The sequence below is a fragment of the Plecotus auritus genome (assembly GCF_963455305.1).
Source record: "Plecotus auritus genome assembly, chromosome: 3".
Lineage (NCBI taxonomy): Eukaryota > Metazoa > Chordata > Mammalia > Chiroptera > Vespertilionidae > Plecotus > Plecotus auritus.
In genome coordinates, this window is record NC_137772.1 from 120306475 (window position 1) to 120594832 (window position 288358).

Genomic DNA, 288358 nt, shown 5'->3' on the forward strand with positions numbered 1-288358 from the left:
TCAGCCCAGCAAGGTATGGTGGAAGTGTGCAGTCCAGAAGGGACCATGGAGAAACAAGTCTCCCAGGGCCATGAAGATCCACAACAGGCTGAGTGAGAGTAGCACTTGGTACATAACCATGTTCTGTGGTTGAGGATGTGCGTCTCTTTAGACTGCTCAGATTACTAGAACCTCGTTATCACATCTCAGTCTACAAGTTTTTCACTGAATGTTTCCTTACATCTATAAATGAGGGTGCCTGCCCATGTTAACGCTGATTAAAAAACACAAGTACACTGCCGAAACCGGTTTGGCTCAGTGGATAGAGCGTCGGCCTGCGGACTGAAGGGTCCCAGGTTCGATTCCGGTCAAGGGCATGTACCTTGGTTGCGGGCACATCCTCAGTGGGAGGTGTGCAGGAGGCAGCTGATCGATGTTTCTCTCTCATAGATGTTTCTAGCTCTCTATCCCTCTCCCTTCCTCTCTGTAAAATATCAATAAAATATATTAAAAAAACAAACAAACAAAAAAAAAACACAAGTACACAAATCTATCTCCTTCATTGCTGGTGTATGGACCCAGAACACCACCACAAAATATTTCCTTGGCCTAAAAAATCACTGGATTAACAAGGAGTTTTAACAGAGGAACAGGAGTGCTGTACTGAGGCTTTCCAAGGGAAACACAGGTACCGCCATTTCCGATGAGTTTCTGAAAATGCTAGAAAAATGACAGACTGCCAAAGACAGCTGCCATACTGTTCTCCATGATAACAGCACTAACATTAAAAAAAAAAGCTTTTAATTATTGTAATGTACACAGTTTAGGCTGTTTGGCAAAACCCTGCAGATGTGCATTAATGATGCTTTATTTAAAAACAAAAAATGTCTATTTAGGTATTTTGCCCATTAAAAAAAATGGATTGTTTGTCTTCCTTTTGTTAATTTGTATGAGTACCTTACATATTTTGGATATTAACCCTTTGTCAGATGTATCACTGCCAAATATGTTCTTCTATACAGTGGGATTCCTCTTCGTTTTGTTGATGGTTTCTTTTGCTGTGCAGAAGCTTTTTATTTGGGTGCAGTCCCATTTGTTTATTTTCTTCTTAGTTTCCTTTGCTGTAGGCAAACTCATTAGTCAACAGAGCCAAATACCAACAGTACAACAATTGAAATTTCTTTTGAAAGCCAAATTTTTTAAACTTAAACTTCTTCTAACGCCTCTTCTTCAAAATAGACTCGCCCAGGCCGTGGTATTTTGTGGCAGAGCCACACTCAAGGGGCCAAAGAGCCGCATGTGGCTTGTGAGCCGCAGTTTGCCGACCACGGCCCTAGGATAAGTATATGTAAGCATGCTGCTATGAGAGATGTCTGAGATTTTACTGCCCATGGTTTTGTCTGGGGTTTTTATGGTTTCCCAACTCACATTTAACTCTTTTATCCATCTTGAGTTTTTCTTGTGTACGGTGTAAGTTGGTGGTCTAGTTTTATTTTTTTGTATGTATCTGTCCAATTTTCCCCAACACCATTTATTGAAGAGACTCTCTGTCCATTATATGTTCTTGTCTCCTGTTTCAAATATTAATTTAGCATAATGTAATGGCTTGGGTCAATTTATGGGGTTTCTGTTCTGTTGGATTGATCCATATGCCTGCTCTTGTGTCAATAACAGGCTGTTTTGATTACAGTGGCTTTTTTTTTAAATAAATCTTTATTCAGATTATTACAATTATTTCTCCTTTTTCCCCCCATAGCTCCCCTCCACCCATTTCCCACCCCACCTTCTGCCCTTACCTCCCCCCCACTGTCCTCATCCATAGGTGTATGATTTTTGTCCATTCTCTTCATGAACCCCCCATACCCCTTTCCCCCTGAGAATTATCAGTCCACTCCCTTTCTATGCCCCTGATTCTATTATATTCACCAGATTATTCTGTTCCTCAGGTTTTTAATTCACTTGATTTTTAGGTTCACTTGTTGATAGATATGTATTTGTTGTTCATAATTTTTCTCTTTACTTTTTTCTTCTTCCTCTTCTTTAAGAATACCTTTCAGCATTTCATATAATACTGGTTTGGTGGTGATGAACTCCTTCAGCTTTTTCTTATCTGTGAAGCTCTTTATCTGCCCTTCAATTCTGAATGATAGCTTTGCTGGGTAGAGTAATCTTGGTTGTAGGTTCTTGCTATTCATCACATTGAAAATTTCTTGCCACTCCCGTCTGGCCTGCATAGTTTCTGTTGAGAAGTCAGCTGACAGTCGTATGGGTGCTCCCTTGTAGGTAATTAACTGTTTTTCTCTTGCTGCTTTTAATATTCTCTCTTTGTCTTTTGCTCTTGGCATTTTAATTATGATGTGTCTTGGTGTGGTCCTCTTTGGATTCCTTTTGTTTGGGGTTCTGTGGGCTTCCTGGACTTGTAAGTCTATTTCTTTCACCAGGTGGGGGAAGTTTTCGGTCATTATTTCTTCCAATAGGTTTTCAGTATCTTGCTCTCTCTCTTCTTCTGGCACCCCCATAATTCTGATGTTGGTACGCTTGAAGTTGTCCCAGAGTCTTCTTACATTATCTTCAACTTTTTGGATTTTATTTTTTGCTTTTTGCTTTTTCGGTTGAGTGTTTTTTGCTTCTTTGTATTTCAAATCTTTGACTTGATACTTGTGTTCCTCTATTCTGTTTCTGGGTCTCTGTATAATATTTTTTATTTCAGTCAGTGTATGTTTAATTTCTAGTTGGTCCTTTTTCATATCTTCGAGGGTCTTGTTATATTTATCGGCCTTTTCTAGGATATTCTTAAAAAGTCTTATAACCGTGGTTTTGAATTCTATATCCAGTCGTTTGTTTTCCTCCATTTCTTTCGTTTGTGATCTGATTCTTTGACCCCGCATTTTCACTGATTCCCTGAGTTGGTAAGGTAGATATTTGTGCTAGGTTTCCAATATGGCCCAGTGGGTCTGCTTCCCCAGTTAACCTGAGGTGGACACTCTTGGTGCACCCCTTTGTGGACTGTGTGTACAGCCTTGTTGTAATTAAGTCTTTATTGTTGTTGGTATCACTGGGAAGAATTGACCTCCGGGCCAGTTGGCTGTAAGGATCAGCTGTGTCTATGCTGGGAGAAGTTCGGTGCTGGAGACAGCCTTATAGGATTAGACTTGCTAAATTGCAATAGCCTCTGTGCTCAGCTTGGATGGGGTGGAGTCTCAGTCTTGGCTTCCTGTCAGCCTTGCCCTTGCGCGCATGTGCGCTTTCAGTCCTCCGCCTTCCCCAGCTCGAGTCTCCGCCTGAGAGTCCAGACTCCCCCCACAAGAGCGTGGGTCCCCAGGGGCTCGCCTGGAACTGGGGTTCACTGCAGTTAGAACTGGGGCTCAGTGCAGTCAGAATCCTCTGACTCCCTTCCACTAGGGAAAGCCTGTGGCAACCTCCGCAGCCTTTGTGCGCACTGGCCCGCGTGCACCTTCAGACTTCTGCCTTTCCCAGCTCGAGTCTCCGCCCGAGAGTCCAGACTCCCCCCGTAAGAGCGTGGGTCCCCAGGGGTTCGCCCGGAACTGGGGTTCAGTGCAGTCAGAACTGGGGTTCAGTGCGGTCGGAGGCTTCCTTCCCCCTTCCGCCAGAGAAAGTCAGCCAGGCTCTCATCCGCCCTTCCTCTCTGCCGTACCCCCAATTCTCTGTGAGCTATTCTCTTTCCTTCTAGTTGTAGAATTTTCACACAGCCAGCTTTCCTGTGGTTCTGGATGGTGTCCGTTCTGTCTTTTAGTTGTAGTTTTGAAATTGTTGTGCGAGGCAGCAGTTTAGGTGTTTACCTATGCCGCCATCTTGGTTTCTCTCCTGATTACAGTGGTTTTGTAGTATAACTTGATATGTGATATTATGATTCCACCAACTTTATTCTTCTTTGTCAGGATTGCTGTGGCTATTTGGGGTCTCTTTTGGTTTCATATATATTTTTGGATCTGTAAAATATGCTGTTGGTATTTTTTAAAATATATTTTTGTTGGTTTCATAGAGGAAAAGAGAGGAAGAAAGAGATAGAAACATCAATGATGAGAGTGAATCATTGATTGGCTGCCTCCTGCACACCCCCTACTGGGGATCGAGCCTGCAACCTGGGCATATACCCTTACTGGAATCAAACCCAGGATCCTTCAGTCTGCAGGCAGACACTCTATCCCAGGGGTGTGCAAACTTTTTGATTCAAGGGCCACAATGGGTTCTTAAACTGGACCGGAGGGCCGGAACAAAAGCATGGATGGAGTGTTTGTGTGAACTAATATAAATTCAAAGTAAAGGAGCGGAGGGGAGAGCAAGAGAACCGGATAGAACAGCCGGATCCGGCCCGCGGGCCGTAGTTTGCCCAAGGCTGCTCTATCCACTGAGCCAAACCAGCAGGGCTATGTTGTTGGTATATTTTTTCCTGTTGGTATTTTAGTAGGAATTGCATTGAATCTGTATATTGCCTTGGGTAGTATGGACATTTTAATGATGTTATTTCTACCAGTCCATGAACATGGTATATTTTTCCACTTATTTATATCTTTATCTTTTTTTCCCCAACATCCTTTCATTTTCTGAGTACAAGTTTTTTACCTCCTTGGTTACGTTTATCCCTAAGTATCTTGTAGGGAGCGGCTATAGGGTTAAGCCTCAGACTGACCTGTGGCAGGGCCACAAACAAGTCCCAGCTTGGAGGGCAGAGCCCTCTTAGCATAATTAAGCTTGACCTTATAGTCCTCCCTTGCTCCTTCCTAGGTAGCTAATGGGCTGTGGGAAGTGCAGCAAGTGCTGCCAAAACAAGGTGAAACTCACAAGAACATTGTAAACATCTTGACCACTACCCTTGTTTTGCTTTGTGTGCTCTGACTATAAAATAAAGACTCAGCTTGCAGGCCATGGCACCATATCTCCATCAGAGAAGCAGCATCCCACCTAGCCCAAGCTGTATTCTCTTGTCTATCTTCTTTAATCCTTCACTTCCCCTCCTCAGGCTCACGGAACCTGCCTGTGCTGGTCACAGCACAGTATCTTAATTTTTTTGTTGCAACGGCAAATGGAATTTTTTGTTTAGTTTCTCTTACTGAAGAGAAATTATTGCTTTATAAAAAATCCATTGATTTTTGGGTGTTAATTTTGTATTCTGCTACATTGCCAAATTCATTTATTAAATCTAGTAATTTTTTATGAAGTCTTCAGGATTTTCTAAGTACAATATTATGTCATCTGATAATAATGAGAATTTTACTTCCTCCTTTATGATGTGGATGCCTTTTATATCTTTTTGTTGTCTGATTGCTGTGGCTAGGACTTCCAGTACTATGTTGAATAAGAGCTGTGAAAACTGACTTCCCAGTCTTGTTCCTATTCTTAGGTGAAATGGTTTCAGTTTTTGACCATTGAGTATGATGTTTGTTGTAGGTTTATCATATATGGCCTTAATTATGTTGAGATATGCTCCCTCTATTCCTACTTTGCTGAGACTTTTTATCAAAAATGGGAGTGAGCCTAGCCAGTGTGGCTCAGTGGTTGAGCATTGACCTATGAACCAGGAGTTCACTGTTCAATTCCTGATCAGGGCACATGCCTGGGTTGTAGGCTTGATCCCCAGTGTGGGGCATGCAGGAGGCAGCCAATCAATGATTCTCTCTTATCATTGACTAGAGGCCTGGTGCACAAAATTCGAGCACTTGAGGTGGGGGGGTCCCTCAGCCTGGCCTGAGCCATCTCACAGTCCAAGAGCCCTCAGGGGATGTCTGACTGCCGGCTTAGGCCTGATCCCCTAAGCCGGCAGTCATACACCTTAGCACTGCCACAGAGGCGGGAGAGGCTCCCACCACCGCTGCTGCGCTCGCCAGCCATGAGCCTGGCTCAGGGCTTCTGACAGGGCAGTGCTTCCCCTATGGGAGAGCACTGACCATCAGGGGGCAACACCTGCGTTGAGCATCTGCCCCATAGTGGTCAGTGCACATCATAGAGAGTGGTTGAGTGACCTTAGCATATCATTAGCATATTACAGTTTGATTGGTTGAAGGTCCAATTGGATGACCAGACACTTAACATATTAGGCTTTTATTATATTGGACTAGAGGCCCGGTGTACGAAATTCATGCACTGGGGGGGGGGTGTCCCTCAGCCCAACCTTGCACCCTCTCCAATCTGGGACCCCTCGGGGAATATCTGACTGCCTGATTAGGCCCAATCCAGGCAGTCAGACATCCCTTTCACAATCTAGGACTGCTGGCTCCCAACTGCTCGCCTGCCTGCCTGATTGCCCCTAACCACTTCTGCCTGCCAGCATGATCACCCCCTAACCACTACCCTGCCAGCCTGATCGATGCCTAACTGCTGCCCTGCCAGCCTGATCATCCCCAACTGCCCTCCCCTGACAACCCAGACACCCCCAAATGCCCTCCCCCTGCATATTCCCTCTTTATTAGATAGGGTTTTTTCTTTAGCATATTGGACAGCCCTAACTGATTTGGCTCAGTGGATGGAGCATCGGCCTGCAGATTCAAGGGTCCCAGGTTCGATTCCGGTCAAGGGCATGTACCTTGGTTGGGGGCACATCCCCAGTGGGGAGTGTGCAGGAGGCAGCTGATTGATGTTTCTCTCTCATAGATGTTTCTAGCTTTCTATCCCTTTCCCTTCCTCTCTGTAAAAAAATCAATAAAATATATATTAAAAAAAAAAGAAACATTTAAGATTCCTCCACATCTGCCTGGCTGGTGTGACTCAGTGGTTGAGACCCCAGGCTGCCACTGCTGGAAGGGGATCCCACCCTGGCCAGGCTGAGACCCCAGCCCAGGCTGTGGCCGGGAATCACGCCGGGCGCTGGTGCCTCTCAGCAGGACACCCCGGGCTGCCGCCGCTGGGCGGGGATCGCTGCGTGGGGGGCAGGCGCCTCCCAGCCTGACACCCTGGACTGCCGCTGCTGGCCAGGGGATCGCCCTGCAGGGGTGCACCCCGGCCAGGCTGAGACCCCAGCCCAGGCTGCCGCCACTGGCCAGAAGATTGCGTGGTGGGGGTGCGCGGCCCTGCTGGCCTCAGACCCCAGCCCAGGCTGTGGCCGGGTATTGTGCCGGGCGCTGGTGCCTCCCAGCCGGACACCCCGGACTGCTGCCGCTGGGTGGACTGGGGCACTCTGGCGGGGCTAAGAGGAGTGGGTGTCGCTAACTTGTGGCTATGGGTGCCGCCATTTTTGTCGCGGAGTGATGATTAATTTGCAAATTACTCTTATATTAGATAGGATGTTTCTATCTCTCTCTCCCTCTCCCTTCCTCTCTGAAATCAATAAAAAATACTTTTAAAAAATGGTAGTGGGATTTTGTCAAATGCTTTTTCTGTTTCTATTGATATGATCTTATGATTTTTGTCTTTCAGTTTGTTTATGTGATGTATCATGTTTACTGATTTGTGAATATTGTACGAGCTTGCATCCCTGGAATAAATCCCACTTTGTCATGGTGTATGATCTTTTAAATATGTTGCTGGATCTGATTTGCTAATATTTTGTTGAGGATTTTAGCATCTATGTTCTTCAGGGATATTGGCCTGTAATTCTCTTTCAGTGTCTTGATCTGGTTTTGGAATTAGGATAATGCTGGCCTCATGAAAAGCAATGGGAAGTGTTTCTTCCTCTTGTATTTCTTGGAATAATTTGAGGAGTATAGGTGTTAGATCTTGTTTGAATGGTTGGTAAAACTCCCTGCAAAGCCATCGGAATGGGGCTTTTGCTTGTTCCGAGTTTTTTAATTACTGCTTCTATTTCAGGGGTGGGCAAACTTTTTGACTCGAGGGCCACAATGGGTTCTTAAACTGGACCGGAGGGCTGGAACAAAAGCATGGATGGAGTGTCTGTGTGAACTAATATAAATTCAAAGTAAAGGAGCGGTGGGGAGAGCAAGAGAACCCTCCGCTCTTTTGGCTCCGCGGGCCGGATAGAACAGTCGAACGGGCTGGATCCGGCCCCCGGGCCGTAGTTTGCCCACGGCTGTTCTATTTCATCAGTTGTTATAGGCCTATTTAGGTTTTCTACTTGTTCCTGCTTCATTTATTGGAGATTGTATTTTTTAGGAATTTATCTATTTCATCCTCATTGTCCAGCTTGTTGGCATATAGTCGTTCATAGTATTTTCTTACAATCCTTTGTGTTTCTGTGGTATCAGTTGTCACTTCACCACATTCATTTGTGATTATATTTATTTGGGTTCTCTCTTTGTTTCTTTCTTTTTTTTTTTTAAATACATTTTATTGATATTTCACAGAGAGGAAGGGAAAGGGATAGAGAGCTAGAAACATCGATGAGAGAGAAACATCGATCAGCTGCCTCCTGCACACCTCCCACTGAGGATGTGCCCGCAACCAAGGTACATGCCCTTGACCGGAATCGAACCCGGGACCTTTCAGTCCGCAGGCCGACGCTCTATCCACTGAGCCAAACCGGTTTTGGCGCTCTCCTTGTTTCTTGATGAGTCTGGCTAAGGGTTAATCAATCTTGTTTATGTTTTCAAAGAACCAGTTCTGGTTTCATTAATTTTTTTTTTTTATCTCTAAGTCATTTATTCCTGCTCTAATGTTTATTTCCTTCCACTTACTCTGGCTTTTTCTTGTTGTTTCTAGTTAAGTTTTAGGGTTAAATAGTTCATTGCTGATTTTTCTTGTTTTCTTAGGTATGCCTGTAGTGCTATGAACATTCCTCTCAGAACTGCTTTTGCTGTGTCCCAGACATTTTGTGTTGTTGTGTATTCTTTTTCATTTCTTTCAGGAGGTTTTTAAAAAAAATTTCTTTCTTTATATCATTGGTTACCCATTCATTGTTTAAAAAACATACTATTTAGCCTCCATGTGTTTGAATGTTTTTGAGTGTTTTTACTATAGTTGATTTCTCATTTCATTCCACTGTGATTTAAGAAGATTCTTCATATTATTTCGATCTTCTTAAACTTGTAGAGACTTGTTTTGTGTCCTAACATGTGATGTATCTTTGTGAATGATCCATGTGCACTTGAGAAGAATGTATATTCTGTTGCTTTGGAGTGAAATGTTATATGAATGTCAATTAAATCCATCTGATCCAGTGTGTCCTTTAGAGTCACTCTTTCCTTGTTTATTTTTTGTCTGGAAGGTCTATACCAGTGGTCACCAAACTCATTACTCAATAGAGCTAAATATCAACAGTACAACGATTGAAATTTCTTTTGAGAGCCAAATTTTTTAAACTTAAACTTCTTCTAACGCCACTTCTTCAAAACAGACTCGCCCAGGCCGTGGTATTTTGTGGGAGAGCCACACGCAAGGGGCCAAAGAGCCGCATGTGTCTCGAAAGCTGCAGTTTGCTGACCATGGGTCTATACAGTGAAATGAGTGGGGTGTTAAAGTCCCCTACTATGTCTGTATGATTGTTGACCTCACCCTTAAAGTCTACTAGAAGTTTTTTTTAAATATATATTTGGGTGCTCATATATTGGGTGCATATATGTTTACCAGGGTTATATCCTCATGCTGGATTGATCCCTTTAGTATTATATAGTGACCTTTGTTGTCTCATGATGGCCTTTATTTTGAATTCTATTTTGTTAGATATGAATATTGCTACCCCAGCTTTTTTTCATTTCCATTTGCCTGGAAAATTTTTTTCCATCCCTTCACTTTCATCCTGTGCGTGTCTTTTGTTCTGAGGTGGATGTATCATAGACAGCATATAAATTAGGTAAATTTTTGTATCCAGTCAGCTACCCTATATCTTTTGATTGGAGCATTTAATCCATTTACATTTAAGGTTATTATTAATAGGTACTTATTTATTGCCATTTCAATTCTGTATGCCTAGGTTTCTCCTCTATTTCTTCTTCTGATTACAGGAGTCCCTTTAGCATTTCTTGTAATGCTGGCTTGGTGGTAATGAACTCATTTAGCCTTTTTTGTCTGGGAAGCTCTTTATTTCATTATCTATTTAGAATGATAGCTAGACTGGATATAGTAATCTTGGTTTCAGATCTTTGCTTTCCATTACCTTGAGTACTTCATGCCATTCCCTTCTGGCCTGTAGAGTTTCTGATGAGAAATCAGCTGACAGCCTAATGGGAGCTCCTTTGTAGGTAACATTGTTTTCTCCTGCTGCCTTTAAGATTCTCTCTTAGCCTTTAATTTTTGGCATTTTAATTATGATGTGTCTGGGCTTGGGCCTGTTGGGTTCTTCTTGCTTGGGAATGTCTGTGCCTCCTGAACTTGTGTGACTCATTCCTTCATCAGATTAGGAAAGTTTTCTGCATTATTTCTTCAATCACGTTCTTTATTTTTTGCTCCTTTTCTTTCCCTTCTGTCACAACTATTATGCGAATATTGTTATGTTTCAGGTTTTCTCACAGCTCCCTTAAGCAGTCCTCCTGTTCTTTTTTTAAAATACTTTTTTATTGATTTCAGTGAGGAAGGGAGAGGGAGAGAGAGATAGAAATATCAGTCATGAGAGAGAATCATTGATTGGCTGCCTCTTGTATGCCCCCTCCACTGGTGATTGAGCCCACAACCTGGGCATGTGCCCTGACAGGGAATTGAACTGTTACCTCCAGGTTCATAGGTCAGTGCACAACCCCTTAGCTACACCAGCTATGCTATCCTCCTGTTTTTAATTGTTTTTTCCTTTTGGTTATCTGATTGAGTGATTGATTTCTACCCTCTCTTCTAATTGATTGATCTGTTCCTCAGCTTCCCATAATCTGCTCTGTATTCCCTCCAATGTGTTCTTTATTAGTTCTATGTCATTCTTTATTTCCAATTCTTTTTTCATAGTTTCTGATCTTTTCTCATGCTGTTGAGCATCTTTACCATCATTATTCTTTTTTTTTTTTAATACATTCTATTGATATTTTACATAGAGGAAGGAAGAGGGATAGAGAGTTAGAAACATCGATGAGAGAGAAACATCGATCAGCTGCCTCCTGCACACCCCCACCTGGGGATGTGCCCACAACCAAGGTACGTGCCCTTGACCGGAATCGAACCCGGGACCCTTCGTTCCGCAGGCTGATGCTCTATCCACTGAGCCAAACCAGTTTTGGCTACCATCATTATTCTTAACTCTATGTCAGATAAATATCTTATCTCCATTTAATTTATCTCTCCTCGAGAAATTTCTTGTTCTTTCATTCAGGGTTTTTTTTTTTGTCTCCCTATTTTGGCTCCCTATTTGGGTTTTTATGTAATATATAGATCTGCTACACTTCCCAGTCTCTAATTCAGGACAGTGTTAAATGCTGTTTCTGACTAATTAGATCAGGCAGAGTCTCAAAGCCTCCAAAGACCCGTCTCTGCCTGCAGACTGATTTGATTCAGTCTCGAGTAGCCTCTGGCAATCATCCACAGGTCGGGTGAGAGGTTTTCCAGCAGGGTAGGACAAATGTTTTGGCCTGGACACTAATTGTCATTCTTAGTCTCCTAATGGGCCTCAGAAACTCCACAGCATGGGGCAAGGGGTTTTCCAATAGGGTGGGTCAACTGTCTTCCCCCCAGGCAAGCACCGCCTGGATAGCAAAGGTCTGCCTGAAAAGATGTCCTTTGCAGTGTGAAGGAATAACTCAGCACAGGAACCTGGGGTGTCTGTCTTCTCAGCTCTAACTCTAGAGCTCCCAATCTTGGCTTCTGCCCATGCAGCTTCAGTCCACTTGGTTCTCTCTCTGCCTGAACCCAAGATGAGTGGCTGCACACAAGATTTTGTGCATTGTTCCTTTAAAAGGGTGCCAGCATTACAGCCATCTCTCCCTGGCAGACAGCAATCCTGTTGCTTTTCACAGCCATATGTTATGTGGGCACCTTTCTAAGTTTTGCTGCTCTCTGCAGGGGGGCCCAGCATGGGGTTATACTCCAGAGTTCTCAGTGACTACTCCCCACAACTGAGATACTAGTATCTCTCTGGTACTTCAGGACTAGGCAACTACTAACTTATTTTCTGTCTCTATAGATTTGCCTAGTCTGGACAATCACATAAATGGAACCATATAATGTGTAGTCTTTTGGGTCTATATTATTTAATGTAGCATTACGTCTTCAAGGTTCATCCATATTGTAGCATATATCAGAATTTCATTCCTTCTATGGCTAAATAATATTCCATTGTATGGATAGACCACACTTGTTTATACATTTATCAGTTAATGAATATTTGTGGTGTTTCTACCTTTTGGAAATTATGGAAATTAAAATATATTTGTGAAGTTCTTTAATGTAAATTAAGTGTAGTGTAAAAAAGTTATTATACAAAAATATTTTTTTCCTCAGTTCTAAACTCTCAACTAAAATTCTCCTTGAGTCTAGCTGGTGTTGCTCAGTGGTTGAGCATCGACCTGTGATCCAGGGGGTCATGGTTCGATTCCTGGTCAAGGCACATGTTGAGCTTATAGGCTTGATCCCCAGTGTGGGGCTTGTATGAGGTAGCCAATCGATGATTCTCTCTCATCATTGATGTTTCTATTTCTTTCTCTATCCCTTTCTCTCTGAAATCAATACAAATATATTAAAAAATATTGTCCTTGATACTACACAGGCAACCCATTGAATATCTTCATAGACAAATGGATTTTAATGATAGAATACCAAATGTGAATAATATATTGTAATTATTATTCCTGTTGTTAATTATAAAACAGCAATAATGCCAGGGAATTAGTAGCTGTACAAAGCTTTCTTGAACTCATGTGGGAACACAACCTATCATTTAAGTCTATGACATAACTTACAAGGGTGGTATAAGATTTTACGGACTTATTACAATGTTGCTCTGAATTTAGTAATAGACCATTTGCTATGAAGATAGTGCCATCTAGAATGTCATTGCATGTCCCAGCGGTGTAGTTCAGTGGTTAGAGCCTCTGCCCCTTGAATAGAAGGGTCACTGGCTCCATTCTGGTCAAGGGCAGGTACTTGGGTTGCAGTGTAGATACCTGGCCCCTGGATAGGGGCCTGGGTAGACAAAAATATCCTAGGGTGAGGATTAACAACAATAAAAAGTCAATGCAAAACAGAACTGTGTACTATAAAGTTTTATAAGGGTATTTCATTGTATTGAGAACTGAACAAGTTACAATTATGAAATCACAGTTTTGCAAAACCCCCATCCCCAATGATACTATTTTGAGAAAGCTGGTTGAAATACATGTTGGATATTTTTCAAGTTAAATAAGGAGAATTATATTTATTGCATTTTGCCCTAGGTGAAAGAATTACTTGATTTTTAAAATTCATCATTCATGAATAAATTTCAATTTCTATTGCTGTAAGTGGCGTCTATAATGTTCACTGCCAGTCTTTACTGAGACCTTCGGAGAGGATGATTGACTTCATTATAAACTTCTTGTTCAACCTCATCTTGTTGAACGTTCAATGGTAATAATACATGTCTATTAGTAGGCGGTGGTGGATAATGGTGGAATTGAGAAGTCTTAATTCATCCATGCATCCATGTCCCCGTCGTTGTCATCCCTCTATCCGCCGCTAGGGCGAGACCTGAGTCCTGAAACAGAATCCGGTGTGGCGTGTGCCCAAGACGTCGGGGTGGACTGGGAACAAAAGAGGAGCAGTGGCCGGTGGGCTGCTACCTGCGCTGTCGGTTGGTCCCTCACCCGGGAGACCATGGTGCAGGGTGGTAACAGCGCCAGCGCCCAGGACACCGCGGCGGCTCCGGCCCGTCCACCCTCGGGTCAGGCTCCAGTGGCGCCCCCAGGGCCTCCATCTTGGCCTTTGGGGTGGGAACCGTGTCTGGGTCTCCTTGCCGTCTCCAGTCCCTGGGCCCCACGCGGACGCCGGGAGCAGGCTGTCCCTTGGCCGAATGGCGGAGCGCAGCGGTGTCTGCAGGGGACACGTCGCCCAGCCCCACAGACCCGGTTCCGAGTGGTTCCGACAAGATGGAGGACGCCATCTCCTCCCGCAGCCGTGACGGGCGGCGGCGGTGCTCCTCACGGGATGAGGCGCGGGTGGACGTGCGTCCGCCCCAGATCGCTCCGGGACGCCTTCGCCAGCCGCCCGATACGTTGGCCCGGGGCTACCCCTGCCCATTGGCCCGCACGGGGCCTCCAGCCTCTAGGACTTGGACAGGAGGGCGTAAGGGACATCGAGGCCGCGTCCCTTCCCGGGCAAAATGCTGGGAACCGCCGCGGCGGACTGGGCGCCCCGGCCCGAACGAGGGAAGCGGTCCGATCTCAGTGTCTCGGACCGTCCAGACACAGGGAGTTCCCTGACCGCAGCAGTTCCCGCGGCTACGAAAGTCGGGCCGCGGACCCTAAGGACCCGGTGGGGGCGGGGCGGGGGGCGGGAGCGAGGAGGGAGGAACGCGGCCCTGGCCACAGCCAGCTTAGGGGCCAGGGAATGGAAGTACAGGGGGTGTGGCTTGCGCCTGACGGACAGCCTCACGGGCCATCCCCTTATGGGATTCCTGAAGGAAGGCAGACTCAGCCAATGGACGCGCCCTCGCCAGCCAATGGGGATGCGGAGGGCGGGGCGCGCTCGGGCTCAGCCCGACGCCTCCTCCGCCTTCGCCTGCTCTCAGCACTAAACCTGGGACTGGACCGAGCGGAGTTGTGCGCGTCGCCGAAGGGGGTGGGTCGGGGGAGGGGAGGTTCGTCCCGCGAAGCCGCAGCCAGAACCGGGTGAGGCTCGTCCCCGCGGTATTAGTAGTCCTGGCCCGTGGACGGTGGGGGTGGCTGGGTGCCGCGCAGCCTTGGGAGGCGGAGGCGGAGATGGGCGAGGGCGGCCTCTGGAGCCTCCCACCGGCCTGCTACTAACCCCCGCGGCGCGGCCGCCGTCGTCGGTGTGCGTCCTACCCGAGAGGCTGGTTCGGCCTCGCTCATGTCACTGCACGGTCGCATGCGGCCCGTGGACTGGGGGCTCGCGTGCGAGGCCAGGAGGGCCGGGTGAGGACGCCGGGTTGGGGGCGCTCGGCGGGGGCGCCAGGGTGGGGGCGCGGGCATTTTTCTTTCTCTCCCGGGGGTGGGGGGGTAGTGTGGCGGAGAAGGGGCGTTCGGTCTTCCCGCTCCCGGGACTGCGCCGGAGCTCGGGGTCTCCAAGTTTGGGGGTGAGGGTCCGGGTCCGCGCCGGGCCCTGCTCCGCGCTCCCCTCCCCGACACTGCGCGGCCCTGCCCCGCACGTATTGTTTGGCTGGGTCTCTAATGGCGGACGGGGAGACAGCGCAGCCGGTCGCCGACTGCGGGGGTTGGGGGGGGGGGGGGGAGACAAGTCTCGGGCCCAGGGCTAAAGCTTGGGGCAAATATGGGATATTTCAGCCCAGCGGCGATGTGAACCGCTCCTAAATTGGAGTTGGTGCCCGGAGTGACGGGAGAGACCCTGGGTGGGCCCATTTGGGAGAAAATGCTGGCGTCGAGGCAACGTTTGCCCTTCCCCCGCTCTCTTCATTGGGGCAGGTTGGATGCCCTCCACCTTCTCCCTCCAGATTTTGCATTTCACTTGGGTTTTGGGACCAAATTCATATTTTACGCCATTTTGCTCCGCTTTACGTACGAGGGATTGTTGGTCTCGTGTTGGGCAGTGATAACAGAAGGACCGAACCTCCTTGACCTCATATTCCCTTTTCGTTTTCTCATGGGAAGGGCTGGTTGTCCTACCTGGATAGCTTGTTCTTGATACATTTCTCGTTTTTCCTCTTACCCCAGGAGCAGGAATCGCTTTGAACTCCGTGTGGTGAATTTTTGACAGAAAGTGAGAAGGAAAACACCCTCATTGTGAGTCCTTTGCCCCTGATTTGTCGCTGTTAGAGAAAGTTGTCAGGTTGTAGATGTTCAGACCTGGATCTTGTCTGTCCAGGTGTTTTGAGGGGGAGGAGTTTTCCCTTGGTGGCAGCTGCCTGGGTAATAATTGGGAGTGGGCGCTGCAGATACTGCTTCTGCTGCTGCAACACAAACCTCAGGTCCTGCAGCTAGCTGCTCACATTACCCAGAGGTGGGTTGGTGAGAAGGAGGGCATATTTCTTGCGCCCTCTAGAGTTCCACAGTGGGAACTGTGAAGTTATTTCGTTTTGGTATGCAACATCCTTTACATTTTTTCTACCTTTATAATGGTAATTCATCGAAGGGATAGGAAAAATAGGAAGAACCATTTAACTTTTTGTTTGTGTCTGACTTAAAACTCATAGTTTTACTCTTGGGGTTCATGAGTTGGTAGGTCTCTTTCATGTCTTCGCTTAGGCTTCAGTCCACTCCTAGTTCAGCAACTAGTATGCTGATCACAACAGCCCATTGCTCTCTGTGTTCCCCATCTTCTATGGTCAGTAGTCTTCACTTGAGTCATTCTTTTATTTACATATTTATATATATATATATATATATTTTTTTTAATTTTTATTGATTTTTTTACTGAGAGGAAGGGAGAGGGATAGAGAGCTAGAAACACTGATGAGAGAGAAACATCGATCAGCCGCCTCCTGCACACCCCCTACTGGGGATGTGCCCGCAAGCAAGGTACATGCCCCTGACCGGAATCGAACCCGGGACCCTTCAGTCCCCAGGCCGACGCTCTATCCACTGAGCCAAACTGGTCAGGGCTATTTATATATTTTTAAATATATATATTTTATTGATTTTTTACAGAGAGGAAGGGAGAGGGATAGAGAGCTAGAAACACTGATGAGAGAGAAACATCGATCAGCTGCCTCCTGCACACCCCCTAGTGGGGATGTGCCCACAACCAAGGTACATGCCCTTGACTGGAATCGAATCTGGGACCTTTAAGTCCCCAGGCCAACACTCTATCCACTGAGCCAAACCAGTTAGGGCTCTTTTTTTTTTTTTTATAAAAATAAATGATTTAAAAATTTTAAAATAGGTGAGAGAGAGAGAGAGAGAGAGAGAGAGAGAGAGAGAGAGAGAGGGAAACATCAATTTGGTGTTCCACTTATTTATACCTTCATTGGTTGATTCTTGTATACTATGACTGGGGGTTTAACCAACAGCTACCTGGCCAGGGCTTCACTTGAGTAATTCTTAAATATGTTAACTGAGAGTTATTGTTTAGTGCTTGTAATTTGCTGATTTTAAGTCAGTCTGGGAATGTTCTAGATAATAAGATAAACATAACCAATCAAAACCTCCCTCATTTGAAATTAGTTACAAAATACCAGTGAAGTTAGCACTCTGGACACATTGTATCTCTTGAGCCCATTGACAGTTGATACTGTAACTTGAAGATCTCTGTCAGAGGTGAGTCATAAGTATAGTAACTTATACTTAATTATTAAGTCGCTAATGGGTCAAAAGACAGTTAATTGATGAATATTTGCTCAATACTGATAAGGATGATGTGAGGATGATAGCTTATATTAAATAGGTATCATTTTGGCGCAGTGCAGGACACTTTCATGTATTATTTCACTTAATCTTAGCAGGTAGACGTGGGTAATTAAAATAGTATGTATTGCCCTAGTCAGTGGTCGGCAAACCGTGGCTCGCGAGCCACATGCGGCTCTTTGGCCCCTTGAGTGTGGCTCTTCCACAAAATACCACGGCTTGGGCGAGTCTATTTTGAAGAAGTGGCATTTAGAAGAGGTTTAAGTTTAAAAAATTTGGCTCTCAAAAGCAATTTCAATCATTGTACTGTTGATATTTGGCTCTGTTGACAAATGAGTTTGCCGACCACTGTGCCTAGTTGGTTTGGTTCCCTAGATAGAGTGTTGGCCTGTGGACTGAAGGGTCCTTGGTTGGAGTCCTGTCAAGGGCACATACCTGGGTACTGGGCTCAATCCCCAGTAGGGGGCGTGCAGGAGGCAGCTGATCAATGATTCTCTCTCATCGATGTTACTGTCTCTCTTCCTCTTCCTCTCAGAAATCAATAAAAATACATTGAAAACAAACAACCAAAAAAACTCCTCTTTAAAAAAATAGTATGTATTGAGCCCCTATTGTGTACCAGCACAATTGTAAGCTAAATTTTAAAAAAAGTTTATTTAGAAACTTTCAAATTTATGATTATGAGTAGTATATTGAATTTCTGTGTACCTATTATTTACATTTTGTAATGTCCACACATGTCCAAGCTAATTTTTAACCTGTATTAAGTAATTTAGTCTTCATGAAAACCCATTGATATAGGTACTGTTTGTGTTCCTAATTTTTAGAGGAAGAAAAATAATGACAAAATGTCATTCTTGTTTTGCTTAATGATTTAACTCAGAATTAAAAGTATTTTAAAACACCAGTTAATGGAGTTTTAATATGCCAGACAATAAGATACAGAGAACCTGACAATTTTTAATTGACTTTGCTTAAGTAAGTTTTTTATTATACTTAACATTTGTTGGGCAGTTACTGTTAGGTGCTATTAGATGTACTTACAAAGTATCTTGACAGTTAAAATACTTTCCATAATTATGGCATCTTAGAGCATTCTTATTTATTTATTTATTTTTTAAAATTTCTTAAAAAATGGATTTTTATAAAGATAGGAAGGGAAAAAAAAACATTCATGTGAGAGAGTAACATTGATTGGTTTCCTCCTGTATACCCCCTGACCGGGGATCAAACCCACAATCTTTGTATGTACCCTGACTGGGAATCAAACCTGTGAATGAAGTTCAACCAATTGGGATACTCTGACCAGGGCTAGTGCATTCTTTTTTCTTTTTTCTTTTTTAAAAAATATATTTTATTGATTTTTTACAGAGAGTAAGGGAGACGGATAGAGAGTTAGAAACATCGATCAGCTGCCTCCTGCACACCTCCCACTGGGGATGTGCCTGCAACCAAGGTACATGCCCTTGAATGGAATTGAACCTGGGACCTTTCAGTTCAAAGGCCGATGCTCTATCCACTGAGCTAAACCAGCCAGCGCTAGTGCATTCTTAATAGTATGAATCACCCTCCCCTCCCACCTGTCCTTTTAAACAATTGGAGGAAATGTACAGCATGGTCCCTACTTTTCCATGTTCTAATATTTAATTTCATGGGGTAGACTTTATACCTCATTTGATGAGATAGTCCTGCATCACTCAGATGTCACATAGGTGTTGACATATGGATGTTTCAGATTTTTCATGGATATGGAGCTTGATATAACATCTTGTACAATTGTTTATAGTCTTTTTTTTAAATCCTCACCTGAGGATATGCTTTTATTGATTTTAGAGAGAGAGGGAGGGAGGGGGAGAGAGAGAGAAAGAGAGAGAGAGAGAGAGAGAGAGAGAGAGAGAGAGAGAGAGAGAGGAACAGAAACATCAGTGTGAGGGAGAAACATCAATCACATCAATTGGTCACCTCCTGTTTGTGCCCTGACCTGCAATCTTGATGTATTGGGTCGACATCCCAACCAACTGGCCAGAGCCCTAGAATAAATTTTTGTATACCATTGAAAAATATTATTTGGAGTGAAAAGATGATGTGTATAGGGGTTTCAAAATCACTTGATCACATGACTAGTTTGGGATTTGTTCTAACATTGAAAATTAAAAGTAATAAAATGTAAGGAAAATTCATGGTCTTTAATGTGGAAGAGGGTATACTGTTGCGGATTTTATTTTTACTGATTTGATCAATGTCCTGTAAGTATTAATATTCACTATTTTAAGAAGTGATTTAAGAGTAAACTTTGGATATTAGAATAAATAGATATTGAATATGTAATAGATCTGGTTTTAACAAAATTAGTATATTTCATTGTTATGTGTTATCTTGTTTTTGTTATCCTTCTTGAAGAGTTATCAGATTATAGTTAGAGAATTTCAGCTATTTTTAAAAATATCAATAGGCTGCCAAGGACCAGGTTTCTCTTTGCTAGAGGTTCTAGATTTTTTTCCCCTCTCAGTATAGTTCCTAGTGAATTTGAAGTTATTTTTGTGAATTTAAAGTTTAAAAATATACACCTAAAATAATTATATATTATTGTATGTCAACTATATCTTTAATAAGCAATGTTTAAAATATTTTATTGTTAAATTATTAAATATTTTAGTATGATTCTGATATTAAAAGTTAATGTTAAATTGTAATTTTAAGATACTTTTACTAGGAATAGAATTGTTGCAATATCAAATTAACGAAATTGTGAGGTCTATCGTAATTCTTGCAGTAAACTTCTTTCTAACCATTTAGATTGAATAGGAAAAATACTTAAATGCCTATTTTAAGTAAAATGGTTATCACAGTTAGAGGTTACAGACAGAAGAGAGTTTATAAAATGTGACTAGCCTGGCCGGTGTTGCTCAGTGGTTGAGTGTTGACCTATGAACCAGGAGGTCCCAGTTCGATTCCCGGTCAAGGCATATGCCCGGGTTGCGGGCTTGGTCCCCAGTGTGGGGTGTGCATGAGGCAGCTGATCAATGATTCTTTCTCATCGTTGATTTCTAGCTCTCTCTCCTCCTCCCTTCCTCTCTGAAATAAATGAAAATATATTAAAAAAAATTAAATGTGACTAATTCAATGAGACAAATTATTCAGGTTTTTGCTTTACTTTGTTTTTACGTTATAGCAATGACATGTGTATATTACTTTAGTTGTAGTTACCTACATACCTTGTATGGATTTATTTTTGTACGAATTTGGAACTGAAATTATGGTTTTCTAACTCAAAATATTAAAGAAACTTTTCTTGTAATGCTGGAACAGTTTTATAATAATTTGTATAAGAAAGGCACATTTTTTACGTCTTTTGCCTAGGAAGAGTGTTTCTTGGATTAGAGTTGGACTAAACAGAATAGTTCAGGCTCATCAGTCATGGCAGTGTAGAAGTCATTTATTGAACAAATTATGTATAACAACATGTACTGTATATCATGCATACAAAAAAGATTTTTTTGTTAACAGTTGGCTAGCGATTTCTTTGCCACTATGCTCAGATGAGCGTTACATGTTGATTTTGAATGCTACACTCCAGAACCCTAATTTGGAATTTGTAAGTTGTTTGTTAGGTCCAGTGATTATGTCTTAGTGAATTGTGCTTTCAGTTCTATAGAATTAAGGAAATGTTACAGTGGAAGTAAAAATTTAGATTAAATTAAACTTTTATTATATCTACTTGTTTTAGATTTATATTTGTATTTTTTTCTTTGAAGGTTGTCATATTTTATTTTAATTGTCCTAGTTTATTTTATTTCTGGCTCTAACATGTATCAGAATTCTTTTTTTTAAAGAAAAATCTATATTGTTGAGAGTACTACAGATTTCCCCCCGTCTCCCCCCACTGCTTCCCTATATCCATTTCCCTCCCCATCCCAGGCCTTCCACTCAACTGTCGGTGTCCTTAGATTAGGTAAGATCTCTGGTTAATCTCTTCTTGCCCCCCTTCCCCTTTCCCTCTGAGATTCGTCAGATCTGTTCCTTGCTTCCATGTCTCTGATTCTATTTTATTCACCAGTTTATTTTGTTCATTATATTTCTTGTTCGTTTATTTTGATTTTTAGATTCAATTGTTGATAGATATTTATTTGTTGCCATTTTATTCTTCATATATATATATTTTTTAAATATATTTTATTGATTTTTTACAGAGAGGAAGGGAGAGGGATAGAGAGCTAGAAACATCAAGAGAGAGAAACATCGATCAGCCTAGCTGCCTCCTGCACACTCCCTACTGGGTATGTGCCCGCAACCAAGGTATATGCCCTTGACCGGAATCAAACCTGGGACCCTTAAGTCCGCAGGCCGACGCTCTATCCACTGAGCCAAACCGGTTAGGGCTTATTCTTCATATTTTTGATCTCTTCTTCCCCTTCAACATTTCATGTAATACTGGTTTGGTGGTGATGAACTCCTTTAGTTTTTTCTTGTCTGTGAAGCTCCTTATCTGACCTTCATTTCAAATATATATATTTTTTATTGATTTCAGAGGTGAAGGGAGAGGGGGAGAGAGAGATAGAAACATAAATGATGAGAGAGAATCATTGATTGGCTGCCTCCTGCATGCCCCGCTATTGGGGGGTGGAGCCCACAACCCTGGCATGTGCCCTTGACTGGAATTGAACGTGGGACCCTTTAGTCCTCAGGCCGATGCTCTAGCCACTGAGCCAAACAGACTAGGGCTGACCCTCAATTCTAAATGAGAGCTTTGCTGGGTAGAGTAATCTTGGTTGTAGGTTCTTGGTATTCATCACTTTGAATATTTCTTGCCACTCCCTTACGGCCTACAAAGTTTCTTTGGAGAAATCAGCTGATAGTCGTATGAGTGCTCCCTTGTAGGTAACTAACTGCTTTTCTCTTGCTGCTTTTAAGATTCTCTCTTTGTCTTTAGCCCTTGGCATTGAAATTATAATATGTCTTGGTGTGGGCTTCTTTGGTTTTCTCTTGTTTGGGACTCTGTGCTTCCTGGACATGTAAGTCTGTTTCTTTCACCAGGTAGGGGAAGTTTTCTGTCATTGTTTCTTCAAATAGTTTTTCAATATCTTGTTCTCTCTCTTCTTCTGGTAGCCCCATGATGTGAATGTAGGTATGCTTAAAATTGTCACAGAGGCTTGTTACATTATTTTCAGATATTTTTTTCTTTTTGCTCCTCTGATTGGGTGTTTTTTTGCTTCCTCTATTCCAAATCATTTATTTGATTCTCAGAATTCTCTACTGTTGAATCCCTGTAAATTATTCTTTATTTCAGTTAGTGTGTACTTAATTTCTGACTGGTCCTTTTTCATGTCTTTGACACTCTCAGTAAGATCCTTGAAAGTCTCATTAAAATTTTGAGTAACCTTATAACCATGTTTTTAAACTCTGTATTGCTTGCTTCCATTTTTTTTTCATTTGTGAGTTGTTTCTTTGTCACAAATCACTGATGCTGCCTCCTGCACATGCCCCATTGGGGATTGAGTCTGGAACCCGGGCTTATGCCCCGATTGGGATCTAACCGTGACTTCGTGGTTCATAGGTCGACACTCAACCACTGAACCCCTCTGTCCGGGCCTGGACCTGTTTTGTTTGTCCATTTATTTTGTTCATTAGCTTCCACATATGTGAGATCATTTGATATTTGTCTTTCTCTGACTGGTTTATTTTTCTTTGCATAATAATCTCCAGGTCTTTCCATGCTGTCTCAAAGGGTAAGAGATCCTTCTTTTTCACTGCTGCATATTATTTCATTGTGTAAATGTACCACTGCTTTTTTATCCATTCATCTACTGATAGGTACTTACTTGGGCTATTTCCAGATCTTAGCTATTGTAAATTGTGCTGCTATGAACACAGGGGTGCATATATTTTTTCTGATTGGTATTTTGGTATTCGTAGGATATATTCCTAGAAGTGGGATCACTGGGTCAAATCGCATTTCCATTTTTAATTTTTTGAGGGAACTATTTTCCAAAGTTGCTGCACCAGTCTATTCCAACTGGCTGTGTATCTAAGGTTCCCTTTTCTCCACATCCTTGCCAATACTTGTTGTTTATTGATTTATTGATGATAACCATTCTGGCAGGTGTGAAAGGATAACTAAGAGTTGTTTTTATTTGCATCTCTCTGATGATAGTGACATTGAGCTTTTTTTTCATATCTGTTGTCCATCCATATATCCTCTTTGGAGAAGTGTCTATTTAGATCCTTTGCCCATTTTAAAATTGGATCATTTGTCTTCCTGGTGTTGAGTTGTATGAGTTATTTATATATTTTGGAAATTAACCCTTTCTCAGATGTATCATTGGCAAATATGTTCTCCCAAAAAGTGGATTCCCTTTTTATTTTGATTATGGTTTCTTCTCTGTGTAGGAGATTTTTAGTTTGATGTAGTCCTATTTGTTTATTTTGTCCTTTGTTTCTCTTGCCCTAGGAGATGTGTCAGTTAAAATTCTGCTATGTGAGATGTCTGAGATTTTGCTGCCTATGTTTTCTTCTAGGATTTTTATGGTTTTGCGACTTACATTTTATTTGGGAAAATTGGACAGGTACATGCAAAAAAATGAAACTAGACCACCAACTTACACCATACACAGGAATAAACTCAAAATGGATAAAAGACTTAATGTAAGTTGCGAAACTATTTTTGCCTGTTTTAACATTGTATATCCTGTTTCTTAATCAAATGATTTTTAACACCTGCCTAGGAAGTCATTTCATTTTGTATCTCCAAATAGTTTGTGTTGTTCATCAAAGAGAAGCTTCTGTTCGAGTTAATCTTTGTCTTCCATGACACAAATTCCTGACTTCTATTATTCCCTTGTTCTCTTCATTTGTATATCACCTCTTCATCCTTGATGTCCTTGCTCAGTGGTTTTTATCCAGTCTTCCTCCCAACTTGTTTTGCACTTAAAAGAAATATCACACAGTATCAGTAATAGCATCCTGTGTTCTCAGTCTAATTTTGCTGTACTTATTTGAGGCATATTCAAATTTTAGTAAACTTAAAATTTGGTGAGATGCCATGTAGTGTGGTTTTAATGGTATTTTGGGACTTCACATGCAAAGAGGGAATTAGTGGGACTTAATTTTGCAGCTTTTTTGCCTATATCAATTTTTATCACTTGAGTGTTGCTGGGGGACATGAGTCTGGAGTCAGGTTGGTGTTCAAATCTGCCTTGCCCTGGAAGGAACTTTGGGGGTGATGAAAGTCTTCTAAAACTAGATTGTGATGATAACTGTGTAAGTAGTACAGGCAGTCCTTGGGTTATGTCAGAGATCTGTTCCTACGGCGTGATGTAACTCAATTTTTGCTGTAAGTCTGAACCCACCTACATAAGCACCTATGTCACTCACACGGAGCACATACACAGCAGTAATGAAGTGAAACAGTAAAAAAATTTAAAAGAAAGATAATTCGTGACCTTTACTTATGGTAAATAAATAATAAAAAACATAAACACATATGTACATTGGTTGAAATGACGGAACTTTTCTTTTTTTATAAATACTGTAAATGGGAGATGGCGACATAACCATGAAACGACTTAAGTCGAGTCCGACGTAACCCGAGGACTGCCTGTATATAAATTTCTTTTCTTTTTTTTTTTTTTAATATATTTTATTGATATTTCGCAGAGAGGAAGGGAGAGGGATAGAAAGCTAGAAACATCGATGAGAGAGAAACATCGATCAGCTGCCTCCTGCACACCTCCCACTGGGGATGTGCCCGCAACCAAGGTACATGCCCCTGACCGGAATCGAACCCGGGACCCTTCAGTCCGCAGGCCGACGCTCTATCCACTGAGCCAAACCGGTTTCGGCTGCCTGTATATAAATTTCTTAAAATTTACCAAAGTTTTCACTTAAATAAGTAAATTTTATTGTATGCAAATTATCTAATATATATATAAAAGCCTAAGCGACTGGCTGACTATCCGGTAGCTATGACGTGCACTGACCACCAAGGGCCAGATGATCAATGCAGGAGCAGGAACCACAGGCATGGAAACATGGAACAGACTGATGAATCTCAGAGGGAAGAGGGGAGGGCGAAAAGAGATTAACAAAAGGTCTTATATGCATACTAGAGTTCTAGTGCACAGATGCATGCACCGGTGGGGTCCCTCAGCCTGGCCTGTGGGGATCAGGCCAAAACCAGCCTGGTACACAGATTTGTGTACTGGTTGGGTCCCTTGGCCTGGCTTGTGGGGATCGGGCCGAAACTGACTATCTGACACCCCCTGAGCGGTCCCGGATTGCTAGAGGGTGCAGGCCAGGCTGAGGGACCCCACTGATGTATGAATCCATGCACCGGGTCTCTAGTGCCTCAATAAAACTTTTGCTCTACTATTTACCAGTTGGTGATCTCTGATGAGTCATTTAACCTCTGAGTCTTATTGGATTCATTTGACATAAGAGTATAGTAATGCCTACTTTCCTAAACTTGCATACGAGTTCAGGATTAACAATAATATAGGCTATGTGACTGGCCAATAGTAGATGCTCAGTTAACAGCAGCTACAATTATCTTTATGGACCAAACGTGAGTTTGTTGCTACCACTGGTACAATAAACTCACTGAATGCTCATCTGTTAGTAGAGAGAAGGATTATATCTTCCTCTTGACCAGCTCCCACTGCTGGCTCCTTTATTACTCTAAAAGTGGGCTAAAGTGCTCTATTTTCCAGAATCTCTGCATCTTTCCAAACTTGAAAACTTCTTCCTTTTCCCAGCCTTTTCAAAAGTTTACTGACTTGTAATACTAAATCTGCTCCTCTAGGTCACTAGTGACTTTATTGCCAAATCTTTTTTTTTTTTTTGGTATAGCAAAGGAGATTTATTGGAGAACAAGTACAGACTCCCACATGGGGAGGGGGAAAGGGTCCCCTTTTAAAAAAAAAAAATATATATATATATTTTTATTTATTTCCAAGAGGAAGGGCAAGGGAGAAAGAGATAGAAACATCAATAATGAGAGAGAATCATTGATAGGCTGCCTCCTGCACACCCCACTACTGGGGATGGAGCCTGCAACCTGGGCATATGCCCTTGACCGGAATTGAACCAGGGACCTTTTAGTCTGCAGGCTGATGCTCTATCCACTGAGCCAAACTGGCTAGGGCTATTGCCAAATCTTTTTTTTTTTTTTTTTAAATATATTTTATTGATTTTTACAGAGAGGAAGGGAGAGGGATAGAGAGTTAGAAACATCGATGAGAGAGAAACATCGATCAGCTGCCTCCCGCACACCCCCCACTGGGGATGTGCCCGCAACCAAGGTACATGCCCTTGACCGGAATCGAACCTGGGACCTTTCAGTCCGCAGGCCGACGCTCTATCCACTGAGCCAAACCGGTTTCGGCATTGCCAAATCTTTTAAGTGCCTATTTTTGTCTTGATTCTGTAATCAGGACAAAAACTTGAAATTTATTATATTCCTTGAAATTCTCTTGGCTGCTGGGACTTTGAACTTAACATGGTCTTATACTTATACTTCTCACCATCTCCTTCACTTCTCCAAATGTTGAGACCTTTAAGTGTCTTTTATTTCCTGTTATTCAGCTATCTACTGTTTTGTGCTTAACCATAGTTTATTTTGTTAGAAATTAGGGAGTTATATGTATTTACAAGGCACTTGTACCCTATCCCTTAGCTCAGTCTACAGCCAGATTAATTTTATTTCTAAATCCCAGACTGAACTCATTGTATCACTTACTTTGCAAAAACTTGAGGGCCCTAGCTGGTGTGGCTTGGTTGGGTGTCATCTTGTTCACTGAAAGGTTGCGGGTTCAATTTCCAGTCATTGCACATGCCCAGGTTGTGGCTTGATCTCCTGTAGGGGTCGTGCAGGAGGCAGCTGATCAGTGTTTCACTCTCACATGGATGTTTCTCTCTCCCTTTCCCTTTCTGTCTCAAAAAAAAAATCTTTTACCCCCCCCCTCAAAAAAAAAAAACACCTCAAGTGATTGTATTTGGCTTATGAAAAAAAGTACAAACTAGCTTGTACTTAAAACCCTTAAAAAGAAGATTTTAGGTAGTTTCTCAGCTTGGGGGAGAGAATCTGTAAATGAATAAATACAAATAATGAAACATAATGGCAATATATAGAAATAAATAGTTGTATGCCTTTCAGGACAGTTCTGAAGAATATTTTGGTTATAAAATTAAAACATGCTCTTAAAATCTTTAAGTAGTTCCCTAGCCAGTTTGGCTTAGTGGATAGAGCATCAGTCTGCAGACTGAAGAGTCACGGGTTTGTGCAGGCTTGACCCCAGCCTGTATCGAGGTACATGTGGGAGGCAACCAATCGATGTTTCTCTCTCCACCTTCCTTCCACTCACTCTAAAAATCAATGGAAAAAATGTTCTTGGGTGAGGATTAACAAATAAATATTAAAAATCTGCAAGTAAGAAAGTAATATGTGACATGGTAAAGAAAAATTGCCCACAATCCATTTCTTTTGAGACGAACGTTTACATTTGCAAATATATTCTTAGGATTTTTCCCGGTTATCTGCACTAATAAAAGAGTAAGATGCAAATTGACCGCACCTTCGTGACACCCACCAGCCCATCAGGAGTGAGTATGCAAAATAACCCAACAAAGATGGTGGGTTAATTTGCATATACAGGTGCCAAGCAGCTGGGGTGGGATGCTTGCGTTGTCGTCATGGTGACGCCGCAGACGTTCCGCACTGCCCCAGCCGCTCCGGGCCTCTGGGCAGTGTGGGAAGGGGGAAAGGTGGCTCCGGCCAGAGCAAAGGCGGTGCTGGCAGCCAGGGGAAGGAAGGTCCATTCTTTTTTTTTTTTTTTTTTAAATAAATGTTTATTGTTCAGATTATTACAGGTGTTCCTCTTTTTTTCCCCCATAGCTTCCCTCCACCTGATTCCCCACCCCACCCCATGCCCTTACCCCCCGCCACTGTCTTCATCCATAGGTGTAAGCTTTTTGTCCAATCTCTTCCCACACCCCTCACACCCTCTCCCCCCTGAGAATTGTCAGTCCACTCCCTTTCTATGTCCCTGATTCTATTATATTCACCAGTCCATTCTGTTCTTCAGATTTTTTATTCACTTGATTTTTAGATTCACTTGTTGGTAGGTATGTATTTGATGTCATTTTGTTGTTCATAATTTTTATCTTTACCTTTTTCTTCTTCTTCCTCTTCTTAAAGAACACCCTTCAGCATTTCATGTAATCCTGGTTTGGTGGTGATGAACTCCTTTAGCTTTTTCTTGTCTGTGAAGCTCTTTATCTGACCTTCAACTCTGAATGATAGCTTTGCTGGGTAGAGTAATCTTGGTTGTAGGTTCTTGCTGTTCATCACTTTGAATATTTCTTGCCACTCCCTTCTGGCCTGCATAGTTTCTGCCGAGAAATCAGCTGACAGTCGTATGGGTGCTCCCTTGTAGGTAACTAACCGTTTTTCTCTTGCTGCTTTCAAGATTCTCTCTTTGTCTTTTGCCCTTGGCATTTTAATTATGATGTGTGTTGGTGTGGTCCTCTTTGGATTCCTCTTGTATGGGGTTCTGTGTGCTTCCTGAACTTGTAAGTCTATTTCTTTCACCAGGTAGGGAAAGTTTTCTGTCATTATTTCTTCTAATAGGTTTTCAATATTTTGCTCTCTCTCTTCTTCTGGCACCACAAAAATTCGGATGTTGGTACGCTTAAAGTTGTCCCAGAGGCTCCTTACACTATCTTCATATTTTTGGATTTTTTCTTTTTGTTTTTGTGGTTGGGTGTTTTTTGTTTCCTCATATTTCAGATCTTTGGTTTGATTCTTGGGGTAAGTTGATCTACAGTTGAGTTTCTGTATATTCTTTATTTCATACAGTGTATGCTTAATTTCTGACTGGTCCTTTTCCATTTTTTTGGTATTCTCATTAAGATCCTTAAAGGTCTCACTAAGATCCTCAGCAGTTTTTAGAAGATTCTTCAGTAACCTTATAAATGTGGTTCTGAACTCTATGTCGTCCAGTAGTTTGCTTTCTTTCATTTCTCTCATCCGTGACATGTTTCTTGGTCTCCGCATTTTGCTGCTTCCTTGTGTTGATGGAGTGGCTTTGTGTGATAGGTGACCTATAGGGGCCAGTAGCTCAGCCTCCCCAATCACTTGAGGTGGACGCCTTTGGTACACCCCTTTGTGGGCTGAGTGCAAAGTCTTGGTGTAGTTAAGCCTTGATTGCTGTTGGTACACTGGGAGGAATTGACCTCCAGGCCAATTGGCTGTGAGGACCCGCTGTGTCTATAATGGAAGAACTGCTGCGCTGGAGACACGCTTATGGTGCAGGACTTGTTTCAGTGGGGCTTTGGTGCTCACTGAGTCTGCCTCTTGAATGTGAGGAATTGAAATCTGGTGTCTCACTGACCAATAGGTACACTGGCTTCTGGATCTCCAATGGGGTGCAGGTCAGCTACTGTCTGAGGCCACCCAGCAGGCACTACAGCGAGAACTGCAGTTTTCTCCTCTTTGCTTGGGGTTTGGAGGTTTTGGAGCTGTCTGACCCGGGCTGCAAGTTTGCTAGGTTAAGCTGCAATAGGGCAGACCATTCATATGCTAAAGCCGCTGCTTGGAGCTTGGGTGGGTTCATAGATTTTGCAGGGAGGGGTCTCAGGGTGTGACTAGGCTAGGGCATGGCAAACAGTGATGGCTGCCAGTAAGTCGGCTCTGCGGCTCTGAGTCTCCAACCTTGTCCCTGCGTCCCGCGCCCAGCACAGTAAACAATTATTTCTGCATGCAGCCCTGCAAGCAAGCCTCCCTCACTTTCCGACCCCATGGCAGACAGTCCAGCTTCTCCCCGTAGGAGTTTGGGTCCCCCGCGTCTCCCCAGAAACTGGAGTTCGGAGTAATCGGGAGCTTATCTCCCTTCGGGTTGAAAACAGCAGTGCTCCCGATTCACGTCTCTGTACCTCAGCTTTTCCGCGCTTGTGCACCCCTCAATGCTGTTTGCTCTTTCCTTCTAGTTGTAGAACTTCCACTCAGCCAGCTTTCCCGTGGTTCTGGGTGATAGACGTTTTGTCTTTTAGTTGTAGTTTTGAAATTGTTGTGCGAGGCAGCAGTTTAGGTGTTTACCTACGCCGCCATCTTGGATCCTCCAGGAAGGTCCATTCTTGCATGAATCTTCATGCATCGGGCCTCTACTCGTACTAATACTTTGCATATAGGTTATTGTCTGCAATTGACATTTTTTTTTCAAATGTACTGTGTGTTTTAAAGAATACATACAGTGTGTTTCCTTTTCTTTTTTAATCCTCACCTGAGGATATATTTAAAAAAATATATTTTATTGATGTTTTATAGAGAGGAAGGGAGAGGGATAGAGAGTTAAAAACATCAGTGAGAGAGAAACATCGATCAGCTACCTCCTGCATACTCCCTAGTGGGGATATGCCTGCAACCAAGGTATATGCCGTTGACTGGAATTGAACCTGGGACCCTTTAGTCCGCAGGCCAACGCTGTATCCACTGAGCCAAACTGGTTACGGCAGCAGACATTTTTGATGCAAGTCTGATATTCTTGTGATCCTTCCCTGTCCTTATAGATTGTAAAAGTATTCAGTTGATTAATGTTTGTATTCTCTTGGTCAGGGTATGAGATCAATTCACAAGTCTTAGAGTTCTATATGATTAAGGAATGATGTGGTATAATGAAAGGTATGTAGACTTAAGGTACAAACTAATTTTGCTGCCTGTACCAGGTGTATGCCATAGGAAAGTTATCTGATAACAGAATAGTTTACTCCTATGCAAAATGGGGTCATAATATATTTAAGATATGCATTATAAGGTACATGTTAAGGGAGTTTTGATGAGCCTGGTACAATATATCTATAAATGGTAGTTATTATTGTATTAGATGCAGGATGAAATTGAGAGAAAAAAAGTAGAACTCAAGTTATGAGGAGTTGAATAAAGGGGAGAAATGAAATAAGACTTACTGAGCACCTTTGCTTCAGAGCTTTTCATACTTACTAGATGATTAAAAAATGTAAATTTCATTGAATTGTAAATGACAGGATATACTATTTACTTTGTGAAATTTGTTCATTAAGACAGAAAAAACAGATTTCTTTGGTGTATATTGTATGTTCTTTTTGTATTTCTTTGATTTTTAAGATCAATAAGTAAAAATATGAAGAATATATCTCTGGGGAAAATTGTTATGAGTTTTGAGTCTTATGAAACGGAGGTGATGCATTTTTATATAGAAGCTAGAGGCCTGGTGCACGAAATTGATTCATGGGGGTGTATGTCCCTCAGCGCAGCTTGCACCTTCTCCAATCTGGGACCCTTCTCACAATCCAGGACTGCTGGCTCCCAACTGCTTGCCTGCCTGCCTTCCTGATTGTCCCTAACTGCTTCTGCCTGCCAGCCTGATCACCCCCTAACCACTCCCCTGCCAGTCTGATTGATGCCTAACTGCTCCCCTGTCAGCCTGTTTGCCCCTAACTGCCTTCCCCTGTAGGGCTGGTCCCCCCCAACTGCTCTCCCCTGCAGGCCTGGGTCCCGCCCAACTGCCCTTCCCTGCATGCCCAGTTGCCCCAACTTCCCTCCTCTGCCGGCCTGGTCACCCCTAACTACCCTCCCCTGCAGGCTTGATCGCCCCCAACTGCCCTCCCTTGCAGGCCTCATCCCTCCCAACTGCCCTGCCCTCCTTACCATCTTGTGGTGGCCATCTTGTGTCCACATGGGGCAGGATCTTTGACCACATGGGGGCAGCCATCTTGTGTGTTGGAGTCACAGTCAATTTGCACATTACTCTTTTACAAGATAGGATAGAGGCCTGCTGCACAGGTGGGGGCCGGGTGGTTGGCCCTGAAGGGTGTCCCGGATTAGGGTGGGGGTTCCCTTGGGGTGTGCGGCGGCCTGGGCGAGGGGCCTGTGGTGGTTTGCAGGCTGGCCACGGCCCCCGGCGACCCAAGCGGAGGCCCTGGTATCTGGGATTTATTTATCTTCTATAATTTAAACTTTGTAGCCTTGAGCAGAGCCAAGCCTCCTGCTCGCTTCGTGGCCGCAGCTATTTTTGTTGGGATTTATTTATCTCCTATAATTGAAACTTTGTAGCCCTAAGTGGAGGCCAAGGCAGGCCAGGGCTTCGGGAACTTGGCTTCCTCCATCGCCGGGGGCAACTCAACCCTCCTGCTTTCTCCAGCTCCATGGCTGCTGCCATTTTTGTAGGGATTTATTTACCTTCTATAATTGAAAGTTTGTAGCCTTAAGCGGAGGCCAAGGCAGGCCAGAGCGGGCGGAAAGCTTGGCTTACTCCATCGCTGGGGGCATCTCAAGCCTCCTGCTCCCTCTGTGGCCGCAGCCATCTTGGTTGGGTTAATTTGCATACTCGCTCCTGATTGGCTGGTGGGCATGGCTTGTGGGTGTAGCGGAGGTATGGTCAATTTGCATATTATGCCTTTATTAGATAGGACTAGTGGCCTGGTGCACAGCTTTGTGCACATTAAAAGGAAATTAATTAGAATAAATATTTTAATATCGCTATTCGCCATTTCTCTGTAATAGAAGTGTCAGAGATGAAAGAAAATTAGTAAAACATATGAAAATAACAAATTGATTAATAATAACATGATATAACAATAACAAAGACATGATATAAAAACGAAAACATGATATAAAAACAAAAGCATGATACAGAAACAACATTGATAAAAACAATGACTGATAAATTGATTAAACTTATTCTAATATCTCCCTGTATACCACATTAAGAGCAAAAACACTTTCAGAGTCCTTGACCAATTTCCCTTGTGATGAAGTATTTACAACTTTAATATCACACGCTCTTTGAACTCGAGAGAAAGCAACATATAACTGACCGTCCAAAAATGGGTTCAGATAGGAATATCCATACTCTATCTAGAGTTTGTCCTTGTGATTTGTTAATAGTCATCGCAAATGCTGGCATCACGGGAAACTGTCCTCAAATTAATTTAAATCTGAGGCCAGTGTCAGAGGGGACAAATCAATTCTTGGATTCAGAACAACCTCTCCTTCCAAAGACCCTATTAATACTTCAGCTTCAATTATGTTAGGGCGCATGTGCGAGTCAGCGTTTATTGTTAAATTGCCAGTGTGCATCATTTGTACCGGCCAGCCGGTTGGATGGACGTACAGTCGTTCACTTAGCCTTTTATATATATAGATAATATTGGAGAAATAATTCTTAGTACTTAGTACTTTGAATTTGTAGTCCCATTGGCTTATTGATGCCAATATTGTGTTTCTTTAGGTTAGGTCTTAGTCATGGAACTGTTGAACTCACCTAAGGAAGGTTACTACTCTTTTTAAAACCCTCTACTTATTTCATCATCTTTAAACACTAGGCAGGACATGGTATTAAAAACAGTCATTAAACTAGGTCATAGATTTGGAATACCAAGTATCATAAAAATAAATGAATGTTTATTTCCAAATTAACATATGTATATTGTGCAAGTTTACTTTTGCTCTCCTAGTTTTTAAACTATGTGGAGAAGCGAGCATGGGTGGCTTTAGCTTCTTTGGTTAAAGGTTAAAAAGGGATAGGGTATGATAACCTTTTATTTTACTTTTTAAATATATTTTTATTAATTTCAGAGAGAAAGGGAGAAGGAGTGAGAGATAGAAACATCAATAATGAGAGAGAATCATTGATTGGCTGCCTCCTGCATGCTTTCCACTGGGGACTGAGCCAGCAACCCAGGTATGTGCCCTTGACCGGAATCAAACCCAAGACTCTTTAGTTCGCAGGCTGACGCTCTATCCCCTGAGCCAAATGGCTAGGGCAGTGGTCGACAAACTGCGGCTTGCGAGCCACATGCGGCTCTTTGGCCCCTTGAGTGTGGCTCTTCCACAAAATAGCACGGCCTGGGCGAGTCTATTTTGAAGAAGTGGCGTTAGAAGAAGTTTAAGTTGAAAAAATTTGGCCCTCAAATGAAATTTCAATCGTTGTACTGTTGATATTTGGCTCTGTTGACTAATGAGTTTGCCGACCACTGGGCTGAGTTAGTACATAAAGATCTACTTCCTTTTTTAACTGTTGTGTGACATTTCATGGTATGGATATAACACAGTTTAGACATTTTATTGATGAACTAGAGGCCCGGTGCACGAAAATTCTTGCAAGGGTAGGCCTTCCTTCTCCCGGAACTGGCTTTACTCTTTCGTGCCCTGAGCAGGCACCGGGACCCCGGCTGTTACTTTCTGGCTGCCCGCAGGCACCCGGGATGGGGGCTGGCTTTTCTTGGACCGCCCGCAAGCACTCCGGACTCCTGCAGGCACCTGGGACCCAGGCAGGCTTCTCTGTAGCCCCGGCTTTGTCAGGAAGGATGTCTGGAATGACATCTGGAAGAGGTCTGGTTTAATTAGCGTATTACCCTTTTATTATTATATTTAGTCTATTTTCAATTTTTTTTTACATATAATATTGCATGGAATATATTCTGTAGTAGTTTCTTTGGGTTCATGTGTGTTTTCTCTAGAGGAGATTCTGAGAGTAGGAATTGCTTGCTGACTCAGAGTATATGCATATCGTATATATTAGTAGATATTGCCAAATTGCCTTCTACTAGGCCACTATGCTGACTGACTGCATTTCCACTATTTCTTTATATTCTCACCAACACTGGATATTATTAAATAGTCAATTTAATTCTGTGTTCTTTTAAAAGTATGACTATCAATTATTATATCTGTTATAACCATATACATTTTATTTTGCATATACATGTATATTTTAAATTCTCACAGTTGATATTTTTCCATTGATTCTTTTTTTTAAAAAATATATTTTATTGATTTTTTTACAGAGAGGAAGGGAGAGGGATAGAGAGTTAGAAACATCGATGAGAGAGAAACATCGATCAGCTGCCTCCTGCACACCCCCTACTGGGGATGTGCCCGCAACCAAGGTACATACCCTTGACCAGAATCGAACCTGTGACCCTTCAGTCCGCAGGCCAACGCTCTATCCACTGAGCCAAACCAGTTAGGGCCCATTGATTCTTAGAGAGAGTGGAAGGGAGGGAAGAGTTGGGAAGGGAAGAGTGGAAGGGAGGGAAGAGTTGTTTGCAGTATGAGAGAGAGAGAGAGAGAGAGAGAGAGAGAGAGAGAGAAATGTGAGAGAGATACATTGATTGGTTGCCTCCCACACTTGCCCTGACCTGGGTCTGGGGCGAGCCCCCAATTGAAGTATGTGCCCTTGACCAGGAATCAAAGTCTTCAGTCTGTGGGCCGACACTCTTAACCACTAAACCGGCAGTCGGACATCTCTCTCACAATCTGGGACTGCAGGCTCCTAACTGCTCGCCTGCCTGCCTGCCTGATTGCCCCTAACTGCCCCTTGTGCCAGCAAGGTTACCCCCAACTTCTCCCCCCCTGCTGGTCTAGTCGCCCCCAACTGCCCCCCTCTGCCGGCCAGGTTGCCCCTAACTGCCCCCCTCTCCGCCGGCCTGGTTGCCCCCAACTGCCACCTCCCCACCGGCTTGGTCGCCCCTCAACTGTCCCCCCTGCCGGCCTGGTCACCCGCAACTGCCCCCCTGCTGGCCTGGTTGCTCCTGACTGTGCCCCCTGCTAGCCTTGTCACCCCATGCAGCCTGCTGTTCAGTCGTTTGGTTGTCCCTCACTAACCCCCCTGCTGGCCTGGTCACCCCACACAGCCTGTTGTTTAGTCGTTTGGTCTTCCCTCACTAACCCCCCTGCCAGCCTTGTTGCCCCACGCAGCCTGTGTTCCATAGTCCATCCGGTTGTTTCGGTTGTGACGGCCCCTGGCTTTTTATATATTAGGATAGGAAAATTCAGTTCACTATTGCAAGAAATAGGAGTAACTATAACAAATATGCAAGATTTTTATGGAGGAAATCGTAAAATAATAGCATAGACCATACAAGAAAACTGGAATGGAAAGATACACATACTATATCTGGATGCAAAGACTTCAATAAGGTAGAGACCCCAATCAAATTCCAGTATATATGCATATGGTACCAAGAAAGGTAAAACAGACTAAACTGTGAGAAAGAAGTCTCTTTCCTCTCCCCTCTGACCTATCCACACAGTTCTCTTCCCCAGAAGCAAACAACTATTATAATTTTCTTAGATATTTATCTAGAAAATTGTACGCATGCGTATATGTATGTTGTGTGTATGTCTCTGTGTCTGTGCTTATCCATTGTTCTGTACTTTGCACTTAATTTATGTGGAGGCTGTTCCATATTAATTTGTAAGTATATGTAGAGCTGCCTCATTGTTTGCAAGGCTTCATAATATTTCATTGTATGTCTTTATTGTCATTTATTTTATCAGTTGCCTCTTGAGAGACATTTAAGGTGTTTCAGATTTTTTATAATGTTTATCTTTTTACATTTCATTCTTAAAAACATTAGATAATATGTTTGTAGGAAGGATGCCTAGAAGTGGAATTGCTTGGTCAAAGAAATATTTTTCAGTTTCTCTCCATAGAATTGTACTAGTTCAGCCTTAGCTGGTTTGGCTCAGTAGATAGATTGGCAGCCTGCAGACTGAAGGGTCTCAGGTGTGATTTTGGTCAAGGGCACATGTCTGGGTTGCAGGCTTGATCCCTGGTAGAGGGAGATGATTCTCTCCCATCATTGGTGTTTCTGTCTCTCTCTCCCTCTCAGAAATCAATAAAAAAAAAATAAATAAAACAAAGTTGTACCAGTTCATACTTGTTTGCAGTATGAGACTCTCTGTACACAGTTATACCTTTTGATCTTGTGCATGTGTAAGAGAAAATTGGCAGCAAATATGCATTTTTCTTAAACATTTTACACATTTAAGAGCATTTGTACTTCCTTTTTTATGGAACTATTTTCCCTTTTTTGCCCTTTATTCTCTTTGGTTATTGGTTTTATCTCATTGATTCTAGGACCTCTTTGTCTTCAGCTTTTTAGGGTATGCTTTGCAAATATTTTCTTTGGAGTTAATCATTGTGTATGTTTGTAATATTTCCCCCGTATGGATGTCTTCTATTTTTTTTTCTTTGAAAAAAGTTCTGCCCTAACCGTTTTGGCTCAGTGGATAGAGCGTCAGCCTGCGGACTGAAGGGTCCCAGGTTCGATTCCGGTCAAGGGCATGTACCTTGGTTTCAGGCACATCCCCAGTGGGGGGTGTGCAGGAGGCAGCTGATCGATGTTTCTCTCTCATCGATGTTTCTAACTCTCTGTCCCTCTCCCTTCCTCTCTGTAAAAAATCAATAAAATATATTTAAAAAAAAGAAAAAAAAGAAAAAAGTTCTGGTAAAACATACTAATGTAAAATTTACCATTTTAAGTGTACAGTTCAGTGGTATTAAGTATATTCACAAATGTTTTGCAAAAATCATTATTTTCCAGAACTTTTTCATCATCCCAAATAGAAACTACCAATCCTGCCGAAACCGGTTTGGCTCAGTGGATAGAGCGTCGGCCTGCGGACTCAAGGGTCCCGGGTTCGATTCCGGTCAAGGGCACGTACCTTGGTTGCGGGCACATCCCCAGTGGGAGGTGTGCAGGAGGCAGCTGATCGATGTTTCTCTCTCATCGATGTTTCTAGCTCTCTATCCCTCTCCCTTCCTCTCTGTAAGATATCAATAAAATATATTAAAATAAATAAATAAATAAATAAATAAATAAATAAATAAATAAAAAAAAAAAAAAAAAAAGAAACTACCAATCCTACATAATCCTATATAATAAAAGTTTAATATGCTGTGTCCAGTTGTCTGGTCATCTGTTCAGCCAATCAAAGTGTAATATGCTAATGATATGCTAAGGCTGCTCAACCACTCGCTGTGATGTGCACTGACCACCAGGGGGCAGATGCTCCGATTGGTATGTTAGCTTGGACTGAGCGAGACGGGCTGGACATGTCCTGGACCCCTCCTGCAGTCCCTCCCTGACTGGCCAACCTCCTGCGTCCCTCCCTGGCCCTGATTGTGCACTGGTGGGGTCCCTCATCCTGGCCTGGCCTGTGCCCTCTCGCAATCTGGGACCCCTTGGCGGATGTCGGAGAGCAGGTTTTGCCCTGATCCCGCAAGCCAGACCAAGGGACCCCAGTGGTGAACGAATTTGTGCAGAGGGCCTCTAGTTAGACAATAAAGCCCAATACCTCTTACCCCAGCTCCTGGTGACCTCTATTCTACCTTTTTATCTCTTATGAATTTGCCTATCCTAAGTATCTCAAATAAGTGGAACCATAAAATATTTGTGTCTGGCTTATTTCACTTAGTCTAATGTTTTCAAAGGTCATCTATGTTGTAGCATAGGTCAGAATTTCTTTTCTTTTTAGGGCTGAATAATCTTCCATTGTATGTGTATACATTTTGTTTTTCCCTTTATCTGCCTATGGACATTTTGGTTGTATCTACCTCTTGGTTATGGTGCTATGAACATTAAATGTGCAAAATTCTTTTTGAGATCCTGCTTTCAGTTCTTTGGATACATACCCAGAAGTGTGGGATTGCTGGATCTTATGATCATTCAATTTTTAATTTTTTGGGTAACTTCCATACAGTTTTCAATGGCTGCTGCACCTTTTTACATCCCCACCCACACTACACAAGGGATCATGTTTTTTCAAACAACCAACCAATCAACCTTTCAGTTGCTCCTCACTAACCTTGTTGCTTTTGTTTTGATAGTAGTCATCCTAAGGGATGTGAGATAGTTCCTGTTTTTTTTTTTTATTTGAATTTCCGTAATAACTAATGATGTTGCGCATCTTTTCATCTGCTTATTGGTCATTTTTATATTTTCTTTGTGGTTGGGCAAGTATCTGTTTAAGTCTTTTGCCTATTTTTGTGGTGTTGTTGCGTTGTAAGAATTCTTTACATACTTAGGATATATTAATCCCTTATCCGATATTTGTTTGCTAATATTTTCTCTGATTCTGTGGGTTGTCTTCCATTCTCTGATACAGTTTCTTTGCACAAAACTTAAAATTTTTTTCCAGCTTTCTACTTTTGTATGTTTTTCTATTACTAACTAGTGTCCTTTCTTTCAGGTTTAACATTTCTTATAAGGCTGGATTAATGATGAACTCCTTTAACATTTGTTTTTTTGGAAAATTATTTTCAATTTTGAAGGAAAACTTGGTTGGGTAGAGTATTCTTATTTGGCAATATTTTTCTTTCAGCTCAAGTTTTTTTTTAAATGCAACATACAAACTTTTTAAACATAAGTAACTGTTACAGTCAACCAGGCACTTACATTAAAAGAAAAAGTAAATAGAAGAAATTTTATCTTAAACACCTTACAGTAACGTATTGTAGTTGCATTTAACTGAGCTCTGTTGCTGTGAAGAATATAGCTTGTGCACAGGTATAGATAAATGATTTGTGCATTTTCAACTATTCAATGAATACTACTTTATATACACATGTCAATTTAATTGACGATTCCCAGTTACACTTCATTTTTGTTGATCTTTTGGAAGAGGACATCTAAAGAGAAGAATATGTGGTTCTGGCTCATGAATCATGTAATGAACCCAGCCTGGTCTCTGGTTGACACCAAGTCTCCTCCATTCCTCTTCTGACATCAGAATGGTTTTTGGGTACTTGCTTGGAAAGTTCTCTGGGTAACAAGACATGCCACCACTTGTAGTGCAAATGTTTGTCCAAGTAGTAGATCTGCTTGTGGGCCATCCTGCCAGCAGGTGAGCAGTGTAGAGGGGAAGCAACAGGATGGGAAGAGTCAGGCCAATACAACAAATTGACTACCTCAGTACAAAATTTTGAAATTTGGTTTCTAGTTTTTCTTTTGTTGCCTATGCTTTTGATGCCATATCCAAGAAATCATTGCCAAATCCAATGTCATAACACTTCCTCTATGTTTTCTACTAAAATATATTTATAGTTTAAGTTATTAAATGTAAGTCTTTGATCTATTTTGACTTAATTTTTGTATGTGGTGTCAGGTAAGGGACCTAATGAATTCTTTGGTTGCAACGATTGACCTTTACTCATTTAATGGTCTTAGCACCCTTGTTAAATCGTTTGACCAAATATCTTAGGAAGTGTTTCTGGGCTTTGTGTTTCATGCCATTTGTCTGTATACTAGTATCTGCCTTTATGCCAGTATCATGGTGTTTTGACTTACTGTAGCTTGGTAGAAAGTTTGTTTTTTTTTTTTTACTTTAAATCTCGATTGTTCAGATTATTACAGATGTTCCTCTTTTTTCCCCCCATAGCTCCCCTCCACGCGGTTCCCACCCCACTCCAGGCCTTGCCTCCTCCCCCCCCCCCCCCCCCACTGACCTCGTCCATAGGAGTAAGCTCTTTGTCCAATCTCTTCCTCCACCCCCCACAACCCCTTCCACCCGAGAATTGTCAATCTGCTGCCTTTCCATGCCCCTGATTCTGTTACATTCACTAGTCTGTTCTGTTCATCAGGTTTTTTATTCATTTGATTTTTAGGTTCACTTGTTGATAGATAATGTATTTGTTGTCACTTTGTTGTTCATAATTTTTTATCTTTACCTTTTTCTTCTTTTCTTAGAGAATAACCTTCAGCATCCTCCTATATAATAAAGAGGTAATATGCAAATTGACCATCACTCCAACACACAAGATGGCTGCCCCCATGTGGTCAAAGATGGCTGCCACAAGATGGCCAGCAGGGAGGGCAGTTGTGGGCGATCAGGCCTGCAGGGGAGGGCAGTTAGGGGTGACCAGGCCTGCAGGGGCGGGCAATTGGGGGTGACCAGGCCTTCAGGGGAGGGCGGCTGGGGGTGACCAGGCCTGCAGAGCAGGGCAGTTGAGGGGGACCAGGCCTACAGGGGAGGGCAGTTGGGGGGACCAGGCCTATAGGGGCGGGCAGTTGCGGGGGACCAGACCTGCAGGGGAGGGCAGTTAGGGGTGACCAGGCTGGTAGGGGAGGGCAGTTAGGGGCAATCGGGCCATCAGGGGAGCAGTTGGGCATCAATCAGGCAGGCAGGGGAGTGGTTAGGGGCAATCAGGCAGGCAGGCGGGCGAGCGGTTGGGAGCCAGCAGTTCTGGATTTTGAGAAGGCAGTTGGACATCCCTTGAGGTGTCCCAGATTGGAGAGGGTGCAGGCTGGGCTGAGGGACACCCCTCTCCCCCGTGCACAAATTTTGTGCACTGGGCCTCTAGTTTCATATAATACTGGTTTGGTGGTGATGAACTCCTTTAGCTTTTTCTTGTTTGTGAAGCTGTTTTTCTGGCCTTCAATTCTAAATGATAGCTTTGCTGGATAGAGTAATCTTGGTTGTAGGTTCTTGCTATTCATCACTTTGTATATTTCTTGCCACTCCCTTCTGGCCTGCATAGTTTCTGTTGATAAATCAGCTGACAGTCATATGGGTTCTGCCTTGTAGGTAATGAAGTTTTTCTCTTGCTGCTTTTAAGATCCTCTCTGTCTTTTGCCCTTGGCATTTTAATTATGATGTGTCTTGGTGTGATCCTCTTTGGATTCCTCTTTTTTGGGGTTCTCTGCACTTCCTGGACTTGTAAATCTATTTCTTTCACCAGGTAGGGGAAGTTTCCTGTCATTATTTCTTCAAATAGGTTTTCAATATCTTGCTCTCTCTCTTCTTCTGGCACCCACATAATTCGGACATTGGTACTTTTGAAGTTGTCCCAGAGGCTCCTTACACTATCTTCATATTTTTGGGTTCTTTTTTCTTTTTGTTTTTCCGGTTGGGTGTTTTTTACTGCTTCGTATTTCAAATCTTTGACTTGATTCTTGGGATCCTGTAGTCTGCTGTTGAATCTCTGTATATTATTTTTTATTTCAGTCAGTGTATGCTTAATTTCTGATTGGTCCTTTTTCATATCCTTGAAGGTCTCACTAAATTTCTCGGAGGTTTCTAGAAGATTCTTGAGTAACCTTATAACCGTGGTTTTGATCTCTATATCCAGTATTTTGCTTTCATCCATTTCTTTAATTTGTGACTTGTTTCTTTGTCTCCACATTTTGGCTGCTTCCTTGTGTTGGTTTCTATGTACTGGCTAGCTGCTAAGTCTCCTTGAGTTGATAGAGAGGCCTTGTGTGCTAGGTGTCGTATATGGCCCAGTGGCTCAGCCTCCCCAGTCACCTGAGGTGGACGCTCTTGGTGCACCCCTTTGTGGGCTGTTGCAGTCTTGTTGTAGTTAACCCTTGATTGCTGTTGGTATCACTGGGAGGAATTGACCACCAGGCCAATTGGCTGTGATGAACAGCTCTGTCCACACTGGAAGATCTGTTGCGCAGGAGACACCCTTATGGTGCAGGACTTGTTTCATTGGGGCTTTGGTGCTCAATGAGTCTGCCCCTTGAGTGTGTCTCTTATGCATGTGAAGAGTTGTAATCCAGTATATCTCACTGTGATCACTGGGTACACTGGCTCTTGGATCTCCAAGGAGGTGCAAAGTCAGCCACTGTCTGGGCCTGCCCAAAAGGAGCTACAGAGACATCTGCAGATTCCTCCTCTTTGTATGGGTTTTGGAAGTGCCCAGATGAGGCCCAGCTGTGAAGCAAGGCAGACTGCTGCTGCTGGGACTTGGGCCTTCTTTAGAAACCTCTGGGGCTCTCTGATCCAGCTGCAGTTTGACAGGTTTTAGTTGGAGAAAGTACTGGCCATTCACATGCAAAAGCCACTGTGCACAGCTTGGGTGGGGTTGTCAATTGGGTGGGGCTGTGTCTCTGGGCATCACCAGGGCGGAGCAAACAGCCCTGCACCAGAGAGGTTGCTGGGTCTCTGTGCCCCGCACCCCCGTGCAGGAACAATGATTGCTGCCAGCACCTCTGAGAGAATGCCGCCCTCGCGTTCCTGTCCCGATGCCAGACAATCCAGTTTCTCCCCATATGTGTCTGGGTTCCCCAGAGTCTTGCCCGGAACTGGAGTTCAGAGCAGTTGGGAGCTTGTATCTCCCAAAAGAGCAGCACATCCAGGTGCCAGCATTTTCGGTGCCTCCGTACCACTTACCAGTCTCAATGCGCTTTCTTCACCTCTCTAGTTGTGGAACTTCCAGTCAGCCAGCTTTCCCGTGGTTCTGGGTGGTAGTTGTTCTGCCTTTTAGTTGTAATTTTGATGTGATTGTGAGAGGCAGCAAGTATAGGTGTTTACCTATGCCGCCATCTTGGTTCTCCCAGTAGAAAGTTTTGAAATCAGGAATTCTGAGATCCCCTCTTGCTTTGTTTTCTTTTTCAAGCTTTTTGTCCCTTGACATTTCATGTGGATTTCAGGATGAGATTTCCACTCTGCCAAAATATGCTTTGGGTCTTGATAAGGATTGCATTGAATCTGTAGTGTGCTCTAGAGGTAGTATTGTCTTTTGAACAATGTTTATCATGTAATCCATGAACATGGGATTTCTTTCCAATTATTTGTATCTTCAATTTCTTTCAGCAGTGTTTTATAGTTTTCATTGTGCAAGTGTTTCAACCTTTTTGTTTAATTTATTTTTATGTATTCTTTTAAATAAATTGCTTTAATATTTTGAATTGTTCATTATTGTATAGAAATGCAACTGATTTTTGCATTTAAAAATTATAAAAATGTTTTTATTGATTTCAGAGAGGAAAAGAGAGGGAGAGAAAGAGAGATAGAAACATCAGTGATGAGAGAATCATTGATAGGCTGCCTCTTGCACACCCTGATACTGGAGATCAAGCCTGCAACCCAGGCATGTGCCCTGACTGGGAATCGAACTTCATGACCTCCTGGTTCATAGATCAACGTTCAACCACTGAGTCACATGGTCCAGGGTGGATTTTTGCATGTTTTTGTATTCTGAAACTGCTTGTATGTTTTCTACATATAAGATCATGTCATCTGCAGAGATAATTTTATTTTATTCTCTCATTATTTGGATGCCTTAAGTCCTTTTTTTTTTTTTTAACCTAATTAATCTGGCAAGGACTCCCAGTACTGTGTTGAGTTAGAGTGGTGAAAGTAGGCATCTGTGCCTTGATCTTAATCTTAGAGGCAAAGCTTTTGGTTTTCACCACTGAGTATGATGTTAGCTGTGGGTTTTTCCATGTGTGACTTTTATCGTGTTGCAGAAATTGTCTTCTCTTCCTAGTTTATTGTTTTTATCATGAAAATATTTTGTCAAACAGTCCCTGCCCCCTCCCCATTTAGATGATCAGGTATTTTTCCCCCTTTAGTCCATTACTTTGATTTCCTTATATTGAACTGCCAAAGCATTTTGGGGTAAATCCCACTTAGTCAGTATATAATCTTACCATGCTTCTGAATTTGGTTAGCTACTTTTGTTGAGGATCTTTACATCTATATTCATGAGTAATATTGGCCTGTAGTTTTCTTGTAATGTCTTCATCTGAATTTGTTATCAGGTTATTGCTGGTCCCATAGAATGAGTTAGGAAGTGTTCATTCCTTTCTACTTTTTTGGAAAGAATTTGAGAGGGATCAGTGTGAATTCTTTTTTAAATATTTGGTAGCATGTACCAGTGAAGCATGTTCCTGGGCCTTTCTTTGCTGGGAGATTTTTTTCCCCTCAAAGATGTTTTTTAAAAAAAATGATTTTAGAGAGAAACATCAATTGGTTGCATTCTGCATGTGCTCTGACCAGAAATTGAACCCATAACCTAGACATCTGACCAGTGATCTTTTGGTGCATGAGAAGATGCTCAACCAACTGACCCACAATAAACAGGGCTGCTGGGAGATTTTTGATGACTTATTTAATCTTTTTACTTATTACCATTCTAAACAGATTTTGTATTTTTTATTGACTAAGTTTTTATAGTTTGTGTATGTATAGGAGTTTGAATATTTTATCACTAGAGGCCCGGTTCACGAAATTCGTGCACTGTGGGGGGGGGGGTGTCCCTCAGTTTAACCTGCACCCTCTCCTATCTGGAACCCCTCGGGAGATGTCTGACTGCCTGTTTAGGCCCAATCCAGGCAGTCGGACATCCCTTTCACAATCTAGGACTGCTGGCTCCCAACTGCTCGCCTGCCTGCCTGATCACCCCTAACCACTCCCCTGCCAGCCTGATCGATGCCTAACTGCTCCCCTGCCAGCCTGATCATCCCCAACTGCCCTCCCCTGACAGCCCGGTCACCCCCAAATGCCCTCCCCTGCATATTCCCTCTTTATTAGATAGGGTTTTTTCTTTAGCATATTGGACAGCCCTATCTGGTTTGGCTCAGTGGATGGAGCATCGGCCTGCAGACTCAAGGGTCCCAGGTTCGATTCCAGTCAAGGGCATGTACCTTGGTTGGGGGCACATCCCCAGTGGGGAGTGTGCAGGAGGCAGCTGATTGATGTTTCTCTCTCATAGATGTTTCTAGCTCTCTATCCCTTTCCCTTCCTCTCTGTAAAAAATCAATAAAATACATATTTTAAAAAAAAGAAACATTTAAGATTCCTCCATATCTGCCTGGCTGGTGTGACTAAGTGGTTGAGACCACAGGCTTCCACGCCTGGCCGGGGATGGCGCCCGGGGGGTGCGTGTCCCGGCCAGGCTGAGACCCCAGCCCAGGCTGCCGCCGCTGGCCAGAAGATCGTGTGGCGGGGGTGCGCGGCCTGAGACCCCAGCCCAGGCTGTGGCAGAAGATCGTGTGGCGGGAGTGCACGGCCCTGCCAGCCTGAGACCCCAGCCCAGGCTGCGACAGAAGATCGTGTGGCGGGGGTGCGCGGCCCTGCCAGCCTTAGACCCCAGCCCAGGCTGCCGCTGTGGCCGGAGAATCCCCTGGCTTGGGTGTGAACCCCTGCTGGCCTGAGACCCCAGCCCAGGCTGTGGCCGGGGATCGTGCTGGGTGCTGGTGCCTCCCAGCCGGACACCCCGGACTGCCATTGCTGGGCAGAATGGGGCACTCTGGCGGGGCTAAGAGGACTGGGCGCCACCATCTTGTGGCTATGGGTGCCGCCATTTTTGTAGCGGAGTGACGGTTAATTTGCATATTACTCTTTTATTAGATAGGATGGTTATCCAATTGGTTGGCATACATTTCCTTATAATTTTTTTTATTGCTGTAAAATTGATTGTGATGTCCTATTTTCATCCTGATAATTGAGATTTTTTTTCTTAGAATAAAGATTTATTTTAATAATAGTTTATTATTTAAAGTATCACATGACCCATTTTTTCCCCCCATTAACCCCCTCCAGCCTACCCCTACCCCTGTGCCAGACCCTCACTGCCCTGTTGTCTGTCCATAGGCTGTGCTTATCTTCTATATATATAAAAGCCTAAGCGACCAACCAACCAGATGACTGGCTGATCGGCCAGTAGCTATGATGTGCACTGACCACTAGGGGCAGACGCTCAATGCAGGAGTGGAAACCACAGGCATAGAAACATGGAACAGATTGATGAATCCCAGAAGGAAGGAAGGAGGGGGTAGGGCGGGAAGGGATTAACTGAAGATCTTATATGCATACTAGAGGCCCTGGTCCCTTGCCCTGGCCTGGGGGATCAGGCTGAAACTGGCTCTCTGACATTTCTTGAGGGGTCCCAGATTGTGAGAGGGCGCAGGCCAAGCCGAGGAACCCCACCGGTGCACGAATCCATGCACCAGGCCAATAGTATGCATATAATAAGGTCTTTGGTTGATTACTTTCCATCCTCCCACCCTCACCCGCCTTCCCTCCGAGATTCTATACTCTTTTTACATGCTTCCATGTCTCTGGATCCACTCCATCAGTTTATTTTGATACTTATGTTTCACACATAAGTGAGATCATGTGATATTTGTCTTTCTGTAACTGACTTATTTCACCTAGCATGATACTCTCTAGGTTCCTCTATGCTGTCTCAAAGGGTAAGAAATTCTTTTTACTGCTGCATAGTATTCCATGGTATAAATATACCACAGTTTTTTTATCCACTCATCTCCTGATGGGCACTTGGGCTGTTTCCAGATCTTAGCTATTGTAAATTGTGGTGCTATGAACATAGGGGTGCATACATTCTTTCTGATTGGTGTTTCTGGTTTCTTAGAATATATTCCTAGAAGTGGGATCTCTGGGTCAAATGGCAGTTGCATATTTAATTTTTTGAGGAAACTCATACTATTTTCCATAATGGCTGCACCAGTCTGCATTCCCACCAGCAGTGTCCTAGGGTTCCCCTTTCTCCACATCCTCACCAGCAGTTGTCACTTGTTGATTTGTTGATGGTAGCCATTCTGACAGTGTGAGGTGATACTTCATTGTCGTTTGAATTGGCATCTCTCTGATGATCAGTGACTTTAAGCATTTTTTCATATGTTGTGGCCATCTGTATGTGCTCTTTGGAGAAGTGTCTATTTAGGTCCTTTGCCCCTTTTTTAATTGGATTGTTTGTCTTCCTTTTGTTAAGTTGTATGAGTTTCTTATATATTTTGGATATTGACACTTGATTAGATGTATCATTGTGAAATATGTTCTCCCATACAGTGGGCTCTCTTTTCGTTTTGTTGATGGTTTCTTTTGCTGTGCAGAAACTTTTTATTTTGATGTAGTCCATTTGTCTACTTTCTCCTTAGTTTTCATTGCCCTAGGACAGTGGTCGGCAAACTCATTAGTCAACAGAGCCAAATATCAACAGTACAATGATTGAAATTTCTTTTGAGAGCCAAATTTTTTAAACTTAAACCTCTTCTAATGCCACTTCTTCAAAATAGACTCGCCCAGGCCGTGGTGTTTTGTGGAAGAGCCACACTCAAGGGGCCAAAGAGCCGCATGTGGCTTGCGAGCTGTGGTTTGCCGACCACTGTCCTAGCAGATGTATCTGTAAACGTATTGCTACGAGAGATGACTGAGATTTTGCTGCCTTTGGCTTCTTCTGGGATTTTTATGGTTTCATGACTTACATTTAAGTCTTAAATCCATTTTGAGTTTATTCTTGTATATGGTGTAAGTTTGTGCTTGAGTTTCATTTTTTTTGCATGTATCTGTCCATTTTTCCCAACATCATTTATTGAAGAGACTATCCTGACTCCATTGTATGCTCTTGCATCCTTTATTAAATATTTATTAAGTATAATGTCTTGGATCGATTTCTGGGGTCTCTGTTCTGTTCCATTGATCTATATGCCTGCTCTTGTTCCAGTACCAGGCTATTTTGATTATAGTGGCTTTGTAGTATAACTTGAAATCTGGTATTGTGATTCCTCCAACTTTGTTCTTCTTTCTCAAGATTGCAGCAGCTATTGGGGTCTTTTTTGGTTCCATATAAATTTTTGGAGTATTTGTTGTAGATCTGTGAAATACACCTTTTTTTAAAAATAGGGATTGTATTGAATCTATAGATTGCCTTGGATAGCATGGACATTTTAATGATACTCTATAAATCCAAGAACATGCTATATTCCTCCTCTTGTTTATATCTTCTTCTCTCTCTTTTTTCTATGTCCTGTAATTTTCCAACTGAAGATCTTTTGCCTTCTGAGTAAGTTTATCCCTAAGTGTTTTAATTTTTTGTTGTTGTTGTTGCAATGGTAAATGGGATTGCTTGTTTAGTTTCTCTTTCTGAGAATTTATTATTAGTGTATAAAAACTCCATCAATTTTTGGGTGTTGATTTTGTATTCTGCTACATTGCCAAATTCTTTTATTAAATCTAGTAGTGTTTTGGTGGAGTCTTTAGGGGTTTCTATGTATACTATCATATCATCTGTGAATAATGAGAGTTTTACTTCCTCCTTTCCAATGTGGATGCCTTTTATATCTTCTTGTTGTCTGATCGCTGTGGCTAGGACTTCCAGTACTATGTTGAATAAGAGTTGTGAAAGTGGACAGCCCTGTCTTATTCCTGCTGTTGGGGGAAATGGTTATAGATTTTGCCCATTGAGTATGATGGTTGCTGGAGGTTTGTCATATATGGCCTTTATCATGTTGATGTGTCATGTTTATTGATTGGCGAATATTGTGCCAGCCTTGCATTCCTGGAATAAATCTCACTTGGTCATGGTATATGATCTTTTTAATATATTGCTGTATCCAATTTGCTAATACTTTGTTGAGGCTTTTAGCATCCATGTTCTTCAGGGATATTGGCCTGTAATTCTCTTTCTTGTAGTGTCTTTATCTGGTTTGGGAATTAGGATAATGGTTGCCTCATAAAAAGAGCTTAGAAGTATTCCTTACTCTTGCATATTTTGGAGAAGTTTCAGTATAGGTGTAAATTCTTTGAATGTTTGGTAAAGCTCCCTTGTGAAGCTGTGTGGACCTGGGCTTTTGTTTGCTGGGATTTTTTTGATTACTACTCAATTTCATCAGTAGTTATCAGCCTATTCAGGTTTTGTGATTCTTCCTGATTCAATTTTGGGAGATTGTATTTTTCTAGGAATTATCCATTTCATCCACATTGTCCAGCTTGTTGGCTATAGTTGTTCACAGTATTTTCTTACAATCCTTTGTATATCTGTGATGTCAGTGGTTACTTCTTTGATTTATTTTCTTGATTTTATTTATTTGATTCCTCTCTCTTTGTTTCTTGATGAGTCTGGCTAATGGTTTATCAATTTTGTTTATCGTTTCAAAGAATCAGCCCTTGGTTTCATTGATTTTTTTGTATTTTTTATTTTAGTCTCTATGTCATTTTTTTCTGCTCTAATCTCTATGACTTCCCTCCTTCTACTTACTCGGGCTCTTTCTTGTTGTTCCCTTTCTAGTTCTTTAAGTTGTAGTTATTGTTGATTTTCCTTTTTTTTTGAGGTAGGCCTGTAGTGCATGTCCTTCCCTCTAATGGCTGCTTTTGCTCTTTCCAAGAGATTTTGGGTTGTTGCGTGTTCAGTTTTATTTGTTTGTAGGAAGTGTTTGATTTCTTTCCTGATCTCATTGGTAACCCATTCATTGTTTAATAACATGTTATTTAGCCTTGATATATTTGAATGTTTTTGGGTGTTTTTTACTGCTGTTGATTTCTAATTTCATTCACTTTGATATAAGAGGATGCTTCATGTGATTTCAATCATCTTGAACTTGTAGAGACTTATTTTGTGTCCTCACATGTGGTCTATCTTTGTGAATGATCTATGTGCACTTGAGAAGAATGTATATTCTACTGCTTTGGGGTGAAATGTTCAATGAATGTCAATTAAATCCACCTGATCCAGTGTGTCCTTTAGAGTTACTATTTCCTTGTTAATATTTTGCCTGGAAGATCTATTCAATGAAGTCAATGAGGTTTTAATGTCCCCTACTATGACTGTATTGTTGTCGATCTCTCCCTTAAAGTCCTGTAGAAGTGTTTTTATATATTTAGGTGCTCGTATATTGGGTGCATATATGGTTATCAGAATTATATCCTCTTGTTGCATCGATTCCTTTAGTATTATGTAATGGCCTTTGTTGTCTTTTTTGATGGCCTTCATTTTGAAGTTGTATTTTGTCGGCATTAGTATTGCTACTCCAGCTATTTTTTTTTTTTTTTTTGCATTTGCATGGAAAAATTTTTTTCGATCTCATCACTCTTACACTGTGTACGTCAAATCTCTGGATGGCAGTGAATTTTAAAAAGTAACAGGTCCTGAGAGATTAAATATGGCGGTGGACTAAGTGGATGTTACATGGAAATGATTCTAGGACCAAACTGGAATTACAACTAAAATACAGAAAAACTTCCTGAATAATCAACAGAAGACTTGCTGGAGCGAACCTTGATAACTGCAGACTGAAAGTCAGAGAGACTGGTAGGGAGAGGCATGCGCATCAAAGGAGTGGCTGGGTTCCTGAAGTTTCGGGGAGATATCTCAGCTGTGGCTGGTTGCCACTGAGAACTCTGCGGTCTAATTCCCAAGCTCAGCCCCCCAGCAGAGAGTACCACAACTGAGAAGGACACCAAAATAACATCTTGCTGGGAAAGGCAGCAGGGTTACTATTTGACATGGAGATTCGGGTGGATATTCAGGTACCCTCTTTAAGGGCCAATGCACAAAATTCCCTGTGAAGCCTGTCACCATGTGCTCTGACAAAGGGAAGGCAGTGTGGACTGTAGCTGTGTGAGCAGAAGCCAGATTGGGGGGCTCTGGTGTGGGAAGAGCTCAGAAGGCAGACACCTAGTTTTCCTGTGCTGAGTTATTACCTCACACGAGGAGGTCATCTTTTTCATGTAGACATTTTCTATGTAGGTGGCTTTGCGTGGGGGGAAGACAGTTGGCCCACCCTATTGGAAAACAACCTGCCCAGGTGTGGAGTTTCTAAGGCCCAATAAGAGATTGAGAATAACAATTAGCCTCCAGGCAGAAGCAATTGCTCTACCCTGTTGACGATTGCCTGAGGGCTATTCAAGACATAATCCTATCAGTCTGTAGGCAAAGGATGTCTCTATTTAGGTTATCCTATTAGTATATTGGGTGCATATATGTTTACTAGAGTTATATCCTCTTGTTGGATTGATTAATCCCTTTCGTATTCCCTAGTGACCTTTGTTGTCTCTTGTGATGGCCTTCATTTTGAAGTCTATTTTGTCAGATATGAGTATTGCTATGCCAGCTTATTTTTCTTTTCCTTTTGTATGGAAAAATTTTTTCCATCCCATTATTCTCATTCAGTGTGAGTCTTTTGTTCTGAGGTGGGTCTCTTGTAGACAGCATGCAGGTGGGTCTCTTGTAGACAGCATGTAGTTGTGTCCATTCAGTTACCTTATGCCTTTTGTATATATATATATATTTTTATTGATATTTTACAGAGAGGAAGGGAGAGGGATAGAGAGCTAGAAACATCGATGAGAGAGAAACATCGATCAGCCGCCTCCTGCACACCTCCCACTGGGGATGTGCCCGCAACCAAGGCACATGCCCTTGACCGGAATCGAACCCGGGACCCTTCAGTCCGCAGGCCAACGCTCTACCCACTGAGCCAAACCGGTTTCGGCCTTATGCCTTTTGATTGATAGGTACTTATTTAATTCTGTATGCCTAGGTTTCTCTCTCTGTTTCTTCTCATTACAGCAGTCCCTTTAGCATCTTTTGCAGTGCTGTTTTGTGGTGATAAACCCCTTTAGTTTTTTGTTTTTTTTTTTTACTTTGGTCTGGAAATCTCTTTATTTCAACATTTATTTTGAATAATAGCCTTGCTGGATATAATAATATTGGTTTTAGATTCCTTTTTTCCATTGCCTCTAGTACTTCCATGCCATTCCTTCTGGCCTGTTGAGCTTCTGACAGCTTTATGGACACTCCTTAGGTAGGTAACAAATTGCTTATCTCTTGCTGCCTTTAAGATTCTCTCTTTTTCTTAATTTTTTTGAGTTTTAATTATGATGTACCTGAGCACGGGCCCATTTTGGTTCTTCTTGCTAGGGACTTTCTGTGCTTCCTGAACTTGTGTGACTATTTCCTTCACCAGGTTAGGGAAGTTTTCTGCCATTATTTCTTCAAACACCTTCTCTATTCCTTGTTGCCTTTCTTCCCTTTTTTGCTCCCCCATTATGTGAGTATTGTTATATTTCAGGTTTTCCCACAACTACCTTATGCTGTCCTACTGTTTTTTTTTAATTGTTTTTTCTTTTTGGTTCTCTGATGGAGTTATTTTTTTTCAACACTGTCTTTCAATTCACTGATTCAATCCTTAGTTTTCCCCTCATCTGCTGTGTATTCCTTCCAATGTGTTGTTTATTAGTGGTATATCATTCTTTATTTCCGACTTCTTTTTTCAGAGTTATTGATCTCTTATGCTGTTTAATATCTTTATATTGTTGTTCTGAACTCTAAATCAAATTAATTTCTTATCTTCATTTCATTTATCTCTTCTGGAGAATTCCCTTATTCTTTCATTTGTGGGTTCTTTGGCTCTCCATTTTGGTTGCCTCTATGTGTTTGTGTCTATGTGTTAGATAGATCTGCTACCACTTCTAATTTCTAGTGCAGGGTAATGTCAGACACTGTTTCTGATTGGCTCTGACTACCTTGTTTGGGGCTATCAGCAATCCACAGCTTGTGGCTCCCTCTGCTTGGGCTTGATGCCTTTGGAAAGGACCAAGATGTGCACCAGGGTCTTCTTTTTCTAGGTCCAGGCCCAGAAGTAAATCAGGCAAAGACTCAAAGCCTTCAGAGATCTGCCTCTGCCTACACCTGATTGTTATAAGTCTTCTTTTTTTAAATTTAATAAATCTTTATTGTTCAGATTATTACATTTGTTTCTCCTTTTTCCCCACATAGCTCCCCTCCACCTGGTTCCCACCCCACCATCTGCCCTTACCTCCCCCACACTGTCCTCATCCATAGGTATACGATTTTTGTCCAGTCTCTTCCTGCACCCCCCAAAACCTCTCCCCCCCGAGAATTGTCAGTCCACTCCCTTTCTATGCCCCTGATTCTATTATATTCACCAGTTTATTCTGTTCCTCAGATTTTTAAATCACTTGATTTTTAGGTTCACTTGTTGATAGATATGTATTTGTTGTTCATAATTTTTCTCTTTACTTTTTTCTTCTTCCTCTTCTTAAAGAATACCTTTCAGCATTTCATATAATACTGGTTTGTTGGTGATGAACTCCTTTAGCTTTTTCTTATCTGTGAAGCTCTTTATCTGACCTTCCATTCTGAATAATAGCTTTGCTGGGTAGAGTAGTCTTGGTTGTAGGTTCTTGCTATTCATCACTTTGAATATTTCTTGCCACTCCCATCTGGCCTGCATAGTTTCTGTTGAGAAATCAGCTGACAATCGTATGGGTGCTCCCTTGTAGGTAATTAACTGTTTTTCTCTTGCTGCTTTTAAGATTCTCTCTTTGTCTTTTGCTCTTGGCATTTTAATTATGATGTGTCTTGGTGTGGTCCTCTTTGGATTCCTTTTGTTTGGGGTTCTGTGCGCTTCCTGGACTTGTAAGTCTATTTCTTTCACCAGGTAGGGGAAGTTTTCTGTCATTATTTCTTCCAATAGGTTTTCAGTATCTTGCTCTCTCTCTTCTTCTGGCACCCCCATAATTCTGATGTTGGTACGCTTGAAGTTGTCCCAGAGGCTTCTTACACTATCTTCAACTTTTTGGATTCTTTTTTCTTTATTTTGCTTTTCCGGTTGAGTGTTTTTTGTTTCTTTGTATTTCAGATCTTTGACTTGATTCTTGCGTTCCTCTAGTCTGCTGTTGGGTCTCTGTATAATATTATTATTTCAGTCAGTGTATGTTTAATTTCTAGTTGGTCCTTTTTCATATCTTCAAGGGTCTCGTTATATTTATCGGCCTTTTCTTGGATATTCTTGAAAAGCCTTATAACCATGGTTTTGAATTCTATATCCAGTCGTTTGTTTTTCTCCATTTCTTTAGTTTGTGATCTGTTTCTTCGTCTCCCCATTTTTCACTGCTTCCCTGAGTTGGTAGGGTAGCTTTGTGTGCTAGGTTTCCTATATTGCCCAGTGGGTCGGCCTCCCCAGTAACCTGAGGTGGACACTCTTGGTGCACCCCTTTGTGCACTGTGTGTACAGCCTTGTTGTAGTTAAGTATTGATTGTTGTTGGTATCACGGGAGGAATTGACCTGCAGGCCAGTTGGTTGTGAAGATCAGCTGTGTCTACACTGGGAGATTTTCGGTGCTGGAGACAGCCTTATAGGATTAGCCTTGCCAGATTGCAAAAGCCTCTGTGCTCAGCTTGGAAGGGGTGGAGTCTCAGGGCGGAGCAGACAGTCTTGGCTTCCCGTCAGCCCTGCCCTTGCACACGAGTCCCCAGACCTCTGCCTTCCATGGTTCCCGAGTTTCCGCCTTACAGTCCAGATTTCTCCCATAAGAGCGTGGGTCCCCAGGGGCTCTCCCGGAACTGCGGTTCAGTGCAGTAGGAACTAGGGTTCAGTGCAGACAGGAGCTTCCGACTCCCTTCCGCTAGGGACAGCCTGTGGTAACCTCTGCAGTCAGTCTTTGTGCGCACTCGCGCCTCCAGACCCCTGCGGCTACGGCTCCCCTGAGTCTCCGAGTCTCCGAGTCTCCGTGTGCCTTTCTCTCTACCTGACAGTCCAAACTCCCCCTGTATGAACCTGGGTCCACAGGGTTTCGCCTGGAACTGAGGTTCAGTGCAGGCGGAACTGGGGTTCAGTGCTGTCGGGGGCTTCCTTCCCCCTCCCGCCAGAGAAAGCCAGCCAGGCACTCCACCGCCCTTCCTCTCTGCGTTCGCATGTCTCCGTACCTCAGCTCTTTGCCGCTCCTTCTCCTTGAGCTTTCCTCTTTCCTTCTAGTTGTAGAATTTCCACTCAGCCAGCTTTCCTGTGGTTCTGGATGGTGTCCGTTCTGTCTTTTAGTTGTAGTTTTGAAATTGTGCGGGGCAGCAGTTTAGGTGCTTACCTGTGCCGCCATCTTGGTTTCTCTGATTGTTATAAGTCTTGATTCACCTTAGTCTATAGACCTCAGGTTGGGGCAAGAGTTCTTCCAACAGGGTGTTGCGATTCAAAACCACCTGGATAGCAAAGGTCTGCCTGAGAAAGAGGTCTTCTGCAGCTCAAGGGAATGACTCATCACAGGAAACCGGGGTTTCTGCCATCTGTGCTCTAACTCTAGAGCCCCCAACCCTGGATCTCCTTACACAGCTTTAGTCCACTCTGCCCTCCCTCTGCCGGAGCCCAAGGTGAATGGCTGCACAGGACATTTTATGCACTGGCCCTTTAAGAGGATGCCTGCATTTCCAGTTCATTCTCACTGGCAGACAGTAATCCTGTTGCTTTTCTCAGCCAGGTCTTATGTGGGTACCTTTGTCAGTTCTGGTTCTGTGTGTTGGGGAGGCCAGCTTAGGGTTTAGACCCCAGAGTTCTCTGTGGCAACCCCCCCACAGTCTGATCTCTCTAGACCTTCAGCTGCTGTCGGTGGGAGCCTGGCCACCCCTTTTGAGTCTCTGCACTTCCTGCCAATCTCTGTTCAGTCTTCACTTCCCATTTTTGGTTATCAGGGTTTTTTTCCAGCTATCCTTCAGTTCATTTTTCAGGGTTTTTTTTTCTGTCTTTTGTTTGTATTTCCAGTTTGGACCTGGGAAAGAGTCAGTGTAGCTTCCACTTATTCTGTTGCTATTTGCTATTGTCTAAAATACATTTTTATTGATGTCAGAGAAGAAGGGAGTTGGATAGAGATTTAGAAACATCCTATATAATAAAAGCCCAATATGAAAATTGTCCCCTCTCCTGGGAGTTCAACCTGCTTGCTATGATGTGCACTGACCACCAGGGGGTGGCGTGGAAAATGGTGGGCATCTGCAGCGTGGTGCTGGCTGCGGGCGGCAGTGGAGGCGCTGCCAGTCCTGATGTGCCCTGACGAGAGCGGGACCTCGGGGGGATGGTGGGGCAGGTGAATGGGCGGCGCCAGGCCAAGGTGTGTGTGAATGGGGGCCCGATCGCCCTGCCGATTGTCAGCTTCCAGGCACTAAGGGAGCCGGGTGGGTGGCCCGGCCCTGATCGATTGTCCCGCAGATGATGACCAGCATCTGGCAGGTCCTGGGCTGGGACGGGGAACTGGGGGTGGGTGGTGGCGGCCAACCTCCCGTGGCACCTCGGCAGGGGGCTGCGATCTTTTGCCAGCTACCTGGGGGCGGGGGTGATTGGGACAGAGGTGTGGTGAGAATGCAGGGTGTCCGCCCAGCTCACTTTCACTACCTCTGCTACCCTCCTCTGGGACGCTAGGGCTCGCGCACTGGGGAAGCCTCTGTGCTCAGGTGCCAGACTCCTGTGATGAGCCTGCCCTGCACCCGTGCATCCTCTTCAGTGTGAGCCGGGCCACAGCCGCTGGGACCACAGGGGCCAGTTGGGCTCCCAGTGGGTTCACACAGTAGCCAGTCTGCAAGGCCCAATGGGATAGAGCGCGCAGCCCACCCGGTTCTGTGCGGCGCTGCTGAGTGGCCCAAGGGCCCACGCTGTGCCGTGGCCCGCGATGTCCGGCTGTGCTCACTGCATCTCTGCGTGGGGACTCGGGTGCCATGACTCAGGTGGAGGGGAGCGCGGGGGCCTGGGTATCCAGGTGCTGTCAGGACCCAGAGGTCAGCTGGGACCTGCCCTTCCACGTCAGACGCTTGCACTTTGATTGCTGGCCAGGCCTAGGGACAATTCTCGTTCATGAATTTCATGCACTGGGCCTCTAGTTAATGATAACAGAGAATCTTTGATTGGCTAACTCCTGTCTGACCCCAGAGGGGATTGAGCTGGAAACCCAGGCATGTGCCCTTATTGGGAATTGACTCGTGACCTCCTGATTTATATGTTGATGCTCAACCACTGACCCAAACCAGCTCGGCTTCAGTTTCTTTCTTTTTTTTAATTTCAGTGTCTTTTTTAATTTTCTGAGTTCAGGTCTTTTGCCTCCTTGGTTAAAATTATTTATTCCTAGTTATTAATTTTTTGTTGCAGTTATAAATCAGATTGTTATCTTAGTTTCCTTTTTGATTGTTCATTGTTGATGTATAAAAATACAGCTGATTTCTGAATATTTATCTTGTATCTTGCCAAATTATTGCATTCATTTATCTGTACTAAAAGTTCTTTTGGTGGAATCATTAGTGTTCTCTATATACAGCATTATGCCATCTGCAAATAAAGAAAATTTTACTTCCTCCGTTTCAATATGTATGCCTTTTATTTATTTTTCTTGTCTGTTTGCTGTGGTGAGGACTTCTAGTACTATGCTGAATAAGAGTGGTAAAAGCGGACATCCTTGTCTTGTTCTTTTTTTTTTTTTTTTAAATATATTTTATTGATATTTTACAGAGAGGAAGTGAGAGGGATAGAGAGCTAGAAACATCGATGAGAGAGAAACATCGATCAGCTGCCTCCTGCACACCCCCAACTGGGGATGTGCCCGCAACCAAGGTACATGCCCTTGACCGGAATCGACCCCGGGACCCTTCAGTCCACAGCCCGACACTCTATCCGCTGAGCCAAACCGGTTTCGGCCCTTGTCTTGTTCTTGATCTTAATGAAAACTTTTAGTTTTTCCCCATTCACGATGATATTGGCTGTGGGTTTGTGATATGGCTTTTATTATGTCGAGGTATGTTCCACCTTTGCTGAGAGTTTTCATCATAAGTGGGTGCTTGTTTTGTCAGGTGCTTTTTCTGCATCTATTGATATGATCATATGCTTTTATTCTTTTTTTAAAAAATGTATTTTTAATTGCCAAAACCAGTTTGGCTCAGTGGATAGAGCGTTGGCCTGCGGACTGAGGGGTCCCGGGTTTGATTCCGGTCAAGGGCATGTACCGTGGTTGCGGGCACAACTCCAGTGGGAGGTGTGCAGGAGGCAGCTGATCGATGTTTCTCTCTCATCAATGTCTCTAGCTCTCTATCCCTCTCCCTTCCTCTCTGTAAAAAATCAATAAAATATATTTTTAAAAAAATGTATTTTTATTAATTTCAGAGAGGTAGGGAGAGGGAGAGAGAGATAGAAACATCAGTGATGAGAGAGAATCATTGATCGGCTGCCTCCTGCACACCCCCTACTGGTGATCGAGCCTGCTACCGGGTCATATGCCCTTGACTGGAATCGAACCCAAGACCCTTGATTCTGCAGGCCCTCTATCCACTGAGCCAAACCAGTGAGGCCATATGCTTTTTATCTTTCATTGTGTTTATGTAGTGTGTGACATTAATTGACTTGTGGAGATTGTACCAACCATGATAACAGCAATAAATCCCGCTTGTTCATGGCATATGATCTTTTTAATGTATTGCTGAATTTTGTTTGCAAATATTTTGTTGAAGTTTTCTGTATCTATGTTCGCATATTTGTCTTTCATTTCCTTTTTTGGTAGTGTTTTTATCTGGTTTTGCAATCAGTATAATGATGGATTTGTAAAATGAGTGTGGGAGTCTTCCTTCCTCTTGAATTTTCTTTTTATTTTCACGAGAGGATTGTTTTGGTACTGATTTTTGGAGAGACGGAGATGGAGAGAGAGAAACATCAATGTGGGAGATAAACATTGATGTGTTGTCTCACTACCATACTTGCCCCAGCAGGAAATTGAATCTGCAATCTCTTGGTGTACATGATGACACTCCAACCCACTGAGCATGCCAGCCAAAGGTTTATTTTTTGGAGTATATTGAAAAGAATAGGTGTTCATTCTTTTTTGAATCTTTGGTAAATTAATCTGTGAAACCATCTGGTCCAGGACTGGTGTTTGTTGCGAGTTTTTGTATTACTGTGTTCATTTTGTTGGTTGGTATTGGTCTGTTCAGATTTTCTTCTTGTTGAAGATTGTATGTTTCTAGGAAATTACTCATTTCTTTCAGCTTGGTAACTTGTTGGCATATAGTAGTTCATAGTGTTTTCTTATAATCCTTTGTATTTTCGTCGTGTCTGTTGTCACTTACCGTCTTTCATTTTTGGTTTTACTTATGTGTGTCCTATCTCTTTTGTTCTTTATGAGTTATTGTTAAAGTTTTATCAATCCTGTTTATCTTTTACAGAACCAGTTCTTGGTTTTATTGAACTTTTATAATTTTTTTAAAGCTCTGTTTTGTTTATTTTTTTCTATCACTTTTATTATTTCCTTTCTTCCACTTGTTCTTTTTGGTATAAGGTTAAGTTTTCCTTGTGGTAGGCCTGTATTGTCTGAATTTCACTCTCGGTGCTGCTTTTGCTTTGTCCTATAGATTTGGGGTTGTTGTGTTTTCATTTTAATTTGTTTTAAGGTGTGTTTTGATTTCTTCCTTGATCTCATTTTTAATACATTTATTGTTTAGTAACTATCATTTAGGCTTCATGTGTTTGTATGTTTTTCAGTTGTTTTATTAATTTAGAATTAAAATTTTTATTTTTATTTATTTATTTATTTATGTATGTATGTATGTATGTATGTATGTATTTATTTATTTATTTATTTATTTATTTATTTTTTTAGAGAGAGAGAGCAAGGAAGGGAGAGGGAGAGAAACATCAGTTGGCTGCCTCCTCCATGCTCCCCACTGGGGATCGAGCCTGGTAACTGGGCACATGCCCTGACCAGTAATTGTATCAGTGACCTCTTACTTCATGGGACAATGCTCAAACAACTGAGCCATACCGACCTGGTCTGTTTTTTTCACGTAATTGATTCATAGTTTCATATTGTAGTCAGCGAAGATGCTTGAAAATGGTTTCAATCTTCTTAAATCTGTTGATTTATTTTGTGACCTCACATGTGGTTGGTTTATCCTAGAAAATGTCCCATGTGCACTTGAAAAAAATGTTCATTTTGCTGCTCTGTTGTGACATGCTCTAAAACTATCAGTTAAATTCATCTGGTTTCATTGCTTCTTGGCTTTTTGGCTAAGGTAAAGTGCAAATTGATCTGTTGTTATGTGTCATTTAAGGCTGCTATTCCCTTTTGATTTTCAGTTTGGAAGATTATCCAGTGATTTCAGTGGGGTGTTAAAAAGTCCCCTATTAAGAGTGTATTTCTGTCGACATTTTCTATATCCATTATTTGCTTCATATACTCAGGTGCTCTTGTGTTGGGTGCATAAATGTTTACGAGGGTTAAATCAGTTTTTAAAAAAATACATTTTTATTGATTTTAGAGAGGAAGGAAGCAGGAGAGAGAGATAGAAACATCAGTATGAGAGAGTCATTGGATCGGCTGCCTCCTACATGGGCCACACTGGGGATGAGTGTACAACCCGGGAATGTGCCCTGACTGGTTTACAGACACTCAACTACTGAGTCATGCTGGCTGGTGGATTATATTATCTTGATGTATTGATCTCTTTATCATGATGTAGTGTCTTTTTTTGTCTTTAATTATAGCCTTTGTTTTAAAGTCTATTTTGTCTGATATAGGGATTACTACCATCCCAGGGATATTTTTTAATTTGCATGAAATCTGTTTTTTCAACCCTTTACTTTCAGTGCCTGTGTTACTTTTGGTCTGGGGTTTCTCCCTTGTAGACAGCATATAAATGGGTCTTGTTTTCCGATTAGTTCAGCAACCCTTTGTCTTATTTTTTTTTTAAAAATATATTTTATTGATACTTTACAGAGAGGAAGGGAGAGGGACAGAGAGCTAGAAACATCGATGAGAGAGAAACATCGATCAGCTGCCTCCTGCACACCTCCTACTGGGGATGTGCCCGCAACCAAGGCACATGCCCTTGACCGGAATCGAACCCGGGACCCCCCAGCCCGCAGGCCGACGCTCTATCCACTGAGCCAAACCGGTTTCGGCAACCCTTTGTCTTTTGATTGGAGCTTTTCAATCATTTACATTTAAAGTGATTATTGATTTGTAGGGATTTATTGTCATTATTCTTTATAATTATTAAGTTCTTTTTTTTTTTTTTTTTTTTTTTCCTCTTAAGTCCCTTTAGCTTTTCTCATAATATTGTTTTGGTGATATTGAATTCCTTTGGCTTTTTTTTGTCTGGGAAGCTCTTTATTTGTATTTCAATTTTCAATGATAGCCTTCCTGGGTAAGAGTAGACTTGGTTATAAGTCCTTACTTTTCATCACTTTGAGTATTTTGTGCCAATTTTTCTGGGGTCCCGGGTTCGATTCTAGTCAAGGGTCTGTACCCTGGTTACGGGTGGAGGCAACCAATAGATGTGTTTCTCTCACATTGATGTTTCTGTCTGTCTTTCCCTTTCCCTCTCGCCCTAAAAAAAATTAATGGAAAAATATTCTCAAGTGAGGATTAACAACAACAACAGAAAGATTCTCTCTGTCTTTAACCTTTGCCATTTCAATTATGATGTGTCTTGGTGTGGGTCTCCTTCGGTTTATCTTGTTTGAGACTCTCTGAGTTTCCTGGATTTGTATGTATTTTTCCTTCACCAGGTTTGGGAAATTTTCAGTTACTATTTCTTTTTTTGTTAGGGTGTTACTATTCCTTCAAATAGTTTTTCAGTCTCTTTCTCTCTCTCCTCTCACTCTGTCTCCCTTCTGATATAGATGGTTTTACACTTGGTGTTGTCTCAGAGGTTCCTTAAACTATTCTTAAAATAGTTTTTTTCCCCACTCGGATTTGATTGCCTATTTTCTGCTAACTTGTCTTCCAATTCACAATCCTCTGCTTTATCTAACCTACTTTTGTTTTTTTAATCCTCACCTGAGGATATTTTATCCATGGATTTTCCAAAAGTGGAAAGGAGGGGTGGACAAGTAGGAATGGAGAGAAAGAGAGAAACATCGATGTGAGAGAAACACATCTATTAGTTGTCTTTTTTGCACATTCCCTGACCAGGACCAGGGATAGAACCTGCAACCCAGGAATGTGTCCTTGATCCTTTGGTGCACAGGTTGACTCTCTAACCACTGAATTATGCTGGCCATGGCTATCTAACCTACTTTAAAATTTTAAAAAAATATTTTTATTGATTTCAGAGAGGAAGATGAGGAAGAGATAGAAACATCTTTTTAAAAAAATATTTATTTTTATTGATTTCAGAGAGGAAGGGAGAGGGATAGAGAGATAGAAACATCAATGATGAGAGAGAATCATTGATTGGCTACCTCCTGCATGCTCCCTACTGGGAATCAAGCCCGCAACCCAGGCACGTGCCCTTGGCTAGAATTGAACCTAGGATCTTTCAGTCCACAGGCCAATGCTCTACCCACTGAACCAAACGAGCTAGGGTGAGATAGAAACATCTTAACTATAGATATAAAAGGCTAATATGTTAAGTGTCTGACAGGTCACTATGATGCGTACTGACCACCAGGGGGCAGATGCTCAATACAGGAGCTGCCTTGACGCACACTGGCCATTTATAGAGAAACGGCACTGTGGACCTGGCGCCCGCAAAGCAACACTCGGCTTCTCCCAAGTGGGACACAGGCCCTACCACCACCCTGGAGTGACACCCCACCAAATTGCAGCCAATGCTGCTGAGACCCCATGGCGCAAAATGCCGCCCATAGCCCAGCCCGGAAACGGTCGCTGTGGGCGCCGGGTAATATTGTCACATAGCAACACCCGGCTTCCTCTCCCTAGCGATGACTAGCCTCCTTGCAGTTTCTTCAGCCCAGTCACATGACTTGCTTTATAGCCAGGTGGAAACATTTTACACTTTAACCAAATGTCTGTGAGGCGTTTTCCCGTGCCTCATCTCATTTGATCCTCATAGAAGTCCTGGAGTAGATAGATAGGAGACTCAGTAGAATCCTATTTTCTTTTCATTAGTCAGAAAACGGAGATTTAGAAAGCTTAGAAACTTGACCTGACTGAAAGAAGTAAGAAATGGTGGACCTTGAAAATGACTTCAGGTTTTCTCACTGCACAGAATATAGTCAAAAACTGCTGCAGTTAAATATTTTACCCTTTGTTCTCCCTGCATGATCTACAATAATAATCTGCTTTGTGTTGATATTTATTGCTACAACCATTGCGCCACACAGGCCAGGCCTAATGTAATTTTGATTCTTTATTGTATATTCTTTATTTTAGATATTCTTTATTTCTCATTGGTGCTTTTTTATGGTTTCTTTGTTATCTATTTATTTTTTGTTAATTCTCACCTGAGGATATTTTTTTCATTGATTTTTTTTAGAGAGAGTAGAGGGGAGGGGGAGAGACAGAGAGAGAAACTTTGATGTGAGAGAAACATTGATGTGAGAGGGATACATTGGTTGGTACGCTCCCTTGACCTCAATCAAACCCTTTTGTCCATTGGCTGATGCTCCATCCACTGAGCCAAACCGGCTAGGGATCTTTGTTATTTTTTATACTTATTATTTCTGTGTTTATATTATCACTGAGTTCAAGCATTCTTCTCTTAAGTTCTTGGATTATCCTTATAACCATTGTTTTGAACTCTTTACCTGGTAGATTACTTGCCTCCATTTCATTTAGTTCTTTTCCTTGGGATCTTTTATGTTTATCTCATTTGTGTCATGTTTCTTTTCTCCCTATTTTGGTTGCCTCTCTGTATTTGTGTCTGTGTATTAGATAGATCTGCTATATCTCCCAATCTTGGTAGAATGGCCCTATGTAGTAGACGTCTTATGGGGCTTAGTGGCACAGTCTCCCTGATAAACTGAGCTAGATGACCTTCATTTGTTTTTAAATCTCTGATTAGCGAGTCAGGTTATTTAAAAAAAAATCTTTATTGTTGAGAGTATTAGAGATGTCCCTTCTTCCCCCCCCCCCCCCCATCCCCCGTCACCTTCCCTCCTCCATCCAGTTCCCGCTCTGTGCCTTCACCACCCTGCTGTCTGTGTCCATAGGTAAGATTTTCGGTTAATCTATTCCTGCTCCCCCCTCACCCCCTGTCTTCCTTCAGACTTCTCAATATGTTCCATGCTTCCCTGCCTCTGATTCTATTTTATGCACCAGTTTGTTTTGTTCATTAAATTTCTTGTTTGTTTAGTTTGATTTTTAGATTCAACTTTTTTTTTTTAATATATTTTATTGATTTTTTACAGAGAGGAAGAGAGAGGGATAGAGAGTTAGAAACATCGATTAGAGAGAGACATCGATCAGCTGCCTCCTGCACACCCCCCACTGGGGATGTGCCCGCAACCCAGGCACATGCCCTTGACTGGAATCGAACCCGGGACCCTTCAGTCCACAGGCCAACGCTCCATCCACTGAGCCAAACCGGTTAGGGCTAGATTCAACTTTTGATATGTATTTGTTGTCACTTTCCCTCCCTCCTCCCCCTCCCCCTCCCCCTCCCCCCTCCTCCTCCTCTTCCCCCCCCTCCCCCCCAACCCCCCACCCCCCTGCCAAGAATACCCTTCAGCATTTCATGTAATGCTGGTTTGGTGCTGATGAACTCCTTTAGCTTTTTCTTGCCTGTGAAGCTTTATCTGACCCTTAATTCTAAATGAGAACTTTGCTCGGTAATATAATTTTGGTTGTAGGTCCTTGCTATTCATCACTTTGAATATTTCTTGCCACTCCCTATGGCCTGCAAAGTTTCTGTTGAGAAATCAGCTCAGTCGTATGGGCACTCCCTTGTAGGTAACTAACTGCTTTTCTCTTGCTGCTTTTAAGATACTCTCTTTGTCTTTACCCCTTGGCATTGTAATTATGATGTGTCTTGGTGTGGGCCTCTTTGGGTTCCTCCTGTTTGAGATTCTTGTGCTTCCTAGACTTGCCTGTTTCTTTCACCAGGTAGGGAAAGTTTTCTGTCATTATTATTATTTCTAGAGGCCCGATACACGAAATTTGTGCATGGGGGTGTGTGTCCCTCAGCCCAGCCTGCACCTTCTCCAATCTGGGACACCTCGAGGGATGTCCGACTGCCCGGTAGGATTGGGCCTAAACGGGCAGTTGGACATCCCTCTCACAATCCAGGACTGCTCGCCTGCCTGTCTTCCTGCTTGCCTCTAACCGCTTCTGCCTGCCAGCCTGATCACCTCCTAACCACTCCCCTGCCAGCCTGATTGATGCCTAACTGCTCTCCTGCCAGCCTGTTTGCCCCTAACTGCCCTCCCCTGCAGGCCTGGTCACCTCTTAACTGCCCTCCCCTGCAGGCTTGATCGCCCCCAACTGCCCTCCCTTGCAGACCTAGTCCCTCCCAACTGCCCTCCCCTCCTGGCCATCTTGTGGTGGCCATCTTGTGTCCACATGAGGGCAGCCATCTTTGACCACATGGGGGCAGCCATCTTGTGTGTTGGAGTGATGGTTAATTTGCATATTACTCTTTTATTAGATAGGATAGAGGCCTGATGCATGGGTGGGGGCCAGCTGGTTTGCCCTGAAGGGTGCCCCTAACTGCCCTCCTCTGCCGGCCTGGTCACCCCTTACTGCCCTCCCCTACAGGCTTGATCGCCCCCAACTGCCCTCCCTTGCAGGCCTAGTCCCTCCCAACTGCCGTCCCCTGCTGGCCATCTTGTGGTGGCCATCTTGTGTCCACATGCGGGCAGCCATCTTTGACCACCTGGGGGCAGCCATCTTCTGTGTTGGAGTGATGGTTAATTTGCATATTACTCTTTTATTAGATAGGATAGAGGCCTGATGCACGGGTGGGGGCCAGCTGGTTTGCCCTGAAGGGTGTCCCGGATCAGGGTGGGGGTTCCCTTGGGGTGTGGGGTGGCCTGGACGAGGGGCCTGTGGTGGTTTGCAGGCTGGCCACGCCCCCTGGAGACCCAAGTGGAGGACCTGGTATCTGGGATTTATTTATCTTATGTAATTGAAACTTTGTAGCCTTGAGCGGAGCCAAGCTCCTGCTTGCTCCGTGACCACAGCCATTTTTGTTGGGATTTATTTATCTTCTATAATTGAAACTTTGTAGTCTTGAGTGGAGGCCAGAGCAGGCCAGAGCGGGGGAAGCTTGGCTTCCTCCATTGCCGGGGGAAGTCCAAGCCTTCTGCTTGCTCCAACTCCGTGGCTGCTACCATCTTGGTTGGGTTAATTTGCATACTCGCTCCTGATTGGCTGGTGGGTGTGGCTTGTGGATGTAGTGGAGTGATGGTTAATTTGCATATTACTCTTTTATTAGATAGGATTAGATAGGATTACCAGAGGCCCAGTGCATGGATTTGTGCACCGGTGGGGTCCCTCTGCTTGGCCTGCAGGAATTGGGCTGAAATTGGCTCTCCGACATCCTCTGAGGGGTTCCGGATTGCGAGAGGGAAGTTCTCGGATGACCCACCCCAGAATTGGGCTCCCTCCTCTCTGGTTCTTGGTTCGTAACTCAAGAACCGCAGCTCGGCAGCTCCTGTGTTGAGAGTCTGCCCCCTGGTGGTCAGTGCACATCATAACTACTGGTTAAACGGTCAAAGGGTCAGAAGTTCACGTAGGCTTTTATATATAGAAATATAGATTATTATTTTTATAGGTTAATGTAACATCTTGCAAACAGCATGGTATTTTTGAAAAATCTTTTATTGATTTCAGAGAGGAAGGGAGAGGGAGAGAGAGAGAGAAACATCAATGATGAGAGAGAATCATTGATTGGCTGCCTCCTGCACACCCCCTACTAGGTATTGAGCCTGCAACCCGGGCTTGTGCCCTTGACGGGAATCTTACCCGGGAGCTTTCATCCGCAGGCTAATGCTCTATCTACTAAGCCAAACTGGGTAGGGCTCTCATTATTTCTTCAAATAGGTTTTCAATATCTTGCGCTCTCTCTTCTTATTCTGGCAGCCCCATAATGTGAATCTAGGTATGCTTAACGTTGTCCCAGTGGCTCCTTACTCCTTATACTATCTTCATATTTTTGGATTCTTTTTTTTGGTCTTCTGATTGGGTGTTTTTTCCTTCTTCAATTCCAAATTGTTGATTTGATTCTTGGGATATTGAACCCCTATAAATTATTCTTTGTTTCAGTTATTGCATGCTTAATTTCTGACTGGTCCTTTTTTATGTCTTTGACTTTCTCACTAAGATCCTTGAAAGTCCCATTAAGATGTTGAGTTACCTTATAACCATGGTTTTGAACTCTGTATCCATTAGCTTGCTTGCTTCTATTTCTTTCATTTGTGACATGTTTCTTTGTCTCCTCATTTTGGCTGCTTCCCTGTGTTTGTTTCTATGTATTGGGTAGAGCTGCTATTTGTCCTGGAGTTGGTAGAGTTACCTTGTGTAGTAGGTGTCCTTTCAGGCCCAGTGACTCAACCTCCCCAGTCACTGATCTGGGCACTGTAGGTGCATCCCTGTGTGGGCTGTGTGCACAAGTCTTGTAGTAGTTGCACCTTGATTGCTGCTGGCCTCATTGGGAGGAATTGATCTCCAGGCCACTTGGCTGTGAAGACCAGCTGCAACTGTAGTGAGAGAGCTGCTGTGCAGGAAACACCCCTATGGAGCAGGATTTTCTTTATTGGAGCTTTGATGCTCACTGAGTCTGCCTCTGGAGTGTGTTGCTTGTGCATGTGTAGAGTTGTAATTTGGTGTTACCTGAAGCTGACCACCAGGTGCACTGGTCTGGGACCTCCAGGGAGGTGCAAAGTCAGCCACTGCCTGGGTCCACATGGCCTGTGCACAGAGGGATCTGCACATGGCTGCTATTTCTATTGGGCTTGGAAGTACCCAGGCAAGGCTCAGCTGTGAAGCAAGGCAGGCTGGTGTTAGTGCTGGCTCTTGTGCCTTTAATTGATAGGTTTGGGGCACACTGTCACCAGTTGTAGCTTGTTTGAGATATTTTAGCAAAGTCTGAAGCCTGAGCCAGGACAGGCCATTCATATGAAAAAGTTGCTGCAAACAGCTTGTGTGGGACTGCAAATTGGATGGGGCCGGGTCTCAGGGAATCCCCAGGGCAGAACAAACCTTATGCTCCAGGCTGATGGAGACTCAGTTATGGCTGCCAGTCAGCTCTGCAATGGGGGAAGTTCCAGCACAGGAACAATTACTCCTGCGAGCATCCTTGTCTGGTAGAAAGCCACCCCTGAGTTCCTGTCCTGATACCAGACAATCTAGTTCCTCCCTTTATGTGTCGGGGCCCCCCAATTCCGCCTGGTGCTGGAACTCAGTGAGATGGAGTCTGAGCTTATGTGCTGGCCCTTTAAAAGAAACACCTGAGTCTCTAGCAATCTCTGCATCACTCAGCAACAATCCCCCGGGGTTTTTTCAGCCCATAGTTATGGGGACTTCTCTTCCCATTTCTGGAATCCTGGGATGGGAGTCTGGTGTGGGGCTGGGATTCCTTGCTTCTCATGCGCGGCCTCTGCAAAGACGATGTCTCTTCCCATTAAAAAAACCCACAACTGGCACACATGGGTGTCGGACCAGCCATTCAGCACCTCCACCCCTACTACCAGTCTCAGTGTACTTTCTACTTTACTTCTCTAGTTGTAGGATTTCATTTCAGCTCGATTTCATCTGTTCTGAATGATGATTGTTTCGTATTTTAATTGCAATTTTGATGTGGTTGTGGGAGGCATTTACCTTTGCCACCATCTTGGTTCTAGCCAGTCAGTTTGGATTTGACATTTCTTCCTTTTAAGTGTTTTTTGAATATTGATTGCGTTATTGCTTTATTGAATGGCTACAGTCTTTTTTCAATTAATAAGAGCTTTGCTATATATTTTTGTGTTTAATGCCTAATTACATATTACATTGTAATTATCAGTATTCAAATTATGATTTACCACTTCATTTGTTATAAATCACTTGGCTCATTTGAAATACAGCTTTGGAGGAGAGCTTGTGGATACTCTGGACTGTCAGAAAGTCGAATCAGTAGGTTCTAAAACAAATTATGGTTGAAATGTTGGTGGAGGCAAAAGTGACAAAACTGATGCTGTCCTACTTTGGGCACATAATGTGAAGGCCAGTTTCTTTGAAAAAGATAGTAGTTCTGGGGAAAATAGAAGGCAGAAGGAAAAGAGGAACACCAAATATGAGATGGGTTAACTGCATGAACAAAGGCATAGATGTGAGTCCACAGGAGCTGAGAAAGGACTATTTATGACAGGACATTGTGGACATCACTCATTCATATGGTTTCCAAGAGTTGGAGCTGACTCAATGCTTTGTAATACACACCACTTCCTGGCTGTGGTCTTGGGCACCTTGATTTTGAGAATAGGTTTTTTTAAAATCTGTGATTTTACTTCCATTTGTTGTTTTAATGTTTTACTGACATGAATATTTGGTCATAATATTTAGATAAATGTTAATTTTTGGATGAATGAATTATTTAAAAAATTTCAGTTATGAAAATTTTGAATCAAACGATTTTCAACATATTTATACTTTCATAACTTTCTTCAGCGGTAATGTTAAATTTTTTATGTTTGCTTAATATTAAGTGAGGACCTTATGAAGGTTTCCCTTAGCATATACTATTGTTTTACTGTAAAGTAGCCTTATTAAGGAGCTATTTTAGAATAATGTGTATATAATATATTGTTAGAAAATATACTTAAAATGCCTTAGTATTTGAAATGGAAATTGGTAGATCTTTGGATAAAGCACAAGTTTTTAAATAGAATTATCCATTTTCTTTTAAGTAGATATAAATGTATATTTTGCCATTTTCTGTGATTAGTATTATCTTGACACAGACACACAGCACTTGTTTGTTCTAAGTGGAACCAAGACTAATTTTTAAAATAAAATATATTCATTTCAGAGAGGAAGGGAGAGGAAGAGAGAGATAGAAACATCAATGATGAGAAAGGATCATTGATTGGCTGCCTCCTGCATGCTCCCTACTGGGGATCGAGTCTGCAACCCAGGCATGTGCCCTTGATTGTAATCGAACCTAGGATTCTTCAGTCCGCAGGCCAGTCCACTGAGTCAAACCAGCTAGGGCACGAATACTGATTTTGGAATCAAGCTTTGTACATTGTGTTTGAGTCCTGAGGTTGTTTTAGAAGTTTGGATAGTTTCAACTAATGTGCCCGACATACTGTTTTGTTATAGAGAAACTTTTATATCTGTTTTATTTAACTCAACAGGGTTATTGTCACAGTTAAGTGAAAATAAAATAAGACCTTTTTTATAAAATACTGAAATGAATTGGTTTTGGTGCTCTCTGGACACTAGAACCTGGTTTAACCAGGATGATTAATGGTGAGAGAATAACACAGTATATATAAAATAAAGGGACTAAGATTGTATATCTTGAGATTTAAATAATGATACTTAAAAATGACTGGTCATTAAAGTAAACATTGATTTTTGGCTTCTAGCTTTTCCATAAATACCTGGGGAAATGATATGGTCTATACAGTATTTCATAAAAATAGTTGGCATACCCTTATTTAATGTCTGTGAAAAGTAGTTACTCTGTGTCCCTCTTGTATCAGGAGAATGGTAATTCATTTCAATGCTTGATCAGCTTTTTGTGATCTTTTCCCCATTATTCATTCAAGTGCTTAAGCTTCCTGAAATTCTTTGTAGATTAATGTGGAACCTAAAATACAACTTGTTGAAACCTCCCTGACCCTTCCAGCAAACTACTCTGTTAATATAATGTGCTCTTTCTAGGGTTGTTTTTTCCTATGAATTTACTAGGTGTACTGGTTAGTAACGCGGATTTTGTAATCAAAGAAAACACTATAATTTCAGGAGAAACATCAAAAGTGCTTTATTCAGCCCTAACTGGTTTGGCTCAGTGGATAGAGTGTTGGCCTGCAGACTGAAAGGTCCCAGGTTCGATTCCGACCAAGGGCATGTACCTTGGTTGCGGCACATCCCCAGTAGGAGGTGTGCAGGAGGCAGCTGATAGATGTTTCTCGCTCATCGATGTTTCTAACTCTGTATCCCTCTCCCTTCCTCTCTGTAAAAAATCAATAAAATATATTTTTTAAAAAAGTGCTTTATTCAAAGTAATGTCCATTGCTAGCTACACATTTTCCCCATCTTTCAGGTAATTTGTGGATACTGTCCCAATAGAATTTCTCTTGTTTTGAGGCAAACGATTCAGAGACCCAATTTTCCACTTCTTTGTACATTTTGAAGTGCTGCTCAGAAAGTGCGTGTGCCATCGATTGGAACAAGTGGTAATCTGAAGGAGCAAGGTCTGGTGAATATGGTGGGTGGGTTAATACTTCCCAGGCAAGATCTTTTAACGTGTCTTTAACTGGTTTTGAAGTGTGTGATGGTGCGTCATCATGAAGCAAAATTACTTTGCTGTGTCTTCTGGAACATTCTGGTCTTTTCATGATCAAAGCATGGTTCAAATTGATTATTTGTTTCGGTATCCATCAGTATTAACGGTTTCACCTGGTTTTAAAAGCTCGTAATACACCATATCTTCCTGATCCCACCAAACGCAGAGCATTGTCTTCTTTCCAAAGCGTTTGAACTATTGATTTATAAATGCCTGGGTGTGCATTCTAGCTGTGTGGCTTGGGCCTGTTTGTTAGCATCTCTAAGCCACTTTAAAATGGGACAAATTTTATAGCTATATCAAGGGTTGTTTTGAGGATATACCTAAAAGTGGATTGTGTTTATTTCCTATAGTTGTTGTAGCAAATTACAGCAAACTTGAGGGTAAACAAGTTTATTTAAAACAGAATTTTTTTCTCTCAGTCTGGAGGTCAGATGTCAGAAATCAGTGATCTTCGGCTCCTTAAAGTGTTAGCAAGACCATGTTTCCTCTGGAGGCTTTCGGGGGAGAATTGAGTTCCTTGCCTCTTCCACATTCTAGTGACTGCCAGCATTCCTTGGCTGCATCACCCAGTCTCCTCTAATCTACCACTATGGTCACACTGTATTCTCTTGTACCTATACTGTATTCTCCATCCAACTTTCTTTGATAAAGGCACATATAATTGCATTTAGGGCCCACCCAGGTAATCTTAGTTTTAAATCTTTAATCATATCTTCAAAGACCCCCCCCCTTTTTTTTTCCATATAAGTTAACATTTATAGGTTCTAGAAATTGGGATTTGATATCTTTGGGGGTCATTATTCAGACCAATACATATAGAATGTCCCCCAAAAATGTATACACACTTTGAATAATTATTAATTTCAATGGGTTAAATCTGAAAAGAAAGAAACACCAATTGAACTATCAGAAAAAAGTGTGTATACTTTTTTTGGGACAAAAAAGACGTAAAGCACACTGCATAGTGCCTGGCAAATAAGGATTTAAGCTTTCAAGATAGGGTCAAGAAAGATTTCAGATTTTTTAAAAAACATGTTTTTATTGATTTCAGAGAGGAAGGGAGAGATAGAAACATCACTGATGAGGGAGAATCATAGATTGCACAGGCCCCACTGGGAATCGAGCCTGACACCTGCGCATATGCCCTTGACCAGAATCGAACCCAGTACCCTTCAGTCCACAGGTGGATGCTCAAACCGGCTAGGGCAAGATTTCAGATTCTTAGAAGGGTTTAATCATACAGCTACATGGGAGCCTGGGAGGATAAAAAACCAGGGTGTTGTCTTTTTTTTTAAAAGATGAGGTAAGGGAAATTAAGGACTAAACCATACCATTTTATTTAGTACAAAGGGATAAATGTATAGAGCAGAGAATTTTATTATCAGATTTTGGTTATTTTCCTGCTCAAGTGTAAGAGGGTTTATATGTTTTCGTGTTAGTTTTATAGAGTAAATAAATAGTGTGAAGGAGAGGAGGTGGTGGAGCTGGAAATTGGATATTTACCTTTCTTTTTATGTTGCTAGAGGTTCACACGTAAACTATATGAAATGATTAGTGAATAAGCAAAGATCACAGAATGGATATCAAAATTTCCTAGGGTATTATATAAGAATCATTCTCATTTAAAATAGAAAAGAAAGGGAACTTAAAAAAAATTCCTTCAATTAAAGTAACATAAAATGTCATGTACTGGCCATTTATATTCTTTTTTCTTTCTCCTTAACAGGTTCCTTGGCATGGACACAGGTTCAGTGGGAGGATTAGAACTGACTGATCAGACTCCTGTTTTATTAGGGAGTACGGCCATGGCAACTAGTCTCACGAATGTTGGAAATTCATTTAGTGGTGCACCTAATCCTTTAGTTTGTAGATCTAATAAATTTCAAAACTCATCAGTGGAAGATGATGATGATGTTGTTTTTATTGAACCTGTACAACCTCCCCCATCTTCTGCTTCAGTGGTTTCTGATCAAAGAACCATAACATTTACATCATCAAAAAATGAAGAACTACAAGGAAATGATTCCAAAATTCTTCCTTCCTCAAAAGACTTGACTTCTCAGAAGGGAAATGTAAGTGAGACAATTGTCATTGATGATGAAGAGGATATGGAAACAAATCAAGGGCAAGAGAAAAATTCCTCCAATTTTATTGAACCTCGGAGACCTCCTGAGACTAAAAACAGAACCAATGATGTGGATTTCTCCACTTCCAGTTTTTCAAGATGTAAGGTAAATGCAGGAATGGGTAATAGTGGTATCACCACAGAACCAGACTCTGAAATTCAGATTGCTAATGTTACAACCTTAGAAACAGGTGTAAGCTCTGTGAATGATGGCCAATTAGAAAATACTGACGGGCGAGATATGAACTTAATGATTACACATGTAACATCACTGCAGAATACCAACTTGGGAGATGTCTCTAACGGACTGCAGTCAAGTAATTTTGGTGTTAATATGCAAACGTACACCCCATCTTTAACTTCACAGACCAAGACTGGAGTAGGACCTTTTAATCCTGGTAGAATGAATGTGGCAGGAGATGTTTTTCAGAATGGAGAATCTGCAAGTCATCATAGTCCTGGTAAGCCTTGAGTGATATTCCACCCCATGTATGAATTTGAACTTTGGGTGTTGCTTTTTCTATTGTAGTAATCGATGCCACCTTGGTTAGTTTATTCATGTAAAGTATATTCTATTAACTTCTAAGTTTGGAGTCTTCACTAATCAGAGAGTGAAACCACATATAGTATTTCTCCATAATTATTAGAAAATCAATCATAAACTTATGTGTCTAATGGATTAAAAATATACTCCTTATATTCCACCACTAAATTGTAACAATTTGGCATTTTATTTGTGATGTACTCATTTTTTATTTATATATTTTTAGTTTTAGTTGTGTTGTTTTACTGTGCAGAGAACAAATAGCACACTTAAGGAAAAATATAATATGTAATTGCATTTAGATTTGTTTTACTTTCTCTGTTTAATTTTGACTGCCTATCTGATTTTAATTTTTACTTACTAGATGCTTATAATTTTTTATATTTGAAGGTTGAAATTTTATTCTGTGGGTAGCTTTGCTCTGTGAAAACATTATAAGAATTATGGCTTTCTCATGACCATGTTTATGGGTATCACTTTCTCTTTCACCTGTCCCCAAGCCTGTGTGTGTCTGTCTCATTCTTCCATCATTTTAGGCTCATTAGCAACTTTGTCAGCCTAGGAATTGTGGAGAATAATAAGAAATGATTAAAACTTAGGTCGTGTAGAATCCTATATAATAAAAGCCTAATATGCTAAGTGTCCGGTCATCCGGTCAGCTGTTCAACCAATCAAAGTGTAATATGCTAATGACATGATAAGGCCACTCAACTGCTCACTATGATATGCGCTGACCACCAGGGGGCAGACGCTCTGACCTGTAGGTTAGCTTGCTGCTGGGGTCTGGCTGATTGGGACTGAGCGAGATGGGCCGGACACACCCTGGAGCCCTCCCGTGGTTCCACCCCGGCTGGCCAACCTCCTGTGTCCCTGCACAGCCGAGATCGTGCACCGGTGGGATCCCCTTGGCCTGGCCTGAACCCTCTTGCAATCTGGGACCCCTTGGGGGATGTCAGAGAGCCGGTTTCGGCCCGATTCCACAGGCCAGGTGAGGGACCCCACTGGTGAGTGAATTCGTGCACTGGGCCTCTAGTACTCAATGAAATGCTAGTCATTTTTCTTTTATATTCTCTTTTTTGGTTATAATAGTAATGTCTAATTACTAGAGAATGTTTGAAAAGTCTGTAATTAAAAAATGAGGGAAAAAGTCCTCTGTAGTCTTATTAACTAAAGGCTCATGCTCAGAGTGGATGTCATTCAGTCTTTTTCCTTTGTGTCTTTTAACTTGGTTGAAATGCAACTCTGCATAATTTTGTTTCCAGTTTTCCTCCCATTTATTATTACATTGTATTTTCTCAAACCATTAACATATACAAAAAGTTTTAATGGCTGCATAATGAATGGGTATTTATATATCATACCCATACTTCACTTTTCCCATATTTGCTATTGTAGGTCTATGATGAACATCTCTGTTCAAACTTCTAATTATTTCTTTAGAGTATATTGTTCTGTCCCCCTAAAGATTTATGGCCTAAAATAGTATCTGGTTTATAGAGATTTTGAAAGAAATGTATTTCTTATTATTGAGTTTTGAAAAATTTTCATGCTTTTGAAGACCCTTGACACTGTGTGTGTGTTTATATTTGTAGGGCATTTTTAAGTTGCAGAAATATATTGTCATACTGCCTTCTTGAAAGTTCTTGCCAATTTATACTACTACCAGTTGTATATTAGAGTGTCTTTTATACCTTCCAGCTCACATAAAAGTTTAAGAAATGATAATGTTCCAGTTAGATTTTAATTGGCTATGTTGTCTCTCTTGTATTTATAAATGTCTAAAAATATGAGTATGAGAAAGAAAAGAACATTCATTTTCACCATTGAGAATGGTATATTTAATTCTAATCTGAGATCATAGTATAGGTATAGTTTTGCAAACTCTCCCCCCCATACTACTCCTTTAAATACCTAGCAATAAATCTTGAACTTTTGACTATGTCAAGTACATGTTTTATTTTGTTAATTCTCTATTTAGCTCTTAAGAATATGGTTATTAATGTATCTGGGATATGGATTGCTTTAGGAATATTTCTGGTTAAAGAGACATTATAAGAGTTGTGTTCCTCTTTACTCAAACTCTTATACAAGGCAATGTAAAGTACTCATCAGAAAAAGTAAACATATACCTGCTCTTGAGTTTATGAATTAGCTCTTGTGTTTATTTGCTATTTTTATTTGTGATATGTGATGGAGAGTTGTAAAATTTTGGCTCTCAGATTGATTAAACTGCTATCCCATGATGTGAAATGATTAGGTACCTTCTAGTTCTAAAAGTTTTTTGGTGTTGGAGGAGATGAAAATTGAAAATAGGGGAAATGTAAGAGCTGAAAAATAGGTAAAGGGAGCCATTACATTATTTATGTAGGGCCTAAAACTAATTTGAAAACAGAAGCACCAATTTTTCAAAATCAAGTTAATAGGATGCCTTAAGTTTAAATAGATTCCTTTAAGTATATATGGAAACTAGAGGCCCGGTGCACGAAATTCGTGCACGGGTTGGGGGGGTGTCCCTCAGCCCAGCCTGCACCCTCTCCAATCTGGGACCCCTTGGGATTGGGCCTAAACGGGCAGTCGGACATCCCTCTCACAATCCAAGACTGCTGGATCCCAACTGCTCGCCTGCCTGCCTTCCTGATTGCTCCTAACCGCTTCTGCCTGCCAGCCTGACCACCCCCTAACCACTCCCCTGCCAGCCTGATTGATGCCTAACTGATCCCCTGCCAGCCTGTTTGCCCCTAACTGCCCTCCCCTACAGGCCTGATTACCCCTAACTGCCCTCCCCTACAGGCCTGGTCACCCCTAGCTGCCCTCCCCTGCAGCCCAGGCCCCTCCCAACTGCTCTCCCCTGCAGGCCTGGCTCCCTCCCAACTGCCTTTCTCTGCAAGCCTGGTTGCTCCCAACTTCCCTCCTCTGCCAGCCGGGTCACCCCTAACTGCCCTTCCCTGCAGGCCTGGTCGCCCCAACTTCCCTCCTCTGCTGGCTTGGTCACCCCTAACTGCCCTCCCCTGCTGGCCTGATTGCCCACAACTGCCCTCCCTTGGAGACCTGGTCCGTCCCAACTGCCCTCCCCTGCTGGCCTGATCGCCCACAACTGCCCTCCCTTGCAGGCCTGGTCCCTCCCAACTGCCCTCCCCTGCTGGCCATCTTGTGGTGGCTATCTTGTGTCCACATGGGGGCAGGATCTTTGACCACATGGGGTCAGCCATCTTGTGTGTTGGAGTGATGGTCAATCTGCATATTACTCTTTTATTAGATAGGATAGAGGCCTGGTGCACGGGTGGGGGCCAGTTGGTTTGCCCTGAAGGGTGTCCCGGATCAGGGTGGGGCTTCCCTTGGGGCATGGGATGGCCTGGGTGAGAGGCCTGTGGTGGTTTGCAGGCCGGCCACGCCCCCTGGCAACTGAAGTGGAGGCCCTGGTATCTGGGGTTTATTTATCTTCTACAATTGAAACTTTGTAGCCTTGAGCGGAGCCAAGCCTTCTGCTTGCTCCGTGGCGTCAGCCATTTCTGTTGGAATTTATGTATCTTATTGAAACTTTGTAGCCTTAAGCGGAGGCCTGGGCCAGCCAGGCCTGCAGAAGCTTGGCTTCCTCCATCGCCCTGGGCAACCCTAGCCTCCTGCTCTTTCCAGCTCGTGGCTGCCCCCATTTCTGTTTGGGTTTATGTATCTTCTGTCATTGAAACTTTGTAGCCTTGAGTGGAGGCCTAGGCCGGCAAGGACAGGCAGAAAGCTTGGCTTCCTCCATTGCCGGGGAAACCCATGCCTCCCTCCTGCTCTCTGTGGTGGTAGCCATCTTGGTTGGTTTTATTTGCATATTCGCTCCTGATTGGCTTGTGGGCATGGCTTGTTGGTGTAGCGGAGTGATGGTTAATTTGCGTATTACTCTTTTATTAGATAGGATGATAAGACTACAAAATTGAAAATTCTAGGGAGTCAGAATTTGTGTTGCAAAAAGCTAGTCCTTCTAGCATAAGTTCAAATATAGTTTTTGTTTTAAGGCCTCTCAGAAGGTAGAATTGCCATTTCTTTCAGTGATTTACTTTTTTTGTCTTTGATGATAGCAGGATAACAGGATTCCAGAATGAACTCTATTTATTCTTTGTATAAAGTATATATGTTTTTTGGTGGGGGGAATTGTGGAGTAAAGTAAGATTTGAAAAGCAGTGTATGCAGCCTGTTGAAACCATTAGGTTGTGGACTGGGTCAGCAATATGAAATAGCCTTCTTCAGATTTTTGTAGTAAAGAAGTTTCCCTGCTGCATTGGTGTGACTCAGTGATTGAGTTTCGACCTATGAACCAGGAGGTCACATTTCAATTTCCTATCAGGGTCTATTCTTGGGTTTTGGGCTCTAATAGGGGGTGTGCAGGAGGCAGCCAATTAATGATTCTCTCTCATCCCTGATGTTTCCTTTTTTTGTTTGTTTTGTTAATCCTCACCTGAGGATATTTTCCATTAATTTTTAGAGAGAGTGGAAGGGGGAGGGAGAGAGAGAGAGAGAGAGAAAAGCATTGATGTGAGACAGACACATCAATTGGTTGCCTCCTGTACGCACCCCCGATTGGGGTGGGAGATTGAACCTGCAACTGAGGTACATGTCCTTGATGGGAATTGAACCCGGGACCCTTCAGTCCACAGGCCAATGCTCTATCCACCAAACCCAACTGGTTGGGACTCATTACTGATGTTTCTAACTCTCTCTCCCTTCCTCTCTGAAATCAGTCAATATCTCTCTCTCTCTCCTTACATATCCTCCTTTCTAATAAAGAGGGAATATGCTAATTGACTGCCACACCCTCAAATATGGCGGTGCCCACAGTCACAAGATGGTGGCGCCAGTCCCCTCAGCCCCGTCAGAGCGGCAGGCGCATAGCGTGGCCTCCAAAGTCCCCCAGTCCCCTCAGCCCCGCAGCCGCTCAGTGCTGGTCTGAGGCACAGGCAAGCCTTGGATGGCAGCTGCCCAGCTGCCCAGGGCTGCCCGAGGCTCAGATAAACAGTGCCGGCCAAGGCTTGCACTGGTGGTGGTGGCAGCAGCAGAGGTGTGATGGGGGCGTTGCCTTCCCCAGATAGACGGTTCGACCTCCTGCCCCAGAGGGTTCCCGGACTGTGAGAGGGGGCAGGCTGGGCTGAGGGACCCCACCTCCAGTGCATCTATACTAATAAAAGAGAAACATGCAAATTGACCATACCTCTGCTATGCCCACAAGCCACGCCAACCCACCAATCAGGAGCGAGTATGCAAATTAACCCAACCAAGATGGCTGCGGCCACAGAGCGAGCAGGAGGCTTGAGTTTCCCTGGCAATGGAGGAAGCGAAGCTTCCCACCCACTCTGGCCAGCCCTGGACTCTGCTCAAGGCTACAAAATTTCAATTATAGAAGATAAATAAATACCAACAAAAATGGCGGCAGCCACAGAGCTGGATAGAGCAGGAGGCTTGGGTTGCCCCTGGTGATGGAGGAAGCCAAGGCTCTTCCCCCCCCCCCCCCCCCCCCCCGCTTGCCCTGGCCTCTCCTCAAGGCTACAAAGTTTAAATTGTAGAAGATAAATAAATCCCAGATAACAGGGCCTCCGCTTGGGTCGCCAGAGGGCGTGGCTGGCCTGCAAACCACCACAGGCCCCTCACCCAGGCCACCCCACGCCTCAAGTGAAGCCCCACCCTGATCCAGGACACCCTTCAGGGCAAACCAGCTGGCCTCCACCCGTGCATCAGGCCTCTATCCTATCTAATAAAAGAGTAATATGCAAATTGATCATCACTCCAACACACAAGATGGCTGCCCCATGTGGTCAAAGATGGCTGCCCCCGTATGGACACAAGATGGCCAGCAGGGGAGGGCAGTTGGGAGGGACCAGGCCTGCAAGGGAGAGCAGTTGGGGGGAACCAGGCCTGCAGGGGAGGGCAGTTAGGGGTGACCAGGCCTGCAGGAGAGGGCAGTTAGGGGCAAACAGGCTGGCAGGGGATCAGTTAGGCATCAATCAGGCTGGCAGGGGCGGGTTTAGGGGGTGATCAGGCTGGCAGGCAGAAGTGGTTAGGGGCAATTAGGAAGGCAGGCATGTGAACAGTTGGGAGCCAGCAGTCCTGGATTGTGAGAGGGATGTCTGACTGCCCGTTTAGGCCCGGCCCTACCAGGATCGGGCCTAAACGGGCAGTCGGACATCCCTCGAGGGGTCCCAGATTGGAGAGTGTGCAGGCTAGTGAGGGACACCCCCCGCCCCGTGCACGAATTTTGTGTACCGGGCCTCTAGTAATGCAAATAAAAGCCTATTATCCTAAGTGTCTGTTCTTCCGGTCAGCTGTTCAACCAATCAAAGCGTAATATGCTAATGATATGCTAAGACTTCTCAACCGCTCGCTGTGATGTGCACTGACCACCAGGGGGCAGACAGTTGATCGGTTGACCAGTTGCTATGGCATGCTCTGACCACCAGGGGTCAGATTCTCCGACTGGTAGGTTAGATTGCTGCTCGGGTCTGGCTGACTGGGACTGTGCAAGTCGGGCCGGACATGCCCTGGAGCCCTCCCGCGGTTCCCCTTTGGCTGGCCAACCTCCCGCATCCCTCCCCAGCCTTGATCATGCACCATTGTGGTCCTTTGGCCTGGCCTCCTCCCTATCACAATTCAGGATCCCTTGGTGGATGTTGGAGAACTGTTTTTGGCCCGATCCCCCAGGCCAGGCCGAGGGACTCTACTGGTTCACGAATTCATGCACCAGGCCTCTAGTATGTTTGTGTGTATAAAAGAAGACTTTCTCCCTCTTTTTTATTAAAAAAAAAAATAAGTTTCCTTGAGTTCTGGCTATATTTGTACTTGCTATGGAAGGAACGTAATGGTTTATCATTGGAAAGGGCAGCTTTTATGTATGGAAGTTCAAAATTTAGAAGAAACTAGAAATGTAAAAAGTCATAAGATATCAAAGTAGTGGAAATTAGAAGTTGTGGCCTGAAAATGTTTCATAATGAAAACAAGTTTATGGTGTTGGTAGTGGTGTTAGAAGTCTGTGGTACTATAGGTATGCAGAAGCTGCAGACTGCAGCTAAGTGCCAAAGCAGCTCACTATTAAAGATGGACAGATGAATACTTGCACTCCAGTGTTAATGAGACATGTACCTTCAATGCTGTGATGTGCTGAACTGTTGGTAGTGTAGAGTAACATGTTGGATTGGTTACTATATGTTGGTTTAAAATCATTTCTGTGTAATTCTTGAATTTTATTTGCTATTATGTGGTACTAGAGGCCTGGTGCATGAAAATTCATGCACTGGAGGGGGGGTCCCTTAGCCCAGCCTGCCCCCTCTCACAGTGACCTGGCGATCAGGGGAAGTTGACACCCCATCACACCTCTGCTGCTGCCACTGCCGGCAGCGCAAGCCTCAGCTGGCCCTGGTTACTTGAGCCTCAGGTGGCCCTGGGCAGCTGGGGCACTGAAGGGACTGCAGGACTCCAGAGGCAGGCGCGGGTGGCAGGCCCAGCTTTGCTACACACCTGCCGGCCCAGTGGGACTGAGGGGACTGGGTGCCACCATCTTTGAGGGTGTGGCAGTCAATTAGCATAGTCCCTCCTTATTGGCTGTGCATGCTCCCATCTTTGCCATGGTGTGAGGGTCAATTAGCATATTCTTTATTAGATAGGATATTTAGAGGCCATGAAACAGAATGTGTGTTTGGAGACACTGTTCTTAAAAAGATGTTTTTAATATCCTATATAATCATATATAATAAAGAGTTAATATGCAAATTGACCATCACTCCAACACACAAGATGGCCGCCCCCAGGTTGTCAAAGATGGCCACACCCATGTCAACACAAGATGGCTGGCAGGGGAGGGCAGTTGTGGGCTATCAGGCCAGCAGGAGAGGGCAGTTAGGAGGGACCAGGACTGCAAAGGAAGGTAGTTGGGGGTGACCAGGCCGGTAGGGGAGGGCAGATAGGGGTGACCAGCTGGCAAGGGAGGGCAGTTAGGGGTGACCGGGCCAGCAGGCGAGGCAGTTGGGGGCGACCAGGCCTGCAGGGAACGACAGTTAGGTGCGACCAGTTCTGCAGGGGAGGGCAGTTGGGGGCGACCAGATCTGCAGGGGAGGACAGTTAGGGGTGACCAGGCTTGCAGGCAAGGACAGTTAGGGGTGACCAGGCCGGCAGGGGAGGGCATTTGGGAGTGACCAGGCCTGCAGGGGAAGACAGGGGCAACCAGGTCGGCAGGGAGGGCAGTTGGGGGTGACCAGGCCTCCAGGGGAGGGCAGTTAGGGGCAATTGGGCCGGCAGGGGAGCAGTTAGGCATCGATCAGGCTGGCAGGGGAGTGGTTAGGGCGTGATCAGGCTGGCAGGTAGGCGAGCGGTTGGGAGTCAACAGTCCTGGATTGTGAGAGGGATGTCCAAATGCCCGGTGGGATCGGGCCTAAACGAGTAGTCGGACATCCCTTGAGGGGTCCCAGATTGGAGAGGGTGCAGGCTTGTCTGAGGGATACACCGCCCGTTCATGAATTTCATGCACTGGGCCTCTAGTAATCATATATAAACATACCTGTATTATATTCATCAAAGATTCTGATTGGTCAAGATTTTATTGTATTTTTGTGTTGATGTATGTTTTCCTTGCTTAAAGTAATACTCTGAAAATTAATTCTTCCTGTTTAAGAACTAAAGGCTAATATTTTTAGTGCTTCCTATATGCTAATCATGGTTTTTTCTTTTTATGTTAACATTCATATCATGTTGGTACCATTTTCAGTTTAGAGAAGAGTTAGGCACAGCGTTCAGGTAACTTCCAGGTCTAGTAAGTGATGGAACCTGAATGTCAACTAGTGATTTAAAATTTTTTTTTATCCTCAGGAGTGAGGAATTTTTTTTTTTTTTAAAATATATTTTATTGATTTTTTACAGAGAGGAAGGGAGAGGGACAGAGAGCCAGAAACATCGATGAGAGAGAAACATCAATCAGCTGCCTCCTGCACACCCCGCACCGGGGATGTGCCCGCAACCAAGGTACATGCCCCTGACCGGAATCGAACCTGGGACCCTTGAGTCTGCAGGCCGATGCTCTATCCACTGAGCCAAACCAGTCAGGGCAGGAATTTTTTTTTCATTGATTTTTAGAGAGAATGAAGGGAGCGGGGATAGGTGAGGGAAAGAGAGAGAAAGTGAGAGATAGAGAGAGAGAAAGAGAAACATTGATGTAATAAAGACACATCGATTGGTTGCCTCCCACTGGGGCCTGATGTGGGGGAGGGTGGAGTGTAGGGATGAGACCTGCAACCCAGGTATGTGCCCTTGACTGGGAATCAGACACGAGACCCTCCTGTGTGCTGGCTGACGCTCTAACCACTGGGAAACACTGGCCAGGGCTCAACCAGCTATTCTTACTTCAAAACTTGTGTTCATTACCTCTCTGCTATGCTGCTGCCTTATTAATGTCTTACACTTGTACAAAATGAGAAGTTAAAACTGTTTCTCTGATACACATTTCAGTGTGTGAAAATACCTATTTCATTGCTCTTTCTTGTGCATTTTGTTTTTAAGATTCTTGGATTTCCCAATCAGCTTCATTTCCTCGAAATCAGAAACAGCCAGGGGTGGATTCTTTATCACCAGTGGCCTCGCTTCCTAAACAGATTTTCCAGCCTTCTGCCCAACAGCAACCCACCAAACCAGTTAAAGTCACTTGTGCAAACTGCAAAAAACCTTTACAAAAGGGACAGACAGCTTATCAACGAAAAGGATCTGCTCACCTCTTTTGTTCTACCACCTGCCTTTCCTCCTTCTCTCACAAGCCTGCTCCAAAGAAACTGTGTGTTATGTGTAAAAAGTAAGGTTTACTTTTAAACATAATTCCATATTGTTCAATATTTGTGGTATAAAATTTCAGGAAAACTGTTAGATTCTAAGAGATGAATTACTCTATTTTCAAAATTGGTAAGCAAGTTGATTGAATCTTAAAGCCAAACTGAAATTTGTAATGATTTGGAGGGTTCTCTATCAAGCCCAGGTAGCTTATGATTAAAAGGCTTTCTATTTTATAGGGTTTGGTATAGATCTTGTAGTTAATTTTGTCTATAATCTTCATCGACTCCTTTAATTTGTAAAAATATATATTTTTATTACTAATTAGATATAATAGGCGGTTTATATATGGTTAGTCCTGTATTAAAATAGGTATATGTTTATGTGTTTTGAACATTAAGTCATTAGAATAGTCACTGTTTCAAGTCTAGGTTACCAGTTTTCTGACAGCCTTGGAGAAATAGGATGCTCTCTTCTGCCAATTTTTTGGTCTGCCTTCACTCGTTAAAAATACGTGGGATATGCAAGGTCAGACCGGGTGGATTTTCTTGTGCCATGTCTTGGAGCAGCCCAAATTTGTGAAGATATTTTTGATCTTAGAATTTTGGAAAAGTCTTAGTGTTCCATACAAGTTTAGTAAAATCAAATATTGGGATAATTGTTATATACTGTTTACATTGCTTTACAGTAGTAATAAAAAGACTTACATGCTGTAATATAGGACCTTGAAATTGAGAATTGAAGGGAAACGTCAATGGTTATCAGTATTGTCATTTCCTAACATTTAAAAAAATATGTTTTTATTGATCTTTAGAGAGGAAGGGAGAGGGAGAGAGAGAAGCATCAGTGATGAGAGAGAATCATTGATTGGCTTCCTCCTACACGCCCCCTACTGGGGATCTAGCCTGCAACCTGGGCATGTGCCCTTGACCAGAATCAAATCTGGGACCCTTCAGTCTGAAGGCTGGTACTCTGTCCTCTCAGCCAAACTGGTTAGGGTTCATTTCCTAACATTTCTAATTACAGTTAGAGAGCTGTATAGAAAGGTAGGTGGGGTTATTTTTATCATATTCCTGTGATTTAGATATCTCAAGCTTTCTACTTAACCAAGTGAGGGGAATTGATTAGGTATTGTAAATTTATTTTATTTATTTATTTATTTATTTATTTATTTTTTTAAATATATATTTTATTGATTTTTTACAGAGAGGAAGGAAGAGTGATAGATAGTCAGAAACATCGATGAGAGAGAAACATCGATCAGCTGCCTCTTGCACACCTCCTACTGGGGATGTGCCCGCAACCAAGGTACATGCCCTTGACCGGAATCGAACCTGGGACCTTTCAGTCCGCAGGCTGACGCTCTATCCACTGAGCCAAACCGGTTTTGGCATGTAAATTTATTATAACTCAATAAATTTGGCCTTGACATTAAACTTTATATAAATAATAACAGCCATTTTATTTTTCAAAATGTTACCAATATCTGAAAGCCTTGTTAAGGAACTTAAGGATAAATTAGGTGTAGTGCAAGGATTTAACAATATAAAATAGTTTGCTTGTATAGAAATTAAAAATTTCAGTTATTACTGTTTGATTTTTTGTTGTTAATCCTCACCAAAGTGTGTGTATATATATTTTTTTAAAATATATTTTTATTGATTTTTAGGGAGGAAGGGAGAGGGTGAGAGAGATAGAAACATCAACGGTGAGAGAGAATCATTGATTGACTGCCTTCTGCATACCCCCATACTGGGGATTGAGCCCGGAACCTGGGCATGTGCCCTCACTGGGAATTGAATCCTGACCTCCTGGTTCATAGCTTGACGGGTTAGCCACTGAGCCATGCTGGCCGCGCACCAAAGGATATTTTTTCCATTGATTGTTTTAGAGAGTAGAAAGGAAGGAGAGAGACAAGAGAAACATGGATATGAGAAACACATTGTTGGTTGCCTCCTGGGGCAGGATCAATCCTGCAGTGGATGTAGGTGCCCTTACCAGAATCGAACCCATGAACCTTCAGTCCTCAGACCAATGCTCTAACCACTGTGAAAAACTGGCTAGGGCTGTTTGACTATTTTTTGAAATGGAATTTTGCTTTAAGTTGTTCCTTTTATTTTCAGAGATATAACTACAATGAAAGGAACCATCGTTGCTCAAGTGGACTCAAGTGAGTCCTTCCAGGAATTCTGTAGTACATCTTGTCTGTCTCTCTATGAAGACAAACAGAATCCTACTAAAGGAGCTCTAAATAAATCAAGATGTACAATTTGTGGTAAACTAACAGAGGTTTGTACTTTCGTGCTTTATCACTTGATTTCAACTACTGGAAATATTTTTAACTTTATATAACAGTTATAATCTTTCATCAGTGTATACCTTAAAAGTGACGCTATATAAAAATTGATCTGATGAGTATCCCATTATGTAATCTCATTCTCGCCTAGTGAGAATAATTTAGGAAAAATTAAAATGTAACATGAATTGACTTTTTTCCTGAGGTTGGGAGAACTCACAGACAAAACAACAGTGTTTAAATCTGTAGGCTGACTAAATAAGGCAACAATCTTGGTTAAGAAGTAGAACAAATGAAGTTTGGTAACGTCACATTCTTAATATGGTATTAAAGTGTTGGCATTTAATTAAAAAAAGAAACTTGTGTGAACATACCTCATTTGAGTGATTTGTAATAAAAGTTCTCTCTCCTCCCTTTTCTAAAGTAGTGAACTTGTTTATAGTTCCTTTTGGATTTATCTGAAGATTTCCAGTCTCTTTGTTTTAGAAGTTTTATACCAGTAATATTCAAACTGGGTTGTTTTGTATTATTTTTAGATATCTCTAGAGAACTTTGTAGTTATGTCACTGGTGGTCCTCTCCACACCATACTTGTATTCCTTGAGTGTATTAAAATGATTCAAGGAATAATGAAATATGTTTTATCTTTTCGCTTAAACAAGCTTTTCAGTAAAATGTTATTGAGACATTTTTTTCAATGGGAGTACCTTGTTATTTGGCTACTTGTCATAATTATTTGTTTTATAATTTTTTTTTGTTGTTTTTCTTTTAGATTCGCCATGAAGTTAGCTTTAAAAATATGACTCATAAGCTGTGTAGTGACCACTGCTTTAATAGATACAGAATGGCCAATGGTCTGATAATGAATTGCTGTGAACAGTGTGGAGAGTACCTGCCCAGCAAAGGTGCTGGAAACAATGTCCTGGTGATTGATGGTCAGCAAAAGAGATTTTGCTGCCAAAGTTGTGTCAGTGAATACAAACAGGTAATTCCTAATCTGATCAAAACCCACCACTCTAAAAAAAAAACCACACAAAAAAACCCTGCCATTCTTCTGAATGTGTTGTAAATGGCTCTAATTGTTTTACTCTTAATAGCATTTATTAACCAGATTTTTCTTGGACTCTCATTCCATTATTGTCTTCATATCTTGGAAAAGACCTATCTCAAATGAATACTATAAAGATAATTGGATATAAATGTGTGATTTTTACATAAAAAGGTAAATGCTGTAAGAATTACTCAAGAATTACTTCTCTTTTTTAAATATCTTGCCTTTATTTACTTGCTTGCTTGCTTACTTATTTTTCTTTACCTGAGGATAGCTTATTGATTTTAGAGGGAGAGGAAGGGGAGAGAGAGAGAGAGAGAGAGAGGAAGAGAGAGGGAGAGAGAGGGAGAGAGAAAGAAAGAAACATTGATTGGCTGCCTCCCATATGCACCCCAATCAGGGATCAAACCTATAGCCTTTCTGGTGTACCGGATGATGGGATGATGCTTCAGTCAACTCTCCCTTCTGGCTGAGGCATGATTTCTCTTCTGAATTTTCTTTTTTGGGTGGTTGCAAATATGATTTCTCTTTTCTTCTTTTTTTTTTAATCCTTACTCAGAACATTTTTTCCATTGCTTTTCAGAGAGAGTAGAAGGGAGGGAGGGAGCAGGAGAGAGAAAGAGAGAAACATTGATGTGAGAGAGACACATCGACTGCTTGACTCCCTCTTACACTTGATTGGAGGGCAGGAAGTGAACCTGCAACTGAGGTATATGCCCTTGACTGAGAATCAAACCCTTGACACTTAGGTGTGCAGGGGTTCGAAAGACATTGACCAGGGAGCAAATATGATTTTTCACATTGGTAAAGTTTAGCTTAGGACTGATCATCTCATTTAATTTTCAGATTTAATGTTAATTAAAAATAAATCTTTATTTTTGTAAGTATTGCATATGTCCCCTTTGTTCCCCATTGACCTCTTCTAGGACCAACTCTCCCCGCTTCAGGCCTTCACCACCTATTGTCTGTGTCCATGGGTTATGCATACGATATATGCATACAAGTTCTTTGGTTGATCACTTCCTCCGCAACCTCCCCCACCTTCCCTCTGAGGTTCCTCAGTTTGTTCTATTGCTTTTTTTTTTTTTTTTTAAATATATTTTATTGATTTTTTACAGAGAGGAAGGAAGAGTGATAGATAGTCAGAAACATCGATGAGAGAGAAACATCGACCAGCTGCCTCCTGCACACCTCCCACTGGGGATGTGCCCGCAACCAAGTTACATGCCCTTGACTGGAATCGAACCCGGGACCCTTCAGTCCGCAGGCTGACGCTCTGTCCACTGAGCCAAACCGGCTTTGGCTGTTCTATTGCTTTTTTGTCACTGGATCAATTTTGTTCATCAGCTTATTTTGTTCACTAGATTACACATATGAGTGATATCATGTGATACTTGTCTTCCTTTTATTGGCTTATTTAGCTTAGCATAATTCTCTCCAGGTCCCTCCATGCTGTCTCAAAGAGTAAGAGATACTTCTTTTTTATTGTTGCATAGGATTCCATGGTATATATGTTCCATGACTTTTTTATCCATTCTCACTGATGGGCACTTGGGCTGTTTCCAGATCTTAGATATTGTAAATTGTGCTGCTTTGAACATTGGGGTGCATACATTCTTTTTGATTGGTGTGTTGTGTTTCTTAGGATATATTCCTAGAAGGGATCACTAGGTCAAATGTCAGTTCCATATTTAATTTTTTGAGGAAACTCTATACTGTTTTCCATACTGGCTACACCAGTCTGCATTCCCACCAGCAGTGTACTAGGGTTCCCTTTTCTCCATATCCTCACCAGCACTTGTCATTTGTTGATTTGTTGATGGTAGCCATCTGACAAGTGTGACGTGACATCTCACTGTTGTTTGAATTTGCATCTCTGTGATGATCAGTGACTTTGAGCATCTTACGTATATAAAAGGCTAATATGCAGAGTGTCTCCTCAGGAGTTTGATCACTCACTATGACATGCGCTGACCACCAGGGGGTAGCCTGGAACGAAGGATGACCCTGACGGGCAGCCGGAAGCTGGGGGAGGAATGCCCTGGTCAGCAGAAAGAAGGTCCCCATTGGCCCTGATTGCCGACCAGGCCTAGGGACCCTATCCGTGTACGAATTTTGTGCACGGGCCTCTATCTATTTATATAAAAGCCTAAGTGGCCAACCGGCTGACTGGCTGACCAACCAGTAATGACCATCAGGAGGCAGACGCTCAACACAGGAGCTGCCGAGCTGCATTCACTTGGCAGCTGCGGTTCTCGGGTGATGCACTGAGACCAGAGAGGAGGGAGTCCGATTATGGGTTGTGTCATCAAGATCTGCCTTCTCACAATCTGAGACCCCCTCAGGGGATGTTGGAGAGTCGGTTTTTGCTCGATTTCCGATGGCCAGGCTGAAGTACCCCACTGGTTCACGAATCCATGCACCAGGCCTCTAGTTTAAGTATAATATGCCAAAAATCAAGTAGAGGTCAAAGTGGAAAATAACATACATTGTGTGTGTGTGTGTGTGTGTGTGTGTGTGTGTTTTCTCTAGTGCTCAGTACTAATTGTATATTCAAGAACATTATGATCGATTTTATTAGGGATATATATAGTAATAAAAGTGTAATATGCAAATTGACTGAACAGCAGAATGACCGCCCGGACCACCTTCTGGATAACCACACTATGACACGTGCTGGCGCCAGGCCAGCCAAGGCCGGTGCAGTGCGATTGGTCAGGGGGCCCTGCCATCACCCCATGATCGCCCCACAGAGGAAGGCCTAGGCAACCCTCTGCGGGGTGATCAATGGGGGGGATGGGCTGTGCGATCCATTGCCCCAAAGAGGGAGGCCCGGGCCACTGTCCTATAAGGCGATTGATGGCTGGTGGGGGGGGGGGGGGGCTCTGTGATTGCCCCAAAGAGGGAGGCCCAGGCCACCCTCTGCGCGGTGATCGACCGTGGAGCCCCAACCAGGTGGGCCCACGGAGCCCCGCGATTGATCGCCCCATAAAGGGAGGCCCAGGCTACCTGGCCGGTGGTGCTGTGGTAGGTGGATGGGGCCTCCCTCTGCGGGGCGATCAATCTGGGGGCCCCGTGATTGATTGCCCCACAGAGGAATGCCCAGGCCAGCCAAGCGATTGCACCCCACTCCTGTTGCCCACAGCGGGAGGTGACTGGTGGCAGGGAGGGTGGGGGGGAAGTGCCGCACAGATGGCAAATAGCGGCGTGGGTGGGGCCAGCTGCCGGCAGTCAGGGGAAGGAAAGCCCTGATAGGCCCTGATCGCTGGCCAGGCCTATGGACTCTATTGGAGGGGTCCCGGATTGCGAGAGGGTGCAGGCCGGGCTGAGGGCCCCCCTCGTGCAAGAATTTCATGCACCGGGCTTCTAGTCTACACACACACACACACACACACACACACACACACACACACACACACACACACACACCTAATATGCTAAGTGTCCGTTGAGGTAATGACGTCACATAGCAACGCTTGGCTTCCTCTCCCTAGTGACGACTAGTCTCCTTGCAGTTTCTTCAGCCCAGGAACACCACTTGCTTCATAGTCAGGTGGAAATATTTTACACTGTAACCAAATGTCTGTGAAGCATTTTTCTGTGCCTCATCTCATTTTATCCTCACAGAACTCCTGGAGTAGGTAGATAGTAGACTCGATGGAATCCTATTTTCTTTTCATTAGATGGAAAATGGAGATTTAGAAAGCTTAGAAACTTGACATGACTGAAAAGAAATAAGAAATAGTGGACCTTGAAGATGACTTAAGGTTTTCTCACTCTGCAGCATATAGTCAAACACTGCTGCAGTTAAATATTTCACCCTTTGTTCTCCCTGTGTGATCTACAATAATAATCTGCTTCGTGTTGATATTTACTGCTGTGTTACTGACAATTACCTGAAAGAGATTTTGGGGTGCTTCCCTGGGCTGGAAAAAGTGTGGCTACATAAGAAAGCAGGTCTAATTAAGGAGGTTTGTTCTATATCTATAAAAGGCTAAGTTGACTCACATATCCGCGATACATATAAAGCTCTCGCTGGTCCCAATCGCCATTAACAGTAGCAAAATTACAGTTATGAAGTAGCAACGAAAATAATTTTATGGTTGGGGGTCACCACAACATGAACTGTATTAAAGGGTCGCAGCATTAAAAAGGTTGAGAACCACTGGCCTGAGGTTTCTTTTGGATTTTTATGGTTTCACGACTTACATTTAAGTCTTTTATCCATTTTGATTTTATTCTTGTAATGGTGTAAGTTTGTTTCATTTTTTTGCATGTATTTGTCTAGTTTTCCCAACACCATTTATTGAAGAAATCTGTCTAGTTTTCCCAACACCATTTATCGAAGGATTCCATTGTATGCTCTTGCCTCCTTTGTCAAATATTAATTGAGCATAATGGCTTGGGTCAATTTCTGGGGGTCTCTGTTCTGTTCCATTGATCTATATGCCTTTCTTTTGACAGTACGAGGCTGTTTTGATTATGGTGGCTTTGTAGTATAACTTGAAATCCGGTATTGTGATTCCTCTGACTTTTTTGTTATTTCTCAAAATTGCTGTAGCTATTCCAGGCCTTTTTTGATTCTATACAAATTTTTGAAGTAGTAGTTCTAGATCTGTGAAATATGCTGTTGTTGTTTTAATAGGGGTTGCATTGAATCTGTAGATTGCCTTGGGGAGTATAGACATTTTAATGATGTTATTTTTACCAACCCATAACACGGTATATTCTACAATTGTTTATATCTTCCTCTGTCTCTTTTTTCAACGTCCTGTAGTTTTCCGAGTATGCATATTTTGTTTCCTTAGTTTTAAGTCTATTATTTTTTTTATTATTTATTTATTTTTTTAATTGTTTGAAGTATTACAAATAGTAGTACATATGTCCCCTTTTTTTTTCCCCATTGACCTCCCCCCGGCCTCCCCTTCCCCCCCAGTACATGCCTTTACCTGGCCCCCCCCCCCCAGTGTCTTTTATCCATTGGTTATGCTTATATGCATTTAAGTTTATTCTTAAGTATGTTAATTTTTTTTTCGTTGCAGTAGTAAATGGGATTTTTTGTTTAGTTTCTCTTTCTGAGAATTCATTGTTGGTGTATAAAATAGCCATCAATTGTTAGGTGCTGATTTTGTATTCTGCTCCATTGCCACATTTATTTATTAGTTTTTTGGTGGCACCTTCAGGGTTTTCTATGTGCAATATCATGTCATTTGCAAGTTATAAGAGTTTTACTTTATTCTTTCCTATTTGGATGCCTTTTATTTCTTTTTCTTGTTAGATCGCTGTGGCTAGGACTTCCAGTACTATGTTGTCTTATCTAATAAGGAGGGAATATGCTAATTAACCATCACTCTGTCACAAAGATGGCTGCACCCACAGCTGAAGCCAAGTTCCCATAAGGAGCCTTAATGAGCAATCAGCAGGGACCTGAGGCTACGCCCTCCCCCATCCCCATAGGGCTTGACAGGGGACCTCAGGCCATGCCCCCTGCCCAGTGGCGCTTGATAGGGGACCTGAGGCTGCACACCCCTGCTGGTGGGGCTTGACAGGGGACCTGAGGCTGTGCCCCCCTCCTGGTGCCAGGCTGGGGGACCTGAGGCTGTGCTCTCCTGCCTGGCAAGGCTTGACAGGGGACCTCAGGCCATGCACCCCACCCAGCGGAGCTTGACAGGGGATCTCAGGCCATGTCCCCCACCTGGTGGGGCTTGACAGGGGACCTCAAGGCATGCCCCCCGCTCCGTTCTGGGCTGGGGGACCTCAGGCCAGGACCCCCGTCCTGGCGCCGGGCCAGGGGACCTGAGGCTACGTCCCCTGCCTGGCTGGGCTTGACAAGGGTGGGACTGGCCAGGTCTGGATCTAGCCCAATGGGGGATGGGGCCGGCTGGGTCTGGGTCTCACATGATTTTGAGGTGCATGTGTGTGGGCGGGCGGGGACTTGACTCTGGGTCCCGTGGTGTGCCCCAGACTCTGACAGGAGGAAGGTTTTCATATACATTTTACTAATTTTCTTTCATCTCTGACACTTCTATTATAGAGAAAGGGCAAATAGCAATATTAAATTATTTCCTCTAATTAATCCCCTTTAAATGTGCACGAATTTCGTGCACCGGGGCACTAGTATTAAATAAGAGTGGTCAAAGTGACATCCCTGTCTTGTTCCTGTTCTTAGGGGAAATGGTTTTAGTTTTTGCCCATTGAGTATGATGCTTGCTGTAGGGTTGTCATATAGGGCCTTCATCGTATTAAAATATGTTCCCTCTATTCCTACTTTGCTGAGAGTTTTTATCAAATACTAGAGGCCCAGCCGAAACCGGTTTGGCTCAGTGGATAGAGCGTCGGCCTGCGGACTGAAGGGTCCCAGGTTCGATTCCGGTCAAGGGCACGTACCTTGGTTGCGGGCACATCCCCAGTAGGAGGTGTGTAGGAGGCAGCTGATCGATGTTTCTCTCTCATCGATGTTTCTGGCTCTCTATCCCTCTTCTCTCTCTTCCTCTCTGTAAAAAATTAATAAAAAAATATATATATTTAAAAAAAAATACTAGAGGCCCGGTGCACGAAATTCATTCTTAGGGGGTGTGTCCCTCAGCCCAGCCTGCACCCTCTCCAATCTGAGACCCCTTGAAGGATGTCCGACTGCCCGTTTAGGCCTGATCCCGGTAGGATCGGGCCTAAACGGGCAGTCGGACATCCCTCTCACAATCCAGGACTGCTGACTCCCAACTGCTCGCCTGCCTGCCTTCCTGATGGCTCCTAACCACTTCTGCCTGCCAGCCTGATCACCCCCTAACCACTCCCCTGCCAGCCTGATTGATGCCTAACTGCTCCCCTGCCAGCCTGTTTGCCCCTAACTGCCCTCCCCTGCAGACCTGGTGACCCCTAACTGCCCTCCCCTGCAGGCCTGGGTCCCCCCCAACTGTCCTTCCCTGCAGGCCCGGTTGCCCCCAACTTCCCTCTTCTGTCGGCCTGGTCACCCCTAACTGCTCTCCCCTGCAGGCTGGATCGCCCCCAACTGCCCTCCTTGCAGGCCTGGTCCCTCCCAACTGCCCTCCCCTCCTGGCCATCCTTGTGGTGGCCATCTTGTGTCCACATGGGGGCAGCCATCTTTGACCACATGGGGGCAGCCATCTTTTGTGTTGGAGTGATGGTCAATTTGCATATTACTCTTTTATTAGATAGTATGGGTGTTGGAATTTGTCAAATGATTTTTCTGTGCCTATCAATATGATCATGTGACTTTTGTCTTTCAATTTGTTTATGTGCTGTATCATGTTTATTTATTGGCGAATATTGTACCAGCCTTGCATCCCTGGAATAAATCCCATTTGGTCATGGTGTATCTCTTTTTAATATATTGCTGGATCCGATTTGCTAATATTTTGTTGAGGATTTTAGCATCTATGTTCATCAGGGATATTGGCCTGTAATTCTCTTTCTTTGTAGTGTCTTTATCTGGTTTTGGAATTAGGATAATGCTGGTTTCATAATTAGAGCTTAGAAGTGTTCCTCTTGCATACATTGGAATAGATTGAGGAGTATAGGTGTTAATTCTGTTAATGTTTGGTAAAACTTCCAGTGAAGCCATCCGGACCCAGGTAGTTTTTTGATTATTGCTTCTATTTCCTCAGTTGTTATTAGCCTATTCAGGTTTTCTTATTCTTCCTGATTCAGTTTTGGGAGATTGTATTTTTCTTGGAATTTGTCGATTTTACCCACATTGTCCAGCTCATTGGCCTATAGTTGTTCATAGTATTTTCCCACAATACTTTTTATTTCTGTGGTGTCAGTGGTTACTTCTCTGCTTTCATTTCTGATTTTATTTATTTGGGTTCTCTGTTTGTTTCTTGATGAGTCTCTGTAACAGTTCATCGATCTTATTTATCCTTTCAAAAACCTGCACTTGGTTTCATTGTTTTTTTTGGTATTGTTTTCTTAGTCTCTATGTCATTTATTTCTGCTCTAATCTTTATTATTTCCTTCCTTTTACTTTCTCAGGGCTTTTCTTATTGTTCTCTTTGAGTTCTTTAAGTTGTCGGGTTAAATAGTTTATTACTAATTTTTTTGTGTGTTCTGAGGTAGGCCTGTAGTGCTATGAACTTCCCTCTCAGGATTGCTTATGCTATGTCTCAGAGATTTTGGATGTTGTGTATTCACTTTCATTTGTTTGCATATCTCATTGGTAACCCATTCATTGTTTAATACCATGCTATTTAACCTCCAGGTGTTTGAATGTTTTCGGTATTTTTACTGTAGTTGATTTCTAATATCATTCCACTGTGATCTAAGAAGATTCTTGATATGATTTCAATCTTCTTGAACTTGTAGAGACTTGTTTTGTGTCCTAACATGTGGTCTATCTTTTTTAATAACCCATGTGCACTTGAGGAGAATGTATATTCTGTAGCTTTGGTGTGAAATGTTCTATAATGTCAATTAAATTCATCTGATCCAGTGTGTCCTTTATAGTCACTGTTTCCTTGTTAAAATTTTTGTCTGGAAGACCTATACAGTAAAGTCAGCAGGATGTTAATTTCCCTTGTGTTACTGTATGCTTTTCCATCTCTCCTTTAAGTCCTCTAGAAGTTTTTTATATATTTAGGTACTCTTATATTGGGTGCATATTTTTTACCAGGGTTATATCCTCTTCTAGGATTGATCCCTTTCGTGATATGTAGCGACCTTGTTGTCTCTTATGATGGCCTTCATTTTAAAGTCTATTTTGTCAAATATTAGTATTGCTATGCCAGCTTTTTTTTCTTTCCATTTGCATGGAAAAGTTTTTTTCATCCCTTCACTCTCATCCTTTGTTAGTCTTACGTTTGTTCTGAGGTGGGTTTCCTGTAGACACCATGTAGAGCGGTCATGTTTTTTTATCCATTCAGCTACCCTATGCCTTTTGATGAGAGCATTTAATCCATTTACATTTAAGGTTATTATTGATAGGTACTTATTTATTGCCATTTTAATTCAGTATGCCTAGGTTTCTCTATTTCTTCTTCTCATTACAGCAGTTCCTTTAGCATTTCTTGTTGTCCCACAGCTCCCTTAAGCTGTCTTCCTGTTTTTTTCTTGTTGGTTCACTGATTGAGTGATTTTTTTTTTTCTATCCTGTCTTCCAGTTCACTGATCAGATCCTCAGCTCCCCTATAATCTGTTGTTTATTCCTTCCAATGAATTTTTTATTTATGCTATGTCATTCATTATTTTTGTTTTCATAGTTACTATATCTTTTTTCATGCTGTTTAATTTGTTTACGATCATTATTCTGAAGTCTGTATCAAATACATTTCTTATCTCCATTTCATTTTTCTATTCTGGAGAATTCTTTTGTTCTCTCATTTGGGGATTGATTCTTTGTCTCCTCATTTTGGGTTTCTGTTTGGGTTTGTGACTGTGTCTTAGGTAGATCTGCTATGCTTCTCAATCTCTAATGCAGGACAGTGTCAAATGCTGTTTCAGACTAATTAGATCAGGCAAAGGTTCAAAGCCTCCAGATGCCACCTCTGTTTGCAGACTGTTTGGATTTAGTCTTTAGTAACCTCCGGCTAGAGGTTGGGTGAGTGGTTTTCCAACAGACTGGGGCAATTGCTTCTGCTTGGAGGTTAGTTGTTTTTCAGTCTTTTTATGTGCCTCAGAAACTACACAGGGTGGGGTAAAGAGTTTTCCAATATGGAGGGGCAACTGTGTTTCCCCATGGCAAAAAACCACATGAATAGCAAAGGTCTGTCTGAGAAAGATGTCCTTGTCCTCCATAGGTTCAGGGAACAACCCAATACAGTAAACTGGGGTGTCTGCCTTCTGAGCTCTAACCCCAGATCCCCAAACCCTGGTTTCTGTTCACAGAGCTGCAGTCCAGTCCTTCCTTCCTTGCTGCAGCCCAAGGTGAGTTGCTGTACATGAAATTTTGTGCCTTGTCCCTTTAGGAGGGTGCCTGAATTTCCAGCTGTCTGTCCATGGCAGACAGCAACCCTGCTGCTTTTCACGGCCAGATGTTAAGTGGGCACCTTTTTCAGTTCTGGTGCTCTCTGCAGGGCGGCCCAGCTTGGGGTTTATACTCAGAATTCTCAGTGGCAGCTCCCCACAGCTGAGATATCTCTCCAGAACTTCAGTTGCTGTCTGTGGGGTCTTGTCCATCCCTTTTGCACCTCTGCCCTTCTTTCCAGTTTCTATGTGGTTTCTGTTTTCCATCCTTGGTTATCAGGGTTCTCTAATGCTTGTCTTTAGTTGATTATTCTGGATGATGTTTTTGTATTTTCGTTGTAATTCCAGTTTGGTCCTGTGAGCATGTCTTTGTAGCATCCACTTATTCTGCTGTCCTTTTAATCTCTCAAGGTTAAGTTTGATTTTATGATCTTTTGAATTTATTTTGAATTTATACTCATGATTCAAAAGTAAAGTGTACATAAAAAGATATACTCAGAAAACTCCAGCTCCTATTTCTGTCTTTTCCTCTTGTTTCCTATTCATTCTCTTTTTTTCCCTATTAGATTCCATGTTCATTTACTTTGATTTTTAAATTCAATTATTGATATGGATTTATTGGCATTTTATTGTTCTTATATTTTATCTTTTACTCCTCCTCCTTCTTCATTTTAGTGTTCATATTTTTGATCTTTTACTTCTCCTCCTTATTTCAGGGCTAATTGTTTTCTCTGTGAATTATTTGTTTACATCTTTTACCCATTTTGTTTTGTTTGGGCTTTGATCTTCTCTTCTCTCCTCACCCCCATTAATTTGAACATTTATTTTTATGAGCAAAATGCATTGGTAATTTGTTCATGAAGTAATTATTGACCACCTACTATGTTTCAGGTACTATTCTTGTTGCTGGGGATAGTACAATGGAAAGTAAAGTAGACATAGTTCCTGCTTAATAGGATTCTCAGTGGGGAGGAATACTTTCATTTTGTTAATATAAGGAAAGCTATAATGCTGATGGAAATGATTACACTAATGATAACCTCCTGGACTTTTGATGTTGCTGATATTGTTGGTTTTGTTAGGAGTGCTGGCTTTAGTTAGTTTGCTTTGGTTAAAATTCAGGCCTCATCAGTTATCATCTGTGTCCCGGTAAATTAACTTCCCTGTGCCTAGCTTTGTTTTCATCCTGTGTAAAGTTGTGGACCTAGTAATCTCTGTCTCAGAGTGTTTCTAAAAAAATCAAATCTGAGTCTTTTGTCTTGATTTTTAAGATCCTACTTCTAGTAAATGAACAATATCAGTTCTCCATCAGCTTATTTGTGTTCTTTCCTATTTACTTTACCCTTTCCCTTCCTCAAAAGGTAACGACTAATTGTGTGTTTTCATGGTTTGACTTATTTATAAATATTATGTAAGCTAGAGGCCTGGTGCATGAAATTCATGCTGGGGGGAGGGTGTCCCTCAGCCCGGCGCATCCTCTCACAATCAGGGACCTCTCGGGGGAGAGGGCCTAAACCGGCAGTCGGACATCTCTCTCGCAATACAGGATGCTGCGTGCACCAGTGACCATACTTTTCATACAGGTGAAAGGCATCTTGCTGTTGTATGGGCAGCTACATTTTTTTGCCCTGATTATAAAAAGTAGTACATCACATGATCGTTCTGAGGCACTAGTACCATTTTCCCCATCTTATGGGTGGAAAAACTGAAGCAGAGAGAAGTTAAATAATTGGCTTTGTCACACAGTTATAAGTGTCACAATCAGGGCTGACCACAAAATGTGCAAGCCAGAGTCCATGCATGTCATCGCTGCATCATCCTGTTTTTTAAGTGTTAGAGTAGCCTTGGCAGGTTTTAATTTTTAAATCTAAGAGACTGTTCCCAATGTATAGGGTAGGGTCCCTAGGCCTGGCCGGCGATCGGGGCCATCTGTGGGGTGACCAGTGGGCGGGACGATCGGGGAGATCCTGCTGGCACCCGCCTTGGTTGGTGGCCTGGCGCCGCCCGCTGGCCAGCCCTGCCCTCTGCCATCACTGGTTGCCTCCCTCTCAGGGGAAGCTCCTACGTTGAGCATCTGCCCCCTGGTGGTCAGTGTGTGTCATAGAGACAGGTTGTTCCGCAGGTAGTTCAGGCTTTCGGTGGATTTGCATATTAGAGTTTTATCATATAGGATGGCATTAATATGTAATGAGATTTATCTATGGTATATAGAACTGTGATTGGATTCTCATATACATTTTTTGCCATGTAGAATTTTAAATTTTAATATTGTCAAACTTAATGGTTTTCTATTATTGCTTCTGGAAATTGCTTCATATATTCTTTTCACTTCTAGGCTATAAAAGATACTTTTCATCTTTTCTCTTAATATTTGTAAGGCTTCATTTTAACCTTTAAATCTTTAACCCACTTGGAATTTATTCTGGTCTGCAGTTGAGTTGTGGGTCAAGTATCTGCTTCCAAGTGACTGACCTTGAGACTCAGCATGTTTTAGATGTCAAAGTATTCTTCATAGTGCAAGGGATTTCATTCCAATTATTACATCAATATTTTTGTTAACTTTTCATAAATTTTTATCTTTTGTTATTTTAAATGAGGTTTTTTTCTTCCATTATTTTCATAAAGGAAAAAACTAAATTCTTTATGAATATACATACAAAAGGTCTGTTGTGGTGGTGTCTTTATCAGTCTTTGGAATCAGGGTAATGCTGACCTCATAGAATAGGGATGGGAAGTGTTCCATTCTCTTGTAATTTTTAGAAAAGTTTGAGAAGAATTCATGTCAGTTCTTTTTTGAAATGTTTGTCAGAATTCTCCAGGGAAGCCAGTTGGTCCTGGGCTTTTCTTTGTTGCAAGGTTTGTGATGACTGATTTAACCTCTACTTACTAATCTGTTGATCTTTTTTGTTTAGTGTGGAGTTGGTTTTAATGGTTCCTCTGTTTTAAGGAATTTGTCTATTTTTTGTTACCTCTGTTTTTGGTGTGTAATTGTCCATAGTATTTAATTAGTTTTTTTGGGAGAGTGGGGCAATGTCCTGTAGTATTGTCCCTTTTTTTGTTTCTCTGTTCTTTGTATCTTTTGTTTTTCTTAGTTTAACTAAAAGGTTTGTAAACTTCTTTCAAATAATCAACTTTTGGTTTCATTGATTTTATTTTTTACTCTCTATCTCCACTTTAATCGTTATTATTCCCTTTCTTCTGCTGGCTTTGGATTTAGGTTTTTCTTTTTTTTCTACTTAAGGTGTACATTAGGTATTGATTTGAGATCTTTTAAAAAATAGGTATTTATAATGATATATTTTGTTTTGATCATTCATTGCTCTGTATCCCATCACTTTTGTTATTTTGTGGTTTAGCTTTCATTTATTTTTTAAGTATTTTTAAGTTTTCCTAATGAGTTCTTCTTTGAGTTAAGTATGTGTAGTTTAATAATCTGTATTTGTGAATTTTCCAGTTTCCCTTCTATTATTCATTTCTAGTTTCATTCTCTTATAACTGAAAAAGATACTTTGTGTTTTTAATTTTACAAATTTGTTGAGACCTTTTTTGGTGGCCTAATGTATGGTCTGTCCTAGAGAATCTTTTATGTGAAATTGAGAAGATTATTTATTCTCCTATTGTTGATGGAGTACTCTATGTCTGTTAGCTCTAGTTGTTTTACAGTGTTATTCAAATCCTGTATTTAATTATTAAAATCTTGTCTGGATGGTCTACCCATTATTATTTTTTTAAAATTTCTTTATTGATTAAGGTATTACATATGTGTTCTTATCTCTCTTTGCCCCCCACCCCGCACTCAGGCCCTCACCCCTCTGTTGTCTGTGTCCATTGGTTAGGCTTATATGCATGCATACAAGTCCTTTGGTTGATCTCTCCCACTTACCCTCACCCTCCCCTACCTTCCCTCTGAGGTTTGATAGTCTGATCGATACTTCTCTGTCTCTGGATCTGTTTTTGTTCATCAGTTTATGTTGTTCATTATATTCCATAAATGAGTGAGATCATGTGATATTTATCTTTCTCTGACTGGCTTATTTCGCTTAGCATAATGCTCTCCAGGTCCATCCATGCTGTTGCAAATGGTAAGAATTCCTTCTTTTTTACAGCAGCATAGTATTCCATTGTGTAGATGTACACAGGTTTTTAATCCACTCATCTGCTGATGGGCACTTAGGCTGTTTCCAAATCTTACCTATGGTGAATTGTGCCGCTATGAACATTAGGGATGCATATATCCTTTCTGATTGGTGTTTCTAGTTTCTTGGGATATATTCCTAGAAGTGGGAGCACTGGGTCAAATGGGAGTTCCATTTTTAGTTTATTTATTTTTTTTAAAATCTTTATTGTTCAGATTATTACAGATGTTCCTCTTTTTTCCCCCCATAGCTCCCCTCCACCCGGTTCCCACCCTACCTCATGCCCTTATACCCCCCCTACCCCCCGCCACTATCGTTGTCCATAGGTGCAAGATTTTTTTTGACCTTTCATTTTATTTATTTATTTTTAAAATAAGTCTTTATTCAGATTATTACAGTTGTTCCTCTCTTTTTCTCCCCATAGCTCCCCTCTACCCAGTTCCCACCCCACCCCATGCCCTTACCCTCCCAATGACCTTGTCCATAGGTGTTCGATTTTTGTTCAGTCTCTCCCCGCACCTCCACACCCCCTTCCCCCTAAGAATTGTCAGTCCACTCCCTTTCTATGCCCCTGATTCTATTATATTCACCAGTTTATTCTGTTCATCAGATTTTTTATTCACTTGATTTTTAGATTCACTTGTTGTTAGATACATATTTGTTGTCACTTTGTTGTTCATAATTTTTATCTTTGCCTTTTTCTTTTTCTTCCTCTTCTTAAAGAATACCCTTCAGCATTTCAAATAATCCTGGTTTGGTGGTGCTGAACTCCTTTAGCTTTTTCTTGTCTGTGAAGCTCTTTATCTGACCTTCAATTCTAAATGATAGCTTTGCTGGGTAGAGTAATCTTGGTGGTAGGTTCTTGCTATTCATCACTTTCAATATTTCTTGCCATTCCCTTCTGGCCTGCATAGATTCTGTTGAGAAATTAGCTGATACTCGTATGGGTACTCCCTTGCAGGTAACTAAGTTTTTCTCTTGCTGCTTTTAATGCTCTCTCTTTGTCTTTTGCCCTTGGCATTTTAATTAATTATGATGTGACTTGGTGTAATCCTCTTTGGATTCCTTTTGTTTGGGGTTCTCTGTGCTTCCTGGACTTGTAAGTCTATTTCTTTCACCAGGTAGGGAAAGTTTTCTGTCATTATTTCTTCAAATAGGTTTTAAATATCTTGCTCTCTCTCTTCTTCTGGCACCCCCATAATTCTGACGTTGGTACGCTTGAAGTTGTCCCAGAGGCTCCTTACACTATCTTCATATTTTTGGATTCTTTTTTCTTTTTGCTTTTCTGCTTGGGTGTTTTTTGCTTTCTCGTATTTCAAATCTTTGACTTGATTCTTGGGATCCTCTGGTTTACTGTTGAATCTCTGTATATTATTCTTTATTTCAGTCAGTTTATGCTTAATTTCTAACTGGTCCTTTTCCATTTTTTTTGGCAATCTCACTAAGATCCTTGAAGGTCTCACTAAGTTCATCAGAGGTTTCTAGAAGATTCTTGAGTAACCTTATAACCGTGGTTTTGAACTCTATATCCAGTAGTTTGGTTTCCTCCATTTCTTCCATATATGACATATTTCTTTGTCTCTGCATTTTGGCTGCTTCCCTGTGTTGATATAGTGGCCTTGTGTGCTAGGTGTCCTAAAGGGCCCAGTTGCTCAGCCTCCCCAATCACCTGAGTGGACACTCTTGGTGAAACCCTTTGTGGGCTATGTGCACCGTCTTGTGGTAGTTAAGCCTTGATTGCTGTTGGTATCACTGGGAGGAATTGACCTCCAGGCCAATTAGCTGTGAGAACCAGCTGTGTCTACAATGGAAGAACTGCTGTGCTGGAGACACCCTTATTGGCCAGGACTTGCTTCAGTGGGGCTTTGGCGCTCATTGAGTCTGCCTCTTGAGTGTGTTGCTTATGGATGTGAAGAGTTGTAATCTGGTATGGTCTCACACTGACCACTGGGTACACTGGCTCTTGGATCTCCAAGGAGGTGCAAAGTCAGCCACTGCCTGAGGCCACCCAGCAGGAGCTACAAAGAGATCTCCAGATTCCTCCTCTTAGTTTGGGGTTTGGAGGTGCCCAGATGAGGCCCAGCTGTGAAGCAAGACAGACTGCTGCTGCCAAGCCTTGGGCTTTCTTTTGGAAACTTTGGAGCTCTCTGACCCAGCTGCAGTTTGTTAGGTTTTAGGCTGCAAAAGGACAGGTTTCATATGCAAAAGTCGCTGTGTGCAGCTTGAATGGGGTTGTAAATTGGGTAGGGTGGGGTCTCTGGGAATCACCAGGGCGGAGCAAAAAGCAGTAGCTGCCAGTCAGCCCTGCACCTGGGAGGTCCCTGTGTCTCTGCATCCCACGCCCCCACGCAGGAACAATGATCGCTGCAAGCACCTCTGAGAGAAAGCCACCCTCGTGTTCCCGCCCAATGCCAGACAGTCCAGTTTCTCCTTGTATGAGTCTGGGTTCCCAGAGTCTCACCCGGAACTGGAGTTCAGAGCAATCGGGAGCTTGTATCTTCCTCCCGATTGAAAAAAAAACAACAGCACACCCAGTTGCCAGCTTGTTTCGAGCATGCCTCCGTACTTCCACACCTCGGTACCTCCTACTAGTCTCAATGCAGTTTTTTCTTTCCTTCTACTTGTAGAACTTCCACTCAGCCAGCTTTCCTGTGGTTCTGGGTGATATTTGTTTTGCCTTTTAGTTGGAGTTTTGATGTGGTTGTAAGAGGCAGCAAGTACAGGTGTTTACCTATGCTGCCATGTTGGTTCGCTCCCAGTTTTAGTTTTTTGAGGAAACTCCATACCGTTTTCCACGGTGGCTGCACCAGTCTGAATTCCCACCAGCAGTGCACGCGGGTTCCTTTTTCTCCGCATCCTCGTCAGCACTTGTCGTATGTTGATTTGTCGATGATTGCCATTCTGACAGGTGTGAGATGGTACCGCATTGTTGTTTTGATTTGCATCTTTGGATGATTAGTGACTTTGAGCATGTTTTCATATGTCTCTTGGCCTTCCTTCTGTGTTCTTTCAGAAAGTATCTATTTAGGTCCATTGCCCATTTTATGATTGGATTGTTTATATTCCTTTTGTTAAGTTGTATGAGTTCCCTCTAAATATTGGAGATTAAACCCTTATCGGAGATAACATTGGCAAATATGTTCTCCCATGCAGTGGGCTTTCTTCTTGTTTTGTCGATGGTTTCTTTTGCTCTGTAGAATCTTTTTATTTTGATGTAGTCCCATTTGTTTATTTTCTCTTTAGTTTCCATTGCCTAGCAGCTGTTATCAGTGGAGGTATTGCTTCGGCATATGTCTGAGATTTTGCTGCCTGTGGATTCTTCTAGTAATTTTATGGTTTCCCGTCTTATGTTTAAGTCCTTTATCCATTTTGAGTTTATTTTTGTGTATGGTGTAAGTTGGTGGTCTAGTTTCATTTTTTTTGCATGTATCTGTCCAATTTTCCCAACACCATTTATTGAGGAGACTGTCTTGACTCCTTTGTATGTTCATGCCTCCTTTGTCAAATATTAATTGAGCATAGTGGATTGGGTCGATATCTGGGTTCTCTATTCTATTCCATTGATCTATATGTCTATTCTTGTGCCAGTACCAGGCTGTTTTGAGAACAGTGGCTTTGTAATACAGCTTGAAATCTGGTATTGAGATCCCACGTACTTTGTTCTTCTTTCTCAGGATTGCACTAGGTATTCGGGGTCTTTTTTAATTCAAGATGAGTTTTTGGAAAGTTCGTTCTGGGTCTGTGAAATATGTTGTTGGTATTTTAATGGGGAGTGCATTGAATTTATAGATTGCTTTGGGTAGCATGGACATTTTAATGATGTTGATTCTACCAATCCATGAACACGGTATGTTTTTCCATCTGTTTATGACTTCCTCTATCTCTTTTTCCAGTGTCCTGTAGTTTTCTGCGTATAGGTCTTTTATGTCCTTAGTAAGTTTATTCCTAGGTATATTAATTTTTTTGGTGCAATGGTAAATGGGATTGCTTTTTTAGTCTCTCTTTCTGTAAGTTCACTGTTGGTGTATAGAAATGCCATAGATTTCTTTTTTTTTTTTTTCAAATTTTTATTAAGGTATTATATGTGTACATATCTTACCATTGCCCCCCACCCCCACCCCACTCCCATACATGCCCTCACCCCCCAATGTTTTGCATCCGTTGGTTACTCTTATATGCATGCATATAAGTCCTTCAGTTGATCTCTTATTTCCCCCACCTCTCCCTAACCTTACCGCTGTAATTTGACAGTCTGTTTGATGCTTTACTGCCTCTGTAACTATCTTTTTGTTCATCAGTTTATAATGTTTTTCATTATCCCCAAATGAGTGGGATCATGTGGTATTTTTCTTTCATTGACTGGCTTATTTCGCTTAGCATGATGTTCTCTAATTCCATCCAGGTGTCTACAAATGGTAGTAATTCCTTCTTTTTTATGGCAGCATAGTATTCCATTGTGTAGATGTACCATAGTTTTCTGATCCACTCATCTGCTGATGGGCACCTAGCCTGTTTCTAAATCTTAGCTATTGTAAATTGTGCTGCTATGAACATAGGAGTGCATATATCCTTTCTGATTGGTGTTTCTGGTTTCTTAGGATATATTCCTAGGAGTGGGATTACTGGGTCAAATGGGATTTCCATTTTCAGTTTTTTGAGGAAACTCCATACTGTTCTCCACAGTGGCTGCACCAGTCTGCATTCCCACCAGCAGTGCACGAGGGTTCCTTTTTCTCCGCATCCTCGCCAACACTTGTCGTTTGTTGATTTGTTGATGATAGCCATTCTGACAGGTGTGAGATGGTATCGCATTGTCGTTTTGATTTGCATCTCTCGGATAATTAGTGACTTTGAGCATGTTTTCATGTGTCTCTTGGCCTTCCTTCTGTCTTCTTTCGAAAAGATTCTATTTAGGTCCGTTGCCCATTTTTTTTATTGGATCCTTTATCTTCCTTTTATTAAGTTGTATAAGCTGCCTGTAGATGTTGGAAATTAAACCTTTATCAGTGATACCATTTGCAAATATGTTCTCCCATACAGTGGGGTTTCTTGTTGTTTTGTTGATGGTTTCTTTTGCTGTGCAAAAGCTTTTTATTTTGATGTAGTCCCATTTGTTTATTTTCTGTTTGGCTTCCATTGCCCTAGGGGCAGTATCACTGAAAAAGTTCTTTTGGCATATGTCTGAGATTTTGCTGCCTGTGGATTCCTCTAGTATTTTTATGGTTTCCCGTCTTATATTTAAGTCCTGTACCCATTTTGAGTTTATTTTTGTGTATGGTGTAAGTTGGTGATCTAGTTTCATTTTTTTGCATGTATCTGTCCAATTTTCCCAACACCATTTATTAAAGAGACTGTCTTGACTCCATTGTATGCTCATGCCTCCTTTGTCAAATATTAAATGTGCATATTGGTTTGGGTCGATATCTGGATTCTCTATTCTGTTCCATTGATCTATATGTCTGTTCTTGTGCCAGTACCAGGCTGTTTTGATGACAGTGGCTTTGTAATACAGCTTGAAATCTGGTATTGAGATCCCTCCTACTTTATTCTTCTTTCTCAGGATTGCTGTGGCTATTCGGGGTCTTTTTTTATTCCAGATGAATTTTTGGAGAGTTCTTTCTAGGTCTGTGAAATACGCCGTTGGTATTTTAATGGGGAGTGCATTGAATCTATAGATTGCTTTGGGTAGTATGGACATTTTAATGATGTTGATTCTACCAATCCATGAACATGGTATGTTCTTCCATCTGTTTACATCTTCCTCTATCTCTTTTTTCAGTGTCCTGTAGTTTTCCGCATATAGGTCTTTTACCTCCTTGGTTAGGTTTATTCCTAAGTATCTTAATTTTTTTGGTGCGATGGAGAATGGGATTGCTTTTTTAGTCTCTCTTTCTGTAAGTTCACTGTTGGTGTATAGAAATGCCATAGATTTCTTGGCGTTAATTTTGTATCCTGCTACATTGCTGAATTCATTTATTAAGTCTTTTAGTTTTTTGATGGAGTCTTTTGGGTTTTTTATGTACAATATCATGTCATCTGCAAATAAGGAGAGCTTTACTTCTTCTTTTCCAATTTGGATGCCTTTTATTTCTTCTTCTTGTCTAATTGCAATGGCTAATACTTGTAGTACTATGTCAAACAGGAGTGGTGAGAGTGGGCATCCTTGTCTTGTTCCTGTTCTTAGGGGAAATGGTTTTAGTTTTTGCCCATTGAGTATGATGTTAGTTGTGGGTTTATCATATATAACTTTTATTATGTTGAGGTATGATCCTTCTATTCCCACCTTGTTGAGAGTTTTTATCAAGAAAGGGTGTTGGATTTTGTCAAACGCTTTTTCTGCATCTATTGATATGACTATGTGATTTTTATCTTTCAATTTGTTTATGTGATGTATCACATTTATTGATTTTCGTATATTGTACCATCCTTGCATTCCTGGAATAAACCCTACTTGGTCATGGTGTATGATCTTTCTGATGTACTGCTGGATCCGATTTGCTAGAATTTTGTTGAGGATTTTGGCATCTACATTCATGAGGGATATTGGCCTGTAATTCTCCTTCATTGTGTTGTCTTTATCTGGTTTTGGTATTAGGGGGATGCTGGCTTCATAGAAAGAGTTTGGAAGTGTTCCTTCCTCTTGAATTTTTTGGAATAGTCTGAGGAGGATAGGTTTTAGTTCTTCCTTGAATGTTTGGTAAAACTCTCCCGTGAAGTCGTCTGGCCCCGGGCTTTTGTTTGCCGGAAGCTCTTTGATGACTGCTTCAATTTCTTCCATAGTTACTGGCATATTGAGCTGTTTAGATTCTTCTTGATTGAGTTTTGGAAGGTTATATTTTTCTAGGAATCTGTCCATTTCCTCCAGGTTGTCCAATTTGTTGGAATAGAGTTGTTCGTAGTATTTTTTAACAATCCTTTGTATTTCGGCGGGATCTGTTGTTATTTCACCTCTTTCATTTCTGATCTTGTTTATTTGGGTCCTCTCCCTTTGCTTCTTGGTGAGCCTGGCTAGAGGTTCATCAATCTTGTTTATCCTTTCAAAGAACCAGCTCTTGGTTTTGTTGATCTTTTGTATTGTTTCTTTGGTCTCTATGTCGTTTATCTCTGCTCTGATTATTTCCTTCCTTCTGCTTACACTGGGTTTTTCTTGTTGCTCTTTTTCTAACTCTTTGAGTTGTTGGGTTAGGTAATTTATTACCATTGTTTCTTGTTTTTTTCAGTAGGCTTGTAGAGCTATGAACTTCCCTCTCAAGACTGCTTTCGCTGTGTCCCATAGATTTTGGATTGTAGTGTTTTCATTGTCATTTGTTGCCATGATGTTTTTTATTTCTTCTTTGATCTTTCTGGTAACCCAGTCATGGTTTAATAGCATGCTGTTTAGCCTCCATGTGTTTGATTTCTTTGGGTTGTTTTTATTGTAGTTGATTTCCAGTTTTATGCCACTGTGGTCTGAGAAGATGCTTGATATGATTTCTATCTTCTTGAATTTGAAGAGACTTTGCCTATGTCCCAACATATGGTCTATCTTTGAGAATGACCCATGTGCACTTGAGAAGAATGTATATTCTGTGGCTTTGGGGTGAAATGTTCTGAAGATGTCAATTAATTCCATCTGGTCTAGTGAGTCATTTAGGATTGATGTTTCTTTGCTGATTTTTTGTTTAGAGGATTTTTCCAATGGTGATAGTGGGGTATTAAAGTCTCCTACTATGATTGTATTGCTGTCAATCTCTCCCTTGATATCCTCCAGGAGTTTTTTTATGTATTTGGGTGCTCCTGTATTGGGTGCATATATGTTTACCAGAGTTATTTCTTCTTGTTGGATTGCTCCCTTTAGTATTATGAAGTGGCCTTCCTTATCTCTTGTTATGTCCTTCAGTTTGAGATCTAATTTGTCAGATATAAGTATTGCTACCCCCGCTTTTTTTTTCAGTTCCATTTGCCTGGAAAACCTTTTTCCATCCCTTCACCCTCAGTCTGTGTGCGTCTTTTTTTCTGAGGTGGGTTTCTTGTAGACAGCAGATATATGGGTCATGTTTTCTTATCCAATCCATTACCCTATGTCTTTTGATTGGTGCATTTAATCCATTTACATTTAAAGTTATTATTGATAGGTACTTATTTGTTGCCATTCCTATTCTTTACACCTGTGTTCCTTCTTCGCTTCCTATTTCTTTTTTTTTTTTTTTTTTTTTTTTTTTTTTTTTTTACAGCAGACCCTTTAGCATTTCTTGCATTGCTGGTTTGGTGGTAATAAATTCCCTTAGTCCTTTTTTGTCTGTGAAGCTCCTGATATCACCTTCAATTTTGATTGATAGCCTTGCTGGGTACAGTATTCTTGGATTCAGACCCTTCCTTTGCATGACTTTGTATATTTCATTCCATTCCCTTCTGGCCTGATGAGTTTCTGTTGAGAAATCAGTTGCTAGTCTGATGGGGGTTCCTTTGTATGTAACTTTCTGTCTCTCTCTGGCTGCTTTTAAGATTCTTACTTTGTCGTTGGTGTTTGCCAATTTAATTATAATGTGCCTTGGCGTCGGTCTTTTGGGGTTCATTTTGCTTGGGACTCTGTGAGCTTCTTGGATTTGTGTGGGTTTTTTCTTCCCTATATCAGGGAAATTTTTTGTCATTATTTCTTCAAAGAGGTTTTCTATTTTTTGCTCAGCTTCCTTTCCTTCTGGAACCCCTATTATGCGGATGTTGTTTTGTTTCGTGTTGTCCCAAAGTTCCCTTAGGCTCTCCTCCTGCCTTCTAATTTTTTTTTCTAGAAGTTGCTCTACTTGGGTATTTTTTCCCATCTTGTCTTCTAGCTCACTGATGCGGTCCTCTGCTTCTTCTAGTCTACTCTTGATGCTTTCTATTGAGTTCTTTACAGCAGCGATGTCATTTTTCATTTCTTCTTGGTTCTTCTTCATTTCCTCTTAGTTCTTGCTCATATTGTCGAATTTGTCTTCCATTCTTTTCAGCCACCTTATGACCATTTCTCTGAATTCTTTTTCTGGCAGGTTGCTTGCCTCCATTTCATTTACTTCCTTTTCTGGTGATGCCTGCTTTTCTTTCATATGTGGGCTGTGTCTTTGTCTCCCCATGGTCTCTCTTTTCTGGGTGTCTGGTTATGTAGTTCTCTCTCTCCTTTCTGTGGTGGAGTGTAGAGCTCCTCTGAACCCGTGTGTTTGCGCCAATTGGGGAGCGTTGTTCTGGGGCTCGCAGCTGTTCCGTGGGTGCCGCAGTTGTGGATTCTCAGGCTTCCGATAAGCTCCACTTTCCGGTCCAAGATGGTGCAGACTCCGCGTCCAAGCCCGTAGCTCCGGGAGGGGACCCAGCCGCAGTGGGGGCTGCCAGGTCAGGGGAACCCCGTCTAGCAGTCTCCCACCCTCTTCTGGAGTTCAGCTGTCCCCCAGCTCGCCAACAAACACTCCTAGTGCGACCCTCAGCTGTTCTTTCTTTCTGCTCCAGGACAAGGCTTGGAACACGTCTGTCTATTCCGCCGCCATTTTTTTCTCCCGCCATAGATTTCTTGGCGTTAATTTTGTATCCTGCTACATAGCCGAATGGTCTACCCATTATTGAAAGTGGTTATTCAATAACCACTCTAGCTGTTATTTTACTCTTTGTCAATGTTTGCTTAGTATATTTTGGGACTCTGCTATTTGGTGCATATATGTTTATAAATATATATATTTTTAAAGATCTTTATTGTTGAGGGTATTACAGATATTCCTCTTTTATCCCCCCATTGTTCTCCTTCAACTCATTCCTACTCCTCTCCAGGCCTTCACCACCCTATTGTCTGTGTCCATAGGTAATGCATACACACACACACACACACACACACACACACTCACACACACGGAAGCTCTTTGATTAATCTCTTCCTGCCCTCCTCCGCTCTTTCCTCTGATACTTGTCAAGTCTGTTCTATGTTTCTGTGCCTCTGGTTCTATTTTATTCATCTGTTTATTTTGTTCCTTAGATTCTTTGTTCATTTATTTTGATTTTTAGACTCAATTGTTGATAGTTTTGTATTTATTGCCATTTTATTGTTCATGTTTTTAATTTTTTTCTCTTCTGTCTCCCTCTTTGTCCTCCTCCTCCTCCTTCTCCTTCTCCTCCTTCTCCTCTCTTCTCCTTCCAGCCTCCCCATGATGTGAATATTGGTATATTTGAATTTGGCCTAGAGGCTCTTTAAACTCTCTTCTTATTTTTGGATTCTTTTTTTTTTTCTCTTCTGATTGGGTCTTTTTTGCTTCCTCAATTTCAGATCGTTGATTTCATTCTCGGAATCCTCTAATCTACTGCTGAATCCCTGTAAATTATTCTTTATTTCTTTTAGTGTATGTTAGAGCGTTGCCCCGAGTACCGAAGAGTCAGGGGTTCACTTCCCAGTCAAGGTTGAAACCTCAGCCCTGGTGGAGGAGTGTTCTGAAGACAACCAAATGATGTGTGTCTCTCACAATGATGTTTCCACCCCCACACCCACTCTCTCTAAAAAAATCAATGGAAAATATATCCTCAGGTGAGGATTAATAACAACAACCCCCCCCCCCCTAAAAAAGAACAAAACAAAACAAAAACAAAAACAAACAAAACTATTCCTATATGGCCCCATCCTCTTTTATGTGATAATAAATTACATTTTAATTACAAATTAAAATTTAAGCGTTATATGCCTATTAGAGATTTACCATTATTTTTGTGTGTTTGTCTTTAAAATCATGTAGGAAATAAAAAGTGGACTTACAAACCAAAAATATAATAATACTTTTTTTTATTTGCCCATATAGTTACTTATATATAGATCTTTATTCTTTCTAGTTACTGTATAGTTTCCTTTCATTTCAGCATAAATCTTTGACTCTCTGGTATTTCTTGTAGGGTAGGTCTAGTGGTAAGAATTCCCTCACATTTTACTTGGGTATGTTATTTTTTCTCCTTCATGTTTGAATAATAGTTTTGCTGGATTTATATTCTTATGTGAATGTTGTTTTCTTTCAGCATTTCACATGATGTTGTGTTACTGCCTTTTGGCCTCCATGGTTTCTAGTGAGAAATTGGCTGAGAATTCCTGGTACCTGCTGCTCTCAAGATTGTCTTTCAACAGTTTGATTATAATGTGTCTCTTTTGAGTTTATCCTACTTGTAACTGTAATTTTCAGTTTTGTAGATTTGTGTAAATTATCAAATTTTTGAAGTTTTTAGCCATTATTTCCACAAATAATCTTTCTGCTCTGTTCTACTTTTCTTCTGGGCCTTTCATTATGCATATGTCTATCCCACAGGTCCCTTAGGCTTTGTTCACTTTTCTTCATTCTTTTTTTAGTTTTTGCAGATATCCCTCTTTTATCCCCCCATTGTTCCTCTCCAACTCGTTCCTACTCCGCCTAAGGCCTTCACCACCCTGTTGTCTATGTCCACAGATAATGCATATATACGTATATGCACATAAGTTCTTTGGTTAATCTCTTCCTGCCCTCATTCTCTGTAATTGTAATTTTGGCCTTGTTACTGCTAGTTGTTGTTGAAAGTCCTGTCTCTCAATTCTCAACTTGAGAGGTAGGGAGTGGGTGGTATCGACCTTATCACTTCCTCATGGGTAGAAGTTCAGGCTCCTTACTTGGCTTTTTCTGCCATCAACTTGGCTGGATGCTGGAGCATCACATTGAAGCCAGGCTAAGGTGCAAGTCTAGGCCTCCACTTGGCCTTTACTGGTGTGGGTGGGTTAGTGCCACATTTTTTTTTTCTGTGGTGTTTGGATAGAGTAGAGGGTCTATTGTTTAAAAGTTTTCTGTTTCCATATGCTGTAATTTCAATTGTATTTCTCCATTTCTTTTGCTGGATTCAGGGTTATTTTTGTCTTAATTTTTAAATTTTATTTTTGTTAATTCTCGCTAGAGGGTATTTTTCCCATTGCCATTTTTTTTTTTTTTGTTTTTTACAGAGAGGAAGGGAGAGAGAGAGAGAGTTAGAAACATCGATGAGAGAGAAACATCGATCAGCCGCCTCCTGCACACCCCCCCACCGGGGATGTGCCCGCAACCAAGGTACATGCCCCTGACCGGAATCGAGCCCGGGACCCCTGAGTCCGCAGGCCGATGCTCTATCCACCGAGCCAAACTGGTCAGGGCCCCATTGCTTTTCAGAGAGACTGAAACAGAGTGGGGAAGAAGAGGGAGAGAAACATCGATGTAAGAGAGACACATCTACCAGTTGTCTCTTGCATGTGTCTCCACCAGAGGTCAGGGTGCAAACTCATAACTCAGACAGGTGCTCTTGACTGGGTATCGAACTGTGCTTGACTCTTTGGTGCTTGGGCTGGTACTCTAACCACTGAGACACATTGGCCAGGGATGTCTTTATTTTTTAATTTTATTCAGATTTTTTAAAGAGATTTTACTGTGATTTGTTTTGGTTTATTCCTTCTAGGGTTTGCTCCGTTTCTTTTGTTTGTGGGTTACTGTTTTTTCCCTAATTTGCAACATTTTCACCTTACTGAAGTAATGTTTGTGAGAATTCTCCATTGTGAAGCTCTTCCGCTTTCCGTTTCCATGTTGTACTCTTTGGAATGAGTCAGTCTCTCCTTTAGCGGGGAGTATATACAGATACCTGGGATTTTTCTGCACAGGAAATTTATCTCTTCTACATTTATTTATTCAATCATTTATTAATATTAGTAGGGACTCATGGATATTTATTTTATTTTATTTTATTTTATTTTATTTTTTTATTTTATTTTATTTTATTTTTTAAATAAATCTTTATTCAGATTATTACAATTATTTCTCCTTTTTCCCCCCATAGCTCCCCTCCACCCATTTCCCACCCCACCTTCTGCCCTTACCTCCCCCCCACTGTCCTCATCCATAGGTGTATGATTTTTGTCCATTCTCTTCATGAACCCCCCATACCCCTTTCCCCCTGAGAATTATCAGTCCACTCCCTTTCTATGCCCCTGATTCTATTATATTCACCAGATTATTCTGTTCCTCAGGTTTTTAATTCACTTGATTTTTAGGTTCACTTGTTGATAGATATGTATTTGTTGTTCATAATTTTTCTCTTTACTTTTTTCTTCTTCCTCTTCTTTAAGAATACCTTTCAGCATTTCATATAATACTGGTTTGGTGGTGATGAACTCCTTCAGCTTTTTCTTATCTGTGAAGCTCTTTATCTGCCCTTCAATTCTGAATGATAGCTTTGCTGGGTAGAGTAATCTTGGTTGTAGGTTCTTGCTATTCATCACATTGAAAATTTCTTGCCACTCCCGTCTGGCCTGCATAGTTTCTGTTGAGAAGTCAGCTGACAGTCGTATGGGTGCTCCCTTGTAGGTAATTAACTGTTTTTCTCTTGCTGCTTTTAATATTCTCTCTTTGTCTTTTGCTCTTGGCATTTTAATTATGATGTGTCTTGGTGTGGTCCTCTTTGGATTCCTTTTGTTTGGGGTTCTGTGGGCTTCCTGGACTTGTAAGTCTATTTCTTTCACCAGGTGGGGGAAGTTTTCGGTCATTATTTCTTCCAATAGGTTTTCAGTATCTTGCTCTCTCTCTTCTTCTGGCACCCCCATAATTCTGATGTTGGTACGCTTGAAGTTGTCCCAGAGTCTTCTTACATTATCTTCAACTTTTTGGATTTTTTTTTTTGCTTTTTGCTTTTTCGGTTGAGTGTTTTTTGCTTCTTTGTATTTCAATTCTTTGACTTGATTCTTGGGTTCCTCTATTCTGTTTCTGGGTCTCTGTATAATATTTTTTATTTCAGTCAGTGTATGTTTAATTTCTAGTTGGTCCTTTTTCATATCTTCGAGGGTCTCATTATATTTATCGGCCTTTTCTAGGATATTCTTAAAAAGTCTTATAACCGTGGTTTTGAATTCAATATCCAGTCGTTTGTTTTCCTCCATTTCTTTCGTTTGTGATCTGATTCTTTGACCCCGCAATTTCATTGATTCCCTGAGTTGGTAAGGTAGATATTTGTGCTAGGTTTCCAATATGGCCCAGTGGGTCTGCTTCCCCAGTTAACCTGAGGTGGACACTCTTGGTGCACCCCTTTGTGGACTGTGTGTACAGCCTTGTTGTAATTAAGTCTTTATTGTTGTTGGTATCACTGGTAAGAATTGACCTCCGGGCCAGTTGGCTGTAAGGATCAGCTGTGTCTATGCTGGGAGAAGTTCGGTGCTGGAGACAGCCTTATAGGATTAGACTTGCCAAATTGCAATAGCCTCTGTGCTCAGCTTGGATGGGGTGGAGTCTCAGTCTTGGCTTCCTGTCAGCCTTGCCCTTGCGCGCATGTGCGCTTTCAGTCCTCCGCCTTCCCCAGCTCGAGTCTCCGCCTGAGAGTCCAGACTCCCCCCACAAGAGCGTGGGTCCCCAGGGGCTCGCCTGGAACCGGGGTTCACTGCAGTCAGAACTGGGGCACAGTGCCGTCAGGAGCCTCTGACTCCCCTCCACCAGGGAAAGCCCGCGGCAACCTCCGCAGCCCTTGTGCGTACCGGCGCGAGCAGGCTTTCAGTCCTCCGCCTTCCCCGGCTCCCGAGTCTCCGCCCGAGAGTCCAGACTCCCCCCACAAGAGCGTGGGTCCCCAGGGGCTCGCCTGGAACTGGGGTTCACTGCAGACAGAACTGGGGCTCAGTGCAGTCAGAATCCTCTGACTCCCTTCCACTAGGGAAAGCCTGTGGCAACTTCCGCAGCCTTTGTGCGCACTGGCCCGCGCGCGCGCGCCTTCAGACCTAACTGGGATTCAGTGAGGTCGGAGGCTTCCTTCCCCCTTCCGCCAGAGAAAGTCAGCCAGGCTCTCAGCCGCCCTTCCTCTCTGCGCGCACAAAGCCCCTTTGCCGTACCTCCAATTCTCTGTGAGCTTTTCTCTTTGCTTCTAGTTGTAGAATTTTCACTCAGCCAGCTTTCCTGTGGTTCTGGATGGTGTCCGTTCTGTCTTTTAGTTGTAGTTTTGAAATTGTTGTGCGAGGCAGCAGTTTAGGTGTTTACCTATGCCGCCATCTTGGTTTCTCCTGGATATTTATTTTATACTTTGGGTTATAATTTAGTACTGCTTCATTTAATTTGTTGCATAATTTTCTAGCTTTGGCCATTGAGAGCACTTTCACTTGGCTCCTGTGTTCTTTTTGACATACCTAAATATTGATACTTTTCAAATATTTTTTTTAATTGATTTCAGAGAGGAAGGGAGAAGGAGAGAGAGAAACATCAATGGTGAGAGAGAATCTATAGATCGGCTGCCTTCTGCATGTTTGGGGATTGCGCCTGTAACCCGGGCATGTGCCCTGACCAGGAATCTAACCATGACCTCCTGGTTCATAGGTTGATACTCAACTACTGAGCCAACACAGCTGGGCAGTATTGATATTTTTAAAAATATGTTTTTACTGATTTTAGAGAGAGAAAGAGGAAGGGAGGAGAGAGAAATAAACATTAGTGGGCTGTCTCCTTCATGCCCCCTATTGGGGATCGAGCCTGCAATCTGGGAATGTGCCTTGACTGGAAATCAAACCAGCGACGTCTTGGTGCATGGGACGATGCTTAACCAACTGAGCCACACCAGCCAGGGCCTGATTTTGTTTTAAATTTCTATTACAGGTGTTTTTTTTTTTTTTTCAGTTTTAGAATTTCCATTTGGTTTTTCTTCTATCTTTTAAAAAAAATATATTTTATTGATTTTTTACAGAGAGGAAGGGATAGGGAGAGAGAGTTAGAAACATCGATGAGAGAGAAACATCAATCAGCTGCCTCCTGCACACCCCCCACTGGGGATGTGCCTGCAACCAAGGTACATGCCCTTGACCGGAATCGAACCTGGGACCATTTGGTCTGCAGGCCGACGCTCTGTCCACTGAGCCAAACCAGTCAGGGCAATATCTTCTATTTTTTTTTTTTTTTTTTTTTTTTTTAAAGTAAGAATCTCTATTCATTAAGTGGCTTTTGTTTCTTATAGCAATTTTGTCATGGCTGCCTGTTTGTCAGTTCATTCTAACATCGCTGTACTTTCAGTGTTAGCATCTATTGATTGTCTCTGTCCATTTACATTGTTGTTTTCCTGGGTTTTGGTAGGATAAGTGAGTTTTTAAATTGCAGCCTAGATATTTGGGGTATTATTTATTATACTGTGGTTTGTAATTAAACTCCGTTTTAGCTGTATTTCTTTGACACTGCTCTGCTAGGGGGAGGAATGTGCCACCTCATTATTGCCAAGTGGAGGTAGAAATCCAGGCTCTCCATTTGATCACTGTTGACACCAGTGGAGGGTGAGGGTATTCTTGTTATGCTGGGTAGGTTTAGGGATTCCACCCTGACTGGGAGGAGTATCTTCTTGCTGGAGTATCTTCTTGCTGCTCCCCACAGAGCCTCCACTGATACCAAATTGTTCCACTCTAGTGGACATAAAAAATATTCTTCATTTTTTCATTAAATAAAATAAAAGTTATTTTAAATATTGTTTCATCTTTGATTTTTTTAAATATTATGTTCATTTGTTTTTTATAATTCCCATACTAAATGTTAATAACTTACAGGTAAATAAATAGGGACCCATGCATTATGTTGTTACTGATAAAGGAACACCATCAGATATATTTGGAAACCATTACCCGAGACACTCTAATGAATGTCTTCTTTTCCTGTAGCCTGGGAACTAAAATTGTACGGTGATCTTTTCTTGTCCTTGCCCTCTCCTTCCCTTTTGATCCTTGTATTTAACATTGAACAGGGCTGCAATTGTTATCTATGTCCCTATTGCTCAATTAGTTTTTGGAGTATACTGATACAGGTAATTAATCTAGATGCTGGCACTGGAGACTATATAAAATGCTTAACAGTTTTCAGTTATTTTCATTTTCTTCAGAGTATCTTGATTTTCTGCAGAGACTAAGGATGTAAATTCATATGTGCTGGAAGTTGTCATATGTGCTTTAAAACGAATTCCCAAAACCATTTGCAGATGATGAAAATTGTAATTGCATAACTTCCAAATCATTTAATTTAGAATATGTTGAGATACCATTATAAGAATTAATAGACTTTAATGAGATCTTGTCATGTAAGAGAAATAAGTGATGTTTTGCACTGTCTGTTTATATCAGGTCAAATTTAAGACTGTATTTTTAATTCCTTATGCCATTATTATATTATTGTTTTATAATTGATTTTTTTAATATAGGGTAATTCAAATGATCCTATATAATAAAAGACTAATGTGCAAATCTACTGAACAGCGGAATGACCTGTCGCTATGACACGCACTGAACACCAGGGGGCAGACACTCAATGCAGGAGCTGCCCCCTGGTGGTCAGTGTATTCCCACAGGGGGAATGCTGATCAGCCAGAGCCCTGAGCCGGGCTCACTTCTGGCAAGTGCAGCGGTGGTGGCAGGAGCCTCTCCCATGGGGAGTGGGCCTAAGCCATTAGTTGGACATCCACCTCCTGGACTGCAAGAGGGCACAGGCCGGGCTGAGGCACCCCTCCCACCCCACCCCTGAGTGCATGAATTTTGTGCACCGGGCCTCTAGTTTAATAATAATTGTTTAAGTTGGGCAGTGGTACTGGGGCTATAACAGATAGGCATTTTTAAAAGTTGGAATGAGTTTGTAAGTCACAGAACAGGTAATTAAGAATAAACTTTTGCAGCTTGCTTATTTTTCCATCTACTAGCCTTTCTTTATATGTTTTTATAAAGTGTTTGAAAATCTCTTTTTAGGTAGGTAGCCATCCAAGCTTTCTGAAGGAGGTTCGAGATCACATGCAAGACTCTTTCTTGATGCAGCCTGAGGTAAGTAGGAATGTAGCAGGTGTTAAGGCCTGACAGTTTCATGCTACTGTTACTGTTGTGATGGTATATCTGAACAGCCCTGTGATTTCTTGAGTGCTGGCACACTTCAGACATACTGAGCTTCAGTTCTTGGCCACCTCAAGGAAGTGAATATCACAGTAAACTGTGTCACAAGAACTTTTTATTTCCCACTGCACATAAAAATAGTGTTTACAGTGCACTGTAGTCTATTAAGTGTACAATAGCATTATGTCTAAAAAGAATGTACATGCCTTAATTAAATTATTTCTTGCTAAAATGTGCTAACCATCATCTGAGCCTTCAGTGATCCTTTTGCTGGTGGAGGGTCTTCAATTTGTAAAAAACTCAGTATCTGTGAATCACAATAAAAGAAGATATGCCTGTGTGTTAAAATTTATGCACTTAAAATATATCAGATGATTGTTTTCTTATTTTATCTCTATAACATACACAACCTTTCTTATTTCATTAAATTTTACATGTATTTTCTGTTTGATAAGATCATTTGCTTTTAGGTATTTATGTTGCTATTAGCAGATATACTTTTTTTAATGCACAGTACCTTGTTCACAATAGGAATTTATTTATAGGATATCAAAGCCCCTCTATTTAGTGCATGCTTGAAAGATAAATAAACCCTTTTAAATACATAATTTTGAAATCTATATTCCCATTAACCCAGATGAATAAATTAGTACATGAATACAATTAGATATAATTATAACTGTAGTACAATGATCAAAATAAGGAATTTTATTTTGATATAATACTGCTATCTGATTAATCTATAGACCTAATTCAAATTTTGTCTATTCATGTCCCTTATAGTAAGTGGAAAAAAAAGATTACTTGTCTGGGATCCATGTAATCCAGGGTTATAGGCTATTTCATCAAAATTTTTTTTGTCTTTTTCTTCTCCATTTCTTTGAGACCCCAATCCCAGATATATTATTAGACTTTCTGCTATTTTCTTATAATCACTATGTTTCTTTTTCCTTCATTTTTGAGAGTTTCTATTATTGTATCTTTGATTTTACTGATCTTTAATAAAATAAACTTAATCAAATAAAATACAGTATATTTTTCATCTCAGATCTTGTATTTGTCATCTATAGAAGTTCCATTTGGGTCTTTTTTAATCTCTTCTACTAGGGGCCCGGTGCACGAAATTCGTGCACTGGGGGGCGGGGGGTGGGTCCCCCTCAAGCCCAGCCTGCCTCCTCTCACAGACTGGGAGCCCTCCAAAGCCACAGTCTGGCCTCCCTCTGCGGGAGGCAACCAGAGTGATCAGGGGAAGGTGTCAGCCCCATCACCCTGCTGCTGCAGCCACTGCCAGCCACCGCAGCCGCCAAGGTGTTTTCATCAACACGGACTCCAGTCCCTTCACCATGAAAAAATGACAGCTTTCTTTAGACATTTTCAAGATGTGTCTTTCATAGGATATGACATTTCTTTCTTTCTTTTTTTTTTTATCCTCACCTGAGGATATGTTTCCATTGATTTTTAGATACTGTGGAAGAGAGAGAGAGGGACAGAGAGAAACATCATTGTGAGAGGGACACTTTGATTGGTTGATTCCTGCATGAGCCCTGGCCAGGGAGGAGCCTGTAACTTAGGTACATGCCCTTGATCAGAATCGAACCCGGACCCTGCATTCAGCAGGCCGAGGCTCTATCCACTGAGCCAAACCGGCTAGGGCAGGATATGACATTTCTTAGCCCCTCCAGCAGCGGACCTTCGTTTTTTCCTCTGGGAGTGTGGTGGAAAAACCCTAGATCACCTTCTTGGATTCTTATTACCCAAGTTACCAAGAAAACTGCAAGTGGTGGCGTACAGGGAGCTTAGCCAATGAGTGGTCAGAAAAGGTGTTTACACTTGAACTGGTTTTGCTCAGTGGATAGAGCGTCGGCCTGTAGACTGAAGGGTCTCAGGTTTGATTCCTGTTAAGGGCATGTACCTTGGTTGGGGGCACATCCCCAGTGGGGAGTGTGCAGGAGGCAGCTGATTGATGTTTCTCTCTCATCGATGTTTGTGACAGTCTTTCCCTCTCCCCTCTTCTCTGTAAAAAATCAATAAAATATATTTAAAAAAGAAATGAAAAGCAAAGGTGGTTCCTCTGCAGCCCATGTGCAGAGGATCCCCTGCGTTGTGTCCACTGGTCTAGGGCCGTGTCCCCGGCCCCCAAGCCTGGTGGCCCCACGTTTGCTGTTTCCGCTGTGCTTGTGGGGGTGTGGACCCCGCAGACGCCGCACGCTGTGTCCACCGGGGGCACCCCCTCAGCCTGGCACCTGCTTGTTCGTTGTGTCTTCCGGGCTGGGGGGCATGGACCCGGGCTGCTTGGTGTGGGCAAATGCGCAGGCGGCCACGGGGTGGAAGTTCCCATCCCCCGGCCGCTTGTCCCAGGACCCAGCCCACTTGGCGCCCTTGGCCACTCGTCCCAGGACCAGGGCTGCTTGGCACCAGCTCCTGTAGGCCACTCTTGGCCGGGGGCGTTCTGGGACCCTGGCTGCTCAGGGCCTACACACGGGCCTACAGGCTCGGAGCGGCCTGGATCCTGAGGATGTTCCCAGGACCCAGGCCGCTCCGCGCCCACGTATGCAAATTAACCCGCCAGCTTTGTTGGGTTAATTTGCATACTCCTGATTGGCTGGTGGGCGTTGTGAAGGTATGGTCAATTTGCATCTTTCTGTTTTGTTAGTGTAGATTCCTTGCCTTATTCATGTTTTTCTGTACTGATTTCTCAACTATGTTGGCATATTTATAATAGCTCTTAATATCTTTGCATACTATTTGCATTTGTCATTTCTAGATCTGTTTCTATAGCTTGATTTTTTAAAATTTCTGTATAACATTATGTTATGTTTTGTGCAATTTTTAAAAGCCATTGTTTCATATCTTCTGTCTAGTTTCCTAGTTAAAGGTGGGAGGTTACATCTAGTCTCTGTTACTCCATCATGGCTGTGGATGGAAGTCCTGTCTGCTTTAATATGGAACAGTTCTCCAGTCTTCCATGACTTTGGCATTTTTATATACTATACGATGATTTGTAGAGTGCTCCTCAATTTGGGCTTTTCTGATATATTCTCAGGAATATATTGAGGTTATGCATTTTTGGACATCGTAAGTGATACTGTATCCATTTTAGTGCTTCACACCAGGGGGCACTTGATATCTGTCTGTTGACTTGGTTCACTTAGCTAAGGAGGTGTGGGTTGAATTTATCCAGGATACCATTGCTATTCTTCCCTCTGTGTTTATTAATTTTTTTGGGTGTATATGTTATATTCTATAAATATTCTGTTGCTCAATAGACATTACACCCACTATTTTTAGCATCCATTGTCAAATAGAAAAAAATTTAAAAATTACAAGTAGTATAGTGAGTTTTGATAGAAAAATTCTAACTACAATGAAAAAAAGTAAAACATGATAGTTTATCAGTTTTTTAGAAGCTTTTTTCTTCTGTGAACATCTTCAACATAAAGAGATACTATTAGAGTTTTATTGACTAAAGTACATGTAAGTTTTACTTTAATTTATCTTTTAATCTTCACTTAGTGTAAAAATTTGTGCAATATCATGTCATGTTGAAGTTTTATCATCACTCTAATCAGGGTTCTTTTTTAAAAAAAATTTATTTTTTTATTGATTTCAGAGAGGAAGGGAGAGAGATAGAGAGAAACATCAATGATGAGAGAGAATCATTGATTGGCTGCTTCCTGCACGCCTCCCACTGGGGAGGATCGAGCCTGCAACCCGGGCATGTGCCCTTGACCAGAATCGAACCTGGGACCCTTTAGTCCGTAGACCGACACTCTATCCACTGAGCCAAACCGGCGAGGGCTCTAATCAGAGTTCTTCACAATTTTGTGCTTTTGACTCCTTTAGTAATATGGATAGACCATTTATCAGTTAAATGCATACAATAGAATATTACAACTAGAATTGATTAATCCAAATAGTTATTGAAACATTTTCAAATGTGATATATACTTTATTAATGCACTAATAAAATGGTAATAACTACAGTGTTTTTTGAAGTAATGTTGAACTTCTATCTATCTATCTATCTATCTATCTATCTATCTATCTATCTATCTATCTATCTATGCCTAAGTGACCGTTATGATTGAACGACTGGAACAACCAGAACAACCGGTTGACTAGTCACTATGATGTACACTGACCACCAGGGGGCAGATGCTCAATGCAGGAGCTGCCCGCTGGTGGTCAGTGGTCAGTGCACTCCCACAGCCAAGCTCCTGCCCCCGGCCAACCACCCATGGGTCCCTCCCTTTGGCCAGCCAACCTCCCACAGTCCTTCCCCCTGTCCCTCCCCCTGGCCGGCAGGCCCTGATGGGCCTGCCGCCCACTCACTGGTGGCGGCACAGTGGTGAGGGAAGGAGGAGGGGGGACGGCGGGGAACTGCGCAGTGGTGGGGCGCCGACGGCGGCATTGGCATCTGGCATTCATTCCTTCTGTGCCTGGCCTTCTCTCCTGACCCTACCGGGGTCTTCAGGCCCTGGGCTGGGAGAGGGAAATGGGGGTGGGTGGTGGTGGACGTGGCCCCTTTGCCAGGCGGGCCGAGGGCTGGCTCCCTCCTTGGGGTTGGCAGCCAGCCTCCTGCGGTCCCTCCCCCCCCATCCTTCTCCCTGGCCAACAGGCCCTAATCTGCCCTGATCACTGGCCAAGCCTAGGAACCCCACCTGTGCATGAATTTGTGCACTGGGTCTCTAGTAATAATATATTGAGCTATCTGCCAGTATAATGGAAAAAGCTGAGGATTTTTATTTTTGATGAAGTTACAGTTTCTGTTAAAACTATTGTAGTTTGTTACTCCAATTAGAATGAAGGAGAATGCCACATTGCAGTAGATATTATTGAATGTAATGATAATACATTTTTTCCATGTAACACTGTGGAGCAAAGTTAAGTTGTAGTTGAATGTGGTTAGGAAGTAGGTTCTGTGCTGGATATATCTTGGTACCGATTTCCTAGATTAGATTTGTAGCAACAAGTACATGAAACCTTTATCTCTTGAGCATCTACCCATGTTGCCCACTTGCTTGGTCAAAATGTCCTAAATGAAATTTATTACTTACGTGTAAAAGGAAAAATTAGGGGAAATTTTAAAATCTTGTGATGGTTGCTAATTTTGATATTCATGTGGAATTGGTTAAAATTAAAATGTAAGGCACCTTTTCTCAGTAGCCTGAAAGTGAGCCAATTTGCTATAAATTCTCATTATATTTACCTTACTGATATCTTGTTTCCATCAGTTCTACCTCATTCTTTTCCCCTAAGTAGGTTTCTTTCCCCCCTTGCCTAAATAAATTACTTGCGAATTTGTTCTATTTAATTTCATTCATTTAAATTACATGGTGCATATTTATAGGACACATGAAATTTAAATAAGATTTTTTGTTTGTTTGTTTTTTTTTGTTAATCCTCACCTGAGGATATTTTTCCATCAAATTTTAGAGAGAGTAGAAGGAAGGGAGAGAGACACATTGATTTGATTGCCTCCTGCCCGGGCCCTGACCAGTGCCAGGGATGGAGCTTTCAACCGACAGGCCCTTGCAAACCCAAGACCCTTCAGTCCACAGGCTCTATCCACTGAGTTAAACCGGCTCGGGCTATTATATATCAAGCAGAGAAGACATGGCATAAACCTTTATTTCTTTTTTTTGCTGATGTTCTTCCATTAAATGGGACCTTCTGTTTTTAAAGTAGTAGAGGTAGTTATGAAAGTAGCTTTGTTGAAATATTTTCAATATTAATGACTCTATCTGTCTGTTAGTACCTTCTCATTCTTTTCAAATAAAAGTATTTTGTCAGTGTGGACCACTTGCTTATTAGCTCCTTGTTTCACCCAGTTCACCTGGTCTACTTTTATTTTATTACATCTTCAAACTTACTAATTACTTAACTGTTCTGCCAATAAAATCATTGTCAACTTGAAGAATTTTTCTAATAAGTTAAAAAAATTTAAACCAAAATTAGATTAGACAGTTGGACTTCATTTATTGAATAATATATTGGTAAAGGAATTCCTCACAGGTGCTGCTACATGGAAGTCTTATGCACACATCTACTGGGAGTGATCCTGAGATACAATGACAGGTGTCCTGATGTTTTTAGTATTCCTAATTTGTACTGTGGTATCAGATTTTAAACATTCTTTTATTTTCCATTTTTGATTCGTTTTCTTTGATTCCCCCCACCCCCAATATAACAATTTAAATTATTATATAGGCCTCAAGAAAACATGTTGCCTTTTAAATACTGGGAGAGCTAATAATTATATTTAATAGATTTACAGCTATTCTGATTTCTTATTACTATTATTTTGTTATTGATAAGTATTTCTTTCTGGAGCATATGAGAAATTGAAGAATGAGTTGATTTCCACTTTGAAAAGTAAAACTTAGGGCTTTCCTTTAAGAGATACTTGAGTAAATGGGAAATAGGCAGCATGGATTATATTTTATGGTACCAGAACGAATATAACATACCTTCCTGGCACATCAAGACTTATGTTTTTGCCCTAACCGGTTTGGCTCAATGGATAGAGCATCGGCCTGCGGACTGAAAGGTCCCAGGTTCGATTCCGGTCATGGGCATGTACCTTGGTTGTGGGCACATCCCCAGTAGGAGGTGTGCTGGAGGCAGCTGATCGGTGGTTCTCTCTCATCGATGTTTCTAACTCTCTGTCCCTCTCCCTTCCTCTCTGTAAAAAATCAATAAAATATATCTTAAAAAAAAAAAGAGTTATGTTTTGTCATACCTGTTCTATTTATTGTATGCTGAGGAAGTCTTTTTTATTTCTTTTTTTGATGTTGATGTTATTTACTTGTTTTTGTTATTATTTTTACCTCCAAATTATTACTTCATTGTCTAAACTATTTTTGTGCTTGTGAAATTTATCCATTTTATTTTATTTTTGGCCTGATTGTCCTGTTTCCTGACATTTGTTACTTTTTTTTTTAAAATCCTCACCCAAGGATATGTTTTTTCCTATTGATTTTAGAGAGAGATAAAGGAAGAGAGAGAGAAAGAGAGGGGAGGGAGAGGGGAGGGAAGGAGGGAGTTATGGAAGGAAAGAGAGAAACATCGACATGACAAACACCAATTGGTTGCCTCCTGTCTGTGCTCTGACTGGGGATGAAATCTGCAACCTAGATACGTGCCCTGTCTGAGAATTAAACCTGTAAGCCTTTTTGGTGTATAGTCCAAGCTCCAACCAAGAACCACCTTGTCAGGGCCCTGACATCTGTTATTTAACCATTTGTGGAACATTTTGATTTTTTCTTATATCATCATATTGTACTAGACTATGTTGGGTATTCAGATGAGTGAGATAATCTCCTCATCAGGTGGAAAGGTGGATACAGTTAATTTTGCAACATGATCTATAATATTTGATTTAACTGATTGTGACAGCTCAGAATAGATCAGAGTTGCTCTAAAAGGCTTCCCTCCCATCTTTGTTGTCTAATTGTGACTATCAAGTAAATGTTTTAATAGAAATACACCAGTTCATCCAAACTGTATTTTTATAAGACTATATATCAATAATATTGCTTTTGTCTAGCAGTTCTCAAAGTGTACCTCCTTTATCTTCATATATTCTATCTCATTTCTCTGAATTATATCAGTGTTGGCAAATAATTCATCCGTGGCTGAAGGATTGACTTCATTATTATCTGTTAACTAATTATTAACTTTAGTTAATAGCCAAAAATCACTTTGAAAGTTTTTTAATCTAAAAATGAAAAATTTTATTTTATTGTGGTTGAATAAGGTTATAAATGTAGTAGATAGGTGGTAAATCAGTTTTAAGAGACATTCCAAAAGTGCTTGCACATCAGCAGCTCAGTAGAATAAGTATTTAACATCTTCAAATTATTTTCTCTGAAAGACTGTATTCATTTGATTATTAAGGCTTACATTTTTATGTCCATTTACTTTTTTCTGTCACTGAACAAAGAAGTGTGTCTTTATTGTAAACAGAAAACACTGTGCCTTTGCTTTTCAATTGTTATTTACCTCTCTGTAAGGATTCTGTTAAATTAGTAGAGAAAACACTATTTTTGAAGGAAAGTTAGCTGAGGTCATTACTTTTGTTTGAATCTGATTTAGCTGCATTGCACTTAACAGCTTGCATCCAGATGAAGATTTCTGACCCACTAACCCCGATTAGAGATTAATAGAATTGTTTTGCAGAGAGAAAAGGTATAATGAAGAAATACAATAATTTTTTTAGTTAAATTATGGTTTTCTTAATTATCTTTTTATGTTTCAAATTTTAGAAATATGGAAAACTGACCACTTGTACTGGTTGCCGAACACAGTGCAGGTTTTTTGATATGACTCAGTGTATAGGTCCTAATGGATATATGGAGCCATACTGTTCCACTGCTTGCATGAACAGTCACAAGACAAAATATGCAAAATCACAAAGTAAGTTTCAGGGATTTGGGCAGTTTAAAAACTTTAATAACATGACTAATTTTCTAACTACTTTCCTTTAACTTGATTCTTGTGCTTGTGGTAATTACATAAATTTTTATTTTTTATTATCACACTAAACTATATTACTGGAAACTTTAATTATTAATGTTTTGATCATTCCATATTTCTTTTACTTTTTAAATTATTGAAGTTCTATCCATGCCTGTGTTCTTAGCTAAAACTTTTTCCATCTAAATATCTAAAACTGAGATCGTGTGTTTTAGAGATTATAATAGACTCTTTTAGGACAGTACTTTTCAAGGTATAAATAAATAATTTTGGAAATTAAAGGATAGTTTACAGAAGGTTCCATTAAGAAGCTGTTCTGAGGTTAATGAAGATATACTAAAAAAAGACTTATTACTTTATAAAGAAATCAGTTATGTATGTACCTTTTCTCTCCTAGGTTTGGGAATTATTTGCCATTTTTGTAAGCGCAACTCTTTACCTCAATATCAAGCCACAATGCCTGATGGAAAACTGTATAACTTTTGCAATTCCAGTTGTGTGGCTAAATTTCAGGTTTGTTACTTATTTTCCATAACCCTTACCCTAATAAAATAGACTAGAAAATAAACAGTGTAATATGCTTTGTCTTAATGTGCTAATTTTTTAGTTAGTTTTTTTTTTTTTAAATATGTTTTTATTTACTTCAGAGAAGAAGGGAGAAGGAGAGAGAGATAGAAACATAAATGATGAGAGAGAATCATTGATTGCCTGCCTCCTGCATGCCCAAACTGGTCGTTGAGCCTGAAACCTGGAATTAAACCGTGACTTCCTGGTTTATAAGTTTATGCTCAACCACTGAGCCACAAAGGCCGGCCAATCTTTTTAGTTTGTTGAGGGTCACATTGGTAGGTGGAGATTCTAGTCATAGCAGACATGGCTGCCCCCAGCTCTCTACTGAGAACTTTTTTGTTAATCTTCACCAGAGGATATTTTTTTCCATTGAGTTTAAGAGATAGTGGAAGGGAGGGGTGGGAGGAGTGGGGGGCAGAGAGAAAGATCAAGATAAATGTGAGAGACACATCGATTGGTTGCCTCCTACATTTGCCTCGGGTGCCCTGACCAGGGCCTGGGATTGATGCTCTAACCATTGTACTCACTGGTCAGGGCCTAATTGACTTTTTAATTGTATTTATAACACAGACTTTGTAGGAAAAAAAACACACCAAAACTTAGCTCCATGTCTGATGTGTAGTATTTTCTTAGTAGATAGTTTGAATAACATCATGTGATTCTTATTGGGGAATTCTGTTTTATGAAGGATGTAGGTAGTATATTTAGCTTGAAAGTAATAAGCATAAATCTTTTCTTCATATATTAAAAACATGGCAGGTATAAAGGGGATTGGATTTTAATACAAGATCAGTTTCAGGGAGACATTTTTCATTTTGTTAAATGTAAAGGTCATTTTATTTTGGAAAATGGTAAATTTTGGCATATGGATAGTCTCAGAAGATAGCATTTCTGGAAGTATTCAAACTTAAGCCTGTTGATTAGGAAGGATAGTTTAGAGAGGATTTAGCATTAGTTAAGAGGTTGGAATAGGTTCACTACCTGCTCTGAAAATTTTAGGGTATTACCCAAAATTTCTCACCAGTGCACAAAGCTGTGCATCATGAGTTCATTTGATCAACAGTTCCAAGTTGCAGGCATTGTGCTCTGTGTTTATTTATTTAAAATGAAAATGCAGTCTCATATATGTTGTAGTAAACAGTTATTGCATTTAAGTTGAAGTGGTTTTGAATTCAGCCTGGTGAGAGTTATTTTTGTTAGTAGTTATATCCTCATCTGTGCTTAGGTATTAACCATATTCAAAATTAAACTTTCATTTTGGAAGTTGAGATTATAGCCATTGATACTCTTAGAGTGGCAAGTACTGCTTCTGACTTGTTGGCTTGTCCATAAAGTAGACATTAAGGAATAAGGAATAATTTGGTGAGTGGAGGCCAGTGTCTTTGGCATGCTGCTTGTTATAACTTTCTTTATTCCTTTTTGATGTTGGGTAAACTGAAATGTTAGTGGAAAATGTTTTAACTGTTTTTTTCTTTTAATGGAAACTTATATTGCCCAGGATTTGATGAGACCATTTGTGTAATAGTACATTGTATATTTTAAAGAAACACTGAATTTAGACTTTGACTTCTGAGGGATGCATACAAATAAGCCTGTAGGGCAGCCTCATTGCTTTGTGACTCTGTATAAAAGTAGTGCTAGAGTTGACACATAGAAGGGCAGTGTTTTTTACTTTCTCTTTATTTTAAAGCAAATCATAGATTTTGAACTATGTCTTCATTAGATGGTTTTCCATTCTAAGTTTTGAAAAAATAGCCCTGACCAGTGGCTCAGTTGGTTGAGCTTTATCCTGTACACCAAAAGGTTGTGGGTTCGATTCTCGGTCAAGGCACATATCTAGGAGGTTGTTTGGATCCCAGTTGTGATACCTACAGGAAGCAACGGGTCGATGTTTCTCCCACTTTCTCTCTCTCTAAAATCAATAAAACATATCCTTGGGTGAGGAAAAATATATTTTAAGAAAAGTTGTGAATAAATAATTTTAATGGACTTGAATTTTCTTGAAAATAGTTAAGGATAATAGCAGTTTTTATTTAAAAATATTAATCAGCTGATAGTTACTGCCTTAAATCCACATGTTTTAATTTTTACAAATTTTAATTGTGTAGAACAACGCAGAAGTTTTAAAAATGATAAAGGTTACAAAAAGAATAAAAATGATGTAGGTGGTTTTCTCTCCACTGCCACATTGAAAAAATTGTATTAAAAATTGTATTTCCTACATTCACAAGATACGTACGTAATATGGATTAAAGAATGAAAATTAAATATCAGTGTACTCCCTCACTCAGATTAGATTAAAACTTTTAAAGCCCATGTATCCTTATATCTTATTCTATGCTGTAAATGGTTTTAACTTGTAAAATAAATATAAAAATAAATTCCTGATATCAATGCCAGTCTATAAATCTTTTTTCTCTAACTTTGTATATGAAACGATCCACTTTTAAACGTAATATAGGCTGGCCCTGACTGGTGTGGCTCAGTTGGTGAGCTCGTCATCCCTGCACCTAGAGGTCACTGGTTTGATTCCTGGTGTGGCACATACCTGGGTTTGGGGCTTGATCCTGGTAGGGGGCATGCTGGAGGCAGCTGATTGATGTTTCTCTTATCTTTCTCTCTCCCTCTCCATCCCTCCTTCCCTCCCTTTCCCTTCCTCTAAAAATCAATTTAAAAAAAAAAGTAACATAGACAGTTTTTCATTGATGGACTTAGGATGACAAAGATGGCAGCAGTGCAAGTGGGACTGACTGGTCAGCTCTGCGTCACCTGTTAGTGAGGGCTAGGTTTTAAATGAAAAATTTTATTGATTGATTGATTTTAGAGACAGAGAGAGGAAGTGGGTGGGAGAGAGAGAGAGAAACATTGATTTTGTTGTTCACTCATTCATGCATTCATTGATTGATTCCTGTATGCCCTGACGGGATCAAACCTGCAACCCTAGCATATCAGACAATGCTCTAACCAACTGAGCTACCTAGCCAGGGCCTAGGGTTTAAATTTTTATTTACTAGTTCAGCACTTCGTTAAACAACTTCACTATTATTTGCTTACATTTTCTTTTTCTTTCCTGGTGTTTTTTTTTACTTTTTATTTTTTATTTAATCCTCACCTGAGGATATTTTCCCATTCATTTTTAGAGAGAATGGAAGAGAGAAGAAGAGACTGTTGAGGTACATGCCCTTGACCAGAATCGAACCCGGGACCCTTCAGTCCGCAGGCGGACACTCTATCCACTGAGCCAAACTGGCTAGGGCTGCTTACATTTTCTTTTCTTTTTTTTTTTACATTTTCTTAAAGAGAAAAAAAAAAAAATCAGGATTGGTATGAAACACCCCCCGCCCCTTTTTCATGTATTTTTAAAATTAATAATCCTGTGATAAATGAATTTTAATTTTTATAAGACATACTTAATATAGTAGTATACTTCTTAAGGACAAAATTCAGAAATGTAATTTTATGTATTGAAATACTTAAGCAAAATACATAATGTTTTCTGTACATAGTCAATATTTGACAGTTGTCATAAATAAAAATTCCAAAATCCATATCAAACTCAGTATATTTTGTTCTTTGTTTTGTTTAAGGCTCTAAGTATGCAGTCATCTCCAAATGGCCAGTTTGTAACTCCGAGTGATATTCAGTTGAAATGCAACTATTGCAAAAATTCCTTTTGTTCAAAGCCAGAAATCCTGGAATGGGAGGCAAGTCATGTTTTGTTATGTATATTATGTAGTAAAATAATTATGGCATTTCCATCTGAGAAGTTGTTTCCTAGTGGATAAGATCAGTTTTTCAGATTTTGTGTACCATTAAGAAAGAAAAGATGCTGTCATTAAATATGATGCATCATCATTTTTGAATTATTTACTTATGTGGGAGCGGCACTAACAAAGGACCTGTTGTTTTTTTTTCCAATGTAAAACATAAAATTATTGAAGTCATAATCACTATATATTATGTTCATAATAGTGTATAGGGTGTCACTTTGTTTAGCTACGTACCTGGAATATCTGTGCAGTATTTTCCCTATCTCTCCCTTATCTCTTCTCCTCTACCCGCCCATCCATCCAAATAAATATTTTCTGTGAACTCTAATATCTTGTATTACCCCCTACCTGTAAAATAAAATTTGGTAATCATTTACCATGTTGTCATTTAACATTTTACAATTTATTTTAATAAAAGACTCCTAATATAAATTTATTTTCCCTTTTCATCATTCTTACCTTCACCAATTTATTAATTTACTTTGCCATATCTTTTTGCCATTAGCAAAAACTTTGGTTACTAATTTTTCTTTCATTCAGGGGCAGTAATAGTGGATGGATGGATGGACAAGGTGGCCCTGGTTGAACATTCCTTTTTGAGCACTGCTTATCTTTGGCCCTTCTTTCTCTCACCTGTTTTTTTTGAGAGCGCGTAGTATATAAAATGATACAAAGTGCAGTACTGACAATAGCTCCTGAGCCAAAACCTATTAGTGGCTGTTGGCAAGTCTTAGGTGAAAGGTGATTCCCACCCAGAACCTAACTACACAATTTTTAAAGTACTTTGGATATATGAAATTTCATTATTTTAACACTTAAATTCCTAGAAAATTTTCTAGTTTGTTAATTTAATAGGTGTAATCTTAAGAACATTTTAACCAATCATTCTTTGAGACTGTTGATGGCACTCAGTGATGATTTTTAGTGACTAAAACCCTTTTTAGATCTTAGCAGGAAGAATGTTGAAGGTCCAATAAAAAAGGACAAAGGATTGGTGGGGAATGAGGAAATGAGCTCATGAGCAAGCACGTAAGAATAGTATCATACAGGAGATGAAAGTCCTGCATAAACTGTCCTGATAATACTAGATGAAAATGAGGTTCTTTTTACCCTCTCCATGTCAGCACCACCCTGCCTTGGCAGTCTTTTGCTGTGTTGCTTTTATTTATTTGGCGGGCAAGTATTGGAAGGAATTAGGAAACACCATCAAATTGAATGGGAACTGCACCTGACTCTCAGGTGATTGAGATCTCAGAGGGCCACTTGCTTCTTGCAGTTGCAATTTCTTTGTTGCTTTTTCTTTATAGTTACATGTCCATGATGGGGTACCTTTCCACTGATGATCGCCTTACGGCTTTAGTGTCCTAGGCTCTTGCATTTTCCTTATCTGGGTCTTCAGGTATCTTTGTTAGTGTGAGATAATTTAGGCCTAGTCTGTCTACATCTTAGAAAACGCTGCTGCCCTGGAGGTTTTAACTTGTTCCTCACTTGACTGCATACTTGAAAAATCACTGGCTCTTATGGGTTTGAGGCCAGGAGAAGTAACTAAATAATTACTAACCTTGCTCTATTCAAGGGAGCCCACTCCACTCAGCCTTGAGCTTAGCAGCACAGTGGGTGATGGCTCCAAGTTGAATATCTTATCCACAATAGGTCTGTTACTGTTAAGCTGTGATAAGAATGGGATTGAGGCTACTTGACTATACTTAACAAAATTATTTTTGAGTGAAAATGTCATAATTTTCATCTTTTTGTTATATCTTCCGTTGTTTTCTTCCCATATTTCCAGTTATGTTAGCAATACCAGATTGCTGTATTGCTTTGGTGATGCTTGTACTATTTCACTATAATTTTTGGTTAGTTAATGGTATTGAATTTTGTGGAGTTTTGTCTAAATATAGCAGTGAATTAGTTAAACTAGGTGTCTGTGGTCTATTAGAAATGTACCCCCAAGGAAGATAACATTACGTAGGTAAATGATTTAACTTAGTTTCTGTAAACATGGCTTGTCTATTTCTTAAACTTGTTCTCGAGATGGTTGTCCTCTGCTTACAAGGTTCCCATTGTGCATTTAGAATAAAGTGCATCAATTCTGCAGCAGAACCTGCTCAGACGACTATAAGAAGCTGCATTGCATAGTTACATATTGCGAGTACTGTCAAGAGGAGAAGACTCTTCATGAAACAGTAAATTTCTCTGGCGTTAAGAGACCCTTCTGTAGTGAAGGCAAGTGTATATACAGTGTTGTATTAATATTTAATATTAATTCTTTTGCCAAAATATTTTCAAACTATTAAGTGTACATGTCCAGAAGAGCTGTACAATTTTAGTGTAGCTGAACATAAAAAATTGAGTTTGCTTTTCTGTTGACTTGTTTTGTAAAAAAAATTGGTAACCTGTTTACCATTTCTGGGAAGTTTCTATAATAAAATCAAATCATTATCATACCATGTCATTTTTAAACATGTGAATTGTGACCTGAAAAATGACTTTCCAAGTGGACAAGAATTCTTTTTTATTGGATCCATTTTTCTGTCCAGCATACTGCTTAGCCTACAGAGGTTTTCAATATTCCAGAAAGAAAACTACCCGTGGCATTCCTATAATGGGAAAATACTCAGGTTTTCAATTTGGGATGCCAGAGAAACACTGATTTTTGTTAATAATGCATTTTGAAATTCTCTTTCCTCTCACCCTTCTGCCCTGGGGCCCAGCAGCAGATTATAGAAATGGACTTCAGTCTTACCCCAATTCTCCAGAGATAGGAACCATGATTGTCACTATGGGTTTTGGGCTCTTTTGCTTATTACTTTTCCCCAAATGTCATATTCTTGCTTGAAGTTGGCTTTCACTTTCTTTGGTCCCAAACACTGAACTCCCACCTTTCCTATCTGCTATCCTCATCTATTATTTTCCAGTTAGTTATTTTTTTCTTTTCCTGGATCCACTTTTTCTAAGGATTTCTATTTCTAGTTAGGGCCAAGGAAAAGATTGGAGCTTCTTTTTGTCCAGAACCACCATCTCCCTGTAATTTGCAAAAATGATTAACACAAAGGGAAAGTGGAGAAGCACCTGCTATATGTTCTCTAGGCCTTTTAGAAAACATGGAGTTACTCCTTTGTTCACATAAATACGAATCTACAAGAAAGGTGATATTGTAGACATCAAGGGAGTGGTCATTGTTCAAAAAGGAATGCCCCACATATGTTACCATGGCAAAACTACAAGAGTCTACGTCACTCAGCATATGATGGGCATTGTTGTAAGATTCTTGCCAGGAGAATTAATGTATGTATTGAGTATATTAAGCACTCTTAGGAGCTGAGCTAGCTTCCTGAAATGTGTGAAGGGAAATGATCAGAAAAAGAAGGAAACCAAAGAGAAAGGTTCAACGGAAGCGTCACCCTGCTCCACCCAGAGAAGCACATTTTGTGAGAACCAATGGAAAGAAGCCTGAGCTGCTGAAACCCACCTCCTATGAAGCTATGGCATGATAAGTGTAAAAACATATTGTATTGTTTAAAGAAAAAAACACACAGTTGGAAAATCCTAAATTCCAGCAGTAGGGATGATAGCAGTACCAAAAGATTGCCAATTCTTTCAGTATTATACATTTTATATAGAAGTTTGTATATGTAAGAAAGTACTGCTTATAAAAGAAACTATTCCAATTTTATAGGTTTATTTGGCACAGTTCATCTGGAATGAAAGGGTACTATGTTTATTATTAAGATTACAGCTATGATGAAAAATTGAAAAGATTAATTTGGAATTAATATAACCTTTTTACATCTGAATTTTTGTGCAGTGACATTCTTAGTGATTCCTAAATCTGAATGTATTGGTATTAATGGCTAACATACATACCGGTGATCTTGTGCCCTTGGGATTATGTGGATTTTACTAAAATGAACAGATAAGTAGCAGCAAGTAGATAATTGGTGTTTAAGAACATAATTTTAAATCAGAGGGATATAATCAGAGGGACTTAATCACTGCAGATGAGCAATAAAAGCTTAAAAAAAGGATTTGTGTCTTTTTCCTGTTTAATGTATATATATATTTTTGCTTTTAACTGCATCTAATTTTCTATTGGAACCTGTCAGAAATAATGAAACATACCATCTGGTATTACTATCAAAATCTTGTTAGAAAAATGAAGCAAATAAAGGTGAAATATTAAAAATATTTGTAAATATAAAGTAACAGAAATTATAGGTGAATTGCTAAATAAATTACATAAGAATAATTAATTTCCAAAAATATTACATATAAAATATTTGTAATTCAAGTTCACAGTTTGGAAAGATCATTTAAAGGTAGGTTTATGAGGACAGAGTTTGTGGAGGATTTCAGATAAGGAGTGGAAGGTCATTCTTATATGGCACAGCATAAGTCAAGTACAGAAGATTATTTAATCCTCACAGAGATATAAATAAGATTGATATGTAAAAAATAAAATGATGCATTTACATAGTAGGTAAAATAAATATTTTACTGAAGGAGTGGAATAAAAAAATGTTTTCTCTTTACAAGTCAATAAACCCAGTTTTACATCCCTGAAGGTCTTTGTAGGGTGGCAAATAGCCTAGAAAATTCCACTAAAATGCCCACTTACCTGGATTATATCCTTAAGTTTGCTTTTGAGTGAAAATGTTAGTCATCTTTTACTCTCAATAGTCTACACTATTTCATTTACTAAAATGCCAATTTGTGGGGAGTTTATGATACTTAGATTATATTTAAATAGAGCCTATAAATCAGTTCTGAGACATTTCTAGATTTGAATGTCTGAACATTAATAATTTGAACCCACATGGTATCCAACATAATATTCCATGTCTTGTTCGAATTTTTACAGGTTGGTGTTGATCACAGGAGATTTCATAATTTTGATCAGGAGAGAAAAAGGACTTTATATGTGAATTTATAGAAAAAATTTAAAGCTAATGACCTATTTTCCATGAGCTCGTTCTCACTTTCAAAAGTAGTAGTTTTTTTTTTTAATATTAAAACTTTTATTTTTCAGGCTGCAAACTGTTGTACAAACAGGATTTTGCAAGACGTTTAGGATTGAGATGTGTTACTTGCAACTATTGCTCTCAACTGTGTAAGAAGGGAGCAACTAAAGAATTGGATGGTGTCATAAGAGATTTTTGTAGTGAGGACTGCTGTAAAAAATTTCAGGATTGGTACTACAAGGCAAGTAATTCAAAATTTTTATGACAATCATGACTTTAACCATTCTTTAAGAAAACATTGTAATTATTACCATGATAAATATGGTAACTTACTTATTTAAAAAAAATGTACACATATTGAGCTTAGCCCAGATTATACAGTACATTAAAATTTTTGTCATTGTAGTTTGTTCTATATACCAAAGTAGCATTTTTACTTGTTTTATAACTTTGGCATTACCTAAAACTAGGGTATACCTGTATTTTCAGTAGAGTAGCTTAACAAAATGGATCTCTCTAAAATTTGTTGTCTTTATTTTACTAAATAGAAATACTTTTGGTGACTACTTAATAATCATTGTTGAACATTAGCAGGTAATTGTTTTGGATACTTACAGTGTGTTTTACAACAGTTTGTTCTCTGTTGCCTTTTTAATTGTGGGTCTTTGGAGAATTTCACATTGAAAGGATACGATGAAATCTTTCTGTTTTCTTTTGCATTATACAGTAGGTCCTCGGGTTACGTCGCAGATCAGTTCCTACGGCGCCTCGTAACGCAATTTTCGCCGTAAGTCGGAACCCACGTACATAAGCACCTATGTCACTCACATGGAGCACATACACAGCAGTAATGAAGTGAAACAGTAAAAAAAATTTTAAAAGAAAAATAATTCCTGACCTTTACTTGTGGTAAATAAATAATATAAAACATAGAGCACATATGTACATACGTCGAAATGACGGAACTTTTTTTTTTAATAAATAAATGGGAGATGGCGACCATGAAACGACGTGCATTGAGTCCGACGTAACCCGAGGACTGCCTGTAATTAAAATAGAGAAATCTATTGGTTTCTTTTCTTTTTTGGGAAGCAAAAAATGTTTGGCAAAAGACCACACTCTTCTAGATGTTGCCATTTGTTACATTTTGCTATTTATTTTAAAGGATAATAGTATGTAATATTTTTATTTTATGCAGTGTTTAATGATTAAATTTCAGTGAGGTGGTGCATTTCAGAATACATAAGAATATGTTACTGAAATAACCACGGATAATTATCTTTTTTTTAAAAAAAAATATATATTTTATTGATTTTTTACAGAAAGGAAGGAAGAGGGATAGAGAGTTAGAAACATCAGTGAGAGAGAAACATCAATCAGCTGCCTCCTGCACACTCCCCACTGGGGATGTGCCTGCAACCAAGGTACATGCCCTTGACCGGAATCGAACCTAGGACCTTTCAGTCCGCAGGCTGACGCTCTATCCACTGAGCCAAACCGGTTAGGGCGGATAATTATCTTTTTTTTTAAAAAAAAATGTATTTTTATTGATTTTAGAGTGGAAGGAAGAGGCAGAGAGAGATAGAAACATTAATGATGAGAATCACTGATTGGCTTCCTCCTGCATGCACCCTACTGGGGATCAAGCCTGAAACCTGGGCATGTCCCTGGATCACGAATCAAACTGTGATCTCCTGGTTCTTAGGTGGACACTCAACCACTGAGCCACACCAGATGGGCTATCTGTTTATGTTTAATGTCAGTATTCTATACATTAAATACATTTTTATTGATGTTCCTGATAAATACAACACATTTTTGGGTAATATGCACAGTAGCATTATAACATATTGTACTAAATTGAGTGTTTTGCCATATGGCAGCAATTTGTAAAGCAAGTAACAATGATGATTTTTCTGTAATATCAATAGGAATACAACCTTAGAAATGAAAACGGAGTTGCCCCTCCTGCTTCATCATTGGCCTCTCCAGAGGCAGCCAGTAGGATAATCAAATAATAACTTTCTTCTTAGTGCTTTCTATTTGAATCAGACTGTTTTCCGTGCTTTCTATTTGAATCAGACTGTTTTCCTTCACCTGTCCTGAGTCCCTTCTATTTACTGCTCCCTTCTACTCTCTGTCATCTTGAAAATGTGGTTGAGTCCCAACCAAATTATGATTTTTTTACCTTTCTTCTTCCATCTTTTTAATTTAAGAACTCAAAAATTTAGATTTTTAGTTTATTTAATAGTGTGACCCTTGTTAGTCAATCCAGCTTTTATTAGAAAAATGATTCCCTCCCCCCAAATGGTGCCTCATCAAGGAATCTTTGAAAACTGTAACTAGCCAATGAAGTTGTCAGCTCACCTTTAGCCACGAGCATTTGTTGCCTAAATAGAGGAACACACATCGAATTTTCACTTTCTGTTATCTTTGTGCTTAAATTTGAGATATCTAGAATATAGATAACTCTACATTTTTTATTTGTTTTAATTTAAATACTTAATGTACTTCTAAAATTTCTGTTACGTTTCTTTCTTTGTCCCCTCTCCCCCAAACAAGACATTTGGAATGATCTGGTCTATATAATGGTTTGATTTTGGGTTAAAATAGTGGTTCATTGAATACTGTCTCTTTTAGATTGGAATAGAAAATCTGTTGAAATCATGTAACCAAAAAATGCTGAGAATAAAATTGTATGTCTTCTCCCAGATTATTCTTTAGAAAGAAGTAGATTTTACTTTTCCTCAAAGTAACTGTTTTCAGGCTTATTATGAAATCAGGTGGCAGCATAGTTCTTTTGTTCTCTTAAGTTTAAAATTTTTGGAGAAAAGGATTTAGTATTGTAATTAAATAATAGCTAGGTGGTTGATATGTAGTGAAGATAAATCAAAATAAATAAAACTGTGTTTATTTTTTAGAAGGACGTAGATTTTACCTTTCTTCAAGTAACTGTTTCCAAGAATACTTACACAGTATTTCTAAGAGAACTAATAAGCTTTTCTTAAACTTTTATGTCAAATTAAAGTGTTTTTTTTTTACACAGATTTTGCTTTGTTTCACAAACTAGTAGTAAGTGGTGGCAATATTAAATTCTTCAATTTGTAGGTCCAGTAATGTTTTACCAGTGCAAGTTATGGGCTTTAACCAAATGAATAACTAACATTGTAGTAAATCACAATGTTAACTGAATGAAAATATTATTGGACTTTAAAGTTTTTTTCCTTTTCGTCTGAACTGCTAAAAATATTGATCACCCCCACAGTACAATTATTCTTTGTTTTTGAAGTAACTTTTAGAAAGGGACTAATATTCTTGCTTTAATATTGTGCTTTTTGAGTAACTGAATAATTCCTATTACTTAATGCTTTTCATTAACCAATCACCTACTCTTTTATCACTTCATTTTAAAAAATGAATCACTCTATTGTATTCAGAAAGATATATTGGGGAGTCAAAGAATGCCTTTTTAAAATGACTATAAAATTCTCTGTTTCATTTATGTTCATGGTTTACTTCCCCTGCCCCCTGCAAAACTAGGTTTGATTTTTATAATGGGGAACAGTGGGTGTATATATATCAACCAAAAACCGAGCAGTTGAAACTGTTCAATAAATGTAAAATATTACATCAGTATAATATAGGTTGAATGACCTTTTGTAAGTTATTGAAGAAGAGATTCCTGTAGTAGCTGAGAGGTTGAATTAAGGTTTTGTAATTAAGAGTTTAGTTAGTATCTGTCTATTATTTAGATTGTTTGAATCTGTGACTGTCCATCTCCTTCCCCTCCCCCCAATAGCATATAGTCCCTGATTTTTCACAGTGACAGGAAAATCACTAACTAAAGAAAATAATTTTAAAAAGTATTTTTTTAAAATATATTTTTTTAATTGATTTCAGAGAAGAAGGTAGTGGAAGAGAGAGAAACATCAATGATGAGAGGGAATCATTGATTGGCTGCCCCCTGCACGCCCTCTACTGGGGACCGAGCCCACAACCAGGGCATGTGCCCTTCATCGGAATCGAACCCGGGACCCTTGAGTCCTCAGGCTGACCCTCTATACACTGAGCCAAACCAGCTAGGGCTAAAAAGTATTTTTTAAACAAGAGAGCTAAGTCATACTTTAGTTTTTGTGCTATAGAAATGTTAAGCTTTCCTAAGATTTCTCTTGTGATGGGGAGGTAGTGGTGTTGGTGTTGGTAAGGAATGGTCATTAATGATGTTTTCAAATTAGCCATCCTATTTTTAGTTCAGTTCCAAACACAATACCTGGAGTGTGCATGAGTGAATGTAAAAGAACAAAACAACAACAAAAAGAGGTTCACCACCTTTGAATTTTTTATTATGGCATTAAACTTGGAATTAGTATTGAGTTTTGTTTTTCTTTTATCCTGAGAAAATAAACACTTGAGTGGCCAGATTATTATGATCTCTGAATCCATAATAATCTGGCCACACAGTGTGTGTGTGTGTGTGTGTGTGTGTGTGTGTGTGTGTGTGTGTATGTTAGAGGCCCAGTGCATGAATTCGTGCATGGGTGGGGTCCAGTCAGTCTGGCTAGGGGGAGGGGACATGGGCAGTTTGCCTGCCTGCCTGCCTGCCTGCTGGTCGAAGTCCTGGTCGAGGGGACAATTTGCATATTAGCCTTTTATTATATAGGATATACACTGAGTGGCCAGATTATTATGCATTCAGAGATCATAATAATCTGGCCACTCAGTGTATACCAATTTTGTTTCCCTTTGCAAATTGCCATTAATCTTGCTCCTTTTATTTCCTTTGGATAGAATCACCTAAATTTGTTTTGAACCTTTTGGAAGAAAGGGACTTGAAGTGTTGCCATTATAAAATCTAACTCTATAATTAACGAAAGAATGAAGTGATTTAATTGCTGAGATTCTTTGGGTGGAATGTTCTTGGGCCTCTGATCTTCTAAATTATTCTGTAAATGGCAATATTACCATATACTTACGTTGCTAGAGAATCTAATTTCTCCATCACTAGTAGGAGTAGTGTTCTTGGGGTACTGCTTTGAATGAGTACTTCTGGAGGCTCCCACGGGAGGATTTATTTTCATGGAGTTACATTCCTTGGATTGTAAAGTCCCATGTCTCTTAACCCAGTCCTGAAAAAGCTGCACCTGGGACTTTAGTAGAGCTAGAAGCAAAGCCAGTGTCCAGAGTTTCCATTCCATTGTGAAGTTGAGTCCTGCAGAGCATCATGCTAGATTAGGTCCCATCAGTCCATTGTGTGGGTCCCACACATGAGCCCCACAAACCAGGAGTCAGGCTTGAGCAGCAAGGGAGCCAAGAGCGTTAAGAGGGCAAGAGAGTGAACTCTCTTTGTTTAGGAGTTTAAATAACAAATTTTCTCATCCTTGCAGTGGCTACACCTATTCTGGGCACAGACTTCGTCCCAGGTGTGACTGACAAATAAGCATCCTGCCACATCACCCAGACCTTACTGGGCCTGTGGCTACTGTCCAGTCCCTTCCCCAGTTAACACCTGGAGAGTGTTAACTCCAGTTTCTTGGCAAAGCTATATAAAGAGCATGAATATATTATCTAGTCCAGGGTGGGCAAACTTTTTGACTTGTGGGCCACAATGGGTTCTTAAACTGGACCGGAGGGCCGGAACAAAAGCATGGATGGAGTATTTGTGTGAACTAATATAAATTCAAAGTAAAGGAGCGGAGGGGAGAGCAAAAGAACCCTCCGCTCTTTCGGCTCCACGGGCCGGATAGAACAGCAGAACGGGCCGGATCCGGCCCGCGGGCCGTAGTTTGCCCACGGCTGAGATTCTAGTCTCTCCTTTACTCCTTTCCTATTAATAATAACCAGGTTATTAGCAGTATCAATTATCTCTTGAAAAAAATGAAACATTTTGTAATCTTACAAAGGAGAAATGTGTGAAGGACATTACTAAGAGTCAATGAAACACTTGGAGTATTTTATACAAATTGATTTGGCTTTTAGATGTTACATTGAGAACCTTCCTCCAGCATTTTACATTAGATTTTTGATTCTCTGGTTATTCACATTAACTCATTTTGTCTTTCCATTTTCTTTATTTTTTTAAAATTATTTTTCAAATTAAATTATTTTTAATCTTCACCTGAGGATATTTTTCTATTGCTTTTTTTAAAAAAAATATATTTTATTGATTTTTTTACAGAGAGGAAGGGAGAGGGATAGAGAGTTAGAAACATCGATGAGAGAGAAACATCGATCAGCTGCCTCCTGCACACCCCCTACTGGGGACGTGCCCGCAACCAAGGTACATGCCCTTGACTGGAATCGAACCTGGGACCTTTCAGTCTGCAGGCCGATGCTCTATCCACTGAGCCAAATCGGTTTCGGCTCTATTGCTTTTTTTGAAGTGTAAAAAATACTTATCTATATTTATTTATTTTTATTAATTTCTTTTTTTATTGTTTAAAGTATTACATGTCTCCTTTTTCCCCATTGACCACTCCCCCCTCCCACCCTCCAGCACAAGCCTCCACCGCCCCAGTGTCCATGTCCATTGGTTATGCTAATATGCATGCATAGAAGTCCTTTGGTTGATTTTTTACATCCCCCCCTGCCCTCTCTTGCCTTCCCTATGAGGTTTGACAGTATGTTTGGTGCTTCTCTGTTTCTGGATCTATTTTTGTTCATCAGCCTATGTTGTTCATCATATTCCACATATGAGTGAGATCATGTGATATTTATCTTTCTACAACTGGCTTATTTCACTTAGCATAATGCTCTCCAGGTCCATCCATGCTGTTGCAAATGGTAAAAGTTCCTTTTTTATAGCAGCGTAGTATTCCATTGTTTAGATGTATCACCGCTTTTTTGTCTACTCATCTGCTGATGGGCACTTAGGCTGTTTCCAAATCTTAGCTATTGTAAATTGTGCTGCTATGAACATAGGGGTGCATATGTTCTTTCTGATGGGTGTTTCTGATTTCGTGGGACATAGTCTTAGAAGTGGGGTTACTAGGACAAATGGGGGTTCCATTTTTAATTTTTTGAGGAAACGCCATTAAGTTTTCCACAGTGGCTGCACCAATCTGCATTCCCACCAGCACTGCACGAGGGTTCCTTTTTCTCCACATCCTCTCCAGCACTTGTCGTTTGTTGATTTGTTGATGATAGCCATTCTGACAGGTGTGAAATGATACCTCGTTGTTTTGATTTGCATCTTTGGATGATTAGTGATTTTGAGCATGTTTTCATGTGTCTATTGGCCTTCTGTATGTCCTCTTTTGAAAAGTGTCTATTTAGGTCCTTTGCCCATTTTTTTTATTGGATTTTTTATCTTCCTTTTGTTAAGTTGTATGAGTTCCCTGTAAATGTTGGAGATTAAACCCTTATCGGAGATAACATTGGCAAATACGTTCTCCCATCCAGTGGGCTTTCTTATTGTTTTGTTGATGGTTTCTTTTGCTATGCAGAAACTTTTTATTTTGATGTAGTTCCATTTGTTTATTTTCTTCTTAGTTTCCATTGTCCTAGGAGCAGTATCAGTGAAGAAATTGCTTTGGTATATGTCTGAGATTTTGCTGCCTGTGGATTCTTCTAGTATTTTTATGGTTTCCTGTCTTATGTTTAAGTCCTTTATCCATTTTGAGTTTATTTTTGTGTATGGTATAAGTTGGTGATCTAGTTTCATTTTTTTTGCATGTATCTGACCAGTTTTCCCAACACCATTTATTGAAGAGACTGTCTTGACTCCATTGTATGCTCTTGCCTCCTTTGTCAAATATTAATTGAGCATACTGACTTGGCTCGAATTCTGGGTTTTCTGTTCGGTTCCATTGGTCTATATATCTGTTCTTATGCCAGTACCAGACTGTTTTGAGAACAGTGCCTTTGTAATATAGCTTGATATCTGGTCTTGTGATCCCTCATACTTTGTTCTTCTTTCTCAGGATTGCTGCAGCTATTTGGGGTCTTTTTAAATTCCATATGAATTTTTGGAGAGTTTTTTCTAGGTCTGTGAAATATGCTCACCTGAGGATATTTTCCCATTGTGTTTTTTTTTTTTTTTAAAAGAGAGAGTGGAAGAGAGGGTGAATGACAAAGAGAAACATCAGTGTGTCTCACATCGATTGGTAGCCTCTTGCATGCTCAAGGCTGGGGATTGAGCCTGCAACCAAGGTACATGCCCTTGACTGGAATTGAACCCAGGACCCTTTGGTCCACGGGGTGATCCTACATCCACTGAGCCAAACTGACCTGGGTTCCATTGTCTTTATAACTTGATGGATAGTCTGCTTTGAATCCTGTCTCTACATTTTTAATATTTTGCCTTAGGCAAGTTAATTCTCCTACTTAGACCTTAGTTTCCAGTACTGTTGTAAGGATTACAGAGAGTATATAACACTAGGGGCCCGGTGCACGAAATTCGTGCACTGCGGGGGGGGGGGCTTGTCCCTCAGCCCAGCCTGCCCCCTCTCACAGACTGGGAGCCCTCAGGGGATGTCCTAAGCTGCAGTCTGGCCTCCCTTAGTTTGAGGCGACTGGGCTGATCAGGGGAAGGCACTAGCCCCATCACCCTGCTGCTTCAGCCACTGCCAGTCACCGCAGTCACTAAGGTGTTTTCATCAACACGGACTCCAGTCCCTTCACCATGAAAAAATGACAACTTTCTTCAGGCATTTTCAAGATGTGTCTTTCATAGGATATGACATTTCTTTTTTTCTTTTTATCCTCACCTGTGGATATGTTTCCATTGATTTTTAGAGAATGTGGAAGAGAAAGGGAAAGACAGAGAGAAACATCAAAGTGAGAGGAACACTTTGATTGATTGCCTCCTGCATGAGCCCTGACCTGGGCCCCAGCCAGGGAGGATCCTGCAACCTAGGTACATGCCCTTGATCAGAATCGAACCCGGACCCTGCAGTTTTCAGGCTGAGGCATTATCCACTGAGCCAAACTGGCTAGGGCAGGATATGACATTTCTTAGCCCTCCAGCAGCGGACCTCTGTTTTTTTCTCCAGGAGTGTGGTGGAAAAACCCTAGATCACCTTTTTGGATTCTTGTACCCAAGTTACTAAGAATATTACCATTGGAATACAGGGAGCTTAGCCAATGAGCGTCAGAAAAGGTGGTTCCTCTGTAGTTCACACCGATCGTCTCCGATCGCCAGCTCTGCCCTTGCCCAGGCCCAAAGCCTCCGGCCGAAGCTTGGGGCCTGGGTAGGGGCCCCCCAGCTCCCTCCGATCGCTGGCTCCACCCCTGCCCAGGCCCCAAGCCTCTGGCCCAGGCTTGGGGCCTGGGCAGGGGCCCCCCAGCTCCCTCCCATCGCCGGCTCCGCCCCTGCCCAGGAGCCCCCTGGCTCAGGCCCTGCCCAGGTTGCTCAGGACCCACGTGGGGCCTACCTTGGAGTGAACTGGGTGCCGAGAAAGTTCCCGGGACCCAGGCTGCTGGGCGCTTACATATGCAAATTAACTGCCATCTTTGTTGGGTTAATTTGAATACTCACTCTGATTGGCTGTGGGCGTAGCGGAGGTACGGTCAGTTTACATGTTTGTCTATTATTAGGTATGATGATGAGCTTTTATGTTTCAGGTACTCAATGACTGAGATAGCCTGCTACAACTTCACTTTTGTCATCTTCCGCACTGTTTAGACTCAATTAATAGAATGTTAAGCTTTCAATTTCTTCATCTTTCTTTGAGTATCCTATATAATAAAGAGGTAATATGCATATTGACCATCACTCCCAACACATAAGATGGCCGCCCCCATGTGGTCAAAGATGGCCACCACAAGATCGTTGGCAGGGGAGGGCAGTTGTGGGCATTCAGGCCAGCAGGGGAAGGCAGTTAGGAGGGACCAGGCCTGAAAGGGAGGGCAGTTAGGGGTGATCAGCCCTGCAGGGGAGGGCAGTTAGGGGTGACTGGGCCAGCAGGGGAGGGCAGTTAGGGGCAACCAGGCCTGCATGGGATGGCAGTTGGGGGGGGTGACCAGGCCTGCAGGGGAGGGCAGTTGGGGGTGACCAGGCCAGCAGGGGAGGGCAGTTCGGGGTGACCAGGCCAGCAGGGGAGGGCAGTTAGGGGTGACCAGGCCTTCAGGGGAGGACAGTTAGTGGCAACCAGGCCGGCAGTGGAGGACAGTTAGGGGCAACCAGGCCAGCAGGGGAGGACAGTTAGAGCAATCTGGCTGGCAGGCTGAAGCGGTTAGGGGCAATTGGGCAGGCAGGTGAGCAGTTGGGAGCCAGCAGTCCTGGATTGTGAGAGGGCATCCCAGATTGGAGAGGGTGCAGGCTGGGCTGAGGGACCACTGCCCCCAGTGCACAAATTTCATGCCCTGGGCCTGTAGTAAAGTATAAAAAGGGTGGAAAAATAAAGTCTGGACCACTTGAATGGTTATTATTATTTTTTTTTAACCACAGACTCTAGCATTTCTTGCATTGCTGGTTTGGTGGTAATAAATTCCCTTTGTCCTTTTTTGTCTGTGAAGCTCCTGATTTCCCCTTCAATTTTGATCGATAGCCTTGCTGGGTACAGTGTTCTTGGATTCAGACCCTTCCTTTGCATGACTTTGTGTATTTCATTCCATTCCCTTCTGTCCTGATGAGTTTCTGTTGAGAAATCAGTTTCTAGTCTGATGGGGGTTCCTTTGTAGGTAACTTTCTGTCTCTCTCTGGCTGCTTTTAAGATTCTTACTTTGTTGTTGGTGTTTGCCAGTTTAATTATAATGTGCCTTGGCGTCGGTCTTTTGGGGTTCATTTTGCTTGGGACTCTGTGTGCTTCTTGGATTTGTGTTGGTTTTTTCTTCCCTATATCAGGGAAGTTTTCTGTCATTATTTCTTCAAACAAGTTTTCTATTGCTTGCTCAGTTTCCTCTCCTTCTGGCACCCCTATTATGCGGATGTTGCTTTGTTTTGTGTTGTCCCAAAGTTCCCTTAGGCTCTCCTCCTGCTTTTTAATTTTTTTTTTCTAGAAGCTGCTCTACTTGGGTTTTTTTCCCTACCTTGTCTTCTAGCTCACTGATGCGGTCCTCTGCTTCTTCTAGTCTACTCTTGATGCTTTCTATTGAGTTCTTTACAGCAGCGATGTCATTTTTCATTTCTTCTTGGTTCTTCTTCATTTCCTCTTGGTTCTTACTCATATTGTCGAATTTGTCTTCCATTCTTTTCAGCCACCTTATGACCATTTCTCTGAATTCTTTCTCTGACAGGTTGCTTGCCTCCATTTCGTGTACTTCCTTTTCTGGTGATGCCTGCTTTTCTTTCATATGCGGGCTATTTCTTTATCTCCCCATGGTCTCTCTTCTCCGGGTGTCTGGTTATGTAGTTCTCTCTCTCCTTATCCCAGGTGAAATCTGACCTTTCTGTGGTGGAGTGTAGAGCTCCTCTGAATCCACGTGTTTGCGCCAATTGGGGACCGGTACTCTGGGGTTCTCAGCCGTTGGGTGGTTGCCACAGTTGTCTTAGAACTCTGGGCTGCTGGCGGTTCCTGCCGGCTGTTTATCCCACCAATCGTCTCCAAGTTCGTCTGCCATCTCCACGCGGGACTTGCCGTGGGCGGACCACTTGGGAAAAGCTTACGGAGGTAGAGACTCGCTGTCTCTTAGCCAGGGGTCCGAAGAAGCAGCATGCAGAACCTCGCCTCAGACTGCGTCGCCTCCGCCCCGCAGTGATGGCGTCAGAACCTCCGTCCTTGAATGGTTATTTTAAACAGTAGTATTTGGCCCTGGCTGGGTAGCTCAGTTGGTTAGAGCATTGTTGTGGTATCCCAAAGTTGCATGTTCCATCTCCAGTCAGGGTACATATAAGAAGCAACCAATGAATGTATAAATAAGTGGAACAACAAATTGATGTGTGTATCTGTCTTTCTATCTTTCCTGCACTGTTTCTCATTCTCTCGCTCCCTACTTTCTAAAATCAATAATAATAAAACTAAGAACAGTCTTTGGCTGTTGAGAATTTTATATAGGGATGTTTTTCATTATTGAGCAAAATATGACCTGGTTGATATAAAGTGCTAATGTTATTGAGATTACCACATAATATTTATTACCAGCATTATAAAATTTGAGCTCACAAGTTTTTGGACAAGAGATAGGATATTGGATCACTTAATAGTCATAACTTATACTATAGATCTTCATTCATTTAACATTTATTCAGCAGGTGAAATACCTTACTTGAGAGAAAAAAGAGCCCATGTTCTAACTTTGGAGTATGTGTATAATACAAAATCTGCTTACCAACAAAATCATTCATTGTATTCCTGACTAGTAATTTTGACATAGTATTTATTTGTGGAATTCCTGTTGAGACATAAATTGAGAAATTTCATGAGCCACAGTTTAAAACTCTAGATAATTTAGAGTAATGAGGAAAAACTACAGCCATGATTATTATGAACTACAAAATACTTAATATTTATTTTTTATAAAAAATTCCAAGTAGATTAAATGAAAGGGTAATTAAAAATTATAGTAACTTTGTACTGTAATTAGATTGGAAATTATAAAATTTCTTAATTGTGAAAATGACTATTAGAAATTAATCATTTTAAGCATCTGATCCACTCATTGATTAAGATTTAAGAAAGAGTGGGTGTCTAAAAATGGTGGTGGAGTAAGTGGATGCTACACAGACATGCTTCCAGGAACCAACTGGAATTACAACTAAAATACAAAACGAAACATCCTGAATAAACAACTGAAAATTAGCTGGAGAGAACCCTGATAACCAAGGTTGGAAAGAAGACACTGCACAGAGACTGGTAGAAAGGGTGGAGGTGGGAAAGGGATGGCCAGGATCTCACAGACAACAGCTGAAGTTCTGGAGAGATATCTCAGCTGGGGGATGGGGGTTGCTACTGAGAACTCGGTGGTATAAACCCGAAGGTGAGCCACCCTGCAAAGAGCACCAGAACTGAGAAACGTGCCCACTTAACATCTAGCTGTGAAAAGCAGCAGGGTTGCTGTCTATCTGGGACAGATGGCTGGAAATGCAGGCATCCTCTTAAAGGGCACACACACAAAATTTCGTGTGCAGCCACTTACCTTGGGCTGTGGCAGAGGGATGGTGGAATGGACTGGAGATGTGTGGGCAGAAGCTAGGGTTGGGGCCACTGAGGTTGGGACTCAAAGGGCAGACATCCCTGTTTCCTATGCTGGGTCATTCCCTCAAGCTGCGGAGGACATCTTTCTCGGGCAGACCTTTCCTACCTAGACAGTTTTTGCCTGGAGGTAATACAGTTGCCCCACCCTGTGGAGTTTCTGAGTTCCTTTAAGAGACAGAATAACAGCCTCCAGGCAGAAGCATTTTCCCCACACTGTTGGAAAACCTTTCATTCCACCTGTAGATGATTCTTTGAAGCTACTCAATATTGAATGCAATCAGTCTGCAGGCAGAGGCTGATCTCTGGAGTCTTTGAGTCTTTGCCTGATCTAATTAGTCAGAAACAGTGTTTGCCACTGTCCTGCACTAGAGATTGGGAGGCATAGCAGATCTACCCAGTACATAGTCACAAACCCAAACAGGCAGCCAAATGTGGAGACAAACAAGCCCCAAATGAAAGAACAAGAGAATTCTCCAGAAGAAGAGCTAAATGAAATGGAGATAAGAAATCAGACATAGAGTTTAAAATAATGATGGCAAAGATGCTCAACAGCTTGAGAAAAGATATAGTAACTGAAGAATGATATAGTACTAATAAAGAACACAGTGTAAGGAATACACAGCAGATTAGGGAAAGCGAAGGATTGGGCCAGTAAAGTGGACGATAAGAAAGAAAAATACCACACAGAGAACCAAAAACAAACAAACAAAAAACAACAATTAGAAAACAGGACAGCTTAAGGAATCTGTGGGACCATATCAAATGTAACAATATTTGCATAATAGGTGTACCACAAGGAGAAGAAAGTGAGCAAGGGATTGAGAATATGTTTGAAGAAATAATGACAGAAAACTTACATAACCTGGTGAAGGAAAAGGTCACACAAATTCATGGTGGCCACAGAGAACCCCAAGAAAGAGGAACCCAAATTGGCCCATACCCAGACACATAATTAAAATGGCAAAAATGAAAGACAGAAGCTTAAAGGCAGCAAGAGCAAAGCAAATTGTTACCTATAATGGTGCTCCCAGAAGGCTTTCAGCTGATTTCTCATCAGGAATTCTGCAGGCCAGAAGAGAAAGACGTGAAGTGACATGAAGTATCCAAGATAATGAAAAACAAGGATTTAAACCAAAATTTATATCTAGCAAGGCTAGATTCAAAATAGATGGTGAAATAAAGATCTTTCCAGACCAAAAGAAAAAAAAGGCTAAAGGAGTTTATCACAATAAATCCAGCACTGCAAGAAATGCTGAAGGGACTGCTATAATGAGAAGAAGAAATACAGAGAGCTAGAAACCTAGGCATACAGAATTAAAATGGCAATAAATTAGTACATATCAATAATAACTTTACATGTTAATGTTCCAAGCAAAAGACTTAGGATAACTGGATGGATAAGAAAACATGACTCATATATATGCTGTCTACAAGAGATCCACCTCAGATCACATAGGATGAGAGTATCAGTTTCCCTAATCCTCCTGCCTTGGAATCCTGTAACAAAGGGACCTGGAGAGTATTATGTTAAGTGAGATAAGCTAATCAGAGAAAGGCAAGTATCACACAATCTCACTCTTGTGGAATCTCAGGAACAAAATAAGCTGATGAACAAAATTGATTCGGAGACGTAGAAGCATACAATATACTGTGGAATCTTAGAGGGAAGGTCTGGAGGGTGTGTGGATGGGAGTTTTCAAAGAACTTGTATGCATGTATGCGTAACCCATGGACACAGACAAAAGGTTGGTGAAGGCCTGGGTGAGGAGGGAAAGGGGGAGGGTATAGTAGGCTTCAGTGGGGGGAAACAGGGGACATATGTAATACAAAAATAAAGATGTATTATAATAAAAAAATTAACAAAATGAAAATGGGCAGATGCTTGGTAAAATGGGATGACTAAAAATATAAAAATCCATGTTTATTCACCATCATAAAGTTTTAAGTTTTTATGTATGAATTTTAATTGGTTTTATTTTTTATATGAAATTATAGACCATTTAGGGGTGATTGTTTTCCTAGATGTAGGTCATATTAGTTGTCTTAAAATATAATTGCTTTTTAATTATTTAAACTGAGTGTTTTAAAACATGAACTTAAAGTTCTTATTAAAATTAAATCAGTGTATTTTTTAAAGCTCTTCAAATTTGTTATAGTAAACTCTTGAGAAACAAAAATACTTCAAGGCAACATCCATGATTTTCTCATCAGAAGAGCTTCAAAATTTATCTGGTCTTGTGCAGCTTCTTTAAATTGTTTTATTATCTGTTCACTAATCAGAGATTTCAATGTATTATGATTGTAGGATACTTCTGCCAGTATATTTATGTCCCTTAAAATTATTTTAAAATATTACCATATATTGTGTCAATTTGGCTTACTATTTTCACTCATTTTGGTTATCATATCTTTGTAATTCTGGTCTTTGACTTCTGGCAAATGTAGAAAAGGATTTTGACAATGAGGAAAATGGCTACCTTTTTTTCACTTTTATTGTGGATATTTATGATTTATATTAGTTTTTTTCTTTATTAAACATTGTTTTATCACATTTGGCAATGATTACTGACAGAGTTTTAGAAATCTTTTAAAAGACATACATGACTTTTTAAACCTTGTATTTCAAATCTCTGGTACCTTCCTTTTTTTATTAAGGCTGCAAGGTGTGACTGTTGTAAATCTCAAGGAACTCTTAAAGAGCGTGTGCAGTGGCGTGGGGAAATGAAGCATTTCTGTGACCAGCATTGCTTATTGCGCTTCTACTGCCAGCAGAATGAGCCTAACATGACGACTCAGAAAGGGCCTGAAAACTTGCATTACGGTATGCCATAACTTAGAGTGCTGTGCAACTTGAAAAACCTGTACAGTAATCTTTACTTTTACAGATCTGAATTCAAAGCACATAATTATAAACGAATAGTTGATTTTGGAGATAGTTTAATAGCAACTTCCATAGTTTCTCTGCGTGGAAGTGTCCTGTATGATGTATTTCTTTTTATTTAATTCTCTTTAAAATTTTTAATGTTAGTTGAAGAAATATAGTCGGGGTTGCAGAGAAGCTAAACAGAATTATAACAAATTTCTACAAGATTCATCCACCTATTATGTGTCACCTGAAATTTTAAATGAAACCCATTTTTAGCAAATTGTATGTGCCTCAGGGTAGGTTGGGAGGAGCAACAAAAGCCGTTTAGGAGCTGTGCATTACTTAAGAGTTAAATCTCGAAGGGACTGTTACTTCCAAAGTTGTGTGTGGTTTTCTGCGGGAACAAAATGGGAAAAGAGTTAACTCCACTTATTTAGCTCTGTATTTCAGCTCTCAAATATAATATTCTTTACTGAAAATAGCTTAAAATATTTCTTTAAGTAATTATTTTAAAACATTAAAATTTAATGACAAAAATAGATGTAGGAAATTCTGAAGAAAGTGATATTTGTCTCATTTAAAATTTGTTTACATTTTTATTTTTTAGATCAGGGTTGTCAGATGTCCCGATCCAAAATGATGGTAAGTATTGCTTAAGTAAAGTGATAACTATTGATAATTTTAATGTGGGAATATAAAAAAATAATCGGTTCAATTTTATCTAATTGTAATAATAAAAGATTCTTTACTTTCCTTGGTTGGGACAGTTGAAGTATTGAAATGAATTACCTGATACTAAAACAGGTACTTTCATACATGCTAAGGAATATAAAGGTTAATAATTATGGCCCCTCCCCACCTTGTGAAGCACTCATAATAGATGCATCTTTAAGACAGTAGCAAAAGATGTTTGAAATGATTGCCTTTGTCTGTTCCTGGCAGCTGTAAGAAAGCTTCTAAACAGTTGAGTAGAAGACAGACTGGATGAAAAGGAATGATATTATGCAAAGGGCATGCATATTTGGCAAAACAGGTTTTTTAGGTCCAAGCTTAAAGGAGAACCTGTGGTGGAATCCTGGGAAATAATGGTGAAAGGAAGGGCTGGGCCAGCTCATTAATGGCTTTGTGCATTTATTTCTGAAATAGGAATGTGAAGATCTATGTTGGAGCTAGGCCTTGTGAGTTTTTATTGATTTGAGAGAGAGAGGGAGAAAGATGTGAGAGAGAAATATCTATCGGTTGCCTCCCACACCCACCCTGACTGGGAATTGAACCCAAAACCTAGGTATGTGTCCTGACCAGAGTCAAACCCACAACCTTTTGGTTTATGGGATGACCCTCCAACCAACTGAGCCCCTTGGCCAGGACTGAATTATCTGATTTTAATATCAGGAACTTTGATTTATGCTGAGGAACATAAAGGTGATCATTCCCTGTTTGGTTATCTTTGTGTAGCTATGAGGCAACTTCCCAACCTCATTTCAAACTAGAGGCCTGGCACATGAAAATTTATGCACTGGAGGTGGGGTCCCTCAGCCCAGCCTGCCCTCTCTCACAGTCTGGGAGCCCTCAGGGGCGGGAGGCGACCTGGCGATCAGGGGAAGGTGACGCCCCCGTCACACCTCTGCTGCTGCCACTGCCGGCAGTGAAAACCTCAACTGGCCCTGGTTACCTGAGCCTGCGGCGGCCCTGGGTGGCTGGGCAGCCGCCATCTGAGGCTTGCCTGCACTTTGGGCTTTCCCTGGGCGGCTGGGCAGTTGCCATCCGAGACTTGCCTGTGCCTTGGGCCGGCCCTGGGTGGCTGGGGGGCTGAGGGGACTGGGGGACTCCGGAGGCAGGTGCGTGGCACGGCCAGACCCACCTGGGCATGGGCCCAGCTGTGCCGCGCTCCTGTTGCCTTGGTGGGGCTGAGGGGACTGGGTGCTGCCATCTGGTGGCTATGGGTGCAACCATTTTTGAGGGTGTGGCCGTCAGTTAGCATATTCCTTATTGGCTGTGGGTGCCACCATCTTTGAGGGCATGACAGTCTATTAGCATATTCCCTTTTTATTAGATAGGCTATGTAAGTGTTTTTTAAAAATATTTATTTGAGCCGAAACCGGTTTGGCTCAGTGGATAGAGCGTCGGCCTGCGGACTGAAGGGTCCCGGGTTCGATTCCGGTCAAGGGCATGTACCTGGGTTGCGGGCACATCCCCAGTGGGAGGTGTGCAGGAGGCAGCTGATCGATGTTTCTCTCTCATCGATGTTTCTAACTCTCTATCCTTCTCCCTTCCTCTCTGTAAAATATCAATAAAATATATTTAAAAAAAAAACTTATTTGAGAGAGGTAGGGAAAGGGAGAGCAAGATGGAAACATCAATGATGAGAGAGAATCATTGATTGGCTGCCTGCTGCACACCCCCTACTGGGGATTAGCCCACAACCAGGGCATGTGCTCTTAACTGGAATCGAACCTGGGAGCTTTCAGTTTGCAGGCTGATGCTCTATCCACTAAGCCAAACCAGCTAGGGCCCCATGGCACTTTCGAGGTCACTTGCAGACATGTGCAGAGTGATGAAAAATGTGACTTGTGTAAATGCATCCTTTGCCAGGTTGAACAAGGTGAGGCTTTACCTTCTTGTCTTTCTCATTCCATAGTATACCAGTGTCCTTTTCACAGACCATGATTAGTGCACGTTTTTCATATTTTTGTGCTTTTTGTTGGTGATTTGGCTGTTTAAAAGTTCCTCTGATCATAGCACTGAAGTGCTGACTATTGGGCCTATATACCAAAATGCTGTGATGTGCCTTTTAGAGGAGATTCCTAGGTTGTTATTTGAGCTTCAGTCAGTTAGCTGTGAGTTGAGGGTTCATGAGTCAACAATATGGTACACCCAGAGAGAGGAACAAGAAATTCATCAGTCTGTATAGGACTTTAGCATCTCTAAATGCTAAAGTCAAGTCTATAGTGTATAGTGTGTGGTGAAGTTGTGGAAGAGGTGGAGTAGTGATGACTTGTGGATTCATGAGCTTACACCTGATTTCAGAAGCATAGTGAGCATCACTGTTGTGAGACTTCAGGTCACATGTTACCCAGGGCAGGAAGATGTTAACTTCATCCTGCCTAGTGCTCTCTTACACATTTTAAGACTATATGGAGTGAAACTGTTAAACTGGAGGCAAGGTGGGTTCTGCATATCAGGATGCTGTAGGAGAAGACCTATGTGTTGTGCAGGAAAAGAGTTATATGGGTAAGCAGGTTTTCAGCACTGGGAAGGCTGGCTGTTTTTACAAAGTCATTGACAAACGAATCTATATAATACAAGTGACCGCCAAAGCTCCTGACTTTAAATCATTCAGAGATTGTGCTATTGTGTGCTGATGCCAAGGTTAATTTTAAGCACAAACCCCTCACAGTGTACAGAGCCCACACACAGTCCATGTGTACTTCAAAGAGGAAAAGCTGAATCGTCTGCTATTAACTGGAGATGGGACCAAAAAAGCTTGAAATATTTTCTGAGATTCTGCAACTGCTTTATCCTAGATGTTGAAGACTACCTCTAAAATGAAAACCTTGCTTTCAAGGTATTCTTATTGGATAATATATTTTGCCATGAAGAACTCAAAAATGCCCATTTTAATTTAGTTCTTGTTATGCCCCCAAACACTCTTTCTCATGTAACTCCTTGATCAGGGCATAGTGAAAGTTTTCAACGCCCACTTCATGAGAGCTTGAAAGGAGGCTCTCAACACCAAATAGGAAAATACTATATTGGTCTTCTGGAAATCACTGTATGTGACATTATTGATTATGTTGGTTTAGCCCAGGACAGCATCAGTAGGCTTTTGTGCATAACTGTTGGGAAATTTGACCAGACTCTGTGTAAAAAATTTCAGTCTTTGAAGGTGTTACAGAAAATAAAAGAACAGTGTTAAAAAAACAATGCTTATTGTACACGAATAAGTGGAGAAGGCTTTGGGGTCATGAAGGAAGAAGATGTGGAGTAAGTTTTGACAGAGAAAGCAGTAGAGCCTACTAATGAAGACCTGGACAAGATGGCAAAACAAGGCATCAGATTAAATGATGAAAGTTAGCTTAAGATTCCCAGCAGCAGCCAAAATATTAGAATGAAATTTTGCCTTGGGGAAAGTTGCTAATGACACAGAAGCATGTGACCCTATGCCTGAGCAAAGCCTTCAATTGAAGCACCACTGTATTTGCACCTTACATTAAGACACTTAAAAGATGTGAGGTGAAAACCCACCAGACAAGATTTAGTTAAAATGTGAAGCTGTTTTTGGAGAGAAAATTGCTGACATGGCAAGTTGCCAGAGCCCAGCTTCTGAGGTAGATGTCACCCTGCCACCCTCATTGATGTCTTCCTTGTCTGCAGAATAAACTCCATCACTTCTCCTTTGTTGTCTGTGAGGCGTGCCAAGGTCAAGAGCTCTCACCCCACAGTGCATTGCCTGGTATACATTCTGCAGCTCTGCCAACAATAAGGTGCTAATCTATATATATAAAGAGCCAAGGTCCATAACGACCAAGGCTCGACCAAACACCAGAAGTCAGTGCTGGGTTGCTGTGGTGACCCAGCACTGACTGCAGCCAGTGTCAGTGTGGCGACCCAGCACTGACTACCGAGGGGGCTGCGATGAGGCCTGCAGTGAGAGGCAGGATCTGATCCCCAGCCTCCATGTCAGCTATTAATTAGCTGTTGCCTCTCTCTCTCCCAGTTTTGCCAGTAGCCATGCCTTTGTTTCTCTCTGGGCCTCCTTGGGGGCTGCTGATCAACCCCGCCTCTTAGATCAGGCCCAGAGATAGGCCCGGAGATGCTGACTGGCATAGAAACCGACCAATCAGAACCTAATCTGGTTGAACTGCAAAGGCAGAACCTAAGGTGGAGGCTGAGGAGGGGTTTTAAGGGCAACAGCTGTTTGGTATAAGGTGTAAGAAAGCGGTTCTGTTTTTTCATGACTGGTTTGGTAGTGCATATGGCTGGTGTCAGTCCAGATATAGGGATTATGTGTTTTTGTCTGCCAAGAGCATCTCCTCCTGCTGAAAAAGGCTCCCCTGCCCCACCATTTAAGCAATCCTATCTTATATAATCTATCTGTACTGCTAAAAGGATAATATGCTAATTAGACTGGGTCGACCAGCCATCTTCTGGACGCCCGGCTTCTTTCCAGACAAAGCCATCGTGGTGGGGGCCGAGGCAGAGGCAGTTAGGGGCGAGATCAGGCTGGCAGGGGAGGGCCGTTGGGGGTGAGATCAGGCTGGCAGGGGAGGGCAGTAGGGGCGATCAGGCAGGCAGGCAGGTGAGCGGTTAGAAGCCAGCAGTCCCAGATTGCAAGAGGGATGTTCGACTGCCAGTTTAGGCCCAGTCCCACAGGGTCTAAACCGGCGGTCGGACATCCCCAAAGGGGTCCCTGATTGGAGAAGGTGCAGGCTGGGCTGAGGTACCCCCCCCCCCCCCATGCACGAATTTCATGCACCGGGTCCCTAGTGTTCTTATAAAAAGTTAAATGCTGAATCTGATTTACATCAAACCTGATTTACATCACTGTGTACATATGTACTCACATCAATGAGTACAAGTACTACTGTCCAGTATGTGTGTACTGCATGTATACATGTTTGTTGAGAGTTGATGACCACTGGAGCAATTATACAGCAATTAGGAGCCCAGTGCATGAATTTGTGCACCATGAAAGAAACTGTGGGGTGCGAGGCTGCGGTGGGCACAGGGGCGACTCTCAGCCCATCCTCCGCGCCTCCACCTGGCCCCTGGTCTCCTGTCTGCGGGCAACTCTACTCATACCACCACCGCTTCCACGTGCTGATGGCGCCAGCCACCCTTGCACATGCTGACGGAAGAGTGATTCGTGCCAGTGCCAGCAGTCAGTGCAAGTGGGGCTGACACTGTCAGCAAGTGCGACAGTGGCTGCTGCCCTAATCACCCTTCAGTAGCAGGTCGAGGTGGAGAAGCCCTCAGGCGATTGGGGTTGGCAGCCGCTGCTTGCACCCGCTAACGGCCCTGAGTGATCGGGACCAGCGCCAGGTGCTAGCAGCGGGGTGCGAGCAGTGGCTCTGGTGCCGGCTGTGGGTGCGAGTGAGGCTGGTGCTGGCAGTGGGTGTGAGTGGGGCCGTTTCTGGCAGCGGGTGGGAGAGATGGCTGCTAGCCCTGATTGCCACTCAGCAGCAGGGGGAGGTCGAGAAGCCCTGAGGGGCAATTGGGACCGGCAGCCGCCACTCAAACCTGCTGATGGCGCCGAGCGATTGGGGCTGGCGCTGGGTGCCGGCAGCAGGTGCGAGCGGGGCTGGTGCTGGGTGCCGGCAGCGGGTGCGAGCGGGGCTGGTGCTGGCAGCAGATGCCAGCGCTGTGTGGGACCACGGTGCGTGGGAGCAAAGAATTTTCAGTAACCACCAGACGCTCACCCCGATGACAGCAACAGGCGCCTGCCTTGGTCTGGTGCCCCCCTGCTCACCTCCACCATCCTTCCGCGGCCAGTGGCTGCCATGTTCTGTGCTCTGCTGCCTGCTGCTGATGCCCACCATGGTCCACATGTGCCCCTTGGTGGTCAGCGCACATCATAGCGACCGGTTGTTTGCTTGTTTGGTTGTTACGCTGTTTGGCCTATTTGCATATTAGGGTTTTATGTATATATAGATGCTATAATCATACTGTTAAAAAGAAATGCTGCATATCATTATGTGTAAGAAATATGTATTAAATAAAGTGTTTCAACAGAAACAAGATTATGTATTGATCTGTTAAAAATATGACCAGAGGTTGGCAGGAACCTACCCCTGTATTACCTTTTAGAGCAGGGGTGGGCAAACTTTTTGACTCGAGGGCCACAATGGGTTCTTAAACTGGACCGGAGGGCCGGAACAAAAGCATGGATGGAGTGTTTGTGTGAACTAATATAAATTCAAAGTAAACATCATTACAGAAAAGGGTACGGTCTTTTTTTTTTTTTATTTCAATAGTTTTATTCATTTCAAACATTTTAACAAGAAGAATGTAAACACTAATTATTATAATTTGAAACTTCAAAATATGGAGGAATCATAGCACAATAACATACCTTATATTGAAGATGGCAAAGGCAAAATAAAATTGCCTAACAAAGGAAAGGTACAAAAGCCTTTCAAATTAAACTTAAATATAATAAAATAATTTAAAACTAAAACAAATAGAAAAGAACAAAATGTGTAAACAGTAAATGAAACATTTTCTTTAGTGCAACTTCCAAATTATGCCCGGGACGTAGATGTAGATGGCAATGTAGACTGGGTTGAAAGGTTTTTGGTCTTTAAAACATCAACTTCAGTAGGAACAGTGTTGTTGGTCTCCTTTTTATCTAATGCTCTGATACTGTGCTCTCCAGGGGCGTGTCTCCCTACATCACCACAGTAACGTGTCTACGCATTCCCAGGGTGATGTTGGGGGGACGCGTTTGTGGGCATTACAAGGAGCCTCTGGAAGATTGAGAGGTGGTTGTTCCTTCTACTGAATGGGCGGATATAAAGCCGCCCACTCAGAAGAAGGAGCTGCGGCCGTGTTTCCCGACGTTGCCATGTTAACACTGCTGCTGGTGAAGGAGCGGAGGGGAGAGCAAGAGAACCCTCCGCTCTTTCGGCTCCGCGGGCCGGATAGAACAGCCGAACGGGCCGGCGGGCCGTAGTTTGCCCACGGCTGTTTTAGAGCAAAGGTTTAGTGTTCATGGTGACTGTGTAAAACAGAACTGTAAGTGAACTGAGTGTGTTAATATTCTATATGTTTCCCCCCTGTAGTTCATTTTGCACAGAGCTTCAGCTTGTTTTCAATTTTGTGTTTTTTTCCCCAGTTGCAAATAATGCTACAGTGAACATAGTGAAAACATTTGAGAGACTATAAGTTTCTAAAATTACATTTGTGCCCTAACTGGTTTGGCTCAGTGGATAGAGCATCGGCCTGTGGACTGAAGGGTTCCAGGTTTGATTCCGGTCAAGGGCATGTACCTTGGTTGCGGGCACATCCCCAGTAGGGAGTGTGCAAGAGGCAGCTGATCAATGATTCTCTCTCATTGATGTTTCTAACTCTCTATCCCTCTCTCTTCCTCTCTGTAAAAATCAATAAAATATATTTAAAAAAATAATTACATTTGTTGTGACATGGGAAATATATGACTTAAAGTTTGATAATTTTTAAAATCATTTTTCTTATCCTTTCAAAGTTAGTACCATATATAAGCTGTTTATCCAACAGAGGGCGCTAGAGTATCACATAGACATACTAACTGCAGGAACTTTTTTCCTTTCTCAAATAAATTTAAAAGAGCCCAGGTATTTTAATAATTCTGACTCATTACCTTGGTTTTGCATCTAAAAATGAGGTGTGTTATTTTTTTTTAGGTTTTTAAAAATATATTTTTATTAATTTTAGAGAGGAAGGTGGGGGGGGGGATGGGGGATAGAGAGAGAGAAACATCAATGATGAGAATCACTGATTGGCTGCCTCCTGCACGCCCCTTACTGGGGATTGAGCCCGCAACCCAGGCATATGCCCTTGACTGGAATTGAATTTAGGACCCTCAGTCTGCAGGCCAACACTCTATCCACTGAGCCAAACTGGCTAGTGCTTGTGTTATGTTTTTAAAAGACATGCTGATGATATCCTTTGAAGGTAACACAGATCTGTAGAATGGCCAATTACTACTGCTTTGCCAGTGGCCAGGATAGATTCCTTTTATCCTAACTGATTCTACCAGATTAAGGCTGTGGTAAACATAATATTAATAGCATAATTTGGTTATACTCTTACTATGTTCCCTTCATAGGCACTAAAACCCAGTATCTATTCCCAGCAAGAAGTAATAAAAATAAAATGTTTCTCTTTGCCTCTCTGTAGGGTTCAGCACCACCCCCTTCTCCAACACCCAACAAAGAGATGAAGAATAAAGCGGTTCTTTGCAAACCTTTAACGATGACAAAAGCTACTTACTGTAAACCTCACATGCAGACCAAATCTTGTCAGACAGGTAACTTTGGGGGGAATTTGACTTATAAACTTCCCTGTATTTATACCTCTCTTAATGAAATTCTAGGTTTTCTCAAATAGTAGGCTATGAATAAATTTACTTTATCATTTTTCTGTTGATTTTGCCTGTTTAATTTTAGACATTATCTTGAGAATATAACATTTAAAATCATTTATGAAAATCTCTGATAAAGGCCTAGGATACAAATTAATGTTAACAGTGAAATAACGTCATGGCAAGATTTTTTGGCTAAGACCTACTAAAGTTATAGTACTCCCTCTGATCATCATCTCTAAGTGTGATCTGTACTAACAGCAATGCTGTTTCCTTCTCAGAGTGAGATGAAATAATTCAAATATATATTTTCATCAAGTTTAAATGTTAGGTATATACTGATTTTTAGATTAAATAAATCTTTTTGTGGGGGAGGTAGGGGGAATTTGTAAGGTGTCAGGAACTATATATTGTTTTTTAAAGGTTGTTTTCTTTCTATTAAAAAAAAGTTCTTAATTCTACTTGTACTCCTTATAAGAGAACAGCTACTTCATTCAGTTTTTTTAAAAAATTAATTAATTTTGTGAAAAGTGGGAATTTATTTTAAATGGGGACTGAGACACTTAAGTTTTTCTTTGTTAAAGTTTTTCTTTGTTACCGCATTATTTTAACACTGAACACTTTGTATCAGTGCTAGTTAACGAGCTTCCTCATCGCATGTTGCATTTGCAGATGACAATTGGAAGACAGAGTATGTCCCAGTGCCTATCCCTGTGCCTGTATATATTCCAGTGCCTATGCACATGTACAGCCAGAATATTCCTGTCCCCACTACAGTTCCTGTTCCTGTAAGTTGGATTTCAACTTATTTTCCATTGTGAGATTTATGAGGCATGGGTGAGAGAACAGTGTTGTTACTTCTTCAGTGAAGCTAGCAAACGGGGTTGAGCCGGCCTTTCTTCAACAGTTAGGTATAGGTGTGTGCTTGAATCTCTGTTGGTGATGGCGCTGTGTAGAATTGGGTATATGTTCATCTTTGAGAGTGAAGTTCAGCAGATGCCTATGTTTGCTTTATTTCCATTGTATTTTATATTGGTTCATATCAAATAAAAATATTTGTGATGCTGTTTTAGGCTTAGAACTGAAACATGGGTTAAAGTTGTATATCAAATATCATTATACTTTATTATAAATCATTTGCAGTACTTAGTACTCTTATGTCCGTGCTTGTCTATTGTAGCCTCCTGGGGGACAGCTATTGGTTTCACTAAAATTAAGATGTAGAAATAAATTATCTGTAATGTTATTCCAGCTCTAAAATTGCTGGTAGTTTTCCAGCTCTAAAATTGCTGGTAGTTTTTAAATATAATATATCAGTTAATAATATATTAGATTATTAATCTGTACTCCAAACATGAACACTGGTGGAGATTTTTCCAGGTGGTTACTTTGTGCTTATATGTTATATTAGAGGCCTGGTGCACCAAATTTGGGCAAGGGTATGGTCCCTAGGCCTGGCCGGCGATCGAAGCGCAAGCATCTGGCATGGAAGGGCAGTTTCCAGCTGACCTCTGGGCCCTGGGTAGCACATGGGCCCTCAGGCCCCTGCGTGACCCCTCCACCTGAGTTACGGTACCCGAGTCCCCACGTGGAGATGCAATAAGCGTGGCCGGATGCTGTTGGCCGGGGCGCAATGTGGGCCTCTGGGCTGCCCAGCATTGCTGCATGGGAGCCAGGCGGGCAGCGCCCTCTCTCCCTGCCGGCCTCACAGACCGGCTCCTGCGTGAACCCACGGGGAGCCCGACCAGCCCCTGCAGTCCTGGTGGCTATGGCCCGGCTCACCTGGAAGCCCATTGGGGCCAGCAGTGCCTCCACTGCCGCCCGCTGCCAACGCCTCGTCGCTGATGCCCTCCATGTTCTGTGCCACCCTCTGGTGGTCAGTGCACATCATAGCGAGTGGTCGAATTCCCGGTCGGGACAATTTGCATGTTAGGTTTTTATTATATTGACTATTTTACATATCATAAAATATCCTATATAATAAAGAGGTAATATGCAAATTGACCGTCACACCCTTGCACAAGATGGCCACCACAAGATGTCTGGCAGGGGAGGGCAGTTGTGGGCAATCAGGCCATCAGGGAAGGGCAGTTGGGGGTGACCATGCCTGCAGGGAAGGGCAGTTAGGGGTGACCAGGCCAGCAGGGGAGGGCATTTGGGGGGACCGAGCCAGCAGGGGAGGGCTGTTGGGGGGGACTGGGCCAGCAGGGGAGGGCAGTTGTGGGCGATCAGGCCAGCAGGGAAGGGCAGTTAGGGGTGACCAGGCTAGCAGGGGAGGGCAGTTGAGGGGGACCAGGCCTGCAGTGAGAGTTTTTGGGGGGGACCAGGCCTGCAGGGGAGGGCAGGGGAGCAGTTAGGCGTTGATCAGGCTGGCAGGGGAGCGGTTATTGGGTGATCAGACTGGCAGGCAGAAGCGGTTAGGGGCAATCAGGCAGGCAGGCGAGCGGTTGGGAGCCAAGTAGTTCCAGATTGTGAGAGGGATGTCCGACTGCGGGTTTAGGTCCAATCCCACAGTGATCGGTCCTAAACCGGCAGTCGGACATCCCCCAAGGGGTCCCAGATTGAAGAGGGTGCAGGCTGGGCTGAGGGACACCCCCCACTCCCCCCCAGTGCATGAATTTCGTGCACTGGGCCTCTAGTAAATACATATACATGGTGGGAGAAGCAGGGTGCCTCCATTTCTCCCTGTCAGCGTATCTGCATTACTCAGTGCTGGGTGCTTAATAAATTTTAGATATTTTTCTTATAATCATTGTTACTCCCAAAGCAGAGTACTGTTATATATATATACTAGAGGCCTGGTGCACAGATTTGTGCACTGGTGGGGTCCCTTGGCCTGGCCTGCAGGGATTGGGCTGAAACTGGCAGTCAGACATCCCCCGAGGGGTCCCGGAGTGTGAGAGGGCACTCTGCAAAGTTGCTGTTGCTCAGCAGCTCCTGTGTTGAGCATCTGCCCCCTGGTGGTCAGTGCATGTCATAGTTACTGGACAGTCGGCCAGTTGGCTGGTCGCTTAGGCTTTTATATATATAGATTACTGTTATAACATCAGTCATACTTCATCACTGTTGCTGGTACATATTTGCCTTTTTAACTGTACTCTGAATTCTTTGAGTGCAAAAATTACTGCCTATTCATCTATATATCTTCAAATTTTAATGCAGAACTTGGTAGATAAGCAGGCCATAGATTCTTGCCAACTCTGATTGATAATCCTTGCATGAAATGATGCGTTGATGATAACTCAAAAGTTATTTTTCTTTTTTCAAAAGGCAGTTGCTTGTATTCTGGGCTTTCTTTGTCACAGGTGACATCTTAGTCATGCATTTGTTGTTGTTGTTTTAATCCTCACCTGAGGATATTTTTCCATTGATTAGAGTGGAAAGGAGGGGTGGGGAGAGAGAAATATCAATGTGAGAGAGACACACAGCGATTGGTTGTCTCCTGCAGACACCCCAACTGGGGCCAGGGATCAAGCCTGCAACCGAGGTACATGCCCTTGACCGGAATTGAACCTGGGACCCTTCAGTCTTCGTGCCGATGCTCTATCTACTGAGCCAAACCGGCTAGGGCAGCATCTTAGTTTTGATAGGTGTTCTTTGCAAGGTTTTTATCCAATACTAGAGGCTCTATGCACGAAATTCATGCAAGAGTAGGGCTTCCTTCCTCTGGCTGCTGGCACTGGCTTCCCTCTGGCACTTGGGACCTGGGCTTCCCTCCAGCCGCCGGCACCTGGGACCTGGGCTTCCCTCTGCTGCCAGCAGGCACCCGGGACCCAGGCTTCCCTTGTAGCCCTGGCTTTGTCCAGAAGGTCATCCGGAAGGAAGTCTGGTCTAATTAGCATATTATGCTTTTATTATTATTGATAGAATGATAAAGTAGACCATGTATCAGAATAATTTTTACTTTAGAAAAATACCTTTTAAAAATTTTAAAAAAATTGATTATAGAGAGAGAGGAAGTGGGGAGAGAGAGAGAGAGAGAGAGAGAGAGAGAGAGAGAGAGAGAGAGAGAGAGAGAGAAACATTGAAGTGAAAGAGAAACATTGATTAGCTCCCTCCTGCACACGCCTTACTGGGAATTGATCTTGCAACCCACACATGTGCTCTGACTAGGAATTGAACTGGTGACCTTCTGGTGCATGGGATGGTGCATAACCAACTGAGCCACACCAGCCAGGGCTAGAAAAATACCTTTTAATGTTGAGCAAACCTAACAGTAAATACTTTGGTGAATTAGGTGCCAGTCCCTGTTTTTCTGCCGGCCCGGGTGGATAGCAGCGAGAAGAACCCTGCAGTAGCTGAGGAGCTAAAAAGCAAAGTTTCTTCAGATGCTCTTGATACCGAATTGCTCACAATGACAGACATGATGACTGAAGAGGAGGGGAAAACAAATGCTGCTAACATCAATAGTGAGCTACACTGTATTACACCTTGTGGATGAGTGTGTGTTGTTGGTTTTTACTAAGTGCTGTAATTGTTATAGTATGTTCCAGGGCATTTTAATCCTTGGTGTAGGAGTGGGGGAAGATTGTAACAAAAGTGTATTTTATGTTAAGAGAGCCAAGCTATATCTTGCCAGGTGCTCTATTATGGGAAGTCAAATTTCAAGAAGAAATTTGTAGGGTCTTTTTTTAAATTGTAAAAGGATTTGACTTACATGATCAACTAAAAATGGTTCTTGTTTTCATGGACTAGCTCAGATACAAAACTAATTTGTAGTAGACTTTAATAATCCAGGTCTCTTATTTTGTAATAGTTATCCCCAATTTTGTTATCAATAATACTAATGTCATTTGCATGATCTAAACCAGGGTTTGTTGTAACTTCCCTTAGGGCACTGATTCCAAACGTACAGCACGATGAGTGTGTTGTGGATGTTTTTGTCTCTTAGAATATTTCTTCCCCTTAGTCCTCTGGTGACAACAGAGTCCTGTTTCAATCATGAGCTAAATCCCTTTAGAGTACATTGTAAAATTCTATGTATTTTACAATGTGACAATATTATTAAAGCACTTTGTTAGGGAGTTAAAAATGAATTTCGTGGATTGAAATCAGTTTTTTGATTTTTTTAATGTAAAAAATTGTTTTAAAAATATATTTTTATTAAATTCAGAGAAGAAGGGAGAGGGAGAGAGATAGAAACATCAATGATGAGAATCATTGATCAGCTGCATCTTGCACGCCCCCTACTGGGGATCAAGCTTGAAACCTGGTCATTTGCCCTTGATCAGAATCGAACCTGGACCCTTTAGTCTGCAGGCTGACGCTCTATCCACTGAGCCAATCCAGCTAGGGTCCAGGTTTTTATTTTTTTAATGAACACACAAAATGTCAGCTTAAATTCCCTTATAGAAAGGGTAGTATTTTGTGAAACCTTTGTTTCCTGTGTGGGTGCGCATGAATGCTTGTCTGTCTTTCTGTCTTCCACTACCATCCTGAACCTAGATAAAATGCATTTCTTATTGAGGGCTGCAATATAAAAAATGCTTGAAAACAACTGATCAAAATATTAGAAGACAGTTGTATATAAGTATGTATTGAATGACATGAAAACCTTAGGCCACAATTCAGGAAAAATGTTGAAAAATTGCAGTTATCCATTCTCATTATTTTACTTTAGACAAAAAATTGATTTTACAAATACTCTCAATATCAGAGATGTTTTACTAGCAAAGCATGCCTATTAACTTTTGAAGAGGGCCAGTCAAAAACTTACAGGAGTAAAAGGTTTTGTGTACTCAAGATTATCTAATTATAAAGTTTATAGTAGTTAATTGCAAGATAGCTATATATACCTTTTCCTTTTGTGACATTAATATAAGTATTGTTTTGCATTTACAATTAACTGACTTTCTTTTGCCAGGTGTAGGTATCGTTGAGGTCTTTTTTTATTTCTAATGACAGTGTGGATTGATTACAGGTGTAATTATTGAGACTGACATAATTGGTTCAGATCTCTTGAAGGACTCTGACCTAGAGACACAGTCCAGCATGCCTGATGTACCATATGAACCAGACTTGGATATTGAAATAGATTTTCCCAGAGGTATTCAAAGTGCTATTTTATTCTTTTAATGTGAACTATGGTTATGGAATTCAGTTACGGAGTCATAATTGTGGTTATGATCATTAGGCATTTAGTGTTCATGTCATTGCCTTTACTGTTCATATATGTCTTTTTACCCAGATAAAACTGAACAGTTAACTTTTTTAAAAAATATATTTTTATTGATTTTAGAGAGGAAGGGAGAGGAAACGAGAGATAGAAACATCAATGATGAGAGAGAACCATTGATGGGCTGCTTCCTGCATGCCCCCTACTGGGGATCGATCCCACAACCCAGGCACGTGCCCCTGACCAGAATTGAACCCGGGACCCTTCAGTCTGCAGGCCGACGCTCTATCCACTAAGCCACACCAGCTAGGGCAACAGTTAACTTCTGAATTGACTCATAGGATTGCTTTGTAGGGACTTAAAAATTTTTAGAGCCTTAAAAAGAAACTTACTCAAAGTAATTCATTATATAAAATTTTGAAGATAGAGAAAAGGATAAAGAAGTGTTAGTGTATTTTATATTTAAATAAAATATCAGTAGTGACTTTCTTAAGATCCTTTTGAAAATTAAGTTGACCTTCAAAGGGAAAAAGTATTTTCAGGTCTTTTGTTATAAAAGAAATGTGTTCTATTTTCACTATTTTCTTAATCTATTGATGACAAATAAGCACATTGAATTGAATGTAAAGCATTTTATTTTAGGAAAGATTTAATAGGATTTATACTGAGATCATTTAGATCTTACAGTTGAATTTCAGGTTATAATAATTTTTCTGATACCAATTTACATGAAAATTTCATGTTGATATTCATTGTACATATTTGTTAAGAGTCTGAACAGGTTTTATCAGAACTCATAGGCCATGTTAGGTACAGAAGATCATTTATTCTCTACCCCAGCACAGGTTGTTCTCATATACAGGTGCTTGTTTACATCCTTTGGCTATTTCTTTGTTGGCTGTGTTATATAACATAAACCTCTGCTATTACATTTGGAATAAAAGTTCTGATTTGTTTGTCAGCTGCTGAGGAGCTTGATATGGAAAATGAATTTTTATTACCACCTGTTTTTGGAGAAGAATATGAGGAACAGCCTAGACCTCGATCTAAAAAAAAGGTATAAAATTAATAGTATTTTTGAATTTGGTTAATATCTCTATATAGTAATATCTCTATACAGCTATAGAGTAAGGATACAGTGGTGCTCACTTGTGCCTGGGAATATGGGAAGATACTTTGTTTTCTAGATTTAAGAGTTAAAGTCTTTATTACTTCATTTTTAGGTAATAAAAATGTCTCAGATTTAATTGTAACTTCATAGAAGAAGAGTAATTATTATTGCCAATTAGTTTTTGTCTTCAGTTTTATCTTGATAAATGGTTGACATAGATAAAAAGTTGACATAGTTGCAAGTAAATTCAATTCTTTGACAAGAATTGAGACTATTTTCTAGGGAGTGTTTTTTCTGTCATCATTATTATTTTTAAAATATATTATTATTAATTTCAGAGGGGAAGGAATAGGGACAGATAGAAACATCCTATATAATAAAGAGGTAATATGCAAATTGACCATCACTCCAACACACAAGATGGCCGCCCTCATGTGTACACAAGATGGCCAGTGGCGGGGGGGCAGTTGGGGGCGATCAGGCCTGCAGGGGAGGGCAGTTAGGGGTGACAGGGCCGGTAGAGGAGGGCAATTGGGGGCGACCAGGCCAGCAGGGGAGGACAGTTGGTGGGGACCAGGCTTGCAGGGGAGGGCAGTTAGAGGAGACTAGGCTGGCAAGGGAGGGCAGTTAGGGGTGATTGGGCCAGCAGGGGAGGGCAGTTGGGGGTGACCAGGCCTGCAGGGGAGGGCAGTTAGGGGCAATTGGGCTGGCAGGGGAGGGCAGTTAGGGGTGACCAGGTTGGCAAGGGAGGGAAGTTAGGGGTGACCAGGCCAGCAGGGGAGGGCAGTTAGAGGTGACCAGGCCTCAGGGGAGCGCAGTTAGGGGCAATCGGGCTGGCAGGGGAGCAGTTAGGCGTCTATCAGGTTGGCAGGCAGAAGTGGTTAGGGGCAATCAGGCAGGCAGGCAGGCGAGCAGTTGGGAGCCAGCAGTACTGGCTTGTGAGAGGGATGTCCCAGATTGGAAAGGGTGCAGGCTGGGCTGAGGGACACACACACACACCCCTGTGCACGAATTTTGTGTACCTGGCCTCTAGTTAATGATAAGAGAGAATCATTGATTGACCACGTCCTACACACCCCTTACTGGGGATGGAATATGTGCCCCAACTGGGAATCGAATTGTGACCTTCCTGGTTCATAGGTTGATGCTCAACCACTGAGCAATACCAGCTGGGCTCCATCATTATTTTTGATGAGGCTAATCAGTGATGTTGGAATATACAGTTGATTATATCCTGTTTCATTTAAGCATATCAACACATAGGAAGACATCTCGGACACTAATAGATTCAGGTAGACCAAATTAACAGGTGTAATTGTTTTAAATATTTTAACATCAACTTTATTTCTGATTTCCAACATAAATTAAGGTCCAAAGGGGAAAAGAAAACTTTCACAAATTTCCACCAAAAGAAAGAAAATGAAAAAGGAATGAGTACCCTGTAGTTGGACTTTTATTTCACACCACAAAAATTAACTCAAAATGAGTCACAGACCTAAATGTAAGAACTAAAAATCTCTTAGGAAAAAAAAAAAAAACTCTTAGAAGAAAACATAGGCCGCAATCTTCATTACCTTGGGTTTCTTAGATATAACAGAAAAAGCACAAGGAACAAAAGGAAAAAAGATGAATTGGGTTATGTCAAAATTTAAAACTTTTGTACAGCAAACAGTGCCATCAAGAAAATGAAAAGGATTTGAGTGGTCATTCCCTTTATGGTGGAATTATTATAAAGTTCTTCAGTTTATCTCTTAATAATGTTTATTATCCTTTTATTTCAGATTATATTAGTTTATGTCATATATTTATTTTCTCATCAGTGACTCACAGCAGAAGTTAATAAAATTTTATTGTACACAATGGTTTATGTAGAAATATGGCATTCCTGCAGATATATTTCAACACATGTTATAGGTGATTATTCTCACATTCAGGAATACCAGTCAATTCTAAGGATATAAGTATATTCTCTTTAATTTGCATTTTTTGATTGATGGCTTACATAAAATCATGAAATAATGTAGACTTTAAAAAAAAACACGGAGATTTACAGTGGTGTTTTACTAATAGGGAGCCAAGAGAAAAGCTGTATCAGGATACCAGTCTCATGATGATAGTTCTGACAATTCAGAATGCAGCTTTCCTTTCAAGTATACGTATGGTGTAAATGCATGGAAACACTGGGTCAAAACTAGGCAACTTGATGAAGATCTTCTGGTATTAGATGAGCTAAAATCTCGTAAGTGTTCTGATTTTGTTTTCCCTATGTCCTATTTAAAAGCAAGATTTTTGTTATTAACTTCCTTTAGCTTTTAAAAAATAAATGTAGCTTTTATTTTACTTTTAAGTTCTTACATAGAATAAATTTCAGGGGCTTTCTTAATCTTAAGACAGTAAGTAATAGCAATTACTAATTTTTTATTTCTTTTTAGCTAAATTAGTAAAGTTAAAAGAGGATCTGCTGTCTCACACCACGGCTGAGCTTAACTATGGGCTAGCCCATTTTGTCAATGAGATCCGCCGGCCAAATGGAGAGAGTTATGCACCTGACAGCATCTATTATCTTTGCCTTGGAATACAGGAGGTTAGTAATTTGCAGGCAAATTTTGAATATAATGTTAATAAGAAAGGTTGTTGTGGTAGTTCTTGGACAGAAAAATGTTATGCTTCAAGAATATTAAACATAACTTTATGGAACATAATGATTCATAGCTTTATCAAGAAAGACAAAAAAAATTAATCTATGACAAAAACTAGGATATTATAAAGGATTTTCTGAGCTTCTCTGTAATTAGGTGTTTCTGCTATAATGTGATATGTTCTTAAAAATTACCACATTCTTCAAAACTCAGTACAAAAACCAAAAAGAACAGGCCACTCAAAAGGTCTGTATCTTTTGTAATACGCCTGACAAAGTTGTATGTTTGTTACCATATGTAAGATAATGACATCATTGCCTACTACAGTCCCAGGTACATGAATTAATACTCTGAGGCATGATCCAGATATACATAGATCCATGCTAATATGCATGTGAACAGAAAATGTCTGGTTTCTCCACATAGTCGGTCTGTTTCAGTATAGACTGGTCATGTTTTTCTAACATGTTAGAAACCTTAGTTCTTTGGAATCATCTTACAAAATGAAGTAATTCTTTAGGGATTTTAAATAAACTTCAGCTGCATGTCTGTGAATCTGGAGTGACTTCGTTTTCCATAGGAGGCAATAACTTCTGTTTCTGAAAAAATTGTATAGGTTTGAGCCTAGAAGTCATTATTTACCACATTTACATCCTGTGTGTATGTAAATGTGGTAAATAATGGAAGCAGATCTTATTATGCAGGTTGTTGTTTATAGACCTAAAATTTAATGTTAAGCTGCTAACAGCATATTGAAATAAGTTACTGAAAAAAACTGTAATGGTCTTAATTTGTATTTTATTTATATTCTCTTCAGGATAGATAATTTCCAAAGATTATGAAAGCGGTGTGTGGAATTAACACATAGCTATACATTACTGTGTGTTCAAAGGCCATCGCATATTTTGTAGTAACAATCTAAAAAAAATAGAGAGATTTTGTTTCTTCTTATTCCGACTTGATAGAGTTACATGTACTTTGAGCTTCATGTTTATATGGCGATACTAGGTTCACCATTCTAAAATCCCAAAACCTGAGAACTAAGATTTTCATGGAAACTCTTTTGATAGTAAATCCTGACTTGAAGAGTTGTGATGCTGTTTTCTTTATTATACTTTCAAAAAATATTCCATCTTAACCCAGCCAGTGTGGCTCAGTGGTTGAGCATGGAATTATGAGCCAGGAGGTCACAGTTTGATTCCTGGTCAGGGCACCTGCCTGGGTTGCGGGCTGGATCTCGCATTGTGGGGGGTGCAGGAGGCAGCTGATTGATGATTCTCTCTTGTAATTGATGTTTCTGTTTCTCTCTCCCTCTTCTTTCCTCTCTGAAATCAGTGAAAATAAATATTTTTAAAAATTCCGTCTTAGATTATTAACTGTAGACTTCATTGTAGAATTGTTAATGTTTCTAAACAAGTGTAGTGTGCTTCCCTAGACCACTCTAGGAATGTTGTGTAATTATGTATATGGTCTGTGTTTCCTCTATAGAAGTACAAAAATTTTGAATTCTGAAACATATCTGGCGTCAGTGACTGTGGCACAGGGTTTTAGAACTGTGTATATGTTTTCCCTTCCACTTTTATTATGTTTTGTAGTAAAAAAGAGTAGGCATAGCATTTGTAAATATGCTAACTGGTGTAGGTGAAAACATCTCAATCTTCTGGTATCAGAATAAGTTATCCTATATAATAAAGAAGTAATATGCAAATTGACCCTCACACCCTTGTGTCACAAGATGGCCACCACAAGATGGCTGCCCCACGTCATCACAAGATGGTTGCCACAAGATGGCCGCCCCCACATTGTCACAAGGTGGCTGGGAGGGGAGGGCAGTTAAGGGTGACCAGGCTTGCAGGGGAGGGCAGTTGTGGGGGACCAGGCCTGCAGGGGAGGGTAGTTGGGGGCGATTGGCCTGGCAGGGGAGGGCAGTTGTGGGGGACCAGGCCTGCAGGGGAGGGCAGTTGGGGGTGATCAGGCCAACAAGGGAGGGCAGTTGGGGAGCTGTTAGGTGTCAATCATGCTGGCAGGGTAGCAGTTAGGCATCAGTCAGGCCGGCAGGGGAGCAGTTAGGGGGTGATCAGGCTGGCATGCAGAATGGTTAGGGGCAATCAGGCAGGCAGGTGAGTGGTTAGGAGGATCAGGCCAAAACTGGCAGTTGGACATCCCCCAAGGGGTCCCAGACTGGATAGGGTGCAAGCTGGGCTGAGGGACATGTTCCCCCGCCTCCCGTGCACGAATTTCGTGCACTGGGCCTCTAGTTTATTACATATAATTATCCTTGGGAGTGAACAGGAGATGGGTATTACTTCTTTGTGTTTGTACCATGCTGTCCACATAGTTCGCACTCACTGACCTGGGTGATTGCTTTGACTATTACAATAGTCCTATATATCAACTGTGTGTATACTTATTTAAGGTAATTTTTTAAAAAGAGAACATATATGTCATCATTTTAGAAGTAGTTCAACCATTTTTACTTATTTTTACTAATTAAAAATTTTTTTTTAAATCCTCACCCGAGGATATTTTTCCATTGATTTCTAGAGAGAGTGGAAGAGAGATTAAATTGCCTCCTGCATGTACCCTGACCAGGGCCAGGGCTGGGGAGAAGCCTGCAACTGAGGATGTGCCCTTGACCGGAATCGAACCCGGGACCCTTTGGTCTGCAGGCCGATGCTCTATCCACTGAGCAAAACAGTCCAGGGCAATTTTTAAATTGTAGTTGATGTACATTTTATTAGTTTCAGGTGTATAACATAGTGATTAGATATTTATATAACTTACAAAGTGATCACTCTGATAAATCTATTACTCATCTGATAGCATACATAGTTATTACAATATTCTTGACTATATTCCATATGCTATACTTTATATCCCATGACTATTCTGGAACTACCAATTTGTACTTTTAATCCTTTCATCTTTTTCACCTATACCCGACCCCCTCCTATTTGGTAAGTGTCAAAATATTCTCTGTATCTTTGAGTAAAAAAAAAAAGTCTGTTTCTGTTCTGCCTGTTTATTTTGTTTTATAGATTCCACATATTAGTAAAATCATCTGACATTTGTTGTTCTTTTTCTGACTTATTTCACCTAGCATAATACCATGTAGTTTCATCTATGTTGTTGCACATGGCAAGATTAATTTTTTTTTTACTTTTTATGGCTGAGTCATATTTTATGTATGCACCACTTTTTATTATATTGGCTATTGTAAATAATGCTGCAATGAATATATGAGGCATATGTCTTTTTAATTTAGTGTTTTGGGTTTCTTCAGATAAATACCCAGAAGCAAAATTGCTAGATTGTTCTTTTTATGGCCTTTTGTTTTAAAGTCTGTTTTGTCTGGTGTAAGTATTGCTACCACAGTTCTTTTTGTTTGTTTGTTTTCATTTGAACGAAATATCTTTTTTCATCCCTTTATTTAAGTCTGTGTGTGTTTCTTTTGATTTGAAGTGAATCTCTTGTAGATAGCATATGTAAGGGTCTTGTTCTGTTGTCCATTCAGCCACCCTATGTTTTTTTTATTAGAGCATTTAATCCATTTGCATTTAAAGTAATTGTTGATAACTTATTTATTGCCATTTTATTCAGATTTTTTTTCCTCTCTCTTTTTTTTTCTGTTTTTAAAGAAGACCAGACCCTTTCACATTTCTTGAAATATTGATTTGGTAATGATGAACTCCTTTAGCTTTTTAATTTTTTTTGTCTTGGAAGCTGTTTATCTGACCTTTGATTTTAAATTTTAGCTTTGCTGCATAATCTTGGTTGAAGGGTCCTTACACTTTGAATATTTTGTGCCAATCTCTTTGGCCTGCAAAGTTTATGTTGAGAAATCATCTGACAGTCTTAGGGGAATCTCCTCCATTGTAGGTAACTACCTGCTTTTCTCTTTCTGCTTTTAAAAGTCTGTCTTTTTTAACCTTTGGCCTTTTAATTACGATGTCTTTTTGTGGGCCTCTTTGAGTTAATATTATTTGGGACTCTCTGAACTTTCTGGACTTACATGTCTATTTCCTCCACCAGGTTAAGGAAGTTTTCCATCATTATTTTTTCAATATGATGTGAATGTTGGTGCACTTGAAGTTGTCTCAGAGGCTCATTATACTATCCTCATTTTTTTTTTGTTTCTTTTTTTAGAGAGGAAGGGAGAGGGAGAGAGAGATTAGAAACATCAGCGATGAGAAAGAATCATTGATCAGCTGCCTTCTGCATGCCCCCTACTGGGAATTGAGCCTGCAACGCAGGCATGTACCCTTGACCAGAAGTGAAGCTGGGGTCCTTTAGTCCGCAGGCTGACACTCTATCCACTGAGCAAAACAAGCTAGGGCTATCCTCATTTCTTTTGAATTTTTTTTCTTTTTGCTCTATAGATTGGGTGTTTTCTATTTCCTTTTATTCCAAACTAGGGGCCTGGTGCATGAAGTTTTGTGCACGGGGGGTGGGTCCCTCAGTCCGACCTGCACCCTCTGCAATCTGGGAGCCCTTGGGGGAGCCCTCTCCAATCCGGGAGTTTCTGTCTGTCTTTGCAATCATATGAGCGAATTGTCTGAGACACCAACCCAGTTTGGTTTGTTACTCACAGAATAATGGAGGCTTTTTTTTTCTTCTTTGCTTCATTGGTTGAGATTTCCTGGAAGTTTTAGGATATCTTCCCTTTAATTTTTCCTAGACACTCTGATTTTACTTATGTCTCTCACCTTTGCTTTCCCTCCATCCCCCACCGCAACAGTAATTTGCTCTAGGCTCACTTTGCTCTAGTGTCTAGGACAGTGGTTGGCAAACTCATTAGTCAACAGAGCCAAATATCAACAGTACAACGATTGAAATTTCTTTTGAGAGCCAAATTTTTTAAACCTAAACTTCTTCTAACGCCACTTCTTCAAAATAGACTCGCCTAGGCCGTGGTATTTTGTGGAAGAGCCACACTCAAGGGGCCAAAGAGCCGCATGTGGCTCGCCAGCCGCAGTTTGCCAACCACAGGTCTAGGAGATCTGTCTGCCACCAGAACTACGATTCCCAGCATTCCTGGTGCTCCCCGCGCTCTGGGATTCCGCTTCCGATACTGGGGCTGTCACCAGAACTACTATTCCCAGAATTCCTGGTGCTCCCTGTGCTCTTGGTTTTCCCTTCCTGCTCTGTCTCCGTCTCATGGCCTCCCGCTCTGCCAAGTCCTCCAAGCCGCCAGCTCTCCCTCTCTGCTCTCCGTCTGGCGGCTCAAGTTTCCCAAGCTGCTTCACTCTCTGCCGGCTCTCGTGCTCTGCTCTCTGCCTTGTGCCTGTGTATGAAAATTAACCTGCTGTCTTTGTCGGGTTAATTTGCATACTACTGATTGGCTGGTGAGCGTAGCGGATGTACGTTCAATTTACATGTTTCTCTTTTATTATATAGGATTGCTGATTTGATTCTGTTCATTTCCTGTAATTCTTATATCAATTAATGATATCTTTATTTTTGAGTGGTTCTTTTTTATGTTTCTATCTCAATTTTTGTGTTTCTTATCACTTGGTTGAAGTTCTCACTGAGGTTCTATCATCCTATCTAATAAAAGAGTAATATGCAAATTGACCATCACTCCAACACACCAGATGGCTGCCCCCAAGTGGTCAAAGATCCTGCCCCCATGTGGACACAAGATGGCCATCAGGGGAGGGCAGTTGGGAGGGATCAGGCCAGCAGGGGGAGGCAGTTGTGAGTGATCAGGCCAGCAGGGGAGGGGAGTTGGGAGGGACCAGGCCTGCAAGGTAGGGCAGTTGGGGGCAATCAAGCCTGCAGAGGAGGGCAGTTAGGGGTGACCAGGCTGGCAGAGGAGGGAAGTTGGGGGAGACCAGGCATGCAGGGAAGGGCAGTTGGGGGGGGGGGGAACCAGGCATGCAGGGGAGAGCAGTTGGGGGGAGACCAAGCCTGCAGGGGAGGGCAGTTAGGGGTGACCGGGCCTGCAGAAGAGGGCAGTTAGGGGTGACCAGGCCAGCAGGGGAGGGCAGTTAGGGGCAATCAGGCTGGCATGGGAGCAGTTAGGCATCAATCAGGCTGGCAGGGGAGTTAGGGGGTGATCAGGCTGGCAGCAGAAACGGTTAGGGGCATTCGGGAAGGCAGGCAGGCGAGCAGTGGGAGCCAGCAGTCCTGGATTGTGAGAGGGATGTCCGACTGCCTGTTTAGCCCCGATCCTACCGGGATTGGGCCTAAATGGGCAGTCGGACATCCCTTGAGGGGTCCCAGATTGGAGAGGGTGCAGGCTGGGCTGAGGGACCCCCCTACCCCCCGTGCACGAATTTCGTGCACTGGGTCTCTAGTTTCCCTATAACCAGTGTTTTGAATTCTGCATCTGGTAGATTGTTTGCCTCCATTTAATTTAGTTCATTTTCTGGAGTTTTCTTATGTTCTTTCATTTGTGATGTGTTTCTCTGTCTCCTCATTTTAGCTGCTCCCCTGTGTTTGTTTTTGTGAATTAGGTAGAGCTGCTACATCTTGGTAGAATGGACTTTTGTAGTAAGTGCCCTGTAGTTGTTAGTGGCATAGACTCCCTGTCACCTGATCTGGGCACTCCGGCTACTACCCAGTGTGGATTGTGTGCACCCTCCTATTCTAGTTAAACCTTGATTGCTGTTGGCACGTCATTGGGAGGGATTTGCCTCCAGACTGATCAGCTTAGAGAACTGGCTGTGACCACAGTGGAGGAGCTGCTGTGCAGAGGCCTACCCTAAGTAGCACTTCAATAGGATTCTGGTGCCCGATTAGTCTACCCTTTGAGTGTGTAGCTAGTAATGTGGTTGTGTGGTGCTCTGGTGTGCTCTGAAGCTGGCCACTTACAGGGCCTCCCAGAAAGTGCAGGCTAAAATGAGCTGCGACTTGTGCCTTTCCTGGGGTCACCTGACATGAACTACAAAGCAGTGTGCACAGGGCTGCTACTTGTGCTAGGCTTGGAGGGCCCAGGAGGGCCAGCCTGCAAACAGAGGCCAACTATCACTAGTGTGGGCCTGGGGCCTCTTAGCTTAGCAAGAGGTTCAGGGCATGATGAGGTCAGATGCTACTTGTTGGAGGTTTGTGAATCTTGTAGAGATTTTAGGAAATTCTGTAGCTTGAGCCAAAGCTGGCGTTTGTATGGAAAAGCCATTGGAAACAGCTTTGGTTGGTCTGAAAGTTAGGTGGGTTGGGGTCTCAGAGAATCACTAGGGTGGATTGAAGTTTACCAGGTTGATGGAGATTCAGGTATGGTGCCAGCCTGCAACAGTCTGTGCTGTTTCCTCAGCACAGGAAAAATGGTCTCTGCTAGCACTTCTGACTGGGAGAAAGTTGGCCCTTCCTACTGAAGCCAGAAAATTCATTTTCTCCCTGTATGTCTTGATATGCCTTTCTAGCTGCTCCCCCAGTGCTGGAGCTCAGAGCCAGTGAGTCTGAGTAAGTCCTTGTGCAGACCCTTTAAGGGGATTGCCTGGGACTCCAAGAGCCCTCTGTCTTAGCCACAATCCAGCTGGTTTCCTCAGCCAACAGTTCTGGGGACTTCTCTTCTCGGAACTGGAACTCTGGGCTGGGGGCCCTAGTGTGGGCCTGAGACTCCTTGCTCCTCAGGGGGCACATCTGCAGCTAGGATATCTCTTCTCATTTTAAACCGCCACATGTGGCTGTGGGACCAGCCTCTTCGGAGTCTCTGCCCCTCCTATAAATCTCACAGTGGTTGCTTTGTTGTAGTTTTGATGTGGTTGTGGTAGGATAAGAGGACAGAGATTATCTGTGCACCCTCTTGACAGCCTAGTTCAGTGGTGGGCCAACTCATTAGTCAACAGAGCCAAATATCAACAGTACAACGATTGAAATTTCTTTTGAGAGCCAAATTTTTTAAACTTAAACTTCTTCTAACGCCACTTCTTCAATAGACTCGCCCAGGCTATGGTATTTTGTGGAAGAGCCACAGTCAAGGGGCCAAAGAGCCGCATGTGGCTCGCGAGGCTCGGTTTGCCGACCACTGGCCTAGTTCAGCCAACTTTAGAAGTGTTGAAAGAGCAATAGAGTTCTGCATGTTAACTTGGAAGGAGAGAGATTGAGTTCCAAGCTCTTGTTCTTCTTGTTTTAATTCTAACTCTAGTTTATGATATGTTTTGGTGTTTTCTATAAAATTTTCTTTAAAATTGCTTCTACTTGTAATTAAACTTAAAAACTAATATCTACATAATATAACTTTAAATCAAACAGTAATAAGAGAAAGACAGCACAATGGGGGTTTCTACCCTACCCATCTCTAGTCTATTTAGTTCTTCTCACTAGTCAAATAGTTATTGCTCTGTTAGTTATTTCTTCTGATAAATTTGCATATAGGAATACAATCGATTTTTATATATTCATCTTATATTGTATATGTACCAGTTCACTATTAGTTTCAATAGATAAGGTGTTTTTTTTTCCTCATACTATTTTCTACATACAAAATCATGTCATGTATGAATAAAGACAGTTTACCTCTTTCGTCCCAATCTGCATGTCTTGTACTTCTTTTTCTTGCTATATTACATTAGTTGTTTTGGTTCCACAAAAAGATGGGTGTAAGTGGTGAGAGTAGAAACATTTGCTTTGCACCTAATCCTTTGGGGAAGTTTTTTCTTCTTTCTTTCTTTCTTTCTTTCTTTCTTTCTTTCTTTCTTTCTTTCTTTCTTTCTTTCCTTTTTTGGTTTTTAAGTAGGATGTTTCCTATAGGTTTTTTATAGCTTCGTGGCACTTGATCAAGGAAGTTTTTATCTATTCTTTAGTTCAGTGATTTTCAACTGGTGTGCCATAAGAATTTTTAATACATGTAATACCTGATGATTTAGTCGGGGGCGCTGACCTAGTTTCCCTAATACTGTCAAATGAAAAAAATAACAACAGCCAATACAATAATAGCCATCTGGTGTAAGTGGCCTGTCTTTATCCATAAATATGTATTGTAGGTCATGTAATAGAATTGCATCATATTGGTCACATCACATAATAAGATTATGCCTGATAGATTAATTTTTGGTACCAGAATTCCTTACACACAACTATAGGCACTGGATTTTTCAAAAAGTCACTTTGGAGCAGAAATTACACATATATGTTTTGTCAGATTGGCAAAAAATGTACTTTTTGGTGTGCCACAGAATTTTAGTAATTAGATTGTATATGCCAAATGGAAAAGATTGAAAATTGTTGCCTAAGTTGGTTGAGGACTTTTCTTTTTATTTTTTCTTTTATTTTTTTTATTTTAATTTTCATTTTATTTTATTTTTTTAAATATATTTTATTGATTTATTACAGAGAGGAAGGGAGAGGGATAGAGAGTTAGAAATATCGATGAGAGAGAAATATCCATCAGCTGCCTCCTGCACACCCGCTACTGGGGATGTGCCCGCAACCAAGGTACATGCCCTTGACTGGAATCGAACCCGGGACCCTTCAGTCCGCAGGTCGACGCTCTATCCACTGAGCCAAACCGGTCAGGGCTATTTTTTTTTTTTAATTTTAATAAATCTTTATTCAGATTATTACAATTGTTTCTCCTTTTTCCCCCCATAGCTCCCCTCCACCCAGTTCTCTCCCCACCTTCTGCCCTTACCGCCCCCCACACTGTCCTCATCCATAGGTGTATGATTTTTGTCCAGTCTCTTCATGAACCCCCCCATACCCCCTTCCCCCTGAGAATTCTCAGTCCACTCCCTTTCTATGCCCCTGATTCTATTATATTCACCAGATTATTCTGTTCCTCAGGTTTTTAATTCACTTGATTTTTAGGTTCACTTGTTGATAGATATGTATTTGTTGTTCATAATTTTTCTCTTTACTTTTTTCTTCTTTCTCTTCTTTAAGAATACCTTTCAGCATTTCATATAATACTGGTTTGGTGGTGATGAACTCCTTCAGCTTTTTCTTATCTGTGAAGCTCTTTATCTGCCCTTCAATTCTGAATGATAGCATTGCTGGGTAGAGTAATCTTGGTTGTAGGTTCTTGCTATTCATCACATTGAAAATTTCTTGCCACTCCCGTCTGGCCTGCATAGTTTCTGTTGAGAAATTAGCTGACAGTCGTATGGGTGCTCCCTTGTAGGTAACTAACTGTTTTTCTCTTGCTGCTTTTAATATTCTCTCTTTGTCTTTTGCTCTTGGCATTTTAATTATGATGTATCTTGGTGTGGTCCTCTTTGGATTCCTTTTGTTTGGGGTTCTGTGCGCTTCCTGGACTTGTAAGTCTATTTCTTTCACCAGGTGGGGGAATTTTTCTGTCATTATTTCTTCAAATAGGTTTTCAGTATCTTGCTCTCTCTCTTCTTCTGGCACCCCCATAATTCTGATGTTGGTACGCTTGAAGTTGTCCCAGAGTCTTCTTACACTATCTTCAACTTTTTGGATTTTTTTTTTTGCTTTTTGCTTTTTCAGTTGAGTGTTTTTTGCTTCTTTGTATTTCAATTCTTTGACTTGATTTTTGTGTTCCTCTAGTCTGTTTTTGGGTCTCTGTATAATATTTTTTATTTCAGCCAGTGTATGTTTAATTTCTAGTTGGTCCTTTTTCATATCTTCGAGGGTCTCGTTATATTTATCGGCCTTTTCTAGGATATTCTTGAAAAGCCTTATAACCGTGGTTTTGAATTCTATATCCAGTCGTTTGTTTTCCTCCATTTCTTTCGTTTGTGATCTGATTCTTTGACACTGCATTTTCACTGCTTCCCTGAGTTGGTAAGGTAAATTTGTGTGCTAAGTCTCCTATATGGCCCAGTGGTCTGCTTCCCCAGTTAACTTGAGGTGGGCACTCTTGGTGCACCCCTTTGTGGACTGTGTGTACAGCCTTGTTGTAATTAAGTCTTGATTGTTGTTGGTATCACTGGGAAGAATTGACCTCCGGGCCAGTTGGCTGTAAGGATCAGCTGTGTCTATGCTGGGAGAAGTTCGGTGCTGGAGACAGCCTTATAGGATTAGACTTGCCAAATTGCAATAGCCTCTGTGCTCAGCTTGGATGGGGTGGAGTCTCAGTCTTGGCTTCCCGTCAGCCTTGCCCTTGCGCGCACGTGCGCGCCTTCAGACCTCTGCCTTCCCAGCTCCCGAGTCTCCGCCTGAGAGTCCAGACTCCCCCCACAAGAGCGTGGGTCCCCAGGGGCTCGCCTGGAACTGGGGTTCAATGCAGTCAGAACTGGGGCTCAGTGCAGTCAGGAGCCTCTGACTCCCTTCCACTAGGGAAAGCCTGTGGCAACCTCCGCAACCTTTGTGCGCACTGGCATGCGCGTGCCTTCAGACCTCCGCCTTCCCTGGCTCCTGAGTCTCCGCCCGAGAGTCCAGACTCCCCCCACAAGAGCGTGGGTCCCCAGGGCCTCGCCTGGAACCGGGGTTCAGTGCAGTCAGGAGCCTCCGACTCCCTTCCACTAGGGAAAGCCTGTGGCAACCTCCGCAGCCTTTGTGCGCACTGGCACGCGCGTGCTTTCAGTCCTCCACCTTCCCCGGCTCCCGAGTCTCCGCCTGAGAGTCCAGACTCCCCCCGTAAGTGCGTGGGTCCCCAGGGGCTCGCCTGGAACTGGTGTTCACTGCAGTCAGAACTGGGGCTCAGTGCAGTCAGGAGCCTCTGACTCCCTTCCACTAGGGAAAGCCTGTGGCAACCTCCGCAGCCTTTGTGTGCACTGGCATGCGCGTGCCTTCAGACCTCCGCCTTCCCTGGCTCCTGAGTCTCCGCCCGAGAGTCCAGACTCCCCCCACAAGAGCGTGGGTCCCCAGGGCCTCGCCTGGAACCGGGGTTCAGTGCAGTCAGGAGCCTCCGACTCCCTTCCACTAGGGAAAGCCTGTGGCAACCTCCACAGCCTTTGTGCGCACTGGCACGCGCGTGCTTTCAGTCCTTCGCCTTCCCTGGCTCCCAAGTCTCCGCCTGAGAGTCCAGACTCCCCCCGTAAGTGCGTGGGTCCCCAGGGGCTTGCCGGATCTGGGGTTCAGTGCAGTCGGGTGCTTCCTTCCCCCTTCCGCCAGAGAAAGTCAGCCAGGCTCTCAGCCGCCCTTCCTCTCTGCGCGCACAAAGACCCTTTTCCGTACCTCCAATTCTCTGTGAGCTTTTCTCTTTCCTTCTAGTTGTAGAATTTTTACTCAGCCAGCTTTCCTGTGGTTCTGGATGGTGTCCGTTCTGTCTTTAAGTTGTAGTTTTGAAATTGTTGTGCGAGGCAGCAGTTTAGGTGCTTACCTATGCCGCCATCTTGGTTTCTCCCAGGAATTCCGAATTCTTTAGAGCCAGGACTTTTCTTTTTAAATAATCTTTATTGTTGAAGTATTACATAGGTCCTCCTTCCCCCGCCCCCTTCCCCCATTAACCTCTTCCAGCCTGCTTTCATTCCCCTTTGGCCCCCCTCTCCCTCCCAGCCCTCACCACCACATTGTGTCCACAAGTTATGCATATATGCATACAAGTTCATTGGTTGACCTTTTCTCACCCACCCTCCCCTGCCTTCCCTCTGAGGTTCAACAGTTTGTTCATGCTTCTATGTCTCTGGGTCTATTTTTTAAAAAAATATATTTTATTGATTTTTTACAGAGAAGAAGGGAGAGGGATAAAGAGTTAGAAATATCGATGAGAGAGAAACATCCTCCATCAGCTGCCTCCTGCACATACTGGGGATGTGCCTGCAACCAAGGTACATGGCCCTTGACCGGAATTGAACCTGGGACCCTTCAGTCCATAGGCCGACGCTCTATCCACTGAGCCAAACCAGTTAGGGCATATTTTTGATCATTAGTTTATTTGATTCATTAGATTACACATGAGTGAGATCATGTGATACCTCCTTTTCATTCATTTTGGAGTTTTTTTTTGTCTCCCCATTTTCGCTGTTCCTTTGTATTTGTTTCTATGTATTAGATTAAACTGCTATGCCAACCAGATTTTTTGGGTTGGTCTTATGTAGTAGATATTTTGTGGGATCCAGTGGTGCAGTCTCTTGGGATATTTTGGTTCTACTGATGTAGTTAGGTTTGAATGTTATTGTCCCATTCATAGATGGAATCTTTTCTCAGGGTGTTTGATTATGTGGCTTGCTCCCTACTACGTCATGCCAGTCGTTGTACACATGCTGACCGAACAGCACAAAATACAGCAAGACAAGACACGACACAGAAAGTACAGAACAAGAGTGTACACAAGACCTCTATAAACACAACAAAAGTGACCACCAGAGAAAAATGTATTAGGAAAGAGAAAAGAGAACAAATAGAAAAAAAGAACAAATATGAGGAGAAAACACAATAAAACAAAGAAACCAAATGGCACAAACAAAAAACACCCAGAAAAGGAGAGGTGGGGGCAGAATCTCTAAATACAGAGCTTAAATAAAGAAATTAAGGTTAAGGAAGTGGATGAATAGGGGAAGGACTATAGTTTAGGGGAGGGTAGAAAAGAAATGAGAAGACAAGAAAAAAATTTTTTTTGAAGAGGAAAGAGCCTAAATTTAGTAAGTGAAACAAGTTAAAAAATTAGGAGAAGAAGAAAAGAGAGGGAAAGAGGGAAAAAATCGAGTAGTGAAGAAAAGGAAAGGGAAATTGAGTAGGAGCAGCGAAGAGGAAATTAGATATGAATCAACTAACAGAGACTAGAATAATCTATATACTGTATATATAATAGAGGAATATGCAAATTAGCCCAGAAGCCGAATGCGACAACCGAATAGCAGGGACCTGAGCAGCTGCAGGCTCCCAATGCTGCCAACCCCTGTGTGCCTGCACACCCTTGGGCCTGGAATAATGATCATTCACAATGAGCCCAGTCACAGCACAGGGGCTGCAGATCAGGGGGCTGTGGATTTTGTGGGGGAGGGCTGCGGACTTGGGGGAGCTGCAGATTAGGGAGGCTGCAGAACAGGGGGTGCTGCGGACCAGGGGAGCTGTGGACCAGGGGGGCTGCAGATGGGGGTGGACTACAGATCAGGGGGGCTGTGGTTGGGGGCTGCAGATCAGGGGGCTACGGAACTGAGGACCCCAGCCCCGAGCCCAGAGCCTGGCCTCAGAGCTGCAGCTGTGTTTGCAGTGCCCAGTTGGGAGCCCCACATTCTGTCCCCACAGACTCAGGAGAGCCATCGGGTCCGTGGGGACGGCAAGGAAGAGGCCTCGCCTGGTGCCCTTTACTCTGTAAGGTGGGCCCCGTGGATGGGAGTTGTGGGCCACACCGTGACAAGCAATCAGTGTTTGAAGAGGGAGCCTTCAGCCCTGTGAACTTTCTCTCCCAACGAAGCTCCAGCTCCTCCCTGCACTCGGGCCCTGCCAGAGGGCCTGCCGGGCCCACCTGGCCACTGCCCACACCCACTGGTGTCTGCAGTCCCACGTGGTACCGTGAACCGTGTCTGAGCCACTCTGAGGTGGAGCCCACGTCACCTCTTTAAAGTTTTCATTTTTGCTAATTGGACCTTTGCCTTCTGAGGCGTAGAAGCCAGGACGGTGGGCGCAGTGGAGCCCGCAGACGGGCACCCAGGAGCTCCTCGACTCGGATGGCTTCATTCAGAGAAGGCCTTTCCCCACCCCATCGCTCCCCAGCCACCGCTCACCTCGGCCTGGGGGGAGCAGCACAGTCACTGCGACAGGCACGGCCCCAAAGCTGCTCCTGAACCTCGCTCTTCCCCCCTTGGCTCCCAAAGCCCAACGCAGCCTGTGGCCAGCCCCGCAGAGGATTGGCTGGTGCCCCCAGCGCCCTCCCCAGGGCCCTCCCCAGTACCAGACAGGACCAGGCAGCAGGGGGGTGAGGTTGGCCTGGGACAGACTTAGCCCCTGCAAGCTGTGTCACAGTGGATCCTGAGCAGCGAGAACTTACCAATAGGGATGTTTGTGCAGATATTTTAAACAACTTCCACTTTTAAAACTGAATTCAAAAGCATAGATTGTTGCTCTAGAGAGCAGTGCTTCGGCGGACCCCGAGGTCACCTTGGAGGCTAGAACCAAAAGTTACATGATAGCAAGTGTTGGCCAGGATGTGGACAAATCCCAGCCCTCACACACTGCTGTCGGAATGGAAATGGTGCGGCCGCTCCTCAAATGATTAGTATCAGTCACATAGGACCCTGCAACCCGCCACTCCGAGGTACACACCCAATGAGGCAGCGGGTCACAAAACGCCCATTGTGTATGGTCCCATTCCCATAAAATGTCTGAAACGGCACTGTGCAGATGGCTGGGTGGGGCAGGCAGCTACATGGGGAAGGTGGCACGGGGTTTCTTCTAGAAGCAATACAACGTGACTGGTGGTGCCCTGGCTGGTTTGGCTCAGTGGATAGAGCGTCAGCCTGCAGACTGCAGGGTCCCAAGCTCAATTCTGGTCAAGGGCACATGCCCGGGTTGCGGGCTCGATCCCCAGTAGGGGGTGTGCAGGAGGCAGCTGATCCATTATTCTCTATCATTGATGTTTCTCTCTTCCCCTCTCCCTTCCTCTCTGAAATAAATACACACACACACACACACACACACACACACACACACGGGTATTGTGCTAATTATACCGGGAGACCTTCCAAACAAAGCCATGGTGGCGGGGCCGAAGCAGAGGCAGTTAGGGGCCATAAGGCCAGGAGGGGAGGGCAGTTGGGGGCGAGCAGGCCGGCAGTGTGGGCCAGTTGGGGGCGATCAGGCTGGCAGTGGGGGGCAGTTGGGGGCAAGCAGGCCTGCACGGGGAGGGGGGGCAGTTGGGGGCAAGAAGGCCAGTTGGGGGGTGAGCAGGCTGGTAGGCAGAATGGTTAGGAGTGATCAGGCAGGCAGATAGGTGAGCAGTTAGGAGCTAGCGGTCCCGAGCCAGCGGTCCCGGATTATGAGAGGGATCCCAGATTGGAGAGGATGCAGGTTGGGCTGAGGGACATCCCCGGCCCCCCAACCTGTGCATGAATTTCGTGTCCTGGGCCACTAGTAAATCAATAAAGCAGATAGATAAAGAAGATAAATTTTAAAAGGGAAAAAAGAAAGGAAAGAAAAATTAAGAAGAAAGGAGAAGAAGAATGAGGAAAAAAGAGAGGAAGGAAATGGTGGAAAAAATAAGACAAAAATAAAATAAAGTGAAGTGTTCTCTTCAGCTGAGTTTTAACGCCCCATGGGAGCTGGCTTAGGGCCTCTCTCTTCTGTCTGCCAATTCTGGGCTTCCTTTTAGATAAATCTTTTTTTTTTTTTAATATATTTTATTGATATTTCACAGAGAGGAAGGGAGAGGGATAGAGAGCTAGAAACATCGATGAGAGAGAAACATCGATCAGCTGCCTCCTGCACACCTCCCACTGAGGATGTGCCCGCAACCAAGGTACATGCCCTTGACCGAAATCGAACCCGGGACCTTTCAGTCCGCAGGCCGACACTCTATCCACTGAGCCAAACCGGTTTCGGCTGGGCTTCCTTTTAGATAGTTAAGTGCTAACCACTGTCAGGCACTGCTTTTGCTTTTAGCACCCTCCTTGAAACTCAAAGTGATCCACAGGTCCACTGCTTGTGTCTGTCTCCACAGGCCTTGGCTGCAAGCAGCCAAGGCCAATCTGCCCTTTTTGCCTGTCTGCCAGCTGTCAATCTTAATCACTCAAGAGCCTGCCAGAGTTGGTGTTGTTTCGCTTTCAGGGAATATGGTGGGTGTTTTTTTCCTGTCCCAGATCTACTCCGCGATTGGCCCAAAAATTTTACTCTGCCCCTGGTTGGACAGAGATCCTTGTATGGAGCCAATGGGAGTTGGCTGGAACCTGGAGTTTTTATCATCTTGTTTCTAGAATAGCTGGGCAGATGGCCCTTCTTCCAACCCAGTTGCTGAGGGCTCCTTGAGACTATTCAGCCTCTGCCTTCCTTTCCTCTGTAAAGCTCAAAATGCAGGTGTGGCAGGCTTTATCACCTGCCTTGAAGCTACTGGGAGGAGCTAGCTTCTCTGGGGAGAAATGCCATTTAGGTTTGAAAGCCAAGAACTTTCTAATGCAGGACTCTTGGCTACTGGGGTTCCATGTCTCCCTGCCCTGCCTCCCACCCCTGCCTCTCCTCAGTCACCTCAAGTGCAGGCCTCCCTCTCTGCAAAAAAGCCTTGGGTGAGTGGTTGCAAGTGAAAAGTCCTATGTTTGGGGTTTAGAGAGTCAAAACAAAAACAACAATGAAACTGTGGCTTTCCCACTAGCACCGGGCTGCATCCCTATTTCGCAGGGGTCTGCCTTTCGAGGCTGGTGTCTCAAATCCAGCTTCCCAGGCAGCCAGCAGCCATGTGGCTTTTCCACAGTTGGATGTTACACCTACCACTGAGGCACTTGGCTCTGGTGCTCAGCCTGGGCTGGGCTTCTATTTTTCTCCTGTAAATCAGCTTCCTCCTCTCCCCTTCTGCCTGCAGGCCTTCCAGCCTCTCTCGACCTCTTTCTGCCCTTCCTACTGGTCTCCAGGTGTTTTCTGTCCTTCCTTGCTATAAGTTGCTTCCTTCGCTGGGCCTCATTTGTTAATTCTGGGTGGATGTTCTCCAACTTAGTTGTATTTCTAGTCTGGCCCTGGAATGAGGTGCCTGACAGATTTGCCTATTCGGCCGCCATTTTCTCCTCTAGGCTTGAGGACTTGCTTTAACTTTTTATTTTGTTGAGCGTTTTTATCACAAATGGTCATTGAATTTTGTTAACCTCTTTTTTGCATCGATTGAGACAATTTTTCTTTCTTATTCTATTAATAATGGTACATCAATTAATTTAACATGGTAAACCAACCTTAAATTCCTGAAGTAGACTCCATTTTATGATACGTTGTCCTTTATATATATTGCCTATTGGATTGCTAACTTATTGTTATTGATTTGTGCAGCCTTTTATGAAGGATTTTAGTCCATAGTTTTCTTATGATGCCTCCCTGGCTTTAGTATTGAGATAATACCTGCCTCATAAAAATGAAATTTCCCTTCTATTTTCTTTTTAAAAAAATATATTTTTATTGATTTCAGAGAGGGAGAGAGAGATAGAAACATCAGTGATGAGAGAGAATCATGGATCGGCTGCCTCCTGCACGCCCCCAACTAGGGATCAAGCCTGCAACCCGGGCATGTGCCCTTGACTGAAATCAAACCTGGGACCCTTCAGTCCACAGGCTGATGCTCTATTTACTGAGCCAAATCGGCTAGGGCTAAAATTTATTTGTTTTTAAAATTTGTTTTAAAATTTGTCTTTATTGTTGAAAGTATTACATATGTCCCCTCTTATCCCCATTGACCTCCTCTAACCCACTCCTTAGCCCCAGACCTTCATCACACCATTCATTGTCTGTCCATTGGTTGTGCACGTATGCATGTAAGTTCTTTGGTTGATCTACTGCCATCCACTGACCCACCCAAGCCTTCCCTCTGAGATTCTACAGTTTGTGCCATGCTTTTATGTCTTTGAATCTATTTTGTTTGTCGATTTAGTTTGTTCATTAGATTACATATATAAGTGAGATTGTGTGGTACTTGTCTTTCTCTGACTGGCTTATTTCGCTTACCATAATACTCTCCAGGTCCCTCCATGCTGTCTCAAAGGGTAAGAGATCCTTCTTTTTTTTTTTTTTAATCCTCACCCAATGACATTTTTCCATTGATTTTTAGGGAGAGTGGAAGAGAGAGGGAAAGACAGAGAGAAACATCAATGTGAGAGAAACACATTGATTGGTTGCCTCCTGCATGAGCCCTGACCAGGGCCTGGGCTGGCGAAGAGCCTGCAACCAAGGTACATGCCCTTGACCAGAATCGAACCCAGGATGCTTTGGTCTGCAGGCTGATGCTCTATCCACTGAGCCAAACCGGCTAGGGCAAGATCCTTCTCTTTTACTGCTGCATAATATTCCATAGTATAAATGTACCACAGCTTTTGTATCCACTCATCTACTGAAGGGCACTTGTGCTGTTTCCAGATCTCAGCTATTGTAAATTGTGCTGCTATGAACATAAGGATGCATACATTCTTTCTGATTGGTGTTTCACATTTTTTAGGATATATTCCTAGAAGTGGGATCACTGGGTCAAATGGGAGTTACATATTTAATGTTTTGAGGAACCTCCATACTGTTTTCCATAATTATTGCACCAGTCTGCATTCCCACCAGCAGTGTACTAGGGTTCCCTTTTCTCCACATCCTTGCCAGCACTGGTCTTTTGTTGATTTGTTGTTGGTAGCCATTCTGACAGGTGTGAGGTGATAACTCATTGTCGTTTTAATTTGCATCTCTGATGATTAGTGACTTTGAGCATTTTTTCAAATCTCTCTTGGCCATCTGTTTGTCCACATTGGAGAAGTATCCATTTAGGTACTTTATCCATTTTTTAAATTGGATTGTTTATCTTCCCTTTGTTAAGTTTTATGAGTTACTTATATACTTTGGATAACAACCCCATATCGATGTATCATTGGCAAATATATTCTCCCATACATTGGGCACCCTTTTAATTTTGTTGATGGTTATTTTTGCTGTGAAAAAGCTTTTTATTTTGATGTAGTCTCATTTATTTATTTTCTCCCTAGTTTCCTTTGCCCTAGGACAGTGGTTGGCAAACTCATTAGTCAACAGAGCTGAATATCAACAGTACAACGATTGAAATTTCTTTAGAGAGCCAAATTTTTTAAACTTAAACTTCTTCTAACGCCACTTCTTCAAAATAGACTCGCCCAGGCCGTGGTATTTTGTGGAAGAGCCACACTCAAGGGGCCAAAGAGCCGCATGTGGCTCTTTGGCCCCTTGAGTGTACCTCAATCAGATTGAGGACGTTTTTAGCAAAGGCCAGCTTAGGAGTACCCTAATTAAGTTAATAACAATGTACCTACCTATATAGTTTAAGTTTAAAAAATTTGGCTCTCAAAAGAAATTTCAATCATTGTACTGTTGATATTTGGCTCTGTTGACTAATGAGTTTGCCGACCACTGCCCTAGGAGATGTATCAGCAAATATATTGCTACAAGAGATGTCTGAGATTTTGCTGCCTATGGATTTTTTTCTAGCATTTTTATGGTTTTACAATTTACATTTAAGTCTTTTATCCATTTTGAGTTTATTCTTGTGTAAGTTGGTCGTCTAATTTCATTTTTCTGCATGTATCTGTCAATTTTCCCAACACCATTTATTGAAGAGATTCTCCTTACTCCATAGTACCAGGTATACTCTTGCCTCCTTTGTCACATATTAATTGAATGTAATGGCTTGGGCCAATTCATTGGTTCTCTGTTCTGTTCCATTGTCTTTATGCCTGTTTTTGTGCCAGTATCAGCTTGTTTTAATTATAATGGCTTTGTAATATAACTTGATATCTGGTATTCTTCTTTAATCTAACTTTATTCTTCTTTCTCAAGATTGCTGTGGCTATTCTGAGTCTTTTTGTGATTCTAGATCTGTGATTTTATAGGGATTGTATTGAATCTATAGATTGCTTTGGGTAGTATGGACATTTTAATGGTATTAATTCTATCAATCCATGCACATGGGATATTCTTCTACTTGTTTATATATTTTTTCATCTCCTTTTTCATTGTCCTTTATTTTCTGAGTACAAGTCTTTTACCTCCTTGGTTATGTTTATTCCTAAATGTTTTAATATTTTTGTTGCAATGTTAAATGGAATTGTATTTTTAGTTTCTCTTTCTGAGAGATCATTATTGGTATACTAGAGGCCCGTCACAGGAAGATTCCTGCAAGAACAGGGCTTCCAGTGGGCTTCCCTCCCGCCACCGCCACCCCTCCCGCCACCGCCACCCCTCCCGCCCCCCGCACTTTCCCTCCCGCCACCGCCCCGCACTTTTCCTCCTGCCGCAGCCACCCTCCATTCCCCACACTTTCCCTCTCGCAGCTGCCCCCCCCGCCCCCCCCCCGCGCTTTCCCTCCTGCCGTCACCGCCACCTTGCTTTCTGCTTTCCCTCCCTCTTCCTTCTATGCTGTCTTCAGTCTTCACTCTTTCGTTGGGTTAATTTGCATACTCGCTCTGATTGGCTGGTGGGCGTAGCGGAGTGATGGTTAATTTGCATGTTTCTCTTTTATTAGTGTAGATAGAAATGTCATCGATTTCTGGGTGTTAATTTTGTATCCTGCTATATTGCCAAATTTATTAATTTATTAGTATTTTGGTGGAGTCTTTAGGGTTTTCTGTGTACAATATCGTGTCATCTGTGAATAATGAGAGTTTTATTTATTCTTCTTATCTGATTGCTGTGGGTAAGACTTCCAGTACTGTGTTGAATAAGAGTGGTGAAAGTGGACATCCCTGACTTGTTCCTGTTCTTTGGGCAAGTACTTTTAGTTTTTGCCCATTGAATATGATGTTGGCTGTAGGTCATATATGGCCTTTATTGTGTTGAGGTATGAACTCTGTATTCCTACTTTGCTGAGAGTTCTTACAAAAATGTTGGAGCCCTGGCCAGTTTGGCTTAGTGGATAAAGTGCTGGTCTGTGGACCAAAGGGTCCCAGGTTTGATTCCAGACAAGGATACTTAACCTCAGTTGCCAGAGGCAACCAGTTGATATGTATCTTTCACATTGATGTTTCTCTTCCTGATTATCCCCCTCCATTCTACTCTCAAAATCAATGGAAAAATATTCTCGGGTGAGGATTAATTAAAAAAAAAAAAATAGGGTGTTGGATATTGTCAAATGCTTTTTCAGTGTCTATTGATATAATAATGTGGCTTTTGTCTTTCAGTTAGTTTATGTGAAGGATCACATTTATTGATTTGTTCCAGCCTTGTATTGCTGGAATAAATCCCAGTTGGTCATGGTGTATGATCTTTTTATTTTATTGCTGGGTCCAATTTGCTAATATTTTGTTGAGGATGTTAGCATCTGTGTTCATCATGAATATTGCCCTGTAATTCTCTTGCTTTTTAATGTCTTTATCTGGTTTTGGAATTACGATAATGCTGGCCTCATAAGAAGAGCTTGGAAGTGTTCCTTACTCTTGTATTTTTTGGAATAGTTTGAGGAGGATAGGTATTAATTCTTCTTTGAATGTTTGGTAAAACTCCCATGTGAAGGTGTCCATACCAGGGCTTTGTTTGTTTTGATTTTTTTTTTTTATTACTGCTTCAATTTTATGAGTTGTTGGCCTATTCAGGTTTTATTTATTTATTTATTTATTTTTATTCCTGATTGAGTTTGGAAGATTGTATTTTTCTAGACATTTTCCATTTCATCCACATTGTTGAGCTTGTTGGCATCTAGATGTTCATAGTATTTTCTTACAATCCTTTGTATTTCTGTGGTGTAAGTTGTCACTTCACTGATTTTATTTATTTGGGTCCTCTCTCTTTGTTTCTTGAGTCTGGCTAAAGGTTCATCAGTTTTGTTTACCTTTTCAAAGAACCAGCTATTTGTTTCATTGATCTTTTGTATGTTTTTAAATTTTACTTTTAATCACCACCTGAGGACATTTTTCCAGAGAGAGGGAAAGACAGAGAGAAATATTGATGTGAGAGAAACTGACCAGTTAGGAAAGAAGAATGACACAGCACTAATAAAGAACACATTGGAAGGAATACACAGCAGGTTAGGTGAGGCCTAGGATTGGATCAGTGAATTACAAAGACAGGGTAGGAAAAAAACACTTAGAGAACTAAAATGAAGAAACAGGAAGACACCTTAAGGGAGCTGTGGGACATCATGAAAGTCCACAATATTCACATCAGAGGACTACCAGAAGGGGAAGAAAGTGAGCAAGGAAAAGAGAACCTGTTTGAAGAAATAATGGCAGAAAACTTCCTTAACCTGGTGATGGAAAAAGTCACACAAGTTCAGGAGGCACAGAGAGTCCCAAGCCAGAACCCAAACAGGCCCATGCCCAGACACACAATTAAAATGCCAGAAATGAAAGCAAAGATAGAATCTTAAAGGCAGAAAGGAAAAAGCAATTTGTTACCTACAAAGGAGCTTCCATAAGGCTGTTAACTGATTTCCCATCAGAAACTCCACAAGCCAGAAGGGAATGGCATTCAAGGTAATGAAAAGCAAGGATGTAAAACCATGACTGCTCTACCCAGCAAGGCTATAATTAACAATAGGTGGTGAAATAAAGAGCTTCCCAGACCACCCAAAAAAAAAAAGGCTAAAGGAGTTTATCCCTACCAAACCAGCATTGCAAGAACTGCTAAGGGACTGCTGTAATAATAAGAATTAGAGAGAGAGAGAGAGAGAGAGAGATATAAAGAATTTAAATGGCAGTAATTAAGTACTTTAGAGAGAAAGAGAGAGATACATATAAAGAATTTAAATGGCAGTAATTAAGTACTTGTCAATAATAACCTTAAATGTAAATGGAGCTGAATGGATACAAAAACATGACCAAATATATGCAGGAACTCTCTACACGAGACCCACCTCAGAACAAAAGAATCACACAGGATGAGAGTGAAGGGTTGGAAAATACTTTGCATGTAAATGGAAAAGAAAACCTGTTTTAACAATATTCATATCTGACAAAATGACTTTTAAATGAAGGCTGTCACAAGAGACAATAAAGGTCACTGTATAATATTAAAGAGATGGATCCAACAAGTGGATATAAACCCTGGTAATCATATATGCACCCAATATGGGAGCACCTAATATATAAAGAAAACTTCTGGAGAGCTTTAAGGGAGAGATTGACAGCAATGTGGGGGACTTTAAAGTGCCACTGACTTTACTGGATAGATCTTCCAGACAAAAAAAATCAAGAAGGAAACAGTGACTCTAAATGACACACCAGATTAGATGGTTTTAAATGACAATTACAAAAATTTTCACCTCAGAACTGCAGAATATATATTCTCTAGTGCACATGGATCATTCACAAAAATAGACCACATGTTAGGACACAAAACAAGTCTTTACAACTTCAAGAAGATTGAAATCCTATCAAGAATCTTCTTGGATTGCAATGGCATGAAATTAAAAACCAACTACAGTAAAAAACTCAAAATATTTAAGCACAAGGAAGCTAAATAGCATGCTATTAAACAATTAATGGGTTAACAATGAGATCAAGCAAGAAATCAAAAACTTCCTGGAAACAAGTGAAAATGAACACACGGCAACCAAGAGTCTCTGGGACACAGTAAAAGCAGTCCTGAGAGGGAAGTTTATAGCACTACAGACCAACCTTAAAAAAGAAGAAAAACTTTCAATAAGCTATCAGACACTACAACTTAAAGAATTAGAAAGAGAATAAGAAGTAAAGCCCAGAGTAAGTAGAAGAAAGAAAATAATAAAGATCAGAAGAGAATAAATGACATATAGAGACTGAAAAAACAATACAACCCTAGCTGGTTTGGCTCAGTGGAGAGAGCGGGACCGGAGGGTCCCAGTTTCCATTCCAGTCAAGGGCATGTACCTCAATTGCAGGCTCCTCCCTGGCCCGGGTCCTGATCGGTGTGCACTGTGTATTCCTTCCAATGTGTTATTTATTACTGCTGTGCCATTCTTCATTTCTAACTGGTCATTTTTAACAGTTCCTATATTTTTTGTCATGCTGTTGAGCATCCTTATAATCATTACTCTGAATTCTATATCTGATAAATTTCTTATCTCCATTTCATTTTGCTCTTCTGGATAATTCTCTTGTTTCATTTGGCTGCCTGTTTGGGTTTGTGTCTACGTATTAAGTAAATCTGCTATGACTCCCAGTCTTTGGTGCAGGACAATGTCAAATGCTGTTTGTGACTGGCCCTGCAAACTGTTTGAAAGTATTAGCAATCCAATCCTACTCTACTTGCAGTCTGATTGTTAATATTAGTCTTAATTAGCCTCAGGCTATTGATGACAGCAAGGAAATATACTCCACAGGGTGGGGCAAGAAGTTTTCCAACAGGGTGGGGCAATTGCTTCCCACCCCCAAATTAGAGATGCCTGCATTATGAGGTCTGCTTGAGAAAGATGTCCTCTGCAGTATGAGGGAATGTATCAGCACAGAAAACCAGGGTGGCTGTGGTCCGAGCTCTAACCCCAGATACCCCAACACTAGACCCCAACTCTAGTCCTCTCTGCTGGAGCCCAAGGTGAGTGGCTGCACACAAAATTTTGTCTGTTGGCCCTTTAAGAGGGTGCCTGCATTTCTAGCTGTCTCTTCCTGGCAGACAGCAACCCTGCTGTTTTTCACAGCCAGATGGTATGTGGGCAGCTTTCTCAGTTCTGGTTCTCTGGGCTGGGGAACCCAATTTGGTGTTTATACCCCAGAGTTCTCAGTGGGAACTCCCCACAGCTGAGATATTCCTCTGAAATTTCAGCTGCTGTCTGTGGTTGCCTGGCCAGCCCCCTTGCTCTTCCACACTTCCTATCATTCTCTATGTAGTCTCCATTTTCAGTCCTTGGTTATCAGGGTTCTCTCCAGCTAGTCCTCAGTTGATTATTCAGGATGGTTTTTGTGTAATTTAATTGTAATTAAAGTTAGGTCCTGTGAGAGTGTCAGTGTTGCTTCCAGTTACTCCATTGCCATTCTAATCCTTTCTATTAATAGATTTTGATACATGTAAGGTTCTTATATTTATTTTAATTACCTTTCAATTATGAAAGAAGGCAAATGACCCAGTGGTGCAGTCTCTTTGATTACCAGGACTGTCCCTTGTGTGGAATATGTGGGCCCTCCTGTTGTAATTGAGTGTTCATAGCAATTGGCCCATTCTTATGTGGGATTCACCCTCAGGGTGGCTGACTGTGACGATTGACCCTGACTACAGTGTACAAGCTGCTGTGCAGGTGCTGACCACATGAAGCACAGAAGGGTCTGGTGCCTGCCGAGATCTCCCTTTGGATATGCTGCTGGTGAAGCCAATTGGATACTGCTATGATAGTATCTGAAGCTGGCCATTGCCTGTGTTAGCTTTGGGGCCTATTGAGAGGGACTCTGGTTCAGGCCAAAGTCAGAAGCTGCCTGTGACTGGCCCTGGGTTGCTTTTTTGGAGCCATAAAGTGATCACAGTTTGTGATTGCCTCTGCTTGGTCTGGGTGTCTATGGGAAGGACCAAGGTTCACACCAAGTCCAGCTTTTCTTATTACAAGGCCCAGGTTCTGGTCAGCAGAAGTCCCAAGGCACCCTGAAATCCACCCTCTCCCACCCCCCCGCTGCCCTGTCCACCTGATAGGCTCAGTGGTACCTGAGTTGCATGAGGTAGTTTCTCGGTGAGTCACTAGGAAGTGGTATGTGGTGTTCACCAGACTGATACAGGTTCAAACTCAGTTGCCCAGTGCTAAGTCTGAGACCATTTTATAAATGCCCCAGGGTATACCACCCCCTGGCTGTCTGCATTTCTTTGCGCTGGTGCCTCGGGGAATCTTTAGGGTGAGGCCAGCAGAATTTATCAGGTCCAAACAGACCAAGAGTTAGCCATGTGAAGGGAGGGTTTTGCATTGGTTGGGTGTGTTAGGGAAAAATGGTCCCTGTCCTAGAGCCACCCAACTCAATCTGTTCAAGATTCTGCTAGGAGTCTGAGCTCAACAAGGTGGGCCGCTGGGAGTTTGGACGGTGGTGCTACTGGATCTCACTTGAGGGGAAGGTGCCGGTTCTGGGTTGGTTCTGGAAGATGGGAAGAGTGACCCAAATATAACCATTGTTAGAAGTTACTTCTTTGTTTGCAGGCTGTGAAACATCTTTGGCTGGTGGGATTGGGTCCAATGGGGCTAGGGTGGTGGTATGCTGATCCAGCTAAAGGATTATCAGTTTTATTGATTTATTCAAAGAACCAGCTTTTGGTATCATTGATTTTTATGTTTTTCTGTTTTCTTTTTTAAGTCTCTGACCTCTCTTTTTAAAAAAATTTTTTTTCTAGCTTTTTAATATTGTTGATTTTAGATTTTTTTTCTTTTCCAGTAAAGCATTTAAACTTATAAATTTTCCTATATGAACTACTCTATCTGCATTCCAGAAATTTTTGTATATTGTATTTTCATTTTCCTTAAGTAAAGGGCATTAGCTGACCTCATAATCCTTTATAGGAAGTTGAATCTCTCTTTGGATTGCTTTTTATTTGGTGGATTATTTAAATATTAGCTCTCCAAATATTAATAGAGAGTTGAGCTAAATGGATTATTGCACAAAGAATGACAATAAATTATGTCTTTAAACTTTAAAAAATTTTAAATTGTAAAACACAGGTAACATAAAATTTACCATCTTAAAAAAATAAATTTACCATCTTCACTATTTTTTTTAAAAATATATTTTATTGATTTTTTACAGAGAGGAAAGGAGAGGGGTAGAGAGTTAGAAACAGTGATAAGAGAGAAATATCGATCAGCTGCCTCCTGCACACCCCCTACTGGGGATGTGCCCGCAACCAAGGTACATGCCCTTGACTGGAATCGAACCTGGGACCCTTCAGTCCACAGGCTGACGCTCTATCCACTGAGCCAAACCGGTTAGGGCCATCTTCACTATTTTTAATACCACAGTTCAGTGGTATTAAGTACATACATAATCTTATGCAAACACCATGATCCATCCCCATAACTGTTTATATCTTATAAAACTGAAACTATATCCATTAGACAATAACTCCCCATTGTCACCTGGCAACCACCATTTTAATTTCTGTCTTGGTACCTAGGGACCTCAGTCAAGGGGAATTGTACAATATCTCTCTCTGTGACTGGCCTGTTGCACTGAGTATAGTGAGTGTCCTCAGAGGACAGTGTTCAAGGCCTGTCTGGGTGATGGTGCTGATGAGTTCCTAGAAAAGGCCACTCTCCCCTTCAAGATGGCGTGGGCTCCGTGCCTGAGTCCCGCAGTCCGGTGAGTGACCGCAGGAGTGGTAGTCTCTCCCTGTCCAAGAGAGCCTGGTCTGCCATCCTCTGCTGCTCCTGCCGGATTTAACTGTCCCTCACTCACTCACACAGACATCACACACATCCACACACTCTTCCTTTCATCCTTAAATTTGTTTTTAGTGGTGTTCTAATATTTAAAATACTCACCTACAGTTAATCATTGTTTACTTTCAAATATTATAGTATCCCTTACTGTGTAATGTAAGAACCTTACAATAGTGTAGTACTAATTTCTGTTTCCCGTTCTTTGTGCTATTGTTGTCATACATTTTACTTTGATATTATGTCATTTTAAAATCCCATTGGAGATGATCTTAACTTCATTTAAATCTTCCCTGAACAACCCTCACTGTTAAGGTTTGTCATGGTAAATTATAAGATTCATGAATTTGTTCTGACTTGGGAGAGTGAAGCATAGAGAGGCAGTCAGGAAAAAGCATTACTTAGCCTAACAGAGTCAGTGCTGGAGGAGACCCTCACATTGCTGCAGAGTAACCTTTCATCCCGACCTCACCACTCAGAATTTTTCTTTAATCATTGATAATTTAATTACTCTTACTTTCAAATGTAATTTTGTTTTCTCTATGTGCTATGTAATAAATACTGGAGCCAGAAATTCTATATTTTATCTGACAGACCATAGATTCTCATCCAGTTCTTACACTCTGGATTCTTGGGTGTGTATTTCAGCTTTGATTTTTTTAAAAACAACAGTAATTGGCAACTTCTGATTCTTTATGATTTCTAGATATGTAGTGAAAGCCAGTAATCTCTCAGGTTTTATTGGTGTGCTTGTTTCTCTCATATATAACATTTGTTTATTTTTTCTTAAATAATAATAGAATACAAATAATATAGTCACTTTATAATTAGCTGGTTTTCCTTCAAGATTTTTTTTTTTTTTTTAGTACTTGTGTGGTAGTAATCGAAAAGACAACATATTTATCGATCCAGGATACCAGACATTTGAGCAAGAACTGAATAAAATCCTCCGAAGTTGGCAACCAAGCATACTCCCAGATGGTAATGCTCTTTTGAAATAAAGCTGTTGCTAACTTGCTACTGGGATTTTTAATTTTACAGAATGTTTATCTATATCTATCTATCTATCGCCAGTGTCCAGGATAACCAAACGACTGGTCACCAAGAGGTGCATTGAGCACCTCTTGGTCCCTTCCCTGCAGCCCACAGACTCTGATCACAGCAAGGCGGGCGGCGGGCAGCGGGCGGTGGGCGGCGGGCGGCGGGCGGGTGGGGTGGTGAATGCGGTGCACAGCTGTGGGCGGGGCTGTGATCAGCGGCTGGCTACCGCACGCAATTTCACATGCTGGGCCTCTAGTTAATTATAATAAGGAAATAATTTAAATTAGCATATTTTTCAGAGTATTTATTTGTGAACTCAATGGTTCATCTTTTGAAGAATTAGAAATGAATGTGGTTGATAATTAGTGTTTATGAAGAGCTTTGTAATAAATGTGGACTTCTTTCTCTGGAGTAAGAAAAAGCCCAAGGGGAGAGTATGATGTAAATAAACCTCTGTTTTTGATGTGTGAAGTAAAAATGTTTATGAATGGAATCACCTATATTTCTCAGGAATTCTACAGATTTAAATTCCTTTCTGACCATTGTCTACTTATCCTATGGGATAGAAGTAAACATCCAGTCCCTTACAGCAGAGGTGCTAGTTCCAGTCTCTTGTGTTCCCTAGCCTCTGTATTGCTAATGATCTGCATAGAAAATTCTGAAATTCATTCCAGTTGACCTGGTGTGAATGGAAGATGGCAATAGGTTTATTCTTAAATTAACTCTGTTTAGATGGTAAATGAAAACTATTTTCTTTATTATAATTTAAAAAATATATTTTTCTCTATTTAAGGGTCAATATTTTCTCGAGTTGAAGAAGATTATCTCTGGAGGATAAAACAACTAGGCTCACATTCTCCAGTAGCTCTTCTGAATACCCTGTTCTACTTTAACACTAAGTACTTTGGCCTGAAAACAGTGGAACAACACTTAAGACTTTCCTTTGGCACTGTGTTTAGGCATTGGAAAAAAAATCCTTTAACAATGGAAAACAAAGCATGTCTTCGATATCAAGTGTCTTCCTTATGTGGAACAGATAATGAAGGTATATAACAGATTTTTATTTGGGATTGTCTGTGACAGAGATAGCCAAACTTTGCCTTACTACAGACACTTAGACCACTTGTTAAGAACCCTAGGACTGTCATTTTCATAAAAATAAGACAGACTGTGTCTCCTTAAAACATCTCAGTTCATTTTGTTTGAAAAATTATGAATTACCAGAAGCCACACTTAGGTCTCTGAAGGTTACCTAGTCCCATTCTTTGGTAAAACAGATACTAGGACTGAATAGAGTAGGTAATACTATCTTTCTTCAAGATTGGGCTTAGGAAGTTCATGCAATTTTTATTTTTTAAGATAAAATTACTACTGGAAAAAGAAAACATGAAGATGATGAGCCAGTATTTGAACAAATTGAAAATACAGCCAATCCTTCTAGATGTCCTGTGAAAATGTTTGAATGCTACTTGTCTAAAAGGTAAGTGTTAATGATATTTAATTTTTAAAATCATTTGTTAGCTGCCTTGAATTTAAAATTAACAAGAAGTGACACTTCCCACTGATCCTTCTTTAGATTTCTCACTTATATCTAAGTCTATTTAATTATAACATTTTTAGTCCCAGTATTATAAAATACCAGTTTATATTTTATACTTTAGGATCAAGCATATGTTAAAAAATTATTCTCTACTAATGAAATTACTAATGAAATTACTACTTACTGTCTTTTCATAATCCTGTAATCTTTTAAATTATAGCACTTCTAATGACTGTAAAGTAGGGGGCACAAATCTTTTTTGCAAAGGATCAGGTAAATATTTTAGGCATTTTTTGGGCTATAGAATCTTTATTGCAGCTTGTCACTTCTGCTCTTATAGCTAGAAAGCAGCCATATACTATCTATATACATATATAAAAGCCTAAGCGACCATCTGACCGGTAGCTATGACGTGCACTGACCACCAGGGGGCAGATGCTCAACACAGGAGCTGCTGAGCTGCGGTGACTTGGCAGCTGTGGTTCTCGGGTGACACACCCAGAACCAGAGAGGAGGGAGCCCAATTCTGGGTGCGTTACCTCAGAACCACCCTCTTGTAAGACCCTTCAGGGATGTTGGAAAGCTGGTTTTGCCTTGATTCCCTCAGGCCAGGCCCAGGGACCCCACCGGTGCACGAATCTGTGCACCAGGTCTCTAGTATATAAGTAACAGTCATGAGTGTGTTATAATAAAACTTTACACAAAAAGTGATGGGCTATAGTTTGCCATGCTATGGACAAAAGGTAAGTTCAAAGGTAGAATAAATAGGGGGAGAGGAAAATGAAATCTATACATTTAAGAGAAAATTGCCCTTTAAGAAGGTCTGAAAGATAAAAGTGTTCTGAAAGCACTATGCTTTTCAGCTATACCACTGTTTTCCCCCTAATCTGATACCAACAGACATTTAAAAATATTTTAAACCAATGATATGTTTAGAGACCATAAATTATTTTATGCTTGTCCATTAAATATGCACTCTGTTTTTCAAAAGGTTAGCATGAATATATTTTCTTGTATAATCAGTTTTATAAATTACTAGAGGCCCGGTGCACAAAATTCGTGCATGAGGATGGGGTAGGTCCCTCAGCCTAGCTTGCACCCTCTCACAATCTGGGATCCCTTGGGGGATGTCCGCCTGCCTGCCTGATCGCTTCTAACCACTCACCTGCCTGCCTGATTGCCCCTAACCACTCACCTGCCTGCCTGATCGCCCCTAACCGCCTCTGCCTCATCCCCCGCTGCCGCGGCTTCGTCTGGAAGGACGTCCGGAATGACGTCTGGAAGGTCGTTTGGCTGTCAGGTCTAATTAGCATATTACGTTTTTATTATTATAAATTGTTAGGTCCCCAAGTTAGCTCTCAAGAACCCATAGAAATAGTAATGTTACCCATAGCATGATGGTAATATTTCTGGTGATGGTTTGGGGGTGGCCCTCTTTGGCTGCAACAGAATCACGATCTTCCAGTGGTAGTAACTATTTGTTAGAAATTCCTATTTGAGTGTTATCTTGTTAGTATTTTAAAAATTAAGCTCTATTGTATAATGCTGGTATTTTTATTTTATGTGCTACCATATTTCATCAATTCTAAGAATTATTTTTCACATTTTACCGTCTCTGAAACTGGGCTGCATGTTACAATTGATGCATTTAAAAATTATAATTGGCAGTGTTTTACTTGTTTGGTGGAAATATTAAAATAATATTTCCATTAATGGTGTCTTGGATTCAATGAAGAACATGATTTAAATTATGATAGAAAATAATATTTTGTCACAGAAATTAACTTTCAAAATATCTGAAGGATAGAGTATTTAACGTAGGTAGAGGTGCATATGTTCAGACCACATAATGTGGTTAGTGGTCATGGAAATATTCCCGAAAGAAGAACAGAAAGTTGTGGGGAATTTTGTACATACACTGTAAAATTGACTTTCTCCTTTCTCCCAAAGTCCACAGAATCTTAATCAGAGAATGGATGTTTTTTATTTGCAACCAGAATGCTCTAGTTCTACAGATAGCCCTGTCTGGTACACATCGACTTCACTGGACCGAAACACCTTGGAAAATATGCTTGTACGGGTTCTTTTAGTAAAAGATATTTATGATAAAGACTATTATGAACTGGATGAAGACACAGACTAAAAAAGGAACATTTCAGAAGCATTCGGGATAAAACAGCATTAGATAGTCATGCTGCTAGATCTTTACTATGGAAAACATTTCAAGTTTACTTCTGTTTTGAGTTTTGTAGCAGTGTACCCACACTGGGTATTACCATGTAAATAATCTGTGAGTGAAAGTTGCCATTATTCTATGTAGTTGTTTTAGTATACTTAATAAATACATTCAAATTTTTTATTATTTATTTGATTAGGTATGTTTGTAACTTTTTACATTACAAAATATGAATGAGAATGTGCCATGTATAATTTTTTCCTTGTAGTAAGAAACATCCATATTGCACAATTCTACTGTTGCAACGCTTCCTTGAAGGGGGCTGGCTCTTTTACTGGGTTCTTGACCACATGGTTGTGTATGGGTAGCACTACTAAAAGTTTAGAATTTGCAGTGTCTTTCAGAATTTTTAAAATAAACTGTAAACTAATAGGATGTTTTTTTTGTTTTATTTTATTTTATTTTTTTTGGGGGGGGGGAGTTTTGTTTTATTTTATGTTTTAGTTACCGAAGCCTTACAAGGTTATGTAGAGAGAGACCATCTTCTGTACCAAAAATAGACAAGAGAATGCTGTCAATATTGGTGTACTGTAATGTGAATCTATACTGGTGAAAATAACTTTTGTTCCCCTTATTAAAACCTTAGTGTCCTTTTCTCATTTGTGGCTTTCTGCATCACTTCAGTTATGAGAATAATGACATTGAAGACATGATAAGTGAGGCATTTTCTTTGTAAAAATTTGTGATGAAAGTGTAAAATTTGGTTTTCTTTTTTATGCCAACTATAAGTAACCAAAATCTCCTTCATTTATAGAAGTTTGATTTTTCTGTTTTCCCCCCATGGGTACAGATCATGTTTTAATACCTGTGTAGTGCTCTAAAACTTTACCAATTTTATTAGAATTCTTGTGTCTGTCCTCAAATATGACTGATGCATACATTGGATAAAATTATTTTTAGAAATGCCACTCCTAAAATAGTTGTTATAGAAAGTCAGGCTAGTTTCAAAAGATAGTATCACATGTCACCATAAAGATTACCAGTGTAGTGATTCTGATGTTTGAGATGATGGATTAACAGAGAAAGAAACTGATAGATGAAGCTTATCTCAAAAGAAATCACATTCGTTGTTAGATTGTTTGGCTTTTAAATTTTAATTACTTCTTATAGAAGATTGCATTAAAAAACTTAGTGCTCTGCATAGCAACTTATCCATTCAGACCTTTTCTTTCAGAACAACATTTACTTAAAATCCTACCTTCTAGAGACTAAGCAAAATGCTAGCTGCAGATTGTCAGAAAGAAATCCTTTGGCCAAATTCATATGGCATGCACATAGTCATGTTTTCTTGTTTCTAATTCCCCAGTCACCACAGTGACATTAGTTTTCTAAAATTGTTCGGGCATGTATGTGGCATTGGGCTCTATTCCACAGTGGTTAGGTTTTGTCTCACATCCCTTAGATACTGCTGTTTTCCTTAGGATAAATGTTAGCATTCAGAAAAAAATTTTGTAGTCACGATTTGGAAAAATTTATAAGTGTAATCACTGTATATTTAAGTAGTAGTTATCAGAAATATTTTGGCATAAAAATTACTTCATAATACTCTTGTCTTATAAGTTTGAGTAACATTTCTGTCCGTTATTTAATTTTATATTGTTAACTTGATGGTCAGATAGTAACAAATCTGATAATACTTTACTAAAATATATTGCTCATTGTCTATTGGATGAAGAAAAATGGGTAACATTTTTAAAATATGTAATACAAAAGTTTCTTCATCTCTATTTCTTTAAGAATTTTCCTATAAACGCATCTTGCTGATAGAAAGGTGGTTAACCCTAATCGTCTTTCCTTCTTGAAAGTGGTGCTGTAGTCCATCAGAGCAATAAACTTTCTCCCAAATGTCAATGTGTATTTTACCAAATACCACAAATTTCTGCCATGGTCCTACTATTAAGCACCCTGTCTTGCTATTTACATTTCCTTTTTTGTATATTTTAGCTTTTCTAAACCAGAAATGTCTATATAATTTTGATCTTGATATGATTGAGGATTTAGAGCTCCTGGCTTTGTTTTTATTGCAATCCAATGATTGAAAACGACTCTCAGGTGAAAAGAAAAAAAAACAAACTATTTAATGAGAATTGTTTATTCTGTGAAGCTTTATTTTACCTAGAATGCATTCATTGGTTTCTGGATCTCCCTATTTTGTGTGGTCATAGCTGACTGCTGAGAAAAAGGATAGCAGTTTCTTTCTGCTTCTTAGTAATTACTGATTATAGCATCCTATAAATATAACTTTATTGCCTTTAGATGTCTATTAGAGATGCTGTATTTTTCTGTTCTGAAGATTTTGCCATTTAAATTGAACTGATGAAAAAGTTTTTATACATGTTAAGAGAAGCGAATTTTGCATGCAAATTAAATCTTCATTACACATTTTTTTAGGCTTTTAACTGTATTAGGTAATATATTAAAGGATTTTTCTAGACAAGAAGTATTTTTGGAGGGGGGCAAGAATACATTTTGTTTAAATAGTTCATGGTTTTTCTTTTATTACATGGAGTTGTTACCAGTGTGTTAAACATATTCATATAGGAAGAGGATGCATATTGTGCTGTGCATTCAAACTTTCGTCACTTTTTCTCATGGAATTTCCCTTTGTCCTGGCCAATTGTAATTTGGGAATGGAGTAACTTGTTTATGCATAGTATTAAATATGACAGTATTGGAGAAGTCATAAAATTACAAATTTTTGATTTGTGCTACTCTAATGTGGGTTCGTTTCATCTGAGATCTTAAATAACTTGCAGTCTTAAATCACTATAAAAATTTACACTTTCATTTTGCCAGTTATTTCCAAAATGTATTGTTATACATAATGCCACGTATGTTCTAAGTTAACTTTCACTGTAGGATAATCTCTTTGTTCCCCTCAAACAAAAGTCATAGAAGTGTACATGAAAATATTTTTAAAGAATAAATTTCTTTAACTAAATTACAGTATTTTGGGGTTTACCCCCTTAGTTATTTTTAGAGTAGTTCTTTGAATTTCAGTTATTCCATTCTGCTGTTTTCTTAGGAATAGACTTTTTGATGTGTTTTCCAGTATTAAGTACTTTTTTGTTGTTTCTGGGTATATCATACTTGAAAATACTACTACTAACAAAATGTTATAAATTTAGAAGTTGGTACTTAGAACAGCTTAACTGCATTAGTCTGAGTCTGAGAGTAGAAACACCTAGAGTGATGCCTCATTGTGCTTTTTTCTTTACTTAGAAGCTAGATATTAGAGGGACACTTCAAATAAGCTGCTGTGGTCCTTGCCTTATAATGAACTGGATAAGAGAAAGTTGTTCCTGAAATCTGGGCAGGTTAAACAAATTCACAAATTTAGGCCTTTTGAGAAAAAAAAGAAGGAACCAAAGAGAAGCTAAGATTTAATCAAGAATAGAACCAAAGAGAGGGCCACAAACCATGTGAGTCTACCATGGGATGGGAGGTCACTGTGTCACTGAGGACAGGTGTAAATCCTAACAGCATATTTTCTGTTGTAGCACAGTGAAAAGAACAGTTAGCTCTTTTTGAAACATTAGGTGCTTTATTCTGTCTGGGCTTCAATTTCTTTATCTGTGAAATGAAGGCATTGCCTTGATTTCTGAATCTGGAGATTCAAATTAAGTATGGTTGGTATTGTACTTAGAGAATTAGTAGAAAATTTTAGATTATGTTTGAATCCTTTTATTTAGAAGTACATTGGAGAGGGGGATGATCTTTCCTAAAATAGCCTTAACACTTTATAAGTGCTATTCAGATAACTACTCAGAAGTAAAGTCATGCAAATTAATTAACACAAAACTTAAACAACAAATCTTTGTTAACATTTTCTCTACTGCCAATGGTGGTAGTTAAGGAGGAAGGGAAAATAAAAGATTAAGAAGACATTATGTTTCAAAGCTTATACCTATGGGTGGTAAACAAGATACATTGTTGTGTGAACATAAAGAGAATATATTCATGGTAGTTTACAACAGGGAAGATTGTGAGCATGCAGGAATCCCCTAAAGGGCTATTGTGGTCTAGAGTAGGATTCATAGATTTACTGCCATCTGTATTTATATAAAACAGATTCCTATAACCTTGACATCACTGCTTTCAGCTCTTTTAGAAATGGTCAATGGAACAATTTCTGATTATATTAAGAGTTCTGTTTTGAGGGCATCAGTGCTCATCTCTGGGATTAGAGATAATTCCAAAAGGTATTACGTTACATCAAATCAAGGTGTATAATTCAACTTCTGGGTTATGTTGTGTGGATGGAACATACAAGATTCATATATCCATACATATTTCTTAATTCTCACCTGAGGATATGTTTTTATTGCTTTTAGAGAGGAAGGGGTCGGGGGGAGAAACATACATCGATGAGAGAGAGAAACATCAATTGATTGCCTCCAGTACGTTCCCCATCCAGGGATCAAAATCCACAACCTAGGTATATGCCCTAACAGGGAATTGAGCCCACACAACCTTTAGTGTTTGGGACGACACTCCAACCAACTGAGCCACCTGCCCAGGTCATTTTTAAAAAAATTGGTTTTAGGGAGAGAGAGATAGCAACGTCAATGATGAGAGAAAATCATTGATTGGCTGCCTCCTGCATGCCTCACACTGGGGCTCGAGCCCACAACCCAGGCATGTGCCTTACCGAGAATCGAACTGTGACCGTTTGGTTCATAGGTTGTTGCTCAACCACTGAGCCGCATTGGCCGTATTTTTTATATATTTAAGTCATGGGTGTGGTGTGGTGCTCTTAGCCCTCATAAGCAAGGTTAAACCTGTTGTATGCATTTTTGTAGTTCTAAGTTGGTATCAGCAGATGGCAGTAGTACATAGTACAATTGCTTTTTTCTTGGTTTATGCTGTTATAAGTATACCATAATCCTTTATCAGAAACCCATGGGGGTTTTAGAATTCAAAATTTTCCCCTTTTCAAAAATAAATTACATAATACCTGGGCTGGGCCACCTTTATGACTAGCTGAAGTCATGTCATGGAACCAGTCATTTATTCATTCAAGAAATACTTGAGTTATTCTTCCAGGCACACTAAGCCAGGTGCTGGTTACACAGTAGAATAGATAGCCCTCTTTGAAAAGACTTTATTCTACTGGGGAGATGGGACCTCAGAGTAAGGTAGGGACTTAGGCCTTGTTGCACACAGTCTCTTGCATTATAAAGAAACCAATACTCAGGTCAAATACAAGGCCCACTTATGAGCCCAACTCTGACCCTAATGCTGTTCAGATTTCTATTACATCGATCTGCTTCTGGAGAGGAATAGGTGCCAACTATTTGAGGATGCAGAGATACATGCAAATGAAAAGTAATAGTGACCATCTTCCACACTGAAGGCTCTCAAAGGTTGTTCGTGTTCTCAATGCAGTTTTTAATCAGTCATCATGCTCCAAGGGCAGAGTTAGTTCACCAGAATGTACAGCTCATAGGGTAAGGACTGCTTTCCCTGCCGTGTCCCAGGCACCTAGAAAAGGTCCTGGCACATACTAGATATTAATAAATGTTTGTTGAGTGAATTAATGATTATAAGTACTTTCAAATTCAAGAACTTTGAAAATAAAGCACTGAAAATATGAGGATTTATGATCCATGAAGTAGCACCTGATTTTTGGTGTGTCTTTGAACACTTGTGTTTCTGTGTGTGTGTGTGTGTGTGTCTGATTTGTTCCTGTCACCTTCCCCTTATGAGAACCAAGGGGACCTGGATAGAGGGCTTGACGACTTGTATAGTATACAAAGTATAAGCACTTAAAAATCACTTGTGGCCCTGGCCGGTGTTACTCAATGGTTAGAGTGTCAGCCTGCACACCAGAGGGTCTCGGGTTCGATTCCTGGTTAACGGCACATACCTGGGTTCGGTCCCCAGCCCCTGTCAGAGCACATGCAGGAGGCAACCAATCGATGTGTCTTGCTCACATCAATGTTTTTTCTCTCTCCTCTTCTCTCTCTCTTCCCTTCCTCTCCCTGCCTCCTCCATCCTGCCTCCTTCCCTCCCTTCTCTCTCTGACAGTTAATGAAAAAAATGTCCTTGGATGAGGATTAACAATAAAAAAAAAACACTTGTGAAGTTTTTTAAAATGCAGATTTCTGATCTATTCCCTGGAGATTGATTTAGTAGATCTGGGGTGGGTCCCTGAGAGCTGCATTTTTAACACCTGGATTAAAAACATACAGTCAAAAAAATGGGCCCACAACTTTAAAAAAAATGAACTAGAATGGAATAGAACATAATAAAGATTTTTCTCATGAAACTTGTTTTATTCTCTTGTATTTGGTGGCAAATATTATTCCTTAGGCTTTTCAGTCACATTCACTAAGAGAAACCTCACATCTATGGACGGATTTATTAATTTGAACCTCCCATTTTGTTTTCAAATGCCACTTAATTTTAGGTATGTTGAGCTCCATAGAGATAACTATGGACACACATGCTTTTCATTTTGCCATAAGTAAGTGACTAGTCAAAACTAATGTGGATTTTTAAATTTTTTTAAAATATATTTTATTGATTTTTTACAGAGAGGAAGAGAGAGGGATAGAAAGTTAGAAACATCGATGAGAGAGAGACATCGATCAGCTGCCTCCTGCACGCCCCCCACTGGGGATGTGCCCGCAACCCAGGTACATGCCCTTGACCGGAATCGAACCTGGGACCCTTCAGTCCACAGGCCGATGCTCTATCCACTGAGCCAAACCAGTTAGGCCACTAATGTGGTTTTTTTTAGATTGACTTATTTCTCTGTTCGTTTTCCTTATGTTTCAGGCTTTTTTTTTTTTTTCTTCAAGAGTGGTTATGGGAATAAAAATCAATAGTTATTTCTGTGTGAAAACCCATGCGGTATTGCTGTCATTGTCCCATCTTAAAGGTTAGTAGATGCCTAGGGTCACACAACTAGTAAATGGTGAACTGTGATTCAAATTCAGGTCTTTATATGGGAAAGCTCATGTGTGCTTCTTAACCCATTTACTGTCTGCTTACTATTAACAACATGAAATGGGTACTCCTTCCAATTTGCACCCCCCTCCTTGCATTCATGAACTGCTTTTCCATGTGAAAATGCCAAGAGAAAAGTTATAGGTGAGAATGCAGCAAAATTTTGGAAGATAGAAAGCAGATGGCTAAGTGGAGATGGATGTAGCAAGGCCAGTAACAGCCACACCTGGAGCACTTACTCTGCCTGCCTTTCATTTGCACATTTGCTGTTGGATGTGCCAAAGACAGGCTCAAGGTCAACCCTGCTCTAGTCCACTCATTGTCTTGCTCTCCTAGATTCCTATTCCATACCTTTAACTCTTTCCTCAAATCTCTAATACTTCATCTTTAAGCTCAGCAAACCTTTTCTGTACAGAGAGCCAGTATTTTAGGCAACATGGAGGATTATGTAGGTACTTAGAAAACTTTAATTTTTTTAAAAAAATATATTTTTTAAGGGAGAGGGATAGAGAGCTAGAAACATCGATGAGAGAGAAACATCGATCAGCTGCCTCCTGCACACCCCCCACTGGGGATGTGCCCGCAACCAAGGTACATGCCCTTGACCGGAATCGAACCCGGGACCCTTCAGTCCGCAGGCCGACGCTCTATCCACTGAGCCAAACCGGTTTCGGCAGAAAACTTTCATTTTTTATTGACAAAAATCAAAATGATAATTGAGTATAACTTTTTCTAATACAGGTCTAATAAGGATGGATGGAATGCTTTGTGGGGGGGATTATCCAATGTGTAACTGGAATTCAAAGTTCACTATCATCAAAATTGATTGCAAATGTTCATTTATTAGATTTTATGTATTTTGTCTGAAAATATCTCTTCAAACATAAATACTGGCAAATACTGTTGTCAGTCCATGAGTGTATGATTTTAGTCAAACAATCATCACTTGGTTCTATTAGATTCTTCCCTGGATATTTGCCTTTCAGCATGTCACTTTGCACATAGATCACTTCCAAATGAAGACTATATGAAATCTCATCAACTGCAGTATTAAAAGAATTTTGAAATATGGAAATTTCCTTCAGACCTACACTGACTTTTGGAAAACATTGCTGATTGTAGTTTGAGCTTGGAAAATATGCTACAGATGCATGTGGGTATGGAGGTGCTGCTTTTATTCGACAGTAGGAGACGTGTGAGCAGCTCAGGCAACAGTTGTTGGAAATTACTGAAATATGTTTTATACATAAGCACTGCTCTGCTTTGTAATTTTAGGTTGACTTTATTAAGAACCATGAAGAAGCCTGCAACAAAAGCTAATTTCCAAAGTTATTCAGTGTTGAACAATAATAGTTGAGCGTGGTTCTTCTCATTCAGAAAAATGTCATCTTGGCTCTGAATTCAAAACATCACAGTGCTAAACTTCTGAGTGCTGTCAGACTCATTTGGTAGGACAATTCAGGATATTCCACTTATCTGACATATTCATAGAACCAATGATGGTTAAGTCTACGGGACTGAAATTCACCCTTGATACTACTGGTTCACATGTGATAGATTGAAAAATTTGCACAAAGTACCTGCTGGTGAATAACATGAACGTTACATTTCAATGAAGACTTTGTCTACTTTCTACATATTTTTGCCACCCATCTTCACAGAACTTTTCAGGTTCTACTGAATTCGTGTTTTCTCCATTTCTTTGAAAATATCCTTGCCTGTAGTTGTTAACCAGTCTATTTATAGAGATTAACTCTCAGTCACTTCAAACATGGCACTGACTGAAAAGACAACCAAGAAATACAGGTAAGTAACTCTTGACCCATCAAGAGCTAAGAAAAATCACTTGAAAACAGTTGTCTTTTTAAAAAACTTTTGACTCAACTTTGAGCAACTCTTTTTGTCAAAAGGTTAAGCTTATTTTCTCTGGGTATGTTTCTTTGGTTGCTGCGATCAAATATGACTTAGTGCATTTATCACCAGGAATGGCCTGCTCAGCTGACAAAATGAGCCCCTTGGAAACTTATTTTGATTGCAGCTTCATTTGAATGTTCATTTTTTGTGTGAGGAAATTCTGTTGGAATGAGATACTCCATTTTAAGATTTTTAATTTTTCTGACCATTACTCCCCCCCCCCCCCCCCCCCCAGCTGAGCCACGCCAACTGGGCAATTGTTTAAAAGTCTGTGGATGGCCCTAGCTGGTTTGGCTCAGTGGATAGAGCATTGACCTGTGGACTGAAGGGTCCCAGGTTTGATTCTGGTCAAGGGCACATGTCCAGGTTGTAGGAGGTAGCCAGTCAATGATTCTCATCATTGATATTTCTATCTCTCCCTCGCCCTTCCTCTCTGAAATCAATAAAAATATATTTTAAAAAATAAATAGCCCGGCTGGTGTGGTTCGGTGGTTGAGTGTTGACCTATGAACCAGGAGGTCACAGTTCGATTCCCAGTTGGGGCCCGGGTTATGGGCTCATCTGGAGGCAGCCGATTAAAGATTCTCATCATTGATGTTTCCCTCTCCCTCTCCCTTCCTCTCTGAAATCAATAAAAAATAAATAAGTCTATGTATGAAAGAAACCATTTAGCCATTCCAGATTCCTTTCCCCAGCCTATGCAGCCCTTCCCATACCTGTAGGAATCTGGAGTCTGAGACAGAGGGGCCTGGGTCTTGGATACCACCCATGATGGAGGTAGGAGTGAAAGGCTGTTCTGGAAATGTAAGGATTGAAAGTGAGAACCCTGCTTCTTGGAGTCCAGGATGCTTGAGGCTCAGCTTCTAGACAACCTGGCAAAAGATCTAAGGACCCCTTTCTGGGTAAACAGACCAGCCAAGACCAAGGACATAGGTGCCTGCAGTTGCTGACATCATCACCTGCACAGTGAATCTACGCTGAACTTTGACAGGAATACTACTCATCCCACAGAATTTCTCTTCAGGTGCTTTCTCGCTTGAATAAGAATGGACTATACATTTCAGAAATGCTTTCAACATGAAAGGTGAATATCAAAAGGGAAGGTGGAAGCAAAAGCTACAATATAAGAAGCAAGAGAAGCACTAGAAATGCTGCTTAATGGTAAACATACAGGAAGCAATCAGCGATTATGTAAAAGGAATATTAAACAAGAAAGATTGAAAATTAAAATAGTAGAACGACTGGATAACAAGGTTGGGAAAATGTGCATAAAGTCAAGCAAAAAGATGAAAAGGGGCAAAGTATGAGAGAAAAGAAGGAATCTCAAGGTTCAACCCAGGAGGTGCAACATCCAACAACTATGTTTAGAAAGAGAGCAGAGAAAGTGCAGGGGAGGGAAATGGCAGAAACATAACATGGTAAAGTTCCAAGAACCGGAGAAGAGGGTTACCCCAGTGGTCGGCAAACTCATTAGTCAACAGAACCAAATATCAACAGTACAACGATTGAAATTTCTTTTGAAAGCCAAATTTTTTAAACAACTTCTAACGCCACTTCTTCAAAATAGACTCGCCAGGCCATGGTATTTTGTGGAAGAGCCACATTCAAGGGGCCAAAGAGCCACATGTGGCTCGCGAGCCGCAGTTTGCCGACCACTGGACCGTTACCCAGATCAAAAGAGCACAGGTGTCCAGAGTAACTCATTTAAAAAGGCTCAGCCCTGGCTGGTGTGCTCAGTGGTTAGAGCACATGCCCCAGCACTGAAGGGTCTTGGATTTGATTCCCGGTCAAGGACACATACCTGGGTTGCAGGTTTGATCTCTTTCCCTCTCCCTCTTTCTATCTCCCTTCCACTGTCTCTAAAAAAGGGGGAAAATCAATGGAAAAATATCCTTGGGTGAGGATTAACAATATACATACATACATATATACATTGTGAAATTTCTAAGATTGGGATATGAAGAAAAGATCCCAAAGGGTTCCACAGAGGGGGAAATAAAATCCAAAAACATCACTAGAAAAGATCAGGAATCATAAGATCATCGGGCTTTCTAAAAGCAGTGTTAGAAGTTAGAAACGAAGGCACAATGGCTTTAAAGTTCTGGGGGAAATGTTCTCCAGTTTAGAATCCTAGATGCAGTCAAATGATGAGGTAGAGTTAGGGCATTTTTAGATATGCAAATTCTCAGAAAGCTTGCCTCTTCCATGCCTTTGTCCAGAAGCCACTCCACCAAAAAGATTATAGATGAGGAGAGAGGAAGATATGGCTCTAGGAAATAGACATCCCACCTAGAGGAGTCATTGTGGGACAGCTGTGTCCCTAACTGTAGTGCAAGGTTTGTCATTGTCCTGCTCCTCAGCTTTGCACCCACCCCTCTTTGCCCTGCTTCGTGATTTTGGTCCTGGGCCCTAGGAACATTTCCTTTACCCATGTCACATGATCAAACCTTGTCAGTGGAGGGTACAGAAGGACGTTGGAAGAGGAAGGGGCTTTTCTTGGGTTTCAGGCTTTGATTTTCTTGTTTTCCTGGCAAATCAGTCAGCAGATCCTCAGTGGGCAACTTGAGTGTCACTGGCACCTCAGCTGTGGCTTCCTGGTCCAGCCTCAGCACTTCCTCCAACTCCTACCACCCAGCAGGCCAGAGCCACATCTTTGCATTGAGGAGGGGGCTCTTCCAAGTGGGCCTTTTCTTAGCACTCTCCTCCCATCCTAGACACAGTAACTTCTCCCTACACCTGATATTTCTGTATTCTTTAGAATTCTCTGTCCCTTTCTCTTAGTAGTCAATTTCCCAATTATTAGTTGATAATTCTTTCTGTTAAATCTTCTTCATTCATATTCTGGTGTCGTTTCTGTCTCCTGCTGGACCCTGACGGACACCCACAGTACCATAAACATTTCATCAAATGTGAGGTGGGGTTATATTGGGACAATGATAAAGGGAGACAGCTCTGGATGGATATATGAAGGTGTGCGGTAGGAGAGCTAGCTCTTCTATGGTGGGACTCAGTGCATTACATTAAAAATGTAAAAATCCAAGAAAATGCACTAAAAGACAAGTATTTAGAAATATGGCTTGAACAACCAGAAGAGAGCTAAATGATATGACAGGAGTAACAGGACAGAATCTAGAATAGAACAGAAGACTGCTCCTTTCTGTTATATGCCTCTTAGTACTGCTTTATTTTAAAATTTAAATGTATTAAAGTTTTTAAATTTACTTACAACAGCCAAGAGGTGGAAGCAACCCAAATGTCCATGGAACAAAATGTGGTCTATCCATACAATGGAATATTTGTTGTTCCCTGAACCTGTCTGGGTTTTCCTGAGCTTGCTCCTTAGGTTAAGAAACAGTAGTTTTGACTTTACGCTGGTGGGTATTCAAGCAGCTCCATATCCTCATATTTCAAATGACTTGTGCGCATTTGTAGCATCATTTACAACTATTTTTCCCCAATGTGTAAAAGAAACAAAGGCTTTGTGATGGATTGCTGTGTTTGAGTGACCCAGTCAGATAGTGACATGAAGGAGCACCAACAAAAAAGGAAATGGGTTTATTTTACAACTGAAATCTCACATCTGGAGTAGCTCCTGGAAGCAAAACCTTGCTGAGTGTTGCATAAAGACTTTTCTATGAGGAAAACAAACCTTCTGCAACAAACAGTAATTGTTTAAATTCTCATTCTTTTTTCTCTTCTCTCTCTGAGTCTGATGATGTGGACCAGAAACTTCTTTATAGAAATGCTTGAATTACAGGTCTGAGAGAATCATGTGGTCAAGCCCTGCAGCCAGACACTAATGCTGTTCGATTGAAGTGAGGGCTGATGGGCACACATTCTGGTGAACTGCAGAAGATTAGGATGTGAAGCAGAAAAGATACTAAAGAGTTTTTATATCATAGAAAGTAGTAAGGGATTAATCAGTTTTTAGAGCTAGGATTTTTTAAATAACAGATTTTTGGACAATTCTCATTCTCTGTGAAATATTCTACTTTATTATTTTTAATTTCTTTTACCCCCCCACTCCCTCCCGCCAATGCATACCCTTACCCCCCTGTTGTCTGTGTCCATTGATTAGGCTTATATGCATGCATATAAGTCCTTTGGTTGATCTCTCCCCCTTACCCCCACCATCCCCTACCTTCCCTGAGGTTTGACGTTCTGATCGATGTTTCTCTGTCTCTGAATCTGTTTTTGTTCATCAGTTTATGTTGTTTATTATATTCCACAAATGAGTGAGATCATGTAATATTTATCTTTCTCTGCCTGGCTTATTTCACTTAGCATAATGCTCTCCAGCTCCATCCATGTTGTTATGAATGGTAAGAATTCCTTCCTTTTTACCGCAGCGTAGTATTCCATAGTGTAGAGGTAGCACAGTTTTTAAATCCAATCATCTGCTGATGGGCACTTAGGCTGTTTCCAAATCTTAGCTATGGTGAATTGTGCTGCTATGAACATAGGGGTGCATATATCCTTTCTGATTGGTGTTTCTAGTTTCTTGGGATATATTCCTAGAAGTGGGATCACTGGGTCAAATGGGAGTTCCATTTTTAGTTTTTTGAGGAAACTCCATACTGTTCTCCACAGTGGCTGCACCAGTCTGCATTCCCACAAGCAGTGCACGAGGGTTCCTTTTTATCCGAATCCTCACCAGAACTTGTCATTTGTTGATTTGTTGATGATAGCCATTCTGACAGGTGTGAGATGGTACCGCATTGTTGTTTTGATTTGCATCTCTTGGATGATTAGTGACTTTGAGCAGGTTTTCATATGTATTTGGCCTTCCTTCTGTCTTCTTTCGAAAAGTATCTATTTAGGTCAGTTGCCCATTTTTTGATTGGGTTGTTTATCTTCCTTTTGTTAAGTTGTATGAGTTCCCTGTAATGTTGGAGATTAAACCCTTATCGTTGATATCATTGGCAAATATGTTCTCCCATGCAGTGGGCTTTCTTGTTGTTTTGTTGATGGTTTCCTTTGCTGTGCAAAAGCTTTTTATTTTGATGTAGTCCCATTTGTTTATTTTCTCTTTAGTTTCCATTGCCCTAGGGGTGGTATCAGTGAAGAAATTGCTTTGGCATATGTCTGAGATTTTGCTGCCTGTGGATTCCTCTAGTATTTTTATGGTTTCCCATTGTATGTTTAAGTCCTTGATCCATTTAGAGTTTATTTTTGTGTATGGTGTAAGTTGGTGGTCTAGTTTCATTTTTTTGGCATGTATCTGTCCAATTTTCCCAATGCCATTTATTGAAGAGACTGTCTTGACTCCTTGTATGTTCATGCCTCCTTTGTCAAATATTAATTGAGCATAGTGGTTTGGGTCGATTTCTGGGTTCTCTATTCTATTCCATTGGTCTATATGTCTGTTCCTGTGCCAGTACCAGGCTGTTTTGAGAACAGTGGCTTTGTAATACAGCTTGAAATCTGGTATTGAGATCCCACCTACTTTGTTCTTCTTTCTCAGGATTGCTGCAGGTATTTGGGGTCTTTTTTTATTCCAGATGAATATTTGGAACGTTCGTTCTAGGTCTGAAATATGCCGTTGGTATTTTAATGGGAAGTACATTGAATTTATAGATTGCTTTGGGGAGTAAGGACATTTTGATGATGTTGATTCTACCAATCCATGAACATGGTATGTTCTTCCATCTGTTTATGTCTTCCTCTATCTCTTTTTTCAGTGTCCTGTAGTTTTCCACGTATAGGTCTTTTACCTCCTTAGTTAAGTTTATTCCTAGGTATCTTATTTTTTTTTTGGTGCGATGGTAGATGGGATTGCTTTTTTAGTCTCTCTGTAAGTTCACTATTGGTGTATAGAAATGCCATAAATTTCTTGGCGTTAATTGTGTATTCTGCTACATTGCCGAATTCATTTATTAAGTCTAATAATTTTTTGATAGAGTCTTTAGGGTTTTCTATGTACATTATCATGTCATCTGCAAATAAGGACAGTTTTACTTCTTCTTTTCCAATTTGGATGCTTTTTATTTCTTCTTCTTATCAAATCGCAATGGCTAGTACTTCCAGCACTATGTCAAACAGGAGTGGTGAGAGTGGGCATCCCTGTCTTGTTCTGTTCTTAGGGGAAATGGTTTTAGTTTTTGCCCATTGAGTATGATGTTGGCTGTGGGTTTGTCATAAATGGCTTTTATTATGTTGAGGTATGATCTTTCTGTTCCCACCTTGCTGAGAGTTTTTATCAAGAAAGGGTGTTGGATTTTGTCATATGCATTTTCTGCATCAACTGATATGACTGTGTGATTTTTATCTGTCAATTTGTTTATATGATGTATCACGTTTATTGATTTGCGAATATTGTACCATCCTTGCATCCCCGAGATAAATCCTATTTGGTCATGGTGTATGATCTTTCTGATGTACTGCTGGATCCAATTTGCTAGAATTTTGTTGAGGATTTTGGCATCTATGTTCATGAGGGATATTGGCCTGTAATTCTCTTTCATTGTGTTATCTTTATCTGGTTTGGTATTAGGGTGATGATGGCTGCATAGAAGGAGCTTGAAAGTGTTCCTTTCTCTTGAATTTTCTGGAATAGTCTGAGGAGGATAGGTTTTAGTTCTTCCTTGAATGTTTGGTAAAATTCCCCTGTGAAGCCGTCTGGCCCCGGGCTTTTGTTTGCTGTAAGCTTTTTAATGACTGCTTCAATTTCTTCCATAGTTATTGGCCTATTGAGATGTTTAGATTCTTCCTGATTGAGTTTTGGAAGGTTGTATTTTTCTAGGAATATGTCCATTTCCTCCAGGTTATCCAGTTTGTTGGAATAGAGTTGTTCATAGTATTTTTTCATAATCATTTGTATTTCATTGGGGTCTGTTGTTATTTTGTCTCTTTCATTTCTGATTTTGTTTATTTGGGTCCTCTCTCTTTGCTTCTTGGTGAGCCTGGCTAGAGGTTCATCAATTTTGTTTATCCTTTCAAAGAACCAACTCTTGGTTTTGTTGATCTTTTGTATTGTTTTTTTTTTTTTGGTCTCTATGTCATTTATCTCTGTTCTGATCTTCACTATTTCCTTCCTTCTGCTTACACTGGGCTTTTCTTGTTGCTCTCTTTCTAACTCTTTGAGTTGTAGGGTTAGATAATTTATTACCATTGTATCTTGTTTTTTGCAGTAAGGTTTAGAGCTATGAACTTCCGTCTCAAGACTGCTTTCACTGTGTCCCAGAGATTTTGGATTGTTGTGTTTTCATTGTCATTTTTTGCCATGATGTTTTTTATTTCTCCTTTGATCTCTCTTGTAACCCAGTCATTGTTTAATAGCATGCTCTTTAGTCTCCAGGTGTTTAATTTTTTTGGATTGTTTTGTAGTTGATTTCCAGTTTTATGCCATTGTGATCTGAGAAGATGCTTGATATGATTTCTGTCTTCTTAATTTAAAGAGACTTTGCCTGTGTCCTAATATGTGGTCTATCCTTGAAAATGTTCTGTGTGCACTGGAGAAGAATGTATATTCTGTAGCTTTGGGGTGAAATGTTCTAAAGATGTCAATTAAGTCCATCTGATCTAGTGTGTCATTTAGGATTGCTGTTTCTTTGCTGATTTTTTTGTTTAGTTGATTTATCCAGTGGTGTCAGTGGGGTATTAAAGTCCCCTACTATGACTGTATTGCTATCAATCTCTCCCTTGATGTCTTCCAGAAGTTGTTTTATATATTTGGGTGCTCCTGTATTGGGTGCATATATGTTTACCAGAGTTATATCTTCTTGTTGAATTGCTCCCTTTAGTATTATGTAGTGGCCTTCCTTATCTCTTGTTTTGGCCTTTACTTTGAGGTCTATTTTAGCAGATATAAGTATCGCAACCCCAGCTTTTTTCTCGTTTCCATTTGCCTTAAAAAATGTTTTTCCATCCCTTCACTCTCACTCTGTGTGAATCCTTTGTTCTGAGGTGGGTATCTTGCAGACAGCAAATATATGGGTTATGCTTTCTTATCCATTCAGCTACCCTATGTCTTTTAATTGGTTCATTTAATCCATTTACATTTAATGTTATTGATAAGTACATGTTTGTTGTCATATTTTTCCTTAATGTTTGTGTTTCTTCTTGCCTTTCTGTTTCTTCTTTTTATAGCAGTCCCTTTAGCATTTTTTTAAAAATATATATTTTATTGATTTTTTTACAGAGAGGAAGGAAGAGTGATAGATAGTCAGAAACATCGATGAGAGAGAAACATCGATCAGCTGCCTCCTGCACACCTCCCACTGGGGATGTGCCCGCAACCAGGCTACATGCCCTTGACCGGAATCGAACCTGGGACCCTTCAGTCCGCAGGCTGACGCTCTATCCACTGAGCCAAACCAGTTTTGGCCCTTTAGCATTTCTTGCATTGCTGGCTTGGTAGTGATAAACTCTCTTAGCCCTTTTTTGTCTGTGAAGCTCCTGATAACACCTTCAATTTTGAATGATAACCTTGCTGGGTATAGTATTCTTGGGTTCAGTCCCTTGCTTTACATCACTTTGTAAATTTCATTTTTTAAAAATAAATCTTTATTGTTCAGATTATTACAGGTGTTCCTCTTTTTTTCCCCCCATAGCTCCCCTCCACCTGATTCCCCACCCCACCCCATGCCCTTACCCCCCACCACTGTCTTCATCCATAGGTGTAAGATTTTTGTCCAATCTCTTCCCGCACCCCTCACACCCCCTTCCCCCTGAGAATTGTCAGTCCACTCCCTTTCTATGTCCCTGATTCTATTATATTCACCAGTCCATTCTGTTCTTCAGATTTTTTATTCACTTGATTTTTAGATTCACTTGTTGGTAGGTATGTATTTGATGTCATTTTGTTGTTCATAATTTTTATCTTTACCTTTTTCTTCTTCTTCCTCTTCTTAAAGAATACCCTTCAGCATTTCTTGTAATCCTGGTTTGGTGGTGATGAACTCCTTTAGCTTTTTCTTGTCTGTGAAGCTCTTTATCTGACCTTCAACTCTGAATGATAGTTTTGCTGGGTAGAGTAATCTTGGTTGTAGGTTCTTGCTGTTCATCCCTTTGAATATTTCTTGCCACTCCCTTCTGGCCTGCATAGTTTCTGCCGAGAAATCAGCTGACAGTCGTATGGGTGCTCCCTTGTAGGTAACTAACCGTTTTTCTCTTGCTGCTTTCAAGATTCTCTCTTTGTCTTTTGCCCTTGGCATTTTAATTATGATGTGTCTTGGTGTGGTCCTCTTTGGATTCCTCTTGTATGGGGTTCTGTGTGCTTCCTGAACTTGTAAGTCTATTTCTTTCACCAGGTAGGGAAAGTTTTCTGTCATTATTTCTTCTAATAGGTTTTCAATATTTTGCTCTCTCTCTTCTTCTGGCACCCCAAAAATTCGGATGTTGGTACTCTTAAAGTTGTCCCAGAGACTCCTTACACTATCTTCATATTTTTGGATTCTTTTTTTGTTTTGTTTTTCTGGTTGGGTGTTTTTTGTTTCCTCAGATTTCAGATCTTTGGTTTGATTCTTGGGGTACGTTGATCTACAGTTGAGTTTCTGTATATTCTTTATTTCAGACAGTGTATGCTTAATTTCTGACTGCTCCTTTTCCATTTTTTTTGGCATTCTCATTAAGATCCTTCAAGGTCTCACTAAGTTCCTCAGCGGTTTTTAGAAGATTCTTGAGTAACCTTATAAATGTGGTTCTGAACTCTACGTCATCCAGTAGTTTGCTTTCCTCCATTTCTTTCATTTGTGACATGTTTCTTTGTCTCCACATTTTGCTGCTTCCCTGTGTTGATGGAGTGGCTTTGTGTGGTAGGTGACCTATAGGGGCCAGTAGCTCAGCCTCCCCAATCACCTGAGGTGGATGCTCTTGGTATACCCCTTTGTGGGCTGAGTGCAAAGTCTTGGTATAGTTAAGCCTTGATTGCTGTTGGTACACTGGGAGGAATTGACCTCCAGGCCAATTGGCTGTGAGGACCCACTGTGTCTATAATGGAAGAACTGCTGCTCTGGAGACATGCTTATGGTGCAGGACTTGTTTCAGTGGGGCTTTGGTGCTCACTGAATCTGCCTCTTGAATGTGTCACTTATGGATGTGAGGAGTTGAAATCTGGTGTCTCACACTGACCGCTAGGTACACTGGCTTCTGGATCTCTAATGGGGTGCAGGTCAGCTACTGTCTGAGGCCACCCAGCAGGCGCTACAGCGAGAACTACAGTGTTCTCCTCTTTGCTTGGGGTTTGGAGGTTTTGGAGCTCTCTGACCCGGGCTGCAAGTTTGCTAGGTTAAGCTGCGATAGGGCAGGTCATTCATATGCTAAAGCCGCTGCTTGGAGCTTGGGTGGGTTTGTAGATTGTGCAGGGCAGGGTCTCAGGGCATCACTAGGCTAGGGTGTGGCAAACAGCGATGGCTGCCAGTAAGCCGGCTCTGTGTCTCTGACCGTGTCCCCGCGTCCCACGCCACAGCACAGTAAACAATTATTCCTGCACGCAGCCCTTCAAGCAAGCCTCCCTCACTTTCCGACCCCACAGCAGACAGTCCAGCTTCTCCCCGTAGGAGTTTGGGTCCCCCGCATCTCCCCAGAAATTGGAGTTCTGAGTAATCAGGAGCTTGTCTCCCTTCAGGTTGAAAAAAGCAGTGCTCCCAGTTGCCCGTCGCCAGCCCGATTCGCGCGCCTCCATACCTCAGCTTTTCAGCACTTGTGCACCTCTCAATGCTGTTTGCTCTTTCCTTCTAGTTGTAGAACTTCCACTCAGCCAGCTTTCCCTTGGTTCTGGGTGATAGACGTTTTGTCTTTTAGTTGTAGTTTTGAAATTGTTGTGCGAGGCAGCAGTTTAGGTGTTTACCTACGCCACCATCTTGGATCCTCTGGGCTTAAAATATCTGTAAATTTCATACTATTCCCTTTTGGCCTGGAGTGTTTCTGTTGAGAAATCTGTTGATATTCTAATAGGACAACCCTTGTAGGTAACTTTCTGTCTCTCTGTCAGCCTTTAAGATTCTTACTTTGTCGTTGGTGTTTGCCAATTTAATTATGATGTGTCTTGGTGTTGGTCTTTTAGGGTTCATCTTGTTTGGGACTCTATGTGCTTCTTGGACTTGCATGCGTTTTTTCTTGCCAATATCAGGGAAGTTTTCTGTCATTTCTTCAAACAGGTTTTCTATTCCTTGCTTCTCTTCCTCTCCTTCTGGTACCCCTATTAAGCGAATGTTGTTCGGTTTTGTGTTGTCCCAGAGCTCCCTTAGGCTGTCCTCTTACTTTTTAAGTCTTCTTTCCAGTTGCTGCTGTGTTTGTGTATTTTTTCCTACCTTGTCTTCTAATTCACTAATGCAGTCCTCAGCCTCTTCTAGTCTCCTGTTTAAGCCTTCCATTGTGTTCTTTATTGCAGCTATGTTGTTCTTCATCTCCTCTTGGTTCCTTTTTATGTTCCATTCTCATTCAGCTCCTTATAATTCTCATTGAGTTGTGTGTATTTGTCACCCAGCCATTTGAGCATCCTTAGAACCATTACTCTGAATTCTTTCTCTGGTATGTTGCTAGCCTCAATTTCATTTAACTCCCTTTCTGGTGATTTTTCTTTTTCTTTCCTTTAGGGATTGCTTTTTTGTCTTCCCATGTTTTCCTGTAATGTTTTAGTTGTAGATCCAATTGCTTTGCTACCCAGGTTCTTTTGGGGATGGTGCTACTGGTGTAATCTCTCAGGTCTCCTTGGTGTGGTAATCTAGTGTAGCTCCCTACTTGAGCTATTTGGGTTCTCTTGATGTAGGCCTGTGAGCTGGAGAGGCACAACTGTGGTGTCTAGAAGTCAGCAGCCATGGAGGGGGGTGTGCCAATTTTTGCTGTCTTGCACCCTTGATTAAAATCACGCATGCCCAGCGGGGGCTCACAGTGGCATTCAGGGGTGACGGGGCTTATGGGGCCTGCACTCTGGAAAGGCATGACTGTGGTGTCCAGAGTTCTGTAGTTGTGGGGTGGGCAGACTCAGCTTTTGCTACTGCACCTGTGGTGGCTAGGAACTCGCTCCCAGTGGTGGCTCACAGGGGCAACTGCGGTATGTTTGCCAGTGAGGCACACTGAAGCCTTCTGAAGGGCCCTGGCAGTGTAGCCACATAATTGAGGCGTCTGTGGGCAGGTTTCCAGGATGAGTGAATTCAGAATTTCTACTGTGCCCCTGTTTGTCCAAGATCACACCTAGGGAGAGCTCACAGTGGCTCCCACGAGCACCCTGTGGATAGATGGGCTCAGGGGGCACAGTAGAAACGCGCAAGAGTGGAGGTGCCTTTGCCTGCGCAGAGCTCTGACGCACTCTGAGGGGCCCTGGCACTGAAGTTGCACAGCTGGGGTGTCTGTGGGCAGTTATTCAGGAAGAGGGAGTTCAGAATTTCTACTGCAGGGCAGCGTGCCCTTGTCTGTGCAGAATCACACCCTCGGGGGCTCCCATTGGCTCCCAGGCGCTGCCTAAGGAGTGGTGTGCCCTGGATGCCTGCGCGCTGGAAACCCGCTAATGTGGTGTCTGGAGTTCTGCTGCTGGGGAGGGTAAGGATGCACTTACTGTTGCCAAGTGGTGCATCTTTGGAGGTGGAGGTCCCAGGGTCCGCGGGTCTGTGGGTGGGGCAGCAGGATTTTGGCTGGGGTGGCTGCTGGGTCGCGGGGCAGTTCCAGGGCCTGTCTGGTTGGTGGTGCTGATGAGGTCCTAAAAAAGGCTGTTCTCCCCTTCAAGATGGCGTGGGCTCCATGCTGGAGTCCCGCAGTCTAGGGAGTGCCCGCAGTGGTGGTAGTCTCTCCCTGTCCAAGAGAGCCTGGTCTGCCAGCCCCTGCTGCTCCTACGGGGATTTAACTGTCCCTCACTCACTCACACACTCACCACACACATCCACACACACTCCTTTTATCCCCTCACTCACTCACTTCCTCTCCCTCACCTCCGTCCTGCCGGCCACCATCTTCCCTCCTCTACTTTATTTTTATATTTATTTTTTTAAGTTTTTCATTTATTTTATTTTATTTTATTTATTTATTTATTTATTTATTTATTTATTTATTTATTTTTTATTTTAATAAATCTTTATTCAGATTATTACAATTGTTTCTCCTTTTCCCCCCATAGCTCCCCTCCACCCAGTTCCCACCCCATCTTCTGCCCTTACCTCCCCCCAACTGTCCTCATCCATAGGTGTATGATTTTTGTCCAGTCTCTTCATGAACCCCCCATACCCCTTTCCCCCTGAGAATTATCAGCCCACTCCCTTTCTATGCCCCTGATTCTATTATATTCACCAGATTATTCTGTTCCTCAGGTTTTTAATTCACTTGATTTTTAGGTTCACTTGTTGATAGATATGTATTTGTTGTTCATAATTTTTCTCTTTACTTCTTTCTTCTTCCTCTTCTTTAAGAATACCTTTCAGCATTTCATATAATACTGGTTTGGTGGTGATGAACTCCTTTAGCTTTTTCTTATCTGTGAAGCTTTTTATCTGACCTTCAATTCTGAATGATAGCTTTGCTGGGTAGAGTAATCTTGGTTGTAGGTTCTTGCTATTCATCACATTGAAAATTTCTTGCCACTCCCGTCTGGCCTGCATAGTTTCTGTTGAGAAATCAGCTGACAGTCGTATGGGTGCTCCCTTGTAGGTAACTAACTGTTTTTCTCTTGCTGCTTTTAATATTCTCTCTTTGTCTTTTGCTCTTGGCATTTTAATTATGATGTATCTTGGTGTGGTCCTCTTTGGATTCCTTTTGTTTGGGGTTCTGTGTGCTTCCTGGACTTGTAAGTCTATTTCTTTCACCAGGTGGGGGAAGTTTTCGGTCATTATTTCTTCAAATAGGTTTTCAGTATCTTGCTCTCTCTCTTCTTCTGGCACCCCCATAATTCTGATGTTGGTACGCTTGAAGTTGTCCCAGTGTCTTCTTACACCATCTTCAACTTTTTGGATTTTTTTTTTTTTTGCTTTTTGCTTTTTCGGTTGAGTGTTTTTTGCTTCTTTGTATTTCAATTCTTTGACTTGATTTTTGTGTTCCTCTAGTCTGTTTTTGGGTCTCTGTATAATATTTTTTATTTCAGTCAGTGTATGTTTAATTTCTAGTTGGTCCTTTTTCATATCTTCAAGGGTCTTGTTATATTTATCGGCCTTTTCTAGGATATTCTTGAAAAGCCTTATAACCGTGGTTTTGAATTCTATATCCAGTCATTTGTTTTCCTCCATTTCTTTCGTTTGTGATCTGATTCTTTGACGCCACATGTTCACTGCTTCCCTGAGTTGGTACGGTATATTTGTGTGCTAAGTTTCCAATATGGCCCAGTGGGTCTGCCTCCCCAGTTAACCTGAGGTGGACACTCTTGGTGCACCCCTTTGTGGACTGTGTGTACAGCCTTGTTGTAATTAAGTCTTGATTGTTGTTGGTATCACTGGTAAGAATTGACCTCCAGGCCAGTTGGCTGTAAGGATCAGCTGTGTCTATGCTGGGAGAAGTTCGGTGCTGGAGACAGCCTTATAGGATTAGACTTGCCAAATTGCAATAGCCTCTGTGCTCAGCTTGGATGAGGTGGAGTCTCAGTCTTGGCTTCCCGTCAGCCTTGCCCTTGCGCGCACATGCGCGCCTTCAGACCTCTGCCTTCCCCAGCTCCTGAGTCTCCGCCCGAGAGTCCAGACTCCTCCCACAAGAGCGTGGGTCCCCAGGGGCTCGCCTGGAACTGGGGTTCACTGCAGTCAGAACTGGGGCTCAGTGCAGTCAGGAGCCTCTGACTCCCTTCCACTAGGGAAAGCCTGTGGCAACCTCCGCAGCCTTTGTGAGCACTGGCACGCGCGCACCTTCAGACTTCTGCCTTCCCCAGCTTTTGAGTCTCTGCCCGAGAGTCCAGACTCGCCCCGTAAGAGCGTGGGTCCCCAGGGGCTTGCCCGGAACTGGGGTTCAGTGCAGTCAGAACTGGGGTTCAGTGCGGTCGGGGGCTTCCTTCCCCCTTCCGCCAGAGAAAGTCAGCCAGGCTCTCAGCCGCCCTTCCTCTCTGCGCGCACAAAGACCCTTTTCCGTACCTCCAATTCTCTGTGAGCTTTTCTCTTTCCTTCTAGTTGTAGAATTTTCACTCAGCCAGCTTTCCTGTGGTTCTGGATGGTGTCCGTTCTGTCTTTTAGTTGTAATTTTGAGATTGTTGTGCGAGGCAGCAGTTTAGGTGCTTACCTATGCCGCCATCTTGGTTTCCTCCCCAAGTTTTTCATTTTTTATTGATTTCAGAGAGGAAGGGAGAGGAAGAGAGAGATAGAAACATCAATGATGAGAGAGAACCATTGATCGGCTGCCTCTTACAACTCCCTAGTGGGGATTGAGCCTGCAACCTGGGCATGTGCCCTTGACTGGAATTGAACCCAGAACCCTTGAGTCCCCAGGCTAACACTATCCACTGAGCCAAATGGGTCAGAGCAAAATATTCTACTTTAGATTTTTAAATTTTGGGGGTCAGATTATTTTGTAAAAGTGGTAAAAAATATTAAATTGTAACCATAAGGGGTAACATTACAAAAAAATCTTTATTGTTGAAAATATTACATAGGTCCTCCTTTTTCCCCCATTAACTTCTTCCAGCCCACTCCTTCCCCCCCCGTGCCCCGCCCCCCCGTCCACCTCAGGGCCTCACCATCCCATTGTCTGTTTCCATGGGTTATGCATATATGCATACAAGGTCATTGGTTGACTCTTCCCACCCAATCTCCCCTGCCTTCCCTCTGAGGTTCAACAGTCTGTTCATGCTTCTGTGTCTCTGGGACTATTTTTGGTCATCAGTTTATTTAGTTCATTAGATTCCACATACAAGTAAGATCATGTGATACTTATCTTTCTCTGTCTGTGTTATTTCCCTCAGTATAATACTCTCCAGGTCCATCCATACTGTTGCAAGTGGTAAGAGTTCTTTCTTTTTTATTGCTGCATCGTATTCCATTGTGTAAATGTACCATAGTTTTTTTTTTATCCACTCATCTGCTGATGGCACTTAGGCTGTTTCTTAGTCTTAACTATTGTAAATTGTGCTGGTATGAACATAGGAGTTCATACATTCTTTCTGATTGGTATTTTGAGTTTCTTAGGATATATTTCCAGAAGTGGGATCATGGGGTCAAATGGCAATTCCATATTTATTCTTTTGAGGAATCTCCATACTGTTTTTCATAATGGTGCACCAGTCTACATTCCCACCAGAACTAGGGTTCTCTTTTCTCCACATCCTCATCAGCACTTGTCATTTGTTGATTTGTTTATGATAGCAATTTTGACAGGTGTGAGGTAATACCTCATTGTCATTTTAATTTGCATCTCTCTAATGATTAGTGACTTTGAGCATTTTTTTCATATGTCTCTTGGCCATTTATATGTCCACTTTGGAGAAGTGTCTATTTAGGTCCTTTGCCCATTTTTTAATTGGATTGTTTGTCTTCCTTCTGTTAGGCTGTATGAGTTTCTTATATATTTTGGATATTAACTCTTTATAAGATGTATCATTGCCAAATATGTTCTCCCTTACAATGGGCTTCCTTTTCATTTTGTTGATGGTTTCTTTTGCTGTGCAGATTTTTATTTTGATGTAGTCCCATTTGTTTATTTTCTTCTTAGTTTCCTTTGCCCTAGAGAAGTATCCATAAGAATATTGCTACAAGAGATGTCTGAGATTTTGCTGCCTATGGTTTCTTCTAGGATTTTTATGGTTTCATGACTTACATTTTTTATCCCTTTTGAGTTATTTCTTCCATATGGTGTAAGTTGGTGGTCTAGTTTCATTTTTTTTTGCATGTATCTGTCCAGTTATCCCAAGACCATTTATTGAAGAGACTGTCTTGACTCCATTGTATGCTCTTGCCTCTTTTGACAAATATTAATTGAGTCTAATGGCTTGGGTCGATTTCTGGGGTCTCTGTTCTGTTCCATTGGCCTATATGCCTGTTCTTGTGCCAGTACCAGGCTGTTTTGATTAGTGTGGCTTTGTAGTATAACTTGAAATCTGGCTTTTTTGAATCCTCCAACTTCGTTTTTCTTTCTCAAGATTGCTGCAGCTATTTGGAATTTTTTAATTCCATATCAATTTTTGGAGTATTTGTTCTAGATCTGTGAAATATGCTGTTGGTGTTTTAATATAAATTGCATTGAATCTGTAGATTGCCTTGGGTAGGATGGACATTTTAATGATGTTGATTCTACTAATCCATGAACACGGTATATTCCACTTGTTTATATCTTCTTTTATCTCTTTTTTCAACATCCTGTTGTTTTCCGAATACAGGTCTTTTACCTCCTTGGTTAAGTTTATTCCTAAATATTTAAAAAATTTTTTTGTTTATGATAGCAATTTTGGGATGGCAAATGGGATTGCTTATTTAGTTTCTCTTTCTGAGAATTCATTATTGGTGTATAACAAAACCATCGATTTTTGGGTGTTGATTTTGTACCCTGCTACATTGCCAAATTCATTTATTAAATCTAGTAGAATTTTTTGGTGGAGTCTTTAGAGTTCTCTATGTACAATAACATGTCATCTGTGAATAATGAGAGTTTTACTTACTTCTTTCCAATTTGGATTCCTTTTATTTCTTCTTTTTATCTGATTGCTGTGGCTAGGACTTCCAGCACTGTGTTGAATAAGAGTGGTGAAAGCGGACATCCCAGTCTTGTTCTGGTTCTTATGGGAAATGGTTTTAGTTTTTGCCCGTTGATTATGATGTTCGCTGTAGGTTTGTCATATAAGGCCTTTATCACTGTTGAGATATGCTCCCTCTATTCCCACTTTGGTGAGAGTTTTTATCAAAAATGGGTGTTAGATTTTGTTGAATGCTTTCTCTGCATCTTTTAATATGATCATTTGGTTTTTGTCTTTCAATTTGTTTATGTGATATATCATGTTTATTGATTTGTGAATATTGTAGCAGCATTGCATCCCTGGAATAAATCCCATTTGGTCATGGTGTATGCTCTTTTTAATATATTGCTGGATCCATTTTGCTAATATTTTGTTGAAGATGTTAGCATCTATGTCCATCAGGGATATTGGCTTGTAATTCTCTTTTTTTGTAGTGTCTTTATCTGGTTTTGGAATTAGGGTAATGCTGGCCTCGTAAAAAGAGCTTGGAAATGTTCCTTTCTGTTGGATTTTTTGGAATAGTTTGAGGAGTATAAGTGTTAGTTCTTCTTTGAATGTTTGGTAAAACTTCCCTGTGAAGCTGTCCTGACCTGGGCATTTGTTTGGTGGGAGTTTTTTTATTTTTTAAAATATATTTTATTGATTTTTTACAGAGAGGAAGGGAGAGAGCTAGAGAGTTAGAAACATTGATGAGAGAGAAACATCAATTAGCTGCCTCTTGCACACCCCCACTACTGGGGATGTGCCTGCAACCAAGGTACATGCCCTTGACTGGAATCGAACCTGGGACCCTTCAGTCTGCAGGCCAATGCTCTATCCACTAAGCCAAACCAGTTAGGGCAGTGGGAGTTTTTTTTTTATTACTGCTTCTATTTCATCAGTTGTTATTAGCCTATTCATGTTTTCTGATTCTTTGTAATTCACTTTTGGGAGATTGTATTTTTCTAGGAAGTTGTCCATTTCATCCATATTGTCCAGCTTGTAGGCATGTAGTTGTTCATAGTATTGCCTTACAATCCTTTGTATTTCTGTGGTGTCAGTGGTTACTTCTCTGCTTTTGTTTCTGATTTTACTTATTTGGGTTCTCTCTCTTTGTTTTTTGATGAATTTTGCTAATGGTTCATCAAAATTGTTTATCCTTTCAAAGAACCAGCTTTTGGTTTTATTATTTATTTATTTATTTGGTTTTATTATTTATTTATTTATTTATTTTTTTAGTTTCTATGTCATTTATTTCTGCTCTATACTTTATTTTTTCCTTCCTTCTACTTACTCTGGGCTTTTCTTTTCTTTTTTTTTTTTTCTAATTCTTTAAATTGTTGTGTTAGATAACTTATTACCAGTTTTTCTTTTCTTTTTCTTTTTTAGGTATGTCGGTAGAGTTATGAACTTCTCTCTCAGGACTGCTTTCATGGTGTGCCTTAGATTTTGATTGTTGTGTGTTCATTTTCATTTGTCTCCAGGATGTTTTTTATTTCTTCTTTGATCTCTTTGGTAATCCATTCATTGTTTAATAGCATGCTATTTAGCCTCCATGTATTTGATGGTTTTTGAGATTTTTATTGTAGCTGATTTCTAATTTCATGCTATTGTGGTCTGAGAAAATGTTTAATGTGATTTTAATCTTCTTGAATGTGGTCTATTTTTGAAAATGTCCCATATGAGAAGAATGTATATTCCATAGCTTTGAGGTAGAATGTTCTGAATATGTCAATTAGTTCAGTCTATTCTAGAGTGTCATTTAGGATTGCTATTTTCTTGTTGATTTTTTTTTTTTCTAGAAGATTTATCCAGTGATGTCAGTGGGGTATTAAAGTCACCTACTATGATTGTATTGCTGTCAATCTCTCCCTTGATATCCTCCAAATTTTTAAAATATATTTAGATGCTCTTATATTGGGTGCATATATGTTTACCAGAGTTATAGCCTCTTGTTGTATCAATCCCTTTAGTATTATGAAGCGGCCTTCCTTATCTCTTGTTATGGCCTTCACTTTAAGGCCTATTTTGTCAGATATAAGTATTTCTATACCAGCTTTTCTTTCTTTCTTTTGTTTTTTATTTCCATTTTTTGCCTGAAAAAGTTTTTTCCATCCCTTCACTTTCAGTCTGTGAGAATCCTTTGTTCTATGGTGGGTCTCTTGTAAACAGCAGATATATGGGCCATGTTTTCTTATCCGTTCAGCTACTCTATGTTTTTTGATTGTATCATTTAATCCATTTACATTTATGATTATTATTGACTAGAGGGCCGGTGCATGAAAATTCATGCTTACTCCCCAGGGGATCGGGCCTAAGCTGGCAGTCAGACATTCCATTGACAGTCTGGGAGCCCTCGGGAGATTTCCGACTAATGGCCATTAGTTGGACATCCTTAGTGCTGCTGTGGAGGCTGGAGAGGCTCCCACCACTGCCATTGCTTTGGCCAGCCATGAGCCAGCTTCTGGCTGAGTGGCGCTCCCCCTGTGGAAGTGCACTGACCACCAGGGGGAAGCTCCTGCATTGAGCGTCTGCCCCCTGGTGGTTAGTGCATGTCATAGAGACTGGTCATTCCCAGTCATTCTGCCGTTAGGGTTAATTTGCATATTACCTTTTTATTATATAGGATAGGTACTTGTTTGTCGCTATTTTTATTCTTTATGCCTGTATTCCTTCTTCCCTTTCTACTTCTTTTTACAACAGTCCCTTTAGCATTTCTTGCATAGCTGATTTGGTTGTGCTAAACTCCCTTAGCCTTTTTTTATCTACAAAGATCCTAATTTCATCTTCAATTCTGAATGATAGCCTTACTGAATAGAGTATTCTAGGATTCAGTCCCTTACTTTTCATCACTTTGTATACTTCATTCCATTCCCTTCTGGCCTGATGTATTTCTTTGGAGAAATCAGTTGATTATCTAATGGGAGATACCTTGTAGGTAACTTTCTGTCTCTCTCTGGCAGCATTTAAGATTATTTCTTTGTCTTTTATATTTGACAATTTAATTATGATATGTCTTTGTGTTAGTCTTTTTTTGTTTATTTTGTTTGGGACTCTCTGTGCTTTTTGGACTTGCGTGACTTTTTTCTTCTTAAAGTGAGGGAAGTTTTCTGTCATTATTTCTTCAAACAGGTTTTTTATTCATTCCTCTCTTTCTGGCACCCCTATTATGCAGATGTTGTTTCATTTCATGTTGTCCTTAAGCTCCCTTAGACTTTCCTCCTGATTTTAAATTTCTTTTCCAGTTGCTGCTCTGCTTGGGTGTTTTTTTCTACCTTGTTTTCTAACTTGCTGATTCATTCCTCAGCTTCTTTTTTTAAAAAATTTAATAAATCTTTATTGTTTAGATTATTACAATTGTTCCTCTTTTTTCCCCCCATAGCTCCCCTCTGCCTGGTTCCCACCCCACTTTCTGCCCTTACCTCCCCCACAATGACCTCATCCATAGGTGTACAATTTTTGTCCAGTCTCTTCCTGCACCCCCTACACCCATTTCCCCCTGAGAATTGTCAGTCCACTCCCTTTCTATGCCCCTGATTCTATTATATTCACCAGTTTATTCTGTTCATCAGATTTTTTTTATTCAATTGATTTTTAGATTCACTTGTTGATAGATATGTATTTGTTGTTCATAATTTTTAACTTTACCTTTTTCTTCTTCTTCCTCTTCTTAAAGAATACCTTTCAGCATTTCATATAATACTGGTTTGGTGGTAATGAACTCCTTTTGCTTTTTCTTATCTGTGAAGCTCTTTATCTGACCTTCAATTCTGAATGATAGCTTTGCTGGGTAGAGTAATCTTGGTTGTAGGTTCTTGCTATTCATCACTTTGAATATTTCTTGCCACTCCCATCTGGCCTGCATAGTTTCTGTTGAGAAATCAGCTGACAATCGTATGGGTGCTCCCTTGTAGGTAACTAACCGTTTTTCTCTTGCTGCTTTCAAGATTCTCTCTTTGTCTTTTGCCCTTGGCATTTTAATTATGATGTGTCTTGGTGTGGTCCTCTTTGGATTCCTTTTGTTTGGGGTTCTTGCACTTCTTGGACTTGTAAGTCTATTTCTTTCACCAGGTGGGGGATGTTTTCTGTCATTATTTCTTCAAATAGGTTTTCAGTATCTTGCTCTCTTCTTCTGGCACCTGCATAATTCAGATGTTGGTACGCTTGAGGTTCGTATCAGAGGCTCCTTGCACTATCTTCAAATTTTTGGATTCTTTTTTCTTTTTGCTTTTCCAGTTGACTGTTTTTGCTTCTTTGTATTTCAAATCTTTGATTTGATTCTTGCGGTCCTCTAGTCTGCTGTTAGATCTCTGTATAATATTTTTTATTTCAGTCAGTGTATGTTTAATTTCTAGTTGGTCCTTTTTCATATCCTCAAGGGTCTCGCTAAATTTATCAGCCTTTTCTAGCAAATTCTTGAAAAACCTTATAACTGTGGTTTTGAACTCTATATCCAGTCATTTGCTTTCCTCCATTTCTTTCATTTGTGATCTGTTTCTTTGTCTCTGCATTTTCACTGATTCCCTGAGTTGGTAGAGTAGCTTTGTGTGGTAGGTGTCCTAAGGGCCCAGTGGTTCAGCCTCCCCTGTTACCTGAGGTGGACACTCTTGGTGCACCCCTTTGTGAGCTGTGTGCACAGTCTTGTTGTAGTTAAGTCTTGATTGTTGTTGGTATTACTGGGAGGAATTGACCTCCAGGCCAATTGGCTGTGAGGATCAGCTTTGTCTACGCTGGGAGAACTTCTGTGCTGGAGACACCCTTATTAGACAAGATTTTCAAAATTGCAAAAGCCTCTGTGCTCAGCTTGGATGGGGCGGAGTCTCAGGGTGGAGCAGACAGCCTTGGCTTCCTGTCAGCCCTGCCCTAAGAGGCCCCTGGGTCTCAGTGTCCCTCGGTAATCGCTGCAAGCACCTCTGAGAGAAAGCCGCCCTCGAGTTCTGCCCGTTACCAGACAGTCCAGTTTCTCCCTGAATGAGTCTGGGTTCCCAGAGTCTCGTCCGGAACTGGAGTTCAGTGCAGTTGGGAGCTTCCGTCTCCCTTCCGCTTGAGAAAGCCAGCTGTGCACTCAGCAGTTAGTCCTCTCTGTGTGGGCACACCCCCGGACCTCTGCCTTCCGCAGCTCCCCTGAGTCTCAGTGTTCTTTCTCTTTTCCTGACAGTCCAGATTCCCCCCGAATGAATCTGGGTTCCCAGAATCTTGCTCAGAACTGGAGTTCAGTGCAGTCAGGAGCTTCTGTCTTCCTCCTGCTTGAGAAAGCCAGCCACACACTCAGCCGCCAGTCCTCTCCGCTCGCGCACATCTCCGTACCTCAGCCTTTTGCAGCTCCTCTGAGTCTCAATGTGCTTTTTTCTTTCCTTCTAGTTGTAGAATTTTAACTCAGCCAGCTTTCCTATGGTTCTGGATGGTGTCCGTTTTGTCTTTTAGTTGTAGTTTTGAAATTGTTGTGCGAGGCAGCAGTTTAGGTGTTTACCTATGCCGCCATCTTGGTTTCTCTCCCTCCTCAGCTTCTTCTAGTCTACTGTTGAAACCTTCCGTTGTGTTCTTTATTTCATCTATGTTGTTCTTCATTTCCTCTAAATTCTTACTCATATTGGTGTACTTTCCATTCAGCTCCTTATAATTCTCATTGAGTTGCATGTATTTCCTACCCAGACATTAGAGCATCCTTATAACCATTACTCTGAATTCTCTCCCTGACAAATTACTTGTCTCCATTTCATTTAATTCTTTTTCTGGTGATTCCACCTTTCATTTGGGGGCTGTTTCTTTGTCTCCCCATTTTTGCTCTTCCTTTGAATTTTTTTCTATGGATTAGATCAAACTGCTATGTCACCCAGATTTTTTGGATTGGTCTTATGTAGTAGATGTTTTGTGGGACCCAGTGGTGCAGTCTCTCAGGTCTCCTGGGCTGGGTGTTCTATGTATGCTTCCTACTTGAAATATTTGGGTTCTCCTGATGTTGTTGGGTCTTGAATGTTATTTTCCCATTCATGGATCGAGTCTCCTCTCAGAGTGTCTGAATATGTGGCTCACTCCCTACCACATCATGCCAGCTGTTGTGGAGGTGCTGGCTGAATAGCACAAAATAAAACATGACAAGACATGACACAGAAGGAAGAGAATACAAATGTATACAATACACCTATAATCTCAAAAAAGTGACCACCAGAGAAAAGAGAATTAGGAAAGAGAAAACACAGCAAGAATGCCAGAGGAAAAAAAAAAAGAAAGAATATGGGGAGAAAACACAACAAAACAATCAAATAAACCAAAGGGTACAAAAAACAAACAAACAAACAAACAAAAACACACCTTGAAAAGGTGGGGGGCTGAATCTGCAGATGCAGAGCTTAAATAAAGAAAATTAGGTTAAAGAATTGGAGGAATAGGGGAAGGACCATGGTTTAGAATAGATGAGGAAGATAAGAAATGAGAAGATAAGAAGAAAAAAATTTTGAAAAGAAGAATGGAGAGCTATAGGCCTAAATTTAGGAAGTGAAACGAGTTAAAAAAAAAAGTAGGAGAAGAAATGAGCAAGAGAAGAGAGAGAGAATAAAAAGATTGAGTAGTGATTAAATATAAAAGAGAAGGGGAAATGGAATAGGAGCAGGGAAGAGGAAATTAGATATATGAATAAACCAAAAAAGACTAGAGTAATATGTAACTCATCAATAAAACAGATAAAGATCAATTTTAAAAATGAGAAAAAAAGAAAGGAAAGAAAAAAAAACTAAAAAGGAGAAAGGAGAAGAAAAACTGGAGGAAAAAAGAGAAGAGAGGAAGAGAAAAGTGCAAAAAAAATTAATACTAATAAAAAATATAAAAAAGTCCCACCTCCACCAGCACAGAGCTGTGGTCAGGACAGTTGAGGATGGTCGGAGCTCAGGATCCAACCAGATGGCAGTCAGAGCTGGAGCCCGTGGTGTTGCTGGTCGATGTACTGGAGGAGGACGAGGAGTTGGAGAATGAGGCGTGCGCTGTTCTGAGTGGCAGTGACTCCAAGAAGTGCTTCTACTTTCAGGGCTCAGAAAAGAGACAAGTTCTATATGCCTGTGGTACTTGCACCCCCAAGGAAGAAGAACCAGTAGGAATTTGCCTAGCTTGCAGTTATGAATGTTATGGAAGTCAGAAACTATTTGAGCTATATACAAAAAGAAAATTTCATTGTGATTGTGGAAACAGCAAGTTTAAAATTTTGGAATGCAAATTATTTCCTGACAAAGCAAAGATAAATTCTGGCAATAAGTATAATGACAGCTTTTTTGGATTGTATTGCATTTGTAAGAGATCTTATCCTGATCCTGAAGATGAGATTTCAGATGAGATGATCCAGTGCATAGTCTGTGAAGACTGGTTCCATGGAAGGCATCTTGGTGCCATTCCCCCTGAGAGTGGGGATTTCCAAGAGATGGTATGCCAGGCCTGTATGAAGCACTGCTCTTTCTTGTGGGCTGATGCTGCACAATTGGCAGTAATCAAAGTATCTGTTGAGGATGATGGGTTGGCACTGAATGTTGATGGAATAGGTGATGAGGAAGTTACCAAACCTGAAAATGGAGATTGTCATGATAGTCCCCTCAAAGAGGATGTTCCAGAACATGCAAAGGATGCTGTCAGGCAGTTAAAGCAGAGCAGACTAATAAACTATGTGCCAGCTCTAGTTCTGAATCTAATTTCCAGACAGTGTTTATGAATCAACATCTCAACACAGAATCACAGTCTGGCTGCAAACTTCAGGAGCTTAAAGCTAAGCATTTTATAGCAAAAGACACTGCCACCTTTTGGCCCCTAAACTAGAGTAGCAAGTTATGTACCTGCAAAGACTGTATGAAAATGTATGGCAACCTAGATGTCCTGTTCCTGACAGATAAAAAGGACACAGTTCTGGCTTATGAAAACAAGGGCAAGGTTGACCAGGTGGCTGACAGGACAGATCCTTTAATGGACACCCTTAACAGCATGAACAGAGTCCAGCAAGTGGAACTCATTTGTGAATATAATGACTTGAAGACTGAACTTAAAGACTATCTGAAGAGATTTGCTGATGAAGGTACAGTTGTAAAGAGAGAGGACATCCAGCAGTTCTTTGAAGAATTTCAGTCAAAAAAGAGAAGAAGAGTGGATGGGATGCAGTATTATTGCAGCTAGAGTGGAGTATGGCACCTTCTCAGCCAGGCGGTGGAAATGCCACTTACTGATATAGGAATAGAAGAGGCATATTTCATATTTGCTCCTCTTTCATCCTCTCTGTGGAGAGGCCTCCTCCTCTGACCTTGAGCTTCCTTTACTCTCCTTAACTGCAGTAGCCACAGTGTTTATGCTGATTTCACAACCAGCATTCTTTCTGACTCAGCTAAAAGCAACTCATTCCACAGACTTCAGCTCCTAACACCCCCCACCCCCAGTCTATCCAGGGTTATTTGCTTATAAGTTTTAAGAAATTTGATTTGGTTTTGAGAAAGTAAACTAGTTTCTTTTCTAATTTTTTGGTCTTTAACTCCTGAATGTGTCTACTCTGCCACAGAGCTGTTGTCTTCCAGGACCTGCTTTGGGGACATCTTCCTGCAGCTAGAACCTCTCTAGGTCCCCTCACCCCTCTGATCGTAGTGCCTTGGGTCAAAGCTTCCTCAAGACTGGTCGCTCCTTCTCCCACATCCCTCCTTTCTGAAGCTTGGTCACAGTTTACAAGGGATCTCACAACTTGTTTCCTCTGGGCCCAACCTCTGGAGTGGCCAGGATTGATGGTTTTGTGGCCTGTTATAGGCAGGGAGATTGGCTGATGGCAGGATTGAGGAAGCCAAACTTTGATAGGAATTTTACTAATAAATTTAAAGTGAAAATGTCATTCACAATTCTGCTGGCACTAGCATGTTAGAATTTCAGAACTATGGTGCTCACAGGGCTTCCTAGAGAAAACATGCCATACAGTAGTCCCTCTGTTGCTGCCAAGAAACCAGACCGGGCGCTACCCTGTGAAATCTTGGTGGTTTCCAAAATCCTCTGTATTTCTTTATATTATCAGGGATATTCATAAGCATATATTAAAAACAAACCTATTTTGATATTCTGTTATGAAAATGTTATTAGAACCCTAATAAATTATTTCCCCCCCTTATGAAAATCTATACTAATAATAGAGGAATATGCAAATTGTCGTGGGGATCAGGCCAGGAGGGGAGAGCAGTTAGGGGGATCAGGCTGGCAGGGGAGAACAGTTAGGGCCATCAGGCCAGCAGGGGAGCAGTTAGGGGCATCAGGCAGGCAGGTAGGTGAGCGGTTAGGAGCCAGGACTTCCAGATTGCGAGAGGGATCCCGGATTGGAGAGGCCAGGCTGAAGGGACCCCCTCTCCCCCAGTGTACAAATTTCGTGCACTGATATATATATAATTAAAAAGCAAAGTGAAGTGTTGTTTACTTCAGCCAAGTTTTAATACCACATGGAATTGTTCTGTATGCCAGTTCTGAGCTTCCTGTTAGTACTTAGGTGCTGTAGGCACTGCCTTTAGCTTTTAGCACCCTGCTTGAGGCTCCAAGTGATCCACAGGTCCACTGCTTGTGTCTGTCTCCACAGGCCTTGGCTGCAAGCAGGTGGGGCCAATCTGCCCTCTTTGCCTGTCTGCCAGCTGTCAATCTTAATCACTCAAGTGTCAGTTTCTGACAGGGCTTTAGGCAGGGTTGGTGCTGTTTCACTTTCAGGGAATATGGTGGGTGTTTTTTCCTGTCCCAGAGCTACTCCTCTGTGAGTGACCCAAATATTACTCTGCCCTTGGTTGGACAGAGCTCCTTGTATGGAGACCAATGGGGTTGGCTGGCAACCTGGAGTTTTTATCAGTCTCATTCCCAGAATAGCGGGGAGGGTGACCCCTTTTCCAATCCAGTCACTGAGGGTTACTTTAAACTATTCCGACCGTAAGCTTGGTCTCTGCTTTTGTTCCCTTTGTAAAGCTCAAAATACAAGATGTGGTAGGCTGTATCGCCTGCCCTGAAGCTACTGGGAGGGGCTAGCTTCTCTGGGGCCACTTAGGTTTGGAAGCCTAAGAATGTCCCAATGAAGAACTCTTGGCCACGTCTCCCTGCCCTGCTTTCCTCCCCAAACTCTCCTCAGGCACCTCAAGTCCAAGACTCCCTCCCTGCAAAGCCTTGGGTGAGTGATTGCAATAGAAAAGTCCCATGTTCTGGGTTTGGAGTATAAAAACAAAGACAAAACAAAACAAAAACAAAAATGAAACCGTAGCTTTCTCTCCCACCAGTGCCTCGCTGCTTTCCCCTCATGGTGCTGCTTTTTGTGGTGCAGCCTTTTCTGGTTGTGGTCTCAGGTCCAGACTCCCCAGCAGCCAGCAGTCCTGCGTCTTTTCTTTTTCACAGTTGGATGCTATGTCTGCCGCCATGGGACATGGCCCTAGTGCTCAGCCTGGGCCGGGCTTCTATTTTTCTGAGGGAACTGATACTCCCATAAAGCAGCTTCCTCCTCTCCCTCTTGGCCTGCTGGCCTGCTGCCCCTCTTGAGCCACCCTTCCTACTGGTCTCCAGGCATTTTCTGTCTTTCTTGCTATAAGTTGCCTTTTCAGCTTGGCCTAATTTTTTAATTCCAGGTGGATTATGGAGGGCCCCAAAGCTTTGTATTTCCAGTTTGGCCCTGGGACGAGGTGCACAACATGTCTGCCTATTCAGCTGCCATCTTTTCTTCCATCTCGAAGGAAACATTTTAATACAACAAATATATCTGGCATTTCACCCTCATAGTACATCAAAAATTACCCCATGGGGTCCTTATCCACATGTTCATATTATTTATATGTAAATATAATTATATTTACATTCCACCTTTTCATTGATGTATCACATTGAGGTTTTTATATAGTTTCTTAGAGGAGTTTTAAATATATGAAATATTTCTGTAGTTTACCATGATGCCCTTAAAAATGTTTTAAAACATAAGGTTATTGGGAAGCGGTGGCCATTCTGCTTTACCTATTGCTGTTGTTAAGATTAACGTATTTATTAATACCCACTAATGAAACATATGTCTAGACTAGTCTGTGAAATGGATAAAAACATACAAAAAAAGCAACCCCCCCAAAGACTTTGGTGACTCTTTTCTTCAGGAATGGTAGGAACAATACCTCTTTGTCATTCATCCTTATTCAATTGACTGATATTAACTGGATACCTGCAGTGGTCAAGGCATTGTGAGAAATATTCTAGAACAGTTAGTTCCTGCCCCCAACCTTGGGTGTCATGTGGGATGGGAGGGACACAAACTAAGTCTCATGGGGTCTGCAGGATAAAGGAACTATTTTGGGCTACAGTGACTTGGGGAGATAGTATGGAGGGAGTGGATTTTAAATTGGGGTTGAGAAATGGATAGGGAAAGACCGAAGACATTCTATATATCAGAGATTGACAAAAGCAAAGTCACTGAAGAAGGGACCCATCAGGCATGTTAGAGCAATGGGTGGTCCACATTCTTTGAATCACAGAGTTCACATAGGGAAATGGCCTTGGAATAGCCAACAGCATGGATTATGGAGGGTCCCAAAGCTTTATTTAAATGGAAAGCCATAGATAGTTTTTAAATAGATGAGTGACTTCAAAACAGAGCTTTAAACTATTAGTTTGAGTGGTTTTGTTCATGATCTGAACCTGAGCCAGTCTGTAGGCAGAGAACATAGTTCAATGGCCAGGGAGTAGGTGGCAGAAATAGGAAGTGAGGGTTGCTAGGCAGAAGAACTGGGGCAAAAGGATGGGTACACTTTGGAACTGAAGGAGAGGAAGATATGAATGGTTATTCTGAGGATTTGAGTTTGGGATGATGAGAGATGTCACACACTGAAAGAGGATGAGAAGGGGGAAATACCCAGTTCTAGGCAGATCCTCAATACACCTTTGAACATTGTGAGTTTGGAATTCAGGTGTAATAATGAAGCTTAAGGGTAAGGTGCGGAGAGACTGGAGTTTGATCACAAAGAAATACAGTCTTAGAAATGGATGAGATCTCAGAAGGAGAACTTAAAGGGAAAAGAATAAAGTGCGGAAATTTTGGGAATGACCACATTTCAAAAGAGAAAGATGAAAAAAATAGGGCACAACCAGAAGCCAGATGGTCAGCAAATATATTCCTGTGGGGTAGGAGTAGGGGCTGAAAAAAGGGTCTAGGGTGCTAGATGCATGGGGGCAAATGAAGGTGTTGAGTTAAAAACTTTTGACTTTTGATAAAGTAACATTGCCTCCTTTTGAGAATTTGCTGATGGAAGGGAGAGGAGATAAGAGGTTCATTTCCTTTTCAAGGCTAGCCTGGAAGTAAGCACTTCCTTTCTCAGAGAGCAATGTGTTCTGATTCCTACTCCTTGGAAGAGTCCATGGAGCAGTGGGCCTTGGCACCCTCTGGTTCTTCTCTATCCTGAGGAGGCAACATTGGTTGCCTCTTGTCACAATACAGTCTGGGAACAGATTCAATACATCTGTAGAACTGGAAGGTTTACCCCTGATAGAGGAAATTTAACAGGAATTGAGTTAAAAACAAAACAAAACTCATTGTTAACACCTAAGCCAAAAGCGAAAGGGAGAAAATCCTGTTACATTTAACCTTCTCAGAATGGTGGGTCTTACTGGCTAAATCTGTTTGCATGTGGAAGTTAGCAGAACTCCCTTTCCTCCTATTCTTTCCAAACATCAGCCAATGTTGGACAACCTAAATCCAAAATTCCCCAAAAGCCTAAGCCTAGTGTCTGATTTAAAGAATTTCAGAGTGGAAAGGGACCTTAGAATTCACTGTTGGATTATAAACAAGGGATTGGCAGTCAAGACCTGCCCTGACCTTTTTTGGGTTAAAGCTTTTTCTGACTCACATGTTACCTATGACTGCTTTCCAGAGATGATGGCAGAATTGAGTAGCTGCATCAGACACCATGTGGCTTGCAAAATCTAAATTATTTACTGTCCAGTTCTTTACAGAAAACTTGAGAAAACCTGGGTTTTAGCGCTGGCCACCTATGGACCTTTTTCAACCTGGGCAAAGTGTGATGCTTTTAAAAAGCATCAGGAATACTTTTTGGAAGTCAGAATTTTCCATTCATTGGCTTTGGCTGGATTCCAGATAGTGTCTATTCATTTGGCTGTTGAGCTGGACTGGGCACATGGCATAAAAACAGTTCTCAGACCTGACTTGTTTCTGCTCAATCCCTGGCCCTTTGAACTGGTACAATTAGAGTGCTGCAGTAAGCAGGGCAAGTAGGGCACACAGGAGAGTAATGTGAAAGCCAGATTAGGGGCTGCAATTAGAGGCTGGCGCGTATGCTCAATGCCCTTTCATGGTTACATGGTCTGAGCTCAGAGTACTGTGTATTAGAAAACACATTGCCCAGCTCTTGGAGGCACAGAATTGATGACAGTGCTTTTTAACATGTTTTGTTCAAGCAAATGAAGCACAGCCACTTTGGAAAACAGGGAGGCTAAGCTGGAAAATAGCTGAAAATAAACTTTGTTTACTTTAGTTGGATGTGAAACGATGCTCTTCTGATAGTTTGTGAGCATCCGAGTTTTTTGTTTTGGGATAGATGCAAAAATGAAAGTTATCTGAATATTTGGTTAGAAAGTCCACCAAACTGTCCTGCATTTACTGGAATAAAGAGAAGTGAGAAGACCTTCCAAGTGGTGAGACATGCATTGCTGGGCTGTGGATAGGGTACTAAATCAATATAATCTTTTTGGGAAGCAGCTTGGCAATATGCATCGAAAAGTCTGAATGGAGTTTATCCTTTTACCCAACAATTCCACTTTTAGAAATTTGTCCTAAAGCAATCAGGAATGTGGAAAAGATTTATGTACAACAAGCATTATTTAAAACTAGAGGCCTGGTGCATAAAATTCGTGCATGGGGGTAGGGGGGGTCCCCTCAGCCCAGCCTGGACCCCTCTAATCCGGGACCCCTCAGGGGATGTCTGACTGTCTGAAACCGACAGTTGGACATCCCTCTCACAATCAGGGACCCCTGGCTCCTAACTGCTCACCTGCCTGCCTGCCTGATTGCCCCTAACTGCCCCCCCTACCGGCCTGGTCACCCCCAACTGCCCCCTCTGCTGGCCTGGTCATCCCCCAGTGCCCCCCTGCTGGCCTGGTCACCCCAACTTCCCCCCTACCAGCCTGGTCACCCTCAACTGCCCCCCCGCTGGCCTGGTCACCCCCAACTGCCTCCTGCCAGCCTGATCACCCCTCACTGCTGCCCCTGCCAGCCTGGTTGCCTCTCATTGCCCCCCTTGCCAGCCTGGTTGTCCCTCACTGTCCCCGCTGCTGTTCTGGTCACCCCACACAGCCTGCTGGTCAGTCGTTTGGTCGTTCCTCACTAACCCCCCTGGTAGCCCCACGCAGCCTGCTGGTCAGTTGTTTGGTCATCCCTCGCTAACTTCCCTGCCAGCCTTGTCGCCCCATGCAGCCTGCTGTTCAGTTGTTACTGTGAGGGTGTAGTGACCAATTTGCATATTACCCTTTTATTAGTATAGATAGCCCCAAATTGGAAATATATGTTCAGCAATTAAATTCTGCTTAAAGAAATTGTTGTATATTTATATGGTGGACCATTATGGAGCTTTAAAATTATGATTTTAAAGAAAATCATAATAATATGCAGAAATGTTTATAATATACTAGAGGCCCAGAGCACAAAATTCGTGCACGGGGCAGAGGGTGTCCCTCAGCCCAGCCTGCACCCTCTCCAATCTGGGACCCCTCGAGGGATGTCCGACTGCCCGTTTAGGCCTGATCTTGGTAGGATTGGGCCTAAACGGGCAGTCGGACATCCCTCTCACAGTCCAGGACTGCTGGCTCCCAACTGCTCGCCTGCCTGCCTTCCTGATTGCCCCAACCACTTCTGCCTGCCAGCCTGATCATCCCCTAACCACTCCCCTGCCAACCTGATTGATGTCTAACTGCTCCCATGCCAGCCTGTTTGCCCCTAACTGCACTCCTAACTGCCCTCCCCTGCAGGCCTGGTACCCCCAACTGCTCACCCCTGCAGGCCTGGGTCCCCCCCAACTGCACTTCCCTGCAGGCCCGGTCGCCCCCAACTTCCCTCCTCTGCTGGCCTGGTCACCCCTAACTGCCCTCCCCTGCAGGCTTGATCGCCCCCAACTGCCCTCCCTTGCAGGCCTGGTTCCTCCCAACTGCCCTCCCTTGCTGGCCATCTTGTGGTGGCCATCTTGTGTCCACATGGGGGCAGCCATTTTTGACCACATGGGGCAGCCATCTTGTGTGTTGGAGTGATGGTCAATCTGCATATTACTCTTTTATTAGATAGGATAGAGGCCTGGTGCATGGGTGGGGGCCAGCTGGTTTGCCCTGAAGGGTGTCCCGGATCAGGGTGGGGGTTCCCTTGGGGCGTGGGGTGGCCTGGGTGAGGGGCCTGTGGTGGTTTGCAGGCCAGCCATGCCCCCTGGAGACTCAAGTGGAGGCCCTGGTATCTGGGGTTTATTTATCTTCTATAATTGAAACTTTGTAGCCTTGAGCGAAGCCAAGCCTCCTCCTCGCTCCGTGGCCGCAGCCCTTTTTGTTGGGATTTATTTATCTTCTATAATTGAAACTTTGTAGCCTTGAGTGGAGGCCTGGGCCTGCCAGGGTTTGCAGAAAGCTCGGCTTCCTCCATTGCCAGGGAAACCCAAGCCTCCTGCTTGCTCTGTGGCTGCAGCCATCTTGGTTGGGTTAATTTGCATACTTGCTCCTGATTGGCTGGTGGGCCTGGCTTGTGGGTGTAGCAGAGTGATGGTTAATTTGCATATTACTCTTTTATTAGATAGGATTAAATAAAAAGTATCATAATAAATACACAGTCTGATCCTAGTTTTGTATATGCATACACTTAGAAAATACCTCAAAGAAAAAGCCTCAAAATGTTAGCAAGGAGTATATATAGGTGGTGAGATTTTTTTAAAAAATCGGGTGGTGAGATTTTAAATGTCTTCTATGTTTTCTTCATGCTTTTGTGTTTGTACTTTCATTATAATGTATCTTGGTGTAGATTTTTTTTAACTTGAAATTTATTGGGCTTTTGAATTTATGCACAAGCTCTTTCATTAATCCTGGCAAATCCTCAGCTGTAATATTTTCAAATATTGTCGCTGCTTTGTCCCTATTTCCTTTCTTTTAGTATATTGATTTGAGGTCCATGAGACCTTCGCTCTGTGTTCTTCATGTTTCAGAACCTTGTTTTCATACTGCCATTTCTTTGACTCTCCATGCAACATACTAGATAACTTCCTCAGCTATATCTATATTGTCCAGATAATCAATTCTTTAGCTGTGTATTAAGTCTATCCATTGGGTTTTAAATTGCAATGATTATTTTTTAAATTTCTAGAACTTTCCTTTGGTCATTACAATTTCTTGATCTATTTTTTTCCTCAGGGGAAAAATAGATTTCTTTATTTAAAACTGCCTCTTTTTTCTGTAAACTACAAGTTTACAAGGGGGGAGAGAATTGCCCCCAGTCTGTGCCTCCAGCCCCCCACCCATCACAGTCCCAACAACCTTCCTCATCTCCCCACCCTCTTGATTTTGGAGTGAGAAAAAAGATACCTCATTTCTGGGGAAATTGAAGGAAATACATACACAAGCACCCCAGCCTTTACTTAATATATTTTGCAATAAGCCCCTCCCCATTCTTTCCTTTTCAATGTGTAAATAGTAGTTTTTAAAAAAGATTTCAGGACATGTTACAGGGGAAGGTGGCATTTCTTCAAAATTACTGAGTCTAGCCCTGCCCAAGGGTTGTGGGAAGATGGAGAATAGGCCAGCCAAGCAAGCCCCCAACTGCCTCCACACCAAATACAGCAGGAAGCTGCCTGAACAAGCAAAGAACACCTGGGATTGTGCAAAGAAGAATACCTAAGAGATTTTATGGATGCAGGCTTGATGTCCTGCTAAAAGTACCTCCTGATGGATAGAATTAGAGCCAGATGGGACTCTTCACCCATTCTATTTGTTCCGCTTTCTGTTATCATGACCCTTTTGGCTATTACCCCATAATATGGGGAAGTGAGAAATTAAAAAAGAAAAAACTCAACAAATGTATTAAAATATCTACTTCCCCAAACTAGATTAAAAATTAAGAACCAACCAACCACCACCACCACCACAACAACAACAACAAAAACAAAAAATACAGATGAATTCCAGGGTTTCTTTTCTTAAAAAAAAAAAAAAGAAAAGAAAAGAAAAAAAAAAAAGAAGCCCAGTCAACAATTCCCTAAAGTAGCAGAAACTCCGTTTGAGGTAGATATCTGAGTCAGACATTCTCATGCACCCACTGTCATTTGCAGTCACCTAGGGATTCTAAGGGGTAGCGGGGGGGGGGGGGGGGAGGAGGGGGGGAGAGAGAGAGAGAGAGAGAGAGAGAGAGAGAGAGAGAGAGAGAGAGAGAGAGAGAGAACAGAATAGTTTACATATATGTATGAGAGAGAAAGGGTCTGAAAAATAGGATTTTGGGTGTGTGTGCTTTTGTGTAGGAAAGGGGAAGAGAGAGAAAAAGACTGGAAAAAGGAAAAAGCGGGAGACAGATCTCACTTTCCCCTAAGGGGACCCCATCCTCTCTGCCATGTCATCAGCAGGCCCAGTACTGAGTCTGGTGGGGGATGGGATGATTCCATTTGCCCTTCTGTCTGTGCTGCTCCTATGTTTGGAGTTTGTCCTCTGGATGCCTGCATCCTCTTCAAGAGTCACCTTGTGCCCTGAGGGGCGAGATCAGTTGGAAGTGTCAGCATGAATGCTGTCTGGTCCCTCTTTTGGGTCACAGCCTCCTTACTTCCGGAGGGCTGGACATCTGACCTCCTCCAAAGCTAATCCCATAGCCCTGGCCCCATCCTGTGTCAGGTGAACCTTGGTGACCTGCTTGCTGACTCGTGACCTGTTGGCTTGGCCTCCACACAGCAGGGGCTCCACCTAAGCCATGTCCAGGTAGTGCTGCTGTTCCCCTGATGCTGTTCACCATGCGCTCTCGGTGTCCCTGGGTGCTGGTGCCTAGTGAACTCATCCCACTCGTTCACCCCCAGTTCCTGGTGTGGGACATGGTGCACCTGGGCAAGTTTCCTTCAACAGTCCAAGTGTTTGATGGTGTTGTTGGAGGACATGCTGCTCCCTCCTCGGGCCTGCTCACAGCCAGAAGCATGTGCTGATGCTGTCCCAACCCCCACCCCCAGGAGATCCTGGACCCCTGATGGAGAAAATGGAGCTTGAGGATCTCTTGTTCTCTGTATTTTCAGTCTTGTCTTTTAGTTCTTTAAACATAGTTATTTTATATTCTGTCTGATAATTCTAAAATTAGGAGGCTTTGTAGGTCTATTTGTGCTGTTTGTTGTTTCTTTTCTCACTTGTCTAGCCTCATTTCTTTTATGCATATGATAAGTTTTATCTGTGATCTGTGTAAGGGTAAATAAAAAATGAATTTTTCATGCTCCTGGAAGGGAAAAGACCATTACTTCTCCCATAGCTACTCACTAGAAAATCATTTGTGAGTTTCTTTGAGATGAAGGATGACAACGGTTTTCTCTAGAGAGAATTTACAGATAGCTTTTCCAAGTTTGGAGACACTTTAAACCCAATTCTCAATATGAAGAGATTTTGCTGAACTGGTAGTGTGAATTCAGGCTACAAATCTGCATGAAAACTAACTGTGGTCATGGTTATCGGGGCTCCTGTCCACTTAGCACCAAGGATTAAAACAAAAGTTTTTTGCAGTCTTTGTAGGGGGAAGGAATTTATTTTATTTTTCCTCCTAATTTTAAATCTGAGTTGTAGTTCTTTGGGGTGCCAGCTTTGGAGTGCCTATTAGACTACTTGAATGGGCCCTAGACTTTACCCTTAACCCCAGTGCCCTTCATAATGCCATGGAAACTGAGGCTCAAATTAATCCTTGAGTCCCTTTTTTTTCTGTCCATTTTGCACAGTGACTCTGACAGGATATAATAATGGCTCTATCTTATATAATGGATATAAGTATGTCTAGAATCTGACCACATCCCATGACTTCAATGACCACTTCTGGTCTGAGCCACCATTATCTCTAGCCTGGATTACTGTAATAGCCACCTAACTGCCACCTTCTTGCTGTCCCCTTGTACTCTAATAGTCTTCTCTCAGCAGTAAGAATGGCTACTTGTAAGCCATATCATTCATCTATCCCAGTGGTCAGCAAACTCATTAGTCAACAGAGCCAAATATCAACAGTACAACAATTGAAATTTTTTTTGAGAGCCAAATTTTTTAAACTTAAACCATATAGGTAGGTACATTGTTATTAACTTAATTAGGGTACTCCTAAGCTGGCCTTTGCTAAAAACGTCCTCAATCTGATTGAGGTACGTTTGCTGAAGTCGACCCCTTCCAACTCTCCCATCCACACTCGCCTTGTATACTTGTTTCGTCTATCTCCTTGCGTTCATCCTCTCTATATGTCTGAACCATCTCAACATACCTTTCTCAATCCTCGACACTACATCTTCTTTCACTCCACAATGTTCCCTGAAATTAACTTAATAAACTTGAAGTTTTAAGTCTTAGTTAAACTATAGGTACGTTGAATAAAACTTGATATCATACTTAATAACGATATTATTTATTGATAAAATTAAATTCCTTACAATTTACCTTACAATATCCATAAAATTAAATCATGACAATGACTGACAAACACTAATGTGAACAATGGCCTTGCATCTCCTTGGAAAGTTTGGGTAAGTCAGGTTTGTATGTTGTTTTTAATTTTAGGCACGATTCCAGGTTCTCATCAATAAAACGACTTCTCAATTTACTCTTGATAAGGTTCATGCTTGAAAATGATTCTTTGCATAAATATGTAGACCCGAATAAGGAAAGAAAGGCAAACACTAGTTTTTTCAGTTGATTATGTGAGTCAGGAATACTATTCCAGGTGTTAAAAATCAACATATCTTCTTTCTCCAGGTCTTTCAAAGCAGACCACTTGTGCTGTGAACTAGGTTCACATTTGTTTTTCTCCAATATTTCTATATCAGCACAAAGACGTTCAAATTTTGAGCTCCACAATTCTTTGTTTTTTAAATCCAGCAATTGCATTTCAAAGTTGCCAATGTCAATATTAAAGGGAGAAAAATTTAATTCTGTTACAGTAGCATTAAGAGGTTTTTTAACAAAGGCTAACGTCGCTTTGCTGTTTCTGAATTCCTGAAACCTGTTGAGAAAAGCTTCCCCCATATTTAAAAGTGTTGTTTTGAAATAGCAAATGTCAATATCAGAATTATTTTCTTGGTGATATTTCAACAGGCTTGGAAAGTGAATCAAAGTTTCTCTTTCAAAATCTTGAGCAAAAAGAGGTAATTTGTTTTCGAATGAAATAACTTCTAACATGGAAAAAATTGTGTTTCCTTTCCCCTGTAGTTTACGATTAAGCTGATTTAGATGAGACGTAACGTCTACCATGAAATAAAATTTTTGGATCCACTGATCGTTCATTAGTTCTGGATAGTGAACACCTTTCTCAAGGAGAAATGCTTTAATTTCTGTTAATAAGGAAGTGAAACGTTTCAAAACGTTTCCTCTTGATAACCAACATACCTTGTTATGCAGCAGAAGATCTGTGTTCTCACTCTCCATTTCAACTAAAAATTCTTTAAATTGGCGATGATTAAGAGCTTTAGCTCTAATGGAATTGATAATGTTAATCACCAATTCCATAACTTTGCAAATTTCTTCTGGAAATGTCTGCGCACAAAGCGCTTCTTGATGAATGATGCAATGGTAAGTAAGTATCTCGTGATTAATTTTTTCTTTCAAAATAGCAACAAGCCAAAACCTGTTTGGCTCAGTGGATAGAGCGTCGGTCTGCGGACTGAAGGGTCCCGAGTTCTATTCCGGTCAAGGGCACGTACATTGGTTGCGGGCACATCCCCAGTGGGAGGTGTGCAGGAGGCAGCTGATCAATGTTTATCTCCCATCGATGTTTCTAGCTCTCTATCTCTCTCCCTTCCTCTCTGTAAAATATCAATAAAATATATTTTTAAAAAAATAGCAACAAACCCATTTCTTATGCCGGTCATACTTTTCACCCCATCTGTTGAAATTGAGACAATTTTATCGAGTGGAATATGATGTTTTTCAATGCACTCAATTACAGCATTTGCTATATCCTCTCCATGTGTTTGACTTTTGAGTGGCAATAATCCTAAAAGTTCTTCTTTAGGACCTGTAGATGAAATAAATTGTATAAAAAGTGAAACTTGCGCTGTATCATTTATGTCACAAGACTTGTCAACTGCTATTGATAAAGCTGAAACCAATTTAAGATCTTCAACTTGCTGGTCGGTTATATTCGAAGACATTTTGACTGTTCTTTCACTTTTTTTTTTTTTTTTAAGAATATCTGCTTTGTTCTTAAAATCCCGAAATAGCTCTTCGGATGCATTTATGAAACAACTTTTTATGTATTCACTGTCTGTATATGGTTTTCCTCTCTTAGCAATCTCTTGACTAACCACAAAACTTGCAATATTAACATTGTTGAAAGATTGCATCCAGTAATTAAATATAGAACTTGATTTTTCTTGACTCTTCTGAAGTTCCTCAACTGCTTTCTTCCTTGCATCACCGACAGGATATTTAGTACTAAATGGCACGTGTTTAGTTGTAAAGTGTCTCTCCAAATTTGATTTCTTGTTATGCGCCAGTTTTTCCTGACAAATAAGACAGGTCGGAAGGCCATTTAAGTTTGAATAAACGCGAAAGTCTCCGTCCATTCAACTTTAAATTCACGGTTTTCATCTTCCGTTTTTCTTTGCTGCTTCTTTGTAGCCATGTCAAACAGGGCACCTAAAAAAAGTTTCATTTTATAATAATAAAGCCACCAACACAAAATAATTACAATTCTTAAATTGACAACAAAAATACCTGTAGGATTTGCAGCTGGTTGGAAAAATACAGGTAACTTTATGCTTCGAGTAGGTACTTTTGTCACCTGTGCGCAACTTGCGGACACGACTAGCACTAACCACTGCACAATGAGATGCTGACTGGCTGGCTCACTCAACTCGTGCATGAATCGCGCGCGCCTCCCCCGCTCTGCGTATCCCCGGCTTGCCTGCGCTGCGTCTCCCGTCGCCCGACTGACTGACACCCCCACTTCTTCTAACACCACTTCTTCAAAATAGACTCGCCCAGGCCGAAAACCAACTTCTGTGCATGGACCACGAAGTTTCAATTGCACTGTACGTACGTGCCCGCACGTGGTATTTTGTGGAAGAGCCACACTCAAGGGGCCAAAGAGCTGCATGTGGCTCGCGAGCCACAGTTTGCTGACCACTGTTCTATCCAAACCCTGAAATATTTCCTTATTTCACTTAGAGCAAAACAAACTTATTACAGTGTTCTATTTGACCCCTTATCTCTCCAACCTTATTACTTGCTACCACCCCCTGGCTCATGCTGCTCAAGCCACATGACCTCCTTAGTGTTGACTTAGCCATGAAGGCTCTCTCTTCACTTAGATATCCGTCACCTCTTTTAATACTTTGCTCAAATTTAACTTTTTCTATTGTGTTGAATCTATTAAATATTGCAAACCTTCCCCTTCCTAGCCTGTACCTTTTCCTTTTCTTTGCAAGCACTTATCAGATTCTAAGTATTTTAATTTTCTCATTTTTATGTTTTTTAAAAATTATTCATCTCACCCCACTAGATTTAAGGGTAAGGGTCTTTGTTTCATTCTCTTCTGAGAAATACAAACAACAAACCCTCATTCACATGCTGTGTGGTCAGAATTTATACAATTTGAGTGGTCTGAGCAAAGATAAGTCAAAATATAGAACCAAGGGGAACAAAGATGGCAGAATAGGTAAACACAGATACTCGCATCTTCCCACAACCACATTAAAATTAAAACTAAACAACAGAACAACCATCATTCAGAATTGCCTGAAATCTGGCTGAATGGAAGTCCTATAACTAGAGAATTCAAGAAGAAAGCACACTGAGATTGGTAGGAGGGGCAGAGGCATGGAACAGGCTGGTCTAACACCCATGTATGGCATAATGATGATTATATCTTTATTGTTGAGAGTATTATAGTTGTCCCCACTTTTTTTTCTACTTTTCCCTCCTCCACCCAGAATCCAACCCACCCCAGGCCTTCACCACCCTATTGTTTATGTCCATAGGTAATGCAAATATGCATATAAATTCTTTGGTTAATCTCTTCCCACTTCCCCTAACCCCTTTTCTCTGAGATTCATCAGTCTTTCCATGTTTCCATGCCTCTGGTTCTATTTTATTCACCAGTTTATTTTGTTCATTAGATTCCTTGTTCATTTATTTTGATTTTTAGATTCAATTGTTGATAGATATGTATTTATTGCCATTTAATAAGAAGACCCTTCAACATTTCATGTAATACTGGTTTTGTGGTGATGAACTCCTTTAGCTTTTTCTTGTCTGTGAAGCTCTTTATCTGACTTTCAATGTTAAATGATAGCTTTTCTGAGTAGAGTAATCTTGGTTGTAGGTCTTTGCTTTTCATCTCTTTGAATATTTCTTGCCACTCCCTTCTGGCCTGCAACGTTTCTGTTGAGAAATCAGCTGCCCCTGATCACCACCTCCACCCCAATAGGAGGTGGGGCTGGGTGGGGAGAGGGGCTGCAGGAGGTTGGCCACCAGCCAATCACCCTCGGCCCCTCTCCCCAGCCAGTCCGGCCCTGATTGGGCCCCGATAGGGGCAGGCCGGCTGGCCAACCTTCTGCTGTCTCCTCCTCCTGACAGGCTCAGCCCCGATCCTCCCCAATTGGGGCCAGGCCGGCCGGACCCTACCTGTGCACAAATCCATGCTCTGGGCCTCTAGTACTTTCTATAACAATAAAAGCATAATATGCTAATTAGCCCAGACATCCTTCTGGATAACCTTCCGGACAAAGCTGGGGCTGTGAGGGAAGCCTGGGTCCTGGGTACTGGAGGGAAGCCTGGGTCCCGGGTGCCAGAGGGAAGCTGGTGCCAGCAGCTAGAGGAAGGAAGGCCTACTCTTGCACAAATTTCGTGCATTGGGCCTCTAGTATGATAATAATAAAAAGACATGTTACTGGTTTATGTATTTACTATACCAGTGGTCAGCAAACTGCAGCTTGTGAGCCACATGTGGCTCTTTGGCCCCTTGAGTGTGGCTCTTCCACAAAATACCATGGCCTGGGCGAGTCTATTTTGAAGAAGTGGCATTAGAAGAAGTTTAAGTTTAAAAAATTTGGCTCTCAAAAGAAATTTCAATCATTGTACTGTTGATATTTGGCTCTGTTGACTAATGAGTTTGCCGACCACTGTACTATACTATACTTTTTATTTTTAGTTTAGAGTATGTTCTTTCTACATATAAAAAAAGTTTGCTGCCCTAACCAGTTTGGCTCAGTGGATAGAGCGTTGGCCTGTGGACTGAAGGGTCTCAGGTTCAATTCCGGTCAAGAGCATGTACCTTGGTTGTGGGCACATCCCCAGTAGGGGGTGTGCAGGAGGCAGCTGATGGATGTTTCACTCTCATCAATGTTTCTAACTCTCTATCCTTTTCCCTTTCTCTCTGTAAACAAATCAATAAAATATATTTAAAAAAAGTTTGCTGTAAAACAGTAGCTATGTTATACCAGGAGCAGCTTCATACATCTTATGTTTACCATGTCTCTTGATTGCATTTTATCTTGTCCTTGATTTAATCTTGTGTTTTTTTTTATATAGTAATGTGCTATACAGGTTGTAGCCCAGGAGAAATTGGCTAGACCAGATAGCCTAGGTGTGTAGTAAGCTATACTGTCTAGGTTTGTGTAAGTGCCCTCTGTGTGTTCGCACAATGACAAGATTGCCTACTGACACGTTTCTCAGAATATATCCCATCGGTAAGCAGTGCATGATTGAATATGCACTGATTCTATATACATAGGCCCAAAATACAGTTAGCTCTTGAACAACATGTGTTTGAACTTCATGGGTCCACTTATACATACAATTTTTTCAATAAATACATACAGCATTTGTAAATGTATTTCTCTTCTTTATGATTTTCTTACCATTTTCTTTTCTCTAGATACTTTATTATAAAAATACAACAAATTATGCATGTAACAGCCTATATAATAAAAAGGTAATATGCAAATTGACCATCACTCCAACACACAAGATGGCTGCCCCCATGTAGTCAAAGATGACTGCCCCCATGTGGACACAAGATGACCACCACAAGATGGCCAGCAGGGGAGGGCAGTTAGGAGGGACCAGGCCTGCAAGGGAGGGCAGTTGGGGGGGAACCCAGGCCTGCAGGGGAGGGCAGTTGGGGGGGACCAGGCCTGCAGAGGAGGGCAATTGCGGGCTACCAGGCCTGCAGAGGAGGGCAATTGCGGGCTACCAGGCCTGCAGGAGAGGGCAGTTGGGGGCGACCAGGCTTGCAGGGCAGGACAGTTAGGGGCGACCAGGCTGGCAGGGGAGGGCAGTTAGGGGAGACCAGGCTGGCAAGGGAGGGCAGTTAGGGGTGACCAGGCCAGCAGAGGAGGGCAGTTAGGGGCAATCGGGCTGACAGGGGAGGGCAGTTAGGGGAGACCAGGCTGGCAAGGGAGGGCAGTTAGGGGTGACTGGGCCAGCAGGGGAGGGCAGTTGGGGGTGACCAGGCCTGCAGGGCAGGACAGTTAGGGGCAATCGGGCAGGCAGGGGAGCAGTTAGGCATCGATCAGGCTGGCAGGGGAGTGGTTAGGGGGTGATCAGGCTGGCAGGCAGAAGTGGTTAGGGACAATCAGGCAGGCAGGCAGGCGAGCGGTTGGGAGCCAGCAGTCCTGGGTCCCAGATTGGAGAGGGTGCAGGCTGGGCTGAGGGACACCCCTCCTCCCCCTGTGCACGAATTTCGTGCACCGGGTCTGTAGTATAAAATAAGTGTTAATTAACTGTATACGTTATCAATAAGGCTTTTGGTCAACAATAGGCTATCAGTAGTTAGGTTTTGGGTAATCAAAAGTTACATGTGGATTTTTTACTGTACAGGGTGGGGGGTTGCAACCCCTGTGTTGGTAAAGGGTCAACTGTAAAAAGAAAACTAAACAATATTTACTATTTAGGAATACATGCATATATAAACCATAAAAAACCCACAAGAGCATTATTGACATGAAATTTTAGGATAGAAGTTACCTCTGATGTGGAGGAAGTGTGCTGTGATGACAAAGAGGCAAATGGGAGATTTGTAGGTATTAGTAATATTTATTTATTTATTTATTTATTTATTTATTTATTTATTTATTTATTTATTTATTTATTAAATATATTTTTATTGATTTCAGAGAGGAAGGGAGAGGAGGAGAGAGATAGAAACATCAATGATGAGAGAGAATCATTGATTGGCTATCTCCTGCATGCCCCCTACTGGGGATAGAGCCCGCAACCTGGGTATGTGCCCTGAATGGGAATCAAACCCAGGGCCCCTCAGCCTCCAGGCTGACGCTCTATCCACTGAGCCAAACTGGTTAGGACAGTAATATTTATTTTTTAATCCAGATGGGGGATACTTGAGTTTTCAGCTTTTATTATTCTTTACATTGGATAGACATATCTGACATATACTCTTCCAAGTGCTTAAAATATTGAACAAAACAAATTGAAAGAAAAGCAGCACCTTCAGCAACTCTAGTGCAGGTTAAATTTCTAGAACTGCTGATCTAGTTCTTGGGATAACCAGCTGCACTGACAGAGACACTGAGGGAGAAGGCCCACCTTCTGTATCCTAGCAACTGGCCTCTTGATGACTTTGTTTTCTTGAAAGACTTTTGATGTTTTGATATTATAGTAAATGTATTATATCCAGTGTGGTAGGTTGATTTCATTAATGACCCTTGCCTGCAGCTGTGTTCATTACCATGTGAGTCTGCAGTTCTCACTGAAGAAATGATGCTAGTTCCCTACCCCTTGATTCTTATTTTGGTGGCATGTGTGACTTGCTTTGGCCATGGGAAGTTAGCACATGTGAAACAAGCAGAAACTTGGAAAAGGGCTGGTGTGTCTCCATTCCCACTTCTCCTCCCCTCCCAAGGCGTCAAGAGCATGGCTTGGTCAGTCTGCTGGGAGATGGAGCACATGGAATAGAGCAGAGCTGCACAAGTCTCTGCCAGTGATATGTCAGCAACTTGTTAAACTTCTGTGTGAACTTGGTCAGGATAAAAAGGCTGCCTGGATCCCTGGTTGGTGTGCTCAGTGGTTAGAGCATTATCCTCTGCACTGGAGACCTAGGTTTGATCTCAGATGGCGTGTGCGTGAGGAAGCTGATCAATGTTTCTCTCTCTCCTCTCTCTTTAGAATTAATGAAAAACATATCCTCAGGTGAGGATTTAAAAAAAGAAGAATAAATAGGCTGCCTGGCCAACTGGCCAACAGGTGACCACAATCCCAAGGGACACGAACAGTCCATCCCAGATAAGATGGACCCTGTAGTCTTATAAAAAAAGCAAATATTTATTGTTGTACACCACTGTTTGTTAGGCAGCATTGCTATGGCATAAATACCTGGCACACCCAGGCTCCTGAAAGGTAACTCTGGACTTTTCTTTTCCACTGAATTAATGGCCAAAAGATAGAATCATGTAAGTAATCATATAAAAACAGCATGTAAAAAACTCAGATATTTTTGTGTATATTTCATGATTCCTCTATTTTCAATATAAGTATTTCTCTTCTGTCCAGCCAGTATGGCTCAGTGGTTGAGCATTGACCTATGAACCAGGAAGTCATGGTTTGATTTCCAGGTTGTGGGCTTGATTCCCCGTGTGGAGCATGCAGGAGGCAGCTGATCAATGATTCTCTCTCATCATTGATGTTTCTATCTCTCTCTCTCCTTCTCCCTTCCTTTCTGGAATCAATAAAAAGAAGTACATATTCTGTTCTATGTATCTGGAAAGAATTAGGCAGCTCTACCTAAACTCTTTTATTCGTGGTGTTTCCCAATCTATTATTTACCACTTTGGCAAACACTTTACAGCTCCTTTAGCAAGTTAAAGAGGCACTCACTGTAAAGCTCAGTCATTGCATTCTTAGAACTGGAAATATGTCTCCATAAAAACTTGTACACAAATGTCCATACCCTGGACACAATTTGGGTTGGTTTATTTCATGTGTTAAATTGACTGGGCCATGGGGTGCCCAGATATCTGATCTTACATGGTTCTAGGTATGTCTGAATGAGATTAACATTTGAATTGGTAGACTGAGTCAAGCAGATTTTCCTCCCTAATGTGTGTGGGGCTCAATCAGTTGAAGTCCTGAAGAGAACAAAATAGCTGACTCTCCTGTAAGAGAAAATTCTCCTGCCTAATGACTTTTGAAATGGGACATTGTTTTTTCCCTTGCCTTAAGACTCAAACTAATACAACTGGTCTACCTGGGTTTCAAACCTACTGGCCTTTGAATTGGAACTTACACCACTGGTTCTCCTGCCTGCAGATCTTGGGACTTGTTGGCCTCTCTCATATGAGGAAATTCCTTATTTTTCATAAATATACATAAATAACAGTTCACTCTTTTTTTAAAATATAGTTTAATACATTTTGTATGTTTTTTTATTGTTTAAAGTATTACAAATAGTAGTACATATGTCTCCTTTTTCCCCCCATTGACCTTCCCCCGGCCTCTCCTACTGCCCCCCTGCCCCGGCACATGCCCTCACCTCCCCCCGCAGTGCCTTGCATCCATTGGTTATGCTTATATGCATGCATACAAGTCCTTAGGTTGATCTCTTAACCTCCCCCACCTCTCAGCCTTCCCGCTGTAATTTGACAGTCTGTTCAATGCTTCTCTGCCTCTGTATCTATCTTTTTGTTCATCAGGTTATAATGTTCTTTATTATCCATAAATGAATGAGATCATGTGGTATTTTTCTTTCACTGACTGGCTTATTTCACTTAGCATAATGCTCTCCAGTTCCATCCATGCTGCTGCAAATGGTAAGAATTCCTTCTTTTTATAGCAGCGTAGTATTCCATTGTGTAGATGTGCCATAGTTTTCTAATCCACTCATCTGCTGATGGGCATTTAGGCTGTTTCCAAATCTTAGCTGTGTTGAATTGTGCTGCTATGAACATACGGTGCATATATCCTTTCTGAATGGTGTTTCTGTTTTCTTAGGATATATTCCTAGAAGTGGTATTGCTGGGTCAAATGGCAGTTCCATTTTTAAATTTTTGAGGAAATGCCATACTGTTTTCCACAATGGCTGCACCAGTCTATATTCCCACCATCAGTGAAGAAGGGTTCCTTTTTCTCTGCATCCTTGCCAGCACTTGTCATTTGTTGATTTGTTAATGATAGCCATTCTGACAGGTGTGAGGTGGTACCTCATTGTTGTTTTGATTTGCATTTCTCAAATGATTGGTGACTTTGAGCATGTTTTCATGTCTCTTGGCTTTCTGAATGTCCTCTTTTGAAAAGTGTCTATTTAGATCCTATGCCCATTTTTTGATTGGATTGTTTATCTTCCTTTTGTTAAGTTGTCTGAGTTACCTGTAAATGTTGGAGATTAAACCCTTATTGGTGATAACATTGGCAAATATGTTCTCCCATGCAGTGGGCTTTCTTGTTGTTTTGTTGATGGGTTCTTTTGCTGTGCAGAAGCTTTTTATTTTGATGTAGTCCCATTTGTTTATTTTCTCCTTAGTTTCTCTTGCTATAGGATCTGTGTCTGTAAAGATATTGCTACGACATATGTCTGCAATTTTGCTGCCTATGGAGCCTTGTAGGATTTTTATTATTTCCCATCTTACATTCAAGTCCTTTAGCCATTTTGAGTTTGTTTTTGTGTATGGTGTAAATTGGTGATCTAGTTTCATTTTTTTTTTTTGCATGTATCTGAACAAATTTCCCAGCACCATTTATTAAAGAGACTGTTTTGATTCCATTGTATGCTCTTGCCTCCTTTGTCAAATATTAATTGAGTATAATGGCTTGGGTCAATTTCTGGGTTCTCTATTCTGTTTCATTGGTCTATAGGTCTGTTCTTGTGCCGGTACCAGGCAGTTTTGAGAACTGTGGCTTGGTAATATAGCTTGATGTGTGGTATTGTGATCCCTCCAACTGTGTTCTTCTTTCTCAGGATAGTTGAGGCTATTCAGGATCTTTTTTTTTATTCCAGATGAATTTTTGTAGAGTTTGTTCTAGATCTTTGAAATGTGCCATTGGTATTTTAATAGGTATTGCATTGAATCTATAGATTGCTTTAGGTAGTATGGACATTTTAATGATGTTGATTCTACCAATCCATGAACATGGTATGTTCTTCCATCTGTTTATGTCTTCCTCTATCTCTTTTTTGAATGTCCTGTAGTTTTCCGAGTACAGGTGTTTTACATCCTTAGTTAAGTTTATTCCTAAGTATCTTAATTTTTTTCGTGCAATGGTAAATGGAATTTTTTTTTCATTTCTCTTTCTGTGAGTTCATTATGGGTGTATAAAAAGGCCATAGATTTCTGGGTGTTAATTTTGTATCCTGCTACATTGCAAAATTCATTTATTAGGTCTAGTAGTTTTTTGATGGAGTCTTTGGGGTTTTCTATGTATAGTATCATGTCATCTGCAAATAAGGACAGTTTTACTTCTTCTTTTCCAATTTGGATGCCTTTTATTTCTTTTTCTTGTCTGATCGCTATGGCTAGTACTTCTAGTACTATGTCAAACAGGAGTGGTGAAAATGGGCATCCTTGTCTTGTTCCTGTTCTTAGGGGAAATGGTTTCAGTTTTTGCCCATTGAGTATGATGTTGGCTGTAGGTTTGTCCTATAGGGCTTTTATTATGTTGAAGTATGATCCCTATATTCCCACTTTCCTGAGAGTTTTTATCAAGAAAGGGTGTTGGATTTTGTCAAATGGTTTTTTCTGCATCAATTGATATGATTATGTGATTTTTGTCTCTCAGTTTGTTTATGTGATGCATCACATTTATTGATTTTCGGATATTGTACCATCCTTGCATCCCCGGAATAAATGCCACTTGGTTATGATGTATGATCTTTCTAATGTATTGCTGAATCCGATTTGCTAGAATTTTGTTGGGGATTTTAACATCTATGTTCATCTAGAATATTGGCCTGTAGTTCTCTTTTTTTGTGGTGTCTTCATCTGGTTTTGGGATTAGGATAATTCTGGCTTCATAGAAAGAGCTTGAAAGTGTGCCTTCCTCTTGAATTTTTGGGAATAGTCTGAGGAGGATAGATTTTAGTTCTTCTTTGAATGCTTGGTAGAACTTCCCTGTAAAGCCATCTGGACCAGGGCTTTTGTTTGCTGAAAGATTTTTGATCGCTGTTTCAATTTCTTCAGTAGTTATCGGCCTATTCAGGTTTTTTGATTCTTCTTGGTTGAGTTTTGAGAGCTTGTATTTTCCTAGGAATATGTCAATTCCATCTAGCTTGTCCATTTTGTTGGAATAGAGTTGTTCATAATATTTTTTTATAATCTTTTGTATTTCTGTGGGATCGATTGTTACTTCACCTCTTTCAATTCTGATTTTGTTTATTTGGGTCCTCTCTCTTTGCTTCTTGGTAAGCCTGGCTAGAGGTTTATCAATCTTGTTTATCCTTTCAAAAACCAGCTCTTGGAAAGGATATATGCACCCCTATGTTCATAGCAGCACAATTTACAATAGCTAAGATTTGGAAACAGCCTAGGTGCCCGTCAGCAGATGACTGGATCAGAAAACTATGGTACATCTACACAATGGAATACTATGCTGCCATAACAAAGAAGGAATTACTACCATTTGTAGGCACCTGGATGGAATTAGAGAACATTATGCTAAGTGAAATAAGCCAGTCAATGAAAGAAAAATACCACATGATCTCACTCATTTGTGGATAATGAAAAACATTATAAACTGATGAACAAAAAGATAGATACAGAGGCAGTAAAGCATCAAACAGACTGTCAAATTACAGCGGTAAGGTTAGGGAGAGGTGGGGGAAATAAGAGATCAACTGAAGGACTTATATGCATGCATATAAGAGTAACCAATGGATGCAAAACATTGGGGGGTGAGGGCATGTATGGGAGTGGGGTGAGGGGGGGCAATGGTAAGATATGTACACATTTAATACCTTAATAAAAACACACACACACAAAAACAAAACAAAACAAAACAAAAAAACAGCTCTTGGTTTTGTTGATCTTTTGTATTGTTTTTTTGGTCTCTATGTCATTTATCTCTGCTCTGATCTTCATTATTTCCTTTGTTCTGCTTACACTGGGCTCTTCTTGTTGCTCTCTTTCTAACTCTTTGAGTTGTAGGATTAGATAATTTATTACCATTGTTTCTTATTTTTTAAGTAGGCCTGTAGAGCAATGAACTTCCCTCTCAAGACTGCTTCCACTGTGTCCATAGATTTTGGATTGTTGTGTTTTCCTTGTCATTTGTTGCAATGATGTTTTTTATTTCTTCTTTGATCTCTCTGGTAACCCAGTCATTGTTTAATAGCATGCTATTTAGCCTCCAGGTGTTTTATTTTGTTTATTGTTTTTATTGTAGTTGATTTCTAGTTTTATGCCATTGAGATCTGAGAAGATGCTTTATATGATTTCTATCTTCTTGAATTTGAAGAAACTTTGCCTGTGTCCCAACATATGGTCTATCTTTCAAAATGACCCATGTGCACTTGAGAAGAATGTATATTTTGTGGCTTTGGGGTGAAATGTTCTGTAGATGTCAATTAATTCCATCTGATCTAGTGTGTCATTTAGGATTGATATTTCTTTGCTGATTTTTTGTTTATAGGATTTGTCCATGGTGTTAGTGGGGCATTAAAGTTCCATACTATGACTGTATTGCTGTCAATCTCTCCCTTGATATTCTCCAGAAGTTTTTTTTATGTATTTAGGTGCTCCTGTATTGGGTGTGCATATGTTTACCAGAGTTATTTCTTCTTGTTAGATTGCTCCCTTTGGTATTATGAAGTGGCCGTCCTTGTCTCTTGTTATGTCCTTCACTTTGAGATCTAATTTGTCAGATATAAATATTGCTACCCCAGCTTTTTTTCATTTCCATTCACCTGAAAAACCTTTTTCCATCCCTTCACCATCAGTCTGTGTGAGTCCTTTTTTTCTGAGGTGGATTTCCTGTAGACAGCAGATATATGGTTCATGTTTTTTTTATCTGCTCAGCTTCCCTATGTCTTTTGATTGGGGCATTTAATACATTTACATTTAAAGTTATTATTGATAGGTACTTGTTTGTCACCATTTTTATTTTTTATTTTTTATGTGTTCCTTCTTTGCTTCCTATTTCTTTTTTTTACAGCAGACCCTTTAGCATATCTTGCATTGCTGGTTTGGTGGTGATAAACTCCCTTAGTCCTTTTTTGTCTCTGTAGCTCCTGATTTCATCCTCAATTTTGATTGATAGCCTTGTTGGGTACAGTATTCTTGGATTCAGACCTTTCCTTTGTATGACTTTGTATATTTCATTCCATTCCCTTCTGGCCCAATGTGTTTCTATTGAGAAATCAGTCGCTAGTCAGATGGGGGATCCTTTGTAGGTAACTTTCTGTCTCTCCCTGGACGCTTTTAAGATTCTTACTTTGTCACTGGTGTTTGCCAACTTAATTATAATATGCCTTGGCATCGGTCTTTTGAAGTTCATTTTGTTTGGTACTCTGTGAGCTTCTTGGACTTGTGTGAGTTTTTTCTTCCCTATATCTGGGAAGTTTTCTGTCAGTATTTCTTCAAACAGGTTTTCTATTCCTTGTTCAGTTTCCTCTCCTTCTGGCACCCCTATTATGCAGATGCTGTTTTGTTTCATCTTGTCCCAAAGTTCCCTTAGGCTCTCCTCTTGTTTTTTAAGCTTTTTTTTCTAGATGCTGCTCTGCTTGGGTATTTTTTTCTACCTTGTCTTCTAGCTCACTGATATGGTCCTCCGCTTCTTCTAGTCTACTGTTGATGCTTTCTTTTGAGTTCTTTATTGCAGTGATGTCATTTTTCATTTCTTCTTGGTTCTTCTTCATTTCCTTTTGGTTCTTACACATATTGTTGAATTTGTCTTCCAACCTTTTCAGCGACCTTATGACCATTTCTCTGATTTCTTTCTCTGACATATTGCTATCTCAATTTCGTTTACTTCCTTTTCTGGTGATGCCTTTTTTTCTTTCATATGCAGGCTGTTTCTTTGTCTCCCCTTGATCTCTCCTCTCCGGGTGTCTGGTTATGTAGCTCTCTCTCTCCTGTATTGACTTAAAGGCACAAAATACAACACAACAATGCACAACACACAAGGCACTGAACACAAATGTATTCATGATACTAATAACTCCAAATAAAGGTGACCACCAGAGAAAAAAGAATTAGGGGATTAAAAAAAAAGTGTAAGCCCTAGTTGGTTTGGCTCAGGGGATAGAGGATCGGCCTGCAGACTGAAGGGTCTTGAGTTCGATTCCAGTCAAGGGCACATGCCTAGGTTACGGGATCAATCCCCAGTAGGGGGCATGCAGGAGGCAACCAATCAATGATTCTCTCTCATCATTGATGTTTCTATCTCTCTCTCCCACTCACTTCCTCTCTGAAATCAATAAAAATATTTTAAAAAGTGCAAAAATGATATTGAGAAAAGGAAAAAAGTAAGAGAGAAAAGAAAGAGAATAAAACATAAGGGGGAAAAACTATTTATATGGGGAGAAAACTCCAATAGAACAACAACTAATCCAAAAAAATGCAAACAACTAACACCCAGATCTGAATGCAAGCTACAAACAACAACTAATAACAAGCGAGGAGAGGAAAAACAGAAGCAAAAAAAAAAAAAAAAAAAGAGAAACAATCACACAAACAAACAAAAAAACCAATCTAATCAAACTAACAACAACAATAGGGCAGAGAGAAAGAAGGGCAAAACAAAACACAATGAAACAAAAAACATAAATAAATAAAAAACAAACAAAACAAAAAAAAGGGGGGGAGAGAGAAAACAATTTGGATAGTGAAGAAAGAGAAGAGAGAAGTGTGTATGGACTTGGAGCAGTGGATCGGAAATTAGATATATCAGTATGATGAATTTTTTTTTAAAACATATTTTATTGATTTTTTACAGAGAGGAAGGGAGAAGGAGAATTAGAAACATCGATGAGAGAGAAACATCAATCAGCTGCCTCCTGCACACCCCCCACTGGGGATGTGCCCGCAACCAAGGTACATGCCCTTGACCGGAATCGAACTTGGGACCCTTCAGTCCGCAGGCCGACGCTCTATCCACTGAGCCAAACCGGTTAGGGCAGTATGATGAATTTTTAACAGAGGGTAAAAAGAAGGAATAGGGAAAATCTAAAGCAGGAATAGGGTAAGTGAAACAGGACAACAAAAGGGGAAAAGTGAGGAAGAGTGTGTTGGCATAAAGGTAAAGTTGAGATAGAGTAAAATGATGCTAAAGGAAAAATGAAAATAGAATGTAGAACACTAATCCCAGAATGAAATAAAATAAAATAAAGAGAAAATAAAATGAAACTTAAAACAGGTAAAATAATAGTAGTAATAATACTGATTAAAAATAATAATAATAATAAACAAAAAGGTAAAATCAAGTGAGAAAAAAAGAAAAAAAATAGTTTCTTAAGTAAAAAATAAAAATGTGCTGTAGTGAAGGTCATTTACTTCCTCTACTGTTCTGTTTGGCATGCCTGTTTCCTGTCAGGTAGTCAGTACAGTATTGAAGTTCCCTGCATTCCACAGCTCCTCTGTGTCGTAAGCCACAATCTTGTTTTCAAGCAGGCAGTATTTCTTTGTTACTCAGCCTGCCTGTGGTTGTATTTACACAAGAGTCAGTTTGTGATTCAACCCCTGGGTGGCAGTGTTTCTGTACTGACATCCGGGGCTATAAGTCCTCTCTACCCAGTATTTAGAATTTGTTTTCCCTGCTGCACTTAATACTGGTTTGGGGGAATGGAGTGCCCCAGAGCTGGTTTTCTGATCGTTTCTCCCTGCTCTGATCCCCAGGATCCACAAAAATAACTTTCCCCTGCAGTCTCTGAGAGTGTTTTTAATTGGGTGATCCTATGTACTGGGCTTAGTAATCAAAAGCAAGGATTTAAAGAGAAAAAAGAGCCAGAGTAAGTACACAAACTCGTGACTTTTTCGCCCCAGCACTGTGTGCGACTCTGCTCACATCTCTGTGCATGTCTTTTCCCCCGGCACAGCGCAGTCAGTTTACTGGTAAAAATTCAGGCTGCATTTTTGTGCCCAGCCCAGCTATGGGTTGATTTCTAGAGTTCCCTTCTGTCAGCAGCCCTGTGGACCCCCTTCCACATTTGCAGACTATGCTGGCCCCATCGTCCGTGGATTTTGTGGGGCACAGACTTCCTCTGAACCTCTAGATCCCACTGCACGTGTTCCTCCCTTCAGCCTGGATCACAGACCTCACCTTTCTCTGGGTGAAATCTGACCTTTCCGTGAGAAGGTGCAGAGCTTGTCCATGTCTGCATATTCATGCTGCTTGAGACCCGGTGTTTGTTAGTTCGCAGCTGGTCTCTGGGTATTGTGGTTGTAGGGTCCTGGCAGGTATTCGATTCTTCCTGTTTGAAGGTAAGGCTAGGCTTCCGATCACAACCACTCTCCCCTTCAAGATGGTGCGGTCTCTGCGGCAGAGCCGGTTACTCCAGGAGAGATTTCAGCAGCAGTGGAGGATGCCCAGTCAGGGGAGCTCAGTCTGGCAGTCCCAAACAGTCCCTTAGAATATAGCTGTCCATCACTCACAGATAGACAGTCCCTGTACATCCACACACTCTCCTTTCATTCTCTCACACACTATCTTGAAGCCTGCCTTCCCGTTGGCAGCCATATTCAATCTCCTCAAACAGTTCACTCTTGAACAACATGGGAGTTAGTGGTATCTATCCCCTGTGCAGTTGAAAATCCTTGTATAACTTTTACTCCCCCCAAACTTAACTACAAATAATCTACTGTTGACCAGAAGTCTTATTGATAATATAAACAGTCAATTCACACATATCCTGTAAGTTATATGTATTATATATTGTATTCTTACAATAAAGTCAGCTAGAGAAAAAGTTATTTAAAAATAATAAGGAAGAGAAAATACATTTTCAGTATTTATTGCAAAAAATCCACATATAAGTGGACCTGCACTGTTCAAACTTGTGTTGTTCATGGACCAACTGTATGTATATATATTTCCATCTCCTGTGGAGAACCCTAATACACCACCTAAAAGTTCATCAACAGGTGAAGGGACAAATAATGGTATTTTCAGCAATAAAAGAAACACTACTAAAACCCACAACCATGAATAAGAACATTGAAGACATGTTAAGTGAAAAGAACAAATAGAGAAGAGTTCTTATTGTATGCTTCCATTTACATGAAATTCTAGAAAAGACTAATCAATAATGTCAGATAGCAGATTAGTAATTGCATGAAGTTGGTGGTGAAGGAGAATTGATTAGAAGAAGCACAAGGGGCCTTTTGGGGTGATGGAAATGTTCTTGAATGTGGTGATACACTTTTGGCATATCCATGTGGCAAACACAAATTATATCTCAATAAAGTTGATTTTACAGACAGAATTAGCCAGCCTGGCAAGGGGACACCCTTCTCTGATATCATATACATTGATGCTTCAATCTATGTGAAGTGAAGTTTAGATGGCCAAGCTGAATCCATTCAAGCTTCATTCATTCATTCATTCATTCACTCACTCATTGGGTCATTATGAGGTGCCTACTATGTGCCAAACTATGATCCAGGTAGATTTGATCCCAGCCTATTTCAGTCACAGAGGGGATATGAGGAGCAGTCTTCTATCTTACTTCTAGGCAGTAACACCAACTCTTCTCACCCTTCCTCTCCTTCTCTCCATAAGTGACTCATTCTAGAGCTGACATGGCAAGTTAGAGGCTGGGCTGGCATCAGAACTTGGCATATTCTTGGCTTTTGGTCTTATACCAGTCAACCTCATATTTTCTCAAATACAACTGCCCAGCTGTCTGAGTGGAGCTTGGTTTCCACATTTAACATAAAAACTCTGGAGCCACTATTTCTGTTTGCACAAGTGCAAGCCCAGAAAAGCAGTTTAAACTCCAAGTAGTTTTTCATTTGGGAATGCTTCCCAAGACAATTTTGAAAGGGCATTTAAAAATAGACTTAAATTGCGTGAAGTCTTCAATGCAAATGAATAGGACAGAATTCTTATCAGCTTTTGCTGGATTTGGCAAATGGATAAGTTCCAAATTGTTAGTATTCTTGTCAGCTGTTTTAGGTCTTATCCCAGCTAGCCATGCCTCTGTCTAATAAAGGCAGTAATAGAAAATACAGTCTTGCAGCCAACAATATAGTGATCTTGCTTTTGTAGTTAAAGAATTCATTTATTAATGCTTTCTGTAATGTTAAAATTGCTTCTCAGACTCCAGAATTCATGAAAAGAGAAATGCTTGATTATAAATCAATTTTGTCAAATGTACTGTATTTAAAATTCCTTATAATGGAAATTTATATTATTGCTGAGGATGTTATGGTGTACCCTTTTGATATGAAAAGGGTGATACCCTGATTAAGGGCGTAACTCATACCACACAAATGGCACACTTTCCTCAAGAGTTCTGAGATGCACCATTTGAGAAAGGCTACAGGCCATGTATGGGAAGTGAGCATTGTTCAAGCTGGGGAGGTGGTCCAGCGCATACCACAGCCAGCTGAATGCACTAATGAACCAGTTGCTTGAATTAATCTGAAGACAGGAATCACAGTCTCTTCAAACAGACTTTTAGAGGGTCAAAAAGAATCGTCAGAAAAGTAAAGGGATTCATAAAAAGAAACAGGTCATATTGACAGTGGACGGTGTTCTGCTGCATAAGAACTACAAGCGGTGGCTGTTGGAGGTGACAAGTGTGATGAGGACCACACTCAGCACCACCACTGCTCTTCGGTTCAGGCACTGGCTGAGACAGAACAGCGTGTGTGCAGGACAGGAAATTCTGTCATCTTTTAGCCACACTCACCCTCACAAATAGCCTTCCCTGTCACAGCAGCCACCCGTGTGGATGACAAATCAGGCCCTCGCACAAAATGACACGTGCACTTACACAGGGAGTGAATGCACAGACTTTTATTTACCCTTTAGAAAGCTACTGGGCTGCCCACAAAGAATGGTTAGGAAACAGGAAGTTCATTTGCACTGTTAAAAAGGTGTAGTTTATTCATTCACCTGTATAAATAATTTTCCTGGCAGCAGCAGTTACTTTTAACCTCCCATTTTAGAACTTCAAGTATTTAAAGGCACTTAAGTTTTTCCCCGCTTTTATTTCATTTTGTACCTTCTCATAGTAATGAACTGACTCATGAAGTCAAAGCGTTTATTTTAAAAGAAATTTCAAATCTTTACTGGTGGGAAAAGGGACAAATAATCACTATTTTGGTCAGTATCCATGTAATAGTAATACATTTCTTACATTTTTTAGAAAAAGAGAAAGTGGGATTAATAGACCTATCCGTACAATTCAAAGCAGAAAATAACAACAACAAAAAATAAAAAATAAAAAAACAACCACACAAAGGAGTGCCTGCCACATTACTGTTTCCGTTTCCTCAGTTGTTAAAAGTAATCTCAAGTGTGGCTGTATTCCACCTGCTTTCTTCCCAGCCACCTCTGTGCCATCACCCACAAATCTCTGCCTCTGGGGGAACTGTTCGTTGTTACTTGTCATGAAGCCTGCACTTGGATATCTTGGGCTTCACATGCAATTTCAGAATCTCAAAGGACACTACATAGGCTTGCTCTTAGTCACCTTTTAGTGCAGTTTGGCAAATACCTGAAATGAACTTCAACTCTGAGTTAAAAGTATCAAACAGAGATAGGGCTAAGTGCAGCTGAGGCCTTCTGGGCTGCCCAGAGGCTCCGGAGAGCTCAGGACAGAAAACCCCACGGCCCCAAACTGAAGTGACTGCGGACACCTGCCTCTTTATCATCGCAGAACAGTCCGCCACAGAGACAGAAACACCTGAGAAGTTCTTCTGGCTCAGGGCTCTTGGGTACCATGAATATCTTTAAAGGGCATCAGCCACTTTGCCCCCATCCCCCGTAGAAAGCATTGTCACCCTCCCCACTCCACCTCCAGCGTTAAGGACAGCAAGCACTGACACAGAAACCTGACCTCTCGGGTGGTCTTCTCCCCCAGCTCCTGTGCTCTCTGTCACTATAGGCTCTCTAGCTGCTCAATTGAAGTGCACTTTGGTTTTGATGCTAGAAAAGTGGTCATTATAAAGCTATCTGGGGAGACCACCAAGATGGCTAAGTCATTGGGTCTGGCCTGACTGTTGCTGGCCTTACTGGCCTTGCTTGACCGTCTGGGGTCTGTGGAGAGCAAAGGTGGCATGTGCATCTCCACAGCTGGGGTCACTGCCTGCTGCCGCTCATCAGGAGTCACTTCCAATCCGCTCTCTCCCAGGATGCTTCTGTCCCCATTCTCCAACATGACAGATTCTTTGCTGCCTTCCCTGCCCTCCTGAGGGGTTTGCAGGGGGCTGCCTGGAGGGGTAAAGGAGGAAGATGTGGACACAGGTGGGGAGACCTTCCTCACAGAATCTGCTGCCCAGGCTCCTGGTTGGCCCAATTCTGCTCTGTCATTATCAGGTGGTGGTTACTATTGTAGAATTTGTCAGGGTGGCCCTTCCCTTGTGTCTGGGAAAGAGCTGCCATGTTGAAGTCTGTTGCTGGTGGAGGGGCCCTGGAATAATAATGATTGTTGCCCATCCCAGGGAAGAGACAGAGTGCGTGTAGTAGAAGGGCACCCCACAGTACCAGTGTCTGTGGCCTACTGGGAGGGGAGTGGGAGCACATCCCCAGATATTATGGCACCCACCCTGGATTCAGCAGTGTCTGGGCCATAGTGGTTGGTCATGCCCTGTTTAAGCTTCTTCCAGCCCAGGTGGTATATCTCTAGCACGTTGAGTAAGAGGGACAGGCAGGCGACGACCAGCATGAAGATGATGAAGACGGTCTTCTCTGTGGGCCTGGAGATGAAGCAGTCCACGATGTTGGGGCAGGGCCACCGGTCACAGTGGTAGAGTGGCTTCAGCTCAAAGCCATACAGATAGTACTGTCCAACAATGAATCCCACTTCAAACAGCGTTTTAAAGATGATGTTGAATATGTAGGTCCGGAGGAGGGCCCCTGCAATTCGGACCTTGCCCCGGTCATCCCGCAGAATGAGTTTGTCCTTCTGGCTGTGGTTGCTGGGCCCACACTGCCCATCGGGTGTGAGGTGTAGGTTGCCCCCCTTCAACTTCTCTTCCTCCCTGCCTTTCTTCTTCTCTTCCATGCGCATGATGTGCAGCACGTGCCCCAGGTAGATGAGGGTGGGTGTGGACACGAAGATGATCTGCAGCACCCAGAAGCGGGTGTGGGAGATGGGGAAGGCTTTGTCGTAACACACGTTCTCACAGCCCGGCTGCTGGGTGTTGCAAGTGAAGTCTGACTGCTCATCTCCCCACACCTCCTCCACAGCAGCTCCTAGCACCAGGATTCGGAAGATGAACAGGACCGTCAGCCAGACCTTGCCTATAACTGTGGAGTGCTCCTGTGCATTCTCCAATAGTCTACCCAGGAAGCTCCAGTCACCCATTGCTTCAGACTGCCAGCCTGTAAGGGAACATGCTTGTTAATAATCGGGTAGGACAGGTGAGCTGTAGTCCAAATGCCAAAGGGGCAGGTGTCATTGTCCCTGGGGGATGGAATATCTGTCATTGGATGGCTGTGCTAACATTTCCCAATGTGGGATGTGCTGCAGAGCTCTCCACAGCCCTGTATGTTCATGTGTGTGAATAAGTTTGCGTGCACGTGTACATGCACGTGAACCTATGTGCAGCTGTATACACACATGTGAACATCTATATGTGTGTTCATACCTGTGCATGCATATACATGTCAGTGAAAACGTGTGCATACATTTGAGTGGTTACATGTACGTGTGTGTGCATACCTGCCTCTGTGTGAGTGCAGGTACTGCACCTGTATACATTTTACAGTGCATGTGTGTTGCATGTTATGTGTACAAAGTTCACGGGAACATGCATGCACAATGCTTTCCTAAGTGTGTGTTCATGAGCACATTGTAATCTGTGTGCACATGGCTTTCTGTGTACATTTTTCATGTATGTACCAGTGTGTGCACACACTTATATACATGCATGTGTCTTTGCAATATACATGTGTGTGGAGTTTATACCTATCTCTATATACCTGTTCATATTGCTCACTAACGTGCCACACAGGGTTAAACCAAGGCCTACTGCCGAGAACCAATTCGAGCATGTAATAATTACAAGAATTTCACCAAAAGGTTGGTGAAGCTTGGGGGGCTCAACAAGGATGAGCCACATATGTAGTTTACCCGTTGGAAATGGCTAAATGGCACTTACCCCAAACCTGAATGGGATTGTTAACTGCCAGACAGTTCAGGGCATTTTATTGCCTCCTGTTGGCCAAACACCTGAATTATCAGTAGGGTATTTCCCAAACTGATAATGCTTCTGTATTCTACCCTTTGATACCGTACCCTTTGAAGTGTATACCCTTGCCTTGGGACAAATTGTGTTTAATAAAAGCACAGGTCCTTGGTCAAGGAGAGAGTCTTTAGCTCCTTCAGCTGAAGATCCTCTGCCCCCCAATGCCTTTCAAAATTATCTTTCGTCTCTGGACTCTTTAATCATCTATGTGCAGCCCCTTTCTCCAGAATGTTGAACCCAGTAAGGCTGGGAAAAGAACCCCGGCAGCCTACAGCACGAATATAGTATTGTAGTCACCCTACAAAAGCATGGATTAAATGAGACAAACACAGGTTACTTAAGTCACTTCAGAGATGAGGTAATTGAGCAAGAAAGGCAAATGACTTTCCTAAGGGACACGGACCTCTCCCAGCCTCCTAACTCCACCCTGGGCTCTTCCAGGCTCTGTCTCTGAGGCTTCCTGTGCAGCTGGCCAATTCCTAATCTCACCTGTCCTGCTCACGTGAGGTTAGAGCAATGTTCTCCCAAATTGTGCCGTGCTCATTCCACCTTCATAACTTCTGCCGTATTAATCTGTTACCTTCTCCATTTTTTACTTTCCTTTTGAATCTTTCTCTTTGCAAAAGTTACATAAATGGTTCAGTCTCTGCACGTCCTTGGGCAGAGCCTGTGTCTCTGACCATAAGGTGGGGTCCATGGTCATAGGCAGTGAACTGCCTCTCGGGTAGAGGGAAGTAAGACCCGTGGGCCCACTTTGTGAAGGTGACAGTGCTCCTCGGACGCCGGGGACCAAGCCTACAAGGTGTCCTCCATGTGGCCTCTGCCCAAACAGGTCAGATGCTCCAAACTGGAACCAAAGACAGCACCAGTCTGTGCAGTAAGGATCATGGGCTAGGCTGTGAGTATACATACAAGAATAAAGAAAACTCTATCATGTTGAACCTTAAAATGCTTAACAATACTAAATTTTAGGAATTGGTTTGAAGGCAAATAAACAAACAAAACTTTACTCCCTGTGATCTAAAAAAAATAGGCAAATGTCAGTCTTCTTTTTGAGTAAACTTCCGATGCTTTGTTTTGGTCATTTGAGCTCCATAGAGAAATCTTAGTCTTCATGTATCCTACCAGCCTCCTTGCCCCATATTATAACTGCCATCTGTTCTACTCTGCATGTTTTTAGACATTAACAAGTTTTCATTGAGAAACTTAATTATTGAACATGAAACAACCCACTCTCCAATGAAGGATGTCAGAAGTCAGGGAATTATTCTAGGTTACATCCTGCTTCTCCTCCAAGCTATCAATTCTGACTCCTACACAGACCCCACAGCCATCCCACTGAGCTTGGAGGAATGCCATCAGCCCCAGACTGTCACAAGACCCCTAACTCTGCCCTTGGCCCTAGCCCCTCCCTCCCTCCACCCTGTTGGACATCTGCCTCTGGGACACAGGACAAGAGCCATGGCCAGTGTGCATAACCCAGGAGGACCTGGTCCAGCACTCTGGGCACCAAACTTCCTGTGGGCCCTGAAACACAACCTTTATGCATTAGCACATGCTGTGTCTTCAACTTAAACATGGTCTCAATCTTGAGATCTATTGGTGGAGATGGGAAAATTCAGGAGAATAGGGAGCTCTATAAGGGCAGAGGGATTTCAGAGAAGAAGTGTACTAATATTAAAAGGTATAGCTGGGGAGGAGTGGAATTGGAACTGGGCTTAGGAGACATGGCTTTGGATAGAAGGGAGAGTGAAGGGAGTACCTTTTAAGAACAGAGCGAGGTTCCTGTGTGGTGGGAATACATGTGATCATGTGACTGACACAGGGCGTTGGATTAGAAAGCAGTGAATTTAATGGCTGCTTGTGCACATGGAGCTAGGCTGGGGCCATGTTTGCATACAGTAGGCATTCAGTAAGCACTGGTGGTGCACATGAACCGAAGGACTAGAGAGCCATTAACCCACTTAGAGAAGGGAGAGAGATGCTGAAGTGTTGTTCAAGAAAGAAGGTGCCCATCTACAGCCCGCTGGGACTCAGGAAGGGTGTGGTGACCTTGGAGTGAGTGTTGAAGGCCAGGCTGGATGACAGGAGTGGCAAATGGAAAAGAGGAAGGAGAAAGAAGAGAGACTTTCTGAAGACGAAAATAAAGCAGTGTGTAGTTTCTGGGCAGAGCCAGAGATGAGAGAGATAGGAGTGAAAGAAGAGTCTTACATGCTTGAGCCTGGTGAGCAGGACAGTTATGGGGGGATTCAAAATGAAGGACATTGGGGAGGAGTGTGAATTTGAGATTGGAAGGGGAGATGAGAACTTTGGTTTGGTGACTGTGTGGATTAAAAGCATTGGTGGGAGATTTGAGTGAAAGTGTCCAGCAGGAAGCTGGAGACCTGGGGTTAGAAGCCGCTGGGAAGAGGGTCTACAGGGTAGCTCCTCCTCTTCTAGGTGAGGGCCACAGTGCTAAAACAGAGTTTAGAGACAGACGTCATGGACAATGCAGCACGAGAGGTGAAGAAGATACAGAACCGACTCATTGCCCTTGGTGTGTGTAAAAGTGGCCAATTTGTGGTGGGTGCTTCGTGAAGGACACGTGATCTGACAAGGTGGGTGAGGGCCTAAGACAGAGCGGAGCTGGAGACCAGAGACCCTCCCCGGAGAGAGTGGCAGGAAGGGACCACCCTCAGTGTTGTCTGATGGGTTCTGCCGGAGAGTCCATAGTCTTTAAGTTTTATTAGGTTCTTGGACTTTGTGCCCTGAAAATTTGTTTTATCCTTTCATATTTTAGTTTCATTATTGTTTCTCCTAGTCATCTGGCCATGTTCTTTTAGAAAAGTCTAACGGTGGGAGGAAAATGGTCAGGTAGATCCTGCATATTTGTAAAGATCAGACACCACAGAGCCAGCAGATGCAAGGGAACCGGGAAGGGCTGGGTGGAAGGTCACCCAGGACCGGGAGAGTCTGACTCCCCTGCAGATGCCGTTCAGATCTCAGAAGGCTTAGGTCCTTGAGAGCAGTCATCAAGAACGAGAACTGGAATGGCCCAGAACTGAGGAGGCAGATTATACATTCATGTATGCATAATGCATGTACACAAATAATAAGGTGGTAAAGACCTGGGATGAAGCAGGATCTGGGAGTAGGGGGCAATGGGGTATAAAAGCTGAAACATCTGTAATACTCCCAACAGTAAAATTTTTTTTTAAAAAGTTAAATAAATAACAAGAATTTGAATTAGGAGAGGAAGATACAAACCTTTCCTTAGCAGCAGATGACATGATGTGTGTCTTCCATAGAAATTCAAAGGACTGTCATAACCATGAGAACTGGAAAGCGCTTCCTAGCAGTTTGCTGGATATAAAACTAATATATAAAGATAAGTTCCTAAGTATCAATGATAACCAATTAGGAATTATAATACAAAACCATTTAGAACAAAAAATTAGAAAAGTTAAAGTATCTAGGAATAAACCTAACAAAAGATGTGTGAGACCTTCAGGAAAATCACCTAAAGCACTATTTAGTTCTTTTTTCTGGAGAGTTCTGCTGTTCTTATGTTTGTGACATGTTTCTTTGTCTCTGCATTTTGGCTTCTTGCATGTGTTAGTTTCTATGTATTAGGTAGAACTGCTATGTCTCCTGGAATTGGTATAGTGCCTTGTATAGTAGGTGTCCTGTAGGGCCTAGTCACCTAAGCTGGGCACTCTAGGTGCACCCTTGTGTGGGCTGTGTGCACTGTCCTGGTGTAGCTGAGCCTTGCTTGTGGTTGGCATCACTGGGAGGGATTTATCCCTGGCCAATTGGCTGTGCAGACCAGCTACAACTATAGTGGAAGAGCTCTGTGCAGCAGATGCCCTTATGGAGCAGGGCTTGCTTCAGTGGGGCTTTGGTGCTCCCCAAGTCTGCCCCTTGAGTGTGTTGCTCGTGCATGTGGTAGGGTTATAATCTGGCATAGTTTGAAGCTGACCACTGGGTGCACTGGCTCTGGGGCCTCCAGGGAGGTACAAAGTCTGCTACTGCTTGTGATCTTCCTGGAGCCACTCTGCACGAGCTACAGAGTGATCTGCAGATGGCTGCTGCTTGTTTTGGGCTTGGAGGTGCCCAGGAGAGGCCAACCTGTGAACCAAGGCAGGCTGCTGCTAGTGCTGTGCCTGGGGCTTCTTATTGAAATGTATGGGGCACACTGAAGTCAACTGCTGCTTATTTGAGAGATTTTAGAAAAGTCTGAAGCCTGAGCCATGAAAAGATCATTGCAAACAGCTTGCGTGGGGCTGCCAATTGGGTGAGGGTGGGGTCTCAGGGAATTACCAGGGGCAGATGAAAAGTGTGAGGCAGACTGGAAACTCAGATATGGCACCTGCTAGTCGACTCTGTGGTGGTGGTGGAGATCCTTTCAAGCTGCTGCCCCCGTGCTGGATCTCAGAGGGAGTAAGTCCATGTAAGGCTGTGTGTGGGCCCTTTAAGAGAAACACCTGGGTCTCCAGCAGCCTCTGTGTCATTCAAACACTATTCCTACTGACTTTTATAGCCCAAAGTTATGGGGACTTCTCTTCCTGGCACTGGAACCCTGGGTCGAGGGTTGTTCAAGAAAGAACATGGAAGGCCTCTTCAGCCAAGATATCTCTTCCAATTAGAAAAACACCACACATAGGTGTCAGACCAGCCTGTTCCATGTGTAGCTTCTTCTTTACTTCTCTAGTTGTAGAACCTCCATTCAGTCAACTTTCAGGTGGTTCTGAATGATGGTTGTTCTGTATTTTAGTTGTAATTTTGATGTGGTTGTGGGAGGATGCGAGTGTCAAGTTTACCTATGCCACCATCTTGACTGGAAGTCCTGTCATTTCTTTTTCTTGTCTTCTTATTTTGGCCAGGACTTCTAGTGCAATGTGGACCAATTTTTTGGTACTGTTATTGGATTTTACTGTGAAAGTTATGTTAGCCTGAAAATTATAAATTCTCTAAATAAGCTTTTATAAGAATGTCCTATAAAGGAGTTTGGGGACTAATTTATTTTAGTGTTTTTGGAAGAATACTGGATTACAAATTCAATTTCATTAACTGCTACTGATATATAAATGTTTGTTATTTCTTAAGTCAATTTAGACAAATTTAGTTCATTATTTCTTAAGTCAAACTTTAAGAAAAATTTCTATTTAATCTAAGTTTCAAATTTTGCTGTTGTAAATTTATTCATAGTATTTTATTATGATTGAAACTGCATAGTAATTTTAGTTAAATTCCTTTGTTTGGTTCCAGATATTATTTATTCTAAGTTTCTAAAATATTAGTATTTTTAGAAGTTTATCTTTTACTATAGAACCAACTTTGATATGCTTAAAAAAGAATTAGAGTTTATTTTGTTATTTTTAAAATGTCTTATCATATATGTTACATTTATAGTGTATAAGTAAATCTACAAAAGTACCCTTATAATTTTCTTTATTGTAATTACCGTTGCCCCAAGCCTCTCTTCAGAAAGTGATGTACTGGTAGATTCATTTTTAATTTAAGGGTAGTTACTTTTCTTCTAGTCCAGAGTGTTTAAAATTGTTAAATATTAGTGATACCCTAATAACAGCACAGTTACTTTATCATATAAATTGGAATTACTAGTTAAAAACAAATTAAGATATTTTTACTCTTGCTTAGTGAACAAAACCTCATAGCCTTATAATTATGGTATTTTATTACTCTGTTTATATTAGTGACACAAATCACATCTGTCAAAATGTTTTCTGTTTTCAGCAATAACAATTTCTATAGTATACATATAATTTTACTTTTCTTATTCAACTCTATTTCCATTAGTATATAACCAGAAATCTCTTTTTTTTAAATGTTTTCATTGATTTCAGAGAGGAAGGGAGAGGGAGAGAGAGATAGAAACATCAATGATGAGAGAAAATCATTGATTGGCTGCCTCCTGCACACCTCTCCCCCACTACTGGGGATGGAGCCTGCAACCCAGGCATGTGCCCTGACCAGGAATCAAACCATGATCTCCTGGTTCATAGGTCGATGCTCAACCATTGAGCCATGCCAGCTGGGCCAGAAATCTCTACTATGTTCTAGGATAAAAGATTCATTTTAAAGCTAATGGGAAATGGAGTCTCATGAATAAATGAGCAATAATTCAGTAAGATAATGAATGAAAAACATTTAATGATTTTTATATTTAGTATCATTAGTTTATTAACAGCAAATCACTAATTCTCCAAGTGAAAGAAAAAGTAAAAGTGAAGAAATTGTTGACACTTACCATCACTAAGCCATACCTTTGAAGATAGAGATTTAAAAAAGCAAGCAGTAGAATACTAACCTAGAAATCATGATGAAGACTTTTCCACCACTGTAAGAATGAAAAATTAAGATTAAATTTTATCTAAATTGCAAAAACATACTGTTTTTTTTTTTTTTTTTAGAGACATATGTATGCTGTGTACGGTCACATGTATTGGATATTTCCCCCTCTTCAATTAAGGAAACATTAATCAAACACTTATATATCTGTGGTACTGAAGATAAAAAAATAATTAGGATATGGTTCTTACCCTCAGCATGTTCATTCACAATCTATGGGATAAGCAAATTTGTAAAAAAAACAATCAAAATATAATATGACTAGAGGCCCAGTGCATAAAAGTCATGCACAGGTGTGTGTATGTGTGTGTGTGTGTGTGTGTGTGTGTGTGTGTGTGTGCGCGCAATCTGGGATTCCTCTCACAATCTAGGACTGCTGGCTCCCAACTGCTTGCCTGCCTGCCAGCCTTATTGCCCCTAACTGCTTCTGCCTGCCAGCCTGATCACCCCCTAGCCACTCCCCTGCCAGCCAGATAGATGCCTAACTGCTCCCCTGCCAGCCTGATTGCCCCTAATTACCCTCCCCTGCTGGCCTGATTGCCCCTAACTGCCCTCTGCTGCCAACCTGATCACCCCTAACTGTGCTCCCCTGCTGGCCCAATTGCCCCTAACTGCCTTCCCCTGCTGGCCTTGTCCCTCTCAACTGCCCTCCTCAGCGGGCCTTGTCCCTCTCAACTGCCCTCCTCAGTGGGCCTTGTCCCTCTCAACTGCCTTCCCCTGCAGGCCTGGTCGCTCCCAACTGCCCTCCCCTGCCGGCTCGATTGCCCCCTAACTGCCCTCCCCTGCAGGCCCAATTGCACCTAACTGCCCTCCCCTGCCAGCCTGGTCATCCCTAACTGCCCTTCCCTACAGGCCTGGTCCCCTCAACTGCCCTCCCCTGCAGGCCTGGTCCCCCCCAACTGCCCTCCCCTTCAGGCCTGGTCCCCCCTAACTGCCCTCCCCTTCAGGCCTGGTCCCCCCTAACTGCCATCCCCTACAGGCCTTGTCCCTCCCAACTGCCCTCCCCTGAAGGCCTTGTCCCTCCCATCTGCCTTCCCCTGCAGGCCTGGTCACTCCCAACTGCTCTTCTCTGCCGGCCTGATTGCTCCTAACTGCTCTCCCCTGCAGGCCAATTGCACCTAACTGCCCTTCCCTGCAGGCCTGTTCTTCCCCAACTGCTCCTCCCCCCCCCCCCCCCCGCTGCAGGCCTGGTCCCCCCCAAGTGCCCTCCCCTTCAGGCCTGGTCACCCCCAACTGCCCTCCCCTGCAGGCCTGGTTTCCCCTAACTGCTCTCCCCTGCTGGCCTGGTCGCCCCCAACTGCCCTTCTCTGCTGGCCCAATTGTCCCTAACTGCCCTCCCCTCCCCTGCAGGCCCAATTGCACCTAACTGCCCTCCTCTGCCAGCCTGGTCATTCCTAACTGCCCTTCCCTGCAGGCCTGGTCCCTCCCAACTGCCCTCCCCTTCAGGCCTGGTCCCCCTTAACTGCCATCCCCTACAGGCCTGGTACCTCCCAACCGCCCTCCCCTGTAGGCCTGGTTTCCCCCAACTTCCCTCCCCTGCAGGCCTGGGTCCCCCCCAACTGCCCTCCCCTGCTGGCCTGGTCATCCCTATCTGCCCTCCCCTGCAGGCCTGATCGCCCACAACTGCCCTCCCTTGCAGGCCTGGTCCTTCCCAACGGCCCTCCCCTGCTGGCTTGATTGCCTACAACTGCCCTCCCCTGCTGGCCATCTTGTGGTGGCCATCTGGTGTCCGCATGAGGGTGGCCATCTTTGACCACATGGGGGCGGCCATACTGTGTTTTGGAGTGATGATCAATTTGCATATTACCTCTTTATTATATAGGATAAGTGCTACATAATGTTGGTAATAGCTATGATCCAGTGGAGGGGCTGGGAGGAGGAGACTGGACAATAATTAAGATGAACCCAGGGTACAAGGTCAAATGCTTCTCAAAGGCCTTTCCACTGTTTAGAATGTTTTGTTAATATTTTAGTGCATTACACAGATCTGTAGTTACTAATGTATTTATATACAATAATGAAGTAAAATACTAAAAAGACAGCATATCCTTTTTTTAAAAAAAATATATTTTATTGATATTTTACAGAGAGGAAGGGAGAGGAATAGAGAGCTAGAAACATTGATGAGAGAGAAACATCGATCAGCTGCCTCCTGCACACCTCCCACTGGGGATGTGCCCGCAACCAAGGTACATGCCCTTGACTGGAATCGAACCCGGGACCTTTCAGTCCCGGTTTTGACCAGCATATCCTTTTTAATCTCTGTTAGGTGCATTTCAAGTAATAGTAACATCTGAAAGACTAATTACTGGTTAAACTCTCTGTATGCATGAGATTTTATAAAATGGCTGTGATGAGAGAGAGAACCAAGATGAGTACTTGTCACCTCTCACAACCACATCAAAATTACAACTAAAATAGAGAACAATCATCATTCAGAACTGCCTGAAAGCTGGAAGTCCTATAACTAGAGAAGTAAAAAAGAAAGTACACTGAGACTGGTAGGAGGGACAGAGGCACAGAACAGGCTAGTCTGACACCCATGTGTGTCTTTTTTTAATTTTAATTTTATTTTTAAAATATATTTTATTGATTTTTTACAGAGAGGAAAGGAGAGGGATAGAGAGTTAGAAACATCAATCAGCTGCCTCCTGCACACCTCCTACTGGGGATGTGCCTGCAACCAAGGTACATGCCCTTGACTGGAATCGAACCTGGGACCTTTCAGTCCACAGGCTGACGCTCTATCCACTGAGCCAAACTGGTTAGGGCTGTGTGTCTTTTTTTTAATGAGGAGGGAGATGGTCTCTGCAGAGGTGGCCTGTGAGAAGCAAGGGGTCCCAGCCCCACACCAGACCCCCAGTCCAGGCTCCCAGAAATGGGAAGAGAAGTCTCCATAACTACGGGCTTAAAAACCATCAAGGATTGTGGCTGAGTGACATGGAGGCTGCTGGAGACCGAGGAGTTCCTTTTAGAGGGTCAGTGCACGAACTTACATGGTCCTGCTTCCTCTGAGCTACAGTGCCAGGGCAAGGCACTGGGGGACACAGACATATTTGAGGAGGAACTGGATTGTCTGGCATTGGGGGCAGGAACTCAGGGACAGTTTTCTACCAGATGGAGGTTCTCATAGGGGGTCATTGCTCCTGTGCTGGGACATCCAGGTCATATGGCTGACTGGCAACCATATATGAGTCTCCATCAGCCTGGCTCACACTGTCCACTCTGCCCTGGTGATTCCCTGAGACCCCACCTTATCCAATTTGCAGCCCCACCCAATCTGTGCACAGCAGCTTTTCCACATGAATGGCCTGTCCTTGCTCAGGTTTCAGACTTTGCTAAAATCTCTCAAACAAGCAGCATCTGGGTCAGGGTGCCCTAAACCTATCAATAAAAGGCCCAAGATCCGGCACTAGCACCAGCCTGCATTGCATCACAGCTGGGCCTCGCCTGGGCATTTCCAAACCCAATACAAATAGGAGGAAGCTGCAGATCTCTGTGTAGCTCCTTCCAGGTAGCCCCAGGCTGTGGCTCAGTTTCCACCTCATTGGAGACCCAAAAGGCAGTACACCCAGTGGACAGTGTCAGACTATACCAGATTACAACTCTACACATCCATAAGTGACACACCCAAGGGGCAGACTCAGTGAGTACCAAAGCCCCCCTGAAGCAAGTCCTGCCACATAGGGGTGTCTCCTGCACAGCAGCTCTGCCATTGTAAATGCAGCTGGTCCTCATAACCAAATGGCCTGGAGGTCAATTCCTCCCAATGATGCCAACAGCAATCAAGTCTCAACTACAAGACTGTGCTCACAGCCCACACAGGGGTGCACCTAGAGTGACCAGCTGAGGTGACTGGGGAGGCAAAGCCACTGGCCCTATAGGACACCTGCTATACAAAGCGACTCTACCAACTCCAGGAGATATAGCAGCTCTAACCAATATAAAGAAACAAACACAGGGAAGCAGCTGAAATGCAGAGACAAAGAAACATGTCAAAAATGAAAGAAATGGAAGAGATGAAACAACTGGATTCAAAATTCAAAACCATGGTTATAAGACTACTCAAGAAACTTCATGAGACCAGGAAGGAACTTAGTGAGACTTTCAAGGATGTTAGTGAGATTACCAAACACATGGAAAAGGGCCAGTCAGAAATTAAGCATATACTGACTGAAATAAAGAATAATATACAGGGATTCAACAGTAGAGTAGAGGATTCCAAGAATCACATCAATGATTTGAATTTGAAGAAGCAAAAAATACCCAATCAAAAGAGCAAAAAGAAAAAAGAAATAAAAAATATAAAGATAGTGTAAGGAGCCTTTGGGACAACTTCAAGTATACCAATGTATGCATTATGGGGGTGCCAGAAGAAGAGAGAGCAAGATATTGAAAACCTATTTGAAGAAATAATGACAGAAAACTTCCCCTATCTGGTGAAAGAAATAGACTTACAAGTCCAGGAAGCACAGAGAGTCCCAAACAAGAGGAACCCAAAGAGGACCACACCAAGACACACCGTAATTAAAATGCCAAGGGCAAAAGACAAAGAGAGAATCTTAAAAGCAGCAAGAGAAAAACAGTAGTTACCCACAAGGGAGTACCCATATGACTGTCAGCTGATTTCTCAACAGAAACTATGCAGGCCAGAAGGGAGTGGCAAGAAATATACAAAGTGATGAATAGCAAGAACCTACAACCAAGATTACTCTACCCAGCAAAGCTATCAATTTAGACTTGAAGGTCAGATAAAGAGCTTCACAAAAAAGAAAAAGCTAAAGAAGTTCATCATCACCAAACCAGTATTACATGAAATATTGAAGGGTATTCTTTAAGAAGAGGAAGAAGAAGAAAAAGATAAAAAATATCAACAACAAAATGGCGTTAAATACATATATATCAACAATTGAATCTAAAAATCAAATGAATAAGAAATCTAATGAACAGAATAAACTAGTGAATAAAATAGAATCAGAATCCAATAATCATGGAAATGGAATAGACTGATGATTCTCAGAGGGAAGGGGACTGGGAGGCAGGAAGAGATTAAACAAAGATCTTATATGCATATGTGCATTTCATAAGGACACAGGGTGTCTAATAGGGTGGTGAAGGCCTGGGACTAGGCGGGAACCTGGGGAGGGGCAATGAGGGGGAAAAGAGGGACATCTGTAATACTCTCAACAATAAAAATTAAAAAAATATAAACAAAAAAGTAAATAAAATGGCTGTGATAAATACAGAGAATTAACTTTAAGTTTTAAATGTATAGTGTACAAGAAAATGAATACCAACTATGTATGGTGTGAGATGGATAACTAGATTTATTGAGGCGATCACTTTCATAAGTTATGTAAATGTCTAATCACTGGTTTGTACACCTGAAACTAATGTAATATTGTACATCAACTATAATTGAAAAAATTAAAAAAATATTAAAAAAGAAAATGAACACCACTTAAAAGGTAAGTGTCATTCAAGGAAATTGTGTCAAAATTCTCTCTTATTGGCAAACCATGAACTTTTGTTAAATGCCCTTATTCAAGACAGCTTTGAGCTGATTAAACTTTGCTGGTTACCCTATGCAGCACTGTCTAGTAGTTATAGTAATGAAACTTCTGTGAATTACTTCACAGGAATACCTGTGCCCCTTTTATTAGATGTTCATCTCAACGTGAACTAAACAGTTGCACCCATGAAATATGGGCCAAATTAGCTGATGTTTACTTTGAACACACTGACTTTTGGGAAATGAATTCCCTTTTCCTCTCTAAAGTTTTACTGTCTGTGTTGCAATATTTCTCATAGCACACAATGGACTGCCAGTAAAGTGACACACATATCATAAGTCAACATCGTTTTGACCTTTTGGGTCTGGGAGACCTATGCCTAAGTCATGTCTCAGCTGTTTGTATATAACCATTTTTAAATGGCATATTTTGGTGATATCTTGATAAAATAAAAACTGAAGAACTTCTCTTGTCTCTAAAGCCCAGATGGTAAACATTCATGACTTGGAGCTCTGCATCCACTTATGTCCACCAGAGCGCAGACAACAGAGCAAGTGCATGCGTGTTCCTGCCACTTGCTAGCAGGACAGCACCTCAGCCTCTTCCACTCTTGTACTTGAACGCACAGTAACCAGCATATAGGTCAAGAATTAGGTCCTGGCACTTATTGCTAAAGGGCTTCTTTAAACACACACACACACACACACACACACACACACACACACACACACCCCTTCCTTAAAGGGATGTAGGAGGCAACATAGTTGCCTAATAAAACCAAAAAGCTGTGCAGAGAGCCTGTTGCTGCTGAACCAGCCTGGGTTTTCCCTTCCTCCTTCTCGGCGGCCCTGTGTCCCCTAAGCCTCCAAGGTTTAAATAGTCCTTGGAGATCTCAGACCTGAAGTTATAGAGAAAGTCCTGCTCACATCCATAGGAAAGCATCCCCCTCACCACCCTGCGCAGTCGCCGGCCAGCCCACAGGAAATCTTTACTCAGCTGAGAACTGGGCTCTGCAGGAACCTCCAACCTCAGTTACCCCAAAGGGACCTCAGAGAGTCTCGAACCTCGCTCTACAGCTCTGCTGCTCCCACAACTTCCCAAAGATTCCTAGCAATATTCCCAGACGCCGGTTCCCAGCGAGCTTTGAGGGGTCCCGGATCCAGGATCCCGCCGGTGCTCCGCACACTTACCCGCTGCGCTGGCTCGTGCCTCTCGAAACAGCGTACCTGATGCCCTGGACCAGGACGCCAGAACGTTCTCTGTCTGCTCACTGTGGCTGCACGGTGTGCCCCGCACCAGGGCCCGGCCTCGCCGCCCCAGCGGCCATCCCCACGGCCCCCGAACTCCACTCCCGGGCCACCGCAGCAGCTGCCCCGGGCCCCGCCCCGCGCCAGTCCACAAGCTTCCACCCCAGTTCACGCCCAGCGGCGCCAGAGAACCAAGGGCCCCAATGCAGGCCACATCCTGTGCCCACCGCTCCCTACCTCTTGCTCCTCTTTTACACACCCCTCGCCCTGAATTCCACATCCTCCCATCCAACCTACTCCCACCACCCCACCCCACCAGCGTCCCTACCAACACCTGCCTCTCCCTTCCCCTGCCCATCCCTCATCATCAGTTCGGGACAGCCCCAATCTCCTTCCTCCCCTACACTCTCATGAGGCGAGACAGTGTGCCTTGGTGGCTGCTCTGCCCTGACAGCGGAGGGGCGGCGTGAGGACCCCTGATCCTGGTGGATACTGTCCCCCGACAGCGAAGAGGAGGTGTGGGGGCACGAACCAGCGCGCGCAGCAGGAGTGGTCTGGCCGCGGGCGGCGGAGCGCTGGCGACACAGTCCGGAGACTTTAAATAGCGCAGCCAGCCTGGCTCCCCTCAAGCTCACTCACTGGGACCACAGTCAGAGAGGCCCTTGTGTGTTTAAGAGCCTGTTCCGATGCGCTTGAGACCTGGCCCCGCTGAGGGGACAGGCAGGTCCTCGCGGTCACTCATTCCCATTGGTCCTGGTGACCATGCAGGAGCACAGCCTACCCTGCTGGCCTCAGGGTAGAGGTTTAATGTCTGTCTTCTTTCCTGCTCAGAGATGACATCCCGCACTTAGCTGGGAACCTGCGACACAGGCCAAGATCAAGGAAGGATCTGCTTGGCTCTGCCAGCTCGACTGGCTCAGCTAAGGCCCCTCTGCATTGCTTCGCTCCCCAGGGTCCAGCACCGGCCTGGCCCGCAGGGTCATTCGTAGGTATTAGGGGATTGAACTTTGTTGACCATTCTAAAAGCTGAAAATGAGCTCAGAGCTCCCTTTATGAGTGGTGATTTATTGCAGGAATGGGGCAAAACTGGAGTGCCTGGTTGCTTTAAAATCCCCATGGAGCAGTTTCCACGGGCTGCTTTCATCAGGGCTGAGATCTGTTCAGATTAGCAGTCTGCCTGCCCTGGAGAGTTTACCTGTCCAGCTGTTCCCAGGAGAAAGAAAACTAAGCGCCCACAGGCACATCTGGAATCTCTTCCCCTTGTGGAACTACATGGTGTGTGTGTGTGTGTGTGTGTGTGTGTGTGTGTGTGTGTATGCGCGCACATAGAAGGTGGTAGTTTTGTAGACTCCGTGTTTGTTTGTTATTAAATTGAGAAATATCACCAGAGAAGGTCTTCAAATATTTTTTATTCCCTCTGAGAAGCATGAGTAGTTTCTATTTATTTTTTTGATCACAAGAGAACCAAAGTTCATAATACTTGTAGTCTCCTTACAACTACTATTGTTATTCCTGGGGTAATAAATGGAAATAGAATATTGCCATTATTTTAAACTTTTCGTTAAAATGATTTGCATTAAAAAGTAAATACAGAAGTATATAAAGTCAAAAGTGGGAGTCCCATTTCTCAGCCCTGCTCGGAAGTATCAGCATGAAACCCCAGTGTATTTCCTTCCAGTCTTTTCTATGCCATTGATATAGTTTCTACTGGGGGTCTTCAGGAACACAAAGCTAAATCGTGAAAGATGGCAGGCTTTTGCTAGGAAAAGACTGGAGGCTAGTGCTTAGTTTGGCCTCTTCCGTTTCTTTGAGAAGCTGAGTAACCCATCCAGGGCTATATGCCACTTGGTCATGTGACTAGGTGACCAGTTTCTCAGACTTAAGGGCCAGAGTAGAACCCAGAATGACTGCAAGAG

General features: G+C 41.7%; 2 protein-coding genes and 2 pseudogenes across 13 annotated transcripts; 2 read left to right on the forward strand and 2 right to left on the reverse strand.

Annotated features, from left to right (window-relative positions):
* The first annotated feature begins 14454 nt into the window (after positions 1 to 14454).
* On the forward strand, positions 14455 to 207356 carry ZMYM2 (zinc finger MYM-type containing 2). 10 transcript variants are annotated; one of them, XM_080662169.1, is made up of 28 exons: positions 14791 to 14870; positions 15627 to 15695; positions 22959 to 22981; positions 23771 to 23897; positions 73269 to 73773; positions 74035 to 74128; positions 83731 to 84016; positions 86115 to 86280; positions 87059 to 87271; positions 119090 to 119161; positions 127495 to 127645; positions 128103 to 128218; positions 131863 to 131979; positions 134121 to 134271; positions 137075 to 137247; positions 152735 to 152900; positions 153553 to 153587; positions 161823 to 161952; positions 162679 to 162794; positions 166244 to 166415; positions 167927 to 168052; positions 169084 to 169178; positions 171303 to 171471; positions 171665 to 171816; positions 200474 to 200588; positions 201442 to 201693; positions 202008 to 202128; positions 204139 to 207356. In XM_080662169.1, exons 4-28 carry the CDS (start codon positions 23833 to 23835, stop codon positions 204329 to 204331), a joined length of 3951 nt encoding a protein of 1316 aa, XP_080518295.1. In that variant the 5' UTR covers positions 14791 to 14870; positions 15627 to 15695; positions 22959 to 22981; positions 23771 to 23832; the 3' UTR covers positions 204332 to 207356. The 10 variants fall into 10 exon arrangements, 9 of the variants coding, with proteins under 9 accessions (XP_080518293.1, XP_080518290.1, XP_080518296.1 ...); XR_013960258.1 differs by lacking the exon at positions 14791 to 14870 and adding an exon at positions 14489 to 14606 and having other exon boundaries at positions 73269 to 74128; positions 167911 to 168052; positions 204139 to 205022; XM_080662164.1 differs by lacking the exon at positions 14791 to 14870 and adding an exon at positions 14489 to 14606 and having other exon boundaries at positions 73269 to 74128.
* Positions 39673 to 39907, reverse strand: LOC308245240 (cyclin-dependent kinases regulatory subunit 2-like; annotated as a pseudogene). The gene has a single exon. The product of its transcript is annotated as a cyclin-dependent kinases regulatory subunit 2-like (transcript).
* A 30184-nt stretch (positions 207357 to 237540) lies between the features above and the next one.
* On the forward strand, positions 237541 to 238985 carry LOC308245120 (putative E3 ubiquitin-protein ligase UBR7; annotated as a pseudogene). Its single transcript has one exon. The product of its transcript is annotated as a putative E3 ubiquitin-protein ligase UBR7 (transcript).
* Positions 238986 to 270966: 31981 nt separating this feature from the next.
* LOC308244780 (gap junction alpha-3 protein-like) lies at positions 270967 to 272448 on the reverse strand (the record flags this gene model as incomplete). The annotated part of the gene is given in 5 exon segments (XM_080661054.1): positions 270967 to 271409; positions 271412 to 271561; positions 271564 to 271618; positions 271620 to 271644; positions 271646 to 272448. Coding segments are annotated over 5 exon segments (1422 nt in total). The 3' UTR covers positions 270967 to 271020.
* Between the last annotated feature and the right edge of the window lie 15910 nt (positions 272449 to 288358).

Coding starts and splice junctions, on each gene's coding strand:
- ZMYM2 (XM_080662164.1), top strand. CDS start 23,833: ATGAAACTAGACCACCAACTTACACCATACACAGGAATAAACTCAAAA. Junction 23,898..73,268: donor AAATGGATAAAAGACTTAAT/GTAAGTTGCGAA, acceptor TCTCCTTAACAG/GTTCCTTGGCATGGACACAG. Junction 128,219..131,862: donor GTTGTGTGGCTAAATTTCAG/GTTTGTTACTTA, acceptor GTTTTGTTTAAG/GCTCTAAGTATGCAGTCATC.